The 269,740-nt window shown below is 38.5% G+C and overlaps 45 protein-coding genes, 1 long non-coding RNA gene and 5 other non-coding genes across 112 annotated transcripts in view; 27 read left to right on the top strand and 24 right to left on the bottom strand.

The window, feature by feature from the left end:
• LOC143346170 (nuclear receptor-binding factor 2) overlaps nucleotides 1-706 on the top strand; it is a 2,379-nt gene extending 1,673 nt beyond the window's left edge. For all 4 annotated transcript variants that reach the window (XM_076773990.1, XM_076773988.1, XM_076773989.1 and 1 more), the window contains exon 5: nucleotides 1-706. This exon is cut by the window's left edge and continues 303 nt beyond it. In XM_076773990.1, the coding sequence (XP_076630105.1) occupies nucleotides 1-175 (175 nt within the window). In that variant the 3' untranslated portion in view covers nucleotides 176-706.
• Nucleotides 707-756: 50 nt separating this feature from the next.
• Nucleotides 757-4,484, top strand: LOC143346169 (tubulin alpha-2/alpha-4 chain). 3 transcript variants are annotated; one of them, XM_076773985.1, is made up of 6 exons: nucleotides 757-1,241; nucleotides 1,360-1,604; nucleotides 1,935-2,162; nucleotides 2,235-2,493; nucleotides 2,572-2,724; nucleotides 2,887-4,484. In XM_076773985.1, the coding sequence occupies exons 1-6, from the start codon at nucleotides 1,068-1,070 to the stop codon at nucleotides 3,142-3,144; spliced, it is 1,317 nt and encodes a 438-aa protein (XP_076630100.1). In that variant the 5' UTR covers nucleotides 757-1,067; the 3' UTR covers nucleotides 3,145-4,484. The 3 variants fall into 3 exon arrangements, with proteins under 3 accessions (XP_076630100.1, XP_076630102.1, XP_076630101.1); XM_076773987.1 differs by having other exon boundaries at nucleotides 850-1,241; nucleotides 2,891-3,083; XM_076773986.1 differs by having other exon boundaries at nucleotides 1,123-1,241; nucleotides 1,343-1,604.
• Nucleotides 4,485-9,510: 5,026 nt separating this feature from the next.
• Nucleotides 9,511-17,845, top strand: Jef (major facilitator superfamily domain-containing protein 6 jef). 2 transcript variants are annotated; one of them, XM_076775909.1, is made up of 11 exons: nucleotides 9,511-10,261; nucleotides 10,835-11,354; nucleotides 11,428-11,874; nucleotides 11,998-12,119; nucleotides 12,195-12,420; nucleotides 12,496-12,630; nucleotides 12,693-12,962; nucleotides 13,113-13,371; nucleotides 13,508-13,801; nucleotides 13,924-13,989; nucleotides 14,274-17,845. In XM_076775909.1, exons 1-11 carry the CDS (start codon nucleotides 9,855-9,857, stop codon nucleotides 14,282-14,284), a joined length of 2,757 nt encoding a protein of 918 aa, XP_076632024.1. In that variant the 5' UTR covers nucleotides 9,511-9,854; the 3' UTR covers nucleotides 14,285-17,845. The 2 variants fall into 2 exon arrangements, with proteins under 2 accessions (XP_076632024.1, XP_076632023.1); XM_076775908.1 differs by having other exon boundaries at nucleotides 9,512-10,261; nucleotides 13,924-14,036.
• Nucleotides 17,846-19,716: 1,871 nt separating this feature from the next.
• Adar (adenosine deaminase acting on RNA) lies at nucleotides 19,717-33,347 on the bottom strand. 7 transcript variants are annotated; one of them, XR_013080545.1, is made up of 9 exons: nucleotides 27,975-28,213; nucleotides 27,808-27,884; nucleotides 27,662-27,722; nucleotides 26,626-27,456; nucleotides 26,111-26,496; nucleotides 25,679-25,973; nucleotides 25,417-25,607; nucleotides 20,442-25,284; nucleotides 19,717-20,405 (listed from the first exon to the last, which is right to left on the bottom strand). XR_013080545.1 is itself a non-coding variant. In XM_076775912.1 (9 exons), exons 2-9 carry the CDS (start codon nucleotides 28,024-28,026, stop codon nucleotides 25,186-25,188), a joined length of 1,992 nt encoding a protein of 663 aa, XP_076632027.1. In that variant the 5' UTR covers nucleotides 28,027-28,088; nucleotides 33,227-33,347; the 3' UTR covers nucleotides 19,717-25,185. The 7 variants fall into 7 exon arrangements, 6 of the variants coding, with proteins under 6 accessions (XP_076632027.1, XP_076632026.1, XP_076632025.1 ...); XM_076775912.1 differs by adding an exon at nucleotides 33,227-33,347 and having other exon boundaries at nucleotides 19,717-25,284; nucleotides 27,975-28,088; XM_076775911.1 differs by adding an exon at nucleotides 28,258-28,363 and having other exon boundaries at nucleotides 19,717-25,284; nucleotides 27,975-28,088.
• Nucleotides 29,475-30,474, top strand: Obp9 (odorant binding protein 9). Its single transcript, XM_076774275.1, has 5 exons — nucleotides 29,475-29,577; nucleotides 29,657-29,714; nucleotides 29,822-30,016; nucleotides 30,249-30,313; nucleotides 30,373-30,474. Exons 1-5 carry the CDS (start codon nucleotides 29,524-29,526, stop codon nucleotides 30,397-30,399), a joined length of 399 nt encoding a protein of 132 aa, XP_076630390.1. The 5' UTR covers nucleotides 29,475-29,523; the 3' UTR covers nucleotides 30,400-30,474.
• Nucleotides 33,348-35,356: 2,009 nt separating the features above from the next.
• LOC143347063 (uncharacterized) lies at nucleotides 35,357-36,715 on the top strand. The gene is made up of 4 exons (XM_076775916.1): nucleotides 35,357-35,373; nucleotides 35,443-35,496; nucleotides 35,621-35,683; nucleotides 36,561-36,715. Exons 1-4 carry the CDS (start codon nucleotides 35,357-35,359, stop codon nucleotides 36,664-36,666), a joined length of 240 nt encoding a protein of 79 aa, XP_076632031.1. The 3' UTR covers nucleotides 36,667-36,715.
• A 2,321-nt stretch (nucleotides 36,716-39,036) lies between these two features.
• On the top strand, nucleotides 39,037-73,562 carry Dop1r2 (dopamine receptor 2). Of its 9 annotated transcripts, none has more exons than XM_076776281.1 (5): nucleotides 39,037-39,119; nucleotides 40,911-41,446; nucleotides 53,371-54,818; nucleotides 66,975-67,059; nucleotides 70,963-73,562. In XM_076776281.1, exons 3-5 carry the CDS (start codon nucleotides 53,608-53,610, stop codon nucleotides 71,071-71,073), a joined length of 1,407 nt encoding a protein of 468 aa, XP_076632396.1. In that variant the 5' UTR covers nucleotides 39,037-39,119; nucleotides 40,911-41,446; nucleotides 53,371-53,607; the 3' UTR covers nucleotides 71,074-73,562. The 9 variants fall into 9 exon arrangements, 8 of the variants coding, with proteins under 8 accessions (XP_076632396.1, XP_076632397.1, XP_076632394.1 ...); XR_013080566.1 differs by adding an exon at nucleotides 67,976-68,268 and having other exon boundaries at nucleotides 39,047-41,446; XM_076776282.1 differs by having other exon boundaries at nucleotides 39,047-39,380.
• LOC143347148 (uncharacterized) lies at nucleotides 63,999-65,810 on the bottom strand. Its single transcript, XM_076776077.1, has one exon. The coding sequence runs from the start codon at nucleotides 65,808-65,810 to the stop codon at nucleotides 63,999-64,001; it is 1,812 nt and encodes a 603-aa protein (XP_076632192.1).
• A 165-nt stretch (nucleotides 73,563-73,727) lies between the features above and the next one.
• On the bottom strand, nucleotides 73,728-76,039 carry LOC143347252 (solute carrier family 25 member 44). 4 transcript variants are annotated; one of them, XM_076776285.1, is made up of 6 exons: nucleotides 75,759-76,039; nucleotides 75,459-75,612; nucleotides 74,965-75,277; nucleotides 74,588-74,801; nucleotides 74,339-74,525; nucleotides 73,728-74,272 (listed from the first exon to the last, which is right to left on the bottom strand). In XM_076776285.1, the coding sequence occupies exons 3-6, from the start codon at nucleotides 75,228-75,230 to the stop codon at nucleotides 73,953-73,955; spliced, it is 987 nt and encodes a 328-aa protein (XP_076632400.1). In that variant the 5' UTR covers nucleotides 75,231-75,277; nucleotides 75,459-75,612; nucleotides 75,759-76,039; the 3' UTR covers nucleotides 73,728-73,952. The 4 variants fall into 4 exon arrangements, with proteins under 4 accessions (XP_076632400.1, XP_076632399.1, XP_076632401.1 ...); XM_076776284.1 differs by lacking the exon at nucleotides 75,459-75,612; XM_076776286.1 differs by lacking the exons at nucleotides 75,459-75,612; nucleotides 75,759-76,039 and adding an exon at nucleotides 75,345-75,363.
• A 5,814-nt stretch (nucleotides 76,040-81,853) lies between these two features.
• LOC143346576 (A-type potassium channel modulatory protein KCNIP2) lies at nucleotides 81,854-93,210 on the top strand. 5 transcript variants are annotated; one of them, XM_076774799.1, is made up of 6 exons: nucleotides 86,964-87,592; nucleotides 87,668-87,822; nucleotides 90,238-90,465; nucleotides 90,539-90,609; nucleotides 90,679-90,897; nucleotides 90,965-93,210. In XM_076774799.1, exons 2-6 carry the CDS (start codon nucleotides 87,810-87,812, stop codon nucleotides 91,073-91,075), a joined length of 642 nt encoding a protein of 213 aa, XP_076630914.1. In that variant the 5' UTR covers nucleotides 86,964-87,592; nucleotides 87,668-87,809; the 3' UTR covers nucleotides 91,076-93,210. The 5 variants fall into 5 exon arrangements, with proteins under 5 accessions (XP_076630911.1, XP_076630910.1, XP_076630912.1 ...); XM_076774796.1 differs by lacking the exons at nucleotides 86,964-87,592; nucleotides 87,668-87,822 and adding an exon at nucleotides 81,854-82,179 and having other exon boundaries at nucleotides 90,271-90,465; XM_076774795.1 differs by lacking the exons at nucleotides 86,964-87,592; nucleotides 87,668-87,822 and adding an exon at nucleotides 81,854-82,179.
• Nucleotides 82,467-90,373, bottom strand: LOC143346568 (uncharacterized). Its single transcript, XM_076774784.1, has 6 exons — nucleotides 90,236-90,373; nucleotides 89,817-90,136; nucleotides 85,588-85,784; nucleotides 85,240-85,455; nucleotides 83,641-84,943; nucleotides 82,467-83,547 (listed from the first exon to the last, which is right to left on the bottom strand). Exons 3-6 carry the CDS (start codon nucleotides 85,669-85,671, stop codon nucleotides 83,138-83,140), a joined length of 2,013 nt encoding a protein of 670 aa, XP_076630899.1. The 5' UTR covers nucleotides 85,672-85,784; nucleotides 89,817-90,136; nucleotides 90,236-90,373; the 3' UTR covers nucleotides 82,467-83,137.
• Nucleotides 93,146-95,468, top strand: LOC143346572 (palmitoyltransferase ZDHHC16A). Its single transcript, XM_076774788.1, has 7 exons — nucleotides 93,146-93,272; nucleotides 93,353-93,450; nucleotides 93,528-93,675; nucleotides 93,812-94,121; nucleotides 94,196-94,386; nucleotides 94,464-94,774; nucleotides 94,874-95,468. Exons 2-7 carry the CDS (start codon nucleotides 93,404-93,406, stop codon nucleotides 94,962-94,964), a joined length of 1,098 nt encoding a protein of 365 aa, XP_076630903.1. The 5' UTR covers nucleotides 93,146-93,272; nucleotides 93,353-93,403; the 3' UTR covers nucleotides 94,965-95,468.
• LOC143346570 (serine protease 1) lies at nucleotides 94,768-97,504 on the bottom strand. Of its 2 annotated transcripts, XM_076774786.1 has the most exons (6): nucleotides 97,220-97,504; nucleotides 96,629-97,030; nucleotides 96,275-96,545; nucleotides 95,916-96,160; nucleotides 95,454-95,829; nucleotides 94,768-95,033 (listed from the first exon to the last, which is right to left on the bottom strand). In XM_076774786.1, the coding sequence occupies exons 1-5, from the start codon at nucleotides 97,293-97,295 to the stop codon at nucleotides 95,489-95,491; spliced, it is 1,335 nt and encodes a 444-aa protein (XP_076630901.1). In that variant the 5' UTR covers nucleotides 97,296-97,504; the 3' UTR covers nucleotides 94,768-95,033; nucleotides 95,454-95,488. The 2 variants fall into 2 exon arrangements, with proteins under 2 accessions (XP_076630901.1, XP_076630900.1); XM_076774785.1 differs by having other exon boundaries at nucleotides 94,768-95,829; nucleotides 97,220-97,503.
• LOC143346566 (uncharacterized) lies at nucleotides 96,629-109,136 on the bottom strand. 5 transcript variants are annotated; one of them, XM_076774777.1, is made up of 14 exons: nucleotides 108,010-109,136; nucleotides 107,648-107,909; nucleotides 105,191-105,404; nucleotides 104,871-105,104; nucleotides 104,658-104,789; nucleotides 104,367-104,566; nucleotides 104,177-104,300; nucleotides 103,993-104,099; nucleotides 102,399-102,577; nucleotides 101,842-102,302; nucleotides 101,017-101,775; nucleotides 100,845-100,951; nucleotides 98,389-98,716; nucleotides 96,629-96,766 (listed from the first exon to the last, which is right to left on the bottom strand). In XM_076774777.1, exons 1-13 carry the CDS (start codon nucleotides 108,155-108,157, stop codon nucleotides 98,590-98,592), a joined length of 3,054 nt encoding a protein of 1,017 aa, XP_076630892.1. In that variant the 5' UTR covers nucleotides 108,158-109,136; the 3' UTR covers nucleotides 96,629-96,766; nucleotides 98,389-98,589. The 5 variants fall into 5 exon arrangements, with proteins under 5 accessions (XP_076630892.1, XP_076630895.1, XP_076630896.1 ...); XM_076774780.1 differs by lacking the exon at nucleotides 98,389-98,716 and having other exon boundaries at nucleotides 100,796-100,951; XM_076774781.1 differs by lacking the exon at nucleotides 98,389-98,716 and having other exon boundaries at nucleotides 96,637-96,766.
• Nucleotides 105,694-107,734, top strand: LOC143346573 (uncharacterized). Of its 2 annotated transcripts, none has more exons than XM_076774790.1 (7): nucleotides 105,694-105,981; nucleotides 106,111-106,354; nucleotides 106,445-106,640; nucleotides 106,717-106,844; nucleotides 106,931-107,113; nucleotides 107,173-107,342; nucleotides 107,415-107,734. In XM_076774790.1, the coding sequence occupies exons 1-7, from the start codon at nucleotides 105,968-105,970 to the stop codon at nucleotides 107,545-107,547; spliced, it is 1,068 nt and encodes a 355-aa protein (XP_076630905.1). In that variant the 5' UTR covers nucleotides 105,694-105,967; the 3' UTR covers nucleotides 107,548-107,734. The 2 variants fall into 2 exon arrangements, with proteins under 2 accessions (XP_076630905.1, XP_076630906.1); XM_076774791.1 differs by having other exon boundaries at nucleotides 105,696-105,981; nucleotides 107,173-107,396; nucleotides 107,479-107,734.
• Nucleotides 109,137-109,194: 58 nt separating the features above from the next.
• On the top strand, nucleotides 109,195-110,984 carry LOC143346578 (U6 snRNA-associated Sm-like protein LSm8). Its single transcript, XM_076774800.1, has 4 exons — nucleotides 109,195-109,809; nucleotides 109,898-109,938; nucleotides 110,060-110,187; nucleotides 110,799-110,984. Exons 1-4 carry the CDS (start codon nucleotides 109,779-109,781, stop codon nucleotides 110,887-110,889), a joined length of 291 nt encoding a protein of 96 aa, XP_076630915.1. The 5' UTR covers nucleotides 109,195-109,778; the 3' UTR covers nucleotides 110,890-110,984.
• A 163-nt stretch (nucleotides 110,985-111,147) lies between these two features.
• Su(sable) (suppressor of sable) lies at nucleotides 111,148-120,098 on the bottom strand. The gene is made up of 8 exons (XM_076774801.1): nucleotides 118,869-120,098; nucleotides 116,310-116,682; nucleotides 115,962-116,193; nucleotides 115,483-115,835; nucleotides 115,193-115,415; nucleotides 114,760-115,085; nucleotides 114,455-114,686; nucleotides 111,148-114,339 (listed from the first exon to the last, which is right to left on the bottom strand). The coding sequence occupies exons 1-8, from the start codon at nucleotides 118,910-118,912 to the stop codon at nucleotides 112,397-112,399; spliced, it is 3,726 nt and encodes a 1,241-aa protein (XP_076630916.1). The 5' UTR covers nucleotides 118,913-120,098; the 3' UTR covers nucleotides 111,148-112,396.
• A 403-nt stretch (nucleotides 120,099-120,501) lies between these two features.
• On the bottom strand, nucleotides 120,502-125,949 carry Okr (DNA repair and recombination protein RAD54-like okr). 2 transcript variants are annotated; one of them, XM_076774783.1, is made up of 12 exons: nucleotides 125,513-125,949; nucleotides 125,225-125,422; nucleotides 125,043-125,157; nucleotides 123,607-123,816; nucleotides 123,319-123,509; nucleotides 123,045-123,247; nucleotides 122,524-122,966; nucleotides 122,180-122,441; nucleotides 121,942-122,098; nucleotides 121,465-121,870; nucleotides 121,233-121,396; nucleotides 120,502-121,166 (listed from the first exon to the last, which is right to left on the bottom strand). In XM_076774783.1, exons 1-12 carry the CDS (start codon nucleotides 125,587-125,589, stop codon nucleotides 120,980-120,982), a joined length of 2,613 nt encoding a protein of 870 aa, XP_076630898.1. In that variant the 5' UTR covers nucleotides 125,590-125,949; the 3' UTR covers nucleotides 120,502-120,979. The 2 variants fall into 2 exon arrangements, with proteins under 2 accessions (XP_076630898.1, XP_076630897.1); XM_076774782.1 differs by lacking the exons at nucleotides 125,043-125,157; nucleotides 125,225-125,422; nucleotides 125,513-125,949 and adding an exon at nucleotides 124,033-124,364 and having other exon boundaries at nucleotides 120,506-121,166.
• Nucleotides 125,950-125,981: 32 nt separating this feature from the next.
• LOC143346574 (uncharacterized) lies at nucleotides 125,982-128,189 on the top strand. 2 transcript variants are annotated; one of them, XM_076774793.1, is made up of 8 exons: nucleotides 125,982-126,140; nucleotides 126,577-126,743; nucleotides 126,814-126,971; nucleotides 127,032-127,111; nucleotides 127,199-127,471; nucleotides 127,571-127,861; nucleotides 127,950-127,999; nucleotides 128,076-128,189. In XM_076774793.1, the coding sequence occupies exons 1-8, from the start codon at nucleotides 126,119-126,121 to the stop codon at nucleotides 128,082-128,084; spliced, it is 1,050 nt and encodes a 349-aa protein (XP_076630908.1). In that variant the 5' UTR covers nucleotides 125,982-126,118; the 3' UTR covers nucleotides 128,085-128,189. The 2 variants fall into 2 exon arrangements, with proteins under 2 accessions (XP_076630908.1, XP_076630907.1); XM_076774792.1 differs by having other exon boundaries at nucleotides 125,983-126,140; nucleotides 127,947-127,999; nucleotides 128,076-128,187.
• Nucleotides 128,190-128,756: 567 nt separating this feature from the next.
• Nucleotides 128,757-131,064, bottom strand: Nac (GDP-fucose transporter nac). The gene is made up of 4 exons (XM_076774794.1): nucleotides 130,057-131,064; nucleotides 129,712-129,916; nucleotides 129,509-129,647; nucleotides 128,757-129,446 (listed from the first exon to the last, which is right to left on the bottom strand). Exons 1-4 carry the CDS (start codon nucleotides 130,122-130,124, stop codon nucleotides 128,857-128,859), a joined length of 1,002 nt encoding a protein of 333 aa, XP_076630909.1. The 5' UTR covers nucleotides 130,125-131,064; the 3' UTR covers nucleotides 128,757-128,856.
• Nucleotides 131,065-131,142: 78 nt separating this feature from the next.
• On the top strand, nucleotides 131,143-135,412 carry Adipor (adiponectin receptor). The gene is made up of 8 exons (XM_076774787.1): nucleotides 131,143-131,335; nucleotides 131,882-132,159; nucleotides 132,301-132,399; nucleotides 132,478-132,649; nucleotides 132,769-133,166; nucleotides 133,280-133,444; nucleotides 133,518-133,637; nucleotides 135,288-135,412. Exons 2-8 carry the CDS (start codon nucleotides 131,914-131,916, stop codon nucleotides 135,357-135,359), a joined length of 1,272 nt encoding a protein of 423 aa, XP_076630902.1. The 5' UTR covers nucleotides 131,143-131,335; nucleotides 131,882-131,913; the 3' UTR covers nucleotides 135,360-135,412.
• Nucleotides 135,413-135,597: 185 nt separating this feature from the next.
• On the top strand, nucleotides 135,598-137,525 carry LOC143346627 (uncharacterized). Of its 2 annotated transcripts, none has more exons than XM_076774895.1 (3): nucleotides 135,598-136,866; nucleotides 137,183-137,326; nucleotides 137,395-137,525. In XM_076774895.1, exons 1-3 carry the CDS (start codon nucleotides 136,519-136,521, stop codon nucleotides 137,449-137,451), a joined length of 549 nt encoding a protein of 182 aa, XP_076631010.1. In that variant the 5' UTR covers nucleotides 135,598-136,518; the 3' UTR covers nucleotides 137,452-137,525. The 2 variants fall into 2 exon arrangements, with proteins under 2 accessions (XP_076631010.1, XP_076631009.1); XM_076774894.1 differs by having other exon boundaries at nucleotides 135,598-136,872.
• A 1,004-nt stretch (nucleotides 137,526-138,529) lies between these two features.
• D1 (D1 chromosomal protein) lies at nucleotides 138,530-142,243 on the bottom strand. The gene is made up of 3 exons (XM_076774897.1): nucleotides 141,932-142,243; nucleotides 140,416-140,658; nucleotides 138,530-140,162 (listed from the first exon to the last, which is right to left on the bottom strand). The coding sequence occupies exons 2-3, from the start codon at nucleotides 140,638-140,640 to the stop codon at nucleotides 140,034-140,036; spliced, it is 354 nt and encodes a 117-aa protein (XP_076631012.1). The 5' UTR covers nucleotides 140,641-140,658; nucleotides 141,932-142,243; the 3' UTR covers nucleotides 138,530-140,033.
• Nucleotides 142,244-142,856: 613 nt separating this feature from the next.
• On the bottom strand, nucleotides 142,857-145,094 carry Snf (U1 small nuclear ribonucleoprotein A snf). The gene is made up of 3 exons (XM_076774386.1): nucleotides 144,993-145,094; nucleotides 144,620-144,861; nucleotides 142,857-144,546 (listed from the first exon to the last, which is right to left on the bottom strand). Coding segments are annotated over exons 1-3 (702 nt in total). The 5' UTR covers nucleotides 144,994-145,094; the 3' UTR covers nucleotides 142,857-144,087.
• Nucleotides 145,095-145,124: 30 nt separating this feature from the next.
• LOC143346356 (swi5-dependent recombination DNA repair protein 1 homolog) lies at nucleotides 145,125-146,364 on the top strand. 4 transcript variants are annotated; one of them, XM_076774389.1, is made up of 4 exons: nucleotides 145,125-145,205; nucleotides 145,552-145,767; nucleotides 145,860-146,064; nucleotides 146,135-146,364. In XM_076774389.1, exons 2-4 carry the CDS (start codon nucleotides 145,637-145,639, stop codon nucleotides 146,321-146,323), a joined length of 525 nt encoding a protein of 174 aa, XP_076630504.1. In that variant the 5' UTR covers nucleotides 145,125-145,205; nucleotides 145,552-145,636; the 3' UTR covers nucleotides 146,324-146,364. The 4 variants fall into 4 exon arrangements, with proteins under 4 accessions (XP_076630504.1, XP_076630503.1, XP_076630506.1 ...); XM_076774388.1 differs by lacking the exon at nucleotides 145,125-145,205 and adding an exon at nucleotides 145,321-145,419; XM_076774391.1 differs by lacking the exon at nucleotides 145,125-145,205 and having other exon boundaries at nucleotides 145,321-145,767; nucleotides 145,863-146,064.
• Nucleotides 146,358-147,203, bottom strand: Mrps18c (mitochondrial ribosomal protein S18C). The gene is made up of 3 exons (XM_076774392.1): nucleotides 147,023-147,203; nucleotides 146,645-146,852; nucleotides 146,358-146,576 (listed from the first exon to the last, which is right to left on the bottom strand). The coding sequence occupies exons 1-3, from the start codon at nucleotides 147,158-147,160 to the stop codon at nucleotides 146,485-146,487; spliced, it is 438 nt and encodes a 145-aa protein (XP_076630507.1). The 5' UTR covers nucleotides 147,161-147,203; the 3' UTR covers nucleotides 146,358-146,484.
• A 145-nt stretch (nucleotides 147,204-147,348) lies between these two features.
• Rcd1 (Reduction in Cnn dots 1) lies at nucleotides 147,349-154,427 on the top strand. 4 transcript variants are annotated; one of them, XM_076774380.1, is made up of 8 exons: nucleotides 147,349-147,539; nucleotides 148,236-148,595; nucleotides 148,671-149,256; nucleotides 149,334-149,615; nucleotides 149,688-150,380; nucleotides 150,455-150,818; nucleotides 150,904-151,095; nucleotides 152,792-154,427. In XM_076774380.1, the coding sequence occupies exons 2-8, from the start codon at nucleotides 148,342-148,344 to the stop codon at nucleotides 153,913-153,915; spliced, it is 3,495 nt and encodes a 1,164-aa protein (XP_076630495.1). In that variant the 5' UTR covers nucleotides 147,349-147,539; nucleotides 148,236-148,341; the 3' UTR covers nucleotides 153,916-154,427. The 4 variants fall into 4 exon arrangements, with proteins under 4 accessions (XP_076630495.1, XP_076630498.1, XP_076630496.1 ...); XM_076774383.1 differs by having other exon boundaries at nucleotides 147,386-147,422; XM_076774381.1 differs by lacking the exon at nucleotides 147,349-147,539 and adding an exon at nucleotides 147,633-147,700.
• Nucleotides 154,428-154,811: 384 nt separating this feature from the next.
• Noc3 (Nucleolar complex protein 3) lies at nucleotides 154,812-158,854 on the bottom strand. 4 transcript variants are annotated; one of them, XR_013080501.1, is made up of 11 exons: nucleotides 158,533-158,854; nucleotides 158,078-158,343; nucleotides 157,738-157,999; nucleotides 157,374-157,665; nucleotides 156,956-157,290; nucleotides 156,505-156,875; nucleotides 156,268-156,432; nucleotides 155,842-156,199; nucleotides 155,636-155,733; nucleotides 155,033-155,573; nucleotides 154,892-154,912 (listed from the first exon to the last, which is right to left on the bottom strand). XR_013080501.1 is itself a non-coding variant. In XM_076775163.1 (10 exons), the coding sequence occupies exons 1-10, from the start codon at nucleotides 158,536-158,538 to the stop codon at nucleotides 155,354-155,356; spliced, it is 2,373 nt and encodes a 790-aa protein (XP_076631278.1). In that variant the 5' UTR covers nucleotides 158,539-158,854; the 3' UTR covers nucleotides 154,812-155,353. The 4 variants fall into 4 exon arrangements, 3 of the variants coding, with proteins under 3 accessions (XP_076631278.1, XP_076631281.1, XP_076631279.1); XM_076775163.1 differs by having other exon boundaries at nucleotides 154,812-155,573; XM_076775166.1 differs by lacking the exon at nucleotides 156,505-156,875 and having other exon boundaries at nucleotides 154,812-155,573; nucleotides 157,119-157,290.
• Nucleotides 158,855-159,039: 185 nt separating this feature from the next.
• Mino (glycerol-3-phosphate acyltransferase mino) lies at nucleotides 159,040-172,098 on the top strand. 5 transcript variants are annotated; one of them, XM_076775158.1, is made up of 15 exons: nucleotides 159,991-160,592; nucleotides 160,665-160,803; nucleotides 161,412-162,004; nucleotides 166,919-167,037; nucleotides 167,112-167,290; nucleotides 168,792-168,947; nucleotides 169,024-169,418; nucleotides 169,506-169,929; nucleotides 170,042-170,213; nucleotides 170,282-170,466; nucleotides 170,547-170,733; nucleotides 170,797-171,020; nucleotides 171,083-171,193; nucleotides 171,279-171,471; nucleotides 171,557-172,098. In XM_076775158.1, the coding sequence occupies exons 3-15, from the start codon at nucleotides 161,943-161,945 to the stop codon at nucleotides 171,742-171,744; spliced, it is 2,595 nt and encodes an 864-aa protein (XP_076631273.1). In that variant the 5' UTR covers nucleotides 159,991-160,592; nucleotides 160,665-160,803; nucleotides 161,412-161,942; the 3' UTR covers nucleotides 171,745-172,098. The 5 variants fall into 5 exon arrangements, with proteins under 5 accessions (XP_076631276.1, XP_076631273.1, XP_076631275.1 ...); XM_076775160.1 differs by lacking the exon at nucleotides 161,412-162,004; XM_076775161.1 differs by lacking the exons at nucleotides 159,991-160,592; nucleotides 160,665-160,803; nucleotides 161,412-162,004 and adding an exon at nucleotides 159,040-159,175.
• Nucleotides 172,099-172,153: 55 nt separating this feature from the next.
• LOC143346746 (tektin-3) lies at nucleotides 172,154-175,133 on the bottom strand. The gene is made up of 9 exons (XM_076775170.1): nucleotides 175,028-175,133; nucleotides 174,607-174,761; nucleotides 174,252-174,503; nucleotides 173,629-173,861; nucleotides 173,404-173,513; nucleotides 173,186-173,334; nucleotides 172,879-173,101; nucleotides 172,656-172,810; nucleotides 172,154-172,557 (listed from the first exon to the last, which is right to left on the bottom strand). Exons 1-9 carry the CDS (start codon nucleotides 175,073-175,075, stop codon nucleotides 172,347-172,349), a joined length of 1,536 nt encoding a protein of 511 aa, XP_076631285.1. The 5' UTR covers nucleotides 175,076-175,133; the 3' UTR covers nucleotides 172,154-172,346.
• A 120-nt stretch (nucleotides 175,134-175,253) lies between these two features.
• LOC143346748 (uncharacterized) lies at nucleotides 175,254-176,927 on the top strand. Its single transcript, XM_076775172.1, has 3 exons — nucleotides 175,254-175,623; nucleotides 175,702-176,058; nucleotides 176,146-176,927. Exons 1-3 carry the CDS (start codon nucleotides 175,354-175,356, stop codon nucleotides 176,707-176,709), a joined length of 1,191 nt encoding a protein of 396 aa, XP_076631287.1. The 5' UTR covers nucleotides 175,254-175,353; the 3' UTR covers nucleotides 176,710-176,927.
• Nucleotides 176,928-177,442: 515 nt separating this feature from the next.
• On the bottom strand, nucleotides 177,443-180,796 carry LOC143346745 (heparanase). Of its 3 annotated transcripts, XM_076775168.1 has the most exons (7): nucleotides 180,397-180,626; nucleotides 179,636-180,281; nucleotides 179,035-179,348; nucleotides 178,706-178,952; nucleotides 178,269-178,628; nucleotides 177,747-178,191; nucleotides 177,443-177,685 (listed from the first exon to the last, which is right to left on the bottom strand). In XM_076775168.1, exons 2-7 carry the CDS (start codon nucleotides 179,700-179,702, stop codon nucleotides 177,523-177,525), a joined length of 1,596 nt encoding a protein of 531 aa, XP_076631283.1. In that variant the 5' UTR covers nucleotides 179,703-180,281; nucleotides 180,397-180,626; the 3' UTR covers nucleotides 177,443-177,522. The 3 variants fall into 3 exon arrangements, with proteins under 3 accessions (XP_076631283.1, XP_076631284.1, XP_076631282.1); XM_076775169.1 differs by lacking the exons at nucleotides 179,636-180,281; nucleotides 180,397-180,626 and adding an exon at nucleotides 180,685-180,796; XM_076775167.1 differs by having other exon boundaries at nucleotides 179,636-180,626.
• Nucleotides 180,797-181,070: 274 nt separating this feature from the next.
• Nucleotides 181,071-185,163, bottom strand: Brd8 (Bromodomain containing 8). Of its 2 annotated transcripts, none has more exons than XM_076775156.1 (3): nucleotides 184,949-185,163; nucleotides 181,634-184,611; nucleotides 181,071-181,559 (listed from the first exon to the last, which is right to left on the bottom strand). In XM_076775156.1, the coding sequence occupies exons 1-3, from the start codon at nucleotides 184,965-184,967 to the stop codon at nucleotides 181,383-181,385; spliced, it is 3,174 nt and encodes a 1,057-aa protein (XP_076631271.1). In that variant the 5' UTR covers nucleotides 184,968-185,163; the 3' UTR covers nucleotides 181,071-181,382. The 2 variants fall into 2 exon arrangements, with proteins under 2 accessions (XP_076631271.1, XP_076631272.1); XM_076775157.1 differs by lacking the exon at nucleotides 184,949-185,163 and adding an exon at nucleotides 184,713-184,930.
• Nucleotides 185,164-185,165: 2 nt separating this feature from the next.
• LOC143346749 (tetraspanin-33) lies at nucleotides 185,166-188,198 on the top strand. The gene is made up of 5 exons (XM_076775173.1): nucleotides 185,166-185,518; nucleotides 185,695-185,898; nucleotides 185,982-186,155; nucleotides 186,239-186,370; nucleotides 186,452-188,198. The coding sequence occupies exons 1-5, from the start codon at nucleotides 185,432-185,434 to the stop codon at nucleotides 186,686-186,688; spliced, it is 834 nt and encodes a 277-aa protein (XP_076631288.1). The 5' UTR covers nucleotides 185,166-185,431; the 3' UTR covers nucleotides 186,689-188,198.
• A 111-nt stretch (nucleotides 188,199-188,309) lies between these two features.
• On the bottom strand, nucleotides 188,310-189,706 carry LOC143346751 (anaphase-promoting complex subunit 13). Of its 2 annotated transcripts, XM_076775174.1 has the most exons (3): nucleotides 189,294-189,433; nucleotides 188,782-189,214; nucleotides 188,310-188,706 (listed from the first exon to the last, which is right to left on the bottom strand). In XM_076775174.1, the coding sequence occupies exons 2-3, from the start codon at nucleotides 189,205-189,207 to the stop codon at nucleotides 188,326-188,328; spliced, it is 807 nt and encodes a 268-aa protein (XP_076631289.1). In that variant the 5' UTR covers nucleotides 189,208-189,214; nucleotides 189,294-189,433; the 3' UTR covers nucleotides 188,310-188,325. The 2 variants fall into 2 exon arrangements, with proteins under 2 accessions (XP_076631289.1, XP_076631290.1); XM_076775175.1 differs by lacking the exon at nucleotides 188,310-188,706 and having other exon boundaries at nucleotides 188,799-188,938; nucleotides 189,294-189,706.
• A 5,949-nt stretch (nucleotides 189,707-195,655) lies between these two features.
• Emei (transmembrane protein 161-like emei) lies at nucleotides 195,656-198,858 on the top strand. Its single transcript, XM_076775171.1, has 11 exons — nucleotides 195,656-196,100; nucleotides 196,191-196,294; nucleotides 196,367-196,622; nucleotides 196,720-196,799; nucleotides 196,898-197,113; nucleotides 197,228-197,344; nucleotides 197,418-197,558; nucleotides 197,645-197,819; nucleotides 197,895-197,991; nucleotides 198,080-198,243; nucleotides 198,316-198,858. Exons 1-11 carry the CDS (start codon nucleotides 196,098-196,100, stop codon nucleotides 198,433-198,435), a joined length of 1,473 nt encoding a protein of 490 aa, XP_076631286.1. The 5' UTR covers nucleotides 195,656-196,097; the 3' UTR covers nucleotides 198,436-198,858.
• A 196-nt stretch (nucleotides 198,859-199,054) lies between these two features.
• On the top strand, nucleotides 199,055-202,026 carry LOC143346752 (uncharacterized). The gene is made up of 4 exons (XM_076775176.1): nucleotides 199,055-199,682; nucleotides 199,790-200,054; nucleotides 200,143-200,414; nucleotides 200,503-202,026. The coding sequence occupies exons 1-4, from the start codon at nucleotides 199,677-199,679 to the stop codon at nucleotides 200,632-200,634; spliced, it is 675 nt and encodes a 224-aa protein (XP_076631291.1). The 5' UTR covers nucleotides 199,055-199,676; the 3' UTR covers nucleotides 200,635-202,026.
• On the bottom strand, nucleotides 200,936-201,009 carry Trnat-agu (transfer RNA threonine (anticodon AGU)). The gene has a single exon. It is a non-coding gene; the product is annotated as a tRNA-Thr (tRNA).
• Nucleotides 201,697-201,778, bottom strand: Trnas-aga (transfer RNA serine (anticodon AGA)). Its single transcript has one exon. It is a non-coding gene; the product is annotated as a tRNA-Ser (tRNA).
• A 409-nt stretch (nucleotides 202,027-202,435) lies between the features above and the next one.
• On the bottom strand, nucleotides 202,436-202,507 carry Trnaw-cca (transfer RNA tryptophan (anticodon CCA)). The gene has a single exon. It is a non-coding gene; the product is annotated as a tRNA-Trp (tRNA).
• Nucleotides 202,508-203,446: 939 nt separating this feature from the next.
• LOC143346753 (uncharacterized) lies at nucleotides 203,447-208,431 on the top strand. Of its 2 annotated transcripts, XR_013080503.1 has the most exons (4): nucleotides 203,458-203,817; nucleotides 204,120-206,365; nucleotides 206,428-207,376; nucleotides 208,310-208,431. It is a non-coding gene; the product is annotated as an uncharacterized LOC143346753 (long non-coding RNA). The 2 variants fall into 2 exon arrangements; XR_013080502.1 differs by lacking the exon at nucleotides 208,310-208,431 and having other exon boundaries at nucleotides 203,447-203,817; nucleotides 206,428-207,372.
• Trnaw-cca (transfer RNA tryptophan (anticodon CCA)) lies at nucleotides 208,342-208,413 on the bottom strand. The gene has a single exon. It is a non-coding gene; the product is annotated as a tRNA-Trp (tRNA).
• Nucleotides 208,432-209,503: 1,072 nt separating the features above from the next.
• Nucleotides 209,504-225,221, top strand: Ets96b (Ets96B). The gene is made up of 9 exons (XM_076774384.1): nucleotides 209,504-209,792; nucleotides 212,840-212,954; nucleotides 215,524-215,577; nucleotides 217,040-217,099; nucleotides 219,216-219,360; nucleotides 219,456-219,580; nucleotides 222,861-223,417; nucleotides 224,041-224,374; nucleotides 224,613-225,221. The coding sequence occupies exons 1-9, from the start codon at nucleotides 209,742-209,744 to the stop codon at nucleotides 225,026-225,028; spliced, it is 1,857 nt and encodes a 618-aa protein (XP_076630499.1). The 5' UTR covers nucleotides 209,504-209,741; the 3' UTR covers nucleotides 225,029-225,221.
• Nucleotides 215,654-215,726, top strand: Trnak-uuu (transfer RNA lysine (anticodon UUU)). Its single transcript has one exon. It is a non-coding gene; the product is annotated as a tRNA-Lys (tRNA).
• A 1,265-nt stretch (nucleotides 225,222-226,486) lies between the features above and the next one.
• On the top strand, nucleotides 226,487-229,383 carry Ude (Uracil-DNA degrading factor). The gene is made up of 4 exons (XM_076775259.1): nucleotides 226,487-226,665; nucleotides 227,620-227,965; nucleotides 228,050-228,835; nucleotides 228,931-229,383. The coding sequence occupies exons 2-4, from the start codon at nucleotides 227,622-227,624 to the stop codon at nucleotides 229,199-229,201; spliced, it is 1,401 nt and encodes a 466-aa protein (XP_076631374.1). The 5' UTR covers nucleotides 226,487-226,665; nucleotides 227,620-227,621; the 3' UTR covers nucleotides 229,202-229,383.
• Nucleotides 229,384-229,508: 125 nt separating this feature from the next.
• LOC143346783 (colorectal mutant cancer protein) lies at nucleotides 229,509-251,034 on the top strand. Of its 5 annotated transcripts, none has more exons than XM_076775251.1 (15): nucleotides 229,509-230,547; nucleotides 235,423-235,628; nucleotides 235,691-235,827; nucleotides 243,085-243,558; nucleotides 246,754-247,015; nucleotides 247,185-247,333; nucleotides 247,704-247,925; nucleotides 248,199-248,387; nucleotides 248,638-248,828; nucleotides 248,914-249,180; nucleotides 249,272-249,467; nucleotides 249,543-249,734; nucleotides 249,806-249,993; nucleotides 250,092-250,194; nucleotides 250,897-251,034. In XM_076775251.1, the coding sequence occupies exons 1-15, from the start codon at nucleotides 230,438-230,440 to the stop codon at nucleotides 251,005-251,007; spliced, it is 2,997 nt and encodes a 998-aa protein (XP_076631366.1). In that variant the 5' UTR covers nucleotides 229,509-230,437; the 3' UTR covers nucleotides 251,008-251,034. The 5 variants fall into 5 exon arrangements, with proteins under 5 accessions (XP_076631366.1, XP_076631365.1, XP_076631370.1 ...); XM_076775250.1 differs by having other exon boundaries at nucleotides 235,399-235,628; XM_076775253.1 differs by lacking the exon at nucleotides 229,509-230,547 and adding an exon at nucleotides 234,041-234,430.
• Nucleotides 251,035-251,420: 386 nt separating this feature from the next.
• On the bottom strand, nucleotides 251,421-252,167 carry Sloth2 (ubiquinol-cytochrome c reductase complex assembly factor 6 sloth 2). Its single transcript, XM_076775265.1, has one exon. It carries the CDS (start codon nucleotides 251,793-251,795, stop codon nucleotides 251,634-251,636), a length of 162 nt encoding a protein of 53 aa, XP_076631380.1. The 5' UTR covers nucleotides 251,796-252,167; the 3' UTR covers nucleotides 251,421-251,633.
• An 89-nt stretch (nucleotides 252,168-252,256) lies between these two features.
• Nucleotides 252,257-253,930, bottom strand: Bcas2 (BCAS2 pre-mRNA processing factor). Of its 3 annotated transcripts, none has more exons than XM_076775263.1 (4): nucleotides 253,873-253,930; nucleotides 253,192-253,259; nucleotides 252,802-253,067; nucleotides 252,257-252,714 (listed from the first exon to the last, which is right to left on the bottom strand). In XM_076775263.1, the coding sequence occupies exons 3-4, from the start codon at nucleotides 253,056-253,058 to the stop codon at nucleotides 252,321-252,323; spliced, it is 651 nt and encodes a 216-aa protein (XP_076631378.1). In that variant the 5' UTR covers nucleotides 253,059-253,067; nucleotides 253,192-253,259; nucleotides 253,873-253,930; the 3' UTR covers nucleotides 252,257-252,320. The 3 variants fall into 3 exon arrangements, with proteins under 3 accessions (XP_076631378.1, XP_076631376.1, XP_076631377.1); XM_076775261.1 differs by lacking the exon at nucleotides 253,873-253,930 and adding an exon at nucleotides 253,704-253,752; XM_076775262.1 differs by lacking the exon at nucleotides 253,873-253,930 and having other exon boundaries at nucleotides 253,192-253,381.
• Nucleotides 253,931-253,986: 56 nt separating this feature from the next.
• Nucleotides 253,987-256,850, top strand: Rpl4 (ribosomal protein L4). Its single transcript, XM_076775260.1, has 8 exons — nucleotides 253,987-254,122; nucleotides 254,580-254,757; nucleotides 254,863-255,108; nucleotides 255,268-255,392; nucleotides 255,630-255,728; nucleotides 255,816-256,087; nucleotides 256,282-256,441; nucleotides 256,519-256,850. The coding sequence occupies exons 1-8, from the start codon at nucleotides 254,120-254,122 to the stop codon at nucleotides 256,774-256,776; spliced, it is 1,341 nt and encodes a 446-aa protein (XP_076631375.1). The 5' UTR covers nucleotides 253,987-254,119; the 3' UTR covers nucleotides 256,777-256,850.
• A 1,726-nt stretch (nucleotides 256,851-258,576) lies between these two features.
• LOC143346785 (neuronal acetylcholine receptor subunit alpha-7) lies at nucleotides 258,577-267,100 on the top strand. 2 transcript variants are annotated; one of them, XM_076775257.1, is made up of 9 exons: nucleotides 258,577-258,915; nucleotides 262,320-262,456; nucleotides 263,165-263,319; nucleotides 263,506-263,689; nucleotides 265,217-265,433; nucleotides 265,879-266,013; nucleotides 266,099-266,277; nucleotides 266,341-266,470; nucleotides 266,590-267,100. In XM_076775257.1, exons 1-9 carry the CDS (start codon nucleotides 258,858-258,860, stop codon nucleotides 266,838-266,840), a joined length of 1,446 nt encoding a protein of 481 aa, XP_076631372.1. In that variant the 5' UTR covers nucleotides 258,577-258,857; the 3' UTR covers nucleotides 266,841-267,100. The 2 variants fall into 2 exon arrangements, with proteins under 2 accessions (XP_076631372.1, XP_076631373.1); XM_076775258.1 differs by having other exon boundaries at nucleotides 258,630-258,915; nucleotides 265,849-266,013.
• A 1-nt stretch (nucleotide 267,101) lies between these two features.
• On the bottom strand, nucleotides 267,102-268,123 carry LOC143346790 (calmodulin-like protein 4). The gene is made up of 5 exons (XM_076775264.1): nucleotides 267,984-268,123; nucleotides 267,860-267,890; nucleotides 267,669-267,800; nucleotides 267,420-267,602; nucleotides 267,102-267,337 (listed from the first exon to the last, which is right to left on the bottom strand). The coding sequence occupies exons 1-5, from the start codon at nucleotides 267,984-267,986 to the stop codon at nucleotides 267,237-267,239; spliced, it is 450 nt and encodes a 149-aa protein (XP_076631379.1). The 5' UTR covers nucleotides 267,987-268,123; the 3' UTR covers nucleotides 267,102-267,236.
• Nucleotides 268,124-269,740: the final 1,617 nt, after the last annotated feature.

Genomic DNA, 269,740 nt, shown 5'->3' with positions numbered 1-269,740 from the left:
GAATCAATTGGAGGCTAAGGAAGAGGAGGTGCATCAGTTGACGGAGCAACTCGGTGCCGTATCTGCCAGTTCTAGCGACGAGACTAGATTGGATAATGCGCATTCGTTGCGTCTTGCACCCTTACCGCCTTTAACCCCTCTCGAGATGCCACTTTTCGACTTTGCCTCCGCGTAAAATATCGTATAACGGTAGGAGGGAAGGAAGGAAGCTCTTTGCGAATCGAATCTCTCGTAACGTAGCAAGTTGATTGAACCGTTTGCGAAATGAAATGAAATCTGTAATAGTACAAAGATTTATGGCTAAATCGGGGATACGACATTCGATCTCCGGGTAAATAAATAATTATCGAGTTCGAGTATATTACGATCGCTATTTTACATGGTAGAAAGGCGAGAAAATATGTTACCGTGGCATGTTTAACATTAACGCGTAACGAAAGATATTTTTACTTGTTCGATGTCGTTCGAAGGGGGGGATCAAGATACATATCAATTGCAAGTACTTGTCCGTAGGTACGCGCGTAGAATCGTAGACCGTCGGTAAAGTGTGTATGTATCGTGATTTCACAGTACGGCGTATACATACGTATAATTACGTGTTGGTTGATTTATTTAAATGTTATCGTCGAGCGTGTATCGAATGTTTGGTAAACTAGACTGTATATTATGTAAGTAATAGTGCGTAATAAAAGTATGGTAAATGTTACGTTTACGTTTCCTTGATACTTTTGCGTAGATTGGTCGACGGGGTCGAGCCAGCGATGGCTTTTAACGATCGATTGATTTTGTTCCGACAACTGTGATCGGATGGTGGTTTTATCGTTGCATCGAATGTAATCGATACGGTGAAAAATTTGACGCTCTTCTCGATAAATGAACATATTCAATGCCAAGAACCGAACCTTATTATTAGTTTCGACCGATGGATCGTAAAAAATAAAAAATAAAAAATGCCCGGATACGAGGAAAATGTTCCGCGTGACTGTTTAAAAGTCGGTTCGTCGCGAATGAGAATCGAGAGGAAAAATTTTTAACCGAGATCGAACGCGAACGCGATCGAACCGACGATGGACCGACCGGGTGAAATAATAACAATTTTTGTAGGCCAGGCTGGCACGCAAGTAGCAAACGCCTGTTGGGAATTGTTCTGTTTGGAACACGGTGTGTTACCTAATGGTTGCATTCGTCCAGGTTATCGGATACAAGACGCTTCGCTTTGCACATTCTTTGCCGAGACGGACGTAAGCAAAGACGACAAACAATTCTTTTCGTTAAACGGTTCGATAAGAATGTCTGTAACGGCAAGATTCAACCCGTTTGACTAACGTTTAACTTTATATAGAAAAGTTAAGTTTCCAGATCAGAAAAATGACACCACGCACAGTAATCGTCGATTTAGAACCTACTGTGATCGACGAGATAAGAACAGGCGCTTACAAACAGTTATTCTGCCCGCCGTCGCTGATCTCCGGGAAGGAAGACGCTGCGAACAATTTCGCAAAAGGGTACCATTCCAACGGTCGCGAGGCAATCGATCTTGTCGCGGACCGTATATGCAAGACGTCGGAGAAATGTTCGAGACTGACCGGTTTCATCGTGTTCAGGTAAACAGAATGTTGCTTCTTCGATACTATTATTTGTCCATGGCATTGTAGAAAACGTTGTGCGTTACTTTGTAAGAAAAATGTAAACTATTAATTAAAAAAAGAAAAATTTTCTATTTAAAACGAAATCGACTGTCCCCGTTCAATGTTACCGACGAGCTACCGTCGAGCTACCGTCGTTGTCGTACCGAAACGATACACGTCTGTAAAACACTTTTAATCGATAAAAATATTAAAAGTTGTTAGATTTTTCAATGAAAAATCCAACGTTTTAAAGAATTCAGAGGGCGAGTATTACGCACAGAGTGTATTACGTATTCGGTTTTGCAGATCACTGAACGGTGGTACCGGAGGCGGATTTGGCACGTTATTACTGGAACGTCTGACGTGCGACTATCCGAACAAGATTATGCTGGACTTTGCTATTTGTCCGGCTCCTAATATCTCAACCGTTATCGTTGAACCGTACAACGCGATTTTCGCTACGCATAGTAACTTGGACCACGCGGATTGTTCTTTTCTTGTCGACAACGAAGCGCTTTACGATATTTGTACGAGGTGTGCGGTCTTGATCGTCGCGTGGCTCAAAGTCAATGGTCACTGCGACGATATTTAAGTACGTATTTGCAGGAACTTGGACGTGGAGTGTCCAACTTATACCAATCTAAACAGATTGCAAGCCCAAGTTGTCTCGAGTATAACGGCCTCGATGAGATTCGAAGGAGCGGTGAATTTGAACCTGCAAGAATTGCAGACAAATTTGGTACCCTACCCGAGAATTCATTTTTCTTTGGCTACGTATGCTCCGCTTACTACCCCTAGGAAAGCCATGCACGCCGAAATAACGACGCAGCAAATAACGCGCGAATGTTTCGAGCCTGGTAATCAGGTGCGGAGCAATGCTACAGACTGCTCAAGATGATTTCAAAGTTCGAGTATCGTTTCGTTTAACTCGGTTAAATTTCAGATGGTAAAATGCGATCCGCGCACGGGAGCTTACACGAGCTGCTGTTTGCTCTATCGTGGAGACGTGAATCCGAACGACGTGAACAGAGCAATTGCGTCGTTGAAGGGGAAAAAATCTATTCGGTTCGTCGGTTGGAGTCCGACTGGGTTCAAGGTACGTACGGATCTTTACAGAACCGACTCGATTACGCGATTATGCGATCGTTACACGATGCAGCAAAATGTTGCGTCTCGTGAATCGCGTGTACGCGTTCGGTTAAATTAATGTAATCCGAGTTTGTCTTGTCCTTGTTAATCCCAACGATATCGCTCACAGGTAGGAATCAATTATCAACCGACCACGTCGGTGCCGGGCGGTGATTTAGCAAACTCGAGAAGAACAGTGGCGATGGTTAGCAATAATACGGCCATCCGGTATTCCTGGACAGCGCTTGCGCGTAAATTCGATCTGATGTATCGGAAGAGAGCTTTCATGCATCATTATGTGATGGAAGGTATGGAAGAAAGTGTGTTTCAGGAAGCTCGCGACAACATAGCGACTTTGATAAATGATTATAAAGAAATCGAAAGTTGACCTGAACACCGATGGTCTTGTTGGTGGTATTGTCGGCGTTGGAATTACGATTATGTATGTTATCGGGACAAAGAGATCGTAAACTGGTTGTAAACTGTGTGTAAACGATGGAAAAGTTGCATCTAACAACGTAACAAGAGTAAGGCGGAAACCTGCGTTCTTTGTCTCGCGATCGTTGTAATTGTACGTTGGTATGTACCACGATTCGTTAACTCTCGAGTAAATCTATTAACGAGGATTACAAAGATATCTGTCTCTGTTGACTCGACGTTACGAGGATCTTAGGAAGAAGGAAATTATCGCTTATCGAAATAAGCCTCGATTACGCGTTTGCGTGAACGGAAGAAATCGAGTCGACCGATTGCACGAGATAGGAACGAGGGCAGTCGGCGGTAGACTCGCTGGCACCAATGGCGCGATTCGACGAAACGTATTTCTTCTTTTATTTCCACCGGTTTCGTACTCGCAGCTTTCGACTGAAACTCGCGTTTCTAGCCATGCATGCTGCTCGGGAAACGAGCTACGATAAATATTCTCCATCTGATTCACGTAACAATAAAAGGGTATCGAATCACTGTGTAATACCTGGTAATAACAGTGCGTCACCTCTTCTCTTCTGAAAATAATATAATCGTTATATTTGGGATATCGATGAACTCGCGTTGAAAGATTAGAAATCGTAATAGGCTGTAACGTAAATTCGATAGATGCGAATAAAACAATTTCCTAAGGCAGTACCAAGAAAATCTCTTTTTCTTTATCCACTATTATGTACATATGTATTTGGTGTCGTTGAACGATACAGTAGCAGAAATGCGCTGTCGTTATTATAATTTAATAAACGGGTTGTATCCGAACGTGTAACAAGGACTGGTGTCGGCGATCGCTCGCGAGAGCATAAAACAATGAAAAAAGTTCAATGTCGTTTTTATTATAGTCATTACGATTCCACTAATTCGTAATCGAAGACAAAACTGGTATTTGTTGATCAACGACTGTTTATGTACGACATTTCGTAAATCTTCCTTTTCCGTAATACAAGATTTCTTGAGTGAATCGATTGCGTGAATTATTTTGCAGATGTTTCGTTAGATATATTTTACGTTGTTCGCAGGACAACCTGCGCCTCCGCCCCTCCCCCTCCTAACGCGAAATTAAAAGGGCAAATCACGTCGTCTAAACTCAGGTTACATTTTATTTGAATTGTTCTCGGCCGAATTGTTCTTCGTTCGTTGATAACGTCTCCAAGTTTGTTTGAATCCTCTATTCCGGAATATCCGATGCTATCTCGATCGAGAGACGCGTGTCGCGACATTGTTCAACGATCGACGAGGAGCATGCCCCCCAGCAAAGATATACAATACAAGTATGTACTCGGAACGACAGCGCTTCGATTCGCTTATCTTTCATGCGTACTACGTGTACCGTCTACCTTTTATTTAATTTTTTTTACGCTTTCGTATTCTTTTGGCCATTCTCGTTAATCGTTTAACCGTGAAACGATGTATTTCGAGAAAAACCTGATGATCTCAAGATCAATAAACAGCTCGACTATTTCGATGGAAATTTCTCTGTGGATTTTGATTAATAACCTCGTCGCAATCGGTTATCTGCGAGACGAAGAGACGAGGCGGCCGGTTTCTCTTATCGACATCGACGATCGTTTCTATCGCTATCACGTCGTTTGTACGCTCTTCTTCGCGATACCACGAAACTTTCACGTGAATCGTATACGATTTCTCTGTTGCTCTCATGCTCGAAACGTGTCCGCTTTTGCGCATTATTCGCGGCAGCTGGTACGTAAGTATGTACATACGTATTCTTTCGTATAATACGATTTCGAGTTACGTAGAGTGACCGTACGCCCCCGATGAACTCTCGCCGATCGTTTAGCTTGTTCGAACAAATTTTCCATCGACCGATCGTTCTCCAATGGAACTTTATTCTCGCTGAGAAGAATCCCTCGAAACGCGCAAAACTCTCAAATAATGTTGCGAAACAAGGATGGACGATTATTGTCTCGAGGGGAATTCTAACTGAATAATGGGAACATTTAAAGACCGCAAAATCGTATTCGTCTAACGAAGAAACGGTTCCGTTATCCAACAGTTTATTCCATCTTTCTTCGAGTATGGTCCCCAATTACCTGCTGTCTACGTGCACGGATAACCGAAATGCCAACGCCATCGATCAACGATTACGAATTTAAGCGTTTTCGAGTAAATTCAAAGGAATGGAGTAGTTACGTTATCCGTCCAAGCTTGTCCTCGAGATGCCGATTCATGCGTACACGATTAAACGACGTGTGCGATTATCATCGTACCTGATGGTATTCTTATCGCGTAGAGAAAAAAAAAATAAAGAAAATTTTTATTGAAACGAGACGAAACGCGTTCGTATATCAACAAGAATGTGCAGCTTTAAGCTAATTGGAAGTATTCGTAAGCGATATTTATGCGGACGATAAAACGTTCCTGTTTCACGAATTTTTCAATTTCTCTTATTACTATTACGTGAGATCGACGCGACCTAAACCTAAAGTGTCGAAGGCGCCAAGATTCGGTTTGTCAACGTGCGTGAGGTGCGTTAGTAAAGCCCCAGGAAAGAGGTACATATTAGCTTAATCGTTTATTGGGAGAAAAAAAGGAACCGATTTTCCTCGGTTACGTGTCGCGTACCGTAATTTTCGAATCGTTCCTGTTTTTATGAAAGAGCTTCCCGAGTCGAACGAAACTCGTGATTCCCTCGTACAGACACGATACCAGACACGATACCAGACAACGATTACCGAAGCGTTTTTTCTTTTAGCGAGATTCAGGAAGATGACGTATGTATACGCAACGATATAAACAAATCATATCGATTGTCGTCAGTAACAAAGTACATCGGGAAGATGAGAAATGTTATCTGCCCTGTCGGCCAAGTAATTTTTTTCACGATACGAACGAAAAACTGTATGTCATCGCGCGAATACGCAACATTCTCTGCGCGAGTTAAACGTGCGTGAGAGAGAATTGTTAAATGATCTGGACAATAAATTCAATAAAGTTTATTACCCTTATCGTGATCCTCCTCTTGGTTATTATTATTATTGTAAAATATGTATTCGCTACCGTATACATATATCGACAACTTTAAAAACTTTCCATTCATTATATGTAATACCGAGAAAGATACGGCTGCTCGCGATTAATTGTATTTGTTAAATAAACTTTCATCACCTGACGTGAAACAGAAATGGTAAATTCAGCCGGAATAAAAACGGTTGACAGATTCGCGGTTCCAGAATGGTATCGTAATAAATAACGCTTATGGTATTTAAATACCAACAGTGAAAAGAAATATCGTAATATTCTGGTTCGTGTTTTTCAGTCTAGCTGTACAGAGTTTATCTTTACCGTACGAATAAAGTCGGATCACAGGGGCTTGCGTAGAATTTTCATTGAAAATAATAGGTAGACGTAGATGGGACTATTTTACATAATAGGTACACGTATACGCAAGCAACAGTGTTTGAAAATACAATTGTTCTCGATGAAGAAGAATTACCGAGCCGGGACGCGGCCAGACTTTACCAACCATATTTTACACGCGTGGAAACGCGAAAAATAGAGTCTATAATGTGTAATGGTAACAATGTTTCCGTATTCCGATCAATTGGATAAACTATCGTAAACGAGAAATAAAGAAAGAGAAAAAGAAAGACAGTGAATAGTATGTACATTTGTTTGCATATGGTGTTTCTGCGTGCGTTACGCTCGGATACATTCCGATTTAATGAATTGAAATTGAAACCGATTCGTTCAGGTGTAAAGTTGCCTATAATACCCGTATTTTGATTTTACGCGTGAAATTGCGCGAGTCGAACGTTGGTGTTATATTTTATCGCGAGTGTCGATAACGATGCATCGACGATAAGTAGGTAAAGCCAGCCTCGGTACGGTGGTACTCTGTTTATCTAAACCAGGGTTTGGCTGGTGTTAAAAAACTCCCACCATCGCACCGGCTGCGTACGTTGCTCGAGGATTCGACGATCACGGTGAATAACGGGCGAACGTGACCTTATCGCTAGATCCCGTGACGCGGTGCTTGCTTTATCGTATAAATTATCCACCAGAGTAAGTCTGTTCGTCAGTGAAGCTTTTCTCTTGGCACGATCACCAGCGAGGCAGCAGATTCCTTCTTGTTGCAATCTCGACTTTATTCCATCGGACGACTCGTCTATAAAACTCTGCTACGTTCTATTGGAACGTCTAATCTGGTCGTTAGGCACGCGGTATACCTAAAAAGGTGAGTATTTCAAGTATTTGCGATCCTGTTCGTGACGAGAAGGGCGGTTTCTCCTCCTTGGAGCGTGTTTGCCGACCGGTCGTCCGATTCGGTACAGTTCCTAAAACATAACCGTTCCTCTTAACAAAGCCTTTCGCTTTGCTTTCCTTTCAGATGCTGATCGGTGGAGCCGTAAGTTACGTTGCTGGTAGGCAAGCTGTTCGCACGGTTTACTGGCGAACAGGGAACAACGGTCGTCTCTTGAAGACCGCCAAGACCTGCATGTTCCAAGGACCGCCGAAACCTGCGCCATCCTCGACGTCGGCTTTTCAAAGTCGTTCTCACATGAGGCCTATACCAAACGGTGCCTTTAAATATTGAGATTATCAAGCACTCGACATGACACTGAACCAACGAATCGGAACTAGAGAAAGAGGAAGGAGGAATGCTGGACGGAATGAGACTGTATAAGGAGGCAACAATAACTTACAATTTGTACATAATTATTATTAATTTAAGTTAACTGGTTGAGATTAATAATATGACTGTTGAATAAAAATAATATTTATTTTCTTAAAAAAATACGAAATTCTTTTAATTATTCTACTCATCCTTTCTCGCTAATTCACTTTTTCCTAATACGATTTCCGCCTCGACAATTTCTATATTACCGAGAGTGTATCGAAATTCGTTCGCAATAACCGTGTTTTCCCATTCTCAATGAAAATTTCTTAGTTGAACTTTGAAACAAGGTCGAGTCGATCTGCGTCGTTGCTCGCTCTTGGAAGCTTGTAAGTGATCGTAAAATATGAGAATGCGATTAATTATGGAACCAATAGCTGGTACCGTTCCTACGTTTTTTGTAATCTTTCCATGGGACGGGAAATACATATATACATACATATTCCAGTCTGATGGATCGCGTTCGTTTCCCGACGATGCTTTATTCGAAATGTTGCGATGTTGCGATGTCGCGATGTTGCATCGGTCTTAAAATCCTCGAAATTCTACTTTTCGATATCAAACGTTCTTGTTTGTTTCGGTTGGCCGTGTTTCCATTGTTCTCTAAATGGATTGTTAATTCGTATCCCCAGTTTCTAGCGGAAACTACAAACTGTTCGGATAGTCGTTTCGTTACAAAGTTATCAGGATGAAAGGACCGTCTAAGAATTACGGTAAAATGTACGGGAAACTAACCTAACTGATTTTCAATTAGACAATCACGTAGCCCCTCGATTAAAATTTATTTCTTATCGACCGTAAGGTTCCCTCCGGTAACTTGGCCGATGGTACACTTTTAAACAGACGCATAAATTTTCGACAATTTTTTATCGTTAGTAGCCATGTACGTAATTGGAATTTCCTGAACTTGCCGAGATAAAAGAGCGCGAGCGATGATGCAGGTCAAGGTTCGCAATATTCGACGTACCGTTGTCATCGACGGCACGGTAAAGGTTTCCCTAAACACGGTTTTAAAGGCTATTCTGCTCGTAAGAATAATCCTTTTCGCATTCAAGGTTGGAATGAGAACAAGTTCAGGATAACTTTAAGGGTGAAAGCACCGTTCAAAGATTTCATGAACCGACTGCGACTACGTTATTACTAGATAATAATTACAAGTTTACAGGTAAACGTGGTACGTCTACGACGTACGTTTTAAGATAATGGAGAAAACTATTTGCACGAGGCCGTACGTAGAAGAAGAAGAAACAAGGAGCAAGAGAAAATGAAGAAAAGCAGATGAATCTGTAGAGAGGAAATCTGAAAGATAGGCGCGAGACTTTACGCAAGTCTTGAATCCTAAAATAGGTATGATAGGTATAAATATGTATAATTGTATAGATAGTAAGTTGGAGGTTGGTAAAAATATTTCCGAGGTCTTTGACCACTCGTCGAAGATCAAGGATCGAGGATCGTTTGGAAAACATTCTCGATCTGTGGATCAAGAGAGGTGGAGGGGGATTGGTCGATGGCCTTGAAATTTCTTGTAAGAACCTCTAAAGGGGAATTGCTCGATAACGTCGTAAGAGGGAGGTTCGAACGGCCATCGTTGGTGACGACTCGACGACGAAGGTGCACGCGGGGATGAAAAGTTGCGCGGGCGCACTGTCAGGACTATCGATTTCGCGAGCAAAAGGTGCCACGCACGGTTGGCATCGATTCGTCGGTCGTCTAAAAGGATTTTAGTTGGTGATTCCTAAAAGACGGGACGGATCGTTCGCTGGAGGAACACCGTCATCGTCCATCGAGGACTGCCGTTAAGATCGTCCTCGTCGTGTCGTCGTCGTCGTCGTCGTCGTCATCGCCGCTTATTCGCCGCGCGACCAGCGAACAAAATTACTGGTTCGATTCCTTCATCGACGCGACGTGCGCTCGAATAAAATAAACGGATAGATAGAGGATAACGATATCCCGTCCCCCCGGCTCCGTTGGGTAAAATCATGCAGAACTATGGACACGAAGATTACGATTACGGGACGACCGATGGAGGATCGAAACAGGGCACCGGTAGGTCGTTGCCCCAGGTGCCAGGTGCGAGACCCATGGTAGATCCTCAAGCAAGCGGCGAGGTCGATCCTAGCTTGTATCCTCAGCCGAAGGAGGCAACGAACAAGATACGTGGCAAGAGCGACGTGATCGAGTACTTGTTCGGATCCGTGGACCAGGAACTACTCACGGTCAAGACCTTTTACTTTTTCTTTTATTCGGCATTTGGTTCCCTGTTCCCTCTGATGGGCGTCTACTTCAAGCAGATGGGCATGAACGCAGGTCAATGCGGTCTTTTGATCGGACTGAGACCTCTGATCGAGTTCCTCAGTGCGCCCTTTTGGGGTTCCTTGGCTGATAGGTAAGCGGATAAATGTATCGCCGCTCTCACAGATATACATATATCAATAGATAAGAACGTGTGTGTGTGTGTGTATTACGGCGGTCAGGGCCACCGCGACCAGATTACCATTTTTACGTGCCCAGACCTAGCCTGGTCTGGGCTAGGCCAGGCGAGGCGAGGCGAGGCGAGGGGAGGCGAGGCAAGGCGAGGTGCGGCGAGGCAGCCTCGATTCATACAAACTTGGTCCTTGTTTTAACAATCTTGTTATATTTCTTAAAAAATTTTTCAAAATCTCTTGTCCGGTTACTGGTATTTGGGCATTGTGACCTATATTATATCAGGCGTGTAAAATGTGATCAAGTGGAATCGGGATACGGGGCTACTATGAAAACGATTGGTAGATAAAATGTTCGATGAAAAGCAACTATCGCCGATGACGCGAGTACAACGACGATGAACGCGTAAGAAAATTCATTCCTTGTTTGTACGTACAGTACCGTTCCCTTACCGATTGTTACGTTTACGTAGGTATCGATTAGCAAAGGATAGTAAACGATTTACAGAACTGAGAAATAGCTGCTTCTGTTTCAGATGGCAGAAAGGCAAACTGATTCTTTTAGCCTCGCTTTTCTGCTGGATCATCTTCACCCTTCCTTTGGGTTTCATTCAACCACCAGCTACGTCTTGCTTGGTTTTGCGTAATAATACCGTGTACCTGAAGGCATCCTCTCCTGAAGAATGGATCGTAAAAAGGTCGGTAAATCTCGCTCAATTTTATCGTCGTTCCGACGATGACGACGACGACGACGCCAAGCGTTTGGAAGCGAGTGGTAACGTCGCGATCGAGAGGTTACGGAAGAACGATGACGCAGCGCTCGAGCCAGCAACGAGACTGATGCGTTCGCGACGAAAGATCAAAGACGCGTTCTCCGGTAATAGGGTACGAAGGGAGGCGGTTAGTACCGAGGAGAGCCCTGTCGAGGACCTCAAGTACAAGCAGCTCGTGTTCGAGGATAACGTAAACAATCCCGAAGCAAAGACCGTCGACTTTGAGACTCTGCAAAGGAGAAACCGACCAGCAGATGTCCTCGAGTACAAGCGTTTCCTTAATGTAAGCTTTCTCCTATACATACGATACGTTAGTCCTGTTCGTTATTTGAAATTGTCCAACATTGGTATTTTAGAACCAACCTTTGGACGATGAAAGGCCACCAAAGAAGGCATACGCGCATACGAAACCCCGAGTAAAACCGCCGCCGACAAAGATTATGGTAAAACGCGAGCTGGATAGAAGGGACAAACAAGAAGAAGAAGAAGAAGTAGACGATAACGAGGAATCCCTATCCCTGTTGGGTAAACGACGCCGCTTATCGATCAACGGTATTCGTAAATTAACGCTCGTGGAGGAGCAGGAAAAGAAGAAACAACGACAACGAGAGTCGAAGAAAGATGAGACGGAAGCGGAAGAAGAAGAAAATATAGAGGTACCGTTGCTCAGGACACGACGTTACGTTAGGGTACCTCACTCTGGCCAAAGTCCTCACACGGTATCTTACGCTGCGAACTACAACGAGCGAGAAAACAAGGAATGGGTCAAGCCTCTGTTCAGCTCGATCGTCTACAGACTGCCGGTAAACGTCCCTTTTATCGCTTTAGAAGCGACAGCCTTCTTTCAGATGCGCACCACCACCACCACTCTGTTGGTTGGTGACTGACGCTGACCTAACCCAGACCTAAACGCTATTATATTTTAGGACATTCAAAAAACCTTCTTCCTCCTGTTGTTATTGGTGGTAGTCGGTGAGTTCTTCTCAGCGCCTGCGATCACGTTGGCGGATTCGGCTGTCATCACTCTGTTGGGCGAAGACGCGGATAGGTAAAGTTCCCTGAGTTGAGATCGAAACGAAAGGGAACTATTCCTCGGAAACTCGAGCTTTCCTTTCGACCTTAGGTACGGTCATCAGCGAATGTTTGGCAGTTTGGGCTGGGGCTTGGCTATGTTTTTCGTTGGCATCGCGTTGGATCATAGCACTGCGTTTACCAATCATCCCTGCGGTCCAGACGCAAGGGAAAAGAACTATACGATCTGTTTCGCGATCTTTAGCGTCCTGATGGGCGCCGCGCTAATCACGGCCACGCAAATCAACTTCAAGTACGACGTAATCGCTTCGGAGCCGGTAACCGATCACTAAATTTTACTATACCGAGCCAATTTCCTTTACCTATTTCGTTTCTCTCTATTCGTTGTTTAGGAACCGATCAAGCCCCCGAGTGAACCGACCAGGGAGGAACAGTTGCAGAGTCAACTCTCTCAGCAGCTGAATTTGCCCAGTCTTCAGGATTCCTCGGCCGCGATGAATCCGAAACCTCAGCCGCCAGAAGGCAAGGTACGTTATTTTATCGTACATTTACGTTCGTTCCTTTCTTAACTGGTTAAATGTTCTTTCAGACAAAAATGTTTGCGCAAACGATGCGAGAGATCCCGGAATGGGTGACCGTACTCAAGCAATTCAAAGACGTAAAGTGCGCGTCTTTTCTCTTCGTGGCCTGGTTCATGGGCTTTGGTATTGGACTGATCTTTACCTTCTTGTTCTGGCATCTACAAGATTACGGTGGCACTCCTACTCTCTTCGGTGTTGCTTCCGTGATTAATCACATCTCGGAAATATTCGCATACTTTTTTAGCTTCAAGCTGATCCGTCAAATCGGCCACGTAAAGGTAATCCTCGTTGTCGGCGTTGTCGGCGTTTAGGTCTGCTAAAGACGAAACAACAGAGGCTTCGAATTTTCACTTTTTAACCTAGTCGTCGTCGTTTCGTTAACACGATTCCTTCGTTCGTCGTTAAATCATCGAGCATTCGTTTTTCAGGTATTGTGCATGGGATTAGGTGGCAACATTTTTCGTTTTCTCTATATATCTTGGTTGACCACGCCATGGTGGGTGTTACCTTTCGAATTCATTCAAGGGATAACTCACGCCGCTGTTTGGGCTGCCTGTTGCAGCTACATAGCTCATAATACTCCTCCGCAGTTACGCACCAGTGCCCAAGGTGTTCTTCAAGGTGTCCACCATGGTTTAGGCAGGGGATGCGGTGCTGTGATCGGTGGCATGTTCGTAGATGCATACGGTGAGTTATTTTAGTATAGAAATACCAAAGCCTGTCAATTTACCCCGGGTTAAGCGTTGATCGGTGAGACGCTAACCCGAGCAATTTACGCCAACTGTTCTTATTGTATGTAATCGTGGCCGCATGCACTTTTCAGGAACGACCGCGACGTTCAGAGCCTATGGTTTGCTCTGCATCCTCGTTCTCGGTGGATTCGTCTTCATAAATTTCTATAGGAAGGACACAGGTTTTGTGTCGAATCTGCCGCAAACCGAGGATCCTCGTCAGGTAGCAGAGGCTACGCATTTAGCACCGCACGGCGTGCCGAGCAACGCTATACCTCGAGCACTGAGTTCCACCCGTCTGCACGAGTTGGCTAATCAGGAATCGGGATACGGGGCTACTTATCAAACCACGGCCGGTAACCTTGGTGTACCCGGTGCGAATGGAGGTTAGCGATACGATAACTACGTTACACCACGGCATATCCATCTTCTATCCTATAACAATACCGGTTAACGCGTCTTTCTTTATCAACCGACCACAACAGCCCACCTACTAATAACGTTACAGGTCCCGTGAATCCAACGAATCCATTTCTGAACGATGGAACCGCCGGCGGAGGTGGATACAATTACGGTATGACTGGCAAAGGCGAGGACGAGTATATCCGTAGGAGCTTCCAGGTTTAGTAAGATCATTCTAATTAGAACGTCTTCACGATGAAGACGTTTCTTGAAAGATAAATATCGGGAAGAAAATGATAAACTTCTACGCAAGGCTATACTCTCTGAACAACAATTTCTTTTCCTCTGCTCTTCGCACACGTTTCGCGCCTCTGACGATATCCTTTCGCTTTACAATCCTCGATGGACGCAGTAGAGTTACGATTATTCTGATATTCCGTTTCTTCTTATCGACAGCTTTACAATGAAGCGGTTAGCCGGGAATTCGATCTGGTCAAGCCACCGCCGATAGTAACCCATCTTCACGCTCAACAACCATGCACCAATCCTTTCCATCAGCACGACTACGAGTGGTAACGGTTCCGAACCATCGATCCTGTTTCACCTGATCAACTGGTCGACAGCGGCTCGTTCTCCAAAGAACCAATAAATAACCAGAACGAGGACCAGGTTCGGAGAGCTACGGCGACAAATGATTATTCGCTGAGCCAACAGATGAGCCGGAAGCTCTTTGGTGCCCTACCGAGCTGCCTCGTTCATTGTACATATGTACATTAAAACGACGAAACTGATCGCAACCGAAAACATACCGTGAAAATCTATCATGATTAGTTTATTAGGAAATTTTAAAGGTCTTCGTAATACGAGAGAATACCAATCGCCAAAATATATGATATTACTTTTTCTTTTTCTTTTCTTTTCCTTTCTTTTTATTTTACACATTCCATTATACTTTTCAATCGATTCGGAGTATTATATCCGAGATTATACATAGAGCAGAGTACAGCGTCGAAAAGGTCTAATCGATCGATTTAATTTCCTGAACGATTCGGTTAACAGATCGAGCAAATGGTAAGACGACAATTCCAATAGTGTCTGTTCCTCGAGGCATTCGACACGGTTGAATCGTTCGAAACGGCGACTAGCAAACGATGACGCGCATTTCACGTTAGAAAAGGAACACGTACGTAGGTACGTATGTACCTACTTGGTTAGCAACGGGATCGATAATGCTTGTCGGGGTACCAAGGAGCTTCAACGAAATGGAATTTACGTCAGCGTAACGGACGAAGCGAATCTCTAAGGTACGAATCTCGAACAATTAACAAAAGCACGCGCAAAACGATCTATGTAACACCATCCGACGAATGTAGAATATTTCGAACGGTGTTAGCCTCGCGGTACGTGATTCTCGTCTTTATCGTCGACGGTTCTTACCACGGTTAAAATTATCTACTCGTAAACTTGAATCGAATTTCATTCGACCATTTGATTGAAACTACATTAAGCATAGTTTGTTGCTCGGTCGCGTTTAGAGAAAAGAACAGTGTGAAAGCTGCCGATGCTGGTCAACCGAAAGTTTCGGTAATTCCAAAGTCTTTTATCGAATGGATCAACAACAAAGTATGCAAAAGTTTTACGAAACCCAGATCTAACCCAAACCAGAACCAAGATACAAAGAGATCGCGTGCTACGCAGGCTGCTCCGCACGAGTCAAAATACGATTCTACGCAAAATAACACTATCTTTCGTCACTTGAATCTACATATACATAGATACGTACATATATTCCTGACACGATCTGCGGACTCGCTTCAACGAAAACATTTATCCTACGGACTTGCATTCCACGCTAACGAATATGAATCGACGAGAAATTGTAGGAAATCGTTATTACGATTTTATTTATTTCCATGAGATCGATCAAGCCTTTCCGTAAATTCGTGATTGTTGGAGAAGAAGGATTGCCGACAAAAGTGTTTCTTATCGTCCGAATTGAAGAAACGTTGAAATTCGATACTCGAATACTGCGTCCTCGAATTGTGAACGCGCCTCGATGTACTATTGTGTATTTACATACGCGCAACCGTGTGCTTTGCTACTCGTTTCATCACGATTATTCGGTCCTACTGAATCCAGCATCTTCCGAACAAAAGAACAATTTTAATTGGGTTGTCAACGAAAGACACGAACATCGCACCACCAACGGTCATTGTAAATAGTTTCCCTTTCTCTCTATCTCCCTAATTCTCCTATCTTGCTCTCTTTCTCTCTCTCTCCCGCACCATCGCCCCTCCCCCCCCCCCTACACACACACTTTTTCGTGTGAATATTAAAAACCCAAAACCCGTGTTTCTCGTTCGTTGTTGTTTTTTATTTCTAGGCTGAAACGATGCGTGCTGTGTCTGTAAAATGCTTCACTTTTACTGTAATCGAGTAGAGAGTAACTTCAAGTAAATCATACCGTCGTATTGTTTATCGTGTAAACAGACACGTTTTCTCGTGGTAGGTGTACGATATTGTTAAATGATAGAAATCGATCGAGTGGGTCGGTGGTAAAGACGGAAACCAAGACCGGCATCTTCGACGTTGAACATTTTACGAAACAACTACATATTAGAGACGCACGTTTGCCTGATCCGTATGTTTGTCAACCGAGTAAGCAACGATAAACTATTTTTTTCCTTGATTCGATTCGTAAAGGAATACCAAGTTGGAAGGAATACGAACCGTAGTTATTGGAATCAAAGAGCTCGATTCAGGCAAGCGTGCAAACAGCTTCATTTTTCTCGCGGTTACGTGTAACGAAAGCAAGATAAACGAAGCTGATTCTCGTTTACCATGGCACAAGCTAGAAATAATGTTGTATCTATATACCTTGTCATAGTTCAAGTTAAACTTAGCTCGTTATTGTTACCGTAACCGTACAAATAGTACCGATTACATTATTAATCCGAAATCTCTACATGGGAATGAACACGGGATTACATTCTGTGCATAATCACCCCTGCAGCAGGTATTACTTTTCGAGAACATCATCCACCGAGATTGAATAGAGTATTGCTCCAATACATACATGTATGCAAACGTTTCGGACTGGAACATACACACACACGCGCGCGCGCACACACACAGACAGAAAACATTTATCGAGTTAAAAACCAGTATCCCGTTCGTATCAGATAATAGCAACTAATGCAAACTAAAAACTTTTATATTTCTTCTGTACTTCCACAAGGGCATTATCGATGGGTTGGCATAACTTTCCTAATTCAAACAAGTCCAAACATTGCCTTTAATCTTCAATTTTTTATTCTACATATGTGGTTGACAAGAGTTTCGAAAGTGATTCAATAAACGTACAATTAAAAATAATCCAAATACGATAACGTTTAATCTCATTTTAATTGGCTAAACTTTATCGATAATGCTCTGGTAAAAACGGAATGAGAAAAAGTTTTTAGTTTGCATCAGTGACTGACGCATGACTTGATGATACGCATGCCAGGCCCCGTTCGAGTCGGAATAATTCTTTTGTATGCCTGTAGAAATAAAACTGTTGCATATAGTCCGGCATTCCTGTTAACTTAGACGTTAAACAATTTACGTAACGAATTAACGCGCGATCGAACCGTCGTAATTAGCATTTTGAAGCGCAGTTTCCATCAGGTTTGTTAAATCTCGAATAACGCTACCGATCAACCTTTGTTGCCTTATGAAAATCATGCACGCGTACGATGCAGAGTAACTGGAAACACGGTGTACTGCAATAAATGGTTACAGGCTAAAGAAATAACGTATCAAATGTTTGAAATTGCTTGCTCGTACCTTTCAATATTTTTTCATTTAGCAATATTCTAAAAATTTTCATGCGTTCAATTTGTGGCCGAATTTCTACAAGTTCTCGTTCGAATGGAGCCAGTCGTCGTATGCCTTAAACTTTTAAATATTTTTACCGAGCCTGATATTAACTCCGTTTAATGGTATTCGGTGAGAAAGCGTACTCGAAATAAATACAATTAAACTAGCACTGATATTTCTTTTCCATATTCTTCATTGTGATTCGCAAATTGAACGTTCGACGTTCGACGTTCGACGATTCTCGACCAAACTGCAGAACGTATCGTTTCATTGCGCGGTAAAAATTGCCAGTGACCAGAGTAGCTGATTCCAAGGGAACTTGATCGGATAACGAAACAACGCAAGCAACAACGCTTGGACAACGTTTACTCAAAGTCTTCCCTAACGTATAGATATACATACATATACCAAGGATGATCTATTTATTATTTAAACATTTTTTGACAGAGCTGTTCGAAAACAAAACTATTTATTCTCAGCGTTTTATTTGTAGAACACGGTAGAATCGAACGTATCGTCGAGTCCTAACGTGTACAATGTAACGGTTTAAAACGGTTTAACGAGAAACGTTTAGCGAAAACGATCCAAGGCAATAGACAGAGAAGGAATTCTATTTTATCTCGGGCTTAATTGTTCCATGCGTGTTTTGTAGGGATGTGTGGGTGTGCGGGGTCGAATAGCCTGAAATGAAAATTCTATCGGCAAAAGAAATCGGCGACGAATTGTATGTATCGGGATTCCTCGAAATCCGAATTACAATTTCAGACTATCTGCGTAGTACCCCAAATGGTAATGGTTTTTAAATATTTTCGTTGATAAAAAGAGAGAATACGCGCGCGCGAGAAGCGCAGAGCAACACAAGTTCGGCAAACTTGATACATATCACGTAGGAATTAAGATTAATAAAGTAAAGTAAAGAAAATTCATATAGCATTTGGAGAATAAATTGCTTCGCACATGGTTGCTTCGTTTAGTCTCGAGAAAATAAATTATTTCAAACGATCAAGATGCAAGAGCCCTCTGTCATGGTGCTTTTCGATCCACGGACACCGACGACTTTACTCGGCACACACTAATACACGCGTACGCTCTACGTTTAGTACGATTTTACAAGACTGAAATAATCGTAATGCGAGATAAATTCAATCGTCCAAATTACATATCGACCAACGGATATTCGATCGATTCGTGAAAAGGCTTGTCGAGGGATTCGTGTGCGAAGCGCCGTAACGATAACTCTACTATAGTTATAGCGAATAACAATATACAGTAACGATATACACTTAAGTAATATACAGGTGAAAAAAGAAAAAAGAAAGAGAAAAAGATATCATTTTTTTCTTAAAGTTTCTAAAAATACTTTCCTATCGCATCCTAACCGAAAACGCAACATATCGGTATTCTTGTTCATAGACTGGTATACATACATATGTATACACGATTCACGGTTTACTTTTTTTAAACTAGGGGCGACGAACCGTCGTGTATCGGCTGGTACACTGGGACGGACACCTTGCGGCTCTCAGCGTAAGAAAACTCTTATTCAAGTAATATGAAACAAGCCCGTCTGTTAGCAGAGGTAGACTAAGCATTTTTATCCAATTATTAAATTTCAACAACACTCGTTATACATGGAGAATCTGTTTCCTTGACTTACCGCTCCAATTTCTTTACGTCTCGTACAAAGTAACGCAATACATGTATACATATGTATAGGCTGTAACTATATGGTACCGTGAGAGATCACTTTTTAAAAATAGGCAGCAAACTTTTGTCTTTTAACGGTTCGTTAATTCGGGGGTTTTTCGTTCCAGCGTGAACCGATCGTATACATACGTATACGATACCTGCTAAAATGGACCCCAATTAATTACGATACGGAAAGCGTAAGTAACCCCTTTCAATATTCATTAGAAAGTTAGACGTAGAATTTTCTCGAGAACCGTTCACGTTCCTACACGATAGGTCTCCGATCATTGATACAGGTAGGTACAGTGTTAAAATATAGTAAGAACGATCGCAATACAAACTTCGTCGCTTGGTAAATAAAGGTTTATTATTCGTTATACTTTTGTTTATCGATTTTTTACTTATTCTTTCTAAACATAGTTACAACTAGAGGCACTAGTCAAGCTTAAATGCTAGCCGACTACCAAGTTCGTATTATACTCGATGTTCTAAGACTATGTTTCTCCGTGTAAAATCGGAGACGAAATCGAAGATGATGTTAAATCGCAATTTACTAAGGCTAATGTCATATCTTAATCGTTTCGACTAAAACTATCGTCGTACCGTAAGTATGCTCACTCCCAAATTTTCATCACTGACCATTAAGTGGTTTTGCTAATCAGTACTGATCGGTGTGTGTAATGTGATAGGGTACATAGTATATGTATATGTATGTATATGTAGAAAGTTTGTGTACAGTTCTTAACACGTTCACTGTAGTACAAAACGTACATACGTGCCTCATATTGTAATAACAAGATATATTGGTAATTTCTCTTTGTATACTGCACACGGTACTCGGTTAACTGAAAAGTTTCCGTTGTTATTTCCCCGAACGATCGGATTAAAAAATCTGTCATCGAGTCTAATTGACCGTTACCCCGTCAAATATAAAAGTCTTTGAAAGAAAAACCACTGCAGCGAACGTGTTAAAATTATGACAAGATTACGGAAGAGTTCGAAAAAACAATAATTCTCATATCCTTGCTCTCTCTCTTTCTCTCTCTCTCTCTCTCGCTCTCTCTCTCTCTCTACATGATAAAAACGCTATATTCTAAGAATGTAAAATAACAACTTTTCCTTAAAATCGCTGTATATTAATTTAATCGCGTGAAAAAAACGATAACACGCGTCTTTCGATTGGTTACTTGTGTATCGCATGCGCTACGGACCATCTATGTATTTCTCTCGATTCCTTCCTTGTATAGAAGGTCATCCATAAATACATGTCCGTACTTGAGGGAGTGAATTCACATGGAAGAAAATGTTCGATGTGTCGAATACACGCTACTTGAAAAGTAGTAACAAACAACGCGATACATTTCAAATGGCCCCACAAGTAACAATCTAATGGTACACCATCGTTTTAACGCTTTTAGAACCGTACCGAACCTCTTCCGATTCAGATATTGACTGCGAATTTCGATTATTATTTTACCAATGGTGCTATTCTTTCTAAATATCGCATGTCTTCGTAACACGATGTTTTTTTATTTCTTTTAGTTTACACATTTATCCCTTGCAATAAGGACATGTATGCATTTATAAATCACCCACCCCCTTCTCTCCGTGTGTGTGTGTGTGTGTTTAACCAATTGCGTATGTATTTCCGAACATTATTGCTCTATATATTTGTTTATAAACAAGCTATTGACCAAATTGTTTTTTTAGTAGATTAAAACACTTATTGTAGTTAATAAAAACATAAATTTTATTTATTTAATGCACATAATCTTTGCGTAACAAACGGTAAAATGAATAATGCCGAAATTTTTACTCGAAAAAATATTCGGATAATATATTGTATATGAAAACATGTATATTTTTAACAATAATATTATAATATTAACATTTGGTTGGTTGTCACTTCTGTCTTATGAATTTTTTTAAATATTCCTATGTTATACTTTTCCATTCCTCTGCAAATTATAATCGCTCTTTTAATTCTTTTATTGTTCTAATAGGTGTTTTTCTAATGTTACGATCCAACTGATTCCACAAATCAATCAATCGGATTTAAAGCCGGCGATTCTTGTAATCTTGGAATATTCTTGTATTAATCTCGATTTATGTTTCGGATCGTTGTCCTCGTAATATTTAAAACTGTCAGGCATATTCGTATTAACAGCACTTTTAATCAAATTTTCTTTCAATAAATTCAAATATTTATGTTTATCTAAAATCCCCTCGATAAACGCTAATTCACCAATACCTGCTGTTGAGGTGCAACTTCATTCACTGTTGGTTTCAAATTTTTTAATTTACCCTTAGTCCTGCATCCATCGGATTCAAAAAGATTGAATTTGCTCTCGTCTGCAAATACAACGTCATCGTTTTTCGATTTTCTTCGCGGCACCCTCCTGGCGTTATAACCATGCATTTTTAATACATCACGCACCGTCTCTGCACGCACTTTCTTTCCAGATTCTTCGAATAGTTCGACAGTCAGTGTTATCGCACTTTTCTGAGGATTTTCTTTTATGTTTCCAAGAATTTTGCGTTCTTCGCGGTCATCTAATACCTTTGAGTATTGAGATTTCTGTATTTCGTCCCATTTTTCGTAATACACAACATACACGTCTAATATCAACGAAATCAATAACCATACAAACACTGTACAAGCTAATAATAACAGACTAAGCGAAACGATTCGTTATACATATACGAGTAAACTGTTGCGTCCGAATATTTTTTCGAGTCAAAATTCTGGCATTATTGAGTTTATCGTTTGTTACGCAAAAAAAATATGTACATTAAATAAATAAAATTGATGTATTTGCCAACTATAATAAGTATTTTAATATACATACGTATATTAAAGAAGAATCCGTGTTTAATAATTTCGTTATAGAGAAAAATATAGAGCAATAATTCGTCCGAATATTAATTCGAGTCACTGTACGTCTGACTTTAAGCACCTTGGCAAGATAATTTCATAACGCGAGGTGGGGGGGGGGGGGGGGGAGAAAAAGTCGTCGACCCAAATCCGAGCGTGTTACTGTTAACGTGAAATTATTATTTGGTAATTCGTGAATACTAATTACGTAACTTTGGTGTTTGGAAATATTTAATTAATGTATAATATAGTATGTATAGAAAGGCAAGAAGCAAGCGACCATGGGAAAAACTGTTTGTTTGTACGTTACCAAAGCTCCGATAAAAATCAATCGTTGATGATAACGCTCGTGTTTCGTACTCGTTAAAATTAGCAAAATTTCAGTTTACCTTCGCTTGACGAATACCGGGTCTATTTGGATCCGTTGCCCGTAGATAGCAGTAATAGCAGTAATCGACTATGAAAAACTCCGTTTCCCTTGGTTCCTTCTTATCAATCTACAGAGTGATTAAACGCCCGAGCCAATAGAATATTCTAAATTAGAATGAAATTAAATTCTATTATACATAGGTCGGATTAGACCCTGTATTCGACGTACGGAACTGATCCGGTGGCAATTAAATCATTGGCATTATGTACTTCCATTGGCACAAATATTTTCACGCTACTTGAACCTTTTGCGTGAAATAAAGAAACAAACATAAATAAATAATTGAAAAGTAATTAATCTTATACATGTATCGATGGTTTTATCGGTATGTAAAATAAATAGCTGTCGTCGGTATTTGCACTAATTCAGCGCCAAGTAGTCGCGCTACTCGACGTATTTACGTTTCGACTGCGTAAACGAAAGCCTCTGATAATGCTTGTCCGTCTAATATTTTCGAAACGAAATTCGTTTCGTACGCAATTGCCGAGTTTCTGACGCAAAACTGGACCGACACCGGGCAGTGTGTCACTACGGCAGAATTGCATTAATTGTGTATTTAATACTGGCACAGTGAGGCAATGATCTTAGGATTTTCTAAACTATTAACCGTACTGTTTACTTATTGACTCGTATTGTAACCATCCACATCTTTACTTCAAGCATACATTAGTCACGCATAAACTTCCATTTGCTCCCTATGAAAACCCAATGGTAATAACATCGACCTGTTGGGAGCCAATTCTTTGTCGACGATTATGCTACGTACATCTAAGTAAATACGTAATAAGAAAACGTCTCGTGTCCCACGAAAATAAATTACTTCTTTTCGTCAAAGAGGCAGTTACAAACTTTTATGGCTCGTAGTACCGTTCATCCCGAACAAGTGAAAAATTCTTAAACGTGCACCTTAAAACAAATATCATCTTTTCTATTAAGATACGAGCAACGAACGAGACCTAACAAACTCTTTTGGTATCGTGCAATTATTCGTAGGTCTTGTTGGGCCGACGTGTATATGTACATAGTATCGACATGCATCTTCCATGTGTCGATAAGTACGAGTCTTATAAACGTGCGAGACACTGTTACCTGTTGGAAAAGTAACGATAGATAGATGCCTAAAAAGTTTGTAACTTTTTTCTTTAAACACTTTATACATATACTTTATATACACTTGCATTTGGAGGAGAAAAGATTTGACACGCCGACAAGGAATCGATTCCTATACCGTTCTTTTACCATTTCTCGCAATAATAGTCGAGGAGACGTCGATGAATTTCTATACTCGGTCACAGCCTTCCGGGATGTAACGCGATGCTTATTATTATTATCATCATCATCGTCACTATCGTACCTCTAATAACTAGAGAAAAATACTGCAGGCACGAGTAAAATCTCGAGATGTTGTTCAATTTTAAACTCTTAACTCTTTCGTTTCTGTTTTGTATAAGCGGCTCGAAACAACTATACCTCAAGGTCGTTCATGTTAAAAGACCCGTTACAAGAAAATTTCCTGCTAACGAGAAGAAGACTGACGTAAAGGATATGTGCTGAATCATTCTTTCGTAAAAACAGATCTCGGATAAGACGAGGCGACGTAACATTCTGCAATCGCTACGCACAACCTCTCCTTCTGCCCGATTTCTGTCGCGAAACGAAATCGTTTCAATGCGATTCGTATCTACTACCAATCTATAAAAACTGTCGAAATTTACGCTATAACGATTAAGATTAAAATTCCAAGTATCGAAACGTGCCACTTGGTTACCCTATGGGGCAATTCCATGCGAAATCGATCACTTTTCTTTACCCACGATGTTTCGGATTCCCTTACACGTTCAACATACCATGTTTAATCGAACAAATATCTTCTAGTGTAAAGTGTCCAAGGAATACGAACGAACGATAGTATTTATTTATAATTTTCGAGGTTGGAGAATGAATTTTTGATTCCGGAAAAAGTTTATTTGGAAAGGTAAATCTTCTTTCCGGAAAAAGAAAAGAGAAAAAGCATTTTCGATGAGACGAATAGTTTCAACTTGAATGGCCTGTTGTATTTTCCAAGAAAATGTTAAACCAACTAAAAATAAAGAATCTCTAATATCGTATAAGGTCTAGGATAAATGAATAAATAGAAAAAATTTCAAGGAAATCCGAGACATCGAGGGGAAGAAAATGATCGATTTGGCGTGGAATGACCCTACGTTAAAACTGAGCAACTTTCGGAATCGTAAAACCTTCGACGGTTCGAAAAGAAAATAGCTCGACGAGGAGCTCGCCGCCTTTAATTATGCTTTCTGAACACGATATATGCGATGACGACAAGATATCACAAAACGGAATGTCAAAGAGAGACGACGCGCATTAGATCCTACGATTTATGCTTTACTGATGCCGCATTCTGCCATATCATAACACGCTGAACGAGCGATCTAGTTTGCAGTAGGAACTACATAATCTGTCACCCGAAATTCCGTATCGTCCGTCGAGATCTCATCGGTACTCCGATTTAGTCAGATATCGACTTCGAACATGTCTTGTTCGATAGGTTTTTTAACCCAACTCCCGAGGTGTGCTTTTACGAAAGCCTCCTTTAACTGATGCTTGGCAAGCTGTACACATGAAAATTGTCAACGAAACAGAATTATACACGTATGTAGATACGACGTGTACGACTACATATACAATACATATGTATATTCGTGACTGGTTTTCAATAGAAAAGTACATGTATCGAAACTTACCGAATAATTCTGTACGGAAGATTTAGCATCTAAATAATGACGACACCGATTCTTGTCAGCATCGTCTATCGTATCCAGTTTACCTAGCAAATTGTAAAATCTTCTAAAGAGTCCTTGCTTGGATATTCTGGACGGTTTACCCAGTTCGTCCTTTCCTGTTGTGCAGTTAATTACTTCGGCTTCGGTTTGGCCTGAGAACACACGAAATATTTAGAAGCAACAGTCTTGGTAGATACTCTAATCGGTCGTCGCTATATCGTACCGATAGTCCAATTAACGCTGTAATTAGGCGCTTTTCCAGGTTGCCTAACTTCCGAGGATGTGATGAGACTCATTAGTGGCTTATTAAGCCTATACGGCGGCGGTAGACCTTGAATTGTGTTTTCGATACGACCACAGACCGCTCTGTACATATGACTTGGGTTCAATAGACTGCCAAGAACGATGCTGTGGAAGTAAATTGGCTCGATGAAGTGGCTTAGAAGTGCACCTTGCACACCAAGTACGTTCCACCGAGCTATTTTGTCCGAACACGACATCGTTAGCAGTCTTTGGCCCTATAAATTCAAAGAAATATTCGTAGGGTAAAGGTATCAAGTTGTTACAAGGGTAAAATAGTGTGTGTATTGGTTGGGCGGTGGCAAACACCAAACACCAAACACCAAACACCAAACACCGAACACCGAGCGCGTACCATAAGTACACCGTCCCACGTTTGAATACCCTCGCTGCTTTTCACAGGTATCGTCCCTTCCCCGGACTCTATTTTCGTTCTCAACTGACCTCTTGCTCTTCGGTTCGGGTGTTTGTCGACAGACTCGTTTTCCTCGTGAGGCGAGAAAATTCTCGCGTCACCGCACGGAGCGGTATTTATATATAAATGAAATTGAATGCCTTGTCTTAACTTGTATCCTTTCTTAGCAGGTTCTAAAATAGACTCTGCAGCGTGAGTTTCTGTATAAAGTTCCAGCTGTTTGTACAAGTACTCGCACAAACATCTCCGCGCGACCACTTCGGCATGACAGTCGTTCAGAGCACCACCACTGACGCTTAAATGTTCTCCAGATACACACTTGGTACCTTTCGTTTAAAATAAGAAAAAAAAAATAGAGAGGAAAAAAAAGAAATAAAGCAATTTCTTGTTAAATGGATATACATATGGTATAGTGCAGAAAGAATGAGACATGTAAAAAAAAAATCATCTCTCACCGGTTGTTACGCATATCAGTTCAGCTTCGGAACCTTTGGTTTGAACAATACCCGCTAGAACTTTACGTCGGGCGTGCTGCGGCTTAGACTGAATAAGTTCGCTAAATTTCTGATTGACCATTTTTCCAATTTTGTCGGCTAACATTTGAGGCAATTGCATCTGGTCCTGCCAATGTCCACTATTGGAAAAGTTTGGCAGAACGCGAACCGGAAGCGGTATGCAAAAGGAGGAACTGTGGACGTTCCTCAATTTAGCCAAAGCTGCTTTGCTCGCGGCAGCTTTCGCTAATTTTTTGCTTGGTCCGGTTCCCTCAAATGTTTCTCCATCGATAGACACCGATATCGTGAATTTTGCGTAACTTTCACCGTTGTCCGACACACATTTGTATACAACACCGGGATACAATTCGTTAATAAGCGCTACAGGACCTTTTTCTAAAAATTTATTTGTGCTTTTTGGTTCTTGACTCAACGTTTTGAACGCATTAACGAGATGATTATCGCGTTCCGTCACGTCGCTTGTAAAATCTGGTTCAAGAGGTATCGAAGGCTGACAAGTGTTAATCGCCTGATGAACCTCTGGCGTATTTCTGAATTGAATTATGTTCCTTAAAGCAAGTTCGGCGGCAGCATGTTTAGCCATTTTTTTTGTACGACCTTTGCCTTCGTAAGTTTGTCCATCTATCTGTACGGCGATCGTAAATATCGGGGCATGAGTCGGACCAGTCTGATCGACAACTTTGTACACAGCACCAGTTTTTAATTCGTTCAAGGCGCACACTGCATTCTTGGGCTGTGGATTCTTGTGACGTTTTTTTGGATTCATTCTACCTGGTAAAATAAGAAAGACGGATCAATTTGTTGGATGCACGGCTAAAGATTCTCCATGACCGAGAAGACCTTGAACCTGGAATACTTTTAAGAGGATCGGTGTTGCGGTTCTTTCTACTAAAAGATCAATTTTAATACGCACGCGTGCCTAATAACTAAGTATCGTTGGGTAACATCGGATAGAACGGTACGATCAGCCACTGACCTTCAGGATCCGATTCGGCTGGTCTCTTCAACGTGGACCTTGAGATGTTTGGTTGCTCCATCTGTGAAGAGAAGAACCAGTTAGTATTATAGAATTTAAGAAATAATTTCCTCATCCAAAAATAACCTTTGTCGAGGAAAACTCACCCCTGTCAAGTGTCCCTTGTGTATTCCCTCCGCGCGAGACATGGTAGCGGTAGGACTGACCGTAGACGCGTTGCAGTCTGAAGAATAGAATATGAAAGAACGATAACGTAACGAGAAACATATATGTTCGATATTTGAATTGAAAAATCGATATACGAAAGTCATACTTGTCTCATTGGCACCCTTATCATTATTTAACATCGTTAATCCGTTTGACATTTCTTGATGGAGCAAATGCGTTGAAAAATGCTCTCGAGAAATGTCCGTCCCGAAACACTGCACTGTAACATTGATTTTAATTGTACTTGCGCGGCGATGCCCGCAGCGCCACTGCTGTTTTTTCAAAGATTCGACACATAACCTAATTTCTCGCACGTCTCGTCAAACTAAGTATATAACTATCGAACTAATCGTAACGTATTACGCGAAAGCTATACACGCGATACGCACCGTCGACCCATGATGAGAAAAAGACTTTCAGCTGAAGACAGCATTCTTTTATTTATTCAAATAAATTTCACGCGAGAGAGAAACACCTTGCGTGCATCAACGCGGGTTGTTTACTGCGCATAATACTACGCACGGAAGTGCAAAAAAACTCGCACGGAGTCGCACGTTGAGTAAATTTGAAAGATACGTAACTTGGGACGGTCTTTTAAAAATCTATTCAGATGGAGAGATGATCTGAAAATATTTTATACCGATAATGATTAAAAAGGATAAGAATAAAGAAAGAAACAGATAGATACTCGCGTACGGTATCACAGTAGGCGAATGTTTAGTTGAACGAAAAGGGCACTCGACCTACATATCAGTCTATCGCATTAAGACTGGAACAATGTTTCGATAAAATTTGTTAACCGTTTCTGTACCCGGAAAAAATGTCCGCTACCCTCGAACCAGTCCGAGATTAACAACAGTTGCGAATAAAAGCGTGTTTGATCCGTGGTTGAGGCGTGCTCGTTTGGATTTTGTTAGATTGCACGAAGCGTTGCGACTAACACTATCTCCAAGGACCCCCCCTCGCGAATTGGTTTCTAATGTTTATTTCAAAACTCGAGAAAAAATACGTACAAGTATACTTGGATGCCAAAGAAGGCCCAGGTATACATATGTAGTATATATATACCTATGTATACGCAAAGTCGAACACGTCTAGCCCACCCGACAGGACAGTCCGTCCGTACGGTATTTTTTGCCCATACTGGGCCAACTTTACAAAACGTGGTGTCCTGGTCGACTCACCGAAACCCAAACACGGTGAATGCATCGATTTCGACCAAGCTGAGAATAACCGAATGGAATCTGATTCCCGGCCTCCCATTATAAATCGCACGTCCTCGGATCGTCAGTCGAACAAATTAAATTCCGATGTAAGTTTGATAAACGGTAATGAATATTATTTTTGCCACGAGTATATTTCATAACTCGAGCGTAACGATTTCTGATTAGGTACAGTGTACACATGTACATGTATGTAGAAATCGAAATGCTTTGAGTTCGTTTTCTCGATTGATCGTAAAACTGGATCGTTGGGTCGGTGCTGCCACTGTTTCGACTTGGTTAATCTGTACGTTTATAGAAACGGTCGCACAACAATTGGCTATCAAGCCGATAAAGTGTTCCGATCGATTAATTTGTTCAGAATTTCTGTTGGTTGCCAGTTTCTTTCAAGCGAGATCGTGCGATCGTTTGCGAATCGAGATTCGGATAAAAATGTTTGGTAATCGTCGGTTTGTTCTCGTCCTAACAACCATTTTAATCTTATTGGTAAGCGATCTAAGAAGAATCTGGCTTAAAGTTCGTCTTAAGATCCGTCTGTTTAACAAAAATTCTTGTTCCGCGTTAGGACTCGGTTGCAGCTGACATCAGAAAGGACTGCCGAAAGGAGACGAAAGTTTCGTGGGGTACTCTATTAGGCATCGCAACGATTGCGCTAGAAAAAAAAATCATCACAGAGTATATGTATATGTATATGTAGATGATGTTTCTTTCTCTGTTTCGACACTTTTAGCCGCATTGAAGAGGATGAAGGCCGGAGACTTTGAGCAGAAAGATGAAAAATTAAAGTGTTACTTGAAATGCTTTATGACGAGGAACGGGATTTTGGACAGAAACGCGGAGATAGACGTGCAGAGAGCGTTGCGACATCTTCCTCGAAGTTTACAAGACTCTTCGAAAAAGTTGTTTAACGAATGTAAATCTGTCCGTGAGTATACATATACGTGCGAGGCATACGGTGCATAATGACTCGACAAGTTAGACAAGATTTCTGCGATAGGAGAATGCTGGTTATTCTTTAACGATAGAATGTCGTTCCTCTTGTACGTACATACACATTCTTCCTCGCTTCCCAGATTGTCAGGGATCTTTTCTAATTTCTCGAATAATGCGTGTTATCTTTTAATTGGCGTTTCAATAAAGACAGACACTCGTTTCAGCCGGAACCGATCATTGCGACAAGGCCTTTGAAATTGTTAAATGTTACGTTAAACAACATCCAGAGGTAGGTGCATTTTAATTTGAAAAAACGTCAAGTTTCATTGTGCATTATTCGATTTCTAGATTTTGCGCAGTGTTCCTTTCCTCTAGAGAAAGGAGGTTCCTTCCATCTCCATACCGTACGAGTTTTAAACGGAAAGAAAGCGTTACGTTCTATCACCGTCGCATAATAATTATCTAATTAAAAATATAGAAAGAAGAACGAATTCTAAACGAATGCAATCGATAGATTTTACAGACAAGATCTTTGGTGGTGGTTGAAAAATAGTAAAGAGGAAGAAATAATTGTTTGTAGAGGAATAGATGCAGGTTGGTATAATCGTCCAAGATAGCAAGGTAACTGTCTCGTGTCTGGCGAGGAACGTGCCTCGCTTCGTGGATGGGACGATTTCGAGCACGTGCCTTCGGCTGACTTTTGAAAACGTAGCTTAGGTCGTGTCTATGTATGTATATTCACCGGTGTGGAACTGGGTCACAGTTCTGCCCATCGGGGTATTAAAACAATCCCTAAGCTCTCCGCGCAGAAAAGAGTAGGGTCAGCGCGACGGGTTGAAGGGAAGGAGGCGAGGGTCAGGGATGGTGGAAATAACTGCGAGCGTGAGCGAACAACATGCGTAGGAGAAAGAGCAAGGGTGAATTGTTCGCAGTGACGAAAAAAGAGGCGTCGCTAGTGAATTCGAGTAGAAAAAGTGGGGAGTGAAAAAAAGAGGAAAAAGCGAAAAAAGAGGAAATAGAGCGAAGGCTAGACAAGAAAAGGATAGTGGTGGTGAGTGAACGACAGACTATAACGATGGCATACTCGGCACGTCTTCTTGTTTCCCGGTCTAACTAACTAACAAGCCAAGTTCCAAGCTAACTAAACAGTCTTTAAGCCTTTCGAACATTCTTATTCCTGATACGGTGTGTCCCGCTAGAAACGGTTCATCTTAATATCCGTTATTATAGACGATAAAAAAAAAAAGAAACGTCGATTCGTAAAAGTTGGTCTTGCTTCGAGGACGGGCATAATAGAGTTACGGTGTTGTTAAAGTTTCCCCATAGGATGAAAATACGTAGGTATATGGTATACCTTGGCTGTACAATGCCACTAGCGAAACCATACAACTCTGTAGAAAAATATACCGAAAGTAAAAAGGAATACTTTGTTCGCATTTATTGGCGCATTATTGCCTTTATTCCCGATATTCACTTCATATTCGGAATACGAAAACTTGACTCGTTACCCTCTGACAAGGTTTCTAGACAAGGTTTCTAGACAAGGTTTACGGTCATGGCACGATTTGCATTTAACATTTACGAGTATGTCGATAACGTGTCTGTGATCGTTGCCAGAAAGTGAAACGTTTAAGTACCTAGACGTTTGGATAGGAAAAGGTGGGTAAGATAAGTTGACGGAAATCAGAGACGACGAGGTATACCTGGTCTGTGATAAAATGAAGAAAAGTTTGCCGCATAGACTAGGAGCGTGCGCGGTCTGTTCGCTTTAGCAAAACACTATTATTAAAGCAACGGGTACGAAGAGGACAGTTATGCGGCGAGGTTAACCCTCTAATCTAAAGGGTAGATCTAGGCGGTAATCCCCGACTCCGGGATTAATCCGACCTCGCCGAATTTTCCAGCCGGATAGACAGGCGGCGAGAAAAGGAGCAGCGCGACCTTACTCGATCGGTCATTTTACCCCCGCGTCTTCTGCCAACCTACATCGCCACATATTCGCCTCCGTTCAAAAGTCCGAACAAGAGGAATTCCTATACCTATCTAAGAGAGAAGAAGCTATCGAGAAGTTCGAGTTCTTAAAAGAACTGCCCAATCAACGGATGAAAAACCTAACAAAATGTCAATACATGTTTTTTAAAAACAAAAATGGAATGTGCAACTGCACGTATGGACCTTGCATATCAGAATACTAATATGTACCTTAATATCGATCATTCATACTCAAATGTACTCACACGCTTCGGTAGTATTTAATAAAACGCTGGAGAACGCTTCTTTATCTTATAATCTTCTATACATTTCTACTTATATTCTAACGCAATCTGTTATTATAGTAACATCGCCGATACGCGCTTGACACTTGACGTCTTGCTAGGTTCATTTTCCAAGTACGAATGATGGCCCTTAACGCTCGTGACTTAGGTGACGGGCTCGCGACGAACCCGAGGGATGCCTCAGGTAGAAACCGCGGATACAAACCGAATGAACAAAGACTTACTAGAACAACGTAAATACCTTGATTTTCGAAACATATCGATATTATGTACAAATTAATACACTTTTGTCGATTTATAATAGCAGATGACAAGATTCTTCACTTTGATGATTACATGCAAATTATTTACAATTCGTACTTGTCAACTCATATGCATTTACACGCAACTAGTCTGTTTGCTTGTCCGCCATCCATGAGAAGAGGAGGTTAAAATCACCTGTAAATTTTTAGGTCGGTACGACAGTCAGATTGGACCAGGAAAGTTCATAAGGTGTCTACTCGTATATGTTGTCTGCGCCGCGTATACCTCGTCTGTGATCCGATGAAACTAAAGTATCGACTCGGTGAGAAACGAATTGTTTTGTTGCGCACTCTACGTTTAAAAACGGTGATTCTGGGAACTCTTTGACCTAACAACCATCAATGTCGGTAAGGTTAGCAAATTGAAAGAAAAAGTAATCGATACGCAGAAGCGGCAATCTTTCGCAACGGGATACAGAAATTGAGACGAAAAATTCTATTATAGTAGATATGCACGCATTCTACGATCTTAAAATTAGCGTTGTAAGAGAACGGTATTTTCTGTCGAAAATAAAAGGTATACGCGTGTAATTTGATCCGCGTTCAAAGTTTAAGTCTAATGCTCGATAAGCGAAAAAAAGAGATACGCGTTGAATTTGCATACGTAGCTAGGTACATACATACCTATGGTATACAATACGGTACTGGCATCTTGGATATTTCATGCTATACGTAGTTTTCTTCTTTAACCGAGACATTGAAAATAGCCATCCAGAGTTTGAACGATGCCGCGCGAAATCCATCGGAAATCAGGCGCATCACAGCGAAAACTGCAACGTAAAAACAGAGATTTATGCAAGTGTAGATACATGTAATCGGTCAGAGATCAGGGTGTGATATTCGTTTCCGTGAAAAAGGATCGAGAGTGGGTATGTTGGCGTTTTTCCAACAATCTGTTGGCGCTTTTTACCCCAACTATAAATTTGTCTGTCGTGCTCTGAATCGACCGATTGGCCGACATTCGGTTTACGTGTATATGCACGAAAATTTTCTACTTGGCCTTCGTACAACTTACCACCGAGGACACGTCGAATAAAATCGCCAAGGAAAATTAAATTCTCCCCATTGTACGACAAGTTTTTCAATCACGCTGCCCGCGACTGCCCTTTTATCACCCCGGTAATTAACTGTCTAGCAATGTTTCTCGTGCTTAATTTAAGCTTAATTTCAAGTTAATTAACCAAGTTAAGACTAGGTTTCTTTACGTCGCTGATCTTAAAGACCAACGACCATCTTAATTCTTACAGTGTTTTACGTATCGCTAGACTCGCGATGAAAATGTTCCGATCACGGTATCGCATATTATACCGCATACCATTCTATAAAATCTGATTTTGGCACAAATGTCCAAGTTGAGAGGAGAAACTGAAATTTTCACCGAATTAATGCGCTTGGAAACGTACATTTACGTTAGCGTATCTGAAAGTATAAACAATTACAATTTTAATAATCATTTTGCTCGGCAACTTTACGAGGTATGTAATTTCCCACTCTCCAATTTCATAAATCGAATCGAACCGAATGGAATCGAATCGAATCTCTGTAAAGTTTACTCTTTTGGCGTTTCACTTTTTCAGAATTGCTCAAACGAGGGAAAATATTTGCAATTTCGTCGAGCTTTATCGTCAAAATTTTATTCCGTTTCATTCGAGCAGGTTCGCGGGTGCATTCCATCTGGTGCAAACGTTTCGGCTCGTTTCACTTGGTAACGTAATATTCTGTATTCTGCCTGGCGTTCGAACCAGAAAATGATAAATAAGCGGGGAAAACGGTGTTTCGCGTGCCTTTAATTTGCGTACGATCGAAACATTTTACCGTATTGTATCGAATGCGAGCTATTTCCCGCGAGACAGATACCGTATAACTGCGCACCCTGCGACGACAGAATCCCGAAAACTAGTCCGTTTAGAAACATTCATACCTAAAATCTATCTAATGTATTTCCTATCGAGGATGAAAGTCGTCGGCCGACTTGTAACAAAATAGAACCACCTGACCCCCCCGTTATTGGAACGAGAGTCGAAAAATCCTTCCTTCTATCGACCTCGGAAAATACGTATATGTAGATACAGATGCAACGATTCGCGAGAAACTATCTATGTACGCGTAGAAAAGATTCTGCTCGTTTCGAATCGATCGAAAATAACGTGTCAAAGATCGGATAAGAGTATTTGAGAAACAACAAGACGTGATTTTAACAATCTATCCAACAACAGTTTCACCTATATGGATCAGGCTGTATACCAACAATTCGAAATAGCGGGTGTCTATCATAAGTTGGTGTCTGTGTGTCGCAGTAATACCCCGCCGCGCGGCGTACTCAGGTTAATTAATATGTATATTCACGCGACCGTTACGATCCAATGGTAATTGTGAAACAGCACTTTGCGTTTGCGATCGGGTGCCGACTAAACCACACTGCAGCTTCTTTTTAAATATTGTCAGGGAAATGAATAAATAAGTATGCTGGTACACGCGGTTCTTGCTAATTTGATCAAAGATGGCGAATTAGGGGGATTTTCGTGTTCGCGCGATTCGAATTTCCCCATGAAATCGAGCGGCTACGCGCATTGAAAAACTACTGCCGGTCGAAATAAACGAAGAAACGCGATCGGTACATTTGTTTTCGTCAAGAGAACCAACCCAGTCGACACATTTTTCGACAAACCTCGAAATTTTCAGTCTCTACAAGTAAATTACCGTGATTTTTCTCCATTTCAAAGACGCGAGTTTATAGACGATAGAGAATTCATCATGTGCGATCATTGCTCGTGAGTCTCGATTTATTATTACGATTAAATTAACAGTAACGATTAACGAAACGTTTCTCTCGTGTTTAGAAAAGTTACCAGCCAGAAAGGATACGCGGGTCAAGTGACGTGCAAATGCGAACAGTGAGCGTGCCATCGATACGTTATATCTACATATAAAATACACTTAAATACGCTCGACACGTTGCGAGTATTTAAATGCATTCCTTTCTTTGAGATGATACATTTTTTTACCTTGTGTCCACAGTGGCGAGAAAAAGAATGGCGGCGAGGGCAAGGATAAAGACTTTGGCGGCTGTTGCTCGAGGAAGTATGACTTTTCTTACTCTTAACGAACTTTGCTCCTCTAAACGCCTAGAAAATTCAAATGTCTCTCGGTGCTGTTACATATCGACGCACGCTTAACATCGATCGTCGTTTTGTTCGGTCGTAGAAGGTTCAGGGTTCCGTTTCCATCTCCATACATCGAAAAGATAATGTTTAAATACCTGTATGGCCATCAGCGCGAACTGTCATGATAATTATAAGCGCAGATATGTTCAACGCCAAAGAGGCAGGCCAGTCAGTCAGTCAGTCAGTCAGCCAGCCAGCCAGCCAGCCAGCCAGCCAGCCAACTGTCTCGTTTGAAAGAAACTAGTTGCGAATCGATAAGCTCTAATTTAAGATTACACGATATAACAAGAGAATAGTTATCCGCGCGCGTATCCAACATAAGTTAAAAATTATGTATGGAAGGCTTGTGGTGGTATCGCGTCTAGAGAGAATAATAAAATGTCGTAACTGAATTACTCGACTGAATGTGTGCAGAGAGAAAAAGACAGTCGGCGGTTGTTGCGGTTCGAAATGCTGTTCTGGAACCCAGGAGGAAGGAGGGTGTTGTACCGGCGGGAGTGGACCAAAGGAACCAAAACATTGTTGCGCCCAGGGAAAGTAACCAGCCTCGAACTTTTTAAACAAAGCTTGTCCTCAAAGGGGTTGAACAACGGGTAAACACTTGTGCGTTGAACGGTAAACTCGCCGGCCATACGGGTGTATAATATAAGAATAACGTCCAAAGAAAATAATTTATTTATTAGGAAATGAGAGAACGCGACGCAATAACACCAGATAACACGAGATAACACGATAGAAATATTTGTTAACAAAGTAAGCAACGATTGGTAGATAAAGGTAAATCGAAATTTCAGAGCCAGGGAGGCGGCCGGTGGCTGTTGTATGTCCGGTTGCTGTAAGGATAAAGGAAAGCCGAAAGAACCGGAGGCTCCGTCGAGATGTTGCGCCGATAGGAAATAAAGTCTACGAGACCCGCCGACGATCTTTTATAAAACAACAACAACGATAAGAAGAATTTATTATTATTTTACAATCGATGTAATATCATTTCGTATATAACCCTTTCGTCGCAATACTTGAATATGCATTGTTATTTAAACTTATACTGCTGTTATCAGCTCTGGAAGCAATAAAAAATAAAAAGAAGAAGATAATTTAAACGCAAAGAAATCCCATCGACGATTCTAGACAACGGTAATACTTGGATCGTTGGAATAAAATTAAAGTAAACGTTCGTTACATTGATGGTCGATAGTGTACGTACGCAACGAACATAGTAGATTAATATTTCTCCAACAACGATGTTCAATTCTATGACGTTCGATAAGCGTAGAGTCAGTCGTCTGAACGGTTAACGATCGGATCTTTTCAACAACTAAATTGCTCGAGTATCATGTGCGACCACTGTAGTTAAGCGCATATTTCTAATTTCGTTCTTTCTAATCGGTGGTATTTGCTGGTCAGCGTAATTATTATCGATAATTTTCTCCTTTCAGAACATATAAACCATTGCTCGAAGGGGTTAGGGCTGCTGCTGCTGCATCCTACCCAAGAGAAAGTTTAACAGTCGTCGATACACCGTGAGTCTTTGATATTATTTTTAATTATCAAAGTTTACGAGAACGATCGGGTAAATTAAAACGAATGGGAAACTCCCCCCCCGAATAACGAACCATTCTCGGTGTATTTACGACAGGAGAGCCTCCGGTGTTAACGACAGCGGCTGCTGTTCTTGGAGACGACGGTGCTGCAACGGGGGCTGCTGCAACCAAGTTAGCTGCTGTTCGAGCCAACAGGAAGCTCAGAATCGTCCGTCCGAAAAACCACTACCGACGGTTGCTTACGGATACAGTTATAACCAGACCGGAATTACCAGTTATCCCTTAGGAATGGCCGGTAACTGCCACGACGTTTATCGCTAATTCCTCTTTCCTCCGGCCCGGATCCCGCCCGACCCTTCCCGACCCTTCCCGACCCGTCCCGGATACATCGATGAATCAATAACGCCGCGATACAAGTTTTCCTAATCGATCAGTTTATTTCCCTAATTAGCGAAAATTCAGCGAACGCGTACGCTACGAGATCCTCGTTCGATTAGTTCACCTGGAAATAATAATGACCCGAGGTATCTTAAATATGTACATTCTTTGGTGCTACTATGCCAGCAGCATGTTAATCTCGAGGAGCATTTAAACGATCGGTTTGCGCACGTTAAGAGCTCGGAATTGATTTCGAATTTCGAGCAGATCGAATTAACTAACGTCTCGCGAAACCGGTAACCGATTGGTAAACTCGATTGTTAAAAATTTCTCTCCCATCAGGCATATCGACGTCTGCACTGCCGGAAAGAATACCTTGCACCAGCGTAAAGAACAAACTACCAATGTGTTTCGGAGGCGAGTGCAAAGATTCCGAGGAATGCGAGAACCGTGTAAGCGACTCGACATCGAGGCAATCGGACCGATAAGAAAAATCCAAAATATTCGGAACTGCTTGAAAATATTCGTTATCTCGTTGAAATTTCGGAATGGAATGCGCAAATACGACTCAGAGTTTCTTTCGGGTGCTCCTTCTAAACCACTGGACGATTAAAACAATATTAACGGTGTAAGAAACGTTGCATGTGAAATAAAAACAAGTCGTTTACTGCACAGTTTCTAACAGAGATTACGCGAAAGGTGTACGAGCATGAGGCACGTATGTACATATTCGTTGCGTAGCCAACTATCGAGTTTCAAGATTAACCGTGAGATTGTTCCATCGACGAGGACGCTAGAAAAATAGATATTCTCGGTGCTCTGTTCCTTATCGTTCGTTCAAAGTAAATCAGAACTACTTAATGCCGTTTTTAATCCATATACGGGTGGTCTATTCGTAAACCCGAAAGATCATCTGCTTGTCAGTTCGAAACTATGTTGAAACTGGACCGAACAACCTTGTCGATTGTAGTGGATGTTGGATGTTGGATGGAATAACTGATCCTCTCGAACAAATACAAGGAGAATAAAAATGCATCGGCCTGTCGGACGGAGCTCGAATAGCGTAAAGTTAAAGATTGGAAAAGATTCGCGGTTCGTCAAGACTTGAGAAGCTCATCGTACCTTCCAAACGTTTCGAGGCTTTAAAAAGCTTGTCATTGTCGAATGATATTCCAGGATAGAAATTGTAACGGCTATCGGTAGCTGGAAGCAATGTGCGAATCGCACACGGTGGTTAGTCGCAGTCCGAATTGCGTGGGCATATCGGAAGGAAGGGCGTCGCGACGCGTCGCGGCGAGGGTGCCGTTGTACGCGAAGCGCAAGCGTCACAGGGAGCAGAGGTTTGGGGCCACGCGGCGGCACCAGTCGCTCCTCTTAAACCGCGAAACACGTCCCGGCGCGGCGTCCTCCAGGACGAAAATCGCGAGTCCAACTGTCTCTCTCTCTCTTTCTCTCTCTCCCTCTCTCCCCCCCCCCACTCTCGCTCTCTCTCTCTCTCTCTCTCGTTCTCGCTATTGCTCTCGTTCTTACTCTCGCTCTCGTTTTCTTTCTCTCTCTTTCTCTGTGTGCGTGTGGGTGCGTGCGTGCGTGCGTGCGTGCGTGCGTGCGTGCGTGCGTCGTTTCTCTTTCCCGCCTTGTACCCCATCGACTCTCTGTTTGTCTCTTGGTCGCGAGTTATCCGATTAATCGCGTCGTGTACGTATGCGGGTTGAGTCATTAAAGTTCTCCCACGGTATCATGATCCCCTATCATGGTCGTCATGGCTCACCGCATGGACGACGACAGAACGACTAGAACGACGATCCCGATGTTCCGTTCGATGAGATTCAGCGAGATTTCGCGGTATCGGCGACGCAAAGTAATACGAACAACGGTCGACTTTGAACACGTTCCTACCAGAAGCAACGTGCACGAACAATTAGGCGAAATGCTGACCGTTTTGGTAACCGATGTGTTCCTCGACCGAGTACCACGTACCGCTGGAGAACGTCTGTTACGATACCTTTTTCTACGCGAGACTAACCTTGGCTCAAATCGTTCTTTATCTTTAGGTATTTGTAAAAAGATTTCTGTAAAAACGTACCGTGTGTAGGATCGAGTGGTTGGAATAAATCGAGGGATTCACGCGAATCGAGCAACACCGTCGCCGAAAGTCATCGGAGCTGGGAAGATGCCGCTGCATCGGTGCAGTGTCTCGAAACAGTGCTACCTGACAGACAGTTAGTATTCTTCCGTTAATTGGAAGCAAATTGATTCGTATCGAGATTGCACTGTTTAGCAACGATCTCTTAAGATTGACTAACAGCTTCGGACAGTCGAGATTTGGCCTTTGGTCGAGAATTAGCATTTTCTACGTTGTCGAAATTAGTTGTCGTATAAAATGTATACGCGTATTCGTTGATCGATGATTGATCGTCGACCAGCTAGCTAGTCAGCGATAAACTAGTCGTATCGTTAAGAAAAGTTCAATTGGTCGATATATTGTCTATCCTTTTCAATTTTCCAAGACGAAAAAGTCGAGATCGATCGAAACAAAACGTTTTTTACTCGTTCGTGTCATTCTACCGATTCTTCGTTACGTGAACTGCACAACCGGAGGGAGGGTTTATCCCAGAGAGGAAACCGATAAATGGATCCAAGGCTTTTCCGACAGAATTTCTTTCGAAAGGTAAACGCTGCTTTAAAAAGGTGACATTTACGTTCAACGAACCACTCTGGACCTGTCTAACAATTATTTACTCTTGGAATTGTGTTGCTCGAACAAATGAAAATGGCCGTGTTGATCCGTAGTGCTGTGTCGTTCGAATCGAATTACGTACTTGGTTCGCTCCGTTTTCGTTTCGCAAGCATCTCATTTATACTTTTAGGAATCTCCAATACGCGGTTGAAATCGCTTCTTCGAAACGATGCGTCGTCGATTATCGTTACGATGCGTCGTCGATTATCGTTACGATGCGATGCCTGACTGCATGGAACTGCGCTAAAGCGTTGCGTCGCGTCGCGTCGCGTCGCGTCGAGTAGAGGAGAAGTTTGCGAAGAAAACGCAAGTCGACGGACAAGCGTTTCGCATTTTCAGCTGAATCTCGTCGATGGAAAATCTTCCTCCGAACATCCTTCCTTGATCGTTGGCCGACAAAGGTCGTACGATCTATCCCAGCTTCCTTCGCGTCGGTAGCTCGAGGAAACGCGCGTAACGCGTATCGTAATGTTCGACGTTGTTCAAAGAGGGAAAAACGTCGAGGACGCATCGTCACCGATGGGCCAGGAACAGAACGGGAAAAGATGGAAAAACGGTGAACGTGAAGAAAAGCACGAAACGGATACCGGAAATAATATCGAACGGAGTGTATCGAGGTTCGACTCAGGCCGGACGAGTCGGTACCTCGAGGAGACACGAAGGAACCTACGGAGAGGTTCGTTGCCGTGCACACACGGTGATTCGTTTCCGTTTGTCGCGCAGAAATATTGGTCCATGGGGAAAAGCACGATCGGACGGATGTGCGCGTACTAGGTGCCGCGTGTGTTGATCGACAACTGTTCGTCGCTGGTGACTCTAGTGTTGGGTTTCTCTATACCGAGTAAATAACTTGGTAACGTGCATCCACGAATACCGTCACCCGATTACACCAGGATCGAATTACTTTCGGGTTTAATTGTGCGTCCTTAATGAAACCCTTCCCGGAACGATAAATCCGTCCAACCGAAGCACCTCGGGAGACAACGAAGACTAAGCAACGTGGTTCACAGGATTTAGATGTCAGGTAACGTTTAACGAGTCTTATTTATTTATCTTTTTACTCTCGTCGAATACCAGTACGACCAACGATTCTCTTACTCGGACTCTACTCGGACTCTTTTTCCATTATTTCACCGTGCCGAGCCTAACGTTTAAACCGTAACCCCGGCCGTTGTTAACGCGCTCGTACGACACCAAAGAACCCAAGAAATCGACGAGAAACTATTTTATTCGCGTAATTCGATTAATTCTGGATTTCGCGGTACGGTACGAACATTCGAATGGTATCGCTCGATGATTTCAACGAACGAGTAGTAGCTGAAACGCCAAGCTGAAGAAATTTACAGATAGAAGAAAGGAAAAGGGACTGTAGACGATTTTTTCCGACGACAGAACATCGATAACCAAGTTTCGCGACGGGGAGAAACGTTCTCGTGGTTCCATTAGATCAGATCGGACTAATATCCTCTCGGGGGGAGACGGCGACCAATCGGGTTAAGAGGGTCTCGAGTATCCCGAGATCCGAGAATTGCGCCGAAAACGAAAAATGTTCGCCTAGATACGATCGTTCGCTCAACTTTCCATACCAATTTTTTCTTCACCCTAAACTCCCTATATCGCCTAAATTACCTGCCCGTTAACGGCATTAATGTTTTGAAATGCAACTCGAACTTTTTACTAGCAACGAGGGTAAAGACCGAGATTAGCTGCCCTCGATGCTTTCCCATCCCGGAAATCCGAACCTTACAAGATTTTCGATACTCGATAGAAACCATGGTACATAATCTACGAATATACAGAATCTCGATAGGGAATAGAAATTTCGATCGTGAGAATCGAGAAACAAGCGTTTATGTCGCTTGGATGCTAGTTTTCGACACTATTATTAACAATTTACCGTCGGATTTCCGAGTACTTTCTTAACAACGTTCCATGCAAACCACACACTCTCCTTAGATACGTACAACCCAATATAGATGATTATTTTTTACTCTAGTACGATAACCTACTAAAACACTTTATCGAGACTCTTTTCTTATCGGATATCGTATTTTAACGACAAATTCTCGACAGATTCTCGCGTTTACCTATTTCGATTTAGACGAGAAGAGAACTCGGCCGAAGGAGAGAGGAAGAGGAAGAAAGAAAAAAAGAGTCATTGACACTGGATAACTTCCGGCATACGAGGAACAACCAACCGGTCAATCTTTCAATTTCCAGCAGCGTAATCGAGCCTCGTAGATCCCTCGTTGACCGCAACGGTTCCCTTTAACAACCAGTAATCGGTGGTTCTTGACCCAATGCTATCGCACTACGACGAGTTTGCATCTTCTGCACAGCCCGAGCCAACTAGTATTTTATTATGCACACTGTGGCTGCTATATTAAACAATAGTGAAATCCTTGGTGCAGCTTTACCGCCTAGCTTCACCGTCTAATTGTCAAATTTTGCACTTTTCGTTCCGAGCATAGCGTTCTGTTCTACATATACCTTGGAGAGACAAAGTTAAACTGTACTTTAGAGAACGTGAAACATTTATACGGTTCGATGCTTAAAATATTTATCGATCTCCATCGATCTGCGGCCGAGTGAAAAAACCCGGACAACAAATAAGTTAACGATTCGTTTATTTCCATATAATTATTTTTCAAGGAAACCACGCGACGCGTTATGCGTCGACTTTAATAACACTCGATACGTAGATAGAGAATGAAACGGTATTTCCTGTGCGAAGGAATACATATCGACATTCGTTCTCGACCCACGCGGCGCGACGTCTCCAGGATCCCCGTTAATCGAAACGAAGAGATCAACGAGGAAAAGAGGAAAACCAGTGACACTGACCCAAGTGTTATCCACCCTCTGCCATTAGTCCTTTTCCCCAGTGAAACTATCTTGTCCAGGAACGATCCCCTCGTCCTTTCTCCGAGACATTGTTAAGCTAGGCTTAGATACGACAAACGCAACAACGGCCGATGAGGAAACAACGAATATATGTACATATACGCTGGTTCTGTGTGACGCGACGCGACGCGGCGTTCTAGTTTACCACTTTGAAATTCTCCAGTTGCGCAAAAATGCCTCTTTCTTTTATTACAGATTAACGATCAAATACGCCAACGAGCTCACGGGCCATTAATCGCATATCGTTCGACAAATAAAAATGTATCAACGTACGGATGGACAAACGATCATCTGTTTTCGTTTGGCAGATTCGCCGTTAAGATCAGGACATAGGCGTACCCGAAAATTTCCTAATTACGTTTTACATATTTCGGATGGAATCTACCGATCGACCGAACCTTTCCAACTCGATTACACGATTCGAAGCAAACTAGTCCGGGCATACTTGTACCAACTACTTTACCATTTGGAAAGCATACGCGATATCAAGTTTCAACGACACGTATCGCTTTGACACTCACCTCTCCCGCTATCGCTGCCAGTAACCCAACTTTCGATTAAAATAATCCTACGAAAGAGCTTTCTCGTAACTTGTTGTTACTCTACGTCTAATCATTGTACGGCGTACACGTTGCAAAGTTGTCAACTTTTACGAAGCTGTCGCGAGCAAACTCTCGAGTTTATCATCGACTCTATCGAATAACGACTACATACGTATCTCTCCTTTTCACCCTTTCGTTTCGATCGAACAGCAATCTGGCAAAGAAAAGAAGAATTCTCGTTTCAAACGGTTATTTACATACGTATCTATGAAGTAGGAGGTAGAGTTACGTACGTATTAACAACATAAAACCCTTAAGCCGAGAACGAATGGCAAACTTCGATCCCGGCAGTACTGTAAACCATGTTGTTATTTAGGTATACAGAGTGTTCGGCCACCCCTGGGAAAAATTTTAACGAAAGATTCTAGAGGCTAAAATAAGACGAAAATCAAGGATACTAATTTGTCGATCGAGGCTTCGTTAAAAAGTTAATGGAAACATTTCCGGCCACACGGTATATTTTCGTTAAAGAATTTTTTTTCTCGAAAGTACGTAGGATTTCGGGGGTATGTCTATTCAGCAGAAATTATTGTAATTGACCCCCGCAACCGAAAATAATTTTTCCATCGATCAACAAATCGATATTTTTGATTTTCGTCTTATTTTGGCCTCTAGAATCTCCCATAAAGTATTTTTCCCAGGAGTGGCCAAACACCCTGTATACTATTTTTTTGTTACGCATCATTGATTTTTAATCATTAATTCGTTAGAATGTAAATTCATTTTTCTACCGTGACATAATACATACATGTACGAAAACTTGTTTAGGCAAACAAGCAGCAATTCGTCGATGTCGAATTGCTGCAGCTCCTCCGTTACAACTTTATCCGATTCTGGTATCATTTTTATGTATTATCCGAGAGCCCTATAACCTAGCATCGATAGAATCTTGTTGCGAGCTGCGCGGATAGAATGGAAATTAGGTTGCTACGCGAACCAAATATCTTTCCCCTTGTCACCCTCCCTACAAAATAACAGCTACGCGAGCTAGACACGTTTCTATTATAGTTGACCGAGAACGTTTTCTTTTATGTTCCCTTTACGTTCCTCGCTTCGACGTTTAAGCGTAATTTACTTTTTTGCTTGTTCGTTAGAAAAGAAACGTACAACATATGTAGGTTGTATCAAAAACCAAATGGTTTAGATCGAATTAGAGTTTGGAAGCAACGTCTACCGTAGACAAGATATGAATTTACTACGACAGGTCCTACGACAACGATACATTTTCAAGAGCGTAATTTAGCGAAATTTCCGGCTAAAAAGCATAAGATGAAAATGTCGACGATGATATCGGCAGAAAAGTCGTATGATTACTCGTAGGAAACGAAAGGAAGAAAAATGAAAAGTAACGTCGTAAATTGTTAAATCTGTTGATAAAGTAAGTACGGTTTGATAGGTGGTCCGGTCGGGGATTGCGCTGACTGCCCGTAAGGGCGTAAAGGCGTAATGGCGCGAACGCGTAAAGGCGTAAAGGCGCGCGACTCGCGTTACGGGCCTAAACACGCTTCGTTACTTGGTGAAGAATTTTTCCAGCGGTGCTTGCCACGACTATGCCTTCCACAACCTCCGTCGCTCGACCGAGGTAAAAAAAAGGTCGTTTATAAAAAGCATGGCTCGTAAGGTGTGCAAGTAATTACATAGGCGGTCGACGGTTAAGAGCAACGGCTCGTATGCGTGCGTAATCTTACGAGTTAGGTTCGATAACGAGATGCTATCTACATATGTATATGCGTTTAGGTCTAGGTTAAGATTTTAGCCTTTTCGAGGCCGTATACACCGTCTCGTCGAAATAATCGCCGGGCTCTACATATGAGATCAAGGTTTCGTTTCGTTGGTAGAGATTTCAGCTCGGCACAGTGCTCGGCGCGACAATTTTTTAAACGTGCGTACGCTTCGTAAAAGTGTTTTCTCAGATTCGTCCAATTGCCAGCAAGTCGTCAAACAACACGCAGTTTAAATGTGTGCGTCGAATATTTTCTGATTGAAATTTCAAAGCACTCGACCGTTTCTTTTTCCACCGTTGGTTTTAAACGCAATTTCACGGCCGAACAAACCAACAAAAATAATTTACAATTCCAACATCCTGATTAAATGTACACGTACATACATCGACCGCGTAATTCGCCACGGCTGTCAATAACGCGTCGCGTAATTACTGTTATTTGTCACGTCGACGATACTCCATCGCGCGATGCTCTCGCTGACTGTAACCGATACAGAAAACAAGCAACCGTTTGCAATCTTTGATTAAAATTTGTACATTGTAGTTGGCAACCCATGATCTAACCTTAACCTCCCAGTAGGAATTTAAGTTGATCCACTTTAAGGATATAGGATTGAAAGTTGACGTTAATTAGCATCGTCGATAGATTGGACTAAATTAATTTACCCCTGTTAGCGTTAATAATCGTTAGCGTACCGACGTATTTTTATTCTTGCATACCTACGTCAGCCCGTTGATATTTACAGCTGTATCGAAAGGCATAAGCGACGCAGCGCCGCGCCGCGCCTCATCTCACCTCGTCGTCGTTAATCGAACCCCCGATCTCGGGTCTCGAGTCCCGGGTACCGGATACCGGTGATTTTCTTTCGCTTGGTTCGCGGTTCGCTAGCCTGCGTGAAAAGAATGAAAGGATTTATCGGGATTTAGCCACCTGTTTCGTTCGTATGTACAACCAAGTGACAAGACGAAAGTTTCTTGTAAGTCTGACCAGGATATACGATATATCCGTAGACTCTGAGCACGCTCGGTAATCGTCGACCGGTAGCAAACAGAAAATAAAATACATCAACGCGCAGAGATGTTACGAAAATATACAATTTAAATGTATAGTATAGAAAGCTCTGGTCGATAGCGTCGACACACTGCGTCAACGCGTTAATCGAGAAAATCCGTACAACGTGTGGCGTGTTCGAACATACTCGCGATACAACGAAACTGGACGCAAAAGAAACTTTAACTTGTAAATAAAGATCGATCGGCATTTTTTGATCCAACGAGAGGAGCTGATGTTTCATTGTAACGCAATAGCAGAGGATTCGCGCATCGGGCGAAGGCTCACAGGAATTTCATAAAATACGCTCGTAAATCGAAAGTGTAGTTGCTCGGAGATAAGTGGACCGGACTTTGGCCCAAAATTACGCGTTACTTGTCGACGGTACGAACAAAGCACCAAAGTTCCTATACTTGAAATATACATACATATACGTATATGCCGCTAAACATTCTATATTGTATCTATTTAGCAACAAGTTACGATGATGCTGTAGAGAGTCCCGATCGGCGAGCGATTCTTCGTCGCCTGGGTAACAATGCTTTTGAATAGACGACGCGATAAGCAACAGGTGAAACATTCAGAAACTCGTTAACGTCACGTTAATCTACATAATTGTTGGCCGTCGATTCGGCACGACGACGTATCGATCGATCGCTGTTTAACAACGCCTTTAACGTGTACATACGTATGCGTTTGTTAGATCCGACAAGATAGGGAAACGCTAAAAAACGCTAAAAAACTAATGAACAGAGTAAAGCGATCAAAGGCAGGTTATTTAAACTTGATCGTTGCAAGTGTTTAAATGGAGACTGACGCGTTCTTCGATATCGATGAGAACGTTTCGTGCGTTATAGCAGAGGAAGATCCATATCCCCGATCGGGCAAGATCCTTTCTAACCGAAACTCGTTTTTCGATCTCGTTGAATCTCGCGAAAAGCATCGTATAACTAAACAAGCTTGATTATTCCGGAGCCACCAGGAATTAATGTGCCTCGTAGCATTTTTCGTCGATGGACCCGGACGTTCGTTGCGGTCGGAAATAAACTTAGTACAACTGTCCGACGAGTCGACATATCGAATCACGGAAAATCAGTTGTAATACGTTGACACGGTTAATTGGTTACTTTAGGAAATAACCCAACTTTATCGCGCACATTTTCCAACCCATTTAACCAACTGCCGGCTATTAGTGACAGATATCGCGTGGCCCGGCATCTCCGAGAGGAGGATAGCAACGTAAGAAAGAAAGGAAAAGGAGAAAAGGAGTGTGAGGGGGATAAGGGGGTATATGTACATGTGGGTAGGTTACAGCATCAGCATTTTCAGTTGAAACGAATCGTTGGAAAGGGTGCAGTGGCGCGGATGCCTGGCTGGCTGGCTGGCTGGCTATATTTATACACGATCGCAGGAACCGACGCGAATCGACGCGCGTTAATTCATAGTTACCGCAGTAATTGTTTGAAATTTGTTGCGACACTGTTTCGAGATTGCATGTCCTGCGTTTTCAGAATCGACTGCAGCACCCCTCGACGAGGAACAGTCCAGTTATCTGATCATCGTCTCTCCTGCTTAATTTATTCGACTTCGGGTCCGGGTCCGGCTCCATCGCCGAATATACCTTCGAGCCCCTTTATTTTCCCGCGATCATCATCTTCTCATTCTTAACATTATATGTAGGATGACAGGATTTAAATTGTACGGTGATTTTCAGCCAATAAACGTACCGGCGATACTAGAGTTTTACTTGAAAAAACATTTACTTGGATCGCTCAACGAACACATCTCACTAAACGGTACAAATGCAACAAACTATTTAAACTGGAAGTCTGTTGGTTCTCGCTTTGCTGAAAGAACTCTGAATAGATAGGCGCCGCGGCGATAACTTGTTTCATGTCCTGTCGATAAACGTAGCCCGCAATCGACGCGACGCGACGCGACGCGACGCGACGCCACGCGACACGATGCGACGCGACCCAGAGAACTCGAAACAACATCAAGATTCATACAACAGATGCGGGCGCCATCAGCAGATGGATCTCCACGTATTCCTATTTTAGCATCCAAAACGTAGAGATAGGGAACGCGTTTGACGTACTCGGACTATGTCTTGATTCTTCATCGCCTCGTTGCGCGACCAACGTTTTGCCACGACCTTGTTCGATCCTTCTGCTCGATTAATTACGTTTCGTTAAAATATTCCTAATAGAAACTATAATAATTACTGGTAAATATCTATCGTTGGCTAGTCGTCTGTACCGAGTGTTAAATAGAGGAATCGATGGTACAATGTTGAAATGTCGTTGAAATTATTACGATTGTAAAAAATTTTAGAAAAATATCAAGTTAATCGTAGTACGCGATAATGAAATAAACCAACGATTCATCTATCGCGGAAGCGCGGGTGTTTCGATCAACGTTCACGTATGTATATGTATACGCGATGACGTTCGATGCATCGGGATGTTAATCGATGACGCGCGAGGCAGTTCGCGTAATCGTGGAACGTGACGGAACGACGCGTAGCGACGCGACGCGACGCGTAAAGAGTCTTGGACGGTATCCCGTTGGAGCGTGTAACGCGATTAAGTAATCGTATTTACCGCCGCATAGGTTGGCTTACTTACATACGTACACGTGTAATTTAACAGGCGCGTAACGAGAAGTAACGCGTTCCAAGGACCGCACGTAACCGAATAGAAATATTCCTGTTCGTGGAAGTTTATTTACTCCTTGGCGGAAACGTTTCTTCCTCGCTTTCGAGCCAGTATACATATTATACCTAAAGAATTTATCTATTTCCCGCGCCGCGCCGTTCATAGGACCTTCTCTACGAAAACAGCTATTCGTTAGTCGAACGCGGCCATCTAGATAGATTACACCAATCTTTTAAGCGGACCATTTAATTTCACTTTAACGAGGATACGGCCCTTTGAGAGATCTAACGGATCTTGTATACAACGTCGACATTTATCGGAGAGAACTCTGATAGAAAAGAAAGTAGACGGAAAGTAAAGATGCGTTTGCCAAAAAATTTTCCAAACTCTCGATGCTCTTTAGACCATGCTACGCTAATCGTTCCGCACCGTCGATAAATTAATTCGTTTCGTTGCGACGTTCCTGATTCCATAGTTTATCTTGCAACCAACGACGTGCATTTTATATAAAGAGGAACGTAACGTTCAAAATACTTGTTAAATTCTCGTGAAACGTTTTACGAGCAACGATCGTTGTCATCGGGTTTCGCATCAGCAAAATTCTCGGTACAATCGACAAGATACGATTCGAACGAGAGCTTGTGCAAACTACAATTACCCTTTTCTTTAAAACAAAATCATAAGTTTTTTAACAGTATTTTCAAATGAGTGTTAGGATGCCCGATCGGCAATGGTTCCTTCCGAGTGACGAGTTTAACGTATCGTGCGATATCGATGCTATGTTTTCGTTCGTTAATTTGCTTGCCTTTTTACACGTCGAGGCGAGCAAATAAAATCAAGACACAAATCATCGGGGTAAACACAGTGTTGGAACTTTGGTGCATCCGGTCGTGTTCACCGAATTCTCGGTACGTGCCAGTCCAGTACAGGGATTTTCATTCTATTCGCTATCAAATAGAAAGAAATAAAAAAATAACAAGTTTACGGTCGCTGCAACAAAAGCAACTCGCCCCGGCCGGCCTACCATCGTCGCGACGGTGATCGGTCGGATTGGTGAAATTTCGATAACAGGCCGACACGAGCCCGAAAGTCGGGCAACGTAGTTGACTCGCAGAAACCTGATTCATCGATTGGCAAACTCTAGGAGAGAACAGTTTTCGATAGGATTTCGATTCGATGGACGATTGCGCTCGATTAGCGATTTAACGAGAACGCTAATGCACACGAAACAACCATAGCTATTTCTCTCCGTCATCATCGCTACCGTCACCATCACCGCCACCGCCACCGCCACCGCCACCGTTCCCATCCTCCTCGGACAATTACATTCCTCGTTCGTTTCTTTCTATTCTCCCACAATACCACCGAGATCCTTTCGAGAATACTATATTTCGTTAAAATCGCAGCCGAGGATCGTACCTGTAAAGCTGATCGTTCCTATTACCGAGGCGACGTTGATCGGACAAGAAAAACGGTGAAGAGGATCGGAAACGACACCAGATTTTATTTCGAACCGAGAGAAGAATTCTCTCGTTGCGCAGCTGCCTTCTACTCCTGGCGCGAGGGCAATCGATCACGGTTATCCTCTAAATCTATAACGGTGATAAAAGAACGCATTTGTCAGGGAACGTCCGGGAACGAGTAATTTTGCCGTAATCTTTACCCTAGAGGCACTTTTGTAAAAAAGTTCTCTGTTCGTGGTGCAACGAACGATGATTTTTCGAAACAGAAAAATTATAGAAACAGCTGAGAAAAGGATGACATTTGGTGTTTGTCGGTAGTAAAGCAACACGATGAATTGGAATCTGATAATTTACCTGAACGTGCCGGACGCACGATTCGACGGTTAATGGGGCAACAGGAATAACCAGCTACGATATATGCATATGTATGTATCGTAATACAGGAAACTGTTGGATTCGTTTCTTGTTTGCGCAATTTTCATTCCCTAGGAAATAATATACAAGGTTATTAACCGCTCCCTGACACCGGTCCACCGACATTATTAGCGACCGTGTGGAATGTATATTTCTAGATACGTACACATACGGACATTTTAAATAAAAATAACGTCCTACTTTACTCAAGGTTAAATAACTTGATTCGATCAATTAACCTGCATTAAAAATACTCGCGAAACATATCACACTCGTATCCGTACCGTCATATTTACGGACCATCGTTGAAGCGTATTTATTTAAAATTTATTTATTGAAGGCACAAAGAGGAAAAATTGTACGCTATTTTTTAATAGGAACGCCACGCCGCGGCATTTACGATAAAAAGGTTCTTCAAGCAAATGAAATCGACTGATTGCTACAGTTCCGTTTCCCAATGGAAAAGTAACGCGATCGTTGTAACGTCGCGTCGTCGTATCGATCAGGGACGGCAAGTTTCTCGACTCTCTAATCGTCGTTTAATTAGTTAATAGCGGTAACGATCGAAATTTTGGTACCGCTTGAAACTTGGTAAGCAACCGGGTGGTAGCAAAGCTACCTTGCTATCTTCCGCGGTTATTAGTTATTTCATCGTCGATTGCTCGCCTAGGAGAATTTACAAGTTCAGAGTGATCGTCGATCGATCGTTTCCAGCGACAGAAGGAACGGGCCGAATCCTTCCTTCGTAAATGTAATCAAGTACTGGGTGTAAATGAAGGAAACGGGAGTGGTAGGTGGTGTAGGTTAAAATTTCGACGAGCGGTAACGAAGGAAACTGAAGCGAACGGAACGAAACGGTTTCGAAATATGAATTCTGCTGAGAAGCCTGGCGCACGCCAATGACAGGGAAAATACATACCATATTTAAAGTAAAGAATAAACGAGACTGATGAAAATAACCGTCAGGTTGTATCAGCGCACCGCATCGTGCGGCTGGTGTTGGATAGATGTGGTACGGCGCGGCGCGGCGCAAGGTTTATCGGCCCTGACACGTGTTACGGCGAGAAACGCGACGTCGACGGCTACGATGACGTCGAAGGGGTGTGTACGAGACAAAATCCGAGGTTCGAGTCGATGTAGCGCGGGCTAGCCCGATCGTTCGTGGATCGAAACCCCTTTGATCAAGTACCGGTAAACATTCTCCCGGGTCACGGATGAAAGCTCGGCCCTGTTTCCAAGCTCCGGTCTGGCCACGAAATCACAGACCCCTCTGTAACACCGCTTTCCCTCGCCTCTTTATCCACGCTTCTCCTCGCTAAATATAGACGCGCGGTCTATTGTACGCCGTTGAAAAATTGCTAAATCGTTTGCATCGACGGTTCGTTCGAGCGAACGCCGCGCCGCACCGCTGCGAAATGATTGACAATTACGCCGAGAGGAAAATTATTCCGGTACTTTAGGCGAAGAAACGGTTCGCTCGTTTCGACCAGGAAACACGCCAAACTCGTCAACTGGATGGTTACTGTACTAACGTATAAATACTCGCGCAAAAATAATTCTATAATAATAGTCCGAAGCATTATAAAAATCACTTTAAATTGAAATTATTTTTATTCGATAGTCCTACGTCTTGTGGAACAAATTTATCGAAACAAGGTTCAACAACTACTAGGTACATATTTCCCAAGCGATTGTAACATGTTGGAAATTCCTTCCCTTTGGTGTAATCAAATGTAAACCTCTCTGAACGCTAATAAAGAATTTTAAAACGGTAGGTACACGAAGAGAAATAATTACAGGTTGGCGTAGAAAAAAAAAAAAAGAAAATATCTCTGTTTTCGTTGGCAAGAAATAGTATAATTATCAGGCATAATAACAAGACCGTCACGGTCAGCGTATTTGTTTCGCAGGAAATAGAAACTGATAAATTGCTGTATTTTACGCGAGTTGTTCCATCTATTAATTAAAGTGTGTCGCATCGGTCGAAGGGTAGTTTGGTGGTTTGCGAGCAAATCGAAATAAAATGTAGCCATTTCCCCGAGGATAGACGAGGAAGAGCATAACGTAACATTTAGGTTAATGTGTTAGCGTGTGCAGGGTTCTGGTTTTACTTTTACTTTTTCGTCTGTTTCAGATATCGAGCTAGACGAGGGGACTGTGCTCGGAAAAAAAAGAATCGTTTGATCGCGTGTTCGAAAGAAAGGTGTAACGCATAATATGTAATCGAGTGAAAATGAGACGACATAGAGGAATCGATAGGAGGAAAGGCGGCGACGGCGGCGGTGCCGGCGTCGTCGAGGAATCGACGAGGACGACCTGATAGGGGAAGGCACGCGATCTGTCGTCGTCGGTTGGCTACGCGGGACGAAAAATGAACGAAAGCGCGATCTATATGCTCGGATCGGAGGAAGAGTCAATCGTTCCGAGTAAACAGTTGAACAGAAGCTTTTATAGCGGCGGCTATCCGTCGCAGAATACTAGTTACGAAGAGGAGGAGGACGATTTGTGGAACCTAGCGACAGAGAGGGCCGGTCTAGCGATACTTTTGTTCGTGTTCTCGGTAGCGACGGTGTTCGGTAACACGCTGGTGATTTTGGCGGTGGTGAGGGAGAGGTACCTTCACACGGCAACGAATTACTTTATCACGTCGTTGGCGTTCGCGGACTGTTTGGTCGGGCTGGTGGTGATGCCATTCAGCGCGATTTACGAAGTGCTGGAGAACCGTTGGCTATTCACGCACGACTGGTGCGACGTATGGCGATCGTTGGACGTTCTTTTCTCGACCGCGTCGATCTTGAATCTGTGCGTAATCAGCCTGGACCGTTACTGGGCGGTCACCGATCCGTTCACCTATCCGAGACGAATGACCAGGAGACGGGCCGCCATCCTGATCGGCATCGTATGGATCTGCTCTAGCGCGATCTCGTTCCCAGCTATCGCTTGGTGGAGAGCAGTTCGAACCGAAGAGGTGCCGGAGGACAAATGTCCCTTCACCGAGCATCTAGGTTATTTAATCTTCTCCTCGACCATCAGCTTTTACGTGCCGCTGTTCGTCATGGTCTTTACCTATTACAAGATTTACAGAGCCGCCGTCATCCAAACGAGAAGCCTCAAACTGGGTACTAAGCAGGTTATCATGGCCTCCGGCGAATTGGAGCTCACTTTGAGGATACATCGAGGAGGCGGGACAAACGCTGACGCCAGACACTTGTTCCGTACCGCCTCGAGTACGCCCGAGGATTTGCAGGACCTCGAAGAACCGTTGACAGCGATGCAAAACAACTGCCTGACCAGGGTTCCCTCCGCCAGAATCAACAAGCAACATTTGGGAAAGAATTTCTCGCTATCGCGTAAACTAGCGAAATTCGCCAAGGAGAAGAAAGCCGCCAAGACCCTCGGAATCGTAATGGGCGTCTTTATCGTTTGTTGGCTGCCGTTCTTCGTGGTGAACCTCTGGTCGGGATTCTGTACGCAATGCATATGGCAGGAGGAGATTGTGTTCGCGGCAGTCACGTGGCTCGGTTGGATCAACAGCGGGATGAATCCGGTGATATACGCCTGTTGGAGCAGAGATTTTCGAAGGTGAGTCAATTCGACCTCCTTCTTCCTTTCCCTTACAACCACCCAACGACACAGCCACTCTTTTATATTCGCCGCTCGGATCAGATATTCCCCTCTAGAAAACCGACAGATATTAACGAACAGAGTAAGCGTCTGTGCCCTCGAGGCTTCTATCGCAAACCCCTGTCGGGAGTAATCTCGACGAGCCTGGATCTACATACGTATATCAAGGATCGGTTTATCGAAACAACCACCGAAAGTTTCGGTCAACGACTGCGTCTCGCCTCGCCTCGCCTCGCGTCCTATCCTACGAATCGATGCGAAGCAAGGGCATAGTCGAAACAAGTGCCGGACAAAGCTCGTTATCGAATGATCGAACAAGTATTTTCTATTCCCCAAGCGAATAACCGTGTACAATATTTGTCACGATGCTGATTCTAGCGATCGAAAAGTCTTGGAGCGAGCGAGCCCGTACTCGTCCTCGCGAGTGGATGCACCGTAAATAATTGCCGACAAAGTTACAGGAGAAGGCGGAAGGTATGCAAATAACGCAATTTAATTACGCGCCGCTGTACATGCGCGCAAAATGCGACGGCGAGAGCAAGGGAAAGTTGGAGCGCGAAAATACTACCTACCGTACAGAAAACTATATGTATGGTTAGCTAGACACGTTATTCCAACGTGCCCCTTTTATTAAATCCTTCTTAACGGCGCGTTCGCGACTTGAACACGCCACGACGCGACGCACCGGATCGATCTCCGTCTCGGCCGTTTCATAAATCTCGGACTTTCTGGTTACGAGAGGAAACGAGACATCCACCGACTGATTTTTCAAAAGGTCGTTTCGCCCGAAACCGAGTAACCAAGCGGTTGTTCCGCCCTCGGTGTGCCGGGACCGCGCTCCTGTAATACGTTCTCGTGAAAAATTACGACAACGTTCGACGATAAATAACGACGATACCTGGCACGGGAAAAATAAACAGCGTAAGTGAAACAGAGGAAAACGGCGCAAAAAGGAAATAGAGAGAACTCTGTGTGTGTGTGTGGGTGGGTTACCATTTTCGTGTCACTCGAAACATTACCAACAAGTTACAGAAATGAACACAAGAGAAAATGAGACAGAAAATGAAATTACAGAAACAGAGAATTTTTTTCACGAAAGTGCGTAGAATTTCGAGGGTAGTCTATTCACCAAAAGTGATTGAAAATAATTTTTCCAGAGTGATTTGAAACTTTTCAATTTCGCCGAAAGGCATTCCCTATCGATTTTTCTTAAAAATTCCTTTTTCATTTTTAATAAATTTGTGTGACGCAGTACGGAAATGTTGTCTAATACTTTTCTGTAGATATCCATGATCTCTACTTGAGAAAGAAAGTTCAATGAAATATATTCATTATTGTAGGAGTTATGGTCGTTTGAAAATTGCGTTTTTTAATCCCTTCCATAGTCAACTCACATGTATTTACGCACACGTTACAGCTGTCTGCCCATAGTTTCTCGACTGATCACCATCCATGAGAAAAGAATGCTAAAATGACCTCGGAATTTTCAGATCGGTATGGCAGTCAGATTGGGCCAGAAAAGTCCATAAGGTGAAAGGTCTATCCGTATACCTGGTCTGTGATTGCACCAAGTCAAGGTTTCGATCGGTAACAGACGCGAGACTATTGAATTTTCCTCGTCGATGGATCCCTTTGTCGATGATCGGTGAGCTACGGCTCCACCTGCTACATTAAAACGTTAAAAAATAACTAAGAATAAAGCGAGACTGCGTTGTTCCAGAATAAACAACCATGGTCGAGCATCGAAACTTGGTTCGCGATGCGCCGAAGAATCAAGGCTCTTCGACAAGCGGAGTATCTTGATCCGGATGGGCATCTAGCCTAGCAACGACGCAACCCTCGGTTTTCTCTTTCGCGAGAAAATCTGATTTTCACCGTATTGCGTCGAACAAAATTTTATCTATGTTCTATTTTAGTGAAATCCGCGAGAGTCCAAGCTCTCCCGGTCCTGCCAACTACTATCTCCCGCGGCCTCGGTCTCGGTCTCAGTTAACAAGCAACTTCTTCGCGAAGGATCTTTCTACGTGGACGCTTCCAAGGACAGCGAAGAAAAGTTTCAAGGGAACAGCCGTACGTTGGCCGTGTCTAAGAAAGAAATTGGCGAAAAGACTCGCGGCATCCCATCACGGTGCTTTTCGACGATCAAACTATTCGAGGCTTCGCTATTTTCACGAGTCGTTACAGTTACAATGGAAAATTCTACGAACAAGAGTTCCTCTTAACGAGCTAATTGGCAGAAAGTCTTCCAAGTCGATTCTTTCACCGAGCGGAGCTCAAACAAGAACAAACCATATTGTAATATGTATGCATAGAGAGTGACGACGCGACGCGACGCAAGTACATAGAATCGACCAAAGAATGATTCTACATGGAAAAATAAGCCGAAATGTATCGATAACATTTTTTCCTTCGAAATATTCTTTATGAAATAATCGAATATGGAAGGAACATTTGAACGGATACCCCTGCAATTCGATAGAATTTTACCGCCGCGTCTGACCATTAGTAATTATTTCTACTTGCAATCAAGTCCAAGCGGTACTCTATTGCACGCATATCCGATGCGACTCTACAATGTCGATTTTCTCGAAAATAAGCCCGCGAACGTTGAAACGTTATTCTTTCTTTCCTACTTATTTTTCCATGTAGAAGCGCCATCTGCTCGGTAGTTTTAACCGTTCCACCTCAACCTGTATACCCGAGACGTGACAATAATTTCCTAAACGGATGGAAGATTGTGAAATACTGGAAGGATGGAGAAATGGATCGAAAGTTTCGAAAAGTGGCGAATGATCGATATTGTTCTCGATTTGACAAGGATTTATTCGCTGTCGCATTGCGATTACGCCTCGCCGTTGCGTCGCGTTGGCACACGAATCAAAGGATGCGATACAATGGAGGACGGGTTGTCGGGGAACCCGTAGAGGAAGTACAAGGAACTTGTTAAACTTTTAATAACCCCTTTCGGGGTATAAAAGCGTCACGGAGAAATATTCCCTGGATAAAAATCTAGGATTCTCGAAAATCTGAGACTTTTCTATGCTGTGCCTTAACAAAGAAGAAGAAGAAGAAGAATAAAAGTTGCAGAGGAATCTTTGTTAGCGGTACTTTTTTACAGATAAATTAAAGGTTGAAAAGTAACGAGACGTCGCGTCTGCAATGTAATACGCTCTCCAATGTTTACTACGGCGATGAAGAAACGATAGATAAACCGGCAACCGAGTACCAGATAAACGAAGAGTGGCGCTTTATCGATTTTCTCGCCATTCAAAGAATCAAAGGTTACGACGTCTCACCTATCCGTGGGCATACGTATACGTATGTAGCTATAGCTGGTCGCGACGCGCGTTCCTCTTTTTTTCCGGTTCAATGAACATCCGAACAAGAATTTCAGTTCGTAACGTGTAACGGGAAACAGATTGCACCGAGAAATAGAAATTTCGAAGAAGAAGGGGAAAGGAAGAAATTGTTGCAAGATTGTTTGGCGAGAACCCTATAGATAGAAAAATAATCCGCGTCGTTACACGCCTGCCACGCATAAACGGTGCGTTTCACGATGGATTAAAGAAAGAATCTGGGTTCCAAGGTGACGGATGAATAGAACCAGGAGCTCTTTAGGAAATTACTTTTATTCGTTCTCGCGAAATCAGCCCTGGAAAGTTCCAAGCAAGTTCCAATGTCACTTACTCGGGGATAGGTTCTTTTCGCATTTCCAGCAAGGACAAAAATTGGTCGCCTTAAACGCTAGATACAACGTCGTCGGTAAAAGAAATTAAAGTAAAAGTGAAACGCAGAGAAGAGGAGAGGGCAGGAACGAACAGTGGAGAGGAATGGACACGAACATCCTACAAGCAGAGTTAGGAAGCGAGACAGAGAAAAAAAGTAACAAGTAAGTAAAGTCGTAGGAAATCGTACCCAAGAAAACGAAACTAGAAAGCAACCAACATACGATACTCGCGTAAACTTTTAATCGAATCAAGTTGTGTAATTTTCAGCACCGAATAAATCATCGAGATGCTATTGCAATAGCAGTAATATTTAATCGAGTACTCGTCGATCCTAATGAAAGCATATTCGTGTAGCGAATCGGTCGATATCCAAGTTGCTCGTATCGTCGTTTTACGAGCTCCTTTCTGCGCCAGTGGTATGGATCAACGATACACGCGCGAACCCCTCGTCTACGTATTACTGCTAATGGATTCGAGGTATTCGTTTGGTTTAATCAACCAAGACCATCCGACCCGTGGACTCGAATCGAACCAAACTACAATTCGGAATTTTCCTATCGATCGAATAATACCGATGATCGAGGATATTTGGCCGAGTCGTTCGATCAACGTATCTAGATGGTCCAAGGCGGAAAGGGGTATCGTTCAACATTGGACGTGAAAATGTCTCGATCAAACCAGAAATACGAATCGAAGAGGACACTCGGGATTTATTCGAGCGGTAAATGAGTTGGCCAACTGGTCGTTATATCACAGACCATTTCACGACTTTCATCCGCGACTGAGAGGCTCGAACAAATTCTCGTCCCTTTTAAAACGGCCTGGCTGGGCTGGCCTGGCCTGGCCTGGCCTGGCCTGGCTTGGCTTTTCATCCAACCCCGTGACTACTTTCGAGCACGATCGATTCGTTATTAATAACCATTCGCCACTGGTCGCACCGAGGTTGCTCAGTTTTCGACCTCGAAGGCGATCCTCCTATCCCTGCACACCCTGGAGAAAGTCCGAGAGACTATCGATTTTACCGCATTTACAGCATTAAGCCACGAAGCGTGCTAGTTCGCGCGTACCATTGCTACACGTGCGACTAGCCGATAACCGCTATTACATACATCTTAACGTGCTCGTTCGTTACCCTGCGTTCGATTTAACGCGTCTCTTCCGTCTCCAGGATCGGGCAACTTTCCGTCTTACAATCGGCCGGACGATCAATAATGGTCAATCGCTTCGATCGACCGTCGACAACGTTCCAAGTTTCTAACTTTCTACTATATACGTGGAAATGAAAATATTCATACGAACGCGACTCATTTCTAAATTTCGATTCTTATCATCGTTTCAATAAATGGTTGAAATACGTATCTCGGTGATTCCATTGTTGGAAAATTTACCATAAATCTTTGCGAACGGTGTACGAACACGAATACGAGATACATACCTGTATAACCGTAAATAAAAGATTAATTAAAATGTCGCCCTCGCGGACGATATTCGACATTAGGAATGTTTTATTCCGAATACGACTCTCTCGGTCGCTCTAACCAACAAACGAAAATTTATCCTCGACGATGAATAATTCGCTGTACAGCAAGTGAATTATTCGTCCTGTTTAGCGTGCCTTGACGCTGCAAGAATATACGTTTGGAAATTTAAAACGTTGCAGCATGTCGCCGCCGTGCCGATTCGCACTCGACAGAGCGATAGACTGCGAGAGCTTCTCGCCACTATCGTAAATTGTTGATAAAAATCATAGAGTAACAATTTGCTCGGTGTAAAGTTATTTCGTCGTCGAACAGAGTCGAGTGATTCGAAGGAAAGGAATTCCGATCCGACGTTTCCGTGCGACGCCTAACTAGATGAATTACTACTGAAAGTCCTGCACTAAAGTGAATTATGATTCGCGGCGTCGCAAGTGAGCGGATAAAAAGCGAAGAAAGAACGAAGAAGCGGCAGGAAACGGGAGCAGATCGGGTTCTGTTAACGAGCCCTTTGTTATCGCGCGAAAAGTCCAATTTGCATTTGCTTCGGCTGCCTCCGACACCATGCTCGGTTATCTCAATGAAATATTTTTGGGTCAAAGAATTATCTGCTCATTCCTAACTTCGTATACGGAGCATAATCGATCTTGAAATAAATAAAAGACCCCGACTACCCGATTCCTCCCGCGAGACAGGCTCAACAGCGTTGAAAAATTAACAAGAATTTCACATTACACTTACAACATGCCTCTTAACGCATTAATTGCTAAGGCATTAATTAGGAAATTGCCTTGCTAAAATTTCTACGACGTTCCTTGATATTCCGTATTCTTCCCACGCTAAAATGTACCGTTATGTTGACAGATAGGATTCGTGAAATTTCATTATGTTCGCTTTACGCATAGTAATCACCGCGGCAGGAAACGTATTAACAAGTTTTTTGTTACCCGTCCGTTTCCCGAGTAGAAATCCATTCCAAGATTCGTCGTCGTTGGCTAACCAGAAAACTAGAACGCTGAAGAGACACCGGTCAGCGGTCGCCAAAATCCCGACTCGACGCGACGCCGAGACGTCTAGGAAGCTCCTCGCAAACAAACAGGGTAAAACGGGTGCTGCGTCGTCGTCGGATGGTTTGTGTTAGCTCTTATCCGCTGACCGTGCGTGGCTCTTCGCGACTGAGTTTTCCGCAAGCGCCTTTCGCCACGTGTTGCAGTTTCTGACGTGATGCGATCGACGCCAGTCGCTGTACCAGTGAGGTCGCGTTGATCCACACGATGCACGCTTAACAGATAATAACCTAAACGGGCGACTGCGTAGCGAGAAACGGTAAGCCGACGGTGACGATCCACGCTATCTACGCATCTAATGTACCATTATCGACGTTTCGTCGTTCGAAAGACGAGCAAATTATATGGTTGCTTCGAGATTACTGAAATAATTTTCTAACGGTCGACGGACGAAAATCGCTAAATCTCTGTTATCGATCGATGAGATTGGAGACTCGATCGTTTAGGTAATGTCGTTCCGTTCCGTTTGCTCGAACAGATACAGCGACACGAGTATTAATTTCCGGGCGCATGTCGCTCAACGGCAGACTGTTGCCGTGATAAAGTTTTTAACGCGGATCCGGACCGAGTATTCTACTCGACGATTGCCGTCGACCGACATTCATTGTGACGATGTTGTTGCCCGGGCATCGATTTCCGTTTTGGTATGTCGCACACGCTGGACCGATTCCCGACAGAAATACATTCGGTGCACGTTTCGCTGTCATTAGAACGTAAACTTCGACATAGCTAATTTATGAGCGTCAGCCCGATCAGAGGAGAATCTTTCGCTCGTTCGATTCGAACATCCGACCTGCCCTGGCGTTATTTTCGAGAAAATCGAAAATCGACAAGGACCGATCGATGGTCAGACGCGGCAAAGATTACACGTAAGAAGAAGGTTACGCAAGTAAAGACGATAGAGGGTGTATCTGCTCAAAGACGATGCCGGCGGCGTGTTCTTCTTAAAAAGGAGACATTTTTCTCGCTAAAGTTCCGAGTCTTGACAAATTTATTCCACGATATTTTGCACCACAAAGGAGACGAGGAATTTTTCCATAATTACGCGACGAAAAGTGTCGGACGAATGTCGCTGTTTCACCGTAAAAATTTGAAATTCAGAGCGTCTCCGGACTCTGTAGCCTTGCGCGTTTTTCTCGACCGAGATGCACGCGTTTCAGATAAAATGGAAAACATCGAGGAAACGAGTCAAATACGTATTTCGTATACTTAACGCGAGAGTAATAAAAGTATATATTATCGAGTGAAAAATAAATATGGGACATTGGAATCGTGGCTAAATAAATTTTCTACAAAGTTGCCGTTTTATTTTATTTCGTTTCTTCTCACCAAGGTCCGCCGTTTATAACGATATTTAACTACATATTTATTTTTGGTTCCCTTCAAGCTCGTGACCTCGGATAACAATTAAAAAGAAGACACGCTTGAATAATGCAACCAATCTGCAAAGATATCGATGCGGTGCTTTAAAAGTGCTCATCGAAAGGGGAACCGGAACGAATAATGCGATGCATCGAGTGGTTTTTAAATATTTTCCAGATAAATGGAAGAGACGGAGATCGGAGATGTAGAAACTGTAAAAAAGTTGTTAACGACTTGTAATAGGGCTATTGGGACTCGAAAGGATCTTTTAAAGAACGCAATCGTCAAGAGGGCAGAGCACCGAGCAGTTTATTAGACAAGTTCTGGCCGAATTCCATTAAAGGAAGGCTGAGAGGCTCTCGAGAACGTCGACTTTTAGATACGAACGATTCGCGATTACACGTTCAACGCGACGCTATCTTTCGGGCTTGAAATTTGTTAGAATCTGGAATTCTAGACCGTAAAATAAATATCTACGGCCACGCCGCTGCGCCGCCACGCCGCCACGCCGCCACGCCGCCTCTCTTTTAGCTTGTACGCGCGCAGAATAGTTGGAAATATGCAGAAAGATAATACCGTTTTACCGAAACGATACATATTTGTTATCGTATGTATGTACTTGAAACGAAATCAATAGGCGTATTTACGTGGGAACGGAGATCCGAGTAATGACAAGATCGGTCGACACGTAGAAAAAGAAAGACTGGCATTATAAAGTAACGATGTAGCACATCTTTTTACCTTCCGACCAAACTCGATAATTGTTTCGGTGAAAAAATCTAAATAGGTAGATAGAATTGAAAAAACGATGCAATCTGTCCTCTTACGCGGCTAGAGTTTATCCAAAAGTGTCCCGCGTACGAATTCGTCCAACCGATAGACAACCGTGCTCCGTAATATGTACTCGAATAGACCACCAGGTCTAATAGGACGGGTAAAGTAATATCGTGTCGATATTAAAATATGAAAAGAGCAAAGTTAATCGATAGAGGAGAGAAAAGCATATTTATTAGACTCGTATGGTTGCGATAGTAGCATCGCAAGCAGCCAGTTACCGAATAAACGACAAAGTCAGCGTAGAAATTGTATTGTCGAGTATCACGCGTCGTTGATACGGGTAATCGGCCGGTTGGACGGTTTCGAGTAAAAGGTTAGACCGCAGCTATCTCGCGCGTCCGTTCAGCCGCAATCCAATATCCCTTCCGTCTATAATTCATAAAGCGAAATCTATTGCAAAACGATATCCAGTCGAGAGGTGTTTAGGTCTGGGTTAGGCGAGCCCGTATTTCCTAATTAGGTACATACGTTACGCGTTCTTTTCCCCCAGAGACGCAACAACCCGTCTGTTGTTGACAGGCTGCGTTGCGTTCTACGAGCTTAAGCGATTACCAATGATCGTTGAAGCGGTTCTATTTAAAATTTAGCAAAATTGTCGAGAAAGATAATATGCGTTTGGAAAGGATGTAAGACTGTGTTGGGTATAAAAGTTTGAATATTTATAACAAGTTAGTTAAAAGGTCTTTGATCGAAACATTTGAATGGGTAGAGCGCGATTTCGAGAAAGAGTAAAATTAAACCGATAGAGAAACCGATGACCATCAGCAGAAAAGCCGGAACGAATTGCTGGAGATGAAGTTCGGAGTTGTATTGTTGATCGTTGGCGATCGCAACCGTTCGCGTACCGTTCGCCAGAGCTAATTTGATCATGAAATCAAAAATACCGAAATCGATAAAATCGTGGATCTTGTCGTCGATGGTACGTAGGTAGGGGAAACCCGTCCACGTAGCTAGACCGAGCGGAAAGCTGCATATCGCTTCGGTGGTGATCGTGTAGGCGTACGGCGTCTCGATAGCATCGCTGCGCGACGAATTGAGCACGGTGACCAGCGCGAACGTCGCGTTTCGTCCATCCAATAGATCCTCGAACTGATCGACGTACTTGTCCTGGTCAAACGTGACGAACTTGTCGCGCAGCTGCGTCACCATCTCGTCCGATTCTTCGAATTCGTCAAAGAGACTCGCAAAAGCCGCCGTGCCGCCTATTTCGAACGAGGAGGAAACTAAATCCTTGATCGTTTCGATCTTGAGGACCGATCCGTCGATCAGCTGACCGGCCAACGAGTCCACGTAAACCTGCGTAAGGAACAAGCCAAAGATGCTCCAGGAAATAAAGTGGATTTTCCTCGAGAGTCTGGTTGGTTGTCGCGCGACGGACACGCCTATTATCAGAGCGAATACGTCCAAGCAGGAAACGTCTCGAAGGATGAAAAATTTCAAGGCTGCACCGAGAAGCAACGATCCAGCTATAGCGGCCCAGACGTACGGTGCGAACGGTAAAATTAATCCTTCGAGGGAGACTTTGGGCACTTTCGGCACCACCCATACCACTTTCAGCATATCGTACGTCGTCGAGTATCTTATGTGCCTGTGCGACTGTTGAAGAATTCGACCGATTACCAAGTCGGCCATCGTTTCGTCGTAAAGCAACATTCGCACCTGCTCCGAGTAACTGGCGTTCTCGCTCCATTCGACCCTCTGCCACTCGACCCTTAGCTCTTTCGTAACCTCTTGCGTCAAATCTGCCTCGAAGCCGGTCAGACTGGCGGAACCGTTCGCCGTCGTTACGTACGGTGGCTGCTCCAAGTACGCCACTCTAACGATGCAACCGTTCAGAGCCGGTGACTCGATTTCTTTCCAATTCCTCCATGTCCGAGCATCGCATTTGTTCAAGACGATAGGCGGCGAAGGAGTGCACGGTTTGTACGGTTCGAAAGCGACGCTACCGCCGACCAGTACGGAATCCCCGACTCTGCCCACCACGATCACCGTCGAAAGTCTTCGCGTCCACATCGATTCCGTCACGTTGTACGCTTCGTCGAGAAAACTATTTTCGTCTTGGAACTCGGTGGTCAGTATCGCGACGAACAGACACCCTTGATCGCAGGGATAGAGCCTAGGGTAGACGGGACTATCCTCCAGCGCGTTGCCACTCGACGTTAAGATGATCGAGCTCGACGATCTGTCTCGCGGTATCGGAAAATCCATGCCCGTCGTGAACGTGAAAAACCCGAAACGACCTTTCAGTCTCGCGACCAGCGGCTGCCCGATCATTTCGTTCACCTCGGTCCGTACGTCCAATACCACGAACACGGACCAAACCGATTCGTTTATGTACTTGTTCAATAAACTCTCGATGCACGGTATCGAGTTTGAAAACCGTTCGCTTTCCTCCCGATAGCTTGCGAGCCTTTCCACGATCAGTCTGCGATCGCCTAGCTCTGTTTCGCCTTGGTACACCTCGACCAAGTCTCCGGTCATGATAACGAAGGACGCGGAACGCGACACCGCGAACAAAAACGCCAATCGAATCAACCGGCAGGGATAGAATCGAAACACCGACATGCCCGCGAAGACAGACTTTCAACTGTTGTTCCGTAAAGCCAAAACCGTCACGCGCACAAACTGTTTCGCGTGCCTATTCTTCGATTGGACAAGCAAGGACTCGATGCCCTCTGCTAGATCGCCTATCGCTAAAACGACCGTGTACTCGTTACATGCTCTCGATACACTCACCGTACTACACCGATAACAAATTTCTATCATTCTGTACCGTGAAATTTCCTTCTATCCGGGAATTTATCTCCGATCAGTTAACTGCCAATATCCACCGAACCACCGACTAACACCGTTATTTCGTCGCGATCAAAATTACATTTATCGCGTTTGCGGTCCAAAGTATCGCATGTCACGTTCACGCTACAACGGCCCCTATGTAAATACGCGTGCAATATTACAACCGTCGCGTTATCCTTCAACGCTATAATACCATCTATCTATCTATCTATCTATGTAGCGGCGTTTGGCCAATTTTCAAGCACAATTTTACGACACTCGGCCAAAGGTCGTGTTATCAGTTGGTTAACCTCTTATCCTGCCCTAATAGGAAGTAAAACTCAATCACGATCGGCGATCGCCGCGCATCGTCCAATTCGCGATCAAACGAGTCGGCTAAAAAGCTCTACCCTTAAATTAACTTTCGGTCTATGAGTCTGGATATTTTGGACACTGCGAGCAAGCGCGATCGATACAAGAAAATAAAATGAAAAATAATCGCGCCAAAAGACGACTGTCACAGGGATATCTAGACAGCTAAGAAATACGTATGTATGAAAAAAAGAAACGTTACCCGTCTACGTAACGATGATGCGATAGAAAAGTTCAAGGTCTGCATAAAATTACACTTCATACACGGATAAATACATGTTAATATCTGGTGCAAGATGCAAAGCATAATATGTGTTCTTTCGTATCGCGTATGATCGGTGACCTTAACTTACTCTTTAAAAATCACTTTAAATTATAATTTTTTACGCTGCATGAAAACTACTCGAGTTATGTCCGAAACGGTCCAAAATGATTTGGTGTAAATCATAATTGTCACGCTATCCAACTTAGACGTCGCTTTTCTCGTTTCTCTTTCAGAGCTTTTGCGAGGATTCTGTGCGCCTGCTGTCCCAGACGGATGAAACGGCGATATCAACCGGCATTTAGATGTAAACCAAGTCAAGTAAGTATCAGCTATTGATAGTTTTTCCGTGTAAAGTGTCGCGTGTACGTGGAATCTCCGCGATACCATCGGGTAAAAAAAAGCAAACGTTAGAAACGCGTGCAGTTTCGGGTTTACGAGCCCAACGAGGGTTGGTTGGCTCGCGTCGCGTCGCGTCGCGTCGTAACGCAAAAAACCGCGAAATTGATTAAAATGGTGAGAAAGTCTGGACGCAAGGTGGTACTAGTTTCCTAGCCAAGTATAAAGCGGTCAAGGAAACACGCTAGAGCTCGTGTCAAGTAACGAGTATGCGTATAAAGTAAGCTTGAAATGAAGCCAACGGAAGGAAATTTATTACTCCGATTGCTAAAGTTTTCAAATTGCTCGTCGAGATTCCTGATCTTGGCGGATAATGTTACCCTGTTTAGCTTCGAGTAACTTGGAACGTTATCTATCTACCATACGTTTCAGTTGAGATTTCGGGACATTTAATTTCTTCTTTATCGTAAGATAAAGTCAACGTCGTTCCGAAATTCGTACGAGCAGTAAATTACTGGTTACATAGATTGCAATAACACCTGTTACCGATTGGCGTTAGAGACGACATTCTTCTTCCCAGACCATCGATACAATGTCAACATTTATGTTTATAGGATGAAACGGTGACCGACGAAATAATAAATACACGATCGTATCGGTCTCTGGTTCGTAAAAGTTTACCCGTTCCTGCGACGCGCTATACTCGCGCTCCTATAATATACGTTTAAATAAGCAAGCCAGACTGTAGCGTATCTAGCTCGAATCTATCAGTCGCGTATCCGATACCGGACACCAGACGGCAACCATCAAGCAGCAGCCATCGTGCAGCAGCCTGGAGAATGCATTGCGTAAACCCGCTATATCGGACAAAGTATCCAGTGTATTACTATTTTTTCAGAGATTCGCATCCGGAAGATACTACTCCGCGTACTCGGTCCAGCACGTAAGAACCAGCCGAGAGAGTTCGTGCGAGCAAAGCTACATTTAACGATGGGATACCGTCGCGACGTGGATATCGTCAATCGTTGCCCACCACCTCGAAACCTTTCTCGATTCCTCCATATCCTTTTATCCATCGACATCGAAGCATCGATTACCTTGAGACAATGCTATCCCTAGTAATCGTCCGAAGACACTTGGTACAGATTAGCGAGCAAGGACTCTGTACCATCCCCGTATAACACTGCCTCGGTACGTTGAATAGTGAATAGATTTATCCATCAATGATACACGCACATGTAACACACACGCGCGGTCGTACGAGCAAAAGCACCTCTGCACGAGCAGCACCGTAAGTCGTCGGATCGATGCACACATTTCACGATATGCCCAACTACTTCTACATACGTATACCTACCTACCTACCAATACGTTTCACTCAAAGGGCTATCAAACGTGATTAATTATTACGACTAAATTTTTATCCTATCGCACCGATAAACCTACAAATTGAAAATATCGATATTTCGACGATAGGAAAGTATTGGATTATAATTAACGTAGATGAACCATTTAATTTATCGTACGATTTACGAGCGTGTATTACAGTCGTCGGTAGTCGACGCGCAACAATTACAAATCAATTACCTAATACGGTGAAATTTCGCGATCGGTATCTTATTTATCACCGATAAGTAAATTAAATGAACGCGGTGGTGCGCGATGCAATCGATCGAATCGAATTTCGAGGAACCCGATTATGGCCGATTATTATTTTTATACCTTTTATAAGATTATATTGTCAAAATTGAATTAATTCATGTAGGTAGGTACACATCGCGCCTGTAAACCGTTTAAATCGAGAAATCGACTGCATCCGTTTTCTAATCTTCCAGCATCGTTCTACTACGCGTTAATTATCCTCTACACTGAACCTATTTTTCTAGTCACGTATCGTTGACCGGTTTCCACGCTTGATCTTTCCTGATCCTCGTTCTTTCGTTTCTTTCTTTCGCCCTGACTGGCTATCAATTACATAATAGTATTTCGCTTTCCAAATATAAAAGTAACCACCGACATAAAAGCGACTCGAACGAGACGGAGGACTCGTTGGAAAGATACACCTCTGGCGTGTCCGACGACAGAATTGACGAATCGCTGGTCGACCAGAGATTCGATCAGATTTACGGTAAAGTTTACAATTTGTTTGATTCCAACGAGAAACGAGCTAGAAACGACGACGCAAAAATACTGAGAAACAAAGGAACGTGAATTACGAACGTGTACGTCCGTCGTTAACAGAGATATATATTAAATTGTAAATTGTAACAAGGTGACAATTTTTTTTGACAATATGCCCGAACGTTATGCCCGAACGTTATGCCCGAAGGTTATGCTACGAGTCGCGACGCGGCGTTCGAAACTCTTTCTCTGTATTGCACACGGCTGTATAATTATTTATGAAATACGTTTAAATGTCCAGAAAACGGTGATCGCCGTGAAATCGATCGAATTTTCTTTTAAAGGTCGCGACGCGACGGGTCAACGGAGAGAGCTTTCCGCTCGATGGTCCGGATTCCGAAAAAAGAGAGGCGAAAGGTGAGAGGTGACAAGAGAGAGAGAGTAGTATATCGATGAATCGCAACTAGACGATCTGAGAAGGAGCGAGAAACTGTAAGACAACTGTCGTCATACCGCTAAACAGTTTTGCGGGTGAAATTGCTCGAATCGCGACATCTTGTACAAACACGTATATGCCATGTATACTGTCGTTCCTCTTATTTTACCGATCTATGGTTTTGCGTCTTTAGCTTGTCGATTCCTCGGATTACGAGCGCGCACTCTGTCCAGTAAATTTCTGCTAGTTGACTTTAGGGAATAAGATATAGGATAGAATCTCTCGATACGATACAAAATCCGGCTTCTCGTAGTGCTGTTTCATCGATTTCATCGGTTTCATCGGTTTCATCGGTTTCATCGGTTTCATCTCGAGGGACGAGTACCGGGACAAGGCAAAAGTTTCCTCGTTTATCCTATCGAGCACCAAATTCCCCAGAGACACGACCGATAGATATATGTATATGTATGTATGTAGCTCGATTTATAGCTCGACGCTCGTCCTGTCGTTAATCCTCTGGCGGATTAACGAAACTAACAAACAATATATCCGGGTTAAATTGCAGGGAATCCGACCTTCTCCGATAGTCCAACGACCCGATCAGACAATTTTCGTTATTCCTATATTGCCAAGGAAACTCTCCCTCCCTTTTGCCTTTGCTTAAATAAAAGGCATGCTTTCGCTCTAATCCCATAGGTGGTGTTAAATTCTATTGTACGAGATTGCGCGAACAAAACATCCTTGAGATTTCGAGTGACTCGCAATGTTCGATCAAATTACGCCACGTAAAACTACAATGCCTTCCTTTGCGCCTCGCGTTTGCGAGGTAGGTTGCGGAGGCGGTGAAATTTCCTAATTAACGGTCGGATCGCGACACCCTTTAATTTCGATGGAATTTTCGGAAAACTAAGGAAAGTTCGACAATGTAAAGGAATTTAATTAAAGTTGAACGGTCTCGCTAAATACCGTCATGCTGCTGGCAAATGTTATCCAGCCGCAAACTACCTGCTAAAAAATACGTCGCTATAAAACACGAACAAGATTATTTTTTAATTTGATCGCCCGAGTACGGTATGTATTTAGTCGGGACGCGCGTAAATCGGTTACAATTCCGTACAATTTCGTTTATGAATTTTCAACATAGAGTATAGTATACATATTTTTAGTTTTACTCAGCCGATCGAGAATAAAGTCGAATTCGATCGCTTTCAAACTTGTTAGTCGTTCTCTTCTCCTCGATGTCTATGTATAGATACAACTGCACCAAGTACAGAACAACCGGGACACTATCGTTTTTTGGAAAATCTGTATAATTGTTCTGATTACAGTACGTTTCGGGAGTAAATACCGGCGGGCAGGCCAGCAGCGTCAGCTACAGTAGCGTCAGCCAAAGCAGCGACGGTGGCGTCGCTAGTGGACTGACCAGTGGTGGAATGTGACGTCACACGGGGGCCCGTACCGGGCCCCGTCGAGAAAGGGCGATTCGTTTTCGGGACACGTGATTGTAAGCTTGCTGCCCAAGAGAAATCACTCAAGGGAAACGATTACAAGTTTGTCGGTTCGAACGATCACCCGATCGCTGATCAGTGATCCTGCGACCACTGATCCAGCGACGCGCGACATACAAATTCAACGTATCGTGTTTACGCGACGAAAAGTGGACCACGAAAGAGAGACCGATGCGCGATCCGGGACGTTTTACATCGTTAAAATTAATCTCCGAAACAAACGCTCGTATAAAGAAGATTCTTATCCGGTTTCCAAACATTTCTAAATATTTATAAAAAATATTTCATTTATATCCTCTACCACTTGTTTCTTGCCCTATGCTTTTCGTATCGCGTCGCTTATACGATCTACCAGAACTACATATGTATGTATGTGTAACAAGTTGTCGCATTAAAGCGATAGGTCATGTTTTCAAGAACGTTTCCCCAAATTGTCCACGCTTCAGGTATTCTTATCGACTGCCGGAACGTTCTACGCTTATCAACAACAGCACCACGTTAACGTAACTTGACCGACGAATACAGTGACCACCCTCTCACCCACCACCGATCTTAGCCGCGTGAAACAAAGGAAAACGACCAATTTCATTTCATATCGATCTCTTGGATCGATTCTATTTTAACCAATCATGTCTCGAGAATCATTGTCCGCATTTTTAAACACCGTTCGCAATCCGACAAACTCACTGTTACCTAGTCTCGGAACAATTTCAATGGACAGACAATCTCTATTCGAAGAATGAACGTATGCACGCCTATCTTCGAGCAAAGCTAATATTTTTCCAAAACGATTATTTATTTAACGAACAATCGCCCTAATATACGTATAGGCTCCCATCAGAGTACATACATTAACTATTTAAGTGTAATTGTAAATATTAGAAAAGCGTAAAATTAATTAAACGAAACATACGCAAGTATATAGGAAGCGCGTATGTATTTAAGGCGAATATACATATATGTATGTATAGACAAGTACCAACGTATGCATACGTTCCTTCGAGTAACAATGAATTCAGTATTATTCCATTTTATCGTGTTAAAAGTTTCGATAAATAATAAAAAAACATCCAATAGTTCCGAATCACCGTTCCTGAAAAATGTCTACGTTTACAAATATCTCTCCATTCTTTATTTCTTCTATTCGTTGCTGGTATATTGCGTTCGATTCGAGCAAAACGATACTAAACATTATACATTTTAGAATCATGTCGAGTAGCCATTAAAAAAATTAAATGGACTTATTGTTAGTCGACGAGCACGATATCTTTTCCATAGATAAGTAAATTCATTTTTTTCCCCAATAATTGACAATCAAACGAAATCATCCTCGCACCACTTCTTTCTCTTTATTTACCGCGAACGTCACTGAGATTCGGCCACCATTGCATAATAGTCGAGCAACTAATCTTATCGTTTTCGATTCCCAGCCACCGAACGCGCAGATTATCCGAGCTCGGTTGCTCTTTGACACGTGTCTCGTTCGTTTACTCTTATCAATCTAACCGGAAAAAATATACAAATATCAATTCCTGGTGAAAAAAATGTCCCCTTGGTCGAACAACCGAAACGATAACAATCTGATTTTGTTTCATTTATCCAACGATTATCCCACCACTTATCTGACCATTTCTTTTTCTTTTTTCTCTTTCTTCAAAAAAGACTCACTTTCTAGATAACGTGCGTTACATATGTATTCTTGTTCCGTTTAAGCTCCATGAAACAAAGGTGTCTAATCGACGCGTATGTATATCATTATTGAAAAGCATTGTTCATAGAGTGTATCGCTGCGTGTATATACACTCCTTGTAATCGGAAAACTCGATGCTACATTTAATAGTATGTACACTTAAAACTCGTCGTACGTGTATATCGGTCAAATAGTAAAATAGTTACAGCGTGTCCAATTCATATTATATGTATATGTATATGTATGTACATACATTGTATACATTCAAGATTTAAACGATTTCCCTGGCCTGTACATACAATAGAAATAATCTGGAGAAAAAAAAACAGGTACCATGATAGCAAGAGAACGTAAAAAGTATCACAATTCGTGTGCAAGACCGACATTATCGAGACCACTCAAGTACCTTTCGAACAAACTATGTCTATCGATATGATGTCCTTTTTAATAAAAGAGAAATGAAACTGCTGTTACTTTATTTCATAGATACGACTCACCTGGAATCCCAAACTACTACTACTACTACTACTACTACTACTACTACTACTACCGTAAAAAACAAGTCGATTTTTAATAAAACTACATTGTACCAAGTAAAGTCCACTCGTTAACAAAATTAAAAGATCGCTAAATTTTCAGGAAAAACTGTCGATAGAACAATTTAAAATGAAAAAGAAGAAGAAAACAACGATAACATGAAAAAACTGTCGGCAGAAACGATGCCTTAAACGCAGACGAAGCTAAGAGTAACGACTAATCTAATATGTAGTAAAAAGTTAAAAAGTTACGAATGCACTTTTATATTACCCATCGGGAAAATACTTTGAAATAAATTATATTCCCGTTAAAATTTATATTTATATAATTAATTAATGTGTATTTTATAAAATAAATATTTTTATCCATTTTCCTCGCATCTATTAACCACTGTTACAATTATAATATACATTTTGTATAACATGTGTACTGTCATCGAAATAATTTAAACGATCATTTTGTACGATCTCATTCTCTTTTCTTTGGTGCGTATCTGTTACTTCTTTATATACATAATACAGAATCGGCGAGAAATGCAGTAACATAAATATTGTTCCTAGAAATTTTATGTACAAACGAATATCTACCACCTAATGTAACTTTTGTACTCTTCGTTTATACTGAATCTTTTAATAGTTTCGTACCCTAAAATTATCGAAAAACTAAAACAAGCGGACTGTACAAGTCGCGCGGATAGTCCTTTTGTAAACATCTGCAACCTTTCTTCGACCCAAAGAACTTTAAACGTACTAAACATACTATCTAATCTTTGCACCTGTAATCTTGCCCGTACAATATCTAGAGGATTCGTAACGATCGTAGTAGTAAATCCTCCTAATGTTCCAGCCACAGCTTGAATAAACAAGTGAGAAAACCATTCCGGAAATAGTTGAATAAGCTCTTCTGTAATGCGAAAAAACGTTATTATCTAACATCCATTTAGTTTTTTACCATTTTATTTTCAGTTACCTTGGTAAGATATATACAGTCCCCACCAAAGTGCACTATTAGGAACGTAGGCACATAACGATGCAACATACCCCCGATAGAAGCCTCTATAACCGTCTCTCTGATAAATTAATTTTATAATATCTGCCGATATCTGAGCATGAGTTTTCCCAGGTTCGAGAGTTAGACCCAATGGATTTATTTCCATCTGTAAGTCAGGCATTAATAAAGAAGCAATAAAAACCGACGACTTTCTTTTAGTTTCCTTACTTTGTTTATATAATTCTTGCCATATTTCCTACTACCGATCCCAAGAACCATCAAGTGCTGACTTAGAATATCGAAAGGAACTACTATCGTTTGACCTACTAAACTAGCAGCACCACCGGCGATTAATGCTTTAACCCGCGAATCTATACTGCCTAGAACACGATCTTGTCCAAGTATATGACGAACACCTTCGTACGTAGATACGTAAAATGCGCTGGAAACAATTTGTACGGAACTTATCCAGAACCCTCTATAAAGACCCGACAAGCCTTCAACTTTGTATATCTTTTTGTAAGCATCTATCATTCCTACACCAAACAACCAACGATAAATCAAATAGTTTGATCTGTATTTACAGAAACTACGCGCAAACTTACCATTGTACATACAATTGTGCCTTTGAACTTGCAAACGTGTTTTGATTACCGTCAAAGGATATAAACAACAGCGCACTGAAAAGGATGAGAGCATACTCAATGGAAAAAACTTTGTTTTGTCCATCATATCCCACTCGATAGTGCGAATAAAATGGGGCGACTCCACCGCAGTCATTTTTTGGATTTATGTCACTAGCAGACACGACGCTGTCACTGTACTCGTACGTTAAGATTTTTGGGTGCCTTTGTTCAACTTGATGCTGCATGTCTCATTAATATTTTTTGGGAATTAATACCCGAATCTTTTCCAAAACTGATAACAAAGTAAGATATTTCAGTAGTCGTGTTTGTCGTATGACGTACGATACGGTAAAACGTACGTGGTAAATTTTGTCGCGTAAAGATGCATAGATTAATACATACATCTATCGCTTGTAATAATAATAGAACGAATACATTTTTTATGCACGAATTCCGTTATGACATATACGTACACACATATACATACACAGAGGACCACATGTTACCAAACTATATGTATATTCGAGGTGAGAAAATAGATGCCAACTTGGATATTTTAATCGTTTTTACGAAAATATAAATATTAATCGATAAACAGATTCGGGAGAGTAGAAAAACGTAATATTCCTGTACAGAGATATTTATATATGTATATTTTAAGAATTTGACAGTGACTTTGTAAAGTCAAGTTTGTCACTGTCAACGAAAATGTGCGTGATATTCACTGATCGATAAACATCCTAAAATTGTTGAAAAGCATCGACGAGACTTACGGTGATGTAATACACTGTTCACAATGATAAATCCTTTCCAGCGCGTGTAGTGACGATCGATATTCACGTTATAATAGATTAAAAATAATTTTTTTCCTATACCATAAACTTCCAACGATAAAATTCGTTTTCATATTGCGAAACACTATACAACTTTCGTTTCATTCGACAAGAATTTAAAATCGTATCAATTTTATTTTGCGAGTGAAATTTCTTAAGCTGGCAGAAGCCACGGAAAATCTGATCTAATTATTACGATACTCGTACACGCATGCTTCGTCAAGATACTTTCTTGATAATTATCCTTGACACGCCATCTAGCGCCGAAGGCAACCAACTATTTCTCGACAAACTTTTACGTTCTGCTGTAGCTGTGCCGTAGCTGTATATGTATACATATACATGGTGGTGTAATCACAGGCAAGAACTAGTTCTCTAGAACCCCATTACCATTTCCGTTACCAACAGATTTAGAAATGAACACAAGAGGAAGTGAGACAAAAAATGAAATTACAGAAATTTTACTATTTTTTAACGGAATGAAAGCTGTACGGTTGATAATTGGACATTAATCGATTAATTTCATTGGAAAAAATCAATCGATTAAGATTATTAAAATACCTAAGGATATATCTTATTGATACGTACACCGCAACTCACATGTATTTACGCATGAACAGCTTCGGGAATTGAAGAAAGAAGGCGAATGTCAGTCTTTCTTTCTTGCTTTCGAAACAACTGAAATCCGAGGTAAAGAATAAACCTATCGTTAGTGGGATGAACGCTATCGCTGTACCACGAGTGTCTTATAACATAAGATACACTCTTCCAAAGTGGAACAAAATGTTAAAAAGATGATGCATCAAATTGTAAGGGGATCCTCGTAAGAAGGCTTTAATCTTCGTAATGGTTTTAATGGGTCGCTAACTTATGGTCACTGGTGGTCAACAGTGAGGTGGACATCAAGGTCAGCGGTCCAGTGAAGATCCAGAAACGGTCAAGAGGTGGGACCAATCGAAATAGTATTGTTCTCTAGACCAAGCGGTTCTTAACTCTTCACGTTGACACTGTCTCCCCACTCTTCGACATCCCCACATGAAGACTACCGCTGGACAAATTCTTCAGTACCCCTGGAGCATCCAGGGGAATCGGGTCTCGCGGGCCAAAGTCAGGCCATTCGTGCACCGCTGACCACTGGGGGGACCAGGACTGACCAGGACTGACCAGAACTGACCAGAACTGACCACTACTGACCAGTGCTGACCAGTGGAGATCCGACGACTGACCACTACTGACCACTACTGACCAGTGCCGGACCGTGATGACCATTGGTAAGAACTATTTAAAATTGCTCCCCCCACTTCTATTTTGTCGTCTGATACCAATTCAACGTTATGGAACTGTCTAACGCTTTTGTTTCTTATGTTACAGCTGGACCTCTGGTGCTGCTTCCTTGGTAATGGTAACTAATGCTCAACAAGTAGTAAGCCCACATTATTTATTTATATTATTATCAGAAAATTGACCGGTTTATTTTATTTGTTTGGTCATAATTCGGTGTTGTTTTACTGTCCGGTTTTATCTGGTTATTATGTTTTCCTCCTCTATTTCTACTTCTGACTTATTTTTTGAATTTACATAATTGTGTTGGATCATGTACCATTTTTGTTTCCATATTATTTTATGTATTTTGTTTGTATATTATTTCATGAATTTCGATGTCACTAATTAGAATAAGATTTTTATTCTTATTCTATTTCGCTAAGGTATTTTGTTTGATTCTTGGGTATTTTCATTCTTTCATTTCATCGTTGGATTTTCAATCTTTGTTTCTGTTCGTCTTTGAAGTTTGTATGGTTCTTCGGACAATTTTTCTAATCATTCGCTATTTTACTTGGACTTTATACTCTCGTTACGCAAGTATAGGTAGAATACTTTGTTCGTAACATGTGTACATTTCCTTAGGTAGGTCTAGCATCGAGAATCTTATAGATTCTCACTTTTAGGTACATCAGCACGACTAATTATTCCATCGCTTGGTCTAGTTTGCATGGTGGTTATTAAATTTCCTTTCGTATGTGTATCAATTTTAGTTTCAGATTATTCGCAGGGACATCGAGGGAGTACGCCACATCCGCCGAGGGACATTTAATTCCAAGTCGGTTAGATTTAAGCTTCGTCGCGAATCTTAAAATTAACGTCCAAGATTTCTTTATTCTACATATTTCCGCGTCTTACCAAGCAATTATTCAATAAGTAGCTTCTCGTTCTCTCGTTCCCTCGTTCCTAGCTTCGATCACCGCTGTTTCATCGATTGAAACATGTGATCGGCCGTGTATCGGGTCCTACAGATCTAATCGCCTTCCCTTGGTAAGCTTGATCGAGGGAAAACGGTTCTTCGCTGGAAGGTGTGGAGTTTCCGTATTCTGCGGAAACGCATACCTTCCAGCGGAAGTCGACTCTGTCTCAGGTACTCTCTCTTTGTCAGACAGCCTAAGTCGGGTCCTTCGGGCTCCCGGCGGGTTGCGTTGGAGAAATGGAGACCTCGACTCGGGGTTGCAGTTATCTGTTTTCTTGTTGAGATCGAGTTAGCAAGGGCAGTAGGTTCGATCCTCGGATCAGCTGCACGGTTCAGCATCGCGTCGCGTATCCCACGATTTAGCTTCATCCCTCTTTTTAACCACATAATTGCTTGGTACAAGGAACTTTGTTTCCTTTTATCGTCCGAATTTTAGCTTCAACTTGACTAGACTCGAGCTTCGACGTTAATTTTAAGTCCCTATTGTATGCGTCTCCCAATGTTGCCAAGTAATTATTTAACAAGTAGCTTCTCTCGACTCGTTCTCTCGTTTCTTGCTTCGATCACCGCTGTTTCGTCGAACGAAACATGTGATCGGCCGTGTATCTGGTCCGAAAGATCTAGTCGCCTGCCTATGATAGGTCGATTTCTAGAAATAGAAATCAATCTACCAAGGGTAGTGTCGATTAGATCCTCGGATCTGCTGCACGGTTCAGCATCGCGTCGCGTCGCGTCTCCAACAATTTAGCTTCATCCCTTTTTAAACAAAATAATTACTTGGTATTTAGTCTTAAGTCCCTAGCGTAGCCGCGTGTCCTGTCAAGTAATTATGTAACAAGTAGCTTCTCTTTGAACTCGTCCCTCGTCCCCTCCGATCACCACTGCTTCCATGTAGAAAGCAAGTGATCGGCCGATTAGCTGGCCCGAAGGGTCAGTTGCCGTCCTCTAGCGAGACGATCCAAGGGAAAGGGTATTTCGGCCTTAGAGGGGATCAGGGACTGTTCCTGTCTACGGTAGCCCCGACTCAAGATCCCTCTCTCTGTCAGACATCCCGAGTTGGGTCCAGTTGGCTCCCAACAGGATGCGTGGGAGAAATGGGGAACCTGTGTCGGGTGCGTCGATTCCCTTCCCCTTCGATCGGACTTGCCAAGAGGCAACGAGCTGACCCTTTTGACCTCGCTATTCGGTTCGCGTCTCTCGTTCCTTGCACTATTGCATGGTGCATCGCGTCGTATCGCGTCGCGTCGCGTCACCCACGATTTAGCTTCGTCCCTCTTTTAAACAAAATAATTACTTGACATGACTAATCTAGTTTCTAAGGATGTGAAAGGGAGGTCGATGGAACTTTGATTCCATCTATCTCCCTTCGGGTCTCCACTCGCAGCAACCTCCTCGTGGTGAGACCTGGGTAATATTATTTAACGTTTAATTAATAATCATCGTATCGCTCTTAGCTGGGTAATGCAATTATTAATTAAAAACTAAATAATATTAGCAAATTGGCTGCGATCCGCCTTGCATAGGTCATCATGAATATAGAGCTTCTTTGCTAAGTTAGTTTTGATTCTCATTGATTCATCAAAGATTCTAGAGTATTGTCAGAGACGAGGTATACGAGTAGGTCTTTCACCCAATGTATTATTTCGGCCCATCTTGAAACCCCATTACCATTTTCGTGCCATTCGCAACGTTACCAACAGATTCAGAAATGTATTTTAATCTCTTCCATAGTCAACTCACATGTATTTACGCAACTCTACAGCTGTTTGCCTATCAATATTAATTCAGTGAATAGTTTTTCTGAATTGATCGCCATCCATGAGAAGAAGATGCTAAAATCACCTCCGAATTTTCAGGTCGTTATGGCAGTCAGATTGGGCCGCGAAAGTCTTTTTGTACATGAATTCATGTACAATATAAAAAACAATTAACATTACAAGTCAAAGAATTTATTTTTATGTTCTGAAAAATTTCACGTTATATAAAATATACATATGTTCCTATTCACGGGTATAAAAAATACCCATGATCGCTACACGCGAAAAATTGGACACCCGTGTTGTTTCGGACCTTTCGCCCTAGAACATGATTGGGGACCGGAGGGACAAAAATCACATGCGACTCACCAATCGTTGACTACGACGACGATGATGCTGCTGCCCAGTGAAATACATCAGCCCAAGTTATACACTGTATAACTGCATGGTCCTGCTGCTGGTTTCCAAGATGTAAGGATGAAATCCATAGTCTGTAAAGCGCAGAAAACGTCAGTTCATAAGATGAAAGGTCTACTTGTATACCTCGTCTGTGATATTACGTATAATAGATATAAAATACGTGTAAAAGATTTTAATCGAAATAGTCCTTAAACGCAGAGTGCGATGTAAAACTATACTTACAGACTGGTATTTTAATTTATCAAAGACAAACTTCCATTGAATTGTCTAGTTCGTCCTGTAACACAAACCAACTAAAACACCAACTTTGATAGGATGCGATTGAAAGTCACATATGTATGTACGCTACAGTCTGTTTGCCCTTCAACACTGATTCAATCGGTAGTTTCTCAATTGACCGCCATCCATGAGAAGAGGACGCTAAAATCAACTCTAAATTTTTACGTCGGTATAGCGGTCAACGAAAGTCCATAAAGTGTAAGGTCTGCTCGTATACTTGGTCACTAAATTGGTAAAGTTAACAAACGTAGAAAAGACTCTCTTCTCTTTCAAGTTGTACAGTGTTACAGTTAATTTACAAGCTTGTGTACAGTTTGCCGTTTCTTACAACGGGCACCACTCACTTATAACCCGAACAGCATTGAAATCACATTCCTCATAAGTATTTTAATGTTCGATAAAGCCTAGAATAATGTTTCTTCGTTTTTTCCAACCGCGACTTCCTAAACCTTTTTACAAATTTTTACGCTCCTTTGTCGGTTCTTTTTTCGAAATTTTACTATATTCTACACTGAATTTAAAAATTTTATTTTAATTATTTCGTTTATTTATCGATCGTCCTTTCACGTGCATCATTACTACTTAGAATCGAGAATATTAACGTAAATTAACGGGGACAGAAGAAATCAAAGTTCCTTCGATCTACGCGTTTAGGTCTGGCAAGCAATTTTTTTAAATAAACCAAATCTCGCAAATTGTGTACACGACACTCTTTCATCGATTATGTACGGATTATTTTTGTTCGAAGAAGCAATGGTGCTTGACAGAGTACACAGATTGATACACTAACTTACATTAAAAATGAAGCTTACGTCTAAACAGAAATCTACTTTGGAACCATAGGCAAAGAAGGTTAGTTGGCGAAAGTGAACTCGAAATCTTCGGACTTGATCACGTATCACATCGACACAAGCCATCCCTACTTATTTATTAGCATTTCAGATTCCTTTTTTCAAACAGATTTTCAAGAATAACAAATTCAAACGATACATTTCGATGTATCAGTTTAAATATATTTTAATCGATGTAACGCCTAGCTAAGATCTAAGAAAACGCTCGTATTACGTGTAAACGGTTAATTTGATTGCTTAGAAATATGTATTCTTATTATTATGGCGCAATGTTTTTAAATAAAATCAATCATTAAATAAATATTATACCGTAGTACGTCGAACCCACTGTTAAAATTCTTTTCTTCGTGTAAAAACTGAACGAAACGGTAAAATAATTAGTCTCGTGTTTCGAGGATCTCATTAGATACAGAGCGACTGTGACACTGCATTCTCACCTAGATCGCGATACTGCTTTTTTTTTCTAACACACAGTTGTGTCAGAGATCTTGCCTCGGTAGGTACACTCTTTACTTAAATTTCTCGTGCAATTGTATATTCGATAAACAATAGGCAAGGCGAGAAATAAATTTTCGTGGTTTCACTTTTCAAGAAGAAAAGAATACGTTTTAAAAGCCGAACCAAATACATATCGCGTAATTAAAAACGTAAAATGTATAGCGTTAACGTGACGCCAGATAAATCTTCCGAGAAACAAATTACTCCAAAAAATATGGAAACTGAAATGGGATTATATAGAAATCGAAGAAAGGAATCGATACCTGTTAAAGTGTTCAATTACCTAAAGACTCAAATGCAAGCAGAAGGAATTCCAAGTGAGTTGAATTTCTCCAACGAATAATTCACGACAATGACCGAGCGTAAAATATTACCATCGTTCAAGTAGCTACTCGAATTTTAAAATACATTTACCTTTCTATTTTCGATCTGCAATACAATTACATAGGCTTTACGTATATGTACATATAGTATTTTAGAAATTCTTTTTTTTTTACTATGCTTGCCATTTATTTCTTAATAAAATTATAGAGTATTACAAGTATTGGTCGAGAATAAAGAAAATAAACGAAAGCAAAAATGTAAAAAGTAATTAACTTAACTTGACGATATTTTCAGCCAGTCGTTTCTTTATCATCTTGTTACGCAAAAATTGTTTATTTCCTTATATCCATCGAACAGAAACTTGCCATACACACACACACACACACACACCCACACCATAGAAATGGCCGTTTTACTTTAATTTTACCGCATTCGATTATCGTACGTCTTAACATCACGGATATAAAAATTCAATTATTTCCTTGTATACGCTATTACAACCTACTTCTTCCATAATTATCATTTATTAACAGTAGAAAAATAATTTTACATGATAGTAACAATATAATAATTTGCATTTCCCCAACTAGATCAAATAAGGTCTTTTCTTTGATCATGTTAGACTTTGATTTCTATTCTTAATTATATAAATAAAGTGTAATTAATTTTCCTCCAAAATTACATAATATCAAAACTTTTGTACTTTACTCAGTCTCAATAAATCTTACATACAATTTAATGCACTACCAGCAGTACAAATATGTATTTCTTCTCTTATCGAGCTGGCTCTTAGAAACTCCTTAATCCACCTGACTGACCATCGATGTTCAGTTGTTTATCTTTAATATTTAATCTTTGCGTATATATGTATTTTTTACTTTTTTTTTCTTTCTTTTTCTTTCTTTTTCTTTCTTTTTTTTCATGACTGATTTTGTTTCTACAATTTTGTGTTCAAAGTTCGGGAATGAAATCTTGAGTTTCTTCGATCGATTCCTTTAAATCAGGTGTACTTTTGAGTATCGATGTACGCAAAACTGGCATTTCTTCCGTCGCGGATTCTTCAAATTCTGTTTGTAAATTAGCCATTTGCATTCCACGGGAGGAATCATTGTACAGTAACCAATGAGGGTAAAAAGAATGCTGCCTGTATTCAGCAACGAATCTTGCTTTTTGAGAACAAATTACATGCGATGATTCCGGTGAATGTGTGACAATCGGCGCTACGTAACAATGTACGCAAGATGTTTGATCTAGTTTTGATAAATCTATGCGTTCGGAGTCAATGAAATTTAAAATACTTTCCAAAATGGGATCCGTTGAAATTTTTGAGAATTTTTTTGGCCAAAATGGATCTAGTATTCCTAAAAGTATCAAAGAAAGAATATTACACGGATGGAGTATCTTTTCTATATCGAATTAAGTAATTTGAAAAGAATAACGAAATAGCTACATACCATTCGTTTTTACTTTATCCACTGTACTCGATACATTTTTCTTAGTACTGCATTCAGATTGTACGATAGAATTACAGTTTGGTGTCTGCTGTTCAAAGTTTGAAGACAGTGAGATATTTCCTTGATTATTGTTTGAACATGAGTTTTCGCACAAAGTATTAGAATTATAGCGATTGTTATTAGAAAACGTTTGAGAAACAGTGGATGAGTACGTCTCTTGATTTATGTTTGCGTTTGAATAAGAATGTGTATTTTGAAAATATTCCTCGTTGGTTTCTGTAGTATATTTGATCAAGTTTTGTAAATAATATGTACTAGTAGAGTCAGATTGTATATTGGGAATGATGTTTGTCTCGTAATACTGACTTTCTTCCGTCGCGTTCAAATTCAATAAATTCTGATTAGAGTTGTAAGTATGTAAATTTTCGATGGTACGATATTGACATGTTAAACCCTCGTCGTTTGTGGGTTTATTTAAAGGAATAGATCCCGTATTATCATAATACATAGTTTGATAGATTCTTGAGGACTGGACAAGATCGGATGTTGTACAGTTGGTATCTGTTGCGTCCATAACATTGGTAATAGTCCAATTCTCGTAATCTTGGTGCATATCATTATTTGTAGAATACTTGTATCGATTATCATTTTCATTAGTTAAAACATTGGTAATTTGTTGACCAATCTCATCTACGTGCTTAACAAAATTTGATTCGTTGAACAAGTATTCTCCTTTCATGCTGCTTAAAAGTCCGTAACAGTCTGAAGTGTTTTCGAAATTTTCTTCATTATTATCTTGATTGTCCGATTCGGCAGTCAATGTATCAGAATTATCTAATAAACTATTAGACTGATAATGATCCATTGCTGAAAACCGATAACCACCGATCAGAGGACTAGCTATTTCTCCTAAATTTGCACCGACCGGTGCTTGTAACATTTTCTTCAAAAGTATGGAGCCGTGTAGATTGCTGTTTCTATCCTCCGATGTTTGATGTCGAAGGCAATCGTTCTGTCGATAGGTTAACGAATCTATATTATTATTATTATTATTATTATTATTATTAGCAGGTATTAGATTAGATCTAGTATGGTTGCTATTATCCAAAGAAATAGTTTGCACATCGGAGGAAACAGTTGCTGTTCTCAAATCCACGACAGATGAACTTTCTACTTGATTATTATTGGTATCGTACGTTTGAAACTCCCTCTGTATTTTCTTTAACAAAAATTGCTTAAAGTCTTCGTAGTGAGGAATCCTATTGTCTTGGTCTCTACTTACAATTTCTTCTTCGGCTGCAACCTAAGGACATAAATCCGATTTTGTTAAAAAGTATGTGTAAAACTATTTCTATTTCTCTGCTATTTTCTCCAATTTGTTCAAACTGTTTTTCTCTATAAAAAGAATAACATATCGTTTTGGAAAAATGTAAAATTTTCAGGATTCTGTAAACGCGTTGTTTGATCTTGGATAATATCTATTAATAAAACAGATATATCGTGTAATAAAATGGGTATATCGTGTAATACCGATAATTCGGACAGTAGGATCGAACGTTGGAAATTTGCATGTTTTCGCAATAGATCCAGTCGACTTACCCCCTGATATGGTGGTTGTTGTTGCGGACTGTAATAATCATCAGCCATAACGTAATCAGGACTGTGCAATGGTGTGGAGGTTAACCCAAGAAATTTTCCGGTGTCGATTTTTCTCACCTTTCTCTTACGATTTTGTTTGAGATCCTGCAGTAGCCTACCAACTTCGATTTCATTTCCGCCTTTGGCAGCTTGCAATACTTTAACTAACAGTTTCTTCTATAGCGAGAAAACGATGATCGACCGTTTAAAAATCAATTTCAAGTGGTTTTCGTGTTTGGATGAAAATCAGAAAGCGGTCACGAACTTTGGAATTTTTCGTTTAAACGTCCCGAACAATGAAATAATTACCTTTATGTTACCTGGTACACGATATCTGAGAGCTAGCGCCTGCAATTCCTTGTACGATAATCTTGAAATATCGTTGCCGTTCATTTTCAAATATCGAGGCGCTCAGTCGTAATCCTTTTCTTGATCCTTGGACATGATACGGTCTGATATGGCCGATAGAAAAATTCGTCTGCTAACCGAATCACGCGGGTTTCTTCCTTTTATTCGAACAAAAGTTTAACTTAACAAGGAAAAAGAAAAGAAAGATTTTTCCAATAAAATTAGCCCGTTTTTTTCTTAATATCTGTCTTGCTCCAAATACGATAGATTCTTATCTTGATAACGAAACTCTCTTAATTGACTATCTCGTGTACCTACGTTAACGTTCCCATGAAACTGTTTCGCTATAAACTGTCTACCGTAATCGTATTTTATTGGAAAAATAAGAGTGGAAAAATGAAACGTTATCGTTGCATCGATGAATAGACATTTAGGTACTTGATATACATAATGTACCGGTATAGCAGTAAAATGAACCTGGTACTGATCGAGAAATACTATTATCCTGCCATCTACGAATAGATATTAAAATTCGATATTATCGATCGAAGTAATAGTAATAATAATAATAATAACTTTGATCCGTTTTTCGTTTTTCGACGAAAGATCGATGTTTGGTTAGTACGCATATACGTATGTACAAGTATAATGTAGATAGTTTGAAAAATTTATCCTATAAACGGTGACTGTAACGTCTTTCGTAGCGTACGCAACCAATAGATTACGCGTATAAGCGAAGTGCGACTATTTACAAGTACGTTCTTGGCTCGGTTTCAATCGACGTAAACTATACAAGATCCTCGTTTAATTTCTAACGCTTCTACAGGAGCAAACCGTACCGTGCAATAGCTTTGAGTAATTCCCTTGTTACTAAGGTAATCGTAATAATAGTCGTCTAGAAAAGTATAATATTTGAGGATAAGAAATAGTCATAAATTTAGAGTTATTTTACCTCGGATATTTCCGATAAATGTTTATTAATTTGATTATAAATTATGGGAAATAGACATAGTTTGGTACACTAGGTGTGTAGATCGAGGGAAAATCTATAAGAGAGATAAAAAATATTTGCATGTCGTAACGAAGTATGTAGCTGGCAAGTAGAAGACTCGATGTGTGTACACGATGCGCGCATCCAGTAGAAAAATCGTTCATAGTCGGACGAAAGCACCTCGCGTTTCTCAACCGCATCGAAGATAGATAATGCATACAACAGGCTAAAAATACATGTATACGTTAAAACACGTTCGAAGGATATTCTCGTCGATAGTTTGAGCTATGTAAACAATCTGATTGAATGGTAAATAAAGATTAATAGGAGGTTGCTGCAAGTGTAGGTTTTTTAATCGAACCAGTCTTGTCCCTCGGACATAGAAATGCTATAATAACGTTATCGTCATCATCATCATGATGATCACTTTGAAGCGTATGGGTAAGAAGAAGGCAATTTAGGAGGTAAATTGTTTAATATCGAGAACTAAGAAGAGACACGTTGGAAACAGAGTGAAAAAGAAAAGAGATAAAGAGACGAGGCGAGGATAAAGTTGGCGATGGGGAAGGAAGGAGCGGTTTGTTAATCCATCTCCCGATTGGGTTGGCTCCCGAGGATGACCGCGGTTCGAAAAAAAGTGTCAGGTCGGACTTGCGCGCGAGCAAGGAAAGCCCGTGCTTTTGCGTGGCCGGGTCTTTCGATGCATCAGCGTGAGAGGGTCGAGAGAGCGCGCGTCGTTAAGTTACGTTAGTCCGTCGCGGAGCATCGATCGGTGAATTGGGTGGCACGCGTCGATCGGTTTCGACGAAGAAAGAATCTGCTCGAATTGGACATCGTGAAGAAAAGGCAACCGATGGTTCGCGAACCGATCGACTGACTAATTGGAATCGAATTGCCAGTTTGTGGATCGCTGCGCTCGATTCGGATTGCGAATTTCAAACTGCCAAATGAAGGCACGTAAGAGCCGGGAGAAAAGTAAGTCCATGATTGGTACAGGCGGACTGTAGTGCCGCTCGAGTTTCCTCTCCGGGTAAATCGGTAAACCGGCAGGCCAGTCGATACACACCGTGGAAAGAGATCCGCCTCGAGACGAACGGATTTGCACAGCGTGAGGGGGCAGGGGCCTCGGAACGATCTCCCTATTTATCGCGCGTTCGTTGGGGTTGTGTGTCAGTGATAACAGCTGCGAAAGATGCAACGGCAAGGTGCGAGACTCGCTCGATTCACTGAGAACAAACCAAACACACTCTCTTTTCCTTCACTTTATTTTAGATCTCCATCCGACTCACCACTACTTATTCTTTCTACTTTTCACAGTTAGCCCCCATTTTGGAATTGTTAATTGTGGTCTGCTAGGGAATTGACCGACGCGACGCGACGCGACGCGACGCGACAACGCACCGACAACGCACCGACAACGACCATGCTATCCTTGTATCCATGATCTCTTTCTTACTTGTACGTATCATGTGCAACGTTCACGAAAAATGCTCCGGATTACGGAAACGCCAAGTAGCCTGAATAACAGGGTAGGAGCTCTCCCGCGTTGCTATGGTGACCCCGGATGCCCGGGACCAGAGCTGCTACTGGAATTACATTGCAAATCATATATCTACGCGAGCGCAAGCGCCTCTTTGTATATGCATCCACGATATGCCCATGTCTACATACACGGAACAGGACACTCGAAAGCGTACGGCAGCAAACCGTATTTTTCGATACGATTCGATCACTATCGATTATTTTACCATTGCTGAAAGTATCCCTTATCTGTCATGGTAGCCTTCATTTTAAAACAAAACACGCAAACAACTAGTTGCTTATACATACATGCGTACTATAAACCAGTTAAATGTATCATTTACCAGAAACTGTTCACTTTGTACAGTTTGTACAGAGATATGTTGACATTTAGCCTGGCTTTCGAACTTCCGGTACGCAGTGTCGCGTAATAATTTGTTCCTGCCTCGTGTAATTTCATGATTGTAATTTTAGCAACGATCAATGGGAAGCTTCTACCTTAGTCGCGAACGTCGGCTAATTTTCATTATCAGTTGCATCGAGCATCGTAGAAAGACACGCAAAGTTCGCGCTGATCGCGCGAAAAGAACGTCGGTTGAACGCGGTTGTTCGCCTGGTCGTTTTCAAACACTGAACCGAAGCATGCGTAAAGAGAAGTATAATTGCATGATAGGCAGACACGCGCGAATTCGCCTTCGAATAATAAGAATTTTTCCAAGAACGCAAACGTCTGTTGCGATTGAAGCGTATACGCGTGAAATATTCGCAACTGTCGTGGTGCGGCAATATCACACACGTTCGTGCGTGGTTTTTGCGCTCGTAGCATCGTACAAGATGTCCCGGACTTTGTTATTTATTCCTTTATTTTCCTACGAAAATTCCAATTTGAAAATAATCAATTCCTTTCGATCGTACTACGAACGACGAGACGTCTTGTACAAATTCTTACGATATAGTATCTTTGTAGGCTGTGAGATTCGTTAAACCCTTCTTTGAGCAGATGCATTTGTTATAGAGATTGCAACTACCTTTTACGGCTAAACACCCCATGTTGTAGGTTTGTAGCGTTGGGTCGTGCTTTCGTTTGCGCTTTAATCTTATTTTTATGTGGATAATTCTATATGTATACGTAGATACGTATGTATATTTATAGCATCTCGTGTCGAGTATCGATTTTAACGTTACGACGACGAAACGAAGAATCTAGACGTTCGCGTCGCGTGAAAATTATCAAATGAAAGTTTACGCGTAGGTAATGTTGCCGATCGAGGATATATCATCCCCCTTGTCAACGAAAGCAATCGCTCGACGCTGCGTCGCTGCGTAGGATCGTAGGATCGTAGGATCGTAGGATCGTAGGATCGTAGGATCGTAGGATCGTAGGATCGTAGGATCGTAGAATCGTAGGATCGATCTGGCAAACTTGACAACTTCTCCACTCTAAAGTGCAATATCCAAAGTCGTATCTATCAGTTATTTTCACTCGCCTGAAATCTATTCGACAACTTGTCTTTTAATTTCACGCATCTTTCCATTGTCGAGCAAACCGCGAACCAACTGCAAAAGTAGAAAAGCTCGGAAAAAGATGGAATCGTGCGCGCTCTTTGTTTTTACGTTTATCCCCCCGTTCCCAAGTAAAACACGATCTATGAAGAATGATTCGTTAAAAATGTTTTACCTGGGTGAAATTGTTTGCCTGCAACTCTGTGCACCTGTTCGCACCGTGTGCGTGGCTGTTCCGCGACGTCACCAACCACCCAACCATCCAGCTCGAAATAGAACCCTGTTTTGTGGAAGGAGCGTGAGAGCAGGTTGCCTGGAGGATGGCGTGTTCTCGGGCACCCGGCCCCGCTCGCTATCTTCTCCCGTTCAAGTAACGATAAAACTTGTCGAGGTGTTGCGTTGCACCCTGTTGTCTCGTAAGTAGAAACCGCGCCGCCATCTCCTCTCCTGCCTGCTAGTGAGAGAGGAGGAAAGGCGTCTGGTCTCTCTTTTAGCCTGAAGTAGAGGAAGAAGCACACAGTTGATCACAGGTGAGAGGGGAGTACTCTCGAACGCGTACAGTCTTAGAAGCGAACCGCCTGTTGGCAAACTTACAGAGGGCGAGCTTGAAGAACTCGGGGGCGTTTTAGGGGGTTCCACTGCCGGTGCCCTTGCCCTCGGTGGTCGGCACAAACCGGAGGAACTCGCCACCTTGGCGGCAAACACCAGGTTCTCCAGGAAGGAGATACAGCTGATATATCGAGGCTTCAAGCAGGAATGTCCAACCGGTCTCGTCGACGAGGAAGCTTTCAAGCAGATTTTTTCACAGTTCTTTCCGCAGGGAGGTGAGCAAAATCTAAAAACAGATTTCATTTATTTTTTATCGATCGGTTTTAATCCCGGCATCGAAACTTTCAGATGCTAGCCAGTACGCCCATTATGTCTTCAATACCATGAAGCGAAAACCGTCTGGAAAGATCAGTTTCGAGGTGAAAATTCGATTCCATCGACCTTTCGACCTTCCACCGTGACAACGTCCTTGCTTTCATTCTGTCCAGGAATTCTTAACGATCTTGTCGAAAGTGTCCAGAGGCTCGGTGGAGGAGAAACTTCAGTGGGTGTTCGGACTTTACGATCTAGACGGAGATGGACTGATCAGCAAAGAGGAAATGCTGGACGTGGTTGGTTCCATTTACGAGATGTTGGGCCGTTACACGCAACCGCAAATAGTCGAGCCGCATTTGGCAGCCCGGGAACACGTCGATCGTATTTTTCACGTCGGTATTTCGACATTTCCTATTTATCCTTATATTACCGATTAAATCAAACATTCTTTACCTCTAGTTGATAGATGCGAACAAAGACGGCGTGGTCACGATCGAGGAATTGGTGCAATGGTGTTCCAAGGACGAGCAACTCTTGAAAAGTCTCGACACCCTCGACACTGTCTTATGAGATCTTTCCTAAACTCCCAATCTAACACCAGACCTTCGAACGAGCTCCGCGTCTATTTTTCAGAAAGGTTACATTATCGATATCTACTATTTAATAATTACCTTGTTATAAATCATAATAGAAACCCGCGAACGAACAAACCAGTCGGAGCTCGTCGAACGCTCTTTGTAAATATGTATGTATTTATCCTACCTACCCAGTCTTTCGAGCGTGCTGTCCAGAACACGATAAACAAATTATCAGTATTAGTAAACCTACAATCGTTTATGCTTGTCGGCAAACAGTAATCGCGCGACGTACTCGTGCGTTTATATCGACTATCGACGATTCTCTGTAAATAACTGACAACAGGTAAATTTTAACAACGAGCTGGCAACCCTATCGATCGATCTATCTATACATAGATACGTCTATCGATCCATATCTCAATTTTTTCTCCAATTTCATCTAATATTTCATTCGGAAACCGTCTCTAAAAATCAATTCTTCCACTCTATAGCAACGACGAATTTTTACAGAGGTTTCAACACCCATTAACAGAATTAGTTAACGAGCAAACACCATATCTATACAAACATTTTTCTCCGGAAGCTTCGACTATTATATTCTCTACCGTTCGAATCGTTCCGATACATACATATATTGCGTCTCTAATTTACAAACGATACAGAACAACGGCTCGAATAGAGAAACAAATAAATCTTCTTCCCCGTTTCATATTTACGCCTCTATTATCTACATATGTATACGGACATGTACCTGATCACTGACACGAGATTTCTTTACTTTGATACTTTTAAACTGTCCTCTGTATCCGACGATACTGCAAAAAAGAAAAGAAAAAAAAACGAAACACAATTAAATTCGATCGATTCGAACGGGTTGCAGAAAACTTTAAGGGTTCGCGTATGCCTGCTAAATAAACTCCAAGATTAACAATATCTAACATCGTCCATGCACGATGAACAAATTATAATTAGTGACCCAATAATATACATACATATATTAGTATCGTAGTATCCTCGACCAAATAAGAGAAACGTGATCTTTCAAGATCAACGCCTCGTGTGATTCTCTCGTACCTTACTATTTACCGTTATACTATCGCGCAAAGATTATTCTTAACAAAACGATTACTATTAAATTAATCTCGTTGCCAACAAATCTACAAACTTGTTGTTAAGTATTCACACCTATATAGAAACTGTTATCGTATACTCGAGATATTTTACGCGTACAAATCTCATTGAATTTCTTCAACTTGTGCACTTTACTGTAAATCCTACATACAGGGTAAGGCATTTAAGACCTTTCGTCTGGATAACTCGCTTATTTATTTACAACTTCCACCCTTTCTTGTAGGTATTACAGTTTTACAAGTATGAATACCGACGAATTTAACACATTTTTCCGTCTACGTGTATCGTGATATTTTTATCAGTCCGGCAACATACGCTTCGATTCTTATGTATGTGTTTTTAGAAGAGCACCGCTCTAGTCAAATTTTAAGCAAAATAAAACGACGCTATTTAACCAACGAATTATGTACTTGTTAATAATGCAGCTCGCTAATCTATCAAACATAATATATCATACGATATTTATTACGACGTGTTATTATTTAGTAGTAAGTCGTCCATCCCAATTACAACTTTATACGTATTCTTTAAACAAACTTTTCTTTTAATTTTCGATAAAGTTCAAGGCCTTGCACGAGGCCACTTACATGTGGCCTTTTCACTGTACAAACTCATGTTAGGGAATCGCGTAATTTTTCTCCAGCTTCGACTGTTTATATCTTCCAAACGTATCCTTAGATTCCAAAAAAGATATTTCGATTTTTGTTCGCTCGAGGAATTTGCTTCCATGTTTTCGACTTTTCGTTCGTTCGTTCGTTCGTTCCATCCTTTTGAAACACTCTGTACACTGGCGACAGTGGCGCAACAAGACATCACGTACATATCTTAGATAGAACTCTAAACAAGCAACGTATATGTAGAATATGCGGCAATTCCGCAACCAATGTATTTTTATAGTTCGTTTCTTCTATTTAAAGCTCGATTAAAATAATTACGATCAAACTGTCATCCGAGAACAATTTTAGGTTGATAATCTGTAAATAAAAAAAAGAAAAAGTTCGTAACAGGAAAGAAGAGTAGTAAAAAGATCAGAAACATAAAACTCAACGCAATATCGTGTAATACATTGCATATCAATTAATTAAATGATAATTACGCAATTACGTTTTTAACTACAATTTTACTTTTAAAATTACAGTGAAATTTTAAATAATAATAACAACATTGTGAAAACTCTATGTAAAGAAAAATGGTTAGAATAAAGTGGTCGTTAACAAAAGCTCCAAATATTTTTAAGTAAGTTGCCAAAAGTAACGAGTAACGATTTCCATCCGTTCGAATCTATCGTTATAATATTTATTTCTCGTTTTCAGAATTAATTTCAAGCAAAAATGGTGGCACTTTCAAATCATTATAAAATCTTTATTTTACAATGACTTCTTAAACTGGAGTTACGTCTGTGATATTCTTCTAGAACCAATGTTTTGGTTTGTAGAAAATTTCACTGCCTGCTTGGGACCGGTAATTACTTTTAGAATATCCTCTTCCGCTATTTAAATTTTTATTTATTTCCAGAGATGTACGTAATTACGTAACTCATTCTCTAAATAAATTTCCAATTCTTTACAATATATTTACTAAGCTTGGCAGTTTACAGGTATTTGTAGTAATGGTAAGCCTCCTAACTGCATGCATCGTGTACATCGCTTACTACATTGGTCTACCATATTGGTGGGAGAAGAGTCCGTCGATGACGATAATTCTCCTATTGGTTGGAAATTGGTTACTAGTAAATGTATGTTTTCATTATTACATGGGTGTAAATGTTCCAGCCGGCTATCCACCGGAAGGTAGTCTCATTCCAGAGGCTGTAAGTATTTGCAAAAAATGTATTAAACCAAAACCACCCAGGACGCATCACTGTTCCGTATGCAATAAATGCATTCTTAAGATGGATCATCATTGTCGTATCCTTTTGGATAAAATATTCAATCTTTTATCTTTCTGCAAACTCTTATAGATTTCTTGACTCAGGAAATAGCATGGTTGAATAATTGTGTTGGTCATTACAATCATAGATACTTCTTCCAGTATATGACTTTTACAGTGTTTGGTATTTTATTCATTATGCTGTTTGGAGTGGAGATAGCGTATCAAGAATTCTTTCCGACGCAAGATCCAGAATTAGACGGTCATCCTGTACGCATTAATAATTCCGAAATAATTCCTGTGGTAATTTTTACAGTCTTCTTTGGAAATCTCTCGGAAATTTCTGAACAAAATTGCTACGTTTGTTATCTTTATTCCAGACGGAATCATTAGATCACTTAAGCCAAGAGGAATTAGCTGAAATAGCCAAACAAGCTGCGGATACGCGTGCTAAAGAATGGAGACGAAGGCTTATTGTTTTTGCAGCATTAATTTGTGTAGCTACTTTCGCAGCGTTAGGAGCGTTAACGTCCTGGCACGCGGGCCTTATCGCTAGAGGGGAAACAAGTATAGAAGCTCGAATAAATAGCACGGAAACTCAAAAATATAAAGCACTTGGAAAATTATATCAAAATCCATATAATTTTGGACCAAAACAAAACTGGAAGTTGTTTTTAGGCACTGTTGGAAGGTAATTTAAAACGTTGCTTTCCTCGTTTAAACTATTTTACAATATAATTTTTCAAATATATTTCGTACCCTCGTTTCTTCTTTCATTTTATCGTTACAGAAGTTGGTGGTATGTATTATTTCCATCGAATCACGGTCCATACGGGGACGGTCTCACGTGGAAAACAATTCACGACGCAAAGATATCTTGAGTATAATTCTTGTCTCTATCGTCAGCAATTTCCATTTATTTTCTACAGTCATGATCAAGTTGCTCTTACCTACATTAAACTTTTCTAGTCAAGCTGCAATTGTTTAGTATTATGTACAATTTACACACCATATGCATTAATCTAACGCATTTAAAAAAAAATTTAATCTCAACGCAACAGTAATATCCGTTCGTTTACATTCGCAAAATTATTCGTCACGTGTGCGTGCGTGCGTGCGTGCGTGCGTGCGTGCGTGCCTGCCTGCATGTGTGCATGCACGTATGACGCATACACACGTATGCACATATATGTATACCTATCTACTATTGTATCTATACATGTATATATGTATCGATCACAGCATCACAAACATATATGTCACTGTCTTCGATGTATGTCGTTAAGCAATATTAATATTAAATGTATTTTAAACTTTTAATATTTGAATTGCTCCGAGTAATTGTAGAACGAATAAACAAACTTTTCTACCTTTGCAAACCGAAACATACGCTGATACTATACAATTAAGATTCTGGCCAAATAATTTCTTCTATCCAGTTAAGATAATGTGAGACCCTCGTATAGACTCCAGGCATATTTACAAACGCGCACCCCTGTCCAAAACTAGTGATGCCCACTATTTGAAAAAGGCATAAATTTTTTGGATGAACTATTTGTATCGGACCTCCCGAATCGCCTTGACAAGTGTCTTTGTTCCAACCACCGCGAGGATCTCCAGCACATATCATGCTTGGTGTAATTCCATATGGTATTCTTATTGATTGATTGTGTTGTATCGCGCAGCTTAGATTATCGATAACATCAAGCTGTGCTTTTTGCAACTGATTACTTCCTTCTTCAGCCTCTGTAATATTGTTATAATTTTTCCGATATTTTCCTCTAAAAAATTCTACGCGTGTCCCAATCATAAAAGCGATACTTTAAACATACCAAATTCAGTAACACCCCATCCACTGACCCATGCTTGCAAAGGTACAGTGTCGTATTGTTGATATAGACAAGCAGGCCGTATCTCCTTGTTAAACGTAATAACGGTATTTAACTTTATGACAGCTATATCGTTGTATATTGTAGGAGGTTTGTAATTTGGATGACGTATCATTTTATTAATCGTAGTCGTGATGCCATGTTGATTATCTCTCAGATCGTGAAAACCAATACGTACATCTGTAGGACTTTTGTTAAAAGTATTAACGTTTAAAAACCTTCGTATAATTATAGTAATTGTTTTTATATAAAATGTATTTTTTACTCTAATCTGTGATAATAAAGAAGATAAAAAATAATACTTTGGTTGGTAAGTGCAATGAGCTGCGCTTAGTACCCATTCCGGTGCAACGAGCGTACCACCGCATAAAAGATGAAACGTTCCATCTGAGTTTCTTGTACCTAGAGCGACCATGTGAGGGAATTCACCAGGAAAAGCAGTATCACCTCCGATGACAAGTTGATTCGCGTATATGCAGTCTCGAGTGGTTACCTTGATTGCCTCTTGATTTACACCGACCAAAGGCAATATTCCTGTCGTGCTTGAAATTTGTCTTCCATATTCTTGGCACACTAACGTATCCATATTATAAATTAACGTTGCAATTAATATTACAAAGTATTAAAGATTACATTTCACGTTCACAGATACTTACTTTGTTCCGATTTTGTTCCTGCATCTGTACGTTTACTTGTTTTATCGACAATCTTCCTCGAGTCTGACAATCTCTCAGTCGATGGTCTTGTATCGCCGGTGAAATTACTTGGTGATACTGTAGGAACCACGTTCTTATCTGCATTAAGAACACCTTGTAAGAAAGGATTAGCGTTGCAAAAACTTTTGACTGGATTATTATTTGCAGATATATCTTGAATGGTATTCGATAAGAAAAGGTTGCTCCAATTTGCAGACAAGGTTGTGTCGCGATTTTGAAGAAAAAGATTATTAACAATATTGTCGCTTAACATTGGCGAGCTAGTGGTACTTTGAAGAAATGGGTTTTTATCGATATTGTCACTTAATTTCGGCGGACTAGGTTTCTTTCTCCTCGAATTTCCTAAAAATATATCTATCTATGTTTGTAGCTGTTTAAAGAATAGAATTTTTTTATTTATAAGGTAATAAAGTATAGTTTACGATCAGCGAAATTTAATTGAAAGGACTTTGATATCACGGTATCGGACAAAGCGATCGGTTAACACGATGGACGCGTATAAATCCTAACATAACAATAATTACAATTAACCTGAAGATTTTGCAGACAACACTAATGCAATCGCAAATAATAGGAATATCGTGAGAATGTTAAGTTTGAATGCCATTATTGTAATCGAGAGAAACAAACTTTTCTTGGCCTTGAATTAAACAAGAATAAATTTGAAGAAGATCGTTTGCGTTGCAAACACAACATCCGACAAATAAAATACATATTTTTAATGTCATTTGTTGTCACATTTCCACCTCCCATTTAGTTTCGACGAATGATCGGCAATGACGCGAAAAAGATATATGTATGTATGTATTATGTATGTGTTTATTTATTAAGAAGAGTACGTAATTTGCAGCTTCAGCAATTCGATCCATGATTAAATCTGTAGATCACGTGCCCCTTCGGCAAGTCACATATCATAATCGTTGATTTTCTGTCGAGGGGGCAATTTTTCATACAATTGAACTTAATTATTTTTCTAGATTTACGTAACTTCACTGTACACGCACGACGAACATAGAGAAGCGATAAATAAAATCGGTAGATCGTCTACACATATCACGTTTCTTTTTGTCTTTCCAGATATCTTTTGTTAATCTGAACATTGGCAACATTTTAAAATTATTTTACGCACAAATGCTTTCCTAAAATTAGATTCGATCGAATGATGTAAAATGCGAATAAATTATGCGTCGGATATAATTGCAAGTTAAATGGCAAAATTTTGGTAATAATGGTAATTTTGTAAGAAATGAAAATTATAAGGTATGACCTGCCGGTCGGAAAAGAAACCTAGCCGTCGTCGTCGCTGCCGCCGCACTGTTGCAGATGCTAGATCGCTGCTGACAACGGGGAACGTAATATTTCCAAATGCATCTGTATCTTGTATTTTCTTTTTAGAGTAGGTATGTGAACCATTCAACTGGATTCTCATTCGCTTGTTTGATAAAAGTGAAATAAAACAGTTTTACGCGTAACTTTCCTCGAGTAGTGTAAATCAGATTTACATACGATACCGTCGTGTTACAAGTACGATCATAACAAAGATCCATCGGTACAACAATTACGTAATTAGTTATATTTTAAACGGTTATCTTTCTCTACTACATAGTTATTATGTAGTCACTACTACTAACAATTGCTCTGATTCCTTCAAAGATAAATTGTCTCGTGAATAACAGCGCAAAACGTATATAAAGAGTTACCGCGTAATGGTATCAGATGCCCGTTCTGTCAATTGACAGTAATCTGTGTTGACAAGATTGCCGCGGCAGTCTGCGAAAATGTTCTCAACCGCGATTTTGTTTCTTTTCTGTTTGACGAAAAGTACAATCGACGTGGACGCGGGATCACCGAGAATCGTGATAGTCGGTGCCGGTGCTTCAGGTATCGCGGCTGCCTCAAAGTTACTTGAAAACGGTTTCGATAATGTTCTCATCTTGGAAGCCGAAGACAGAATCGGTGGACGAGTCAACACCGTAAAATTTGGTAAGTTTAAACGGTCTCACTGTGTCGAGCAAAGATACGAACCACCTGTAACACGTGTATTCAATTAACGATGATCTGAGACGACATCTGTGTTCCCACAGATGAATACGTTGTCGATTTAGGCGCGCAATGGATTCATGGCGAGAAAGGAAACGTTGCGTATCAATTGGCAGCTCCTTTAAACGTGACCGATCACTCGGATCCGTACTACGACGAGATATACACAAAGTCCGGCCAGTTGCTCGACTCGGAAATTATGAGCAACGTTACGGAATTCTTTATCCAATTACTCGAATCGATAGATCTTATAGAAGACTGCAGCACCGGTTCTATCGGCGAATGTTTTGAAACAAAGTACGAATTTCGTGTATTCGAGACTGCTATAGCGGACGTTCAAAACGAAAGACAAAAGATTTCAGATTTTAATCTACCTACCATAAATGATTACCAAAAATAATAGTTAGAAGAGGAGAAATTATTTTTTTAAGCGATACCCAGGCGATAAGTCGCACTCCGAGTTAAAATTAATTTGCGTTGCTAGGTCGAAACAGCATTTTGCACTATTTCCGGAATTAAACGACACAATGCAGGATCAATTACTATGGCGTTTACATATGATGGAAACAAGCCTCGATCCCGCCGATTCCTGGTACGATTTATCGTTGTTAGACTACGCGTACATGGGATGCGAGGGGGACAAGTCGATAAATTGGAAGGAACGCGGATACAGCACCATCTTAGACATATTAATGGTGCGATGAATGTGTTCCTATTAGAAAATAATATTCTAACGCGGTCTAGTAATTGTTCTGAAATGTTTCCGTTGTAGAAAAAATTTCCAAACCCGGCGGAAGAGTTGGCCGTGTTAAATAAAACAATTCTTAAAGCCGAGGTGACGAAAGTCGATTACTCGAGCGAAAACGGCACCGTGAAAATAACGACACTCGACGGAAAGGAATATATAGCCGACCATGTAATCATGACGCCTTCTTTGGGAGTGCTTAAGGCACAATACGAGACGCTGTTTGATCCTCAACTACCAGAATCAAAGATCAGAAATATCAAGGTGCACTTTCCTCGTTCGACGCGTTCGACGCGGTCTAAAGAGCTTCAAACTAAATACTATTATTAATTTGTACCTTAGGGTTTAGGTTTCGGAAATGCCTGTAAAATAATCCTGGCGTTTAACGATACTTGGTTCAACGATAGAGGAATGAAAAACAGAGGCTTTAGCTTCTTGTGGAGTGAGAGAGAAAGAACGGAGCTCGATGCTAATGTAATGTAAATAAATAAATAAATAAATGAGAGTAAAAAATTTGTATGTTGCGCATTTTAACGACGCGTTTATACATCTTTCAGCCGGAAACGAGGTGGCTGCCATACACGATGGGAGCGTACGTCGTCGAACATAAGCCTCGATTGTTGCTCCTATGGATTTCCGGGAAAGGTGGACGTTTGATGGACGATCTGACGGACGAGCAAGTACTGGAGCAGACTGTAAGCATGTTAGAGAATTTCTTAGGAAAGGAATACAAAGTCGCTAGACCAACAGCAATGATAAGGTAATCGGTATTTACATACACTAGCATCTTGAACAACATTATCAAAATGTTGTTGTTCGTTACGACATCCGTATCTTTGATTTTTTTTTCTAGAAGTAAATGGCATCAAAATAAACACTTTCGTGGCACGTATAGCTACCAAGGCATGGAAACTGTGAGAACAAACACGAGTGCGAAGCAGTTGGCCGAACCGATTATGAAAATGGGTAAACCGGTGAGTTTATCGACTAATAATGATTTCCGAGAAATCAGAGCTAAAAGTGCATCGCGTATTTTCCTCGTTGTAGGTGATACTATTTGCAGGAGAAGCTACCAACGAATACCACTTCTCTACGGTGCACGGCGCTATTGGTTCTGGATGGAGAGAGGCCGAGAGACTGATGAGACTGTACGACAAAAACGATAATATAACGGAACCGACAATTGAGGAATAAACTGACTCGATCGGAATAATAAACGCGAAATTACCAGTACAGTACTAAATACATCTAAAAATTTCTTCTTTCTTATTAAGTAAAACTGTGCGTTTATCAAACGAACGTGTATAAATACACACACTTACGATTACTATTGCCATATTTAAAGATCAACAACTTTTTAAAACGTGATACCGTAGAAAAACTTGTGCCTGTTTTACACCAGTTTCGTAAGCACCGTGAGTCGTCGAATAAAAGTTCTCGTGCGTTGCTTCGCCGGCGAACATAATAACAGGTATATCCTAAAATAAAACAATACTCTGTAACAGGTTCCGTATTCCGTAACCAAGTGCGTCAGTTTCTTTACCTTGCTGCTACCGTTTTCTATTATTTTACTCCATATTGGTTCTGCTAAAGTGGCCGGCGATACCCCGTTCTCGTCGCATTTCGTTGAAATATGACTGTAACTACCACGGACGTAATTGTTTGCGTTCCACTGGGTTCGCAGACACCTTTTCACCAACGGCATCGCATCTAGCTTCAAGTAATGTTTTAGCAAGCTTGCGCAATCTATTGCTACTTGTTGTTCGCTTAATGTTTCAACGATATAAGCACCACGACCACCGACCCAACCGAGAAGCACACCTTCGTGATCGGGAAGTACGTCGAAGCCTGTGAGATCTCTGGTCCATGTGGCCAGCGTTTCATTGCAATAAATATCCTCCGAAATGCGTTCCTTCCAGAGCAGTTGAAATCCTTTCGTACCAGGTTTCCACCATGGTGTACCAAAGTCCAGGAAGATTTTGTTAATCAAACCGAATCCAAGGCTTTCGATTGCCTGATCAAAAGGAGATGGCAACACTGGGGTGAACATGTTTTTGTAATTCTCTTTCAAGTAACCAAGGGAGCTAGTGATTATAACACAGTCGGTGAGAATTTTCGTGTTATCGGAGAGTGTCAGTAGAACAGGAGTACAGCTATCCTTGACGACAACTTCTTCTTGCCACTCGATCAAATCAACGGAAGTGTTTAGACGCAAATTTTTTCGATTCAATCCATCGGCGATAAGTTTCGATAATGAATTGTATCCGGCTTTAAATGAAAAATGTTCCGGACCTCCGACAAACTGTAAAACGCATATACACGCATTATTTTATTAATATCATCGACGGTACAAATCGCCTATATTTACCTTGAATTTTCCCCAGTATTTTGTGGACAACTCGTCTAACGTGAGACAGGAATTGTCGATCGTCAGGAATCTAACATTCCAATCGAATATCTCTTTTTTTATCTTTGTTATTGTTGCCGACTCGTCCCTTTGTTGCAAGTGTCTTTTCAAGGAACTCGTTAAAACTCTGCCAATACTCTCAGAACCTGGTTCGACGTCTCTGTTTTCATAATCTTCGCAATCTTCTAGAGTATTACGAACAAGATCGTCTATCTCTTCTACTATCGTTTCATCGACTCTAATACCGTTATTGCGAATGAAAATACCTTGACCGTCTCTAAACGAAACGTCTGAAAGCAAACCATTTCGATAGCATAACTGTGCTAACAAACTTTGATCGCCGTGCAGAAATTGAGCACCACTTTCTATCCAACTTTTGTTCCACGCTAACGAACGAATTCGACCACCAATCACGTTTTGGGCTAAAGCGAAACAGTATACATATATGTATGTATATCTATAGTCGATCATATACTACATATAACACATTTATTATCTTCAAGTAGAATTTCATTTACCTTCGAATAGTAGATAATCGCAAAAATTTGCATCTTCTAATGTTTTTGCAGCTGATAATCCTGCTATACCTGCACCTACTATTACAACTTTCGTTCTTGCTGTAATCTGGTTCGCATTGCTCAGCATCCTTCCCAATTTGTTGAAGTTGCTTATCGCTTGGTTTAACCAACCACACGTTCTACACGATTTCAATCGTGATGTTTTTATTAACATTTCATTCCCTTATTTGCACTTATCAAGAATTTCTAACAAACGCACACAAATTAACCAAGATAATATAAATTACGGATAACATTTAACAAATCTAACAACAAAATCTATTATTTATTACTTATTTAAAAAAGTATTTAATATTAACCCTCTATAACCCAGTGTGACCGATCAAGTCCATTATCTACAATCTAGCCTACGAACAATCAGAATACAACTATTAATATCTTCGGCAAGGATCGTTACATTTCAACATTTCTGTTTGACCAGAGTTACCTTTCAATTTACATCTCGTTATCATTGTTTAGAATTTCTTTTCCGAGGCCAAACATAATTTGAGTTATAAAAGGCTAACAAGTACAGAAGTAAATGTTTTAAATTCCTTTCCCTATAGGGATAAAATAATAAAAATAAACAGTTATTTGGTAGAAAAACATATTTCAGATATTCACGTACAACTCATATTGTTCGTTTGGAAAGTTATAAATGTACATATAACAAGTATCTGTTCCTTGGATGTTGCGTAAAGCATCAAGTAAGTCTATAAATGACCATCGTCCTTTACGAAGAAACATGTGGCTCTGGTTGCTGTATGCTAATCAATACAAATAAAATGCGTTAATAAACGTTAAGTAATATACACTGATTTTTCACTCGTGTTTTCCCCGTTAAAATAAAAATACTTTAAAAGTAATAATGATAAAAAAAAAGAAAGAAAAGAAAGAAAAGAAAGAAAAGAAAAAAAATCTATAAAATAATAAACGTAAAAAATCATAAAAATTATCTTTGTACATATCTATTGAATCCGATGCTTAAACGAATTTAAAAAATGTCGAGTGTGATAGAAAATGAGTCGTAAATTAACACGTATAAATTATAATATACAGGATGTTCCGTGCAACCGGATAAAATTGTATCTTGACGATAGTTAGAGATAGGTAAAATTAAACAGAGTAACATTTCTATCATTTTTTACTTCTAATGGATCTTTATAAAATTTTTATTGGATCATTCGATGCTGTTTATCAATCAGTTGAAAAAAAATTCTACGATTCTTGCGATCTAAACGTAACAGTGCAACAGTTGTTGCAGTCATTGAGATATACTCGGTTGCATGGAACACCTACATATAGTACAGTGCGAATCAGGATGATCAAACTACCATCGTAAAGATCGACCGTTTAAAAGTCGTACAACGATTCATAATAGTGAATTTACCTCAAGATTGTTTAATTAATCATCCAGAAAATCAACACTTGTAATTTGAAATCCGTCATCGAAATTACGAATGTGTCAAACAGACTGTACCATTGTATGCTATAACTACATTATCCGAATAATCTTGAAATATTTACAAAAAATAAAAAATATTCTAGAATTTACCTATGAAAGTTTATTATTCTATTTGCTTCTCTGAAGCCGGTTTCAACTGCTCCATGCACGGTAGAATAATAATGATCGTGCGTTGCTTCTCCAGCAAAAAGAATTACCTAATAAGCAAACAAGATTATTAGGAAATTTAATATACATTATTGTTAAAGTATTGAATTGTGTAAAATACACATACAGGTTTGCCATCGGCCGTTATAAGCGGATCTGCTAAATCTTTTGTCTTCGCACTCAGCTTTTCGGTCGTTAGGCTTTTAAAGCTGTAAGATCCACGGAAATGTTCGTCCGTATACCACGATGATCTATTATAAGCAATAAAAGAAACATTAGAAAATGTTGAAACGTTTTAATAAAATAGTATTTATTACCTAATCGTTCGATTAAATTTAGGGATATTGTATGCTTTATCGAGAAACATTTTCAATAGCAGGAACAATCCGTCGGATACGGTGCTGTCGGACAGTAATTCCATCTGTTTTGCATATTTGCCAGAGATCCATGCGCATAATACTCGTGGCTGATGGTCTACAGAAACGAATGCAAAAACATCGCATAGCCACTCGTATTCCTAAATCACACGCAATACATTTAATATACATTAAGAATCAAGTTAACAATAGTATACGTATATTGAGTCGTATTAAATAATACAACTGTACCTGTCCGTGAGATTTAAGAAATTCTGCTTTATCATCTTTGGACCAAATTAAACTGAAACCGGCACAATCTTCTTGCCACCATCTATGCGAGAATTCCAGGAAAACTTTGTTCACGGTTCCAATATTCAAGCCCTGAATAATAAAATTAGAATAATAATTTGAATTTTTAATTTAAATGAAACGCATAATGAAATTATAAAGACGAAAACGTGCCTTGATCGCGCGTTGTTTTTTATCTGGCAAGACCGGTGTAAACATCGTAGCGTGTTTCTCTTTTAAAACTCCAAGAGATGGAGTAAATATAACATGAGATGCTGTGTATTCAACACCATCTTTTGTTTTTACAACTATATTCTTACTCGATGTATAGTCGATATTAGAAACATCTTTATTAAATTCAATCTTTTCCATTATGGGCAATAAGTTCTTTTGACCACAGGCCTTATGCTAAAAGGACAATAATACAGAACGATATATTTTATAAAAATATTCGATAGTATATTATAATTATAATTAACATAAATTGCTCTTACAGATAATAAATCGAACAGTGTTTTATAACCACGGTGTTTCCAATTAAGTACAAGATCTCCTTCGCAGGTCCAATAATTCGTTATTTCTTTTGCAGAAACTTCAAACCATGAATCACTGCATTGTATCGAATTATCAAATTTATGCATCCAATCTAACAACTGTTCTGCTCTATCGGGAGTAGTAAATGGATTTTCCTCGAAAATTTTATAAAAACTGGAACAACAGTTTACATCGTTTAATGGAATGACAATCACAGTTAAAAAAATAACTTTACAAAAATTTTCACTGCTAGCATAATCTTGCAGAGAATAATCGAAAATTGTTATACTGTTACAATGCTTAAATTTAATTTGTAAAAATTTTAAATGTGATGTTCGATCTACATGTTTTAGAATTCGCGGCTTCAATTCGAAATTTAAGCGGTGAAATCAGATTGCAGTACGAGTCATCGGCCTTGAAGTGTGCAGTGGTGGGGATAGTATAGTATAGTATAGTATAGTATAGTATAGTATACTTGTTTAAATTGAAACAAGATTTCGTAACTTAATATACCGTACGTAGAACCGTACGTACATATGTACGTTCGTAGACGTAAAATTAATCTCTTCGCGTAAAAATAATTTTTTTATACTGCTGCTCGTGTTAATTTGATATTATATTTGAAAATATGCTTTTAAAAACGTTGCAACGTACAGGGATGCACTATAATATTAAAGTCAAAGAAAGAAAGTATTGAAACTTATCTTTCTGCTGCATGTATCATAGCTATACACAATATGTTTGCAAAAAGGTACGAATTATTTTTTCAACTGTATCTGGATAAGAACATTCTACAGTTGCAATTTTTCAAAATATATCGTTGAAAATACTATTTCCGTTTACTAAATAAAGTACATAGAATTGAAAACATGATTTTTAGTAACATAGATCCTGAACTGGAAAGGTTAAGAAAGGAGGTGAATGACCCACCAAATTTAGATACCGTAACATTAAACATAGAAAGAGCTACAGCACGAATTCATGCATCCTACTTATTTGAACAAATTGGACGATCTACCTTGCAAAAATTATGCTTGCTATTGAGTTCTACCGCTACAGGAAAAATATACAGTGGATGGCAAGAATTTGCAGCACACATGGGCTTAACGATAGAACAAATACGTGTATGAGGGCATAAAATGTTACGAACATAATTAATTTGTAGCAACGATATTTTACCCGATACTTTTCTAACGACTGTTGGTTTTCTACAGTGTATAGAATATGACTTCAAAGGCTTGCAGGATCCAACTTATTACGTATTGCTAGCGTACGTACAACACACTGGAGCAACTATAGATAAAATTTTAAATGCCTTGCAAAAAATGCATCGTTTCGATGTAATTAATGAAATAAAGGACAACATTTCTAATTTAATGGATGCAATTCCACAAAACACTACGACCGATGGTATTTTAAAAACTGTTGCATACGATGTTATCTATATTTTTTCCGTTAATAGAAAAATTTCTTTATACTTGCGTAGAATCTACCGTATTACGATCGAAAAGTGTTCCCAGAGCACCGTTAATTTTAACTCCGATAGAAGTTGTGCAGGAAACAGAAAAGGAGAGAGACAATTCTAGACACGTCGTAGAAGATAACTTACAGAAGGTACCATAGATTATTTGCTGTAAATACTTCAAGAATGGGATTACGGTAAATAATAGAAAAAATTTTCTTGTTTAACTTGTTCATAGACTAAACGGATGTACGGATGTGTAGTCATGTTAACGTTTGCCGACGATGGCTTAACAACAGCACAACGTATAGCAAAAGTATTTAGGTCTAAACAACCTAGAATCGGTGTACTCATACTTCAAGAACAAGAAAACTATGTATACAGCAGAGCAGAAGAGTTCATAGATGATTGCTTTAAACAGGTAATCTTGTTTCTTTCCTATTAGAAGATATTTTTAATATACTTATCGATTATTTCTAGGTGAATTTCATCGTACCGATATTAACGCAAGGATACCTAGAAAAAATACATAATCCTAAAAATATATATAGCGAAGATCAAAATAAATTGGACACCAAGTATATAAAATATATATATTCCTTATTAAGATACGAATATATCAGAAATCAATGTGTCAATTGTCGTGTAAGGTATGTTCGTTGATATCGTACTTATGCTTCTGTTTAATGTACACAACGATAAAGGTAAAAATCTTTGATTAGGTGTATAGTTTCTGATAAAGAAGTTTACACGGTTATAAGAGCAGATTTGCATCCAACGTTGCAGGCATGGTTCAGGGAAAGCGACATCGATGCATTTATCGAGAACATTCTTTTAAAAAAATGCTTAAGGTGAATATTTATCTTGCGCAGATGAGAATAAAAATCAGAAAACTTTTTATACAGATAATAATATTGTATCTTATGTATATATACTTTTAAATTTATGTACTTACCGATTTATAAAATATTCTCCATAAGAATTTGAATTGTTTATATCGTCTGAGACATGCTTGGAAATATAATAATACAACTTGAATGTTTCTATGGCTTCCGTTTTTGGTAGTATTTCACCTTGCGCAGTCACAAAAATATGTCCGTTGATATCGTTAAAACACCTTGACGAATCCAACAGTTTATGTGGAAAAGCAAGATCAAAGACTACATTTCCACGTTCGCCATGAACCCATTGCGCCCCTAATTCTACAACGTTATCCGCTGAAAATACACAAACATAACTAGCCTGTGGTTTCGTTTTTCACGATGCATAAATAACTACGCTTGAAAAAATTTCAGATGCAAATCAAATGTTACTTACAAAATTCTACCGTGTGTATTCTGCCACCAATCCGATTTTTTCCTTCAAGAATCGTCAAGTTTCCTAAACCTTTCTCTATCAAACTAGCTGCTGCAGCAATACCTGCGGCTCCAGCTCCAATAATTATTATTTTTGGTTTGTTAAACATTATTTCATATTAACACGTGCCAAAGTAAAAGATTAGCAATTCATTATCGTACTGCCGGTATCTAGATACACGGTATCTTTACATATTTTGATAACCATATGCTTATAGCATTACGACGCAATTACTGTTCTTATTTCGAGCCTAATCAGATTACTATAAATATTAATTATAAAGATATCCAGACACACGACATTCTTATAATTAATATTACATATGCCTGCTATCCCCACCACTCCGTTAGAGACTAAGGAAGTTCGTCGTTACTGATGTCGAATCTTTGAAGACCTCGGAGGGTCGACAAAGACAAAATGACATATGCCCTCTTTCTCGATTCACCGAAGCTGCTCAAAGTAAGTTCGGACCGTCTCGTGGGAGTCGAGAAAGAAAGGCTCACACTTCCCTTCTCGCTCTTGAACAACTAATATCCGACCTCCCGTCAACAGGTCTCCACTGGCCTCTGCTAACCGCTACTGACCACTCCTGATACTTCTGACAACGTATAACGATTACCCCTGCTGGATTCTGCTTGCCACTGCTAGCCTCTGCTGACCACAGCTGACCACCCCTAATGCTTCCGACAACGTATAACGATTACGACTTGTTACTGCTTGCCCCTGCTGGACTCTACTTGCCTCTGCATGCCTCTGCTGACCTCCGTTGGTCTCTGCTAACCGCTGCTGATCACTGCCGACCACCGCTTATATTTCTGGCAACGTACAACGATTACTACTGGCTACTGCCAGCATCTCCCGACGTCCGCTGACCACTGCTGACCGTTGCTGACAACTTGTGACATGATGTAATATAATATAATATGTTTATATGTATTAAAGTTTTGTATAATGTAAATCTATGACAATAAATGATATAATTTCAAAGAATTCTATGTTTCTAGTTGTTCTGTAGTTTTGTCAGCACTGGTCATCAGAGATCATCAGAGGCAAATAGAAACCAGGAGTAATTTGCAGAGTTCAGTAATGAACTCTAGAAAAGGCAAGTAAAAATACCTGACCAGTCGAGATTCCGAATCGTATGCCGTAGGCGGGAGGTCGGATTTCAGTTGTTAAGAGCGAGAAGGCAAATGTGAGCCTTTCTCTCTCGACTCCCACGAGACGGTCCGAAATAACTTCGGGCAGCTTCGGAATAATCGAGAAAGAGAGCATGTGTCAGTTTGCCTTTGTCGACTTTCCGAAACTCTACGAGCTCACGTACGCGTGATCCGGCATGTGTGAGTAGGGCACCGGGTGCTGAATCCTAGCATCTCTGCTTTGGGGATCGGCTGCTGTCTGGTAACACTGAATGTACACAGTATAAACCAGTCATTTTTATATTTGCGTTCTGATAGTGACTAACTAACAATAAATTTGTATATCCCTGATTCAATCCAACCCTCGTGTAGTCGAATATACGTTTAATATTAACGTAATTTAACTTTACGTTATTGTAATCCGTGTATTTTTATTACAGTTTATATTTAAAAAGCTATCAAGTAATGTATATTTGTGTAAAACAGTAGTTCATTGATACGCTTTCATTATAACAAATGTGTTAAATATACGCGCGCAATCGTATTTTACTTGTATGTGAAAATTATTTTAATGTATAATTAGTAATTAAGATTATGGCGTCAGGTTTGGAAAGTTACGTGAATCGTATCCTTTTTAAATTAGATTTTATGATTGTAATATAATATTATAAGTCATAATAGTTATTTGTACAATCTTAACAACACCACAACAGATACTGTTTCGATTATCACATCTGATGGCAGAAACTTTATTGTAAGCATATTATCAGAAGTACATATAATTTCTTTATTATTTCCATTGCATGTGTATATTATTTTATAAATTTTATAGCCACATTATATTATGTTATTGTTGCTGATTTTTATGTTTTTAGGGTACATTAAAAGGTTTTGATCAAACCATTAATATAATATTGGATGAATCACACGAACGAGTATATAGTACAACACAAGGTGTAGAACAAGTTGTATTAGGTTTACACATCATCAGAGGTGACAATGTGTAAGTAATTTAATATAATTAACTTCCTATTACTTGTACACATTACAAAATTTGTCTAAATGTTTCTTTATTATTATTATTATTATTATTATTATTATTAATAATATTACTTAATTTCTTCGTAGAGGTATCGTTTTACTTTGTACAACTTGCTTCTTTCCTTATACATTTCTTATATATGTTCATTGTAAATTAATACGTCACTTATTTTATTTAAAATCAATACATTAATTTTTTGTATTTAAGTTATGTACAATACATTATAATATAAATACATTAAGACATATGAATTGGTCAGTAATATTAATTTCTCTCATTCTGGCAGTCTCAGAAATTGCATGAATACTGTTATGTAAAAAAATATGTAATTGTACAATTCTAACAAAACTTTTAATTTACATTTTAAATAGTACGTAGATACATTTGTTACTATGTTAATAGTATTTACATCTTTTACAGAATTTAATTAAAAGTGGATTAGAGAGATTAAATGTTTATAATTATAATAATGGAAAATTTACTAATATTATGCAACTAGTTAATTATGAAGTAAATATATAAAATCTGTTTTAAAAATGACTCGTTAATATATTATTTTTTAATTTTTTTAGGGCAATTGTAGGAGAATTGGATGACGAGATGGATGCACGTTTGGATCTGTCGGGTATAAGAGCTGATCCTCTAAGTTCAATTGTACATTAATGAAATATGGTTATAATTATAATTATTATGACATAAAAATAATAATGATAATTTAATAAGAATCTGTAACGGTGAAGTATAGTTGATTGAAAGTACTTCTAATATAGGTTATTTATATATTGTATAAAACTTGTTTTTATATCCATATTTGGAGTACTTATATTTTGAAAAGTACACTGAGGAAATACAGCATTATTTATGATATTAAAGAAACTATAGAAAATCATCTTAGAATCAATAATTGAATTGTACAAAAAGTTTTACTATATGATAGTAAACTTTATTTTTTTACAAATGTAATTTTACTTTATAGTATCATAATATAATAATAATAATAATGATAATAATAATAATAATAATGATAATAATAATAATAGTAATAGTAATAATAAAGAAAAATAGTATAATTGATAGGTTAACACTGAATAATGACTGAAGAATTCTTTAAATTTAAATATAATCTGTTTCTAATATTATTTCTTAAAGAGGAAGTATTCTTAATCTGCATTCTAGCAGATAATTGTGTTTAACATTAGTGTGGAACGTACAGTTGTACCACGAAATGGATAAATGTAATTACTGGATATAAGTTTTACTATCAGTGTAAAACTGATTATTACAGGATTAGCATCTATTCAAAAGTTTTTAATTTGCAACTTCTACAAAAAAGATTGAAAAAAAAAAAAAAAAAAGATATTATGTACCCATTTATATCTCTTCAATACTTATGCAAGTAAAAAAGTATGTCCATGTACAACTGTTTTCAAAATTCTTATAAATACATTAATTTTTACAAAATATTGCAATGTCGTACTGATTGACGTTCTGTCATTTCACTGGTGTTTCCATTTCTGATAATGAGCCATAGGCCATTCAACGATTGAACAATTTACATCAAGCTTGAACACAATTTGATAAAAGTCTATATATGCGTTCTAGAAGCCAAAACTACAGTGTGCATATGAATCATATATAATGCATTGATGTTATTTACTATACATGGAAGACATAAAAAAAAATATCAATCAAACGAGTTTCATTCATCGTATCTTATGTATTAAATGTCTTTTCAAATGGATGATCTCCTTCTATATATACAGATACATCTGTTCGATGAAATAATTTCTTTTATCTGTAGTTTAATAGATGTAGTCTGTATATAATATTTTCACTGTAGAATATGATTTCTTATTTTAAATAAAATATATAACGTCACGTGATTATGAGCATTATTCATACCGTTCATGGTATGCATACTTCTTAACAAATGCTTTAAAGTATATTCATTTACAATTTTTTAATATTTTCGATTCCTTAATTTTCTATTTTGCTATTTAATCACTAGCGAGCATTTGACACCATGTACAATTGACACGATCAAAACAATTAATCTGGACCGCATAAATGAATGCATTATATCAACAATGCATGCTGTACAAATTTAAATTAAAATGAGAATTATCACCAGGTACTTCGCTTATGTACCTACTCAGAATTGCTTATTGCTTTAATTATTAGTCACGATATTGGTCCTGTTTCGATTTCGCCGCCTAATTCGGCCACCACGTCTATTTTGATTCGTTCCATTCCACTCTGGTCCATCCATTCCAAAATTTGGATTCGGTCCATTTGGATTGAACCCCATTATACTGGAATCTGGCGGTACTGGACCAGGACTGGGACCAAAGTTATTGAAATTACCACCAGAATAATTGGCTGCACCATCATACGAAGAATTAACATCTGGTCCAAAACCTACACCAGGTGCTGGGCCTAAAAGTCCGGCTCCGTTGTTACGTTGAACGTTGAAACGTGGATCAAAGTTTATTTGACTTTGAGGCACAACTGGTGGTCCATTAAGAGGTATACCTGGCGGCATATTGGATATTCCTGCAATTCCCATCGGCGACATACTTTGAGGTCCCATAGGAGCGTTCATCATAGGTCCCATTGGGCCCATGTTTCCAAGCATCGGATTTGGACCCATAGGCATCATACCTTGTCCCCCTTGCATACCTTGTGGTCCAGGCATAACCTGAGGAACAGGCATTCCACCAGTACCCATTCCTATGTTTGATATTTCCATTGGTGACTGTTGTACAGTTTTCATCATGGAAGCATTTACATTTTGAGAAGATAAGTTGGAAGCCTCAAGAGCTTTACGACGTGGATCAGATCGGACTTGTGGGGGCGACTTCGGAGTATCGGGTTTTACTGGAGGCGGAGACATAGGAGAATCAGCTAATTCAACTTTACCAATTCTAAATATCTTCCTTAAACGTGGATCGTATTTCACCTGTGCATCATTCTTGGTAAGTTTCAGACCCGTATAATCGGGTCTCGGTATATCAACAACGTATACTTTGTACGTCATCGGAGGATGCGAAGAAATACTTGCATCTATTTCCGTGCAAGGTATGTGCGATGGTGCTGGTTTGAATGGTAGACTTAACATTTGCCGTAAATCAATGTCAGATTTAGTGGATGTATCTGTAAAACCTGCACCAACAACTCGAAGATCTGTATCTCCAAAACCAGTCTGAAATCGTTGTCTGAAATCCATATCTTTTCTTCTGAGATCTTGATCTGTTTTAGTACGAAGATCTGTGTCCATATTGGTGTCAACTGCGGTAATACCAGAACTATAGATGCTCGTTTCCAATCGAAGATGCTTTGATTCCTTTTTACATTCTATTCTACTGGGGCTACTTGACTTCTGTTCGTCTCTGCGTTGTCTTGGATCTCGAGACATGCGAGGATCTCTGGACACAGGCACGGAGCTCATTCCAGGTGAGGAACGTGGACTTGATGTTTCATTCTCAATTTTCATCAACTGACTCGAAGTACTGAATGTTGTACCAATACTCATTTTATTTTGGCTATTAGATTCGTCCGACGACATTCTGTCTGGTGAGGATTTAACTTTTGAAAGATAATCCTGCCCATTGGCAGACTGTTGACCAGATTTACTCGTCGTTGAACTATGCGCTTTAAGCGATGATAGTAACTTGGACACTTCGGCACTAATATCAATTTTACTCAAATCACCGAGTTTGTCTACGATAGCTGCTGGTTGGGGTATGGCAGGTGTCGAAGTTTGAGGTTGAAATTCTTCTTTAATGACGATATTCTGTGTCTTTTCTGTAAATTCATTCTCTTCTTTCGAAGTGTCCTTATTAGAAAGTACTATTGTAAGATTGCCGCCTTCATCGTCATCGTCGTCATCCTCATCGTCTGAATACCAGTCTTCTAGAATTTGATCTGTGTTTCGCGTAGAGCACTCATTTTCCATATTTTTAAAGCTATCTTGAGCTGCCCGTTGTTGTTGTTGAATACGCATAAATAATTCCTGTGCTTTTTTTGGTAAGTGAGTCGGCACTTCTTGCTCTTCCGCATGTGGCGAAGAGGCACTGAGATTAATACTTTGTTCATTTGCGGTACACGTCGTTTCTATAATAAATTATGTATTTCTGTACTATTTTACTATTTGTTTTATTGACTAAATTATGCCTTAATTAGATATCTTTTATCTCTTGGTTATTTATATAAACAAAAGCTGTCCTACCTTCTTGATCTGTACTTTTGTCTTTCTGTTTATCATCGTCTTCGGTTGGCACTTCAATCACAAGGTCAGTTTCTTCATCCTGGTCACTCTCTTCGTCAAACTTAGATTTAGTAAGATTTGCTACTTCGTCAGCTATACTAACAACAGGTGGCGATTTTTTCGAGGTTTTTAACAATTGTCTTAAATCTATATCTTTCGAATTTTCAAGTACAGAGGTATCTTTCTTTTTTGCCTGAAAAAGAATATTATGAATATTTTTCATTTTAGCAGATTCGTCACATGTAATAGAATTATAATTATTATACCTGTTCTAAAATTTCATCCTCTTCTACATCCTTTGTAAAATCTTCTCTGTCTCGTACTTTACTTAAAGTATTTTTATTCAATTCAGAATTGGCTTCGGTATAAAAGTCCATGTTTGGTATAGATTGTGGTATCAATGGTTTTTGATGTAGTTGCTGTTGAGTTGCTAAACCTAGTGCAGCATTGGGAAGTTGCAAACCAAACTCATTAGCTGATTGTAATAGCATAATTTGTTCATACGGAACTCTGTCCTCGTCAGAACCCCATCGAGTTTTTTTACCAGATGGTTTTCTTTCTCTAACACTTTTCTGTTGAGGTGTGTGCTCTTCTGTATCAAAAATTGATAGTAGTTATTAACATTACAGTCACATCGTTAACTTTATTTCTATTATAAGTAACTCTATAAAAAATATAAATCAAAATCTATTTATATACCTTTCTCTTCCTTTTCATTACTTTTCTCTGTGGTATTAATTGGCGCAGTCACGTTTAAATCAAAAAGACTTGGAATTTTTTGATTTGTCACCTCTTGACCCTGAGCTAGCGTTCTTGCTGTGTTATTTATCATTAACATTGCTCCATCCCTACTTAACCGTGGAAAATCACCAAGAATTTCCTTTGGTGCTGTTTCCAAGTGTTTCAGTAAAATTCCTTTCACCTAAGATAAAAAATGTTACTTCCAATGTGACTTTTAAACAAAACATAAAGGTTTTAGCAATCAGTACCTGTTCGTTCAAAGGTTGATGAGAAAATTTACAATTTTCTCCCTGATTGCACTTTAATCCTGTATGGAAAAATTTACATGGGAAATCATGATGCATGTAAAGACATTTGTCTCTCTTTGCACAACAGTCCATAAGATAAAATTTACACAGTTCCATTTTTCTAGGTGGTAATGCATTATGCGAAAAAGGGCAATCATCTCCTCTATGACATTTTCCTTGCATGTAATAAACGCATATAGCATCCGGATCTTGATTGTGATCGTTATTTTGATTTCTTCGTCCATTTCTGTCATTTCGCATTTGCCCGCGAGTTTTATTTTTACCGCCACGTTCATTTTTACCTCCTCTCCGTCCTATTAGAATAAAAATACTTTTATAAAATTTGCAAGAAAGAATCAAGAATTTACAAGAAATCATTGTACCACCTCCTCCTCCTCCTCCTCCTCCTCCTCCACCTCCTCCTCCTCCTCCTCCTCCACCTCCTCCCCCTCCCCCTCCCCTTGTATTGCCACGTTTAGTATCATTATCCCTATGTCGATTTACATTAGGCCTTTCATCATAATCGGAATTACTGTCGAAGTTTTCATGTTCATTGGTATGTCTAGGAGAACTATTTTCTTGCGAATCTTTCCTAACAGGTGAAGCACCTCTCACAAATAACATCTCATCTTCATCGTCGTTAACGTTTTCATCGTCGCTCACCTTTCGTCTCTGTAACCCATAGATTTATCATAAGCCTATTTGTCATTTTAATATAATACTGTAAAATTTACTAGCAAAAGTTAATTTGTTACAACTACTTAATAAAATGTTATTTATCTAAAAACCTTCTGATCCTTGCTACGGTCTTCTTCCCTTTCATCGCGTAGCCTTTTCCTACTCTTATTTCTATTATTTTTATTCTTAGATTTAGAATCTTGATTTCTAGCACCATCCTCTTCTAGAGCTGCTCTAATTGCTTTCTCAACATCTCCAGCCCAATCTTCCGTTGGACTTTTATACTTTAAAAATCTGTCATGCTTACTACCTCCTTGAACGCTGGGCTTTTTATTTTTACTAAATTTAGAATCAAAGGTTTTATTTTTTGATGTATCTGCCTTTGATGCATTTTTAACGGTATCATCAATTACAGGCGGTGGTACAGGCTCGTCATCTTCATCAGACGGAATTTCTCCATCTTCCAAGTCATTGTCATTATTACTGTGCATATATTAAAAATATAATATTAGTTAAAAGATGCTTTGTTTAGATTATCGTGTAATTATTTTTTAAAATGTGTTAGGATATCAAATTAAATCTCTATAACAATGACATATGTTTATATAAACTAATTAGATAATAATACAAGATTAATGTAATATCTAAAAAAAAAATTTGAAGTATCGAGATGTTGTATATGTATCAGTAAAATTACTCTAAATATAATTTTAAATTTCTTTCCAATGTTTATTATAAATAAACAGATTATCAAATAATTTTCTGCAGAGAGACGAAATTGTAAAACAAGGTTTCTAAACTTAATGCAAGGGGGAAATAATCTCTGTTACATAAAAATAATTATTTTAAATATTTCTTTATATATATCCAACACCCTAATATACCTAATAATTCTGCAAATTCTTTGTGGGTAAGGTTTCTCATGAACAAATTAATTCACGTGAGTCATACGAATTAAAATATAAAATTAAAAATGTTTTTTTTTATCTCTATCACCTCATTGCCATCATCGTCATTATTATCTATAAATGACCAAAGAAAGAACGTAAAATACGTCTCGTCGATTAAATAAAAGAAAAATTTTTCGTGAATAAATATTGTAGTTATAATAGCTGTCAGGGACATTATCAGGAATGGTCATTAAATACATTATGGGTTTGTATGGAATTGTGGATAAAGGAACATCGAAAAGTTTGGTCGAGCGGAGTATACTCGAAAGGAGCATCCGCTACTAGTTGAGCTGAAAACATTAGCTTTGTCTTTGGAGCACGACTAACGGACATGTTGCGTAGCACAGCGGGCACCGATCGATGCAACCCAGAAATATAGTCAAACGATACATATGCTTGAAAAATGATAGATTTTTCTACGACTTGTACGTACAATATCTTTTTCGACTTGTTTAACTGCGAGACGACATTTACCCGAAACGTGTTTGTACGTTGTTGATTTTATATAATATAAAAACATAAAATAATAATATCGAGAAATACCCATATATAAAACGAAGCATATAACCACCATTCCCACGTTTAAAATTAATATACGTAAATAGAAAAGTAATTTGCAAATTAGAGGCGCTGAAAGTTGTTAAATAGAACACCACAATGAAACGCGTCGTCTGCATGTCGTGTAGAAAAATAAAATAGATTGGAGTTACCTTACCCACGAATCACGTTCATCATTAGCATCATTATTATCATAACTATCATAATTAATCATCATCGATGCAATAGCATAAACATTGGATCGATATACAACATCACATTATTTGCAGCATATCTCATTGTCATCATTACAGCATTGCCAACAGTGCATGTAACATTTTTTTAAAATCGACGTCGCACCGTCAGAATTTTTTCGCGTGCAGACCCGTTCGTCCTCGTTCTTCCGCTTGCATATACATACATATGTACGTAAATTATGTATACATGTATGTATGTACATACGTACTCGCTACATGTGTGATACGTTTAGATAGCTGTGTAAATCTGTCTGTGTAAATATGTCGTATACGAAGTCGGGAAATGTATAAACAGGAATATCTTACTCCCCGAAGATCCCGTGCATATTTCCTCCATTCTAGAATTTTCATTTACAAGAGAAATTTCATCGATACGTAGTCCTTCAATGCTCATCGAGAAATGAAAGTTACATGTGTAAGCATGAAAATTCTACACGTAGACACGAACCGTTTACATATTTGCATGTAACTAAAATTTCTATCGTTACTTGACGATTCAAATTCATCCGAATAATTTTCGTTGGTATGCGAAATAGATAGATACATACGTTTTCTCGTTACACTCGTAAATGCATGAAGAACTATCTTTGTTACGAGAAATGGCCTTGACCTTATGAACGATGTCAAGGCGTTATTCGCGCATACAAAGCGAAGTCGTAATTTTAGAACAGCTGGCTGGCTAACTACTTAATTTCTGAGCAATGAAGAACCGTAAAGAAGATAAGGAAAAAAAAATGAATTACGTGTACCCGAACAACAGCGTAATGGGTTCGTTTTTCCTCGCAGTGCCAATGGTGTATGCCGAACGAAAAGCGGGGGACAGCACGGAGCCTCCGAAGAGGGGGGTCAACGTGTGACGTGGTGGTAGTTAACAGTCATAGAAAATTTCGACTGTTTGTGGTGAATAAAAAATGTGGAGGCAAACCTTTGGATTAGAGTCTCAGCCGCGGAAACACTCTCTAATGCCATTGTTTTGTCCCGATCGATCGTGTTTTGTACCGTATGATATAGCACTGTGGCCCGACGATGATCATTCGATCGATTGACGCGACCACACTCGATGGCTCTTTGTTTGCAAGATAATCGCGTGCCTGAATTCTAGCATTTGAAATTTTGAAAATACTCGTTACAGGACACAAATTACCCTACAGAATGTTTCGTGTCTTTCCGTTTCTCTTTCTCTCTTGTTATTAACGTAAGCGCGCTTGCGCGCACCAACAACCGAATGTACCAGTTTTCGTTAACGTTTTTTGCCTTTTCTCAACTCGGATACGCCCCTGTCTCTTTTTCTTCACGCCTGAACACAGGCTATTTCGTACTAAATACTCTCTGTATCCTCCGTTTTATCCGGAATATTTATTATTGCACTTTAGATTCGGTGAAGTATGTATTTCACTGTGTCTCCTTTCTTCGCTATTAAATTTCGTTAAATGGCGCAATCTCGCCACTGCAACGTCATTCTGGCTTGACGTGGCATATGGCGGCTCGCCGATAAGTTCGTAGGCGTCTTAGATTATCTTTCTCGTATGGACGTAAATATACTTGGTAAAGCGAGTAAAAAAACGGGGCGATGCTCAAAAGGAAACGCGCCTGCGTATTATTATTATTTTTCTTTCTTTTTTCTTTTTGCAACTTGTACGAAAAGGAAAAAATCCGAACGTTTCTCCGAAAACTACAATTTAAGCCTCGAAGAGTACGCGAAGCGTAGCTTCCACTTTAACGATTCCCGTCGTAATTTGATAACGGCGCTCTCTTTTTTTTTTCTTTTTTTTTCTTTAATTTAAAATCTTTGGGAGAGAGAAAGAGAGAGAGAGAAAGGGAACGACAAATTGATCTGGCCTTGCCGTAGAAACAACTGCGTATTTAATTAGACGCGCGTCTGTTATTGGCGATAGAATTATCGAAAATTAATATCCACGGACTCGACGCGATTCGTGTCTCCCGATGGTTTTACAGCGTTTTACGTCCCTCGTGTACTTCCGCGTTGGAGATTTATCTCGGCAAAAGAAGAACATATGTATTATGAACGAGACTAGCCGCAGGCAGGCGAAAAATACGATGGTCGGACAGACCGTATTACTGTGTCAGCAGATAGTATAAAAATGTATCAGTTATGAGACGATGAGCGAAAACTTCAAAGATCAAACTAAACATGGCCACATCTGGAACTATTCTGAGCGGGCAGCTGCACAGAACCTCGGAAGAAGGGCGAGCGAATGGCAACGGGTCAGGAGGGAAAGCAACGTTCATCACCATCCACCAATCGGAGACCGAATTGCCTGGTCACGTGTTGCTTCTTCCATTATTTGCATTCCCCCACTCTAACTTCCTCTCGCTTCCCCACTTTTCTCCACTGTTCCGCTGTTTATGTGGAACAAATTCCTGAAGCCTCTGTTGACCCTTGGTTTTCTACGCACAACTCATCCGAAAGCAAGCTTATAAATGTATTGCTCGTATAAAATACATCATACTTCGAAATATACTTTCACGTTGGAATAGGTTTCGTTTGAGCATTCCCTCGGTTTCATATTTTACCGCATTTATTTGCAAATTTACGAAAGAGCAATTGTATATATAATAATAATAATCTTTTTGGGAAATTAACATTTTGATTTGTTTAATTATCTACGCATTATAATAAAATAAGATTTCAGATTTCATAGTATTTCTTTTTAGTAGTAAATTACAAAACAGCATTTATGAATACAAAAATTTTTAATATACGATCCAAAATCTCTGTAAACGAAAACTTTTTCGTATATGTATCCCTAGATGTGTATGTGCAAATTTCATACTGTTCGATCTTTCCTTTAAAACTACATAATACTTACAATAAATTACAGTTACGTATTTTTACAAAACAATATTGATTCAAATATTAACATTGAACAGATTTAAGGCTTTCGTGGCCCGAGTATTGACATTAAACATTATTTTTATATTTTTCTATGCATTAAATAGACATTTCAATAACTTTCGCATAGAATCGTGTACCGGTGTAAACAGAAAAAATAAAAAGAAACTTGTAATTTTATTTTACTTGTCGTGTGAACGATTATGAAAAACAAAAGAAATTCCACTCGACCAACATTGCCGTAGTGATAAATCTGGCAAATTTCGGGGATTATGAGCGTGCCTCCAGTCTGACAAATCAGAATTGCAATCCGATTGCTCGGGTGGTCCTATCGCTTCTATACCATGAATGCACCTTTTGCATTTGAATCTAAAAACGAATTTAATTATATTACTTATTATAGATGTTTATAATTTTTAATTATTTCCTACGTACTTTGCATGAGTATCTGATATCGTATCTTCCTCCAATTTAAACAAATCTCGCAAATCGTTTAATGTAAAATGTCTCGCAACGTCTTCTTCTTGATCAACGACTGTTGAACTTAAGGCCTTTTTATGTGCTTGTCTTTGAAAAATCTTTTCTTCGATAGTACCAGTCTGCAACAGTTAAGTGCAAACTTAAACAGTGCAAAAACTAAAATATATTCTAAGACTGTGTTACATACGCAAAGAAAACGGTATACAAAACATGGTTTTTTTTGGCCATCTCTCCACACTCTAGCCATAGCTTGATCATCATTTGCAGGATTCCAATCTGGATCAAACATCACAAGACGATTTGCACCAATAAGATTTAATCCACAACCACCAGCTTTAGAACTAAGCATGAAAATAAAGTCATTGCTGTCTTGGTTGTTAAACTTTTCTACTACTTTCGCCCTTTTTTTGATAGTCATTGTACCATCGAGTCTAACGTAATTATAGCACCGTTTATGACATAGTTTTTCGAAGAGGTCAAGAGTTTGTGTATAATTCGATACCAATACAATTTTATCGTTTGTTGTTGTTTTGATAGATGCCAAAAGACAATCTAATACCATTAATTTTCCGGACAATTCGGGTAAAATTTCTCTAGAAGTAGAATTACGAAGACAAAAATAATGGTACGTTTCATTGTGTTAATAAATGTTGGTAATACACACTTGGTACTATAATTTGATGGCATCAAGCTTGCGGCATTTTCAAATCCTTCGGATTTTTTTAATATTTTGTCATAAACTAAATCAGGATGATTGCACAACTTTTTCAAAAGCGTGATTGCAGAAAGACTACTTCCTTTTTTAGAACCTTCAGAATCCTCTGTAAAGAGTAAATAAATAACATACGTTAGTGAAATTTAAAAATAATTTATAGTACAATAAAAAATCAATAATAACAAACCTTCCATTGATTTCTTTATACTATCGCTTTGTATAAAACTTTTATAAAGATCAGTCTGTAATTTCCCCATTTTTATACAAACTACAAGCTCGTATTTTAATGGTAAATATTTAGAAAGTAAAGCGCTAGTACGTCTAATGAGGCATTTATTAACAATAGTTATTAATTTTGTTAAACGTTCTTGAGCAAGATTGCGTTCAGCGTCCGTTGCAGCTGCATCTTGCCCTCGTAAAATTGGTATTTCAAATTGTTTTCGAAATTCCTAAATGGAATTATAATATGATTTAAATTGTTGGCCTACCGCGAACAGAATACTCGTAAGTTTTAAAAAACTGATAATATACCTGTGCAGTTCCTAATAATCCTTGATTGACAAAATGTACAAGAGAAAAATATTCTAAAAGATCATTTTGGATGGGTGTCCCACTGAGTAACACTCTTCTTTTAGCCTTCAAATTCATAAGCGCTTGATAAGTTTGATTCTCCGAGTTTTTTAAACGATGACCTTCGTCACATAGTACGAGTCCTACTTCATCTTGGTGGAGAACATGTGCATGTAAACGAAAAGTTTCATAGCTCACTATTAAAATAGGATTAGCGCACCTACGGCCGTAAGTTTTCATAAAACCTGTAAGTTTTACATCAATATCTGCTTTATTTCCACCATCAATGGCTAGTGGTTGTACTCTATTTTTTAACCACTTAAAAATCTCGTTGTACCAATTTTTAACTAGAGAACTTGGAGCAACAATAATAGCCTTCTCTATAACTGGTTTAGCCTCAGGTCCTTCAAAAAATATCATTATCAATTAACTTTGAATTTACAATTTAATTACAGTTTTTATATAAGGTAATAATAATTTACCTTGTTTTAATAAAGTCCATAAAAGAGTTATGCATTGTAAAGTTTTTCCAAGACCCATTTCATCTGCCATAATACATCCATAAGCACCTTCTATACGTTTTCCTGTTACACATTCATACATAAACTTAACACCTTCTCTTTGGTGAGGTCTTAAAATATTACATAATAAAGGATCTACCACGACATGTACAAGCTGTTTAGATCTAAAAACATGTACAATATGTACAATTACGAACAATTCATTGATGTTTAAGGCAAAATGTTTTATACTCACTGATCTAACTTCAGTCTATCGTGTTCAGATAATTTGGGTGGTGAATAAACAATAAGTGCATTAGCTTCGTCAGGATCGTGTAATGGTCTGCGAGGACCAGACAAATGTGTACCCAATGCACGACCTGACAGTTGATAACCAGGGATTGGTATCTTGAATGGTTTACTAAGAAGCTTCTTCACTTTTTCTTCCTATAAGCTCAATGTTATTTTTTTATTAAGTATAGGATTACAAACTTTATATAAATCATATTATAAATAATGTTTCAAAAGAAATAAAAATAACTACATGTTCAGAAATTACTTCCTGCGTTGTTTGAACATCATCGGCTGTAAGAGCAATGGCCTTATATTCTGGTATTTTTACATCTTTTATATTACGGCAAACCTTTTTCTTTGCCTGATATACTTGCGGCACAATCGGAGAAAAAGATGTATTATTGGATACATCAGAGAGCAATGGACGCTTTCCTCTTTGACTGGGTGCGAAAGATCGAATCTTACATGTAATAATAAATACAAAAACAAAATTTTCTCACATAATATTGTTATAAATACGTATATTTCTTACTGTACAAATATTTACGAAATATTAAAAAGAAACATTCAGCGAAAATGTTATTAAAATGTTATAATGGTATAGTATATAATTTTTCAGTAAGGAAGTAGATTACTTAAAATTATGAAATTTTAAATAAATTTTATGAAATATTACCATTATGTGTTAGGGTCCAGAAGTCATATGGTCTCAATTCAAAATTCTTCATATTGTTGCAACAAACTGCTACATGCTGCTCCTTATTTTTCATTTATTAAATGCATTTTTCACTTTTTTCAATTAAAACCAAGTATTAAAATGTGTCAGAAATTTCGCGGTTATAAAATGATACGTTTCCCATACATATCGTGTTTGGAATCAAGCGCACCTAGCGTTCGTAATTCGAAACTATTTAATACCGCTTCATTTTAATTACATTCGAAACAATTTGATTCTGTTAAATATTAATTTTTCTACGTCATTATTAATTATATTATATAAATATATGAACACACAAATTAATAAACTTATGATTCTGCGAATATATTTCCCAAGAAATTAGTACATAAATCATCTTCGTCCTTTATATTATACTTATTGTATTTCATACTTGGAACATTAAAAGTACATTTAACAGGTTCTGATAATTTAGGATTCACATTCGGTTTTATATTGTAATAATTTTCTAAGAATTCTAATACTGCTGGCTTGGTTTGTAAACTATTAAAACACATCCTACTTTTCTTTGGAAGTAATTTTTCTAACATAAATACTAGGTGATGATGGAAACATAAAAACTGTGTTGGTATAATCGATGTAATATCTAACCAATTTTGTACACAACTTAGAGGTGTAATTGAATGACCAGAAAATAAGGCTGGGTTTGTTAAAATCCCTCTTGCAGACATCACTGCCTCGCAGTTACTTTCTATAAATAGGTTTTTTGCATTTTCCAAATTTTTTGCATCTCCATTAGCAATGAGGGGTAACTTGACGCTATCCCTCACTAATTTTAAATTATCTATATCAATTGGTTCGTTTCTCATTTCAGGAGTTCTAGCATGAATAGTAAGAAAAGAAGCTCCTGCTTTTTCAAGAATTCGACAAAACTCAATGGTTTTACGAATATCTTTCAACAACCGTATTTTCACAGATACTGTAAATGGATTTGGTATTCGATTTCTAACTTGATATATTAGGTCTTTTACAAGATGTGGTTTCTTAAGCATATCAGCTCCATATCCTTCTTTTATTGCCCAACGTTGAGGGCAGCCACAATTTAGATCAACACCATTACAATATCTGTTAACACAATCATTTGTTAGATATCAAAATTTGTATAGAACAACGATATCTAATGAAAACTCACGGAGCAACCATTTCTGCTGCATTAACAAAATCATTCGTAGTTTTTGCAGCAAATTGAACAACTAACGGTTTATCTTCATTATTGGTTGAAAATTCATTATCCCTGGCTTTATCGGATCGTATAAACGAATCAGCTAAGATCATAGGTGTAAAACATATGTCGCAATCATAATTCCTTACTAATGTCCTAAATTGCAATCTGTCGGAACATTAAATTTTATTAACTCAAATTTACTTTATCAAATACATATTTTTATGAAACATACAAAATAACCTTTGTATTACTTACTTGCTGTATCTGACCATTGGTGCACATACTTTTATCATTCTTGGTTCTTTTAACATTTCTAACATATCAATTGACATTCTAATTTCTTTTTATATATTATACCAAAGAAAAATATATAAAACAATATTTTATTAGCGATATGTACCTTCCAAACAATAAGTGTACCTTTTTTCATTCAATATCCTCATCTCTTTCATGAAAACATTTTTGTTTACAAACACGTACCTGGAAAATAAATAAGTTTATACATATAACTACTTTCTATAACTACATAAATATTATCACATATTTTATCTTCATACTCAGATAAACGACAAAAATAACATTTAACAATTAGTTATCAACAGTATAAAATTTATACGTATTGTTGTATTACACATTATATGATATTAGATAATATTTCTACAATATCGTATACAATTATTTTGTTTTCGCTTCTTTTAATTTTGTCAACTATACATATGTATTAAATTAATGTTCCGTAAGTATTACAACACAAAAAGCAGGTCAAATTTACAGTTAGGTAAACACAATGCATATTTTCTCAACACCGTAACGTAACATTATTGATATTTAATTGCTCTAATCAAATTAATTTATATATTCATGATGCGTTACGATAACTCTCGTAAGTATTGTTCGATTCGACTTATTGTAAACAAGTCGAACTATTTATTTAAACATAACCTTCTTAATTTTAATATGTACTTACAATTATTATCACTAATGAATCTTGTACAAAACTTTTTAAAAATATGTCATATGTAATAAATACTTGTTATTATCGCTGCCGTTTTTTTTTTTTTTTTTTTTTCTTCACATGTACACAATTTAGTACCAATAACAACTAATACTTTCAATAAACAATTATCAGTTTCAAGATCTTTCTTTTCTAACCTAAATCTTTTCTTAATATTTTAACTAAATAAACAAAGTTACTTATTCAATAATGATAATTTAAGATTAAAAGGGGAATTTATGATAATATGGTTTTATTGTTGTTTTAATTATACATAATTGATTATAAAACAATCTGTATCGATAAACCTCTTTAATTTTAAAAGGTCCAACAGAAGAATGTCCCTTGACTAAAAATAGAAGTTATAAACATAAGTTAAGTATATATTGCGGAGATGGATTAAAATTCATTATAAGCTGTTTTACCATTTTGACTATTTCTATTACAACAACATTAATTTTACAAATATTTTACACGGAGAAACATCCTCAGGTATATACATCATTGTAAATAGAAATGTAATAAAAATATAAAAGTCATATACAATATCGCTTTGAGTTAGGATTATGCAGGAATTCATGGTGCAGTTGCAACCGATTATACAAATTGCTCACAAATTGGAACTAAAATATTAAGAAAAGGTGGCAATGCAGTAGATGCAGCTATAGCAGCTACAGTTTGTATGACGGTGGTAGCACCACATAAAACTGGTCTTGGTGGGTAAGTCATATTTGGAGCTGCATTAATATTTGTTAAATCATCTTCTAATTATAATTTTAGGGGTGGCTATATTATGATATATAACCATAAAGAGCAAACAAATCCAGTTATTATTGATTTTGCCAATAACACGATCGAGGGTACATATATTTAGATAATACTTTTAAAATAAATGGTCCAAATTTATTTATAAATGTTTCATAGTATCTGTGTAATTTATACATCAGGTACTTTTGCGCAAAATAAAATGCGCGTACCAGCTGTATTACAAGGATTAAAATATGCACATACCTTAGAAGGTAAATTACCATGGAGTGAAATTATCAAGCCTTCTGTAACCTTAGCTAAAGAAGGATTTGTTGTATCAAAGGAATTGGCAACCGAAGTATCAAAAAACATTAATTATGAAATTTTGTACGGACACCTTAGTGCAGGGGACATATTAAAATTACATAAGCTTGGTGATATGTTAAATGCTGTAGCACAACATGGCACTAATGGTACATTGTGTGTTTTCACTGTATTAACAACAGTGAAATTGTAATTTTATCAACTTTTTGTAATTCTGATTTGCTTAAATGTTGTTCTTTTTTTTTCAGTGTTGTACAATGGAACTTTTTCACAAAAACTTCTACACGACAAAGATCAACTTTCAAAGTTGTCGACACAATTAGCAAATTATAAACCTCTTGTATATTCAGCAAAGAAATCGAGCTTTTATAAACATGCAGTGTATTATCCTCCACACATGTCATTGTTGGAGTCAATGATTGTATCTCTAAAAAATCTTAAAATATCTATGGAAAATGTATCTGCAACAGAAACACAAATTCGTGTAGCCGAAGCATTGATACATTCTGTTTCGATTCAGTCGCAATTGAAACAACATGGTTTGCAATATTTGTCATATCTTTATCTTTATTCTATAATATACATTTTACAGGAGTATTAATTTTATGAAATAATAAATTATAGCAGAGGAAGAAAAATATACTGGAGTCATGGCAATGGATTGGAAAGATACTTATGTTTGTATTATAACGTTAGTATTACAAACTATCTATATACATTATTTAACAAATTAATAATTGAGATATATTATAGTGGGCTTAGTGCGCCATTTGGTCTTGGACACATGTCAAATGCTGGGTTCCTGTTAGATAAAACTGATACGAACAACAGTTTATCTATGCTCACACCAATCATTTTTCATAATGAAAAAGCATTATGCGGTTTGCGAGGAATATTTGGAACAGACGATACATTAATTATTGGACAGTTATTATATAATATTATAGTACGCGAATTAAATGTTTCCGAAGCAATTGAATATCCAAGGTAAAAAATCTATTTTATACTTTATATTATGATGGAGATGAAAACATTATTCTTCGACTGAATAGTTTTATTGTCCTTAGGTACTATTTCTTATTAGATGGGCTCGCTGTAGAAAGCGATCAGAAACATTCTGTAAGTATTCTGCTACGGAATCAATTAAACACAATGGTACCAGCACTGTATGTAGATACTGATTTAGTATTAAAAAGTGTAAATGCTATCGTAAAAAGAAAAGATTTAATGTCAAGTCATTCGGATAGCCGAGGAGGTGGTCTTGCATCACGATTTTAAAATTTATTTTTTATTTTATCTATTAAAAATTCGTATTATTTTATTAAAATAATTAATTCATAATTATTTTCATTTACTTATTTTTATACAAATTTTTATACAATAAAATTTTAAATACTATCTACACTAGTCATATAACTATAGATTTTTTGTACAACATCCAATGTAAAATAACTGTACAATTTAGTTATTCTAAATACATATAGACATAAATAAAAGTACATATTTATTTTTACATTCTCTCGTTCATATTTTATTACAGTTTTAACTGCTTTCTTTCCTCTCTGTATTCTTTGCTTAAATCTAGTTGTCTTAATCTGGCATACATTGCACTAGCACTAAGCACAATTGCATTACTTGTCCACCACATAAATGATTTTTCTTCGTTGAACCAATAAGTTGCCAAAACTGTTTGTGCACAAGCTTTAGCAGTTCCACTAATGTTATGCGTCAAAGGGGATGTTATTTTTATTTGGAGTGCAGTAACATAGCCAATAGCAAACCCACAAATACCACCAATAATCATAGCAGTCCAAAAAGACAAGGATCCAATTTTATCATAATTATATACTGCAACATGTTCCCCATTTGCTACCATTAATGGAAGAAATATAATAACACTGTACGCATTGTTGTAATAAGAAAGTAACCAAATGTCTTGGTTTAGTTTAGGAAGAACTTGCTTCACATGAATGGAATACAGAGAAAGTGTTAATGATCCAAGTACACCAAAAATTGTTCCTACAATAGATAAAGAACCTGCAATATTTTCCTGGTCCACACCAAGCCAAAATCCAATCACAAGAAATCCACAGCATGCAATACACTTTATAGAAGTCTTTTGACCTGTGAAATTATAATAATTCATTATATTCATTGACATGGTTATTATTAGTAAATATTCTTACCAAGTATGAGATATGTGAAAATAACATTAAATACTGTTGTTAATGAACGTCCCACATAATAAAATGCAACACCAACATATTTTAAACATAAATTATTAGTTGCAATCATTCCAGTAAATAAAAGAGACAATGGTAATACCTATAAATATAACAATTGTAAGCTCATACTTTTCATTAATATTGTTTTACGTTGTAATCGTTACCTTTCTAAACGTTTCCTTATTATATGGATTTCCATTTGAAAACTTAATATATGTTGGGAAACACTTTGATAAATTACTAAAAGTTGCATATATAATTAAACTTACTATACATTGACACCATGTTACAAAAAGTGGTGCGTCCAAGTTTATAATACTGTTGGATAGAAGAGCTTTGTTTATAAATACTGTTAATATAGATACTATCCTGCAAAAATATTCAACCGTATAAATGAGATTGTCATTTTAAAACTATAAATTTTTCTGTGCTAAGAATTTCCCGTGATATAAATAAATAATATTATATTTCATTAACAACTATCAACATGGGTTGTTTTTTTAACTTACCAGTACATCATAACTACAATTGTGATGTATAGGAATTTTGAAAACATTCTATCTTTTAACTCTGTCATTATAAATATTTGACTTAATCCGTTGTTAATAAATTCAAACACCGATTACAGTCGATTATTCCAACGTCCGATTATCGGACAACAACAAAACACGGAATAACAAAAATGAAAAAATATCAATGTATCGACCAACTACCATCGATGTTAATCGATTCATAAATGACAAAACATCGATATAGTCTTGATCAAGATACAATCTTGACATATGTCAAGGTACCGTTACTAATTACATATATTTCGTGAATACGAGTGAAACTGTAAAACTACAAGGAAAATGGATACACGGCTTCAGTCTTTAATCGTTTGACGAATCTTTCTGTATTCGATTTCTGACCAAAAATTCCGAGGACCAACTATGTACATACTTTGATTCACGGTCACGTAGTTTTATGTATTTTAATCCTTTGTTAAAAATGAAAACACAAAAGGTTCGAGAAACTGTCAAAAAATTCATGGTCTACAGATAATGTAGTGTGTATTTTAAATAATAAACGTCATAAATAAATCACTTTATATTATTCGAATTAAGTTTTGCCACTTCTCTGTTAACGACATTCTACATAACAATAAGAATTATTAAATGGAAAATATATACACGTAGTGACTGTATACGTTAACTTGTGACAGTTTATTTCTCTGTTACCTCATTTTTAAATGTATGCATGCATCTGTATATTCAACGTTTAACAAATGGAAATAAAAGTTGTATAAGCTTACAAGTTTTTTACACCACATTTAAGTAAACTTTTCTATTTTATGCTGAATGTGAATGTAATGCTATTAGATGACAAACACCAAGTTCATAGGAAAAATAAATTTATTAAAATAATATTTTGAAATTTTACTATCATAGCAGAATTCACATTAACTGAATTACATTTTTCCTTTTGAATTAATTTTAATATAAATATTCGTATCAATGCATCGTGTGTATGACAAGTTGTAGAAAAATAAGTATACTACATGTGCATATACATATATGTATACATATAACAGCGATTGACTGGCATACAAATGTTGACACGTGGTATCTAGTATTCGGCTATTTTCGACATCTGTCGTAGCAATGAACAACTGAAAATTAGTAGTCGCAATAAAATAGTTTGTACTCACTAAAAACATGTTTTGAACTATTTATGTTTATTTATTATTGTGAAACTTCAAATTTTCTCGACGTAAATGTGAAAGTTCGAAGATTTGTCGTACGACGGGTACGTATTAAATATGTTTTGTATTCGATCGTCAATCAAACACTGTATTTATTGAACTATTACTCTAATTCTGTTTTTCGAAAAATCGTGTAAATTGTCAAAGTAATTTATCATTTCATAGTAAACAATTATCTATAATAGTCTACTTAGATTAACGTATTATTGTCAACATTCTCTTTTCCGCAATTGTTGAAACGTATGTTTTTTTTTTATCGTAATTCATTATATAAGAAGTCATGACCTTTTTAAGTTTTTACTATATCCTGACCATTGTTCAGTACGTTGTTGATCGTTTAAAATTTAACAAATTGTACAATTTTAAGCCCTGTAAATCTTGTGAACCTAGCATTATGTAATTGTGTAATTTTGTATTCCTTTTGTTTTTATTTAATTCCTGTCACTACATTTAGACACTACTGGAATTAATTAATTCATATTAAAAATAAATAATTATTAATGAAAAAATCTTCTATATCTGCCATTATATCATAAATGTATCTACATTAATGAACAATATTAATTAAAATTTCATATTACTTTTCCTAGAAACTCGAAGGTATTTATTGCAATTCAAAAACATGTTGCATTACGAGGATTTCATCGTAGAAGACAAAGGGAGTGATGAAAACAGTACAACAGAATCAGGAGTTCGTCATAGAATTCCATGGAGCGATCGTGTATCGTTAAATAGCGAAGTGCCAGGCTTGCATGAAGTTAAAGAATTGTTGGATGATGACGATGCAAGCTGTTTGGCAGAAGAAGAAGATGGAGTTGGCTGTCCTTTACCTTCTACTCCAGAAGACGATCATCTTTTGGATTGCGAGGTATGTAATTATAAACTTTCTATTGCATTTACAAACTTGAAATTTAAATATCCTATTGATTATTAATAATATAAAGCTGACAACCATAAACTTATAAGCGTATAATAATAAATAATTTACTTGAATGCTTTTGTGTTATAGATGACAGAGGTATTGAAAGCTGGTGTATTAAGCGATGAAATTGATCTTGGTGCATTAGCACATAATGCTGCAGAGCAAGCTGAAGAATTTGTTCGTAAGGTAAATATTGTATATGTGTGTTTATTTATAGTATTAGTTTAATTTTTAAAACTTATTGCTTAATAATTATTTTTAAAGGTATGGGAAGCATCGTGGAAACAATGTCACTTTAGAAATCTTCCAAGATGGTTACAAGATAATGATTTCTTACATGCTGGTCATAGACCGCCTTTACCATCATTTTATGCTTGTTTTAAAAGTATATTTCGAATTCATACTGAAACTGGGAATATTTGGACTCATTTACTCGGTAAGATTTATTTTACAATATATGATAATTACTATCAAATATTTTATCTACTATTTATTAATTGTTACTTATTTATTTACACATATGTGGAAAATAATAGTAAAAAATATGTTATACAGGATGTGTGGCATTTATTGGCATAGCTATATTTTTCATAACACAGTCTCCTATAGAAATACAATTGGAAGAAAAATTGGTATTCGGTACATTCTTTGCTGGTGCTATCATATGTCTAGGAATGTCATTTGCCTTTCATACAGTACACTGCCACAGCGAATGTGTTGGAAAGTTATTTTCAAAACTTGATTATTGTGGAATAGCTATGCTAATTATGGGTAGTTTTGTACCATGGTTGTACTATGGTTTTTACTGTGATTATCAACCTAAACTTATTTACTTATCTGTGGTCGTAATACTTGGTGTAACAAGTATTGTTGTATCATTATGGGAACGATTTGGTGAACCAAGTTACAGACCATTAAGAGCAGGTGTTTTTATGGGATTTGGTCTTAGCGGGGTAAGGCATACATATTACATATGTATATGTATATTATACGTAACGTCTAGCAAAAAATTATCAGTTACATCGTGAAGCATAGTATCGCATCGAGGAACTCTTAATTGTTGTAGGTAATACCAGCAGTTCATTATGCCATTGCAGAGGGTTGGTTTAAAGCAATTAGTCAAGCTTCCCTTGGATGGTTAATATTAATGGGATGTTTATATATCTTAGGTGCAATGTTTTATGCATTAAGAGTACCTGAACGATTTTTCCCTGGCAAATTTGATATTTGGGTAATTATATATTTTTTCAAACATATTTTGCAGTTAATAATTTGCCGGATTATTAAAATATTATAATATTTAGTTTCAGAGTCATCAAATTTTCCATGTACTAGTAATTGCTGCTGCTTTTGTTCATTACCATGGAATAACTGAGATGGCTATGTATAGAATGACAATAGGAGACTGTACAAATCCATCGCAGGTGATAGCTTTTTAACTATACAACGGATCTATGAATGTGTTGTTGAATTTCATCTCGTCATTTTATGGAGAAAACAATTCCTAAATCTTTGTATGTCGGTAGATCTGTACTATCAAAGAACTGCTGGAAACAATATCATAAAAATAAATGGTACATAAACTTCTTATATGTTATCACGACTAAAAAATTTTAAATAAAATTTATAAAGATTCTGTAAGAACAATAAAGTACTGTATGTGATAAAGAAGATTACTAAGATGAATTTATAAGATTTAATTAATATTTGTTTACATCTTCATAGATCTGAATTTTTGAAAAACAAACTTAGCTTTACATTAATCAATGATTGTAGGTACAATTTATTTAATAGTTACAAATATGTTATACAGAAAACAGATAACATTAAAATAACTTACCTTCATCGACCACCGATTTCTTGTTTCGTGCAGTTCTCTTATTAAGAAGAAGTTAATGAAAATTATGAATTATGAAACAAAGTACAGAGATATATGACAACGAACTTAATTATCTTAATTATATTAAGATTTAGGAACAAATTGTAACTACAAATGATTTTATAGCGTAAGCACTATAAAAGTTGTAATACATCTTGAACACAAACATTGTTAAACAATGAAAACTATTTATTATAATGATTATGGGAACTATAAAGATTTAACTTCTTTTGGATCACATTTGTAAGAAACGGTAATACTGGTTTTTCCAGACTGTATATATTCAAAAATTTATGTACGATAATTTTTGCACTCTAGCTTTCTGTTTCAAATGCTGGTTGCAGTTTCCATTTTTCAATATTAGTAAAATAATTTTTATTAATACAGTTCTTGTTAAATATTTTTAGTATTTTCTGTTTTCTTTCCTATCAACATGTATTTATCATGTAATATAAATTGCATTGCGACTCTGTTGATTTTTAATATAAAAAAATGTTGAATATTTCTGTTATTATTGTAGGGTCTAATACTTATAAAAGAGATACTGTTGAACTTTTTACATAAATAATTCTTAATACTGGTAAATTAATAAAGAAGGGAATTACGCATTTCACATGTAAAAAGACAATTATCCTACTTTATGTAATTTTTCAAAATATATTTTTCTAAACAAATATTGTAGTATCATTTCTAGATTACACAAATGTACTAGAAATATCTTTATCTAATATAATGAACGACAATCGAAATATTTGGAAATGAAAATAAGATTTAAATGTCCTTATATAGATTAAATTAAAAAAAAAAATTTAATAAATTAAAGATCTTTAATACGAAAAAAGAATTGTTTACAAAATGTATAAAATGTACCGAAGCATGACTTTGCCATTAAAAAGGATAAATTTCCATAAATGTTCATGTTTTAGTGATGTACCATTTATATTTATCGTCAGAACAAATGTTTCTGAATAATAATAATAACCATGACTTGTTAATTTTTTTATTTCTTTTTGTTTACAACTTTTCATCGTACCTTGATACCTAATTTAATTTCAGAAATAATTCGGGCGTTTATTTATATTGTTTCTAAATAAATTTTTATACGAATGATACTTGTAGGCATAAGTTATTAAAAGCTTCTTTATAGGCATGATTTAATAAAAAGTAGTATTCATAGAGGAATTAACTATTTCAGAGAATTATGAGAAAAATGTCCGGATCCGTGGAACAATGCTATATCAAAAATAAATATGATAAACGATATTAATATACAAACATTAATTATAATCATAAATAAAACATCGATTACATTAATATTAATATTTCAGTACATTATTTACAATACAATGTGTATGTATACGTCGTTTACAGCTACCATGTTGCTTAAACAAAATAGTAAAATTTTTTCTTTATCCATTTTCTTCTTGTCTTATTAATTTACGAGAAAATCCTATACTATAGGTAATGATATCCAGTAATGATACAGTGATAATAATTATAGTCGATAACGAAAATCACGTTCTACGCAAGAAAATCTGTTTTAATCGAACATTTTTTTTCTTCTTGTATACATTGTAATTGAAACACATATTAAAATCGATAGAACAGAACTCGATAAGCACATCGATAGATGGTACTGTTGCGTTTTGGGTAAGGTAAGGGTAAGCCGTAAGGCACAGTTCGATACGTAGTTCGCTCCATGTAATTCATGTAGAGTATTGTAGAGTATGTAGATGCATGTAGAGTGCATCTTGGAAGTAACGCAAAATCGCATTGCGATATTACAGAAATGAAATGTTAAATTGGACAAGAAAATGACAAGATTTTATTTGTGGGAAAAATGAAAGTCATGTATCAAAAAAATCTATCTGCCGTAATGATTAGCCAAAAAACAAAAACATGCAACTCCGTTGTCGACTACTTGCTATTCTTCTTGTAAAAGATTGATAGTTTTCAAGTGGAAATATAAAATCGAGAAGGTTCTAAATGGAACCATATGTATAAAAATCAAATTACGTTCTCCCGATGATGTGAAATTCTTATCGGATTTTCTATTGATAGTATAGAACGAAAATTTATCAAGATGCATAGTTATCTATTCGTTTACGAATCCAGACCAACAAATGCAATCTCTATTTTATTCCAGTTACATTTTGTAACTATGAATGTCTGATAAAGTGATATATTAGCATACTATGGTTATTCAGAGCACATTAAAGTAAAGTAGTGTCTGATACAATAATATATTAATGTTATTAATATATCGGTAACGCAGTAATTAATGTTATACTATTTGCACATTATGTTTACTGTTTTTTCTAGAACAAAGTAAACATGTCATATTGTACAATGTCAAAAGCTTAGATTTCTTTAGGATTAAAATCATGTTTTTCATAAAATCAAATGCAGTTTTTTGATTAATAACAATGAATGACATGAATATAACAAGCACCGCAAATTCAGTAACATCTGTGATGTTACTCAATAATAGCAAAAATTATACTGCTACAGTGGCAAATAATATATCCGATGAACCATCCGAGACTTATATGTATTCTACGGAAGAAAGTGTAACTAGTCAACAATTATGGAATGTTTCTAAGGCCACAACATCATTGCCTAATAGTACACTAGTATCATTTGATACTTCAAGCAACAGCATATATATGTCTACAACAACAGAAGCTTTCGATGAATTCGGTCCACCAGACGGAATAGAATACATTTTTGTACCACTTGGTGTAGTGGTCTTTGTTATTGTATTATCAGCTGTGGTATGGGTAGCGATATCACTTTTGTATTTAAATCATAATCTTTCTCTGATATTCATTTGCAGAAACAAAAGCATAAAATAAAAATTATGATCAAATTATAATGCTTGGATAAATATTTCTACATTAGGTATTATTACCTTTTTGCAGTATAGTCTAAGTTTCTTGATCAGTTTGTATCGCAATATTATATTTAAAGTTTTATTAATCCATAGCATTTTTTTGGAAAAAGCATAATTTTTTTTTATTAGCAGATTCTATATATTTTCGTATCACTTAACGTAATGCTCGTTATCGACAATATACTATACTTTTAAAGGTGATAATTATATCAAGAAAAAGAAAATTGGAACGCTTAAGGCACAGACTGATGCCAATGTACAATTTTGATCCTGGCGAAGAAGAAGAAGACGACTGGGAAACTGAATTATTGGAAGAGTGTTACAATAACCATCAAAGGCGTGTATGTATGATACTTACGATTTCTATGTTAATTAATTCATCATTAGTGCAAAATAATTGTTTTTATAGCAAGGATATCAATCTATGGATACGGAAGAAAATGCTGAACTTTTTGGAAATCATTAATAAAAATGACAATAGTCATTTAAAAATGTATTGTCTTCAATTCGACTAGATTATAAATAACAGTATTTATTAGATTTATATTTTCACTCGATGCTTCACCAAGTTGTATATATATTTCTCAAGTTAGAACAAAATCAAATTCCACAGGTTTTTTATAAAATAACATTTTTTGAAACATTAGAATGTTTTATCAAAAATTCTATAACACTATAGTAGAATTGACTTTATTTGTTATAATGTAACAATCACAAATTTAATTCATGCTTAGCAAAATAGTTCCATAATAGATATATGTGATAAAACAAAAAATAATAAATATTATTTTATCATTAGTATTCACTCTATACTGTTTATAACAGTTTTTTTTCCAAGTGTAAAATTTTTACCATATGCTTGAAAACTAATCACGTGTATGTGTGTGCGTATGTATGCGTACATATACACAGAGTGTGTAAAAAGTAAGTTCGTATACTTGAAGGTCTTATGGGTCTTATAGCAGAGAGGTGCATAAGGTATCTAATCAACATGGAGGGATTAATTTTAAGGTCCATGTTGATTATACAATTTTCGCTGCTCTTTGTGAGCACTGTAAATCCTACAGGTTTTGTATCTTACTTTTTAAATACTCTATACATACATGTATCCATTTCCTTTAAACATATATTAGTGAAACGAAATTTTCAAAAGTTGCAACGCTAAATGTTGAAATTTTGTTTTCCCACATGTAGTATTATAAAGTATTAAACATAACAATATTAGATAATCTATGATAAAGAAGAAATAAGTACATACAGTTTCAAATATTATGAAAAATTTGTCTTGAAAAAATTCTCTCAAATAAATAATTTAAAAATATTTATGATTGCATTCCATTCGTTTAGTGTAATGTCTAAACTTAATTATAAAATATTCTCTTGTGCTCAACCTAACCCAAACCTTTAATCAGGAAGAGTTATTTGTTATCGAGAATGCTTTTAAAACATTTGTAATCTCAAGGTAAAAAACAGTTTTAACTAAAATATAAAGTGTATACAGGAATTAAGAGAGTACCTTATAAGTTTATTTACTTTAATACAAATTTAACATTCACACATATGCTTGCGTCAAGAACGTCACGTTTACATATTCGAGTTTAATTAAAAAAGGATATTATTTGCACATAATACATATTAGTATTTTAATTTTTTTTTTTTCTATTTCTTACAGCATTATATCTGTATGAAATTATTTACTTTACGAATCATGATACACATACAGAGCAAAAAAGGTAACAAATATGATTTAATAATACGTTATATATATATATATATTTTTTTTTTTTTTTTTTTTTTTTTTTTAAATTTGCCTTATTCATTTAGACAGTATATGCGTACGTTTATACGGTCCGGACTGACGACAAAGTCGTAGCATCCATCTACAAATAATGCGAATTCAGAAATACATGTTTGTGCTTTCACTTATTCTTGCACATATTATATATACATGTGTATATTTATATATGAAACAAAGTTTGTTTCTTTCAATTTGTCCTTCCATAAAGCAGTATGTAAGGGAGGATCAATTCGGGCAGGAATTACTAATTATATCGAGTCACATATTTTAATCAACCTTCACGAGGTCTGTGTCTAATAAGAAATAGTACCTAATTGTCAACTTTATCTGTGTGTAAAGTTTTATAAAAATCAGAGTATTGAAAAATATTAGACACATACTTTCTTACTGGCTAATATTTATGTTTAATAATTAAACATGGTATTTGAATTGATCATCTCTCTGAAATACATCGTACTTATGAGACAGGCAAAATTCACATCTGGAGCAAAGATTTCGAATAACGAATAAAACATAAATAATTTCAGTTGCACATTTGTTCCATAAAAATTATAATTTAAAGTACACAAATAATGTTGTTTCACGTTGACTAAATAAAAAATTATCCGAATGAAAATTGTAAATAAATTCGAATTAAATTCTGCCTAACTCTAATACTTTTACAATTCGACTTACTATACCTCGGGGAACATTAATTTTTGTCCTCTAGGAGGAATTAATCACTGTGGCTACAAACAAGAACGCATGTCCAAAAGGAAAAGTGGTCTTCGTTAGTAGCGCCGAAGCTGGTTACTTTACTTTACTTTACTTTAGTTTACAGGGCAAAAATTAATGCTCTTTGGAATACACCTATACTATCATTCGGCGTAAATCCGGATCGTGTAACATAATTTATGAGATCTGAATTTTCAAGTTTCTTTCATTAAAATATTTATACATTTAGTTTCGATACTTAAAATATAATAATTATAAAAACACGAAGTAAATACTAGAAAGGAGCGTATTACATATTCTTAATGCAAGTTTTATGTGCATTTCATTCATTTTTCACAGATATAGTCATTACAAATTACGTTTCTTTAATAATTTCATTCGAACTTGAGCAGTTTTAAAAATAACGTTACCGCTTTACTATTTCAAACTGCAGATTATTATATAAAAAGCGAACTTAAAAACTTTAAATTTATCAATTTTTAAAAAACTTTCAAAGAATCAGTGTGATACATTGAAATTATTTCTTTATATTTAATTTAATTCTCTTCCTCCTCCTCCTCCTCCTCCTCTTGTTCATCTTCTTCTTCACCAGTACTTTCTGGTTTTTCTTCTTTCTTTTTTGGTCTACCACGACCACGTCCTGAAGAAGTTCCTTTAGGAGATTGCTGAAAATTAATTCATATTATCAATTACTACATAATTGTTCAAAATTCAAAAATTTTGCTAATACATGCAACAAAAATAAGTTTTCCTTTAGAAAATAATGTTGCTTTCATTGCTTAAACATAAAAATCGCTCTTTATACAAATTTGTTTTCTTTCTGAAATTAAGTTTCATTTATGTAACATTTTATAAGAGTTATCTTAATAGTTTGTTTAACTAATAATTAAGAAAAATAAAAAATTAATTAATACACACCTTCTTTTTGTGAGAACCTTTTGGCCGGCCCCTACCCTTTTTGACAGGTACAGGTGATCCATCATCTTCGTTATCAGACTTTGCAGCACGTAGTGCATTATTTTTGTCTAAACTAGGTCTCCCTCGTTTTTTAGGTTCTTTGACAGCATTTTTATCTCCTTTCGCCGGCCTACCTCGTTTCTTTTTTTGCTCTTCAACGATGGGCGATGAATTATCATCTGACATTTTTTATCCTCTTTATCACTGCACAATTACAATTTTAGTATAATATAAATACTTATGTAAAGATACAAAACAGTTTATAATTTATGTTTAGTAAATACAAAAAGGTACTAAACAAGCACAATGAAATAATTCTTTGGCTATTAAAATTTAAGATTCAATGGAAAAAGTATTCGACGAATGTAAAATGATCAATATGTATCAAGGGTGAAACTTTACGAATTGTTTTCAAGTAATTATGCATAAAACTTATGAAAAACGAAGATAAATTATCTCTCATTATAAAATTAATCATATTGAAACAACTGGTCGTGTATAATCAAAGATACTTATTCTTTTTAAACATAAATGCAGAAATCTTAATTTGCAATATAAAAAAAGATGCATAACAAAAACAAAGATAACATGATTACAATATTTCAAAGTTATATGGATAATATAGATATCTACAAAGAGAATAAAGAAAGTATATATTTATTGATCTTTACATCAACTCGTAAAAATTAGTTAATTCCAATTTTCAAATGTATTTTTACAATAAAAAAAATAACACTTATAGTTTATAGCAAATTCATAAAATAATAAAATTATAAAATAAGAATTTCACTGCACAGAGAACAATTTACGCGCCTCGAATATGCATTTGTATTGAATATCGTTGAACGACAGTTTCATGACTGGTTGTCTAATTGTTACAATTCTACCAGAATAATTATGCACAATTAATTATAACGAGCGATTCATTAATACGTATGTATGAAAACAAAATGCCACTACTTTTTACCAAACAACGAAATTATATGAAGTATTCTTATTAATTTACCCCAACCGTTTACAGCAATAAGAGAGTGCTTTCTAAAATTTCCGCGCCCGCCATTTTCAAAAGTATTATCCATACCATACATTATTCGTATTTCTGTACGAATAAGTACAAATAGAAATAAACGATTGTGCCAAGTTATTAACATGTTTAGCCTTAATTTATAATGAAAAAGAGTAATAATATAAGAGAATTACTATTAAACTTAAATGTAAAAGCATCACTTGGTTGAAAGGGACGCCATGATCGACAAATCATGGCAACGCCAGAATCGTGGTAGCGTCCATCAACGATCTCACGTTGTACATATAAGTAAATGAATAAGTATGCTGTAAGTAATAATCGGTTTAAATTGAAAGTACCACCAAAAAATTATTGAAAAAATAATCTGCAAGTTGTTCGATCTTTCATCCCCGTGAATACTCATTGAATGTATATTATTTACAGCAGCGAAAGACGTTGATAGCTACTCACCTCAAATTTCTCGTGTGTATGGAGACAAAGCAATCGTTCGGCCGGCGCGCGCGTCGTGGCGTGAGAAAACCGGGCTATATTTCTAATCCGTATAGTATATTAAAACACTCCGTATTTCCTTGTGTATCGCTTATACAGAAACTATCCAGGCTCCCTCTTTTTAATGTTCCTTTTAATACTACCTTCTACATCCACTGCACGAAGCTGCAACTCGAACAGAATTTACTGTACGAACAGGGAGGCACGACTGATCTGGAACAGACGGTGCACTGTAGTAGACCGATCGCTTGCTGCCCTAAGAAGCCGAGCAAACCCCCACTCCGCATACAACCCGCTAACTGTTCCCGCCAGAAAGTCATGATATTACTTAGAATTACAATCATTTGAAAAATCTTAAGAAATCTCCAATAAAGCGAAGCTTCCGAAAATTTCGATTATGAGTAAAATATTTTAAAAGAATTCTTAATAATAATTTAATATTCATGAGAGTCGAGGCATTGGTAATTTGGCGGGAAAGCAACTAAGTAGCGGGCAAATGTTAGCGAGCAATTTTGTTCTCAGTAAAAACTAAAATAAACTTTATATAAAATGAAAATAAAATCTATGTTGGAAGAGTGGTATACGGGTAAGAAACATATATCTCTATGATATTTACAATTTTTCATACATGTAAAATTACAAAATTCTAATCGGAAAACACAGTGAGATTGTAGCAAGATGAATTTAATGATTTAATCAGTTTCCTCTATTCAAGATGTCGGCTGTATAAATCGACATTGTTAATGGTGCTATATGTATATAGAAAAATAATTTCATTTCATCTCGTTTTAAAATACATATACATACATATAAGTTTGATTAGAACACTGAATATCAATAAAATAGGTATTTAAATAAGGATCAATTATTTTAACGTTCAAAAAAAAAATACCGTAAGATTTCAAGTAATTTTATTAATCGATCGAACAAACCGATGATTTAATGTTATAAAAAGATTAGCAACAAAATATTAACTCCTTACAAAGTTATCTATTGATTAAATGTCATTTATTGTAATTTGTATTGTTCTTTTCACGATCTGTCATACAAATAATACACCTTCTTCAAACTTATTCAGATAGTAAAATTAAAAAAAAATGTTTCTTAAACCTATGATTCTATTCTATCTTCCCTTCTCAGTATACTTTGTTCTTTTGAACTTGCTTTTGTTACTCTTCTCGAAAACAAAACTAAAACTGTATTCAATTGGAAACTTGATCGCGACTATACATCTTGTAATTTTACATTAATAATGTATTTCAAAGATAATTGCTGGTGAATTATTCTTAAATTTGAAATATATTTGGGGGAAGTAGTCGAGTTACTTCAACCGCATTTCTCGTAAAAAAATTATAATCGCTAAATTAAATATAAAATACTGACCAAGAACGATTTACGACTGTTTTATTACAATAACTGTTAATGATTAAATCTTTTGTTCATGAAAGCTAATAAAATAACATTTTTGGTTAAATAATATATTTGCATAATAGCTTAGAACTCGATCATTTTACCTTCCTTAATTAAAAAAATTTACGTTTTAGAAAGTTTACATGTTTACCGTTTCCTATTATATAAATGTAATTATACGTACAATTTTCATACTTATAATTTAATGAGCAATTTGCAATATTTTTCAAAATTATATTAATTTAACGGAAAAGCAAAATTATAGTTCTGTGGATACTTGTAAAAAGTTTGATTATAAATGAACGAATAAATATATTATTCTATAGTGTTTCATTGAAATTTGTATAAATTATTATGTAAATTTGAATTTTATATAAAAAAAATTGTTGCACTTTTTTAATCTAATCATTGTAAAACTAAGTAAAAAATAGTTCCATATAAATTATGTATTTTTGAAAAATGTTATATCTTTTAATTTCTATTTACAGTGTGAAATGTAATATGTATGTATACATTACATAAAATTTTGTACATGTATTGTTCTTGAATCTTTACAGTATATCTTCGATTTACGTTCGTAAATCTGTATTCAAGAAGTCTTTTAATACCCTTGGTTGTGTTTGCATAAATTTCTAGATAGATCTATTACAACACATGTTTTTTTTTCATACTTCGATAACATTTCCATACAAACTATATTATATATTTTATTTTTTCGCAAACGATATTTTCATCGCATGAGAAGGTGTAATTTTAAAACCTTGAAGAGCATCTTTCGCAGCTCCAGATTGAACTTCATTTTCGAATTCTACAAATGCAATATCGTGCCTATTTGGTACTAAACGTACTTCCTTGAAACCAGGAAACTGATTGAAGAGCATAGACAACATCATTTCGCTAGTCTCATCTGGTAAGTTTGTAAGGAATAAAATTTGATTTGGTGGTTGTTCGGGTACAGCGGTATTGACTAAGCCTGGATGTTGTGGCACACCGGCATGATAACCAATCTGTTGGGAATGTTTAGCTTGTTCTTTAGCTCTCTTTTTGGCACGTTTAGCTTCTTCGTCTGCTGCAGGAACAACTCGTTTTGGTTTTTTAGGTCGTTCTGCATAAGTGCCTTTTATTTTTGCAATTATATCACTGTCAGTCTTTGCATATTGTATCCTCTAAAATTAAGGTAATTACAAACATTATATTTTTATCTACTCATAAATTAAAATTACCAATTATAACACTTACCATTGGTTTGTCATAAAATGGAAAACCTTGCATCGATCTCAAAGCATTTGTAGCACTAGCAATTTCCTTGAAAATAACAAATGCCTGTCCGCGCATTTTTAATGTTTTTAATGCTACAATATCTAATATCTGACCAAATTGAGAAAAAATTGCATACAAGGACTTCTTTAATTCATCCTTCTTTATTTTTTCATTCAAATTATTAATATAGATTGTATTATTTGGTCTAATATCCATCGTCACTAGAAACAGAAACGTAATTTCTTTTAAAAAATATTTCAATGGTTGAGAATACTAAATCTTTAATATTGACAAATTGGTAGAGCAATCATAACTGTATAAAATTGGTAAAATATACTAAAAATAACAATACTTTTTGTGTACTGTAACAATTATGGTAAGTCGGCGTCAGTAGCTCATAGAGGTTAAGGCCGGTTCCGGTTAAAGCACACTGATGGACAACACGAGTCACCAAAAATCTAGAGTGGAAACATCACATTAAAAACTTTAGTAGATTTTATTTACATATAATTATATTCTGGAATTTGAACTTTTTAATAAAGGAATATCAACAATTTCTGAACATGTATGAATAATTGCGAAATTATTTTGCTATTATTACAACTTTAATATACTTAATTAGATATTGGCAATCTATATGCATTGATTATTGAACGTATATTAAGTCGTACGGTGTTTACGAGAAATTACGTTATTTGTAGAAAAAAATGTAATATAGATGTACCGTGCATAGAATATTCCGATATTTAATGTGTCATAAAATATATACACAATTAAAAGTATTGTCATACGCTGACTTTTATAATATTGATTTAAATTTAAACATCAAACTATTTTTATTGTATTATATATAAATATATGTAACATCATTTTTAATTATTTCAAATTATCTCTATGTATTTTTATTACAGCATCAAAATTTAATGTTACATATAAAATTTTCATAAATAATAATATCAAGGAAATGTGTGTTATCTCTGTATTATTTTCAAAAATATGAGTGCTAAGCCGTTTAAAAATAGTAAGGGTGTAAATAAACCGTTTCGTTCTCCATTTAGTACCCCTCGAAAGAACAGTACAGAAAATAATGTAAATATTCCAGAATTAGCTAGCCATGGAACACCGTTGTAAGTGCATATAAAACAATATTGTGTTTAAAATTTCATTTCGTGAAATATATGTTTTTTATTGATTTTTGTTATCTCTATTATAAAAATAGTAGAGTTTCTATATCAAAGAGATTGCTTTTTCAAACACCTCCTACAAAAAAACTTCATTTAAGCGAAGAAAAGTGTGAAAACCAAATGGATGTTGAGCAAGATAAAGAATTACGTCAGGATCAGTTAGAATCATTGAAAAAGCAAATACAAGAAAAACAAGAGTTAATTAATAAATTAAAAACAATATTGCTGTACAAGAAAAAGGTAAACATGGAAATTATACATTGCCTGTAAGGTACATTGTTATTATTGGATGAAATACTTATACTTGTAGAACAAAGCTGAAGATTTAGAAACTGCCATTAAAAAATGGACAGATGCTTGCCAAAATGTCCTTAAAGATTATCAAAATGATTTGCAAGAAAGGAACGGACAGTCTGCGAGCATGGCTGAAATTTTATCCACATTTGGTATAAAACCAGATACAGTTCATTTTCTCATTACCGACGATACATTCCATTAAAAATTGTTTTCGCGTGCCAAAGAGAAATAAATACTTTTGAATAGAAACTACAATATTATATTTATTTATTTATTACATATTTACATTTTATTTTCAATAAGATCTTTAAGCGGGTATGATACAATGAAATTTATAATGCTTTGACATCTTACATTCTATATTTAATATGGATGTGGTTTGAATGGAAAATATGGATCAAACAATTTAGGATCATAGACATATTTAGGATCTTTTGTCATATAGCCCATTAAACCTAAAACAAAGGAAATTTATAATAACAAATTATAAAAAAAACATTGAAATTAACTTATAAAAACAGACCTGCATTTTGTGCTTTCACTATTTCTTGTTCCACCCTCTTTTGTTTATAATCGCATAATCCAGTTATATGTTTTCCATAAATTCTACCTGTGTAACGACTTTGAAATTGTGACAATAAACGTACATTTTTAAAATCTGGTTCTATCTTGAATTTACATAAAATACATATTTTTGGCTTTTTCTTAAACGGATTTTCGGAAATCGTTGGCTATAAAAGAATTAAATACTTACAGTTAAATTAATTTCTAACGACAATCGAACAAGATAAAAAATAGTTCTTAATTTATTAGAAAAGAAAATATTTTCTGTTTAATGTAAATAATTTTAGCTTCTCGTTCAAAAACATTTAATGTATCGGTATTTACAATAAAATATTACCAAATCTGTATCAGGTGTCACATTCGCTGTTTGCTCATTAGAAGTAAATGCCTCGGTACTTTTATTGCGACATAGTAACGTTGGAATTCTATTCGAAACATTTCTTAAAGTTTGTGCCAAAACGAACGTAAAAGTCATTTTGTACTATTGAAAACGTGTGTATGCACTTGTGTAATATTAAAATCTCCCAGAGTACTCTCTATAGAGGCGAAACTCTTATCGAAATTTGTTATGTTCGTGTTCCTAAAAACAACCAAGAAGCTTATTGGAAGGGAGAAGACACTACGTTTAGCGAAGCCGCTAAACTTTAGTTTCATGTTACAGAATCACATGTTACTCTGTGTTACTGTATTCTCCTCTAACGGGAAGAATTAATAAATACGTTTATGTACCTAGTCACGTACGTTTTTATTAACTTTATTCCTTTTCGTTTCATGCATTGTATTACGTTACGTATTGGTTAAGTTTACCGATAATATTTATTAGTCAGTGTATCGTACCATAGGTATCCATGTAGGTACGTACAATATACTTTACAGATGTTTTGTCGATACCCTCTTTTTATACTAGATTACATTAAATTGTTTTTCTTTGTTTGAATCAGGTTATTCATTATTACGAATAATTAATATTGTGGTAATTAACAAGAAACAGTTTTCAATCTAACACGTAATAGGGGTTAGTTTTATCATAGAGATAAGCATTTAATATAAACAATGTGATGTAGATACACCTAAGAAAACATTTATGTATGTGCTTATAAATTTTATACTCGGTATATAATTTTTTTACACATGTGTCTTCTTTATTTGGTTTTCTTTAAGCATTCTTAATGGGTTACTTGTAAAGACATTTTATCTATTAACCATTTGTGGTGGAATTGATTTGTCGATGCTTGTGACCAAACCATCTGTAGTAATAACTTGAAGTCATAACTTGAAATTAGGAGAGACGGTATAGCTTGTACCAAAAAGTCATTTCTATAGAAATTTTATCTAAATGTATCTGTTTGCAAGGTTGCAAGGTGGTGCACGTTTACTACATGATAAACTATGTTCAAACAACAAAGTTGTTCGACATGCATACCACATCGTTCTACCATAAGGGATTAAATAGTTTTATTTTTACATAAAATTTATATGATAATAAAAACCTCAATATAATAATATTGTAATAATTGTTAGCTATATATAATATTCTGATCTTTTTGTAGGTGTAATTTGGTCGTAGAAGGAAATGTTTAAACGATTGCCATAATGGTTATTGAAACAATTAATTCCACTTATGGATGTCTTTTGAATTAATAGTTTAAAATAATAATGTTGACATCAACATCTACGATACCTTCTACATCTATTAGTGGTTGTAGAATACCAAGTCCAATCGGTGAAACATTTGATGATAATTCGAATAGATTAACAACATACTTGCATCAAATCGCTGGGTGCTATGAAATGGAAGTTGATGTGATTACAAAAGATCATTGTTACGCTCGACCATGGAACTGGAAACCAGAAAATGTTTACGTAAAGCCAATAAAAAAGTTATTTTTTTCAAAAAAAAATTTGTCAACGTAAGGAAGAGAGATTATAAAATGTTAAACATATTTATCAAGTATATAAGTATATTGTAACTTTTAATGTTTCAGGGAGAAACTTGTCCAGGTTGAAGAAATTGACATAGAAGAAGATTATAGCGAATCGTTAATACCGCCGGTAGATTTGACAAGAGCGCGACATCAAATGGACGAACTTGAACGGTTAGCAAATTTTGCTCGACCAGATGAAAATGCAGATTGGGAAGAACGTCTCGACAAAATTTTGTGGTCGCCTGTTCAAAATCGACTATTTACCAAAGTTCTTAAAATATTAAACTCGGAAAGACTGGCAAGATTAGCCAAAGTAAATAATCCAATAGAACCAGTTTTTCGACGAACGTCGATCGACACGGCCACGAGACGATTTCGAGAAACTTTGGCATCGGCTGGTTGGGATTGGAGACTTGCTCAATGGTTGCACAGCTTGTTGTTCGATCATCTTCCCCAAGAATATCTTGGAATTTATCTAGATATATTGCAAAGTCTACGACTTAAAATTCCTCAACTCGTCGATAAGATGATCGCTGTACAGCCAAATATTAATGCAAAAACGGGTTCTATAACGTGGGAAACCCTTGGATCGCTTCTCAAACGAACGTGGGATCCGATTACTCCAAGTTTAAATACCAATAGACTTGTAATTATATTTCATCATGGGCCATTATAATTAATCGGTTTTCAAATTCATATATATAATTGTTATCCTTGTTGTAGAAAAAATTACCGGGAAATCCAATTTTAGTAATAGCTCCTTCTGGAGTTGGATCTAATATTTCTTCTCGACAACAGAAGTGGATTTCACAATTGGGAGCTCTAGGAATGGTTGTTACCGTTCACACGCATTTAGGTTTGGCAGCCAATAGAATGACAATGATGGTGTGCATTGATCAACTAGTTCAAGCTACAAGAACAAAGATACAAGATATCAGAAGCGATTGTCCTGGCCGACCAATAATACTTGTTGGTTTCAATACTGGTGCTGCTCTTGCATGTCAGGTATATATTTTTTATCTTGAAATGTTTTATGTGTTACATGGCATTTTTAATATTATACGTTATTGTTTTCAGGTAGCACAAATAGAACACGTGACTGCAGTTATTTGTCTTGGCTTTCCTTTTTCCACGGTCGAGGGAAAAAGAGGTACACCCGATGATACGTTAATGGATATTCGGTGTCCAGTTATGTTCGTCATAGGACAAAACGCTACGCTTGTAAGACAAAATGATTTGGAAGATCTTAGGGAAAAAATGTTAGTTGAAACAGGTTTAGTAGTAGTTGGAACTGCGGACGATCATTTAAGGATATCTACGGCAAAAAAAATATCGGAGGGTATTACGCAAAGTATGGTTGATAGATACATTTTGGATGAAATTGGAGACTTTGTAGGCAGTATTCTTTTACAACCACATCCGCTACCATTAAGATCAACATTATTATCGAATTATGAAAACAAAAGCAACAGAAAAGAACCTCGGAAACGAAGGAATTCAACTAGTAGCTCCGTTGAAAGTGAACCAAATTCGCCGACTTTAAAAAAATCTCGACCAAATACACCAATTTCATCAGCAGTATCCATCGGACAAAATATACCATCGACTACGATATCTAAAGTAGGATCGTTTGGTACGCAATCAAACTTAATTGCAGTGAGTGGAACGCATACGAGTCATACGCAAACTGTAAAACGCAAACCTCGGATTGTTAATAATCAGAAAGCACATTTTGTAGAGCATTTAATAACGTCTAGGCTTTCTGGAGAGGTAAATAGTCGATACAGTAATTTTTATTTTCCTATTAAGGTAATTACATGTAATAACGTACACTATTATTTTAGCAAACTTCAAGTTCGGATAATAGTGGTATAACGTTAAATATTGGTTCATTAGCAAGTTTAGCGCCTATTGGTCCAATACGTTTAGCACCGGCATCGTCTGGTCAATCTATGTCTACTACAATTAAAAGTACTCCTAAATCTTCAGTATCGTCAACTAAAGTGCCTAAAATTATACCAACAAATGTCCAGCTGCAGAATGTTTCGAAAATGAAAGCAATAGTTTCTTCGAGCAAAGGATTTTCTAAAGTAATATCAAACAATTACAGGCATTTTAATATTCCCGACAAAAATAGCGATGCAAAACTGGTCAACGTTTTAACAACATCGGGAAATCAAATTAGAGTTAATACTCCAACCACTACAGGTACAATTAATGTAACTAGTATGTTATGTACCTTTCTCTAATCATTCCTATTTTATTTCACACATTTTTTAATTCTTCTGTATAGCAATACATAGTAAATGTATGGTTGGTACATCGAATGGAAATTTATCGACTATCTTACAAAATGGGAAAAATTCTCTTACGCTCGCCACTAGTTCATCGCCTGCGCGTGTATCATCAGCTTCTAGTATCCTATTGACACCAAACAATTCTGTGGCAACTAGTATAACACCAACTACATCTACGATATCAAAAGGTAGAATATTATTATCTGCTCAGATACTAAGTAATTTACATACATCGTAATATCTTTTAGTTTTTTATTAAGTGTACACAGAACTTATCGATAGAAAATTATGATATATTTAATCTACGAAAGAATTATAAAATACAAATTTATTGTTTGTAAAAAGTATTTTTGGCTGGTAAAGTTTTGTATAATGTAAAACAAATTTTTATCTAACACATTTTTTTTTTAAAGAAAAATATTTTAATTCTAAATTTGATAACAAATTTTGTACATATGTATATAAAATTTATGCAACTGTGACATGTATATTTGAAATATATTTCATACAACCTGTATAATACGCATAAAAGATTATAACGAATTTATCTTAAAACAATCACGATCTAAAAATAGGAATTAAAAAACAAACTTGATAAGAAAGCACAAAATATGAATAATAAAATAAATTCCCGTCGTACCTACTACTTTCAGTATTCGTTTATGTAATTTTTCAATTTCTTTTGTATTAATTCCTTAATTGTAGGTGCAACATTAGAGATTTATGTATAAATCGGAGTTTTTACCTGGCATATTCCTTTTAGTTGATTTACTAATTTTTCAAAACTACTTTAGTTTGTTAAAATAATTTTTAGCATATACTCTTCTATAACTTATTATCTTAATTTGGCAACATTGTATAAATTTATATGGCATCATGCAGATTATGTCTATTTATGAACAAGTTAAGCATTTGCATGAACACCATTGATATAGGAGTACAACAATAATTTTTTTTTTCGCTATCATGTGTGTAAATTGTAGATTAAAACTTTTAATTTCTTTATATCAAATGTGTCTCTGTAGAACAACTAAATTAATTAAATAAATCGAATAGATCTTATTTATTTCTAGTCTTACCACTTTCCCTATTATTATTATTATTATTATTATTATTATTATTATTATTATTATTGCTGTTGTTGTTGTTGTTATTATTATTATTATTATTATTAGTGCATTTATGTTCTTGTATTGGACTTGTATATGTAGAACAAAATATTCCTTATAAATTATTCTTGCTATTTAAAAATACTAAAGGGATTATATATATATGTATGTGTATATATATATATATCTGTTTAGCATGTACTGTGACAAACAAATCTCCAAAATATAGCATGTATTTGTATTATTTTACAGTTAATATAAGTTTATATATTCAAAAATATCTAAAGTAATATGTTGTAAATATTTAGTAATATCTTTTATTTTGTATTAAATAAATATTTTTTCATGTAATTTGAATTTATTTGTATCCTGACCCCAGTCCTATTCAACATTAACAGTGTGTGCAAAATATTGTAACGAATTAGAGACACTTTCTGTTATATCATATTGCATTACATTGTAAAACTGTTCGGTAAAACTTTGTATACATGTTACTATTGTATTATGATTTAGTTACATGATTTCTAATAATTTGATGACATATATATATATATATATATATATGAAAGTTAGTGGAAAAATTAATCAAAGAGATGTCAACTCTTTTATTGTACGTCTAACGATTTTTTGCATGATTTACGATATAGCAATAATTGTTTTCCTGCAATTTTTGAACATATATTTAAATCGTTGAATGGTGTTTATATTAAGCCACTAAATTATCTCTTAGCTTATATTCTAAAAACTTGTTGAAACATACCTATGTATTTTATAGTGATGGACAACATGGCAACAACCAGTAATTCTTCGCATGTGATGCTCAGTTCTACACATTCGTTGGATACGTTCAAGATGTCACAATTACCTCGACAAGTAACAACGTGTAATAACAACGATAACTCTCATAATACATCATGCGGGAATATAATTATGGTTGAAAGTTCCCTTAATGCTAAACCTGCTTGTTCGTCGGTAATAGTACCGTTAAATAGCCATAATTCCGGGACTATCTTACCACTGTCTAATAAACTGAAAACTACTCATAAATCTATGAAAACAATGCCAAAAATTACAGTCAATGCATCTAGTTTACAAAGAATTCACAAAGCGAAGCCTCAGACAGTACAGAAGAATTGTCTTGCAAATAATATCGACGATGACTTGGGAAACATATTGGATATACCGATAATTTTTGCAAAGGATGATGATAATTTAAATTCTATCGAAAAGAATCCACCTTTGTCGCACGTTGCTGTACCTATGGATATCCATGAGAAAGGTACATCTAAACTAAATAGCAACACTAAAGTTGTTCTCATAAGCAACAAGCAAGATAAGCTACAGCAAACAACTAATAAATTTGTAACACCTTCTACTCAAACTATCATATGCCCCAACGTAACTGTACAAAACCTAAATCACGTAATATTGCAGACAAGACCTCAAAATCCTACCATATCCAAAACGAAAAGTACAATACCTATACAAACCCGTACAAACCAACCTACTATCAAATATACTAAAATAATTCTTGCAAAAAGAAATTCTCAACCACCTCATCAAACTGATAAAAACGAGTCGGTTATTGTTACAAAGACAGTTGACAAAGTTAATACACCTAAACTCGTAAGTCTTGACAAAAACGAACACAAATATGCACAAATCGCATCAAAGCAATTAATAAAGAACGATGATAAGTTTAGAGACGAATTGTTGGAAATAGAAGATGCTATAAAAATGAATATTATAGAACGTAAATATATACCTATGCAAAGAATTGATCTAACATCATCAACAAATCGTGATAACGTAGAACAAATTTCGACTGAAACAAAATTAAATGTAAATGAAGAGAATAATTCACAACCTACCAGAGTTGATGATGTAATGACTTTATAAATGTAATTATGTAAATGTAACTAATTAAATAGATTTAATAGTTAATAAATATATATGGTTCCTTATTGCAGTATAACTAAAATGAAAATGCGATTCGCATTATCTTAGTTTGTGTAAAAAAAACAATTATACATATATACAGGGTGTTCGGCCACCCCTGGGAAAAATTTTGATGGGGGATTCTAGAGGCCAAAATAACACGAAAATCAAGAATATCAATTTGTTGATGGAGACTTCGTTAAAAAGTTATTAACAATTAAATTCAAAAATTTCAAATCGTTCTGGAAAAATTATTTTCGGTTGCGGGGGTCAATTGCAAGCATTTTTGGTCAACAGACATATCCCCGAAATCTTGCGCATTTTTGAGAAAAAAATTCAGTACGGTCGGAACTTTAAACGTTTATAACTGTTTAATGAAGCCTTCATCAACAAATTGGCATTCTTGATTTTCGTCTTATTTTGGCCTCTAGAATCCCCCCTTTAAATTTTTCCCAAGGGTGGCCGAACACCCTGTATATATGTATATACATATATATATTATTAAAAAAAAAAAAAAAAAAGACTATAAAGAATACATTTTACAGAAATATCTTGTAAAGAAAACTTTCAATCTGTAACTTTTTAATCAACTTCAGATTTCTCTTTGTAAAAAGATATATAAAGTATTTTGTAATATCTATATTAAAATGTCCTTTTTTCTCAATTATGAACAGTTAGTATGAAATAGAAAACATTTTTAGGCTCTTTAAACAAATTTACAACGAATAATATGTAGACTGATATTTTCAACCAAGAATTAATGCTCTGTTAATACATGTTATTTATTGTAGACATATTTGAATATGTTATAAAGTTCTAATGAGTAAATAAAGATTATCTGAGGAAAACAGGGAATATTCAAAAACATTATACAAACCAAAAATAGAGTAAACAATTTTTATTATTGAAATTACAACACTTGAATGAAAAATATACTATTTGTTAGGCAACATTGTTTCTTTCTTATCACTTTAATGTTTAACTTGATAGTATTTTTCATTTAGCAACATATGACCATCACAATTCGTTTTTACCAAACTATGGGCATTCTGTGTTTTTTTCTCAAATATGAGATCACCTGTTACTTTATGTACTTAATCGTTTTCAGTCGATTTGAAATTCTATAAATTGTGATAATAGATACAAAACAATAGTTTATGAATATATGGATCACAATTATTATTGTTACCCACTTCATTGGCATGTCTTCTAACTACAGTAAAGTATTTTTTAATATACTTACTTCGGAACAGTATCTATTACGTCGCTACATACGAGACATTTAGGGCTGCATCTACTATGCTATTTAAATTAACAAAACGATTGTAAGAACTCTATTTGTAATTATTTACAAAATATGCACAGTTTTAAGTAACATACTGTTCATTTTATTCTTGTATTACATGTAACGTTGACTGTTATATGCTTTATAAAAATCTACGTATTCATTTACGAATAATTCAATGTTATTTATAGTATTAACATAATCGTTGAATTTACTACTTATAAAGCGATGAGTAGTTACTGTTCCCTTTACATTTGTCTTTTTGGGAACTGGAACTGATGGATTGAATACAACACCAGAAGGATCAAATTCAGCATAAAGTTCTTCCGGAGTTCTGAAACAAATTAAATAACTTTCATTCTGTTACAAAATATCAATTCGCATATGTATACTTACAATTTTGCAATATCTGGAGATAAACTACCTTCTCCAGTTGATGGCACTCCAGAAGCTATATTTTTCGCTATTTTTTGTACAATACGGTGATAATGTCGCTAATAAAAAAGAAAAGTATAATTAATTAATAGATCGCATATGACGAAATTAAAAAAGTTCATGTGTATTTATAATATAAACTTTATGTAACTTATGTAAATACATACTTGTAAAGCTGCAAGTTCCCATAATGCTGAACAATGTGCATTGCAACATTCAGGCTCTTCTAATTCTGGTTGATAAAAACCATCTCCAGCACTACGGTCAGTATCTAGTAAAACATTGGCTGCTTTTCCAAGCTGCATACTTTGCTTTATTATACCTAGAATACTAATGGCAGCATTATGTTGCGATTGCATAGTCACTATAGCCATTCTTTTGATAAATGCTGTCAAGCGATTTTGTGTAATTCGTTTTCTTCTATGGATTAAAACTTGTACTAAAGTTTTTATAAGGATCTCTGTCTCTGGGTGGGTCTTACCACAGTGAATATTTAATAAATTTTTATATAAATGTACATAAAACCTGCAGAATATAATCGTACATTTAATTTAAATTTGTTTTCTTAAAGCATCATTTTCTTTAAGACCAACCTGTAAGGATCAAGATTTAATGCAGAACCTTGACCCGATAATATGGTAAATACACATTGTATGCAATGTAATTGATTCCTCATACTTAAATTGCCTTCTTCCATTAATTTATCTATGACAGTTACTAAATCTTGATAAAATTCCATGTTTATACAATGCGCAAACCTATAATTATTACGTGGAATTAGATATTGTATAATATAATGGATAATTAAATGTAGCAAAAAATTAGTATACTTTGCTAGACCCTCCAGACTAATAGATAAAATCTTACTATTAGGATTTTGTTTCAAAATTCTAAAGTAAATTGTAAACACTATACTTGTTATCTCGGTAAGCATTTTCTGTTTAGATTGTTTATTTTCTTCTGCTTTAGTTTCGAGCAATTCTTTTTCTACTTGCTCTAACTTCTTATTTTTTTTTCTTTCGCGTTTACTTAAAGCAAGAATTCTTTGTTTATGAGATACGAGTTTTTTTTGTTTAGTTTCTTCCACTTTTTCTTTGTCTAAATTCACATCCTTAATACGAAGAGACAAAAGTACAGATATAACTTCAGAGTGAACAGAATGAGCCTTTAATTTTATGTACTGATTTAGTCTACGTACTAACTGAAAATTTTAGCAATATTATAATAATAATACTTTAACAATGCAAAACAAATAGAGTTATAAATCTTTTAATTTCTTACTGCAAGAGATAATTCCGCGCGTTTATCTTCTTTGAATATTTGAGAAATGCATTTAGCTACACATTGTCTTATAAACTCATATCTATTATCCAAGAATGGTATAAGAAAATTTGCTATGTTAACAGAATAATTAAAGTAAGGATGTGCTGTTAAAAGATCGCACATGCAATTTAGTGCCAGTCTGCCTAATTCAATGTATTGTTCTTTTAATTGGCGTCTATCTCCCTTCTTCTTTCTTAAGACACCGGCCATTTTCTCCAGTTTTTGTAAATATCGTTTATAGCTCCTTAATAATATAGCTTCATAATTTTGCAGTGCCAACGTTTCTTTTTTAACTGAAGAAACAAAAGATTTGTCATTTAAATACTATAATTTACAATATAAATAACATTGTTATATAAATATCATAGCCACGTACATCTTACGCCTTCCTGTTGAATTTGAAGAATATGATAAGCTGGCAACAAATCTTTAAAAACTTCTAACAAAGATACAGTTGCTAGCTTTCTAACTGTAACATATACTTCTGGATTAGTTTCTTCCATTAGTTCTAAAAGTGCTTTAAAATTTTCAGATTTATTTTCAGGTGTTTCTAAAAGTGTACTAGAAAGTAATCCTATCTTTAAACGTTTAGACCTTAGCACTTCTTTACGACATGCTAAAAATTCTATCATAGACACGGGTCTTTTATTTTCATCTTTATCTTCGGTCTAAAACACGTATAAATATGTATGTAGTGTTTTAATAATTAATAATATTGCATCAAATTAATTGCATCTTACATATACAGCCTTTTCTTCTTCCATTTTGGTGTCTTGTGTATCATTCTCTGCGTCAGATTCATTTTCATTATCTTCATTATTAGTCTCTTCGATTAACCTTTTTTCTATAACTCCATTTTGAGTTTTTGTAGGAAGTAACATTCGAACCTTTTTTATACCTTTATCCTTCATTATTTTTGACACATCATTTTCATATACTTCTTCTAATGTTGCTTCATTTTTTCTTTTTTGGTTGTTATCATCTTTCCTACTGTTGACTGTTCTAAATTAGACATAGTTTATAATAATTGTAATTCAAAATATTCTGATAATTAATCACGATAAATATGATTGGACATACTCGTTTAAACGTATTTGCTGCAACAAATTATAGGATTTGTTAGAAATAGCTTCTCTAAGAAAGTCCAAATCATCTTTTTCAACCATGTTCATAAGATCTTCGCCATGATCACTTTCTTCTTCTTCGATCGCTTCCGTATGCAACGGTACTGTTTTCTGAACTTGTTTTTTTGCTGGTTTATGTCGTCTCGTTTTAAGTTTCCCTTGCTTCATAAGTTTAGTTCTTTTTTGATTATTTCTTTTAATCAAGCTTATTTTCAGCTTTTTCTGTTTCATTAAAAGTAGAAAAAATGCATAAAAAGCATACTGTTTTAATAATTTGAGTTAATAATAACTTAAAAGCAATGTTAACGATAAAAAAAAATTAGTTATATTGGTTTACGTATGTACATAAATAAAAAGACTAGGTTACCATTTTGATTACTGATTTTAAATAATAAAATTATTCTTACTTACCGCCATTATTTCGAAGTTTTAATTATCTTAAAACAAAGCTCTTATTTGCTACAATAATTAAACAACTACTTTTTAAAAAATTAAGATTATTTATTGTCACAGTACAAGGTAGTGTTGTTAATTCTGTCTACACGTGCCTTTACGTACCAACCGCGTCGTATACATATATATAGTATATGCACGATCTACACAAATATCGCACACTTCATTTCTTCCTTTTTCAATAAATATAAATGACAAGTTTAAAAGAATTATGGTATTTTTAATAAATTTATATTGTATATCAAAGTAATGTTTTCATTGATAATTTGTTACTATATTAACGTTAAGGATACGTCGGATTGTCAACGTATTTACATTTAAGTATTATAAAATATTGAAAATCTACAAAGTTTATTAGAAAATTTCACTCGAATTAACTAAATAAGCTGTTAAATATTTATAAACGTATATTTATAATTATTTCTTTCAACATCCGCTTTCCATTCATCGCATGTTGAATACATGCAACAGTACGCAATTTATTGCAACGGGTAATGTGCCAAGTTTATTTCAAAGTATTTATAAAGAATAACATGTGTTTCGTGTGCTTATTGTAACAATTTATATTATTCCAAGGATCTTCTTGAACCATCAACACAAGGTAAGTTATGATTTCGATGTAGTTCGACGCGTGCCGAGGAAAAGGTTATGTTTTATACTTTTATGAATTTGATGGTTAAGATAAGCTGAATTAGCTGAACTCTGATTTCTTATTGATGCAATCCAATAATTGATGCAATCCAATAATTGTTGTATATTATTAACACTGCTATAATTATCTTATGATACGTTATATTCCATACATGTATTTTTTAACAAAATGTTATTATTGTCACCATTTCTTGTGTACAACATATACTAACGATAATTTACAATCATTAATGGTAAAGATTATACAAAGAAAAAAATGGTATTAATTAAAATATACTATACCATCGTAATACATGTTCGTAAGTAGTAATTAAAGAAAAGCACAATAAGATTATCCTTTATGGTAAGTATCCATGATTTGTGAAAGTAGCGCACAGAGAAGAAAGTGTAGTTTCATACGAAATCGTTCTTTCGTGGGTACTCTGGTTACCAATGAATGTTTCTGGATGTACAGCTAGAGAATCTTAATGCGTTCTTACAAATTGAAGCACAATAAAGACCAGCATAAAACGTTAATGGCTTTCAATAGGATTAATTTACGAGTGGCATGGAAGTAACTGGACATCAGGCCATACCGATTCGATTTCTCGAGAATGTTGTTTGTCGTATAAAATGCATCGCGTAAATATACAGTATGTAGTATATACAAAGGAACGATCGACGGTGCGTTCCATTCTTCTTATTTAAATACTTATTAAATCGCTTTGGTAATAAATATCGAATCTTTTGAACAGTAAAAATAACATTCGATCGTGTTGATGTGACTTTGCAATCGACCAGTGCGCGTGAAATCGTTTCTTGTATAATTTTAAAGCATTCGTTTTGTGTGCGTACATACAACGAATACAAGTGACGAAAATACGAATGGAATGACAATTATTTTTTTTAATCTGATTAACAATATAACTGCGAAAGCTTATTGGTTGATCGAGAGTAACGCCACCGTTATACCGTGTATACCCTGGCTACTGCCATTGACCGTGTTCTATACTTTCGCAGACGACCACTGATTTTTACAATTATTTCTAAGTCGTAAACGTAAGGAAAGTGGCACCATAAAACTTATTATTGAACGTTGACGGTGGATGTTATTCTACCGCGTATACCACGTGGTCCTTGGTGCGTTGGATGCAGTTATGATTCGACCTCTGCGGTGGCCGTATCGGTTGTGGAATGAAATCGAAACTGGTTTTTTGTTTTTATAACGATCTTCTTCACGCAACGTTTACTATCCAACTTTCTATAGGAAACATCCGTAACGACTTTGTTATTACGCATTTCTTCGAAAAGTGAGATTCTATTTATGACGATAGACCGTCAGTTTTCGCGGTTAAAATCGTACGAGTTGAAACGTCATCAAAATTAAGGTACAATTAATTTGTTTTTGATCGTATTATACCGTGAATATTATTGTTTGTTAAATAAAATCTTGGTTTCAGTGAAATATCAAGTTCCGTTTAGATTAACGAGTGATCGAAAATATTGTAACATCTATCGTTTTACGTAAGATATGTATCTTCACTGTCAGAGTTGCGGTTGATTATTAGCCGATATAACAATAGTTTGATTATAAATACAGTAAGTTGTTGCATACGAAATGATTTTTAAAACTTCAATTTACGCATAACTAGTTTAAAACAGTATTTGTCGACTACATTTATTGCAAAAAACTACATATATGAATATGCTGGTTGGAATTTTTTCGTAATTCGTGTAACGGGTAATGAAAAGTGAAGTTGTTCAGTGTGGAAATTGTTGGTAAAAATATTTAATTTAACATTTAAGATTACATTTAAATTCGTATATGTAGTATGTTTAAACGATTAACCAAGCTTGATGCAAACGAACGGTGCGATATCGCAACGATTCTATGTTTTTCCTTGTTTCGCAATTAAAACAACCAAAGCAGACAATATCGTCGTTTCTATGTCTGTCTTGGTTGTTTTCGTGTTGCGAGAGAAGGAAAAACATAGAATCGCTGCGATATCGCAACGGGAAAAGTCGCTCGTCTGCATCCAAGGGTAAAGTTAGAACAGCAAAAAACGAAAGGTATTAGCACCCCTATCGGGCACCCCGGAAAATACAAACTTTCGAAAGACATTTTGACAAATTCGAAACGAATAGAAAACAGATATACATATACGTGACATATTTTTCCGTTTATTTTCAACCAAGATCTTCGTCAGAGTTGTTTAAACGATCCAGAAGATTACGCATGTGCTCCGGTTGCACGTCTCGGGAACGCGTTTCGATGTTGCAGGCGTCCAGGCGTTCCCCGTTGTAGGCAGTAAAGCGAGTCAGTGAACTGACCTCGCTGAATATTGTCGGCGGTTACTTAACGTATTGCGGTAGAAAGTCGTCGACGATTGTCGCGGGCCGATGCAGACTTTCGTTACATCGTATTGCTTTGAAGATTCGAGAAAAATCGGTGCCGGTACTCGGAGTTAACGATAACGTTACCGAATTCGGATCTATGGATCTCGTCGAGGTGGTCAACGGCGTTTCTTTCACGGAGATCGACGCGCGGATCAAAGTTTACGCGATTGTCAACGTCCGTGATCGAATGGAGTCGTGATAAACGGTGATTGAAATCATGAAAACGAGCAGTTGAGTTCGACGCTCTTTTAAGGACTAACGAGAGCCAGTCAGCCGTGTTGCTTTTCTTTTTTTTTTTTTTTTCGGCGAGCGGTGCATCGCGCGATCCACGACACGTGGAAATGGACGGCCTTGTTGAAATTTTCCTCTTCTTCGGAGTTCTCTTCTATTTATTCAACTTCAGGTAACGTATAACGATCGTTCTTCTCGATGCATGCCACGGGAGAATACGCCGGTTGCTTTCCTCACACACTCTTCTGTAAAACTTCTTCTCTTTCGGAAGTTGCTTACACGTATTTGATAGTTTTGTAATTTTCGTTCATTTACATTCGGTTACAAAATACTAAATGTGCAGTATTATAGAACAATGTTGGTGGCCAAATGTTGTCGCGGTATGAACCATACGTATGTATGTATATCGTTTGTTAAAAACACTTGAGGGCCGCATACTCCATTGAGCCTAACACAGTATGTATACCTTTTTAAGAAAGTAGGTTTATCATAATTTCTTTTCTTTTATTATTTGTGAGTTTCTGGTTGGGACCAGGATTCTGCCTAGGTATTTTAACTATAATGACACGGCACCATTTCTTCATTCGTTTTGTGTTAGATATACATATGTACATTGTCACATAACTTTTATTATTATTTTTAACGAGTTAATGATACATGTAATTTTATTGTTTCCACATTAATATTCATAACGACGTTCTTTTAGTAAAGAAAAATTATTTTTTCTTGTACCAGGCACACGATCAAATACTTTTTAGCAGTAACGTACATATGTACATATATGGGAGTTTTACATTGATACATTGATTCATGAGAAAATTTTCATATCGAATTTTTCGAGAAGAAATCAAAGTAAGTAAAACCATTTTTATTTATATGGAGTTTTTACGCGAATTATCCAGACGTTAAAGTGTTTAACGTAGCTAATTTAATATTTGTTTAATCTGTTAATTTCAGACGATATTTTGATTTAATAAATTGTATAATTATACTGGAGTCGCAGTTTGGCCACTATTATTATAGAAAATACAAGTTGATTCGATGATTCCGTGGCTGTTTGCATTGTTCGATAATAACATTTGGAAAAAATAATATTTATTAAATTCTCAGAATAAGAAAGCATGTAAGAAAACCATACTTGTACGAATATTACAGACATTGGTGTATTAAACCAGTGTTTTTTCAAATTGAGGTCCGCGAACTTTCAGAGGGAAGGAAAGCATGTTATCTTATTAAGGAGGAGGTCTTCTAATCTAAACAGCGCTAAACAATTGGCGTTTCTTTATAAATTTACTAATCAAACACCGATAATATTAGCTTTCTAAAAATTTGCATACTCGGCTGTGAACGCATTTTTGTTTCATAAAGAAATATTAACTTTTTAGAGAGACACGTTGAGCGGTTAGGTTTGATGGAAAAATACGCACATTTAACGACCTTGGCCCAAAAAGCTGACATAGTTTCATGATTAGTATCAGCACTATCTCATTTCATTTCTGAGAGTCAGCATCATCCAACTCGTTGAATTTAGTTTCGTATATTTATTTTTACAATTTTATCAGCGACGTTACTTATAACATTGATCATTTTTCACGTTGCTTTTGCGAAACGTAATAAACGATAGTAAATTTTGTTTTAGTTCATCTGTTATTTGTTTCTTTCTTATACGTATATATATATATATCAACGTGTAACGGTTAATTCTGAAAAAATATTAAGAATCTTTCAAGTACGATTAATATATGTATATGTAGATTTGAAATTTACATTAGTTAAAACCGAACCTCTTTTTACTATTATTACATTTTTCTTTTTATCTCAATGTTGCCCCGTTTTTACTCACACTATTCATCTTGAAAAGTTTTTATAATTTTGTTGTTATGTAATGACACGGTAGCAATGTGCAAATTAGTCGAGTGACCGATCCAAAAAGGTGGCAGTGGGCCCGATAGCGTCCAAGAGCTTTGAAATCTTTAAAAGATATGTATTTATTATTCGTATTAAATTACATTGTATACACGTTTGTTGCGTATACGCTTGTATAAATGCATAATTAATGTAATCAATTGTTTGATTAAAGGTTCCGGATCCACTCATAAAAATAAGATTTACATGCATCTACCGTATGGATTGCAGGGCTTGTAAAATATCGAACAAGATCATTTGAACGGACAATTCTCTAATTACTCCGAACAGCGTATCTTCGTTATACATATACATATGTATATGTATACGAAGATACGACCTTTAAAGCAAAGGTTTCGACCTTTAAAGCGAATACCATTCGCATAGAGCATGTTTGATAATTCGCTACGTATATTTATTGCGAAATTTGAACTTACAAGTTCACGCGAATTCGAACAGTTTTTGAAAGTGTAGTTAGGATATTATGAAAGTTTTTAGATAATTTACCAATGATCGAAAACGAATTAGTAGTCCGCATTAAAGGAAACGATCATCGGTAATATCGTTAAAATATTGGCAAGCCGATAATATCATTCGGATTTCTTTATTCCCATTCGAACTTTTTACAGAAAGCTAGTTAGTACTTTACTTTTGTTGTAACCTTTGCTCTTTTGTCAAGAAGAATCTGCCTTGTTTTAGAGAATATGTAATGTTCCTCTTGAATCGAAAGATACTGGTATAAATAAATATTTAAGAACGGCAATTGTAAACTTCGGGAAAGGCGTAGTAGCGTTTGTATTCCATGATTTAAAGCTGAAGGAAAATATCTTCTAACATAAGAGTGTTTTATCGAGTAAATTTGTCTGTCAATGTACAGTTTGGCATTCTTTGTTAATCAAGCACGTGCGTTCTCGGTGGGGATATTTGAAATCAACTGTCACGCCAAAAAATGAACTCGTTCTACAATTTCGACTTATCGTTACACGAGGCTCGATTATCTGTCTATCGTAAAAATTATTTTCATTTACATACGAAAGACTCGATTTAAACGACATAGTAACCGAGAGCAAAAAATAAACTGTTAATCGTGCAACAGTTTCGCGAAAATGATACGCAGCAGCGAGCCTTGCTCTCGGCGACCTGGCTCCAGAGATAAATATCATAGCGCACCTGCTTAAAAAAATTAGCTCAGAAAACATGCATGCATATCGCATCGACAATTTTTCTGTAACATTGGTATCATGTTCAAAATAATGACACGTTTTGCACGTATCGGGTCTTGAATCTCGATTCGATATTTTTGTTTAGTTTCGATATGTCGAAACGTGTGGTTTAAAACTTATCGATCTGTTTGTCAATATAGAATAATGTACAACAGAAACGTTGTTAGATAAATTCCTTTAAGAAACAGCGTACAGCGCAAAGATAGGCAAAACTTTTATCGAAATACATATACATACTATGTATAGGAATTTCGAATAACGAATAAAAGATAAACAGCTTCTTATCCGTTATTGAAACTTTTAATTTTGATTATAGAATAAAATATACCGCGAGGTTCATTTCTCATTTATGATTCAAATAAAAATTTTTTAATCCCTAATATTACGCACGTATTACGCGGTACATGGTTAATTAATCGCTGTTATCGTGTCCACTTGGAACAAAAGAAGTTTGTTTGCGGTATTGTATATATGTACATACATATGTAGCCATTCGATGCTTTTTAAGCGGTTGTATCGCGATATTATTATCGCATTGGACTTTGCCAATTATTGTTAATGGCCTCTAAACTCCTCGTGCGCATTTTGTCAATAAAATCGTTTATAAATATAAGAAAAAGAATAAATTGGTACAGAAATTATTATTATTGAACACATGTCGATAAAGCGGTATTGCTCGTCTTCCGATCGGTACAACGTCCGGAGTACGGGACTCCTCAACTCGACGAGTCGCGTTCGACCCTGACAATGGAGACTGTATAGATGGAATTATCTTTCTTTTTCTTTCATTTTATCCTCGATAAATCTGTCTCTTCGTCCACTCGCTATACAGTGTCGGGATTTTATTTATGCTACTAAAAATCGATATACATACATGTATGTACAGGGTGTTCGGCCACCTCTGGGAAAAATTTTAATGGGAGATTCTACAGGCAAAAATAAGACGAAAATCGAGAATATCAATTTGTTGATTGAGGCTTCGTTAAAAAGTTATTAACAAAATTAAATTAAAAAATTGCGGGGGTCAATTACGATAATTTTTGGTGAATAGACGTACCCTCGAAATCCTACGCACTTTCGAGAAAATAATTCTTTACCGAAAATATGCTGTGTGGCCGGAAATGTTTCTAGAACTTTTTAACGAAATCTCAATCGACAAATTCGTCTTATTTTTGCCTCTAGAATCTTCCATTAAAATTACTCCCAGAGGTGGCCAAATACCCTGTACGCGCTTCTGTCTGATCGTAAGATTGTAGAACGGTCTATACTACTCATTTACCTTTTGTTTCTCAAATTTAGGAAAATATTACATACATCATTAAAGTATACAATTTTTAGTATTTTTAGTAACAGTTACTTGTTACTGTATTTAAGTTTCTTACTAGTATTTAAACGATTTAATTGGGAATTGAAAATATTAATTAAGGCCAGAATTTCGTGTAAATGCTTGTGTGCGCCTTACACGATCGTTTATTATGTTGGCCGATCGTGGAACAACACATGCTAATATCTAACGTAATAATGTAATAACTAACGTAAAACTCAAGGGGAGACACGATCGAAAAAAGGAAATCGCGTCCGTAGAATTCGCTGTTGCACTCAACTGTATCGAGCCGTTAAAAGTGTCGGAGATCGACCGTGAATGATGCACGGTGGCATTCGAGAGCAACGTCCGTGAAATTGTGCTTGTATTCTATTCGCCATGCCTGATGAAATTTACGATGGAGAGTCATTAATGAAAAAGAGATTGGGTTTCCTGCTTAATTCCATTCAGAAACGTTTCAATTTGTAGCAAAATAAGCACGCGCGTAGATTATGAGTAATTGAATATTTTCAAATAATGCAAACTAGACTGTGAAAAGGCAGTAGGTACAGTCGTCGAACAAATGATTCTCCATGAAAACAACATGTTTAAACTATCTTCTTTCAAAGAATTTATATTTAAATGTGATCCATAGGGCTAATAACATGGTGGACATAGTTTCGACGCGTTTGCAAGAGGTATACGCAAAATGGGAGACCAGAACGGCAGTGAACAGAAATCCCGAATCGAACGCAACCCGATTTTCACTGGAAGGTAATATTTTTTCTCGATTATAGTTATTTAAAGGCTACGATATATGTATGTATATGGAAATTATTACGTTTCAGAGCTTCGTCGAACGGGCCAGCAATTACATAGAAAGAAGATACAAGATCGGGAACAAGCGAAAAGGATTCGGGAAAGTTCCTTATTTAAAATCAAAGAGACAGAACCATTGGCTGCCTTTGTTAAAGAAAAGCCTTCGTTTTTACATTATTGCTGTAGTACTTGTACTCCATCGTCTAAAGTGAGTTTGCTGTATAAATAAGGTTCTATTTATGATTATGTAAATTTCAAGGAAGATATTCGTTTTTTTATATCGTTGCTTTCAATTAAAGTATTATATTTAAAGCGCTTGATCTCAATGTTGCAGAAAGACCTAACAATTATTAGAACGAAATTGAATAATTTCAATATTAATAAAGAAAATTTTATTTACTCACTTAGGATCGATAATCCCTCAATATGTTGCATCGAAAAAAAGTAAAGTAAAAATTGTATACGGTAAATAAACAGTCGCGCGCGGACGGTCGGCAACACGTCGACATCGCTCGTTCACATTCCTACAACACTAAAAGTATATTTAGCTTAGAAACTTGCAACCAGCCTACGTGCAAAATTGCGAATATTACGGTTGTACACGTGTACGTCTTTCTTTGCGTAGTTCAAACTTACCAGATATACGTTCTCTTTACCCTAAATATTCGTAATTCGTCAAGTTTGTTGCATCAATCAAGTTTTATACATGTATATGTATACATATATGTTTCAATTTAATGTACTCATAGTATTGTTTAGACGAATCGTGTTTTACGGTGATGGTATACTCATCGTATACCAGTATAGTCACTGAAACAGTAAAAGTTGAAAATTTATAAAATAACTTGAAACAGCGATGACGGATAATATAGTTAAAATATTTAATACGTATGCCTAAAAATGTAGTGATAGAACGTATGGTGTTCCGATTTTAAGAAAATAGATATTTTTATTCGTAGCATGTAGAAGCTGCTATAGACTCGTCAGTGCAATTTAAATTTTATTTATCGTGCAGCATAAATCTGACATTACCTAATTAACACGCCATCTTTCGACGCGCATTTAATTACGTAACTGCTGCATCGGATACAGGTCAATTCCTTTGATGAATAGAGTAATTACAAACTGCACGTAATCACGCACGCACAATACATATCCTATACATATACGTATACATTATTTAAATATTACATAATTTCATTTTATTTTCTTTCGTATAGCTCGCGAGTATAGAAAGTATTACTTATAATAACTAATAACTGTGATCATCGGAGATGTAATACACATACAATAAATTGGGGATGTACTTTTATCGGACACATAATAATGACTGTTGATACAACCAATGCATTTCCGTTCATTTTATTGCAATATTATGTATAAAAGTTTATTCGTAATCGTCACATTAGTAATGATAATTCGTTCAAACGCGCTATAATTTAAAAAAAAAAAAAAAAAAAAAAAAACACGAAACATGTACGAAGAACCGCGTGGTCATTTCTCACGATGGTTGCGTATCATTGTAGTTCGTGGATACCCGGTAAATGTAAGTCAACCACAAATGGTCAAACTATTTACATTAAATGCGTATATCTTCCTTGATGTTTTTCAGAGTCAGATTAATATTAAAATAGTAGTTTTGTACAAGTTTTTGTCGCCCGTGTTCCTTGGATTTTTTATACATTAATTTTATTTTTATATCATTACAGAATTCATTGGTAAATACGATCAGCAAACAGCATATGCCTTTTGGTTTAAATATATTGGTAATTAATCCAGGCTATACACTTTTTTCGAAAGTGTTTTACTGTATTTCACACGTTTATACTCGTAAAGAGTATGATTATACAAGAGTAACGCAAACAGTAAGTGTAATAGATTTAAAAATATTTTATCTCTATATTATATTCGTATAGTTTATAGATTAATTTTCTTTTATAGGTCTTAAATGATGAAAGACTAAAGGAAGCAATCAAATTAACTGCTTGGGAGTCGGTTAGTAATGAAGGTACTAGTGAAAAAAAAGCTTTGGCAATGGCAAAAGCTAGAGCCAAGACGATATTACTTGACATGGAAAGCAGAATAAGCAATGTTTTACTTAAAATAACTGCATGGATTCTTTACAAATTGTTACCATGTTTTATACAGTCTGCTATAGTATTACCTTCTCAAATAGAAATGTTAAAAAAGGCAAATGATACTGGTCTTCCATTGGTATTTCTTCCCTTACATCGTAGTCATTTAGATTATATCATGATTAGCTTCATTTTATTAATGAATGAAATTAGAAATCCATTGATCGCGGCTGGAGATAATTTAAAAATTCCATTAGTTGGGTACGTTATAAGAATAAATACTTTATAATCTTATTCTGTTAATGTTTTGTTGTATTATCTATTAATATATGTATGTGTATCCGATAGGTGGCTTTTACGAGGTTTGGGTGCATTTTTTATCAAACGTCGGATTGATCCTGTTCTGGGCCGTAAAGATGTTCTTTATCGTGCAACTCTTCACACATACATAATGGAAAGTTTAAAAGCCGGTCATAATCTAGAGTTCTTTATAGAGGGTGGGCGAACAAGAACTGGTAAACCATGTATGCCAAAAGGTGGCATTTTGAGTGTCATTATTGATGCATACATGGATGGAACTGTTGAAGATGCACTGTTAGTACCTGTTGCAATGAATTATGAGCGCCTCGTCGATGGGAATTTTATTAGGGAACAGCTAGGCCAACCAAAGAGAATGGAAACGTTTGGGTCTATGATCAAAGCTATATGGTCAATTGTAAAAGGAAATTACGGCATTGTTAAAGTTGATTTTTGTCAACCGTTTTCGCTTAGGGTAAGGTATAGTTTTAATCATTTTCAACTATTTTTTATTTCAATTTACCAGAATCTTTACATTTTTATAAATCATCCGTTATAATATAATAATTTACTTGTTTAATGAATAGGAGATGTTGAAGTCTTTCCAAGCTCAGCAAAATAAATTCACTACCAAAAAAATAGCTCCTACCGAGAAACCATTAAAGTCCACAATGTCAAGTTCATCGCTTTACGGTACCGATGTTATCGTAGAAGAATATCGACAGTTAGTAGATAGTATCGCGCGACACGTTGTATACGGTAAGAGTTCAACAATACCATATATTGTATTAAATAAAATAATCTAAAATAAATAAAATTATTTTTAGATTGCTCTACCTCAACACCGATAATGTCAACAAATGTTGTTGCATTTTTACTTCTAAATAAATTCCGAGATGGCTGTACTTTGGACAAATTAGTCAAAACATTTGATTCGATAAGGCAAGATTTAGAGTATCGTAATAAAGATATTGCATTCTGCGGAGAAAGTATCGATATTATAAATCATGCTGTTAGTAAAATAATTATGTTATTAGTATGTGTAATATAATATTACTAGGATAAGAAAATGTATCCTTACCTATTTTTCAGTTAGATATTTTGGGTCCAGGTTTAGTGAAACAGCAAAGACAAGAAATCACAGAAGCAGTTGATGGTCAATCAATAAAATCTGATGTTGTTATTGCGGTCCGTCCTGTATCGATTTTACCAAATGTAATTGAACTGTCTTATTACAGCAATACAATGCTAACGTGTTATGTTATGGATAGCATAGTAGGTAAGAAAACACAACGATTTTTAATGTACTCAATTTTTTAATGTGTATTCAACACATTTTCAGTAACAGCTTTGTATGCTGAATTGAGGTCACAGATCAACGATCCGGTAGCTATTGCTCAAAACAACATTACAGTATCTCAAGATGTCTTAATTCATAGATCACTTAAACTTTGTAATATCTTTAAGTACGAATTTATTTTTTGCAAACCATGCCAAGAATTAGAGCATATTGTTATAGAAACTATAGAGAATCTTTCACATACGGATATCATTACTCTACAAGAGGTATTGTATCCTAATATAATTATTCCATTAACTAAACGTTAATTATGTCTATCATTTGATAGGAATGTTATTTGGAAGAAGAATTGTGGAGCAGGAGATACGCACAAACGTTTGATGATAGTTCGGACGAAGAACATTTTAAGAAGAATAAGGCTAAAAATATTCAGTACAAAGTAAGCTGCTTTCTACAAATGTGGACAATATATTCATTTGCTTTTAAAACGGTGATTACAATTTTTGAAAATGTTTGTTTAATAGCTGAGCTTAATACCGGAACATGCAAAACGTATGGAATTTTTTCACACGTTGTTACGACCTTTAGTCGATACCTATACTTTCAGCGCCTTTACTCTTAAGAAATTAGTCGGACGATCACTTTCTGAGAGAGAACTAGTTCATGAAATTTTAAACGAACTGAAAACAAATTTAGATCGTGGTATAGTAAATTATGGTGAGTAATAATGCATGACACTTTTATAATAAATGTGATTATTAGCATATAATAGAAATATAATGTTAATTTTGTTATAAAATAGGTGAGAGTTTATGTGTGGATCCAATAAAAAATTCCTTAAAATTGTTTGAAAAATGGAACGTTTTGGAATGTCACACACAAGAGAATATTAAACTTTTCTATTTAAAAGATGAGTATGATACAGACTCGGCAGTAACAAAAATCTATGATACCGTAGCAGTTTTTAAATGGATTAGAAATGTAAATTAAATAATGAACTATTCGAAACGGACAACTTCTATAATGTACTATTTTTTTATAAAAAAAGATTGCTATAAAATCTTGTATATACTGGTTTTCAAATATTAAGTAAGATGTAATTTTAACGAAAACACTGTTTATTAGGACATGTGAATTCGGAGATTTACAAATTTTTCTACTGATAAGTCTTGGTAAATAATTCATAAAGTCATAATACTGTACAGTTAAACTTTAAGTTTGAGTTATTTATTGAGTTATACGTACAAAGTCTTTATATACGTGGTTAATGTGATATTATTATACATCAACATTAAAATATTATAGATTTATAAATTTTTCGTTAATAAAAGTAATCTAACATACCTTCGGTTTGGGTATTGATAAAGTCTTGATCAACGTTGACAAAGGGAGATACATTTGAACGAAAACAAATATTTTTAATACATTTTTATTAAAGAGCATACACGGACAATTCAGTAGCAAATTTTATACAAGACATTCACGTTTTATGTATACTATTATGCAAAATAAATACAATAATATTAGTCTCTAGTTTTCAATACGTTTTAAATTAGAAATACGTTACACATACGCATATGTATATAATTTATTTAAAATTTAATAACCGATGCAATTGGATAACTTCTTCGCATACTCATGCATTTTTCTCTATCAATAAATAATGCATCGACTTTAGATTTTAGATCTGTCTCCAAATTAGATCTAGTACATAATAGTTGCTGATGTTGTGCTTCGAATCTTTGTAACTTGAAATTCATATCATTTATCATTGAATTTATGGTTTCTACTTCCTGTATCATTCTATAAACCCATGTCAGAACATTGGATTAAGCGCAAAAATAATGTAAAAAGAAATGATTAGATTTTGTATAACTGAGCAACTTTTTTGTTCGTTGTACCTGATTTGAGCATAATCTTTACATAATTCTGCTTCTGGTCGATGTGTTCTACTTTCAAGACGGGTGTGTGCCACTTTCAAAGCAGAACTTTTATCTGCAATGGCTTTTTGCATCAATTGTAAATTTTTTTCAATCTCAAAGATTTCTTGTTGAATCTGTAACCATAAATAGAAATTAACTAGTTGCAGAATGAGAACTGGCCATAGATATGCTCATTCGTTACTTTATGTAAATGTATTTGTAATTTTTCTTTTGCTTCAAGCATCTCTGCAGCCCTTCTGGACAATGCATTGTTCGTATTACCCCATGCTTCCCACATTTCATGTCCAACCGCATTTATAGCAATTTCAATATCGCTTTGTAGTTTACTAGATTTTGACCTTTCCATCTGTGATTTTTTTACAACGTTATTGGATGCTTCGGCCCATGACTCTGCTTGCGTGACGCTAAATGTAAAATTTAAGACAATGCATGTCTTAGTCCGTGACAGTGAAATCGTATTCTGTAAAGCCAGATACTATGTTTTCTACCTATTATCATATTTTTCAATACCACCGTAATACTTTAAGCCACGACTGAAATTATTCATTTGGTGACATGTAATATCAATTCCAAGAGCAGTTTCTTTATTTTTTATGTCGATCTCCAACTGATTTTGCACAGCTCTACTATTTGTAAGCTGAACACAGAATTTCAATATAAAAATATGCTCTTTAATTTGTAAAACATTTTCTAGTTTTTAACATACTTGATTAACACATTTATCAGTAAAGTGTTCCAATTTATTTTGACAATTCCTGATTACCTCCACCTCTTTTAGGAGAGCATGTTCAACTTGATCATGAACCAAGTCAGAACCTATTTGCGTTTCAAGACGTAACAATTGCTTTAAATAAAACAACGGGAATCGATCGAAAAATGTTATAAATTATACATAATTATTTATAAGTTTTAAATTTATTAATTGAAACACCTGTCCTAGCTTCTCGATAATATAGACATTCTTGCGCTATGTGCAATTGTCCTTCTAAGCTTTGTATTGTCGTTTGTAAGCCTCGACGGCACTCCTGCATCTTTGTATTTTCAATTATCAATCGTTCTAACTCCGAAGTCACCTCGTTTCTCCAGAATGTGGTATCTGTAATTCTTTCTCCTAATTTACGGCCTGTTTCAGTTTGACCATTTTGCACTTTCTCGTCGGCTTCTCTAAAATTACATCGACCAATGTTAACACGCATTATTGCTTTGATCCTTTGACGAGTACTATCCGGCTAAATCACGCCAAATAGCGTATGGTCGTACATGTACGGTTCAAAATAAAATTATTGTAACAATGAATTTATACTCTATCCTATCGGAATAATTTACTACATTTTTAGTCTTGTTGTTGTTAACAACTATAATAAAGTTATTTTCTATTTATCCTTTTGCGCTAAGGAAATCGCACGAAGCAGCATCGTCTGCGGAATGTATCTATCTTGTGGTGCTAAAGAAATCTTTAACGCTTGAATAATATTGTACAAAATGTAGGAAATTTACTCGTCAAAGGGTTAAATAGCATTACGTGGTCGGGGAAAAACGTTGGAATCATTTTACCGCATCATACGAACAGTGTCCTGTCGTAAGTTCTCCGAATAATTTCTATTGCTGTTGGACTCATTGTAAAGCTTCAGTTGGTTTTGTACCCATTCGTACGGACCGTATCTTGTGAAGAGTGCAGCTCGAGCTGCGTGAGCCGGATTTCGATCGAAACCGGTCACTAAATTTGGAAATCGCAACGATTCCGTAGCCATTCCATTTGGCATGTAACAAGTATCTGACAACAAGTTTGTCACAGGTTGTGCAGGTCTAAAGTAATTACGGATGACGATAACTTTTTTTAAATAGCGTCGGTTGTGCGTAATGTTATGAGTTCAACATGAATATTTTACGTAATTAAGTGTTTGCTCACAAAGAAAATGCTTCTACAATTTCATATCCCAAAGTAGGACGCCACGGATGCGGTTTTGGCGTTTTATAAAATTCTCCGACCCTAATTGGAATTGGTGGTCCAGCAATTTGTTCCATACAAGGCAATACTCCCACTGTACTCCATGGTTGGAGTTGCTACAGTTATAAGAAATTAATGCAATCATTATTCATGACTAACATTCAAAGAGACAAACTCCGTCCGTCTCTTAACATTTAGCAGCTTAACTAAGGAAACTTTTCATTTTTCTATACAATAACATGATGTTAAGTTTAGGACGAAAGATTTATTTCAGTTTAATAGCTATCGTAATGTCAAAGCATCGAGAGGATAAAGTTGACATTTTTATTGCAACGAAAGTAAATATTTAAAAGGTTAAGAACCACTGCTACAGTATACAAACCGAATACATAACAGTTTCTCTCGTCTTGTCCATTTTGTTACTATCCATAGTTAACTTGATAATTTAAATAACAATATATCAAGAATATTTAACGTCGACGAAGATTTTGCTCGTACAAGATACTATTTAAATATTAAATTTAACGAATTGACTGGATTAAAATTTTTGAAACTGTGTTTATTCGAAAACCGGAAACAAACTCATCACGTGACGTCTGTCATATGATTCCAGTTCTCTAGTCAGGTGCTTCGCTGCCTTCTGCTCGATTGTAGGCCGATCACTACTGTGTGATTTGACTCGCCCAAATCTATTTCATCCAAGACATCATGATAAAGTTTCGTAGTACTTTTAGTTTCGTTTTTACGTTAATCGTTGTGTCAGAAATATCACCGTTACACGCCGAGAATGCTGTACCTGTATTATTATGGGGTGGTTCAGCTAATTCTGATTCAGGAATAAATGCAGTGAATCCATTTTTAAAAACAACTCGCAATGAATTCGATTCATTTCTACGTAAAAAATTAGAAACATCTCCCCCCGTCCTTCTTTACGTAAAAGATAATCTGTGCGTCGAAGATTTAGTGAAACACAAAGAGGTTAGTATGCGCGTACAGTTCTCAAAGACATTTGCTCCTAGACTCGAATGTTTACATTGAATATTTTTAATCTTTCAGAATCTTCATACAGTCACTACCGGCGATTCGTTGAATTATTTTCCTGCTGTTGAAAAAGCTGTAAATGCCGTTGAAGATTTACCTTCGTACAATCAAACTTACAATGATTACATGGATTCAATATCCGAAGGACAATTATCGATTATGTCGATTAGTAATTTAGACATAATTTCAGAGACGTATAAGACAATAAAAGATTCCAGCCCTACTTTGATAGCTATTCTCACAGGAAGATCGTGTAGTTATAGCCGTTCTGAACGAGTAAAGAGAGAAACCACAGCAGAGAATAATTCTACCGCTTTTATTGTTGTGTCAAAGAGAGTACTTTTGTATTCTAGTCAAGCACTGTCACTAAAGGTACTCGCATAACAAATTTCAACATTTAATACATTTTCTATAAGTAATAATTCTAAAATAAAAATAATATATATATATATATTGTAGCTTCCGGACAAAAACGATACTTTAGAACTTCCAATTAAATATTCAAGTAGCGAAGAAGGAAAAGGAACAAAAGATTCTCCATTGATATTACAATTGCAATTCAATGGGACCGATTCGTCGATAATTAAACACAAGCTCACTTTAAAATTTGAAGTTAAGAGTGCAGGATATTATACTCTAAAAACAATTAACTATGAAGGAATTAATAACACAAACAAAATAAGTGACAATCACAGCCTTACGACGAACACAGATATTGTCTTTCCATCAAAATTTTCTTATCATTGTTCACGAAATATTGTTTTCCAAAAAAATTCTACTGTCCTGAAAATTACAGATTTGCAAGTACAAATTGATGCAAAGCCATCTAAAAATGGAAATACGTTTAGCGATGCATACGATTGTGTTGGTTTTACTACAATTCCAATTTGGACAGGAATATTTGTCACTGCCATATTAGCTTTAATCATGATTTGGGGTCTTACAATGATCATAGACATTCGTACTATGGATAGATTTGATGATCCTAAAGGAAAAACAATTACCATTTCAACTCAGGAATGATATAATATTGTCAAATTAGTAAAAAAAAACGTTCTTATGTAAATATACATCATAAGTAGTAATTACTCGATAAATTGTCAGATTGATTGTCAGTTCCATGATGATGACTCGTAGATGTATAATGTGCATTGGAGTCTCTTTGAATACCATATATCGTTTAAATAGATTTGGTTGTAATACCGATTTTAATTTGATGTAATAATATTACATTATGAAAAGGTAAATTTAATCATTCCGATTACCTAATATCACGTTTTTTTCGTCAGTATTTATATATTATGTATGATACTATTTCGTTTCCATAATATTTATAATGAGACCGTGCATAAATTGTAGGAAAATTTACTTTTAGAACGAGAAAACAAGTACATGATACTATGTATTTGAGTATCTTTCAATAATTGATCAGTTTTGTGATATACTAATGGTTAATTGAAAACAGCATCAAGTTTATAAAAAAATTCGTATGATACTTGTTGTGTATATTATAGTGTATTTCGCGTTGACTGTAAGAAACATGTAAGCACAACTTAATGAGGTACACATACGTTATAGTTTAACTGTAGTTACCAACATATACATACCATTCATTGATATAGATAAATAAATAAATACATACATACATACGTACACACAATATCACATAAAAAATCATTTAAATCTTTAATTCTTTTATTGATTTCCATTACGTTTTTCTTTCCGAATGAGAGGATTGTAAAAATGTTCTACGAAACCGTATTATAAACTTTTAATATATGAAAAACATATAATATAAAACGGTTGGTATAATCATGTTAGTTCATTAAATAATACCTATGCTTTACATGCTGGCACCTCTGCGCCGTGTATTACAATGAATACCATAGAATAGGGTGGTAATGGAATTACTTGCGTGGGTTCTAATATTATAGGCCCAAATGGTGGTAAATTTTCATTTGGTTGCAATTTTAATACTTTTCCATTCATCTTTATAACTCTGAAAAATAAGAGAAATAGGTTAAAGCATGTTATACATTAAAATAATTATTGTTACATACCTTGATTGAAGATTATCAGAAGTAAGTGCATATAAAAAGATTTTAGCATTTCTATGAAGCACAGGAAGAATCCCTTGAATAGTCACAGAAACAGAAACTTTACCTATATTCACGCCATATATTGTAATTGCTGAAACTCTGTTAATTAATGCTTTCTTAGGAGTACAATGTGCATAAAGTCGAACATGGTCAAAATTGTTTGCAGACGTTAATTTTAGAACCTTCTCCGACACAAAGTGCTTATAAACTACGCTAACCCACCAATCTGGATTAGGTATAAGATCAGGTCCCACCATAGCGTAATGTCCACCAAAGAATGATTGTCTAGTAACAACATTTAAACCTGCGCTAGCGCTATATCCTAATTTATCAAGCCATAAAAATCCAGCCACAAATCTATCTGACAATTCTGGAGCACCTCCACCATAAGCTGTACTTGTTTCTGCTGTAAATGACAATTTGGGGGGGATATTTTAAATCTGAATCTTAATTCAAATATATTAATACGATACAACCACGTACATAACCACATAGAAATATGTTTTCCTGATAAGTTAATCACATCTTTCATAGATTTAATTTGCATTGATAAATAATTAAAGATGGAAATATTTATAAAATCAACTACTCGAGCTTCCCTTCCATCAAGATAATACTGATGCCAAGTAACGTAATTCACACTGTCTTTATCATTTTTTAAAAATATTTTTGCATAATATTCTCCTGTACTATGAGTATCCCCTACATGATTTACTTCCGGACCAACAAGAATACTTTCATTATATCCTAATTCATTTAATAATTGTCTTAATTGATAATAATCATTTGCAAGTTGCGTAGCATTTACTGTTCTACTAAATACATGATGAAAAGAATTTGGTTCTGAAATAATTGTTATGCATTAATTATAATTAAAAAATGTTATTAAATTAAGATACAATAACAAAGAACAACTTTACCATTTCCTAATTGCCAATCTAATTTCATATATTTATCTTTGGCGAATAAAATAATATTTTTGGCATTAGTAGTGTCCCAGGAATTATTTGCAGATCTAATTAATACATTTAAATCAAAAATCATGCGCAATTTTGATTTTATCGCAAAGTTATATAAATTTTCAAAATCTATGTCAGTTATGGTAAAGTTACTTATATCTTGACCATCAATGGGACTGATTATTTTTTTATGAATTATTTCCATTGTCTATATTGATAGATTCGTTACAATTGGATTAGTAAAATACTCTGAATTTTCTTAAAAATGTACATTAAAAAATTAATCGAACCTTATTGAAATATAGACAATCCGATGATGTACCACCTATTCGAACATAAGCAGGTGCAAGATGCTGTGCCAAGTTAATAAATTTTTCATTTTTAATTGGAAGGTTCTCTATATCGCGAAGCAAAGATGTATCGAGGCCAAAGGACAAAAATTTGTTTGATACTATATGTAAAGGTGAGCGTTTTAAATTTAAATAAAATACATGAATATTATTTGTTTCATATATTGTGTTGTTAAAGTTCCATGCCGACAGTATTAAAAATGTCATACAAACACCTGCTACAATGAAACTAAAAATAGGGCGTAATATTGACTCTGAAATTAAAAAGAATAAAAGTACACGAATCAATAGAAAACGTAAGCTAAAAATAAATGACCATATAATTTGTTAAAAGCGTATATATGTAGGTATATTCGAAATTTAAGTTTTAACGTTTAAGCATACGTAATGTAATATAAAACTTGGCAATAATTTTGCCAATTTGGCAAACGTTTATAAAAAACTGTATTGTTAAGTGCATGCTTGCTTAAATGTGATATACATTGTACGAAACGCCTTTAAAAGATTATAGTTTGTATTTAATTTTAATGGGATTACTTACGAGTACGAATTTCGCCGAGTACCTCGTACTGATTTTTACCTCGATCGTTGATAACAAAGTAACTCATGGTCTTAGAAGATTATTTCAAACGATTTATTAAATATTCTTACTTAATTATTTTTATTTAAAAAAATAAAAGAATACGCTTATTCAAAAATGCATTTTTCGTTTATAGCAACCACGATCCACGATGTCCACGAATAAACGAACGAACATACATTTTAAACACCAAGTACCAGGGCTGAGTATGTTACAAAAAGATCCCTGTTACACGTATTTTTATGAAACATTTCTAATTTTATTAAGCGAGTAAGATTTGCGTAAGATTTATAAAATATTAAAAATATATAATTTATTATAATCGGTACATTTGCTCTTTGAATGGTTTTTAAAAAAATGAATCAGTATTTTCAAGAACCATTTCCCGAGGATGATGTCGAATAACTTTTTCGTTGAACCTTTTTATTTGCTACAAAAGAATTACGTTTTCGTGCATATTCGCGTATCGATTTTTTACAATTTGAATAAACATTTTGATCGTGAATCGGAAAGGGAGGTATTTTTTTATGAGCATACTTTTTCTTTATAACACTACATCCAGGTTGCAATTGTTCTACGCCAAATCTGTATCTTTCCTGTTTAAGAACTGTAATAATTATATGTATAAAACAGATATGCCTGGTTTACGTATTTTATATATAGACTTTAATTTTTCAGTAAATAATTCTATTTATACATGTATTTAAAAGCATTATCAATACCTCTCGACGAAATTTGTCCAGATATTGAATCTACGCTAGAACTTGATGACAGAAAAAGTAAAAATCGACTTCGATGTACAGCAATACGATCACGATAAGAAAAACTACGACGACGTTTCTGTTTCTTGTTTAATTGCTGTTTTGATTCTGAGCTACTTAATTCGTCTTCAGCCCAAAATGACCTATCAGTATCGTCCGGTGATGGCGGTATTGGCATCGAAGACTTAAAATATGTGTCTTTGAATATACGTAATATACATATATGTATGTACTCGTCTTAACACTTACAGTTTTTTCAGATTGTCCAAATGAAAGATATGGTTTATTCGTGTTCTCTGGTCGAGATCGTATTTCGACAGATGTAGCATAAGACGATTGATTTTCATAACCTTCATCATCTTCAGAGCTGTGTATCATTTTTCGCGTATCACCGCTAGCATAATAACCCATCACGAATGTTACTTAAATTTTCAAAACTACGTAATTATAGAACAGCTTTCATTACCGTAGAATTTATAATTTAAAATATTTATTTTAACATTTTTTTTTTTTGTTATTCAACTTTTTTCATAGATAGGGATTACAATGAATGAAATATTTTTATTAGATGTTTGTCAAAACAAGAGTTCATGACAATAAATTTTCTTTTTTTTAGTAAAACAATTACAAATGACTAATCTTTTGTTTTTATTATACATTTGGTGAATCGCTACAACAGTGTACCACAAAATGAGGAAAATAAGTAAAATCAATTTTATATATCGAGTATAAAATTTTCTGTTTCGTCCTTTACTGTTACGGGAAAATAATAAAGTAAAATGCCAAGTCGTTGCATTCCTTCTTGTACATCTTAAATGTCTTTTATGTCCAACATTTTCCCTTGATGCTAACAGGACCGATTTATCCTTCTTTCGCTCGTTTAATAAAGTTCTTATGAACTTTAATGCTTGTCACAGATATATTCTATATACTATAGATAGAATATTTTAATCATTTTCTGATTTTCTACGTTTTTTTGAACGTGGGCTGTCAGTATCGTGTGGGCTGGGTGTAATATGACTTCGTTTTCTCTTTATGCTACTTTCACTCGCATCGCTACTGCTACTTGCTGCAGTTCTTGTTTCTCTTCTAAGCGTTCCTTCACCTGTGACTTGTACTAGTATCTGAAGAAAGAGTAATACAATATGTGTCATTAACAATAATAATTGTATACAAAGTATGAATTTTAAATTCTTACCTGCATATGTTGTAAACATTCTTCTTGCATTGAAATTGCCATTTTATAAATAAATGTATCATGTTTATTGTACATAATGGCATTTTGAAACATTAGCATAACATCACGTTGAAAATGCATTGTAGATCTGATAGTTCCATTATCTATATTTTTTTTAATAGTCGATAAGTCCATTGGTCTAAAGATGACCGAATGGTATCCAGGCGCTTGATCTTCTGTAATAGGTCTCAGGAATACAGATGCATATTTATGCGTAGCAAGGCGATTATAAACTAACATGACTGCTTTTTTCCATGCTCTGTAATCTGCACCTTCTCCAGTACCTTCGTTTTCAGGTTCACTATCAATAGAAGCATTTTGCTTTTTCGAATATGTTTTCATAGCACGTCCTCCGCTTAATTTGCTTAGCGACGATTCTTCTTCGTCCAATTCGACAGTATCTTCCCCAACACTTATCATTGATTCTGTTTCCTTTTTTACATGTTCATTATCCACATTTTTTTGATCTTCCTTTATAGGGATTTCCTCCTTTTTTACTTCCGATAAAAGAGTATTTTCTAATCGCATTTGAGACATTTCTTCCATTTTTGACTCTTCAAATGAATGTTCTTCTTTTTTAATAATATCGATTTCAGATTTTACAGGTTCCATAGATTCTTGTTTTAAATTTTCAACTTCCTCTGGAGATACCAACTGAGTAGAATCTTCTATAATTGCTGTCTCCTCTATTTCTTCTTCTTTAATTTCTATGTCTTGTAGAATAGAGCTTGCCGTATCTTCGGAAGAATCTTTAGTGTCTTCTTTCTTGAATTCATCCGTATAAATTTCTAAAGTTTCTTCTGTTTGTTCTTCTTGAGGTTTCTCCGGCGATTCTTCGCTTACTTCCATTATAGTTTTTTCTTTTATTAGAATCACGGGTTCCTCTTTAAATGATTCAATAGATTCTGTACTTTCAATTGTATTCTCTATGATGTGCTCTTCCGTTATTTTCTTTGTATCATCTAAACTATGTGTACTTTCATCATCTTCCAAGATTAAACTAATATCCTGTGATTTTTCGGTATCCTCGGTACTAGGAAGATCGTTCGTTATTTCAGAAGTCACGCTAACCACTTCTGCCGATGGAATGTCTTGTTGTTCGCCAGTAATTTTAGCAAGATGCATCTCTAGTTGGTCTAATTCCATACTGTCTTTATTTTCCAACTCTTCCGAGGGTTCCCTTTGTAATTTATCATTGGGTGATTCTTTAGCTTCTGGTATAATCACTTCTGTCTCTTCTTCTTCTTCTTCTATTAATTCATCTTCCACAATATCATCCATAAGTTCTTTCGTCGACATTTTTGTATCTGTCTCTTCAATTTCCACATTTGAAGTAGAATCCATAGTATCGAATTCATCGATCATTTGTTTCTCTTCTAACGGTACATCTTTACCGTTTTCATCATCGTGAGTTTCTAATTCAGGAACAAGTTCATCGTTTAACATTACTTTCTCGTGGTTTGTACTTTCTTCAGACTTTGCTTCTTCAGATGTATTCGTTATAGCTTCAGATATCTCAGCCACAATAACTTTGGGCTCTTGTGGTTCTATAGCAACCGTTCCTATGATTTCTGCGATATTTGATGTGCTGGAGTCTATTTCTTCAATAGCCATTTCGCTTTCCGGCGAATCAGAGAGCGATACAACTTCGTCTACGTCTCTGGGCTCTGGTCGTTCCGTGACTACCGGTATTTCTTGAATCTGCGGTACAGTAAGAGTATTAATTGTTGTAGTAGCAGCTGTATCTAGTGTTTGGGGACTCCCAGTTATTTCCTCCTTTATTAATTCTTCTATATCTCCGATAATTTCGTTAATTTCATCTTTGTCTATTACATCTGCCATTATATCTTTACGTATCACATCGTCTATATTGTCTATTATTTGTACCATGCTTTCTGTCACTGGAATATTTGGCGTATTAATCGTAAGTGGTTGTGTAGGTACGGATGTTTCATTTTGAATTGTCACTTGATGAATAGGCTGCGGTTGAAGCGTATGAATTTCGGTAGACATAGTTTGTTGAGAAACAATGGTTGGAGTTGATTGTAAATTTGGTAAAGGGCCTCGTTGTGCATTAGCAGGCATCTCTAATAACATAGATAACGTCGGTGCACCGACCGATGGTCGTTCTGGTGCTATATTTGAAATTGCAGAAGAAACCAATTGATGCAACTGCGGCGACACATTTTGTGTTAATTGAGAGTTTGGTACTTTAGGGCTAGAGCCAAGCAGACTTGTAATTGTAGGAGAACTCCCTTGTGCCGTAGTAGTTAATGTTTGAATTTGTGTTGTCGGACTTGGAGATTTCAATAAACTTGTCAACAATGGCGACCTTCCGCCTTTTCTTTTTTTTTCATCTTCATCCACAGTTTCTGCTGTTTCTTGAATTTCTACTGTATTCTCTGTAGGTTTGCGTTGATTTAAAGCGGATGCTCCTTGCGGAGAACTTAATTCTTGCTTCTGTTGACGTTTTGCCAGCCACGCAGAATGTGCTCTAACTTTCTGTTCCTGTTCTCGCTCCTCTTGATCAATTGTGAGCCACATCTTTTGTAACTTATCCTCTGCTATCGATCCAGATTTTAACATATTTATTTCAGCTTTTAACTGTTGATATTCGTCCCTTTGATAAGTTAAAATTTGACCTAATTCAGCTATTCTTTCTTGCGTTAGTTTTCTAACTATGGATTCACCTGTTGTTTCTCCACTTTCTCTTTTTTTTCTCTTTGGAGTATCTGCATTTTCCAATAGATGAGCATATTGAATAGCACATGATTTTTGAGAAAACCAATCTGGTGGCCTTAATGTTTCTTTTTCAACAAATGCTTTCAAAGATCGTGATACGCTCATCCAATTTTGATCGCCTGATTTCAATACACTGGATGCTAAACATAGTTGTTCGCGTATACTCCAATTGTCGTAAGATCGTTTTAATTTTAATCCTATAAATAAATATTGCAACAATTAAAGTATATAAATCAATAGAACTTTGAAATAATCGATAGATTTAACATCGTTTTAAATAATACAACGATACTAATACCAATGTTTTGAACCATAGTTTGTTGTTTACGTTGTAAGTAAGGTTAAGAAACGATGTTGATTAATTTTCCATGCATTATTACAAAGATAAATGGCAACGTATTATTGTATTCACAATTAAATAGAAATGTTAATAATGTAACGTTTTTGTAACGAATTGATATTCGAAACATTCAAAACGTACGTATTTATATTTGAGAATTATGTGTATTCCCAAAATACAAATAACAAACTTACTGTCTTGTACCGATGTCATTTTTTAAAGCAGGTATCTTATCCTTTTCTTAATATGTATATATACACAAGTATCAGAACTAACAAACTATATTTGGCGATTTAATTGTTTACAATATTTCACATTTGATTTATTGCACACAGACGCTTTAGTTTTGTAACATTGAAACACAGAATGTATGGACAGCTGATTTCAACTGAAAGCTAGGAATGCAAGAAACGGAACTGTAATGGCGGATGCAAAGTAAGTTGTCAAAGTATGGTGTATTATACTTTTGATTTGATACATGGACAATCAAATATTGTTTATCAACGATCGAGTGAAAAGTTCACAAATATGCGTCCAGTATGTGAAATTGTCAAATTAGCGATGCGATCGATGTAATTTCTGTGTATATGTATATATATAATAATTGAAAGTGCGAGTGCTTATATTAATTGTACATACCAATTAATATCTTGTAAAACTGTTTTTACCTTACAACGATGAATAACCGGAGACGAACAAATAACTTTACTTACGTTAGTTCGTGTGTAAAGTATATGATATTTTTACTCAATTTTGTTTTTTGGGTAAGTGAACCCTGGTATATTATTGGTTTAATTGATCTATGTTATCGTTACAATTAATAATTTGACGTACGAATAATTAAGTAGCAAATTCTATTATATACATTCGTTATTTATTTATACATATAATATGATAAAAAGTACAGTAAAATTTAAAACATAAATGTTGTATGGTATAGTTATTCGGAGGACTGTTAATCGGAGTGGGTTTATATGCATTTGTGGACAAGTGGCAAGCAACTGGTTCTGTTCGAGTGGAAAATGTATATGATGTAGTCCTGAATATTTCGCTTGTGATGGTTATAGCAGGAGGAGTAGTTTTCGTTGTTAGTTTCGCAGGATGTGTTGGAGCATTGCGTGAAAATACTTGTCTTCTAAAATTTGTTAGTATTGCTATATATATATATATATATATTTTTTTTCTAATTTATAAACAGATTATATAATATTTATTTATTTATTACAGTATTCGTTATGTTTATTGGTGTTTTTTCTCCTTGAAATGGGCGTAGCAATTGTTGGTTTTATATTTCCACATACATTGCAATCTTTATTGGAGGAGTCATTCACTGATAAAATTATACAAACGTATAGAGAGGATCCTGATCTACAAAATTTTATTGATTTTGGACAACAAGAAGCAAGTACTTTTATAAACGAATGTTTGTTAAGATATATCATCAAGTCTAATGACACGAAATATGTTAATATTTTCATGAATAGTTTCGATGCTGTGGCTTAAGTCAAGAAGGCTATCTAGACTGGGGGAAAAACGAATACTTTAATTGTTCCAGTCCTAGCGTAGAACGGTGCGGTGTACCATTCTCTTGTTGTATCAACGCTACCGATATATCGGTAAGTCTACTTTTAATTGTACATAGTATTTTATCGATAGAATTGAGAAATAAGGAAAGAAAGTATTACTTAAATTTTCAGAGTGGTCTTATGAATATAATGTGTGGATACAAAGTTCAGATGTTACCGGTATCTGAAGCAGGCAAGAAGGTATGGACTAGCGGTTGCATTGAAATTGTACGAAGTTGGGCAGAACGTAATCTTTATACAATAGCGGGCATTGCTTTGGGTATAGCTCTTAGCCAACTATTTGTCATTTATCTTGCTAAAACGTTAGAAGGTCAAATTGAATTGCAAAAGTCTCGTTGGCATTCCTGAGCTTGACTTCAGGCCACCTACCGCTACCAAATTCATTCCCCCCCCAGCAGGCAGGTGGCCAGTGGCCGAACACGAGGCCAAGATATTGAAACACATGTAAATGTTCGAATGACATTACTCGTTCTTTTCGCGATCTCTGTATACATACTCTGCATTCTCTCTTTGATTAGACTTGTTCTTTATTTTAAAAATTATTTTCATATATATTTAAGCAAAGGTTAGCTTTTACTTATTCTTACGTATTACCATGTTTTTATAACCAATTTTTTGTTTTTTCTTATTACTTTTTGTCTTTACTGCCAAATTGTTGGGTCATATAGCCATATATATTTTCTCTCAAAATTTTACATATCTTACATAGTAAGAAGTTGATTACTCTCATACCAGTTTACTCTAGAATAGTGGATCTGAGTCTGAATGATATTCAATTTATACATTTAGTTATATGTATATGAATTTTCTGTTGCAAAAACTACCAATATTTAAAGACAAAACTTTAGTTGATATAAGATTAACCAAATATACGCGTACGTACCAAGATATTTGATTCGGTAATGACGTGCAATAATTTTATATGTATAAAAATATCATTTCTTTGAAAAATATTCATGTATGGTATTGAATTATATAAAATAGCAAAGCTGACTCCAGTACTAGTCACGCTAAACGAGAAACAGTAAAATCGCCAGATTCTGATTTTGCACTTGATGGAGAAAGAGCGTGTAGCATTTGTGCGTTACTGTCTATCCAGTGTAAAATCGGATTCTCGCGGCTTTACTGCCTCTCGCTCGGCATGGCTTGTAGTAGAGTCGGCTGTGATAATAGTAATTTTTGCATCAGAATTTCAAGTTATTATCTGCATAGTGTATCTAATATATATTGTAAGTATTGGAAAGTTTAAGCTTTTAAATAATTGATCTACAAAAGACTTACAAGAATATTATATAATTTATAAGGTAGACACAATCGAAGAGATTCAAACCTTTTTATACGGCTTGCTTTATTACAATAATAATTACATAATTATTTGCAGAAATACTTCAGCATGTAAGTGTATTTTATTCTTATTTAAAATAAGAATTTTTTTCGTTTTTATAAGGAGTAACAATAATTTGACATAATGAAATACAAGAGATAAGTACTTGGATAAAACACGCACATCAGTCGAACAATTTAACTCGGAGACTTTTGCTATTATTTGTCTTTTTTAATCTTCGTACAATCGTATTATACTAATATCGGTAAGCATATAGTTATTTACAAATTAATATTGTTGATTTTTTTTATTTTACTATATTAGTGTAACTGAAGTGCATAAATAAAAAAAAACGTCCAGTGCCAAAGTCAGAATATTGTCTTATATTTTATTTGGAACAAATCTGACAATAATCTGGTAAACAATTTGTTCATTGAGTGCATATAGAGTACATCTGCGTGTTCTTTTATTAAGAATTAATGTAAAACTGATATATGAAACTGTCTAGTTTGTAATAAACAAGTATTATTCTAACATTGCATTTTTGCCACTACCACTACACTATTATATATAAAAAGAAATATGTTCAACAGATTTAAAAGTTAATACATTTGAAAATTAAAGGAACAAAAATTAATCTTGCCGTTTACTGTAAATAAGTTTATTTATATAAAGAAATATCTACAGCCGTAGTGTCTGAATATTCTAAAATAACACTTTGTCCATCGACAAGTTCAGATTTTTCAAATAATTTTGTTAGCAATGTATCCATTTCATCGCATACCAGTGTACCAGTTAAATGATGAAACAATTGTAATTTAGATACGCCCGATACGTTATTATTGTTTGATATTTTCAGTATGTCGGCCATCGAATCTATAGCTTTTCCAATTGTCCAGTTTATGTTCACGTAAATACCTTTTGATGGTCCTAGATTCTTACTAGATACTTTAGTTGACAAATATACGAGGAAATAACAACGTTCATTCATCGGTACATTTTTAGGACCAACGGCTGAACCTTTTATACGCATAAGACGTACCTAAATAAATGATACTTGAATTAAACACACATGTATAATTGTTTATCGTAGATTATTTATATAATTTATAGATACTTTATTTGCCATTGCAATATTTTTGGATTTCTTCAAAGTGTCTGAAATTTCTTGATCCACTATGGCTTTTGCTTCAGCAAACTGTTTCTTTGGTATTTGCCACTTTTTCAACTTTGTTGTCTTTTCTTCGTTAGTATATTCCAGACATCCATGATATCTATGTTGTAAACAAAAGTGTTTTTTGCATTTGATACATTGCATCTCAATGGGTGAAGTTTCTTTACAAGATTCATCTGAACACGTGTAATTTGAAGCCTTTGTTTTAGTGCTTCCAACATTTTCACGAAAACCTGAACATTTGTGAGACGCTATATGAAAATGTTCTTTGCAAAAAATGTCATGACAATGATTGCATACAAATGGTAAAAAATTTAATTGCTTGCAGTCTTTGATCGAACATCTTTTTCCTATATCTGGAAACTCCATTCTGAATCTTTAATAAAAAGAGGAAGTAAACAAATTGTCGGAACATTGGTTATGTAAAGTTCTTAGCACGATAAATTGGTACTTGCTTAATTATGAGACGGGGTCGGGGAATGTAAATGATTTTCACTGAGAGTTCCTAAAGCTAGATTATTCCACTTTTGTTCTAATTCCTTCAATGTCATGTGAGAATCACCATTGTCGCTTTCAGGATCGGGTAATTCTACCACTGGTACTACAATATCATCAATAGGCAAACGTTCCTTATGCCAAGCCTCATCGATCAGATCTAACAATCTACCGTTCCCACACACTTGACTGTCCATACCGTTGAAACACACTTAATTTAACAATACTTTTCATGTACGAAAAAAGAACTTTGTTAACAGAAACATCAATAGTAAAAGCATCTATAATGTTTTGACAATGAAGGTGATAAAATTTTCTGCAATAACATAGTACTACGATCATAAACGACGTATAAGACAGATTTAAAATCTTATACAAGTTGAGATCATACGAACTGAAATACCGATCTAGTGAAAACTAGGAACCAGAACCACAGACGAGGTATAGGAAGTTTGTGTTACGCGAACTGTAGTGATACCGGTGTAGGTACCCGACCTGTTAAAAAAAACTAGTAGACGTCGAACAACCTCTTTGTTTAAAGCACGGTGATCTTGAGAACTATCATAGTTCAACTATGGTCAATCGAATTACTGAAATCGGTAAAGTTAGCAAGTGTAGTAAAGTCTTTTTGTATCGTAAAGTCCCATTAAACGATAGGACTGTACTACCTCGTTTATGGTGTAATAGGTATACATAAGTCGGAAAATGAAAATGCCTGGGCAGTCGAGACTCAAAACCGATGCCAGTTGGCACAAGTCAGATTCTAACTGTTTGGAGAGCGAGAAGGAAAGGCTCACATTTACCTTCTTTCTCGAATCCCCGAAGCTGTTCAAAGCACCGGAGCTCATCTATGTACACGCGACTATGATTAGGGCGTGTAATGTAAGCGATGGGGCAGTTTCCTTTGGGCTTTGGCATCAGTTTTTACTGTCTGGTAATAATAACACCGTAACACTGGTCTGTTTGCTGCTTTAATTCGGTACTTTGTCTATGGTGTAAGTAAGGCAGAAGCAACTAGAAGGAGGTAGGACAGTTACTTTATGTGGGTAATAATACGTATAAGAATAAATTATAGATGATATTATACAAAGGAATAAATTATATTTTAAAATTAATTAATCAAAGGCATACAAAATAGTAGTGTATATACCGGTGGTATTCTTCAGGTCCTATTTTATTCATACGAAGTGTATAGGTACCTTGTCCGTAATTCCGTATCAGAACGATTTCATTGTTCTATATTAGAAGTAAAAATAATATATATATTTATATATATATTTATTTAATAGTATTATATGCTGTAAGTTCGTTATAATTATTTTTCTCTAACACCTCGAATTACTCTAGAAATACAAACTTTGAGTGCAAACGAAACTAAGCATGAAACTATCTTATTAACGTGTATCGATTAGAATACAGCGATTATTTTCATTCTTTCGAAATTTAATCAATAAATGCATAATACATATATAATTTTATCACAACGTTTTCTTAAGTTTATTTAATATTATATTCCTTTGATTCAATGATGTTTAATACAAGTCTTATCAATTCATTTTAATTTAAAGCTACTTAATCCTTTGGTTCACAATTTGTGTCATTGAGGTCAGGTTCTTTAAATTGTTTCCAATAAGATTATTGTTCATTTTATGTAAAGCCCGATGTTACCACAGACGAAGCATACGATCATATATCTTGTCAATAGTATTGTCATACAGTCGATTATAAACTGTAAGATCCGCTGAGATATTATCGTTAATCATTGTCACTGTTTTGTATAGCTGCTTTGTTACCTTTTTTTTTTCTTGTTAATCTTTTCCCTTAATGTTTTCATTAATTAGATAATTCTTGTCACGTTGTTCGCTCGTATCCATGCAAACACCTCTATCGCACGATAATCCATCGGCACAGGGACATAGGATGTAATGAACATTGGTTAGTAATACTTCAGCACCATCAGGATACGTTGCAGTCATATTAATCGTAGAATCGCTTTGGGGTCTACACATATGGCCTTCTGTTTGCATGGGTTTACATTGTGGCATACTGTATCTTATGGGCCCTGAAATAATGCATTTTGTTAAAATACTTGAATCAAATATTATTGTTTATTGTCTTATAACAAGAGGAATACCTATGCTACAACAATGGCCTGGTCCACACTCCAAATTGCTCTGACACTCTATATAATTTGGTCTGCTCTCTATGTGGGAGAGGCAGCTCAATATCAAGAAAAGAAGAGAAGTAACAAATATTAGCGCCATTATTGTTATTTTTGCACTCTAACTACCTGCGAACGTATGAAATCTTTATATATTCTGTTGCATGAAAGTATAAACATGTTATGTTGAGGAAGGATCCCTATTAGGTAGGCGATTACTTATAATTATTAGAATTTATTTTAGCAAAAAGTATAACAAATACAAATGTCAACATTTAGCAGTTCAGACTTTCAAGTCAATGCATTATTTAATAATTCTTGAATCAATCACTTTTATTAAAAACAAAAATATATATGATTAATTTTCTATTCAAGTTAGTTAAGATATTCTAATAGGTATGGATGTTGTTACAATAAAGGTAAACTTTCAGATAAAGCCAAATTTTCCCTGTTTAAAGAAACCTTGAAATATTTAAATAATTTCTCAGTTTCAGGATCAACTGGATTTTGAATATCAACTTCTGTAGAAATGTTGGACAACTTAATAAAGTTTGATCGACAACGATCCTTTTTCGTTTCACGGAGATAGATGTAAACAGGATAAATATCAACGTTTCTATATTTTACGCCTAAATCGATTTTTTTAATATTCCTGACGGGAATCTCACCCTAATGGATTTTTACAATTTTTGTTTTGTTCTTCAATCTAACTATACAGTTACGCGTACCGTTTCAGAAACGAGTCCAAGAAATGTTATAAGTTAGTCGACGTAGGTTGATCATATATGGAGCGATCTTTTGTTCAGGTGCTTAGTCACACATTAATCGTGAAGCGAAAAGTTAAAGCGACAACTTTTAATGCAGGAATCGAAAGAATCTTTTTGTTTTTTCTCGGTAGGCTACGCCGCGCGAGAATTTCGATTTCTTCGATCTTTTTATCTCGATTTCGGTGTTTGGTTGGTAGATATCGCGTTACTAATTCGATTACCTTGACCCTCGCTTTCTGCTCGGTCACGATAAAATATAATTGAAAATTATACAATTTCTTCGATCAGTTGCGTAATGATACAAATTATTTCGACGTCGCATTTTCAGCGATGCGCTTAACTCTACAATTACGAACGATTCGTAACGATGGTCGAAAGAATGCCAATACGTTATTGAATGAAACGTAAAAGGAAATTAATTTACGCACAAATGTAAAATTTTTTTAGTTATTTGTGTGTTGACGTTACATTGTTTGATATCGCGTTACAATGAAAATTAGAAAATTAGAAAATCAGAAAATCAGAAAAGAACGAAACATACGTACACAAGACTTTTTGCGCTGCCTACACTTGACGAACACTTGTCGGCATTTGGTCGCGTGAATCGATGAGTCTGTTGTTTTTATATCGGTTCTTCCTCCGCGTAACTCGTATTTGTTGTTCCGAATAAACGGTTCGTCCGTTTTTCCTCAAAGAGGAGGGCGAGGGGCGTCGATAAAGCTACTATAGCGTCCTGATGCAACTATTAATTTAGGCGCTTCCCTGCTTAATCGTATGATAAATTAACATACCAGATCTGTTAATCAGACATATCTCATAGCAGATTCTGCCTTAAACATAATCGTAATTAGTTGTTTGATCACGTTGCGATTAATCGGTAATTTGTTAGTCGATAATTTTTTTCAACAGAGTATTCAAACGAGTAATAGTATCACTTTTATAGCAGGATTATCTAAAGGATAGACCTTATCGATGAGACCAGCTAGGAGAGATTCAGAACGAATTACGATGATGATAATGATGATGATGATGACGATGTTGTAATTTGTATCAAGAATATTACTTATTATTATTAAATTGTAACCTGATTATTAGAACATTTCAACGTTTCTTTATTATCGTGTTAGTGTAAATTTGAAGCTTCCGAAAATGTGTAAAGTCTGACCAAATGATTTAACGTGAACATTCTGATTGCTCTCTGGTGGGACCCGATTATATTGTAATACCATAATTTCGTATGAAATGAAAACGTAAATAATCGATCGAAACCCTTTGGTACTCAATATGATTAAAGTATAATAAAATTTATAATATTTTGGATAAATCAAAGAATCAATCATACGATTAGTTGATTTTGCATACGTATGTCACTTGAATGAAAGATCGTTTATAATTATCGTATTACGTGATCGATGGAATGGAAATCCCGCGATGCAAGATCGCATCAGATCCTGAAAGGATCGCTGCGCATAGGACTGCTAATTAATGGTTTAAACCAATTCGTATTAATACATTCGCTACCACCGCCACACGTGTATGTACGTATACATATACGGGCGTCCTGATTCTTGTATTTAACAGTAAGACCACTGCCGCAGATGTGCGGTGTCTGTTCTTCATCAGTTTCTGATAACGTATTGCAATAAATTTGGAAATGAACAGTATCGTTGAACTAAAAACCAATAAAATAGATGAAGGATGTTCTTGGTCTAGAGATTTATTAATTACATTTTTTAGTTTGCAAAGAGCAGTTGAATTCGTTAGTTTGATAGTGCAAGCGTTAATAGAAAGTAAACGAATTATTTATATTTTTTCAAGCATCTGTAGCCGTATGTGTGTACGAGTATTCGCAAACGTTCCGTTATCGCCCGAATATAAATTCAGAAAACTCTTTTACCAATCTCCTTTCATTAAAATATGTTCAAAATAAATTTTGTCATAGCCTAGTGCCGCATATATGTACATAGATATATTTGTCAGTTTGTAAAATAGCTTATTTTGCTAAAAAGATACATGTCGATTGGCGAGATATCCTAATAAAAAATATCCTAGATCCTAGACTGTAATGCAAGATTTTCTTCTCAGACCTTGGTACCGTATGTACCTACGTGTTAATAGAACGATGTTGGTTGAAAACGTTTAGGACGGAAATCGCCAGCATATTATGCTCGCACAGATGTCCGTATTTTTTTAAAAAAAGATTTATAAACTCAATTGTTCAAGTAGCGGTAATTTAATTTCTCGATTAAGTGGATGTATAAAAAATCAAGAGGGATTCAAGTTCGGTTACATACCGATGCGCTACTAAATATTTCTTCACATCTAATCAGGTTTTGTGTTATCATAAAACCAGCATTTCCTGTGTAAAGAATTCACTTTTGTTGTTTATACGAACATGCCTGCGGGTTTTAATTGCACAAGATGGATTTGAAGCTGGTCGATGACTTTAATAGTAAAATATTTAAATTGTGTGCAAAGAAAGCAATTTTAGATGGTAATCACCTTTTTTAAAGCAATCGCTAAAAAACTTTTCGTAAGCGGAACAGTCGTAGCTAGGTGTAAAGAAATGTATAAATTATAAAGACATTAAAAGGTTCTTAGTATTTTCAGCATATAATTAAGTAATTTCAATTCCAATTAATTCAATAATTCTAATGTCAAATTACTTGAGTCAAGTATTTTAAATAATTTGATTATTAAAATGATCGAAATGATTTGTTATCTTATTGTATTGTATTTATTAATAAACCTAGGACCCACGATCCGAGCCCGTATGCAAAAATTTAACAAATGCCATTTACATACTTTCATCAGATACATATAGAATTAACCTTAAGAAAAGAAATTGCTGATTTGTTTAAGAATACAATAGTCACACAAATACATATGTATAGGTATCAGTAGCATAATAATTGTACTAAAACGCTTAAGAAAATAGAAAATTAACAAATATTACAACTATCGTAACTAATATTGTAAAATTAAGTTCAAAGTTCAAATAAAATTAACGAGGAAGGGGGAAGGAAAACAATAATTAGTAATGTAGGTTATGGGATAAATATTGGTATGACTGGGTGTATGAACGAAGACTGTTTCGGATAGAGGTGAACGGCGAACGGTATCGAGCGGATGTTTATGATATCGATCGCGAGAGTATGAATGGATTCGGGGAATGCATCTAGGGTCTGAGTCCACAGGAAATGAGGTATTCAAAAAAGGATTTCCGTTTAGAGTGGTCGTTGTCGCCAAGTCGAATCGTGTATAAGCCTGTTTTGTCTTTTTAAAATATATTCTATATTGTTAAAAGAAAAGAGGTGTGTTTTAAAATCTGCCTGCATGCCGAACATTCCTTTACATTAATAAAAATTTTAACTGGAACTAGAAGGTAAGAAAATGTTCATGATTATAATAAAAATAGGTATAATAATCTTGAAACTAAGTTGAATAATTTGTTACCTTATTTTAAATAAAATGCGTCCAGCTATTTCGTAGCCCCCTGGCGGTGAGTTCTTGAGGCGTCGTCACAAACAAGTTGATCTTACTTTACTATAGATAGAATAGGAATAACTGGAAATAACCTCATATCCCATCCAAAGAGTTACGATGCTTTTGGTTTCGCGGGGTTACAACTATTTATAAAACCAGCTATTCGATCGTGTGCCATTTACGATGGTTGAATATACATGACCGACGTAAAATGCAAGATAATTTATTGCTGTGTCTCTCAGCATTTAATCAACAGTTCATTGAGGAATTATGGATACCGTGATGAAATGTATATTTTCGTGAAACCAGTGGACCCATTGTAGTTCACAAATTCTGTAACGAATTAAACTATGGTAATTTCATTGAATATAATCACGTTTAATTCTTAACAGAGAATGGTAAACATTAAACATTCTATTCTAAATACACGTGAAACGTTTTAGGCTCTTTTAGGAGCTCAATTGGTCATTACTCTTATCATGGTTAGTGTCATCCAGAAATTAACTCCACATTTTTCCTTGGCAAGGTGGATGTTATGCTCTACCGGGTATGTATTTCATCGGTAACAGCCATAATTAAATCAAGTGTTACTTTAATGGGAAATGTTATCGTTTAATAGTTTGGTGCGTTATTTATATCCAACTGATCAACAACTGAAGACTCTCGTAGGCGTGCCTAAAGAAAAACTGAGGAAAACCAAACACATGGAAAATGGAAAAGTTGGAGATACATTTTATGTTCCTAGAAATTTGGATATTACGCTAGAAAGTGCTAAGATAACTACATTAGATGTTGTGCATTTAAAATATTATACAGAGTACCAGTGGCTATTGGATTTTTCTATTTATGCTGCTGCTGTTTATATAATGACAGAGGTTGGTAATGTCTTGTTCCCACTAACAAAGTAGTTGTTTCTTCTTTATATCTGTATCTTTATTGTAAATTGACTTGTGTTTTATTCACGCTAAACAGGTGTACAATCACTTTTATCCGATCAAAGATGAGATCAATCTAAGTATGCTTTGGTGCTCGTTGGTTCTTGGTTTTGCATTGTATCCTTCGCACGGTTGACCCGCGTTACGAAAAAAAAATTGCTTTCCTCTAGAATAAATCTTGTATTTTGAGTTTAACTTCCTTAATTAGTATCTAGCAAAGTACTGCTTTCTTTGTGGATACAATATTTCACAGGAGAGGAGAGTACAGGCGAGAGATCTACGTGTATCGTTACTGGATTTGCATATCTCCTCATAGCTATGATAATTCTTATAGTTGATGAAAACAACCTTGAAATTGGATTGGACAGAGCCTATGTAAGCTTCAATCATAGTGCGTCCTTGTTTTTAGACAATCAAGGTCTTTCCTCTACGTAAGTCTTTGGAACTTAAAATTCAAGTAGAAACTTGCAATGCCGGTGTCATTTATTGTATTTTTTTTTATCTTTCTTCACTTTTAAACGATACTCTTAAACATTCTTTTGTAGAGGTCCTGCATCAAAAATTGTTGTAAAGTTCTTCCTTGCCTTATGGTGTGGTTTGCTTGGTTCTTTCTTTATTTTCCCAGGATTGAGAGTATCTAAAATGCATTGGGATGCATTGAGGTACTAATGTTGCATTCATTTTTTTAAAATACTAATAATATAATAATCGGATAATGAAAACAGCACATTCCAGATATTATAAAAATCAAAAGCTATTAGTATTAATAGCAAATATTAGTTATGCCTCTCCGCTTCTGTTAGTGAGCTTATGGATTAAGCCCATAAGCAGAGATTACCTCACAGTTCGAATATTTACTGGTATGAATGGGCCATTGTAAGTCGAGGAATAGTAAATGTTACAAAAAAGTATATGCACGTAAATAGTCTGTTTATAAAACAAACAAACAAACATTCTTGCAGAATGACGTCCTCGGCTTTCGAGAGCATGAGGTTAATTGCAATCGTTGTTGCAGTTTTATTAAAATTCGTATTAATGCCAATGTACTTGCAATCGTATCTTAATTTAGCTGTGCAACGATTAGAGACTCAAAAGAAAGAAGCTGGTAGAATAAAAAATGTTGAATTACAGAAAAAGGTATCTATAAAAAATTGAAAGTAGAAATGAACATTAATTTATAACAGTTAGAATTTATTCTGTGATTTGTTTCAGATTGCAGCAGTGTTTTATTATTTATGCGTTGTAGCGTTGCAATTCGTCGTTCCAATTATTATATGTTTATTTTTCACATTCATGTACAAAACATTAGGTAAAAGGATTTCCGATAAATAACTTATTCGTTGTAGATAACATTATTTTAACACGTTAGTGTGTGTGTGTTTGCATGTTATCTATAGGTGGTTATACTTGGGAAGGACTTTTAAAAGGGACAGCAGTTGAAGAGTGTCCAGCCAATGAACTGCCTAAATCTGTGCTAACTATAGCGAATAACAACGATAATGAAAGTACTGTCGTGCAAACAGCTCAAGATTTTCAACTTGCGTTGGGTTCCTTGAAACAGGTAATCTTCATTAGGCATTAGCAATAAGCAGTTCTACAAACTGTATTCGTTCTGTTATTTATTGTTTCACAGATATTTACTACAGACGTATACAGAGGTTTATTAGGTTTAGCAACGTGGTGGAGTTGTTTTGCGTTGTTTGCAACCACTGCTATGGGTATGTTTTATCAATCATACTTCTCTAGTATGTAAAAGGATACTATGAAGGGGAACATTCAATGTCATTGCGCACAAATTTACGTCGTATTTCACAATTGATTTGTTGATGTTGAAATCATTGGACTACTTATTTTGAAAAAGTACCTACGTCATGGTATGCACAATACTGGTTGTCTAAGAGGGGTGTCCATACTAATTTAAAAAATTTTTAAAACGTATAGCAATAAAAGCGTCCACGATTGTAATACGAATAAATACTATTTAGAAATGGAGGCTTAAATTGAACAACTGCAACGTCTTTTTTATTACGTATTGTATATATAATGTTGTTTAATGTTCATAGAAACATGTAAGAAAGTATCTTTACATTATAAAAGTCAATACCGTGTCTATAAAAACAAAAAGAAATTCACGATTGTTTTATGACCGAACATAATTAAGGCTTTCGAATGTGTGCGAGACATAAATAAATTGTATCACTGCCAGTAAATAAGTTGTTTAATATTCTATGAGCGACTAACTGATTACGATTAATAACTCGTCTACGTATCAACTCCATTTTCGGCTGATTGAAAGCAACTTTCCTCGTTAATTCCACGACTGTCGATGAATCGAATTGAAACATTACACTGCCCCTATATAGTTTTCCTGTGATAATATATATAGTATTATGTTGAATATATCTCTCTGTATAATACACACTTACTTGACAGTGAATAATTTAAGGGGGTATTCTACTCTAGAATTTGAGATATCATGGCAACCATTTCTTTGGCAACTTTGTTATTTTCCTGAATCCGGTAGTATACATTGGCGGTAATATTTTCGAGGGCATATACTTTCGGAAAATAGAATTTATAAAAAAATCGATTTTCTTCAAGTTCTATTGTAGAATACCCCCTTAGTCGATGATGTATCAGTATTAATGAAGATATACGGTAAACCATAAATGAATTTGCACGTGTTTATCATTCTCGATTTCTGATTAACAAATTATTGTTCGCAACATAGTGTATGATAAAAGTCTTGTGTAAAGATAGAAATTTTATATTAAGCGATTACGATTCATGAATTGTCGCATCTTGGAGAAAGTGTCATCGTGTGCTTGGAAATGTGTCGATGCAATGCTACTCACGTATCAACTCGGCTGCTTCCGCGATATATAACTCTCCACAAGTTGACTTAGCGTCAGAATAGTGTGTTAATGTTCATTGGTGATATTACTGTCGTTCGATTTACCGAGAAATTTTTTAAATTTCTCATAAGTTTCCAACATGTTGGTAAGTGTCTTGTCTTGTTAGCTCCATCAGACAAAGAAACTTTTTATTTTAATGTGCTTGTCGCTGATAAATCACTTTACACATTTTAATGCAAGTATCATTTTCAGAAATACATAGTACTTTGTTGCACGATGCTTCTCGCAATATTTGCCGAACCACCTGTTCAAGGCGTGAAACCGACGAATTTACTAGGGAGTTCCGATCAACATGCATCTTTCAGTTTTATTAGACCAGGTTTAACGCAAACTGCTTTCGCGTTCAGTGGCCCCAGTTCTCACCAGTCGTTCAGTTCCAACATTGGAAATCCTCATTTAGCACAAAGAGTTTTTCCTAACATTGCTAATGCGCTTGCTTATAGAAATCCTGGCTTAGGTTCGTGATCAATTTAAAAAATTATATGTACAAAACATGTTCGTAGAAAAGCAAAGTAACATTGTAATTATATTCTGTCATTATTTAGGAATGTTCCCAGTTGGTTCTATTGCAAATGGCTATGCGACTGCACCAGTTCCACCTGCATTTGTCTCTGGAGCACCTGTACCATTGCCCTATCAAGCTCCTGTAGATCCTGCTGCCTCTGCTTATTATCAACAGTTACAGCAATTTCAGCAACCACAACTGCATGGTTATTCTGCAGCTGCTCTTTATCAAGCACAATTAGCACAGCTTCTTGCATTAAGACAAGCCCAAGTACAATCTCAAGCGCAGGTGCAAGCTACGCAACCACAACAGGTAAACGTATAAATAATTAAAAAGTTCGCGTTAGTGCGTATCGTGCGCAATTAAAATCTGATTTTTGTTTAAAAGTAATCGTCCATAGGTTCCCGAACAGGTAGAATTGCAACAGGAGGAACAGCAACAACCCCAAAATTTATTAGGGATTGCTTATTCCTCTGCGCCTTCGGTAGCTCGTGTCAAAGTTACTGGAAATGGCTATAAATTTGACTTTTAAGCAATACAAGTATATTATACGCGTAGCTTAAATTTTAATACATTCTACATCGTTCACTTTTATTTATTCGCAGTAATGCGCACTTATTTGCTCTTGTACATTGTGAATATTATCATAAAAGAGTAATAATATTTTAATCAATACTTTATTAATCAGGTCCGATCTTTCATCTATCAAATTATGACCGAAACATCATTTTAAATGTTTCGTTCTCGGTATTACAAAGCATTGCGGTATGTATTTATCAACTTAATTATTTAATACTTGTTCAAGTACAATTTCGAGCAAAAAGAATTCTACAAGGCTCCGGGGGGATTCGAACCCCCGATCTCCTGTTTACTAGACAGGCGCTTTAACCAACTAAGCCACGGCGCCTTCGACCACGTTCTCAACTTTTACATATAATCTGTTCATGCGTTACTCAAACCTAAACAGAAATAATTATTGTTATAATTTTTCTCGTATCGTTTCACCTTCGTTTCTTTTTTTCTTTGCATATAAATAGAATATTACATTATTCAGTGATTTTGAGTTTTTGAATAAATAAATTAATGTGTCTACAGAAATACAAATGTTTGGTTACACATGTAAACCAAGAGAACGTTACCACATAGAATAATTATAGAATAGTACAGAAATTACAAAAAGTAAATTACATATTGTATAGGTTATGTGGAAATTACGAAATTAACAGTGTCTTTTATTGTACGATGTATGTGATATACAACATTCATTTTTGTGTTACTTTTACAATTAGGAAAAAAATGTAACGTATATAAGAATGATAATTTCTCTTGAATGAAAATCGAGGAATCTAACCCCGGTTCCTGGTATGGCGGTAAACGTGCCAAATAGCGTATGTTTGTTTATAGAAAAAAAAAAAAAAAAAAGTTTGTGAAACAAAAAACGCCTAATTGTTCTTAAGAATGCAACAATACAGTCTTGTAAACGCGCAAAGTGCAATGTTTATATTAATCTTAAAAATATCAATAGGAACTTTATTATACGTAAAAAAGAAATTCACTCTCCTCTCCCCCCTAATAAAGGCGGGAGGGGCGCCTTCGCAGTCGGTAGGACTCGAACCTACGCTCCCAGAGGGAATCTGATTTCTAGTCAGACGCCTTAACCACTCGGCCACGACTGCCGTAACAAATGTTCGTCAAATTTAAAAAATCAAACAAATTTATTTTTGCAATAATAATATCATTGTAATCTATCGAAACACAAAGATATATTTGTTTAATTGATCCTTGGATTCCTGAACGATCGTGAACTTTAGATATTGTTTAGTAAGTATGTATCTTTGTGTTTCGAGCCGTGCAATCTGGACATAACGAGTACTATAACGTTAGAACAATCAGCATCTCTACGATATTTTTATTTCATACAGGATATCAGTCGGATGAGACTTTTTATGACATATGTATCGCATCATTTTCAGAATAAATTCCAACATCTTTTAAACAGTGAAATTCGATACTGACTTTGAAACGTCAACTATTGCTTAATTAATATTTAACTATTGCGTTTTGATCCTAAGATAGGTTATTTTCTGTTTAGCCCTTCTTGACCCTTTTATAAATTTCGATTAGAACGGTAGGATTCTAAACTATTTATGTTTAAAAGAAAATCATAAAAACATGTCGATGCTAACACAGAAGGATACATTCATTGCTATTTCCGTTGTTTCAGGTATCACGATTATGATTTAAAACATATTTCGTATGAATAAATCAGGAGTTGAAATTAAGATTGAAATTTCACAATTCTTACAAATTTATATGTATAAAAAAAAAGAATTTGACCCCGACGTGATTTGAACACGCAACCTTCTGATCTGGAGTCAGACGCGCTACCGTTGCGCCACGGGGCCCTTGTTACATCGATCCTTCTAGAATGGAATACTTTCTTTTTTCTGTCAAATAATATTTAATTTTTATAAAGAAAAACTTATTGCAATTAGAGTGGAATTTGAAACCATCAAGATGTTTGCTCTTGCTAATCTGCATTAGTAACAGACTATATAAAAAACGGAATATGTTATTCTTTACCGACACAATACCATGTACGATATGTGGATGGTCGATGTATGTAGGTACGTGCATCGGTGAACTTGACAGGACGTGGTAGATTTAAATATATTATACTCTTTTATCGTACATTTATTGAGAAAACAATCATTTATCGAAGCGTAAATGGAGTTGAACAAAGGATGCGTAGGCTGGTTTGAACGTTCTATTTAAAAAAATTTGAATAACAAATGCTGTAATTTCGTTGTAAACATAATCATTTGTACTGTTGCAACGGTGTTTATGACGGGGTGCGTGCTCACATCCCGCATGCAAGCACTGAAATATCCGAGAAACATACTGATATAGGAAGCTGTATTTCTACCTACGTTGAAAAGAGTTTCGCGCGGGTTGTCTCACAAAGCCCCTCCTAGCACCAGGAGATCATACAGTTAGTGTTAGCGTCTATAGCAAACGGTGCGCTCAGTTCAGTTCGGTTCAGTTCAGTTGCGCTGTTGCGATATTCCGTCATACCTTGACTTTCGCCCGTGAGGAATTTTTTCAACAGGAACGCATGCAGCCGACAGTAATTTCATGACGCCACCGATAGAAGCGCTAGTGTAGAAGCATGCTGACTAATATGTACATACAAGCTTCAGCTATACGAAAGACGAATTCCCCCACCTTTCTACCGAACTGCACGTTAATTTTAGGGGAAAGCGTAATAAGGTTTGATCCATCTACGAATAACTGCGGTAAGATCGTGTTCGCGTTACACGATAAGAACAAACAACGAAGAAACGATTAAATCTGTAAACAGTTTCGGGTGTACGTACGCATAAGAATCGCATTAATAATTGAAATTTTGGGGAAAAACGGTGTCACTGTCCCGCGATTACATTTTAATCTGTAAGGGGCGAGGTTAGAACGACGAGACAATGCATTATCGAGTAAAAGTTGAAAGAGGTAGGCCGCTGATTGTCGTCGAAGGTGTGTTAGGGCTGTAGCCCTACCGAAATTTCTGCCCGTGTTGGAGTCAATGAACCAATAAACAATGGAAAGAGGTCGTTGGGGGCCAATAACGTATTCTACGTCACAGAGGTGCTTAGGGCCCGCGCGGCTCTTCCTCAAAATTGTGTCTTTCCAATCTGCGGCTAACACGAAGCACGTAGAGGTAACGCCGGTCGCGTCGAATACAGTAATGCCCACTTAAACGTCCGCGCTCCTGATCGACGTCATTTCTACGAATTCAAGGAAAGAGGATGAGTGCGAGTGAGATACAATACAGTGTATCGATAACGACAGGCGTCAAGTATGCACGACACACTGGACGCTCGCTTTCAAGATTGTGGACGCTAAAGGTGGTAAAAAGTGCGGACGCTTAAGTGGGCATTACTGTATCCATCGTCGTTCATGTATTCCTGCTTACCAGACGGTTAAATTGTTGATTATGTCCATTCTATCTGCTAACTATAGATTAGCGGCATCCATGTTCCTCCAAATAGAGTTTCAAGAGGGAAATAAAAATATGGAGCAGTTAAGGAAAATTTAATCAGTTGGTATTAGAATAGCAATGGACTACTACGGAAAGTCCACTCCAATAAACATAATGAATCTAGAGAGGAGAATAATCGTTACAAAGAACTCTCCTAACCGAGAAGTATCGATTAAAATAGCTTTTTCCCAAAAGAATGGGGGAAAAAGAGTAAAATTAATAACAGTTGCGGAAAAGACTTTGGATAAGATAGGAAAATATAAAAACTTGATACATCGAAGAAACAAGAATCGAGAAGACGAAATGATTTTGGATAAAATTTTAACTGGGAAAAATAATACGGAAATAGAAAAGATTAAAATAAATATGGAAAAGTAGTTTACAAATAGATACAGCAGAGAAATACATTTGCAGGAGAAGTCTGCTTCATAAATAAAGTTAGATTTCAAAAATACTGTTAGAAAAGTCGAAATAAATAAATGCCTGAAGCAGGCCTTGTGTTTCTTCTTGGCGCGTTTCCCCCTCTTGAAGGAGGCACGGTCAAGAGGCTTGGAAAAAGGAGGGCCGTACTGTCAAGGATGCCCTGTGCCCTCAGGACCCTGGTTCTCTCTCGCTCTTGCCGCGAGCAGATATATGTATGTAAGTACATAGAATACAATTTCAAAAAGTCCTCTTATCAGAAGATCACTTCATCTTCCCCACTCTGTGGTCAAATCCTCTAGTTAAACTATTATCATATTCCACGAAGCATCTTTGCACGAGTGGTTCTTCGCAACGCATTCGCGATACCGGCGTATCGCCACTTGAGCCGCTATCGAAACTAAACCCCGATGACACGTTTATGGTTCCGGCTCCTCGCGACATAACATTCTTAAGAAACGGTCCACGCAAATTCATTTCTAAATCTGTTGGTAATGTTGCGAGTGACACGAAAATGGTAATGGGGCTCTAGAGCCCCAGAAAAATGGGCCGAAAAAATACATTGGGTGAAAAGTCTACTCGTATACCTCGTCTGTGGTGATAGGTCTACTCGTATATCTCGTCTGTGCTTACACCTTATGGAATTTCATAGCCTAATCTGACTGCCATACCGACCTGAAAATTTGGAGCTGATTTTAGCGGCCTCTTCTCATGGATGGCGGTCAGTTGAGAAACTATCCACTGAATTGGTATTGATGGGCAAACAGCTGTAGTGTGATTAAAATTCATTTCTGAATCTGTTGGTAACGTTGCGAATTACATGAAAATGGTAATGGGGTTTCGAGACCCCATAAAAATGGGCCGAAAAAATACATCGGGTGAAAGATCTACTCGTATACCTCGTCTGTGGTTAAATTTGAACGGTCAGTATTCTAGATAAATATAGTCGCGGTACGTTTGGGAGAAAGAAGGTAGCTACGTTAAAAGAACTTTTTTGATTAACGTGTTATCCTGGTCCTAGGAGGGGCTAAATGAGGCAACCCGCGTGAATATCACTCAATTGTATGAGATTGATGTTATAGGGTTTCAAGTATAGTCCTACGTATCCGAAACAAATTCAATTTGAACTTGAACTGTACGAGAAGTCTGAATCTGAAAGAGGAGAAAGGTGATTTCATGTTATCCTGATATTTTGCATCTTGTGCGCGGGATGTGAGTACACACCACACTTCGGTATAAGATAACGTGGTATTGGGGATGGTGAAGATGGCGGCGATAATAAGAACGCGCGTTGTTGATAGTTGGAGTGAAATTGGGAAAAATTACGGTAAAGAGAAATGGGATAGAAGTGAAAAACGTGGACGAATAAAGTAGCAGGCGAGAAGTGTAGTGAAAAGTAGGAACGCGAAAAGTAGAGAATTATAGGAAAAAGTAAACAGTGGAGGGAGCCTAACTTCTAGGGAAGGAAAGGTTAGCAAAAGAAGAAACAAGTAGACAGAGGTCAGAGGACAGGGCTCCTTGGCCATGGAGTATAGAAGGAGAAGAGTGGCACTAGTGAACGCTAGTGTAGCAAAGATGTCGTTGGCGACAATAGAGGAAGAAAGGAGGGTTGCATGAAGAAATAGCCGAAGAAAACTATGCAAACGTAATTGCAACAGCATCCTTCGGAACAAGCCGACAGCCAGAGAGAGAGACAAGAGAAGGAAAGAAAGAGTAATTTTACAAGTAGAAGAAAAATGTAGTAAAAAGATTGTGATATAAATACCAAAGAAATTGTAAAAAATAAAGAAGAACCAAGAAACGAAAGGTAAGAGACGAAAATAAGCATTTTAGGCGAACAATGAATTGGACGTAATACCGATGTTGTAGGGATATAAATGGCCACATTGTATGGATTAAGATGATTAGGTTTGAGAGCTGTCTAAGAAGGAAAGAGGATGAATTCAAAGTCAATGTTACAAAGAGGACACGAGAGAAGCGGAGAGCTTTCGACTAAAGAACTCAAGAAAGATTTTACGTCCTGGCCAAAACATTGTAAGGTTGGAGAAATCAAGTGGGTGTAAATGGGTAGATAAAGGTTTTGTATTTGTCGAATAAAGTCGAGTAAATTTAGGGAGGAAAGCCTTCTTACAAAGATAGCGTTACTCGACAAAAGTATAAGTTTAAGCGTAAATCCATTGTCGATAATATTAAACGACGTTACAGTTGTTTAAAAATTTGGTCGCATAAAGAAGCAGTGCAAAGCATGTATTAGAAGGTGTTTTAACTATCGGGGGAACCGTAGAAAAGAACAAACAAGGAACAAAGAACAGACAAGGAACTCATGGATAGAGAGGAGAAGATACAAAAGGAACCAAAGGAATTGGGAGGCAAGAAATAGGTTTGTGACACCGGAGGAAGGAAGAACCTCGTGAAAGGAGAAGCAAGAAGAAACATGGGGAAAGAAATCGAAATTTGTATTTAGAATGATATTGTATGCTTCTACTTTTTGTTCTGTTAACACCCGAAAAGTTTTATACTTACTTTTCATTTGTTTTTAAATTTCAAGTTTACGTGTAGATATCGTAGAAAGTTTGCGTTTAAATATTCTTTCAAATTTAGATATAAATTAGAGATAAATAATAAATGCGAGTCAGAGAACGAACGAGTAATCGAAGACAGTCGAATTAAGGATGCGAGGATGAATAAAACTGGAAAAAACTATTAGCTAAGTAAGATGTAAAAGAATATTCATGTAAACGGAGAATAATGGTGTTATAGGGGCTTGATGCGTGGCCCTACACACTCGAAATAAACTTGATCTGAATCTAAAAACATGGTATTATCAGTGGAAAGGAAAAACCTTCCGCGTTCCACGGTTTTCTGTGTCGTAATTTGCACTTGCGTTTCTGAAGACGGCTATGCCTAACCTTCCAAATCTATTTCTGTTATTTTCCCAATGGGAAAGCTTACTTTTTCCGCTATATTTTCTTTTAATTCCGTTAAAATGTTTTTCAAGACATAATCGTTGTTCCCTTGTTGCGTGAATGTGTATCGGACGACAGACCGCTACTCAGAGGAAATTACTTCTCCAGTCACGGACACTAATAAACAGTCAGCTTGTATACGTATGAGTTGTGGCGTTTCAGGATTCAAGGACAGGCGGGAATCCTTGGCGCACAGACATCTGTATATCTCTATTAATTTGTTAAAATCAACGTTGTCGTATGCTCTCTTTACGTCTAGGAAAATTTCCGCCGTTCCTTTCTCCTTTCTATTATTATTTTTTATGTCCATCGATATCGTATTTAAATTATCCATAGAGTTTGTATTTCTCCTGAACCATGCTCGAGATTCGTGTATTATTTTTTGATTTTCTGTCATAGATTAAGATATGGGAATTGTAACGGAATAGATGAAAATATGTCAAGTAATTTGGGACAGATTATTATTGGCTTGTCAAGGCAAGAGTGTTATAAGAAGTGTTAATTGTTGTCCTTGCGCACTTGATAAAGTAAACCACTACTATTATATGTATGTATAGGATGGTTGAATTCGTTCGGTCTTTCTTTAGAAACAGACGCGAAACTTTAAACGATCTTCCCTGGTGTAGAAATTGGAATATAATTCATGCGATTGTACGACGGGAATGAAAATGATAAAAATCATTTTCTAGTTTAGAAATGAAAAAGGATTATTATGGGAAATCTGTATAATTTGTATAAGATAATAAGATAAGAGTTGAAAATAAAAGAGAAATATTTTACTTAAGAGAATGTTTGTAAAAAGGAGTAATATAAAATGTGACCCCGACGTGATTTGAACACGCAACCTTCTGATCTGGAGTCAGACGCGCTACCGTTGCGCCACGGAGTCCACTCAAGCATCGCGAACCAATAGCTAATTTTCTAGGTAGGCGACAAGCGAAGCGATTTGTGGCTAGCCCTTGATGATAACATTTGCAACAGTATGGATTCCATCCATAGATAGTAGCATGGAATTTTATCCGTACACTGTTTTTAAAAATTTTTTAATATATTTGTTGCGTCAACGTTACTAGATTCTATTATACTATGTAGGTAGGATGCGCGTGAAATCCTGTATCTATGGTCGCTGGGAAAATCGATAAACGGTTTCTAAATCGTGCAGTTTGTCAACTTTATTCGAATACATCGTTGATTCGTGAATAGAAAATTTCAACTACCGACGATATGTCGACGCTCTGTTAACCGCACGGAACCTCGTCTAGCTCGTCTGTAGTTTCGCGTTGAACATTGCACCGTATCGTTAAAAATAATTGCAATAACGACAAGTTATCAACGATCGGAAATCGTTGTAGAGATTTATCGAGTAAAGACTGTGTCGCATAAAGTTGAGATGTCAGTATAGAAGGTAACAGCGTCCTTGCAAGGATCGAACGATTAAGGATTCGGATTCTAATTAGGATAATATTTGTCATCAGGCGATCTAATTATATTGTGTACGGGGGGTATGCCGTTTGATAATAAATAAAAGTAATTATTTTGTTGAATCGGCGGCACCGAAGCCATAGAAAAAGAAAGGGGGATAACGGTCGAGATGTTGCATAGACAGAGAGATTTTCTGTAGGTAATATCGCGGTGTCTGTCCGTAATCGGTAGGTTCTAAAGGGTGATCCGTTGTTATAAAATAAATCGGAACGTGGTGGTTTGTTGGATAGGATCGGTTGCGTATGCGATTCACCGGTCGCGAACGGGGGTGGCTTATCGTCTAGGGGCCAGGAGAGCGATTCGCAAGATTAACAGAGAAATCCATCCCGAAGAGGAGTTTTCGTAGGTGTTCTCGAAGCAGAAAGCTTCGTAGGACGAGAGAAGGTCACCAATGATTTCGAGGCTCCGCCTACCAAGCAGGGGTTGGAAGCAACCCCTAGTCAGGATAGCCCGCGCAGGGCTGAATTCTATATCACGTTGTGGGCGTAGACGTACCGTAGACACAACCCCCGATGCATACACCCATACAACCTGTCTTTTCACCGTTCACCGAGATCAAATCACTCGTCTCAGTCCTATCTTTGATCTTTTCGGTGAAACAACGTGGCCTCGATAACACGACCGACAGCTCTATGTGTTTTCGTTCGGATTGTTAGTTGTGTCGTTTCCGTGATACGCGATTAGGAACATTTAGAAGAAAGGGAACGGCGGAGGAGAGTCAGAGATTTGGCGAGAATGAATCAGGATCAAGAGGTGCCCGCGACAGTTACAGACTTGGCTAGTCTGGTAAGTCGAACAAAAATTTAATATTTTATCGTTGTATTTTGTTGTCTCGTGGCTGTTGGTCGGTGGTGCAATGTATCTATGCGGGGTTGCTAGTAGAACGGGGGTACGTATATATACGCGGGCATAAGATTAAATTCGGTCCGTATCCACCGGTTTGGATAAAATTGTTTGGCTGGTAGGTGGTAAGGCTCCAAGTATAATATACCAGTAATCCAGTAAATTTCGTAATCGATCGATCGAACAATACACTATGGTAAATAGACGAAACGATACTGAAAATTAGATAAAGTGTCGGGCTATGAATCGGAATATGAAAATTGTTATCTCCAAGACGGGAGATATTGGATGTTTGGTAAAATGAAAAGGTATACATTGTTGCGTAGAAAGGAGTTTGACCGGGGCGGCGCATGGTACTCGTGTCCGCGTTAGTCTCGATCACAATGCAAACTGAGTAGAATGCGTGGGGATACCGATAGCAAAGCAACGTATGTACATATAATGTACTGGTCGCGCGACGATCCGATCGAGTGTCGAATTGCTGCGGCACGCGGCACACGTCACGCGTCACCACGCTCCGATGGATCGTCCCACGGGTGCCATGCACCCACCCCTTTTCTGCCCTCTAAACACGTAATTGTCGGGACCGGTCGCCACCCTCTTTGTGACTCGTGCGGAAACCTCGGTATACATGTACGCGTAGGTACGATATAAGGGACCCGTGCGGTCCGGATGCCCGACGGACAACACCCCTTCTCAACATACTAACGCGACTCTGCTCGCGGAAACGCTTGCGAGATTTATGTTTCTTGATTCGAAACGATCACTCGATATTCCCAGACGATCCGGCCCCGATGATGGTTAATTTACTATCCCCCGTCGGTAGTAGCATACGTTGCCGCTCGAGTTTCCCATGATTAGGGCTCGCTCCCTCCCTCCGTTGGCCAACAATACTCGAACCTTTTACCTGGAACCGACACGTTTTCGTAATTGGTTAGTTGAAAGAGGTTCTTTCTTATTTCTGGTCGACTAAAAAAGTCTCTTTATGGCGATATCAAGGGTCGCGAGGCGACTGCGACACGGCGACGGCAGCCAGCAAGAGCAATTAGCAGATAGATTCCGAGCGCCGATGACACACTCTGATCGGGACCATCGTCTTGTCATCTGGTATTGTCCGTTCGTATTCCGACGATGAGGAACAGTAATTCATTGTTTTCGCACCCTCCGTGCAACCTATCGGCCGAAAGAGAAAAAGAGGGACAGACTTTCTTCTCGAAGCGGCAACGCGTCGCCTGGCCTGGCTTAGCTTAGGTCTGGGTTAGGTCTGGCCTTTCTGGCTCTTCTAATTGATCAAATTGGACGACCAGTCTCCGTCGAGATCGAACGATCGCGCTGTTTCTCGCTCCCTAAAACGCGTTCTGTACTTTGAGATTAAAATATTTATTCCCGATCGCGATCAGATTCACCGTCGGAACAAGGGAATCTCTTTGGAACGTGTTGTCTGCTCGATGACTTTATTATAAACCGAACCAAAGTGCGCAATTACGAGGGTGGTGTACGAGGGGAATTGGGCCGACGACCCCTCGTAGCATCGTCAGAAACGATGGGGCGTTCCTCCCCCCGGGTCGGTTCCCTGGGTATCTCGTTTTCACTAGGTAGAAAAACGTACTCGTTCGTTTGTTCGTACATGACACGCGTACCCTCAACGATCCACTTACTTACAGTGCGCGTCTTTTATATGGAAACGCATTCTCGATAGGAAAAGTCACGGGACCCCGAGAGAGAAAGTTAAACGGCACGCGACCATGTTTGCACGTTTTCCTTACGAGTCGTTGGTTCGCGAACGCGCTCGATTAACTACATTACGATCGAGGGACGACTCGCTCTTAACAAACGATTTCATCGAAATTGCACTAACGAAAGTCAACGAACCCATTTCAATCGTAAATTCTTTATTTCTAGAAATATTTACCACCGACTACAGTTTTCAGAGTCCAAGCTGAACGTTCGCATTCGGGTGTACTTTGTTCGGATACTTAACATTTATTACCTACTACTGTACGCACACTCTGCTATATACATATATACCAGTACGTAGACCAGTACGAAAACGTTTTATTCGAATTTCGAGTCGAATCACATAGGTGGTTAGAATCGTGCAAGTAATTTTCGAATAAACGACACGAGACACGTTTCCGATCCGTTATTTAACGGCGTCGCGGCAGCAAATACCTTCTCGTATCGCGTTCCCGTGATTAAAGATCGAACGTAATATCGGAGAATGTAATTAAAATTCATATTAGAGGGCACAGCCTGTGGATTACGAGTGCCGAGCCCGAGCAGGGACTAATTATAAATGACTATTAATTGCAATCAGAGAAGAATCTGGGGACGAAGCAAGAAACGTGAGAGCGGACCAGCCGAGCCAGCAGCCGCGAAGCTGTGGAAAAGGAAGTCGATCGCGTCTTCGTAAACGATAATATCCTGGCGAATTAAATAAAAGAGAAAAAAAAAGTAACGCCGATAAACCGATAAAACGATAAAAGAATTTTAAACGAGCATCGTTTATAAATTTTGTTGTTTAAATAAATTGATTATCGGTATGGCAGTATGATTTTTCAAGTGTAAGCGATCGCCGCGCTGGCACAGACCGCAGCGAAACTTGCTAAAGGAAAAGCAGACGGCGCGACGACACGGCGTTATTGGAATTTCCAAAACCGGTAACCGACTTTACCACTAGATTGCTCCGCAAGGAGGAAACCATCCAATCGTTCACCGGATGTCCTCCTTGCCTCCTCTCTCGCGCGGTCCTCTATACTCTATCCCTTTCTTTCTCATTGTGACGCGGTGTTGGCGTAAATCTTGTTCCTCGCTAGCTACCTATTCCTTTCACCAACACCTTTCTCCTCTGCCTTGCGATTCTCTTCCTCTAATCTCCTTCTTTTTACCAAACGAAACAGATGGAACGTTTAAAGTCCATGGAACGATATCATTTTTAAAATTCTATCTACGTATGTACGTTAACGAGGCTATGTTACGTGTCTTTTCAGCCCAGCGAAGAGTTCAACAGACTGAACGAGCCGCTACGAACGGTCGCTTCAGGATATTGTCCTGTTAATTATTCGGTGGCTCAGCAGACGAACAGCGAGGAGAAGCTACAATCTGGTGAGTAACCCAGACCTAACCGAATACGCGAATCCCGAATCCTCCGATCTTTCTCATCAGTTTTAAGTTACGCCTTGTCCGACCAGTCTTCTCCACGCAACAATCGACATCCAAGAGAAAGTTGCGCGACGCGAAGGGTGGGGTGGGTCCGTTTAGACCACCCGTCTACCCGGATCGCGATTTTCAACCTCTTTGATACGATGTTGCTTGGAAACATCGGATCTCTGCCGTCACGCAAACTCTGCGTCTTCCTTCTAAACGCGTACACGCGTCGATTCTATACAAACTACACAGAACGCACACAGCGTGTGCGTGTGCGTGTGCGTGTGTGAGAAAGAGAGAAAGAGGGAAGAGTATAAGGGTGAAGGAGAGAGAGAAAGAGAAAGCAAGCCACCGCAGCACGTCTTGAAGCACGTGCTGAATGTACGCGAACTGTGTACGTACTACGGCAGCGAAGAGAAACCAACCCCCTGAAGTGAGCCTGTCACTGGCAGGCAGGCAGCCAGCCAGCCAGGCGAGTCAATATCTTTATATAGTCGCATCAAGAACGATATTATTTTCTACGGGTCGCGGGTGCAATTACGTTTCGAGACCGCGCAAACCGATCTGAAAGTTTTAAACGTGTCGTTGACTCGTTGACGCTTATCGAAAACCTACCCTTCTTATTATTACGTAGTATAGTATGTTTAGTAGACGTTTCGTACGCTCTTAAACAATTCGACTCTGTAGAGTATTCGAGCATAAACAGGCGCGCGAACGAAGAAATTCGATGCGGTCTGTTGGTCGATTTGTCTGGTTGATCGGTATCGGCAGTTCTACTTAACCTTGACCCAGAAATACGACGGCACGGCGCGGCGCGGCGAGAAGCCTCAGGATGAATTCAATAAGTAAGGTATTATCGGCGCAAAGAGCCCCATGGGGTAGTCGATGCCGGCTGTGTACCCCCATAGGATTCGTAACCACCCTACCGGCGTCTGGGCACAGTGATTGACACTTTATATCTAACATTGGCATGCCGTGCTGTGAACCGCCAGTCAGGATGGACCGCCTCCACCTAACTCAATCAATGCCTATAATGGTGCAATTTCTCAGTCGTAATCGTGTTACGCCCTACCACCGTCCTCACCATCCACTTTTCGGTGACGATTCACCGTGAAGAAATATCGAAACGTCGACGCGCTTCCAACTTGTTTCTTTCTTTCTTTTCTTCCATTTTTTCTCTTTTCTTTTCTTACTTTTGACCCTTGAGCGTTCTTTTCATCGCGTACAACTACCATTTCCTCGCGGAGGAAAATATGTAGCTTAGATTTTTAATAATATTTCAATGTACCCTTTACAATTTGAAAAGCTAGCGTGTTTAGCCGACTACGGAGTAGCCTTCGACGATGAAACCATTATCATCTACGAGGCCAGGAAAATCGAATCGTCGATTCGTCAGGCAGGATTGTAACCGAGAAGAAAACGTGGTTATAGACAAGTGGCTACCCGTGGCGAATCCTAGTGGCCCATTAAACGGACCCCCCATGCAGCCCAGATATTTCTATCGCGTTCTTATGCGTATCAAGCTCGAAGGGGTTTTTTTCCTATGGATTCCTCTTACTTTTTCCCATTGTTATTTCTTAGTTATCCCGAATTCTCCAATCTTATTATATGTACATATATCCGTGAGACATCGCGTCAACGTCTTTCTGTTAGATAATCGATGCGTCTGTTACAATCGGCGTTACAGTTTTAGTTTTATAGTTGGCTAGATTTATGAGAGGGCCAGAGGGACTAACAATAAGCACAGCCATATGCGAAATACCCTTGTTCGTTCTCTTGATGCCTTGTGCGTCTTCGAGTCACGATAGGTTTGCATACGTCCAGTCAGCCGAGCGACGGATCCCCAAGGGGACCGACCACGGAGTTAACGAAGGCAGCTAGTCTTTTGGTAAGAGGACTCTTGCGACAAACTCCGCGTCAGTTATACGGGGCGTTCGGTCATGCTTGGGAAACATTTTAATCGGAGATTCTAAAGAGAAAAATAAGACGAAAATCAAGAATATATACCAATTTGTTGACGAAGGCTTTGTTGAAAAGTTATTAACGTTTAAAGTTCTGCCTGTAGAACGACAACCTGCGAACAGCGAAAACCATTACTGCAGGCGGAGCTTTAAACGTCAATAACTTTTTAACGAATGCTCAATCGACAAATTGGTATTCTTGATTTTCGTTTTATTTTTCCCTCTAGAATCTCCCATTAAAATGTTTCTCAGTGGTGGCCGAACACCCTGTATACCACCCCATCACCTTCCGATGGGACACATCTTTTACCGATTTCTAACAGGTATTTGCCACACGATATGCAGGATACAACGGTTCTTTGATCGTAACTTGAGAAAGAAAACGGCGATATTATACGTATCTGTATTGTTCTTTCGACGATACTATTTCTTATTTAATGTTTCTTATCACGAGGGATTCTTAAAAAAATTAATTTTTAAAATAAACTTACGAAATATCTATACGTAGTTTCTAGGAAGGACGTGAAACGATGTGAACGTATAAACGAACGTGAATTTGATTTCAGAGAACGAAATATACTCCGGCCAGGAATTCAGACAGGAGCCTTGGCTTCAAGACGGTGAGTAACGTTTGACGAAAGTATAAATCGTAGATGTAAAATTGTTAAACAGATTTCGAGAGCGAATTTAACAGTTGCCCGGATAGCTCAGTCGGTAGAGCATCAGACTTTTAATCTGAGGGTCCAGGGTTCGAGTCCCTGTTCGGGCGGACTTTTTTTTTTTTTTTCTACTTCATTTTATTCCCATTTTATCATATCGATCTTATCAAAAGTCGTAAAGATAGTAAAGCGCTGGATTATTTTTTCCTCGTTAAAATTGTCGATCTACGCGTGGATAAGAAAGATCCAACGACGCGACGCATTCGATTCGTCTAATTTCCGTGACCTTTTCAACGGACGATCGATTAACAACTAATCGTAACACACGCTTAAATATTGTTTCTCGAAAAATTCCAAGGAAACATCGATCGAGTCGTAAAGCGAGTACCGAACTGTTGGTAAATCTTCCTCGAAGATGATTAGTTACAGCGTGGTCGTCGGTCTACCTCTCGGAACATTAATTTTAATTAGTTTTACGAACCGTGATGTAATGCACGATAAATGCATTGTACTAATAAAGATAACGAGGGGGTATAGAAGGACGAGCCTTTGAAAAATTCATAGCCAGCCCGGTGGGGGGTACGGGACCGTAGATAATCGTTATTTATTAGTTCCAGAGTCGTGCAGATTTTTATCTGCATAACAAACACCGAATAATACTTTGTTCGAATAAACGTTTACTCGTAAGTTAAAGAAAAACATTTATTTGGATAAAACTTTCTTCGTAATTCGAATAAGATATTCGTTTGCAACGTAAACGAGAAAACAATATGTATGTATGTACTATGTTTCGTACGCACGCGAGTATTTGCAATGTGTGTGTGTGTGAGTGAAATATTGTAGGTAAGTGGTATTTGTGTGCTGTATCGTGCGGTTTATCCGCAGATTCTGTTATTATAATAATCAGACTTGTTTAATGCGGCTTTGTTATGAATTATTTACAGAAATATGTAACGTACGGAACAGGTTTATTTGAAATACTGTTTTTAAGCGTTACTACACATAAAACGTTTTCTTAGACGTTTCGTTACTACTTTTTGGTAAATTAATTCCCATCGGAGACGAGACTCGTCGCTGGGAGAAATTGATGAAATAATATCATCCAAGTTCCGAGTTATGCGAATAAAAGTTTTATCCGGATAAAAGTTTATTCGTCACCGATACCGATTATTCGTATAAAACCGGTTTTTTTTTTATTCGAAATTGTTCGTACACGATTAACAAAGTTTCCAACGGTACGATCGAATGTTTGCGTCGGACGCTCTTTCCTCGGAACTTTACCTCGTTCGTTAATTGCTCGACACCGATGTTTCCTCGCTCGAAATTCCTAATTTCGTATACGACGACCTCCTACACCTCGATGATGACGTTTACTTTGCTAGACTAGCTCGTAAAGGTAGATAAGATTGCATTTTCGTTACAGGTAGCAGTTGCGAGACAGAGGACAGCGAGCAATACGTGCCGGAGTTTCATCGGATGTCAAGTTAGTGACAGATATACATACATATATGTGTGTGTGCACATGTTAGATTGGTCGTGCTCGTACGCAACATCTCGAGATTCCTAATTGCCACGTTCCGATAAAATCGAGTAGAGGCGCACACGGAAGTCAATCAACATAGGAATAGGAGAACGTTCCGTTGCACGGAAATGTATCGTGGATACAATTTAATCCCAAGGTGGAAAGAAGTTGAATAGAATCTGTGCGAATAGGAATTCCGGGATTTTCAGTCGGGTACCGTGTTCCTTCCTGATCTTAGCTTCGAAACTCCGCGAAAACGCGACCGTTTATTTTTAAACGTTAGAGAGAAAAGGCTGCGTTTACTTTTAGAAATACGAGCTCGTCGAACAAAAAAAAGGAAAAAAAAACAACGAAACATATTGGAAATCGGTCTTTTTGCTTCGCTCGTCCGACAATGAAATTTCGTTCCGATTGGCGAGAGCAATATCGAGACTTTATTAAAAAAGGTAATAAACTGCCCGGGGCTGGTGTTTTTAAAGCGGCAATATCACGTTACACGGGGAAGCACTTTATATTAAGTCTGAAGGTTTTTTTCCCTATCCCCTTCGTCGAACCTCGCTTGATTATCGTCTCTCGACTCGAACCGCCTTACCGTTTTACCGATACGCGTCGCATCGCTCGTTTATACATAGAGCAACGGAGCTCGATATCGCGCCAGGAATGTTGCTTTTCGCGAGATTCTGCAAGATTTTGTAAATCCGTCCGGCACTGTATGGCGAAACTGGCAAATATTTCGATACTCCTGGAATAGAGATGGGGGTAAACGGCCAGAGGGTACGACGGATAATGTCTATATGCTCACTTACACACGCATCTTTCTCTCGGCGTACATGCGTTGGTTCGATAAAGAAATTTTCCGTTGGTAATAATAATGCGATCCCAGTTGGAAAATTATTCGGAAATGTAAAATAAAATATTCTCGCGGTGGAGAAAATCACAAGACACCTACGAGACTGTTTACTTTCGCATAATCTAATATTGTAATCGAGTATTCTCGAAGGTATACATTGTATCGTCATGTTCCATTTCGGTCTGTCTTTATCAATCGAACGTAGAAACAGAGTTTGGCTGAACAGCTCTATTAATGTTCTCGATACATGTTCGGATTGCGAATCGACGTGTAATTACGGATCATCGAACGTTCCATGTACATTATCGCGGGTCGAAGTAAAATTTGCTCGTTGATCGGTTAATTTTATTTGGAGTGGCGCTCGCAATCGTCTGGTTTGGCCGCGTAACGCGCAAACATTCGGAACGTGCCCTGTCCGAGGTAAACACGTTGTTCATCGGCGGCGACGGACCAACGTTTACCGATAAACGTTTATTCGAGGCATTGTTTGCCGGATGTTGTTACGCTCGGCATATCGGTGTAACGGTAGGGGGGAAAAAGACCGGGAATCGTACGATACTGAATTTATTTCTTTTGATTTTTCTCTGGTTGCGGTTAGAAAACGTTGGTCTGTATCGTCGACGAGAAACACGGTCTCCGCGATCGAGAAGAGAGATCGTTCAAAGTACCCAAGTACCTATGTACCCATGTGCCTATGTACCTCGGCGGTCTTTTTGGGAGATAAAATTAAGCGGTACGAATCTGTAGGTTCGTTGTAGGTTGTTACGGTGTAATCGAGTCGGCGCGACGGTCGCGCGATGCTTCTCCCGTAGCAAGCAAACTTCCGATGTTTGTAAATAGAATGATTGCTCGAGGCCTCTGACTTATGCTTCCCACGGCCAAAGTCTGTTTGATTTATCGGGGACGCACCCTCGGCTCGCTCGTCGACGGCCCCATTAGAACCGACACTCATCCCCCACGTGCCGTTGCAACGATGCGCTTTAGCCCCGAGTCGCTGTTTCCTTCCGCCGTTAGACACGCGCCCGACGCGATCGAGAGTCATCTTTTCTCGAAGAAACCTTCCGATCCTCGATCGTACGCTCTGGGGTGTCACAGTCCTTTCGATCGTTAACACCATCGATAGTTCTCCGTATTAGCAAAGGATACCAGCCGAGCGTGTCCCGACCTTTCATCCTTTCCTTGTAAACGAAACGAAACGAGAGGACGTGCCTCGATCTGTTTCCTTAGATGCCAACGTAAAACAGGAATCTGGAAACTGTAGGAGAATCAACGACACCGATTACAGGCAGTATCAAGCATCGGTTAGTCATTCGCACGGTCAAGGCACCACCTTCCTCGATCTTGATCCGGACGGTCGTACGATCTGTTTCGGGTAAGCGAGACGACGATTCATCTTCAGTCTCTCATCGGTAGTCTTTTTAAACAATAATTGTTATTGTCTGTGTCGTTTACGGGTATTTTGCGCAGAAACAACAAACTGAATTCCCGAACGAGCGACACCACGAAAAGCATCACCGTGAAGGAAGAACCGACGGACAGAGGATACGGGGAACCGATACCCGCGTCGTCGATGGCCCAGGACAACCGAACCAGTAAGAGATACTATTTAATAATTAATTAATTGGTAGTAACCTAGACCGAATCGTATAAATTGTATCGAACGTTCTCCGTCGATCCGTTACGAGGAATCAAACTTTCCGATTCGGCGTTTCTTCCCTCTGCTTACACGTACACCGTGACAAATCTCTCGACAATGGATCCACGTGGCAGTGGCCGCCCGCCGCCCGCCGCCCCATAGATCCCATAAATAACTGAAGCGCATGGGGTAGTATCGTCCATTAATCGAGCCCTGTCTCGAGCTCTTCTTCCGGTCTATGTTCTTAAAATGCGGTACAGTTTGGTGTCCCAAAATCCATCGTACCTTGGTCGGTTGTCGTTGTTGTTACTCTACCATTATCGTTTCTAGTCGTACCGCGAATAGGTTATTCCGTGTGTTTGGGAGATGCTTGGCTCCCGTTGCTTCCAAGCAACTCGAGTAAAAAGAAAATTCCAGAATCCGGTAGCAAGGTTCGCGACCGATGCAATGGTCTCGCTCACGCGTTACTAAGTACGCGTAAGTGAATAATTTAAGAATGCTTTCGACTGGAAAGGTACGGAGAGCGACTGGTAGGATTCTGAAAAAGCTACTAAACGAACGAAAGAGCATAGAATTCTCTCCCTGGGGAGACTGCAAGTCGGGTCGGCGAGCTTTCTCTCGAACGAGGAAATATTGCTGGATAGTCGATGTTCCCGAGCCATTCTAGCCACTATTTATTAACGATTCGATCGAAACGTCCTCGCATTTAATTATCGATCGATCCGGTAAATCTGCTACGCAGCGTTTGACTTTTTACGGATTATCGGGCCATTACTTAATAGAATTGGACGGTTTAAGGTAGACGTCGCGTGGCGCGATTCAACCATAAAAGGCTCCAGTCAGCGAAGGGTTTGCAAGCTCATGCTTGGTAATCCGGACCGATTAGTCTTCCCTTTATTCGCGCACATATACCGAACGAACAAATCCTTTAGGAACTCGGTTGCTATATTCGCTGTCTGCTCGACACCGTGCTCCGCGCCGCGCCTCTATACGCTATTTACTTTCCAAGTCACTCGGGAATTATGCTTCTACTTCTCTTGCCGTAATTCCTCCCTACCCATTAAGTCGTTTTAATTATTTACGCACAGTTTAGGTTAATAATAGGATCGTTGTTATCGATATCTCTCTACCGGCATATGGCACCGTGGATTACACACTCGCTAAATTCATCTTCCGTCCTCTCTATCAGACCAAATCCCATTTTCTACCAATCTTTCAACGATAGATGGCAATCGTAAAGTTTTAACGAGCGACTACCTGCGTTCCGCTAGTCTGTTGTTAAATCGTCGACCAATATATCGGTTGGAATAGTAATAACCTGTTAATGGCTAGAGATTGGTCGCCAGCCCGCTAATTAATTCGAGCACGAGGATTACGAGCGGTCCTCGTCGGCTAGTTATGGCGGTCGTCGCGTTTGCATGGTCAACAACTTGTACGGTCAACTCGTCTTTAATTCGATCTTTCGGTAAAAAATTAAATCACCTGTTCGTATTTAGTAATCCGTAAAAGGTACGAGTATCGCTACGACCAATTCTTTTACCGTTTAGTCACCTTTTCCGTTTATCGTATCGTCAAACGTATATATTTATATTTCGAGTTTTTACGGTTTCCTCGTACGACTCTCTCTGTGTGTGTGTGTGCATGTCTTTGAGGTATCGTACGTTACACGTAATCCTTCGACACTCGTCGTACACGATAAAGACGTCGTATTATCGTTGACGATTAATTGTACGTTATGGTTTCGGTGCAGAACGCTCGTACGTTTCTATGTAAATTCGCAGAAACAAAAGAAGAGCATTTCGACGCGTCAGGTGGGTGGAAAATGGACCTTGCATTATTAACTAGCTCTACTCCGGAATTTCGGGATCAGGCAGATAGATAGAGTGGTGGTCTGGGGGTGGCGAACACACGCGCACACACACAGCGAAAGAGAGAGAGAGAGAGAGAGATCGGGAGAGGGAGGAGAAGAGAGAGAGAGAGGACGAGGAAAGAAGGAAGCTTCTCGTCTGAGAGTGGACGAGGAGTGGAGGTCGTCCTCTTTTCCGTGCAACCCTTCTGCGCACCGCCCCTGACCAGTCCCGGCTTGAACCCTTTTCCTGCTCGGTACATCGCCACCGGTTTCATCAGCTCGCGATTAATTTTAATCTAAAACTACCCGCAAAGCCGGGTCTGGCCTCGCTTGCACGTTGAGGTCGACCCCTTTCGCCCCTCTTCGAACAGAGTGCCAGATTGGCCCGCAGATTTTAACCCTCTCCGCCTCCTCCTCCTCCTCCTCCTCCTCCTCCAGGACTCTGTCTGTCTGTCTCGTATACGCGATCGTGATCCGACCAACGTTTGCCAACCAGGAAGCTAAAGCTAACTTGCCGACACGATTAACCTCGGTAACCCTTCCTGTTGATTTTCTTCCGATCGCTGTGATTTCCTATTAATGCCGCCGCGTGCCTAAAAAGCGCAAGAAAAACAGGGAGCGCGGTCTACGAACCGAATTGCGTCGCTACACGAACGGCTCTGAAAAAGACAGGCCGATTCTTTCTTTTTTTTCTTTTTTTTTAACGATACCGAATGCAATTTTTCTCGCTTGTATAATTACCTGCTAAGTTTAGCCGAGTCGGAACTCGTTACCTCGTTGGTTAAAATCTGTCGGGATCGTGTTTGTCTAAACGCTACGATCAGCAACATTTTAATTGCCGAACAAAATCGAGTGGACGCATCGTGGCACGCAGCGTCGCCTTCCGGCTCGATATCGGAACAGGATTCTCAATTTTTCAATATTCCCCGTACACGACTTGGAACGTAACCGGATTACGGTTCGAGAATAGCTTTTTCGGCTCGAGGGACCACGGCATCGGTGGGATGTTGCCGCACCCCGAGAGGAGACCACCCGATTAATATACATATCGCGCGAGCTCTCCGCGGTATTTCAGGCGGTGCCACCACCGCCGCCACCACCGCCGCCACCACCGCCGCCGCCGCCATCCGCGAGCTTCGCCGAGCCGGCAACCCCGTGGGCTTTGAATATCAACCAATTTCCTGCCGATATTTCTGTGACGAGCACTTCACCGGCAACCGCGCGTGAGTGCAATCGCTAATACGGGGCGGCAGGCCTTTCCTCCTTTTTCACCTTTCGTCTTGCTCGTCTTGCTCATCGATCTCTTATCCTTCCTGTCGGACCGATTGCGAGCCCGGACGCGCCTCCGTTCGCAACTCTCCTGTAAACCAGCCTTTATTTACCACAGACAACAACTTGGTTTACCAACAACAGCAGCAGCAGCAGCAGCAGCAGCAGCAGCAACAGCAGCAGCAACAGCAGCAGCAATACGGAAACGGAACGAGAAACGGCAGAGGTTCGCCGTCACCAAGTCGACCAGCCAGCACGTCTTCCGCAACGTCTCAGTGGCAATCGACGGTTTCAGCATCGAGCGGCGACGCTTTCTTCTCGCGACAGGAGACCTGGAGTAGTTCGGAAGTATATGGAAAAAGAAGCGCTACACCCACGTGGACCGAACTAGGCGTTCAATTGGACGCGAGAAATTCGTCATGGGAGAGGCAGAGCAATTGTTACCAGAAGAAAGGCTCTCCGACATCTTGGAACGCAGATTATGCCGGCAAGAGGCCGTCCTCGACGACCGGAGCTTCACCCTGGACCGAGATGACCGTTGGCTATCAACAGCAACGTCGCGGTTCCCTACAGTTATGGCAGTTCTTGGTAACCTTGCTAGACGATCCTGCGAACGCACCTTGCATCGCGTGGACCGGTCGTGGCATGGAGTTTAAATTGATCGAACCGGAAGAGGTATAAATGAACCCCCAGAAAATCGTTTCTTAACCGATCGAAAACCAACAAAACGTTTCCTAACGAGGATTTTATCGAAACTTGGATACTTGATTATACTCTTTCCCTAATAGTCGTATCGAGCGCTACGAATCGTTATTTTCAAATATCGTTATTTCAAAAGAAAAAGTTAATTAGTTAGATTACGCACACCCATATGACGTGGCCCTGGTTACCGTGTTCCATCTTTGCACGAATATTCTCTTTTCCCAGCTCGATACACAATTACGTTTCTTCCAAGCAAACCTTTAGCCGTCGGAGCCAGAAACGTTCGACTCGCTCTCGTCGGATAAAATTACGTTCTTTCAAAAATCCATCAGTTTTATTTTATAGCTTTAGCAAAGCCAACCAGCGTCTCTCTATTTTTCACATTTATCAACGGCTTCTTCTATATTATTTCGTACATTGTTTGTCGTTTCGAAGAAACTCCAAACACCATCAAACTCGATTTTTCTTACTTCTTTTACGATATCCTGTCGCTCTGTAACCATTATTGTTTTCGATGACAATCTGTTTTCCGTGGTATCGCGAGGTAAACGTTAAGCAACTGGTTGGTAAAATCGTCTGTTTATTGGCTTGTTCAGGTGGCTCGCAGGTGGGGCGTTCAAAAAAATCGGCCGGCAATGAATTACGACAAACTGAGTAGATCGTTAAGGTATTATTACGAGAAAGGAATAATGCAAAAGGTGGCGGGCGAAAGATACGTCTACAAATTTGTGTGCGATCCGGAAGCGCTGTTCAATATGGCGTACGGCACCGGAGGGTCATCGAATCTTCCTGGCGAAGCACGGAACGGGGTTCGAAGTCAGTCGATATCCGGGAAAATATCCACTACGAACGATGTCTCCGACTTGAGGGAACATCCCGCTACTGGATACGGGGATGCGGTTCTTGCTATGTACTCGAACAGTGCAGCAGGTCAGTTTTGATAAATTCCATAACCGAGCAGCAAAAGACGTATCGCGTGACCGGTCGTATCGCGAACAAGAAATTCTTTTAATCTTTTACCGTAGAAAGAACAATCTCGATCTGTCGTTTGCCCGTTTGGCCGAAAGAATCTATCTTTTAAGAAATATACGTAGCTAGATACATAGTAGATTCGAGTACTAGGAATACATATTTGAAAATTCAAGTGGTAAATTTCTCGACGCGACAGTGTACGGATCGTCCAGCTTGCACCATCTGCACCAGTACCTCGGTGGTAACGAGGGCTTCAAGACACCACCGAACAGATATCATCCTCACTACTCGCACGAGTACAACGGAAATCATCATCACCATCCGCCATCGAGTTACGCAGAAACCTTCCTAAACTACGGCCGCTTATCGTCCCACGATGGCCCAACCGATTCGAGAAGTCTCGAATTACCGAGGATCCCGTACGGCCAGGAAACTGATAATACCAGCAGGGACCGAGAGGCGTCATCGATTTTCTACGAAGGCATGCAGAGAACGCAATTACCAGCAACTCCGGCGCTTTCGCAGCCAACGTTGCTGGACAGTGCCACCACGAGCTCAAAAATCGAGCAAACTTCGTACGCCTGCCTCGGTGTAGGGAGTTGCGTATGCTGAATTTATCAAGATTCATTCTTAAAACATTTTCTATACATATACGATATGCGTATGCGTATGTAGTCGTGACTAAATTAACTGGTCGCGCAAACTCCCCGTTTTCCCGACTACCAATTATAACAACTACCGCCGAACGGTATGGCTACGAGTATACCCTCTTAGCATCCTCGAACGACCAATTAATTTTATTTCGCCTACGCTCTTGGATCGTCGCGTATTCCTATCACGGTATAGAGGACACTCGGATAATGTTGCGTCTTTCGGTTAATTCTACGATAGTTTTACATAATAAGAATTTCATTCCGTCTATACGATTATTTTAACGAGAATCGATGGCTCTGAACGATCAATCGACAGCATAGTGTATGGAATTTCGTCAGAACCAGTCTTGCGGTTGCTGTAAACATTCTCTTCTTCAAATATTTACTGGGATTAGCAAACAACAGCTTCAGGAATTCCATCGTCGATCTTACCGTGGACGTGATATCATCACGCTCTAAAATTATATCTATAGTCTCCGCGCAGATTGACAAAAGTGACAATTACAAGAACCCAAGTGCTCCGTGTGTACAAGTAACCTGTATTGCTCGCACGTGGCCAACATTACCTTCGTGCATTACACGTCTATTTCATGTAATTTTCCAACAAAGAGGGCGAAATGCGAATCGTTATTAGTATTACGCGATTGTCTAAGGTGTATAGCGCGCATTAGATGGAACGCGCGATTCGAACATCGACCGAGCAAGTACGCGTTTATCGATGGTCGAGCGAGTTCTTCGTAATTTAGAGAAAAATACGTTAGCTACGTTAGAAGAGAAGGGTAGAAAATTTAATAGGCTAACATATGGTCGACGGTTCGCGTGACGATCGACGAACGCGAAACGCAATCGTTTGCAGCATTTCGATCGCGCGTATCATTCACCTGTAAATAAATTTCGATAATAGAGTCGGAGAAGACGTCTTGTACGATCAGACGACGACCGCTAGCTAGATCGTCGTTACTAGTTGGAGTAATTCACCGTTGGATGCACTGTAATTTCTGTAAATAGCGAATAAATCTCTATCGGAATAGCAGATATATCGATTTCTCGTTTCACTCTCGTCACTAGCGTATTTATCTTGATGTGTCAGCGACACGTGACAAACGACAAACGAGGAGCGCAACACGTGCAACTCTACCATCGAAAGTAACATTTCAACGAGGAACGCAACGAGCGATAGTCCGACGCGAATTAGCATACGCGATTACGCGCGCTTGACCTAGACACGTAATTCGCGAAAGATGGAAACGCGTCGCAGGAACGTGTTACCAGTCAGTGACGCAAGCTCAGACCATTGGACTGAGGTCGACTGCGTATTTCTGGCTCTGACACATGCTGGATATGTTTATATCGAGCCCTCTCTTTCCGTTTCACTCGTAAGTCGTCGGTTCTTCTTGTTCCACTCGCGCAGATGTCTCGAGTCGGATTCCGGTGACTATGCCACTGTCAGTCGCGCGCTCCAAACATACTCTTCGATTCCATTCAAACTTAATACGGTCTACCTACGTAATTGCTCATCAGAGATATCGAATCGTGTGTGCAATCGATAGTGCGATTTTATTTACATTATCCCGTACCAAAGACACCGACTTTCCGGTGAGTATCTATCGGTTTTGTTAGTATATTTTTTTAACCGTTTTTAACACTCTCTACTCTAAAAGAGTTGCAGCGATCCGCGCATTGCTTTCGAACCTCTTTTCATCTCTTTTGCCGGATCAAAGGAAACCGCGACAGTGAAACGGTGGATGCCAAATACGTGTACCACTTAACTCGCTGTCTGGCTCGTATCGATCTCTGCTCGTAACTTTTGTAATTTCGAAACAAAGCGTAACGAGAAAATTGACACGCGGGAAACGGCTCCGGCTCCGGCTCCGATCGAATCCGATTTATCGTTAGTCTTGAACATTTCGTACAAATAAATAAATTCGTTGATTCTAATAGTTGATTCAATTTTAATATAACCGTTCGATTTACATTTACACGTTTCAAAATTGTTAAATATGCAGGGTGTTCGGCCACCTCTGGGAAAAGTTTTAATGGGGGATTCTAGAGGCCAAAATAACACGAAAATCAAGAATATCAATTTCTTGATGGAGGCTTCGTTAAAAAGTTATTAACAATTAAATTAAAAAATTTCAAATCGTTTTGGAAAAATTATTTTCAGTTGCAGGGATCATACCCCTGAAATAAACGTTAAACGTTAATAACTGTTTAACGAAGCCTTCATCAAGAAATTAGAATAAAATCCTCCATTAAAATTTTTTCCAGGGGTGGCCGAACACCCTGTATAAAGGTAAAAATGTTCAGACCGTCTGCTCAGATGTAAAAGTTTTGAAAATCGTCGAGGTACATATGCGTAGCCGCGTGACGGACTGATCGAACGAACGGGCCACCACTTAGCGATTAGCCGTCCCGTACGATCGATCGTCGCCGCGGCGCGCGCGTTTCGTTCACGTTGCTCTTCTCCTCGATAGAAACTAAAACTTTGTACAATTTCTAACGATCGTATTCCCCAATTCTATTCAAGATTACGAGATTACGTTCTTCCAGCAATGTCGAAAAGCAAATCAGCCGAATGTTCGGAGACCGCGATGGGTTTCAAGGACAAACGGAAGGCTTTCGACACGTTGAAAGCTCTGGACGGTCGTGACATTAGCTACCAGTACCACGTAATTACGAGTTTCGTGAGCCGCGCCAAGAGAACGCTGCAAATCACCAGAGATCAAGAGAAACTCGCCAATTTAAACGAGGCTCTGAAAGTGTTCGAGGAGTGGTTGCTCGATTATAAAGAGAAGAATCGCGGCAAGGAGAATCTCGCTTACCTACCGATCGAGACTGTGACAGGTTTCAGGACTCTTGCCAAGAAATACGATGTCCTGGACGAACAATTCCTCAAGTAATTAACAACCGAATCTGTTGTTGTTTTCGCGACTCTTAAGAGTCTTTTGAAATCAGGTTACCGGCCCTTGTGATTTTTCAGAGCGTACAAGAAGGAAAAGGGAGACTACAAATGTTTACGAACGGTTAAGGTATCGAGCGGAGGAGAAGTGACCTGGGACATCGAAAGGAATCGAAAGTTGAAGGAAATCATCGATAAGATAAAAAAAGAGCACGTGCAATGGTACGAGACCGACGTTGGCAATTTCCGGGGACTACCAACCAAGGAACACGTTCAATGCATCATGTTGGGATACAGTCCGGATCCCTCCAAGCTGAAGAAGCTGATTTCAGAAATGGAAGAAAAGTTCGGTTCCGAGGGCGACGACGAGGACGACGATCGGATGGAGATCGATCAAGAGGAACGCAACAAGGCCTTAAAGAGGAGCCACGAAAGTTCGACCGGCAGCGACAGCGAGGACGGAGCAACGGGGAAAAAGGTGGCGAAGCGGCAGTCGAGCGATGCCGAGCCCGACACCGACGCGGACACGGATACGGATAAGGAGAAGAAAGAGGAAAACAGACTCGGTTTTAAAAATAAGGAGAAAGCCTTGCAGAGCATCGAATCGTTGAACGGCAGGGACGTAACTTATCAATACCACGCGATTGCTGGCCTGGTGAAAAGAGCCGAAAGGGTTATATCGTGCACAAAGGACGAGGAAAAGATCAAGAACATGAAAGAGGCCGTCGAGGTACTGGAAAATTGGATGACGGACTATAACGTGAACGGTCGAGCGAAGGAGAATTTAAACTACTTGGCCATCGATTTGGTACGAGGTTTCAAACCATTGGCGGATAGATACGGAATCGAAGACAACGGATTTCTCGAGTAAGTTGTCGCGTTTCCTTTTCCATCGTCCGATCGGGCTTGGGAATATTTTCGTTCGATCTACGAATCTTTTCACCTCTTTTTCTTCCCCGTAGAGCGTACGAAGATGCGGGCGGAGATTACAAGAAGCTCAGGACCGTACAAGCTCGAAATTCGAACGTAACTTGGGACGTAGAGAGAAACAAAAAACTGAAAAGTCTAGTGGAACGCATCAAGGAGAATAATAGACCGTGGTTCGAGACAGACGGTGAATTACACGGTTTGCCTACCGAGGAGCATACTCGGTGTATAATGTGGGCTTTCAGCCACGATACCGGCAAACTGAAGAAACTGCTGCCAACGCTGGCCGACAAGTTCAAGTCTTAAAGGGCATTATCGTATAAAGGTGTATGTTTAAATTCATTAATACGATGCACGTTTTTACGGATATTGGTTACGGTTGTAATCGTGCGTATAAATGAATTTTGCTTACGTTTCCGTTTAATAACGGCCACGTTGCGAACGATGTCACCACGAATAAAAAGTAACTTATTTTTCCATGTTAAAAATATGTTGTACCCCGTAAGGTTGCCTAGTTTAAGTTTGGTCTGTGCGACGCGACAGGCGCATTGGTCGCGATAGGATCGACATCTGGTAGAGAGGCTCGAACGTTTCGCCGGCCGAGCCGGGCTACACGGTCGCCATTTTTATTTCCGTGTCGTGCACGGGAATTTCAAGATGGCGCGAGCTGTCAAAGTTTTTCGACCGTGGAACGCTCAATCGATAGTTTTGATTGCCGCTGTGCAGCTCGCGAAGGTGGGCGAGCCTCGGGTCTGGTTTTGAGGTTAGGGTTAGTGACTCGGTGACACTGGAAACGGCGGTTACGGGCTCGTTTGGTGCGTGCGCGGTCGCAAAATCCTCCGATATTCTCTGGACGGGTGTACGCGATAGGTCGCAGAAATCCATACAAGTTCGGACACCGAACGACAAACGGTATAATCCCGGATAAATATCGTAAGGTGGAAATACGTGGGCGAGAGGAGAATGACACGCGCCTCCGCAGCCGATCTGTTTATTTCCCGTGTACCAGTTAAATCTTTGGGAACAAGGGAATCTACACGCTGCTTTAGGCCGTCTAAAAATAGCCGTTGCTTCCATCGAGGTTCGTAGACCTTTATATTCCTCGAACGCGATCGCGATCGCGGAGGCGGTTCGAGTATGCGTCTCTCGAGATCGATTAACGTGGGATCGCGATGCAACACGTGACATAACGATCCATCTTACTTGCATTTGTTCGTACGACACGTATGTACGTGTTTTCGTTGACCCATCGGTCGCTAACGTTTCATCGTCGAAACTCGAAGGACTCGCTGAATCGATACGATACGATTCGATTCGATTCGATTCGTAACAACAGTTGCTGGGAAATGTACCACGACGATTAAAAAAATGGGATGCTAATATCCGGATAACAAGTTAAAAAAGGGGAGTAATTAAAGTACTCGTTGAACGATCTAATCTCGGCCTGATCGATCTAATCGAAGAAAGGATGAACACGAAACAACCAACCAGTGCGTCGTCGATAGTTTGTCTCACGATGGATAAACGAGAGGTGAAGTGAAAATGTCACAAATCGCGGATGCTGAGAGTGAAGCAGGCTCCATCTGCGACGAGGAACGCGTCAGAAAGCTGTTCCAAGCATGCGACGGCGACGGAGATGGTTTTATCGACAGGTGAGGAGAGACCGATCAGATTTAATATTTTAATCAAATTTTACGATCATTTACTTTTTATAATGCAGGATTCTGTTTCGATTACTCGGAGAAATTCTATACTTACGCGTCTAAAAGAACCAAACTATTTTATTTACGCGTCTAAACTTGTTCGCGCCATAGCTTGTTGTTGGTTAACTAACTGGTTAATTTACAACGATGAAACGAATCTGTTTAACCGTCGGTATTTTTTCTTAACAATACTGTTGCCTATAAACGATCGAAAGAATATTATTTTGAATAAAATTTTTCCAACCGTTGGATCGATTAATTTACCATAGAATTCGATCGTTGTTTCGCATTAAATTTATCGTTGGATAGGTTGATCGGAACTTTGACACGATTCGAATACGATGAAGCATACTCGCGAGGCAGGTAAACGCTAAACACGATAAATTCATACCCCGTGAAACGTTTCGTGGCTAAAGTTACGTAACAAAGTAATTCGCTGCACGCGTTTTAATTATTAGCTCGATTAATTAGCTGGTCTGAAAGCCTCGCCCCAGGCGATGCCATAAATTAAGTATTTTTCTTTTCGCTACCGTGGTACGAATAACACTTGCAAGATAATAGGAATATGTGTGGGATGCACAGACGACGGATGGTTTACCATTAAACGCATAACCGTTTTTCCGATATTCAACCGTTTCTCTCTGTTTCGCCGTCGGTGCTCCGTTTCTTGATTGTTCGGAGCCGGGCCGTTGCTCCCGCAGCGACCTACTCTATTCAGATCGTTTTCGCGAAAATTAGTCGACAAGTCGTGGCTGCTACCGGCGTTTGCATTCTTCCCTGCCCGAACCGCGAGGGGTATTTTCCCCTGAAAGCGAGCGCAGATTCGTACGCGTACGCGACAAAAGCGTGTACCGATGCGGATCTGTCGTTTCATTCCGACGGATTGCCCTTGGTTACACGCGTTCGTTCGAGGAAACCTGCGCCGAAACTTTAAAAGGACGTGTCTCGAACGATCGTACATTGTTTACGCGCGTCGAACACGATATACGTATGTATTTCTTACGAGTTTTGTTATAGAAAATCGGGACACTGGCCTTTCGAATTATTCCGATTTCTTTGCCTTTTCCTACCAGAAAGTACGAGACTTGGCCACGCGTTAACCGTCTGACGAGGATGCGCTCGTTGGCTGAACGAGCGAGGCCGAATGCCTATCGGAATTACGCTCACCGATACAAATGAAAACTTGGGTAGTTTCCCTTGTGCTTTCGGGACAGTTTATCGATGGATCGTCGAGATTTTCACAATTTTCAATCAATTGAAAAGCAATTGTTTGGTGTTTGGTAAACGGTTATAAAACTGTTGGCGGTAAAAGTATAGGAGACAAGTTACCGTTCGTGGCGATCTATCGATCGTATCTCGTTGCGCGAATGATTCGATACGAGTCGCACCGATTGCTTTTACGCGTACACGCGTCTCTAAGCGCGATAATTAACAGTCCCGTTTGCTACATCGATTTCCATTCTATCGATAATTATTGCCAGAGGGGTTGATTCGTTAACGAGCCACGAATTATCGGATGACAATCGATCGTTGCCAATCCGTTGCTCCAAGTAATTGCACTTTGCCCGTCGTACCAACAGTCGAAAACCAATAATCGAGCCAGTTTAAACGTTCAACAACGGTGTAAAGTATAGAAAAATTAATGAATTTTTCGACCGTTTCATACATGGTCTCTATTTTCGATTCCAACGCGATTCTGCATGCTCGACCGATTATTAAAATCGTTAAACCTATGCATCGCGACGGATCGAAAGTAGCAGGACACTCGGAGGTTTGTGTTGCATACGTATTTACGTATTTAGCAGCCAACGATGATATCGAAGGAAAACGTTGTTCACTAGTGGCTCAGAGTGTTCCAAGTATCTACGATATCTACGATATCTACGATATCATCTCGTACACCCGAGGGTCGCACGAAGGGTGATCGCTTTTTATGGCAAGTGAGTCACAGACCGGCACGAAACCAACTCCCCTTTCGTTTTATCCTCGCGATTACTGGTATCCTTGGCAGAATCATCGGCTGGCTCTCGTCTCGCTATTCCTTTCGAATGAAATTACGGCCACAGCACGGCCCCTCTCTTTTTGCACAGTCTCGGACGAGCAGTCGAGAGCAATACGGCAACGACTCGCTGCTCGTTGATTACTCGGCTATCGAAAGCACGCGGCGAAAGTTGGTCCAACGGAAAGGCAAATAGACAGGAGAGGGATAAAGATGGCACGCGATAGATAGGAGACGACGACAAAGGATGCCTAGACGAGTGAGTGGTTAGGGTTGCGGTGCGTTATGGTGGGGCGCGTTAGGTGGAAGTAAAACGCACGCGCGGTATTTCTCCCAGTGAAAACACGGCATTAGGTAATGTTTCGTTTCTCCCCCGTTTTTCCCTTTCACGTGGCGGAAGCTTCGCCACCTCTCGCTACCTTCCCTCTGTTGATCCTTTTTGTTTTTAATGGCGGACCTATTCTGCGCCCCGGAGCATCTGAAAAGGGAGGATTGCCCGAAGGAGACGCTGCGCTCCTTTTATTCACGGTCTGCCCGGTTCGAGGGTCTCTACCAACGAAATAGAGCGGAACGCGCTTAACATTAAATACTCGTGTTGCTTTTCATCGACCGACCCACCCTTTTTCTCCGGTATTTCTTCACTTTTCCGTTCATCCTTGTCTCTTTATCGCTCTCCGACCAGTAAATCTGATCCATCCGATATTATTCTCAAACTTTTATTTTATCCTTTATTCTTTTTCAGCCGTAACCGTTTACGAAATTGTTAGTTGGAAATAATTAATTGGCGAGTAGTTGGTAATTCGGCCGGATAGGTTGTTCCCCGACGAGACAGAAGAGAGCTTTTCGATAGAAAGGGCTCGCAGGCGGAAAACTGCGCGCGAACTTGCAACGAGTACCAGTAGGTAGTAGCTCGTGTAACTCGGCACGTTGAGACGTCCACTTTTGACGGCCGAAAGGGGTTCGTTCGTTCGTTCGTTGTTCATCGTGAGTGCGCCGTATCGTGAAAATCATTTCACCCATGGAAACGGCCCTGGAAAGGCAAAACATTCCCGTTCGCGGCTCTCGAGTCCCTTTTTACGCACAGCCTCTCCTCGTTCTTCTTTCCTCCTCCTCTCCCACTCCCTCGCCGCTCTGCTTTCCTCGGTTATTTTTATTTTTCTCGACAAGAAAATTAACTGGACCACCGAGACTACGACGGCCTGACCTCGATATTTTTAACTTTGCGACAACTCGTATAGATGTTTGAAATTGTAAATACTTTCGGTTGCCTCTTCTCGCTTCTCCGCAACCTCGCAAACTCGTCGTTTGACGATTAATAATAGAAACGTAGATACGGCGAATACTGCTGGACAGTTTGATCTTACAGGCTGAACCGCGAGAAACACGGAGGTCGGATGAAAATAAAGACGCGCGTCAGCCGTAAAACCGCACACGAGACACAAGACACGTCGAGTGACACGTATCGCGATGGATCAAGTCGCGTTCGTTTCACGTTCTCTTACTTGGACTACATACTCGGTTTATTTCTTCCTTTTTTTTTTTTTTTTTCTCCTCTTTCCTCTGGTTTGAATATCGCGGGCTGCGTGCACTCGCGGGCTGCGTGCACTCGCGGGCTGCAGTGGCACTCGTTGCATCGTTTCAGCCGGACCTTAAACCGCGCGTGCACGATGCTCGGCCACCCGCCGTCCTTTTACCCCTTCGACGCCTGTCCGACTATTTTCAGGAATTAAACATTTTGAGAAATAACCGACTAATGGAGACGTTTAAATCATGGGAATCCAGAACATTGGGGAGATTGTCGCTTCGCAAGCTCAGGCAGAAACTTTCCCGGTGGTACGTAGTAGTCTGGGTCCGATTGTTTTCGAACGATAGGTTCGTTTCTTTATTTATTACGCGAATTTGAATGTTCGTGGTTCGGCTCGCGTCTATATCTTTGTTTCCTTCACCGACGACACGATTAAGATTAGTTTGCTCTATATTCGTTCGATATAAACGCACGGAGGCGAACGCGTTTCGATTCGAAATATTCGATAATACATATACCAAGTACCGAACGTACCGAACGTACCGAACGTAACGACATGTTTCGACATGTTTCGACATGTTTTTAAACGCTACTTCGGTAACGTCCGTCTCCCCTTCTCGATGATAAAATCGACGAACAAAGGTTTCGAGGTAATTTGTCCGCTCGCAAAAGAAGAGGAAGAAGTTGCCCGACCGATCGTGGCGTTGATTGCGCGCGCTACTAGAACGCGACGTCGATCGTTGCTTCCGTTATTCCTCTCTTCAGCCTATTTCCATTAAACGTGCTTTCCTTTATTTTCTTCCGACAACCGGAACGACGCGACGCTTCGCAATTAATAAAAATATTTTTTAAATGTAAACGTTTGTTCGCGATAGGAGAGAGAGAGAGACGACCGTTTAACATTTTGGTGGTGTGGATCCGTGCAGTCGCTGGTAAATGTTTAATTCCCGTGGTATCGACCGAGTCTGCGTATCCGTCTTTCGCGTAATTCCGAACCGTCCCGGCCAGCACTGACGTTTTAATCGGTTTTCCTCGATATTCTGTCCTGCTGGCAACGAAAATTAAGAGGCTCCGCGTTCGTCGGACAGGTATCGGGCCTCGGGGTCTGATTTTAATTATCTACCTAGACGAATCGCTCGAGACCGGACACTCTGACAGTCGGACAATTGGACAGCATTCGGCCATAGGGTATTACCCGTGATCGGGTCGTTGCGATCGTTATTCGAAAACGATAGGTAAATTGCTGGTTTTAATATCGTTGTGTTTAAAATTTTAGCCAGGACCTGCTGACTGTGTGCAGGGAACTAAATCTCGAAAATTCGGTGGAGGAGTTGATGAGGGAGTTGGGAGCGGACGAGCACGGTCGCATTTCCTATCAAGAGTTCCTCAGGCGACGTTTAGCTCTGCGACCGGAAATCGAGGCTCTCAGGTCCGGCAAACACCGAACCAGTTCACACCACACGCATACGCCAGAGTATTTACCCACCAGCAGCGACAACAGTCTCGGTGAGCCGTCGTTGGATCGTTTTCGGATAAATCGTTACGTTTCGTACTCGTATTTTGTTCAGGTACCGTATCCGGCCGGCATGAAAGTTGGGAATTCGATAGCGGAGCAAGGGATCTTTCACCGGAGCCTCACACCCTTCAGAAGTTAGTGGAAGCTGCCGCAGGGGGGACCGGAAATATGCTGGACTTGGCTAATAAGGTGAGCTTCGGACGATCGACGATCGATCCGTTACTCGAGAAAGTAACAGTCCGAACTGTGGAAACTTCCAACTACCGACTACTCGTCTCGTTTCTCGTCGATCGGGCCTCATCGAGCGAGCAAGAAGGTTAATTCGTAATTCGCGATGTCAATTCGCTACCAACTGCAAACTAGTCCCGTTACGCCAACAACAAGCCTTTTTCCGCGGGCAAAACGCAATTTCTTTCGTACGTACGTACGTACATTCGGCTAGTCGATGTATCTATCTTTATCTCGATTCCACGAACCCAAAGAATTGTTCCTGCTAATGACGATTCGCGTGCCTCGTGGATTCACCTTCTCTTCGTTGTAACGTCGTTAACCTAGTTGGTCTTTGCCTATTCCAAACGTTTCTCTCCATCGACTAGCTTGTTCGACAGGTTTCCATTCGGCCATCGTCCATCGTCCATCGTCCATCGTCCATCGAACGCAATAGTAGTAAGAGTGGTTTTTGCAATTTGTCTCTTCGAAGCGTTGGCAAATATGTTGTCTTGCTCGTTTAAACGCAAACTTGCAGCTAATTTCCAACATTCCTATCCTAGTATGTATACGCATTTGTAGGTACAGAGGTCCATTCACGCTCGCACGCACGCACGCACGCACGCACGCATACACGCGACGTATAATAGATTAAGAACCAGTCGAACACAGGCTAACCGGTTGCAAGCGGAAGCGTCGTCTGCGGTCCAACGACTTGGAAAACGTGGACGGAAGAGATACGTTCCGCTAGGTTGAAGAATACCCGAGAGAAGAGATCACCGGGGATTAGCGAGAGTAAAGGAAAATAAAAGTCGGCCGAATTCCAAGGTACCGGAGGAATGATCGCGAAACGTCTCGCGGGGAATGGCATACGGCATTTACTGGGTATAAATAACCGTTATTACGTAGTACATTACCGCGCTGAAAAAGCGATAAACCAAGAGCAAACGTTTATCCAGCTGCGCGGAGCCGAAGCAACCTAAAGTTCCTAGCTACGTAGTTTGGGAAGCAAGAAAGGGATCTCGACTCGAGCCGACTGGGCTCGGTGTTCGGCTCGGTTCAATTCGCCGCTGATTAAATAAAACTAAAACGTCCACTGCCAGAGGCTGCGGGACCCGCTTACGCGCAGATTCCATCGGTGCGCAGAACTATCGGAAATTTTCAAATTCTTGCAGCTGCGCGAAATATGCGACTCGGCGATAAGTCGAACAGGGCTTATTAGAAATACCACAGATTGAATTAAGCAGGACGATTACGGTATACCTTGCGCTCGCTATCGTAAATCACGCGATACGTATGCACGAGTCGCGGAACGCGAGCAAGGATTTGCTCGGAAACAATAGCTTATCCTACGTGTAATCTTATTCCGTGCGGGTTATCGTTCCGGCCGAGCCGATAACTTTTATGAAACGCTATTGAGGTCATCTCAGGATACGTAACTCTTGTCAGAAATATGTTCTCGACTGTCTTGGTGCGCGAGCAAAACCATGCTTCCGTCGATAGAAATTCTTAACTCGTCGAAACGTATCTGCCGTTGTACGAGCGACACACGCAATGGCCAATGTTTTTCTACGGCAGAACGATCGTTACTTTCTATCGCGACGGCTGCCCCGTCGCCTGTCCGCCCGCCCGACCGCCTTTCTTTTTCCAGATATTTACTTCCAGCCTGTCTCCCAGTCTCGAGAATTTCATCCCTGCTAGCATCTACGAGCTTCGGGACGAATTCTTGGGACCGGGAGCATGGCGCAATAAACCCCAGAGACGTCTTCAACACGGTCACACCGATATATCGACACGACGCGGCGGTGCGTCGTTGTGCGCGCGAGAACGTCCGGACGTTTACGCAATTACGCTTCTTTATTAACGCCTCGTATATCTGCCTCTTTATTACCAATTGCTTCGGCTATATTCGCTTTTTAAATAAATACTCATTATACGCATCGAGGCTTGGTTTGCTTACGGAGCGAAAAGGGATTAATAACGACGGTTCGTGAAAATTACTTTGTTCGTTAAGCTAGGAAATATTTACAGCGATCGATCCATTTATTCGTCAAGTAAAAGCCGAATAAGAGTAGCGTATACGTTTCAACGTCGATCCGTCCAACCAAGTAGAGTTTTAATTTACCACACCCTAGAGCTTTTCGCGTCACTCTTCTCTTCTTCTCGGTCTATTCGTCCGTTTTACTCGCGGAACGCGACGTCCGATTAATCGAGAAATTAGCAAAGTTAATTGAGAAGCCACAGCCGGTAGGCTTGTCTCCGTAATTTCGTTAATAGAATTGCACGACTATCGTTCGTTTCGTTCCTTCTTCCCTAAAAATTTCACGATTTCTCGCCTCGAAAACTTATTCGCCGTTCCTTCGTTTTCCGCGATCGCAGCGACCAGTTCTCGAATCTTGTTCGACATTCTGTACCGTTAGGCTGGTTCGATCGCCGTAGGTAGACGACAAGTATTACGAGCCGGCGAACAGATACGTGGCCGTGTCGTTAAAGGACAGTCGTAGCATGCAACGAGAACAACTTTTTGTTGATAAACGTAAACTAGTTTGTACTTTGTTTGTACGCATTTTCCGACGTAAGAAAATATTGAAGAATTTGGCGAAGAAGGCGAGTCGGGCCAAAGGAGCAAGTTTGTTTATTTGTTCGGGGGGTAGTTTAACCGCGTTGCGCATGGAATTAGAAATAACCGTGGTTAGAAAAGCTAGAGGGGAAAATGGAAGTTTCGGAGCAACGGGTCGAGAAGATCGGCGACGCTCGGCGATGCTCGGCGTCGTTCGGGCGCCGCTAGTCGAAATGCGTAAAGGGTGTGGGAGAATCGGTGGTTCAGTCCGTCAGCGAGCGTTTCGGCCAGCGTACCGGTTGGTGGTCAGCGTTTCGATCAACCGATCTCGTGTGCACACCTTTATCGCGCGTGTCCGTCATAGTCGTGTTATTCGGCTTCGAGGGACGCGTCGACACTGGTCAAGTGTTTACGCTTAACTTTATCATCGGTTTTTCCAACAATGTTCCAAGAGTGTTACGAGTAGCGATCGGTAGCGCACGCGACAGCAACGCGTACAGTGTATTATCTACGATTTACCCCTGTCGCAAAGAAAGAAACGCCGCGACATTCCTGGTTGTCCGGTACGTCGATTATGCTAGCCAGTCTCCAACTACAGACGTATATCTCGGTTTTCGCGTCGTATTATGTTCGAAAGAATATCGCGATAATAGCTCGAAACACTCCCGTCCCGTGTTTCTACGTTTTGCCCGTATTAATAATGCGTAGCTCGAGTATCAGGATCGTTTAGAGTACGGATCGAGTACGGTAAATTTTCCTACGCTATCTTTCGAGTAGTCTGAGATTGAAAAACATCGAAACGCACGCTGAGACATACATATACGTATATACAAACGCGATCAGAGAGTGTCGCAATACTCCTCTAGGAGGCTAGATCTCGAGGATTTGGAGTAGCGCGGTGCGGCTAGAGAGTCGCGTGTTACGCAGCACTGTTTGTTCGCATCGAACGACGACCTGACGCGCGATGCCTGGAATTGGCGCAGGCTACTCCGCGTTTATGTAGGACGATGGGAAGACGGCCGACGGCCGACCCCGTGCGGAGAATCGATGCAAAAGCAATTACGGCCAGCAACGTGAATTACACACCGTCCTGCATACCGTTATCTTCCGATATTTAGCTCGATTCCAATCGAAATTCTTTCTCCGATACACACCATCGCCTAACGCATAGCATACGCAACAGGATGACGATTTGTGCACCGATCGCGCTTTATCGATACCGAGACACCACTTTACTCGTGCTCGAGCTCCCTTCGTTCTCCGTTCAGCGGGCGTAATCTATCGATATCGATGAAACGAGATTGGATATTAGCGTTTGGTAGATCGAACGATCGGTCTTCGATATCGTTAGTTTGACGTTCCGTTTTAAGAACCGTCGCGTCGAACGCGCACTTTTCGCTACTCGTTGTAGGTGGGACAGGTGGATCTTAAAGTTTGTTGGCTCTCCTCCAGAAAGCTGCTCGCCACGGTGTACCTACTTTACGGAAACAATGCGATTCGTTTAATTTCTATTAAAGCCGCGTACCCCGCATTGCGGGTTACGCTGCCTGCGTCTCTTATTCTGTCTGACCAAAGCAACGCCGTTACTACTAGAAACTTTCTGCATCGTTTCTTCGATACGCTAAAGATGTCTTTAACAGGAGATATTCTCCAAGTAAACGATATTTATTCTATAAAGTTCGTTTAGGCCGTAAAATATTTACTTTTCCGTAAAAGTTGTTGCAAGTAACGATGAAAAGCAAAAGATTGAAAACTCGACTAGCATTATGCTGGATACCCCCGGTGGTACCCCGCATACTTTCGCGCCAGGGTCGATTTGGTGCGGTAGACCGACAAAGCAAAGCGCTAAAACCAACACGCTTTTACGCGACACGCGTTACCATCAATCTGTTTTGCATACAGTTGCGCGTATACAATATCCACAGTTGCGGAAACGTTCTCTTATTCGCGCATGCACGAGACACGGTCAAACGACCGCGTTCAGGTCGAGCGACATTTACATTCACGTTTTAACGGTGCTTTCGTAAATTGCCGATACGACGATTATCTCGTAAATTAATATGTTAAATTACCGGTCGTCGGCGTACGGAAGAAAGTACGGTCGTAAAAGGCGCCGTGGATCGAGATCGTAGAACGACGCGACGATGCGAGGTGCGGGATGCGAACTCGCAGCGTGCTTCGCATTCCATACCGCACAATGAAACGCACTTTCCGTTTCGTTCCTCCCCTCGACTATACATATTCTTATTAACGGAACGGGTCGTTGGTCGATAGAAAGGTTTTCTTTAGCCGGGGCTCGTCGGAGATTCGTAGAAAATTGACAATGATTCGAATCGGATGTTTGTAGCAACGAATGGAAAGAAATCGCCTCGCCTCGGTAGTGTGCGGCGCAGCGCAGCCTCGTTCTATTATCGTAACCGTATCGTAGCAGCTGCGAGATTAGTTCCCAATCGGTCACCCAAGGGTTAATAAACCCAAAGCTTTTACTCGCGTGACGTTCGGATCGTCTATAATGCTCGCGAATAATCCAAGAGAGGCGCCAGTGAATTTAGCTTCGTAACTCGGCGAGTCGGCGTGTGCTAATTACTCGTAGGATATATCCGTCGGTTCGCCCCGGTACCCCGACCTACGGTGACGCGAACCAACCCCTATTTCGAGGCGAGCTGCTAACACGATTCTTTCCAGTTAGCCACTCTAGGCGGCTGCTAATTAATAATCCAGATAGGGATCTGATCGCTATAGTGTTGCATCGAGAAGGACGGGCGTGCGTGGTGAGTCAACGCGAGAAATTTCCGGTGGCCATGCGCGCGACTGGTTGCTCGCAGAAAAAGAGAAAGGGCAACCAGGCTGGAAGGGGATAGGGTCGTCGTTCTGCGTCAGCGTAATGCAAATGTCGAGATAGGTTGCGACAACGACGCGCAAGCTAATCCACTCGTGACAACGTACAGCTGCCGTCCAAATTGCTCCTCCACTTTGGCCAATTTACGTATTCGTTTTCCGTATTCGGACAACATTGCGCCATAGCCCATCGGCTGGATGCAATACCATTTACTAAAATAGAACGATTACCGATCGTGGTTGACACGATGGGGGAGGAACGATCGTCGAACAGCAATATTTTATGGCCGGAACGCGGCATAGTAATTTGTATCCACCGACGCGGCGACATGGGACGGTCACCTGTCACCGGGCATATCCCCTAAATTGGCGCGTTACGCGGCCCGTTTTCCCGGTATGTCTCTTGGTTACGTAGCCTCGACTAATTAACTCGTTTAACTAACGCACTTTGCCACGTACATCGACGAGCTTATCGTGTACAAGATGATTACCTTTTCTTCGCATTTAGATTTATTTTAACAGGAATAACAAGGAAAGGTTGTTACGTTGTAAGCGTAACTCGGGCACTCGCGGAATCCTTGCACGGTGGTGGCTTTGATCGTAATAAGGGCCTCGTTAGGTGCATGGTGGAAATCCCTACTCCCTTCTCGCGTTCATAATTGGTCGAGCAATTAATTTATTTCGCGTATAAGGTCGATCCGGCCGTTTCGCGACGCGTCTTCGCCCCGGGAATTGATACACTCTGGCCAGAGCAATTAACCAGCTTTCTAGATCGACGAGTTTATGCTAACCCAGACCTCGTACGAACGCAATTACGGCAATCGGTGGTCGACCCTGCGGCTGTTCGAATTCGGCCAACCAGCGTTACGTATCCTCCTACGGCAATTTCTCGTTACGGTGCGAGTACGATGTTAAAAGACGAACAACGAATCATCGCCGAACAACGCTGTAAATTAGAATAAACCGGCTAAAAGAGCCTTTATTTTAATAGATCAACTTAATTATTTTAGTATGTGTTTCTATTTGGGGTTTCCTATAATGTGTAAATGCGTTCGCGGATAGATTTACGCGAACCGTGCAACGCGTACTGATAACGCGAGCATCAAGCGCGCGCTGCACCGCGGCAAACACTTTCGATAACGAGAAAAGAAGAAGGCAAAAGCGATATGTACGCGTATATTGCACTCGGTTTCCGGTTTTATTCGCGAAGAGAGTACCCTCGTAATCGGATCGACGAGTACGCTAAAGGCGTCGAAACGCATCGTTGAAAAGCTAACGAACAGCCGTGGGGAGAACATCGAAGACCAGCGTTGACCGGGCCACTAATGGCAGGTTAACGAGCACCAGGAATGCCGCGCTCGTTAAACACGTTGAACGTGTACAAAAAAAATTTTTAACCGGCAAATCTTACGCCATTAAAGCGTTCGGTTCAGGGTGTTGGTTGGAGCTTTTCCACGATTTCGACATTGAAATCACTGTCGCCTGCTGCCAACCGAGAACCGAACCAACGCGGCACGTGCCAAAGCGGAAAAACTCCACTCTACGTCTACCAATTATAATTACCGACTGCGATATTTTACGCCGATACGAGCTAGCCAAATACGCGTTTTATAGGTTTTTACGAGTACGGTTATCGTGCGGTATTGGAAGTTTGTTCGCGCGATAGCCAACCTATTTTCTCTAACAAACAAGACGTACGCGGTCAACTTTCCATCGATTGTAGTTTGATCGAGCCTCGACGGACATTTGCCTCGGTTCGACCAGCTATCGGCAACGCGATATAGAACTATCGGAGGAGTCGAGGAACCGTGGCCAATCGCTATCGTTGGTGTATTTGGTAGGATAATCGTCGGGAAAAGGGATCGCGGCGAGATGATCGATCCTACTACGGTGAAGAAAAATTAAAGAGAATCACGATAGACAAGGTGGCGGGCTTCGCGGTGGCCGTGAAGAATGGTTCCGCGGAGCCAGGTTACTACGCGGAACGATTACACCGACAGAGAGTAGTGCAGCAGCAGCAGCAGCAGCCACAACAACAACAACAACAACAACAGTACTGTCAGCAGGCGAGCAGATTCTCCGTGCAGCCGAATCGCGTCCCTGCGTTGGGCAAACAAGTCCTCGAGACGCCACGAAGGGACAATCTCGTTTACGTGCACTGCGCTACTACCGAGGACGAGGACGATGACGAGGAAGAAGAACCAAAAGGATTAATTAGGTCCAGATCGTGGCTTTGCTGTCCCGGTGATCGCAGCTCCGATAAAACCGTCCCTATACAGGTTGAAACTAATCACAGGGACAAGCACCAGGAGACTGTAAGTCTTGGTGTTTGTTCGATCTACCTACTACGCGCGTCTTCGAGAACGCGTTAACGAAACACGGAACGAGCCAGACACGGAGAATTCCGTAATTTTTCTCGCTGTCGTATTCGATTGAAAAGCAAAGCGAATCGGGCCTGCCTCCGAGAAACAGGACAATGTTTCTGTACTTCCGGTTCTCTTCTTCCCTTTCTCCGTTCTTCACCCTCGCGCCTCCATATTCATCCTGAAATATCTCGTTCATTTTTCTCCTTGTCTCGTGTTCCGTTCCTCGCGTTTAGATTATCCTTTCTCCTCCTCCTCTGATTCTCCTCGTTTTCCATCCAGCTAGTCTTTCATCGATAGAGACACACGGTCTCTCGATCCGTTCGTTTCGTTTTCTCTCATTCTTTCTTCGTTCGTCATTCTCGTCCAGTTGTCTGTCTGTCTCTCTGTAAGCTTACGCAAAATCGACTACTACCCTTTAAACTTTAATCCCGCAGAGATAGAACCGCCGTCGCTGCCGCCGCCGCCACTGCCGTCGCCGCTGCTGCCACCGCCTAACCAACCGGACGATCGATATCACAGAGGAGTTTCCGAATAAACTTTAGTTTGCTCCTCGATAATTTCATTTTTCCTCTGCCGACACTTACGATCGGTCGATTATCAACTTTTCCATCGAATCACCGTAGGCGACAGTTCGCTCTCGTTAGAACGTTCGAACGCGTTGTTTGCGCGAAACGAATCAAATTTCCTGACTACGCGACTGCCTTTTACCGTTTCGAGATTACTTCCGGGGACGCGTGTATTTCGTTGATACTGAAAAGATAGAATCGAAAGTAGTGGCCAACTGCCATATGACGTGAAAAAGTCATAATCGGTCGATCGATGGAGTCACAGATCGCTCCTCGAGTAATAGCGTCGACGCGCGCAGAAGAGATGCGCCATCAGTGTAGCCAGATGCAATCGTGTTAATAACATAGGAACAAAAAAAAATTTCTTTTTTTTTTTTTAATAGTCACAATATGATCAAGGGGTCTTAAAACGTGCATTTCCGCTAAAAGAAAGTAAAAATGCTAGGGCAGTCGAGATTTGGAATCGTATGCCGATTATCGCGAGGTCGTACGTCAGCTGTTACAAGAGCAACAAGGAAAGACTCGCATTAGCGTTCTTTGTCAATTTCCCGAAGTTGGGCGAAATGCCGAATTCCCGTATGTACACGTGGCTCATGCGGCAGTATATACCTGCTATCTCCACCGCTCCGTTAGCCGTCACTATTGTCGATTTCGATGCACTCAATTATGCCCGATCTAGCCACACTGTGTGCCATTTCTACAGGCAATGTCCTCGCGTCGAAGCAGAATAGATGCGTCCGTGGGTCGCCTCTTTTGTCCCAACAGGCTACAAAAAGAACGTTTCAAACGGTATCCTCGCCCCTCGACCAACTTTGTCTTCGTTCAACGTTCCCCCGGATCAAACCGAGTAAAGTTGCTCTTCCCTTTTCACGATCGGACAAAGAGGGGGTAAAAAAGGGTCGTGGCATACTGGCTAAGGAATTTACGATCTTGAAAGGGTCACCTGCTTGACCTCTTTAACGGATTACAGGATCCGGTTAATTTTTATCGACAGGTATCTCGTTGTGGACTATCGAATCCCCGTTCATTTTATTACGCGACAGAGATTTTATCGCTCGTCGCCAGTTTTACACCGCTTCGCCACAATTTCCGGTATCGTGTTGCGACGCACGCGACCGCGACCACGACAGCTTAAAACCAGTATTCTGCATTAAAAATGCAACCTGTACGCGAACCGATGGTAATCGTCAACCTCCAGCGAGCAGCGACACTAAACAACGAATAATCGACATCAAGGAAAAATAGATTTATTAGTAACGTTACAATAGTTATTTACGTATCGACGATTAACAGTCGCGTCAATCGATGAATAAAAATAATTACGAGCGGCGTAGGTGCGGTCCACCTGTTCTTGGAACGATATTGCGTAATTCATGTTTTCTTCTGGCCGCAGGTGGGCACCAAGTTTTTGCCGCAAGTGCCCACGTTGCAGCGAGGAGGAGCCATCACGCAAGGTCTACCGTCCGGACAGGACGGTGCGTCCTGACAGTTTTTCCCTGGCAAATGAATGTAATCGTCCGACTGTGCCATCGACGTCGCGCAAAACACCGCCAGAATAACCGTAATGGCCAACAGTTGCTTCATATTGAACGCTGATATCTCTAATTGTCACGATTCGAACGAGAGAACTTCTGAAAATAATCGATCGTAAACTTTAACCTCCCGTTCGTTAACGTCAACAACAAGACAAATAGAAACTCGCGAGGAACCTGCCTCCTTTTTACCTCTTTTACGAGACGACAACTATTATATTTTACTTACCTGTCGTCCCGGTCCACCGATGATCTTTGCTATACGAGGGCTACGGCGACGGCGACGGTGATAGCGACAGCGGTCGGTTCTCGAATGAAACTACGTAATTACGGACGGTGATTCTTATACGCGGCTCTATCACGTGGCCAGGTATCATTAACGTATCGTAACGTATGTCACGGCCGGTTGCTTTCGTCAAGGACACTCGCGGAGGAACGCAATGTCGCTGTAAACACGTATCCTCGCGATGCCCATACAATTTTTTTCTTCGTTTCTTGCGTTCGCGCTCGAAATGCCTCGAATGCAACGGAAATTAATGAGGACCGCCCGATAACAAGGAACAAGTGCCACGATCGCCGCCGTGGCTTCCATTTACATCGCGCCACGCTTTAAAATAACCGTGACCGACGTTAACACAGTCACGAGTGTTTATTATAATCGCTAAAAATTCGTCTAAATCTGTTAAAGCTACCGTACGTGTAAAGGCAACTTCGATGGCACCTGGGATTATCGAATTCTCTAAATATGTATCTAGGCTAAATTTCTTATCCGCGTATCAAGTTTTTCTTCATTTTCAAAAATGTTTAGCCGAGGCAGGTTGAATCGTACAACGAGTCATAACGCGCCGCGCGTTTCAATTGTCTCCTCGACGACGATTAATTTTCGCTGTTACGATCAAAATAGTGTAATTAATCCCAGGTTGTAGCTAGCGGGTAGGAATGTTAGGAACGAGGCGTCTAGATTTCTGTTCGTCTTCGAAGCATCGATCGTACAGTCTCGTTTGAGCTGTTAAGCTGCTATCGTTGGGACATTTTGTCTGTTGTAGCTCCACGCGGCCGCGCTTTCGTCGCTACGGTCCGAGGTAGCCGAGCTGAATTCGAGGCTGGTGACGGCGACCAGAGCGAGAGAAGCGGTTGAAGCGGCTTTGGTCAGAGCCGAGGTGCAAGCAGCCAGAGCCGAACAGAGAGCTGAACAACAAGCAGCGAGGCACGAGGAAAGGCTCACCGAGTTACATTCCGTGATCGCCGAGCTCGGTAGGCAGCTCGAAAGACATCGAGCTACCGTAATTGCCGAGGAGGATGAGTCTGGTAAGCGACGATCCATCGATTCTACAAATATTTTACCAAACTTTTCTCCCTTTAACGCGTTCCCTGCTGACACGACGTGTGACGAGCCAAGCTCATCTGCCAAAAAATCGATCATATAAGAAATTTCAAGTGTATCGTTGTATGCATTGTGGCGGCGTATGGTTTACAGAAATAGAGACGAGCAGAGACGCGGAGGGCTCGATTACGAACCCGGTGGAGGAAAGCGAAGGCGGTGGCGACATTCAAGGCGACGGAGATCGTACCTTGGGGGACGTCGATTCCAGCTGTTGCGAGGATATCGAACCGCGCACTGCCGAGGTACTTTCGAACAACTTAAACTCTTACTTGTTTGCGATCGGCAACTTTCGTCTCTCGAACAACTCGCTCTCGGTCTGTGCGCGGAGATATTAAACTTTCCTCGATATACTTTTAACAAAGTAATTTAATCCAACGAAAAGTATCGCGAGTGCCGAAAGAAAGAAGCGTTTCCCGGCCAACCGCGCCGATTCACGTTCGCTGCAGCCGCGCAACTTTGAAACTTTTCGATCGGAACACGTTGCGGACGAGCGTTTTCACGAAATCGAATATGGAAGTTCGACGGACGGTAGAAGCGTAAAAAATTGATTCGAAACTAACGAAACTCGAAGCAGCAACAGACAGATAATATTGGATACACTTTGATCGATAGAATGGAAGGGAACAGTTGGACAGTCCGGCGGCGTTACCAACCCCGGAGCCAGCGCAGCAAGCAGCCTCGTGCCAAAGCGTGGCCGTGGCGACGTTGCAGGAAGAAGTCACAGCCCTTCGAGCTGAAATTGCCACCTTACAGACGCAGCTTGCTAATTTTAAGAATCAGTCCAACAATCAATGGCAACAGGCTGACAGCGAATCACCACGCAGGGAAACAAGAGTGGGTACCGATCGCGCTTGTATTAAAATTTTATGCAGAAAACGCACGATCGTGTTCGACTATACTCGCTTTAAAGAGTACGTATCGTCTGGTATACGAGTAGCACACGCTTGCCAGAAAATTTCAACAATATTTTAACGTTGAACAAATTTTTTCCATCGTTACCCCACTGATCTGCCCACTCCCAGTGTTCGATCGAGCCGACACTTTGGCAAAAAATGTTTATCGACTCTTCCAACGTAATGTTTCCTCGCGCTCGTTTCGTTCCCGCAGACAAGAGGCAACACCAGCTCGCCGGAACCTTTGAGTGCACCTTGTTCGCCACTCTTACCACCCCTACAGACACCGCCGACAAAGAACGTAACGAGGGAGGAAGCTCCGGTTCTCAAAATGGCCGAGAGGGTGAGACTCAGAAGAACGGACGAGAGGCACATCACAGGACCCGATATTACCAACTTGGGAGTACGTAATCGTAACTGATATCCGCGATGATCTATTAGTTTACGCGTGGCTAGAATTTCAGGGAGATCTCTTCCAATCTTGTTATCTGTCTGTGTTACCGTTCAGAAATCAATTTGAAATTTCACTACATGCGCGGTTATAAACTGTCTTCCGAATATGGATAGCCTAGTTAGTCCCGGCCCGCTTATCCCCGACCCTTTACGCGATACTATTTAGCGACACGGAGCTCTGCTTCTCGCGTCGCGGTTAGGTATGCTCCACGATGGTAGCGGAACACTTGGTCTCGGATCTACTCGAGCACTCGAATCTTCAAGAATTGAATGGATCCGAGAAGCAGTTCGAGGTTGAAACTGAGAGATTGAACAGCAGGTTGGAACACGCGCGAGCAAACAACGCTGTTCTTGCGCTCACTTTGCACGAGAGCAAGGCTCAGTGCGACAGGTATCATCGTTACGCTTATCCTTTCGAACGGTAGTAGCTATTGTCATTTATACGGGACGGTTTGCTCTTTTTATTACTTTTGTAGGCTCAGTCTACTAGTAGGGAAGTACGAGTCGAACGCGATAGCGTTGCGCTTAGCCCTTTCCTATAGCGATCGCGCGATAGAAGCTTACGACGTTTTGGTGGCCTTGTTGGAGAGCGAGATCGCTCTGTCGACGGAAAGAAACAGCATCACGATCGATAATCGAAGGGTAGCCGAACACGTGGCCTATCACGTGTTGAATAAGCTGGAAAACGAATGTATAAACGCCTTAAACGCGCCATGGGAGGATAGCATAATATTGTCGGACGAGTAAGTACGCTATACGCTATATGTGTAATAGATTCCAGCGACAGGCGATCAAATTTATCTCTGACTTTTTAAAATAATTTCCCATCGTCAGATCCGAGGTAACGTGGAGCGTAGACGACGAACAAAGACTCAGAAGGCACATCGGTAGACTGAAAGGGGAACGTGCCATGGTTAGGTCGACCGCAGTGGAATTGGAAAGCATTCACGCCGAACCTTTAAACTCGAAACACACCATTTCCCTTGCAGAAGTTCGGAAATTAGATTTGGAAACAGCCGTCTTGATGCAGGTTTGTACGCGTTCTCCTTCGATCGATGTTTCTACTTGCAACCAGATAAATACATCTGTCGTAATAACCGCGTAGGAATTGATGGCTATGCGAGAAGATAAAGCAGAGTTACGGGCACGCGTTTTCCTCTTGGAAAAGGAACGGGCTACCATAGAATTAAAATTAAACGCACGCGACACGCAAATCGCGGCTCAGCATGCTGCTATTGAACATCTTCAGGGTCAACTTAACGATACGGAGGCCATGCTGGCAATGGCAACGAACAAAGTAACGATACGATTCGTTTTTCTATACAAAAAAAATACTATTTTCTTCCAACTAGTACATTTTACACGCAGGATCGAGGTATGAGCGACAACGAAAGCGAAGGCATAGAGTCCGAATTGATAGAGGCGCTGGGCCGAGAAGCTAGACTAAAAGAACGGTTACAGGAATTAGTTTCGACGTTGGATAAAGTTAACAAGAACTCCGAACTGAGGCATCAACAGTCGGCCGAACTTGTTAACGATCTAAAAAGAGCCAATGGGTAGGTAATCGAATTATGCGCAAAACCGGAATACCAAATTAATCGCTAATTTTTTCTTTTTCTTTCTTTCTTTTTAACCGTACGCGGTGTATTTTTAGAGCTCTGGTACAAAATTTAGAAAAATCCAAGAAAAAATATCAATCCAGGTTAAAGAAATTGGAACAACAAATGTTGGGAATGGTAGAAAGACACGCTGCACAGGTATGAATAAGGATAAACGTACCATGCTATAACGTATTAAGAACAATTGTTTCAAATATTTATAAATCTTCCTGAAATTTCATTTATTACGCGTTTCTCATTCTTTTCATCTACAAAGATTTACATTTTCGTATTACCCCTATAACCATCTAACTTTAACTTAAATTATACAATTCGTCGTCGACGAGTCTGTGAAGGAAAATTCACGCTTAATAATATTTCTATTCATAAAAAAAATAATTACGTACTTTATCGTCCTTGCCTCTATATTACGCGGACTCTGTTTCCATTTTACGTAATCTTGCTTCGATCGCCTCTTCAATTCTCCTTTTCTTGTACGTTTTGTAAAAGTTAACCTCTCCAACGTGCCAATGTATCATAGTATACTCTAGGCCGGCACCCATTACGAAGAATAGCGGTAAAAGTCGAAATTCCTTGAGAGCCTTTCCAGGCAATTTATTGTACCATATTCGAAGTTTTCTTCTCACGTCGTAACGCAACGTAGAAAACATCGTTGCTTCGAACGAAATAACTTCTCTCGTTCTACAGCCACCATCTTGCTTTTCGTCGATCACTTATTTATTATACGTGACGTAATGTCGCGCAGTCGCGTTCATTCGCTCGATAGAGATTGACGAGACAGAGTCTCTCTAGCTATCGTTTAAACGTTTTCAACTTTCTCAAGTTCGCGTGAATTTATAGGTGAAAACGTTGAAGCAACGCATAGCATTGTTAGAGGAGGAGTCAGCGAGATATAAGACGAGTTTACCGCTTCAGTCGCAAAGTTCTGGTGCCAGCGAGACATCGTTATGACAATTCAGTGATTAATGAAAATCATTGGACACCGGCTCGACGATGGAATATTTTTTTTATTATCTATCCTATCGTTATAGAACGCCGAAACGGAGATTAGATTTACGTATTTTTTTACACGAGTAGTTGCCAGAGAATAACGCTTGACTATTCGCTTTTTCGAATTCTACGAACAAGTCGACACGTGTAGTAGCTATCCTAAATGGATTTAAATTACAGAGCTAGGCTTACGTGATTCTGCTGCCGGAATACATACATCGATGCAAGCAAACTATTTAAGAGCGTCCTCCAGATATACCATGACGTATAAATAATTGTTACTTAATACTATATGTCATTTATAGATCCGTGATATTCGTCTTGTAAATATGTATATTTCAAGCATAAAGAAAAGCGTGATACGTGTAAACTATGATGAAATAAATTGTGCTTTATTAAATCTACTACCATCGCGCGTTAGTTTATTAATTTTATCAACCGTGTAAACTTCTATTCTCCTGATCTCTATCATAAAAATTTCACTATTTAAACGAATAAAGAGTAGTTACTGTAACCTTTATATTCGCATAGTCGTATTTATTTACAAAGTCTAATCGTTGTTACATTCTATGGTATATCCGTTGCAATTACGTTTTCGTTAATTTTTCCTTCACTGCCTGTTCTATCAAATCGTCTAAATCGTCCAGTGGTCTATAAATGACGTGAACCCATTGTGCACCAGCCATCATAGACAATATCGATAATGTAGAGAAAGATATGAATCGAAACGACGATACCCCGGCTGGCATTCTTCTCTCTTTTTCAATTTCCACTAACGCAATTCTTAACTCGGTCTCATCAATATAATATTTTCAAAGTGCTCAAGTGCGTTGATATTTCCGTTGACACGGTTTTTCTTTCGATCGCTGTTTCCTTTATCAGATGCTTCTTGCAGTCTGTTCCTCGTTAACGTTAACCTCTCCGATTTTAAGGCAAATCGTTTTGCGTTCTGTTACAAAAAGGATGGCAAAAAAATGTGAAACTATTCGAAATTTTTTAACGCTCTATTTCGTAGACCACTTTTCCACTAATGTCAGGAATTTTCGAATAGTGTTATTTCAAAAAGAAAACGATCGTTCGATATCGAACAACGACGTCGTGTTTACACAATATCGTTAAACGTATCCAGTAGTACAGTCTGTACAAAGATTTTTAATACAAGGCAAGACGAATACGATTATGTTAACTTTAAACATTTAATATATTTAAATATGCATATAAAACAATAATTTACAAATTTACACATTAATTCTGTTACAGGATTTTTAAATTTTTTAATTTTCTTGTTCTTGTTGACTCATTTCGGTCGCCATAACCTCTGTGGCACTTTTTCCTGGAACATCTGGTTCTTCTTCCCCCGGTACATCATTGATTTCCACAGCTTCACCTTTATTCATCATCGATTTTTGTATTTCTTCCTCCAAGTGAACGCATGCTTGTTCAATTTCGTAGTTCTTCGATACCAGTCCGACCCACTGTGCCTCTAATGCCCTCAGTTTTTCCCCTCCTTGAGTCTGCATCGATTTTCTTTGCCAGTTGACCTCCTGAATCTTTTTCCTTAATGCTTGCAACTGTTTCTGTGCTTGACTTACTAACTGTACTAATATTTCTAAATAAGATTTCCAAGCTTCGCATCCATATTCCATCATTAATTCGAGGTTACAGATTCTGCAAAAATATAAAACGTTGCAACGATAAAAAAGTAATTTTATCTAACGTGGTGCCGGGGATCACGATGTTAAAATTATCGTATACCGAGTAGCTTGATGTTCTAGTTGCGCGCTACTGTTTTCTACGCTTTCGTTCCATGCAGCAAGATCGTTCATTTTGCCTGGTGGCGGTGGAGGTAATTCGTAACGTTTCATGCTTAGTACCTCCATGGGTAAACGATTTTGCATTCGCTCGAATTCGTGTTTCATTACATCTGTTTCAAAAGCATTTATATTCAGCGGTGGTAAATGTTCTAAATAATTCTTGGTCGGTCTGTATCTACGTGTTTCCTCTTCGACCATTGCCAAGGCCTAAAATATTCATTAATTATAACATACTATTTTCGTTTACTTAATTAAAATGTAAATAAAAATATAAACGATTCAATCGTAATTTATTTTAGTCTAAAATTTACAAAAAGAAAACTTTATTTACCGCTTCTCTAACTCCCGGTTCATCGTAGCCTTGATCTATGTACGGCAACGCGTCGACGATAACTTCCCCTGCCATTTAGCAGAAAATAGATAAATAAATCCTTGTATCTTTGATGAAATTTCCGTAAACAAAAATTATGTCCACCGCAACAAACACTCGGTAACGCGAATTTGAACCGAGCCAAGAGAAAGTTACCAAGTCCTGTTTCCATTTTCCCTTCGCCTTTATGGTACACTTTCAATTGTCGCGCGATAGAAACGTTAAATGACGTTCTTTAAGGTTTACAATAGCATATCGAGTACAATAAATAGATATCATCGCTTGTCAAGTATTAACGAAACGAGAAACTTATGTTTCAACAACATTCTGTAAATTTGAGAATCGAATCAAATTTTTCGAATGTATTTCTATTACTTATTTTTCATATAACGTAAAAAGCATTGTAATCCCAAAATATTATATATAAATTATATCCTCATATTTTTGGTATAAATTTTTTAACTTCTTCTTACCTTTGTTTTCCAGATCATACATATGTATATGGAACTTGATATTATTGGAATTTATTAAGAAGGAAAAAAAGAAAATAGCTGGAACTAGTGACTTTCCCCTTGAACGAAACGAATAATTAAGGCTGAAAGGGTGCTTGAAAATATTTAGTTAAATAAGATTATTGCTTACGGTTTTTTACTTGTTTCTAAGGAATATTTAATCGTTGAAACATATTTTTTGTTCATCAAAAGTTTATGCGTGTTTAGGTATTTCAGTTGGCACGACTGTGAACAGCGTCGCAGAAACGCTCTTTTTGATTCTGAGCATGCGCGAGCTTGTACAATTTCCGTTTGCGTCCTTCTTCCTTTTCGACCAGGCGAGGCGTGTTGGGTGCCTGGTTCGTCTGATGCGTGAAAGGTTGTAAAAGGACCGCGAGATGGTAAGAAATCTTACATTTTATTCGGAATTCATTTTATACTAACGTTTAATATCGTTTCATTGTTAAAGCATTTCTCGGTTCCTAAGAATTTCGCATCAAATACAGAGTTTCAGTATCCACCGCATCATTGACCACGTGTGATAATTTGTAGTTTCAATATTAATGTAACTCGGTTTAGAAAAATCTTTCATCGTGCACCTGTCGAGTATACATAATTTTTTTCTGCTCGTGTTCTTCGGTGTAATGAAATTGTTTCGATTCGTATTTAAATGTTTATATTGAACGTGTAATAATCGTAATTTTTTCGATCCGCCATACGCCGTGTGTCGATCGAGATCGTTTCTCGTTTCGAGTTAAACGGGAACACATAATTTTACCTCTAACCGTATTTCTCGATATTACTTGAAAAATATTCTGAAATACACGTACCTTTAATGATTTTTTCTTTTTTTTACAGTCGTTATCAACGGCGCGACCGCTTGTTACGGTGTATACTGATAAAAATGAGTCATCGGGAGATACTATTTCTTTACCTGCTGTATTTAAAGCACCGATTCGGCCAGACGTTGTGAATTTTGTTCATCAACAAGTATCAAAGAATAGTAGACAGCCGTATTGCGTATCCAAGGAGGCTGGTGAGTATAAATTTTTTTTGATCGTTATTCCGCTCGAGAATCAAAGCATCGTGATATATGTTTTAACTAACGGTGAAATTATTAAATATAGGTTTGTTTTATCAGGTCATCAAACCTCCGCCGAATCATGGGGTACAGGACGTGCCGTAGCACGTATCCCTCGTGTACGAGGCGGCGGTACTCACCGCTCTGGACAAGGTGCGTTTGGCAACATGTGTAGAGGGGGACGAATGTTTGCTCCGACGAAACCTTGGCGACGTTGGCATCGTAAAATTAACGTTAACCAAAAAAGATACGCTCTAGTTTCTGCTATTGCTGCATCCGGTGTCCCGGCTCTTGTACAATCTAAAGGTAATCGATCAACTGGTCGAGTCACGTCTATATTTAGCGTCGCGAATTAGTGAATTAATTTTGCAGTGAATTTTTTTGGTCCGTGTTGCCGTGATGAATATCCATTGATAATTAGATTGGTATTGAATTCCAATAGTTTGATTTTTCTTTAATGTTTAGGTCATATGATCCAAGAAGTTCCAGAATTTCCTTTGGTAGTGTCGGACAAAATTCAAGAATATAACAAAACTAAACATGCCGTTATATTTTTGAGACGTATCAAGGCGTGGAACGATATCCAAAAAGTAAGTGTATCTTTGAGCGATATATTATATATTTTTTATCTGCACCGTTAAATGTCCGCGTCTCTGTTAAAACACGTTTAATCGAGATGCTCCTATCGGGTGCTAAAGAAACATGGCTACTAGGCGTTCTTGGCTAGCTAATTTAGTTGCTAGAATAGGGGTAAATGTAACCAAACAGTCGATCGTGGTATAACAAAATTCTATTTATCGTAGTATCTTTCTTTTATTTATTCGTAGGTATACAAGTCGCAACGTTTCCGTGCAGGTAAGGGTAAAATGCGTAATCGCAGACGCATTCAACGTCGAGGACCCTTGATCGTGTATGGTCAAGATCAGGTAAGAAAATGACCGATGAATTAGTTTATTGTGGTTTCTTCGGTACGCGGAAATGATTGTATAGTTTTTTATTCGTGCTCCCCTTAGGGTATTCGTAAGGCGTTTCGCAACATTCCCGGTGTTGATCTTATGAACATCAACAAAGTGAATATTCTCAAGTTGGCACCCGGTGGTCATGTCGGACGATTCGTAATTTGGACAAAGTCCGCTTTTGAAAAGCTGGATGCTCTTTATGGAACCTGGCGCAAGGAATCTCAACTTAAAGCTGGTTATAACTTGCCCTTCCCAAAGATGGCTAATACGGATTTGTCGAGACTCTTGAAAGCCGATGAAATTCGTAAAGTTTTGAGAGCACCAAGGTTCGTAACAATCCTACACGTTACACATACCTTGAACAATAAGATCTATATCGTGTTCATGATGAATTATTTTTGGTCTGTGTTGCTGATTGACAGTGATAACTTTACTATTTTAACTGATGCGTTTCTAAGAAAAATATATCGCTTGTTTGCCTCGCGATGCGTGTTTTGAAGAAAAGGTTTTGCGATTGCAGGAAGAGGGTGGTCCGCAGCGTGAAGAAGCTGAATCCGTTGTCCAATACTCGCGCGATGTTGCGTCTGAACCCGTACGCTGCTGTGCTGAAACGTGCGGCAATTTTGACGGCGACGAAACGTCAACAAGAGAGGGAGATTCTTTTAGCGGAGAAACGCGGAGTAAGTTGAATTTCCAATGTTGAATAATATCGAGAGTCTCTAGGTATAAAGTCTAACGAGATACTTTGCGCGTATAGATGAAGCTACCAAAGACCGCACCGGCTATAAAATCGAAGCTGCTGCAGGAGAGACGTAGGAAGCACATTATGCTCGCGAAAGCAGTGAAACCCAAAAAGTCGGGCGCCGCGAAAAAAGCAAGAACCAGCGTCGCGGCGACGGCTAAACCCGCGAAAGCGAGAAAACCAACCGAGAAAGCTGCGGAACCGAAATCGATGAAAACAACGGAGAAAGCTGCGAAACCGAAGGCATCGAAAACCGTGCCTGCCAAGAAGTAAAAACTTTTTATCGACAACTCGTTGACCCACGAGCTTTATTTGTTTTGAATAAAAAAATGGGATGACAACTAATATATAGGGCAACCCCCCGCCTTGTAATTGATCTCTCCGACACCTTCGACGGGTAATTTATCCACGTATTGACCGATGTAACGATAAATATACATTAAATGTTACGAGTATCTCTTCTTAAGAGGAGCTCGCACGAAGATCGTGTCATTGAATACCTCGACCGACACTTTCTTCGCGTTCGCTTCCGGCGGTATCAGAAAGTTCAAGTTGCTGACGCGCGACCAGTCTTCGGAACTGTGCAATTTGATGTTCAACAAGTTTTCAGCGGCTAGAGTAGCCGTCCCTACTTTTAATCCCTCGATCTTCATTTCCGCCTGCGAACATCCAATAACCTTTGATTAAACATTCTATAGGAATGAAAAAAGTAATTGCGCCAAGAGCAGTTGCAACAAACGTACAGCGTAGCATTCTTTATTCTCGATGATGTAAAAGTTCGGAATCTTGTCAAACTTGAAACTCGTTCTCAGCCCGTTCGACATCGTTTCGAAGTTCATGTAATCGTTTTGCTTAAAAATAGTCGCGTTTTCGCGGCAGTGATGTGGCAAACTATCCATGACGATCGGTATGAATTTACAAATTATTAAAACATGTTTGACGTAATATTTCAAGGTTAACCGAAAAGCTGATCAATTTTGACAATGCACGATTATCTGTTTCGATCGTCGGTAGCTTGGTGTAAAAAAAAAAAAAAAAAAAAAAAAAAGGAATTTCTTTTTTCAACTCTTTACGATAAATTTCTTTCTCGCTTTGCTAGGTTTGATCGCAGGTGCCGTGAGAACGAGCATTCTGTGCTTGTTGTCCACCACCGCGCGAACTTTCTCGCCATCGATGTCGTCCGGTATGAGAAAATTCTCGCAATGTTTCATGGTTGTTTTGATCAGATCACCGAGAACCGATTTTTCTGCAATGCCCGGCAGTTGATTCGCGATTCGATCGTCGAAGGGTTTGCACACGTTCACGCGGAGATTGCACCCCTTGACAGTTATTTTGATCGAAGACATGTCCACTTCCGGTGCTAAAAACATTCTTGCCTATAATAAAAATAAATAAATTTAATTGGTTGTTCGTCGAGCATCGATATATTCGTGAACTGTGTCGAACCTCGTAAACGTTGTCGGGTCTAATTCCAATAGAAACGATTTGCATCACGTAGCTACCCTCCACAGATTTAACGGGAATTTTCACGGTCTCTGCTGTCTTGCCCTGTCTAACCACGAGTGGGCCAGATTTTTTGACAAATTTTAGAGAAGCTGCGCATTTTGGACAGTGATCGATGTCCATCGTCACGTCCCCCTCGCACTTTAAACACTGACTCGTCTTTGCGTCCATTTTTCAGACGATTCGTACGTATACGATGTCATTGCACCGAACTCTTCCTAGGTCGTGAAATAAATTTACCGATCGTAAACGTACAACGAGAAATTTTCAATTAGTTTATCGTAACTGAAAAATTTCTCTATACGGATGAAAGTCACTTGTCAATTTGAAGAACGGCGGCAGTGTGCCGGTGTGTGACAGGTGAAAATCAATGGAAGAGGAAAACAACGCAAAAAGGGTGATCGTTTAAAGATTGAACTATACGCGTGATATTTGTAAAATAATATTTCTAAAAGGAGTGTTTTATTTTTAGTTTTTGCCGGGGAGAGGTGAATCGGTTGCTGGCGATCCCCAGGCAGGCAGGCATCTTCCAAGATTCGCCACGAGGAAAGTTACGTTAAAACTGAAGAAAATTTGTAAGGAAGCGTCATTGTTGTAATTAATGTGTGTATTGTGTTTAGAATTGGAGAAAGTGTACGGACAGGTTGACAGATGGAACGTTCCGTACTAGAAGCAGTTTGTTTAACTTTCGTGTCTGTATTGTTTGAAACGCCTGCGCGAATTTCCTTGGGAATAGACGCGTTGGTAGGGGTAGTAGCGCGGGATTCAGGGTCGAAATTGCACGGTGGTTGAAATGCATCGGACACCAGTCGAGGACAGGCGGTCTCGCGTTTAAGTGGTCCATCAATTCCATGTCGCCGTTGGTCCTGTTATTTCGTTACGGAGTTCTGGCCATCACTTTCGCTAGCGGTGAGTCTCTTCGTTTTCCATTCCTTCGCATTAACTAATTTATTTAATCGTCTCTTAATTTAAAAACATTTATTTTTATTCGATTAGTCGCGATTTTACTACTCGTGCGTGCACGAATATTAAATATTCGTTTAGCCGGAACGAAACGATTTTAAGTTGTCGAGAAATAAATTCCAAAATGGTATTCGATCGTTTCTATCTATTAATTTAATAAATTTACCAAAAAGTTGTTTGTTTACGAACGACGTGGAAAGTCTGATTGATATAAGTAACCACGTTATTTGTACGCGAGCGATATTTAAATTTAATCCTTGGAAGTTGTATATTTTTCACATACACATATAAAGATTGATTTAACGTACGGCTCCATGGATAAAATTCTCCTACCTGATACGTACCGACAAGACGTAAGGTATAGTTTGTTGAATTTTCTTTTCAGCCAGCGTGTTAATTTCAATCGCAGACCAATAATATGTTCGACGTTGATAAATTTCACAAGTATTTTTTAACAGAGATCGTATTTATCAGTTGTATTTCAATGGGTGTTTAAGAAATGTTGGTTTTTTACTTTCGTTAAACCCTCGATCGGCCGATGTCGAGTAATTTTTTATCCGTCTCTAATAGGTATGGATATTGGTGTATAACGAGTGTTTCGGTGTTTCGGCGTTTCGCCGTTTTTGGTCGATGACGATACAGCTCGAGGAAGAAAAATAAAGAGTCGAATAACATAGAATCGAACTCGTTAAATTGATAATTTTGTTCGGTACGAGTAATAATTGTTTGTAAATAAGAAAGAAAGATTAGGAGCAAGACCACCGCCGGTCGTGTCGGTTAGATGTCTGATTCGCGATGGAAGATGATCTATTTGCATAGGCGATTTAATTTCGATGCGTAGCCGAGATCGTCTAAAGCCAGTCAGTCAGCCGCAACGAGTACCGATTAAGGGCAATTTCTTCTGTCTGTTCGATAACCGAATTGCTCGCCCCCAACAGGATTTTCTAGGCTGGAATTTCACGAGCACCGATTGAGTTGTAAATGAGTTTCTGGCTAGGAAAATTTTCCCACCTGCGGTAAAATTAAGCGACGAAAAAAGTCCACAGCGACTGCACGGATTCGATTTTATTGCGACATCCGTGTCCCCTCCCGGGGGTGGGGATCGCGCGGTTGCAAATTCAACTACGTAAAGGGAAATTCTCTCTCGGTCGTGCTCGCCGTGTGCTCGTATATGGGGTCTGGCCTCTGGTTTTACGCGTAAAGAGTCCAGATTAAGAAAAACTGTAAACGTGCGTAATCATTCTGTTATCCTTGGAGAATTTCGATCGTGTAATTAGGAATCGTTTGCGTACACGTTTCCTTAAGAAACCAAAACCGTTGTCGAGAGTAGAAGCAAAGGTTCTTGTATCTTAGCAACGTTATCGGTAAACGGGGTTCGATCGATTCGATAATAAATATTTAATAATTGGAAAAAGCATCGAATCAAGTTTTTGTCGTTAACGTTTACTATGAGAAGCAACGAATGTAACCGAGACTCGTATAATAAACAGGTTAGAGCGATTTACGATCTAGCAGCGCAGGTAATTTTTCTTAGCTGTTTATGCGCGAAGAAATTTTCGTCGAGACGACGAGAGAATATATTTTATCGTTTGTGGTTGTTCGTCTCTGGCGACTATGCTCGTCAATCTCTCGTTTAAAACACACATTTTCTTCTTTGACGACGAGAGGCAAAAGCTCAAACGCCTAAGAAGTCGCGATAAAAAGATGGTCCGCTCACGGAACGAATCCGCGGTTGGCCAACGCCTTGCAAAATTAATTCTAAATAGGATTTTTCACGTGGTAGTTTTCTTAGGATTCCGTGTGTCACGGGTGAACCTTTATCGAAAAGCTCTCGACGCGCGGATGAAAAAGCGAATCCCTCGATGCTCGCGCAACAACGAGACGAGAGTTGTACATTTATCCGCCGGACATTATACCGGTCGTGTCGATGGCCGATTTAAACTTTTTTTTATCGCTGCATTTCGAGTATAAGCCACGGATGTATACTCTGAAACCGAATGCCCGATAGGTGATCTTACTTTAATACCATCCGCTATCTTGTTCCTTCTTTCCTCTTGGTATAATATATCTCGCAGGTATTCTCTTTGTACGTTAATAACTAAAGGAATTGTTCGAAATAATTACTAGCAGAGATTGAAAGAGCTAGGTGATGTATCGTGGGCAGCAGCGTGTAGGTACAAGAGGATAAAACTGCCGCCGCTGCTAAAAATCATTGCGCTCCAATTGTCCTCAAAGCACGGATTTAAGTCGCAACGCTTTTGAAAACAGTGTTACGGTGAAATAGAATTTATGCGACGAAGGAAATCGGTTTTTCGCGTTCTTTCTTTTTCTCTCGAACACATCGCAGCGCCGCGCCACAGCGAGCGATCGAGTATTTCTAAGCGACAACGAACGAACCTTTCAAATAAACCGAGCGCCTCGCGATCTGTTATTTTTGTCGGTAGAGACGCGTGAAAAATAGATTTTTTGGGTTTTGGGGTTCTGAAACTGGATTTCCGAGCGCTTGGAAAACTATCAAAAGTTTCTTTATTTAGCTCGCGACTCTTCCGATACTTTTCAATTACGTTTCGTCCTCTCTTTAGAACATTGGAAAAAGCTGTAAGGTTGTCCGTTGAACGATTCAGAAAAGTGAAACGCCTCCGTATATATGTAGAACCGACCCGCTATACCGCGACAGTGACGTCGAGATTTAACGATCGGAATTAAGAGGGTTTGGGGAGAGAAATTCTGTGAACCGTGATACTCGCGCGATCACGCGTCTCGCAAAACTGAACGCGCGAGGACCGTTTCTCGTAACATTTTTCCAATTTCCCAAACCCAACCCGGACGAACAGTGAAAACTGTATGAACGTGTAGTATAGGTTAATTTAAATTTAAAGCCGTTTGCTTGGTTCGTACGGATTGCTTCGAAAGTTGTATAGAATTTTCCCGTACTTTTAGGTAGGTTTCAACAACCATCGGATCACGATGCTCTATTGTCTCTTGCACACTGAAAGATCTTTTATCTAATTGAGATTCGAAGGCAACGGCTGGTTGGTTAGCTCTCTGAAAAGATAAAACGATAGTAGGATTAGGTCTTGTCTGGAAGGATAGGGCTTCGTCGCGTTTCGGGACACAATAGCCACTCGAATGGAACGAACGCTTCCGCGTACAGATCGGAAACATTAGAACGGATAGCCTTGATAAAACGATCGGAATTGGATTCGTTATTAGGAAGAAGAAAGAATTTTTAAAAGGTTGCTTGCTTTCCTTCCTTGGACGCGTTCGATTCGTGATCAAGAATCAATTTCGTTACTCGAGACCTCGATGAAATTAAATAAAATAGTAATTAAAAATTGGTTTTCTCACAGGCTTCGGCGATGAGCATGAATACAGACTGACCAAGTATCTTCTCGATGGATACGACGCCGGCGTTCGGCCGGCGAAAAATTCTTCTCAGCCTTTGGCGGTCGTCTTTGGTCTTTCCCTTCATCACATAATCGATGTCGTGAGTATCGAGGCAGCAAACGTTAGAAAAGGGTATCGTGTACTTTGTAAACGAGTCGAGAAGAAAAACTATGCCGTAAAAATAGTTTTGCCGCATCTTGGACCGAAAGACGTCGCGGTGCGGTGCGGCACAGTGCAGCGCGCCGTAACAATATGCATCTCGGGCAAAAGCAAACTATTATAATTCCAAACTACGGGTAGTAGTTGGATGGAAATTTCGTTGGTTTCTTTCGGCGAGGCGGTGAAATACGAAATCCGGGTCAAGTCTGCTCGGAGCAGCATTAACTTCCACGTGTATCGGCAGTTGGGGCGATACAGCCGTCTCCGACTCGGCAAATATCGATTAATTTTCATTTACACATACATATACATGTATTTCTTTTGTCGGCCTCGCGATGATTGTCGCGTCGATAGGCGATACGAGCGAGATACTCCAGCGCGATCCTCCAACGGCCGCCTCGCTGCTGCTGCTGCTAACCGGTAGAGCACGCGAAATCGCGATCTCGTCCGTTAGAAATATTCTAGTTGCATTTACGTTAACGACCTTGCTTAATAATCGCGAGCACATCCGCGAATAGATAATCTTTTCCGACGTTAGACTAACAACGATCCGAGATGCGAAATTAACCGAGCAAAGTGCGATCGCCGCGAGAAACGTTGTTCCGTTGATCGAAAAATGCCGACCTTGTTGTTTCATTTCTCATCCTAGGACGAAAAGAACCAGATACTCACGACGAATTGTTGGGTCACGCAATCCTGGACGGACCATCATTTGAAATGGAACGCCTCGGAATTCGCTGGAATCCGGGTAATTCGCGTGCCCTACAATCGTATTTGGAGACCAGACACGATTCTGTACAACAAGTAAGAAACGGTCCATCACCGGGGAAGAAAATAGTAAACGTTCGCGGAGTTTATCGGCCATCTTTCTCGTTCGAGGATTCGCTTTTAAGCGCTTACGCTTACTTTTCCTTTGAAATTAATTACGCGATTGCGAAACGGTAAGGTACGTAATTTTTAAGCGACCGTTTAACCCTGCTTTCTCTGTAGCGCAGATCCACAGTACAGTTCGGCAGTCATCAATACGAACGTGATCGTCAGCCACACGGGAGAAGTGCTATGGCTGAGTCACGGAATTTTTCGTAGTAGCTGCGACATCGACGTGGAATTTTTCCCTTTCGACGAGCAACGATGTCTACTGAAATGGGCCTCGTGGACGTACGACGGATACCAAGTAAGACTCGACTCTACGAACCTGTGCCAACACCGAGTAACAACAATCTTACGGAAAAACCTTTACTTTACTTTACTTTCTCTACCAAGGGTCCGACAGTTTACGTATACCTATAAATTATGGTACAATTAGTAAAATTACTCGACAATTTGATGTATCTTGTATAAACTTGTTTACCAGAGGAAGAGATCGTCGATAGTCCTTATCGGTTCTGAGCGTCATAGAACCGCGAAAATTTACCCAGAGCCGCAAATCTCAACCAGCGTACCTACGCGACTTGCATTTAAGCTAAATCAATCTATCAATTTAAGCTAGATCATAGGTATATCGAACAGAAGACCGACCAAAGACAGTCCGGACGGCAGAAAATGGAAAAAATATTAAGCTTCGATCTCGTCGAAACGTTGAAAGTTTACAGTTGCGATAGCGACGTGCAAATAAATTCCTTTTGTTTTCGAAAACTCTCGAGGTCGTTATCAATCCGGAAATGCACCGTCTTTACTTCTCTCGAGAAGTAGGTAGGAACGAGAGCCTCGGATTAAATTTTTACCGTTCGACTCGCGCCGCGCCGCGCCGCGCCGCACCGACCCCTGTCGTTATTGTGCCCGTACTTCCTCTTAAAAATCTCGACGTTTTCTGGCTTCCTTCGGATCCTTTGAATCGAAAAAGTTCACTTTCGTTTCGCTGAAGCTCGCTCCTAAAAAAGAAAATGGATGAAACTGTCGTAATTGCGAAATATGTATATTATCCCATATGTATATAAATATGTATATATCCTACGCGTGCACCGTTCTGTATATGCTAATGGAAAGCGACTAGAAACAAAAGATAAATAACATTGCCACTCTGTGTTGCAATTGACAATTTGTTCGTTCAACTAGCAAAACGAAGAAGAAATTTTCTGGTATCGACGAAGAAAGACCGAGCTTTTTCCCCCTAGTACGTACAGGGACGCTTAACGGCAGCAAATCGAAAATACCTACCGAGACTCGTCGAGTCGCGAAAATGGCTCGGATGAATCCAAGAGCTTAATCCCGAATGCGAGAATAGTTGAATGCGAACCGTTTCTAGCACGCGCCCTTTCACCGAGTTTTTCCATTTCGTATGCGCCCTCGTTGAATACATTTTGCGTGCCGCTACGTTTTTCTCGCCTAAAACGTTCGAAATACGATCTCCTTTCCGTGCTCTCAACAATCTAACCTTCCCGAATTCCTCCATCTTCGTCGAGCCTCGTCTTGCATACTCGCATATTGGAGAATCTTGGACGCCTCTCGCGAAACTTGCTCTTTCACCAACGAACGAATCATCCGGCTGCCGGATAATACAAATTTCCTATTTTTTCTGTCCCGTTGCATCAAACGCGATCTACTATAGTATAATTATACCGCAAACTACGATCAACTCGAAGCGTTGGCACATTTTATTCCACGATCGATCATTACCCTCTTGAAATAGAAATATCATCATCTTTCCTTCTCTACTTTGGGGGATTACGACGAAAGTGTATCGTTAAAATATGTTACGTAGCTCGAGCTGGAAAAACAAAGCGAGCAAGGAGACGTGAGCAATTACCAAGCTAACGGCGAATTCGATCTACTCGATTTCTCCGCGAGAAGAAACGTCGAGTATTACTCGTGCTGCCCGGAACCGTATCCGGACATCACCTACGAGATCCGACTACGACGCCGTCCGATGTTCTACGTTTTTAATTTGATCCTCCCTTGCATACTTATCAACGGTGTAGGTGAGTGTGAATGGTTATTCTATTTATTTATTTTCTCTTCTTACTATTTTTATGGAACATTTTCATTCCTTGTACAATTTGAAATTCCGTATCGCAAGGATCAGTCGAATTATCCGCAACCGGTAGAATCCTGGTTTTTATCCTGGTCAAAAATTTTCTATGCATTTTTATTTTAAAAAGGAATCTTTGCTGGGAACGCAGCAATTTCAGTCTCTAATCTCTAATGAAATCTCTATGATTAAACGAAAGAGGGTGGTTCGGTTATCCGCTCGGGAGAAGAAATTTATGCGAAACTTTCTTTTTCTTTTCTTTTTTTTCGTTCGCCATGTGGTATAAAGTTTCGCGCGGCTCAAGAATGCCCTCTGTTCGATATTCCATGACACGGGAACGGTACTGGTGGAAAAGTTTTATTCAGCCAGGTCCTCCCCTCCCTTGGTTTATTCAGCTCTGTTGGTATTCTACGTGCCCTCGGAATCGGGAGAAAAAGTCACCCTCGGGATTTCGGCTCTTCTCTCCATGACGGTCTTCTTGATGACCATTCGCGAGACGCTTCCGCCCACGGAGAAAACACCGCTAATAAGTGAGTAGACGCACGTTCGATCGTCGCGACGGTACTCGATCCTTTTTCCTTTCTCAGACGACCATTTCCTATCGTTATTTTTCAGGTCTTTATTACGGTGTCAGTATATGCCTGGTATCGTTCGCTTCAGGATTAGCGGTGGTCACTTTGAATCTTCACCATCGAGGCGTTCGAGGAACCAGAGTGCCGGGTATCGTTCGATCTTTGGTCCTGGACAAACTCGCTCGAGTAGTTTTCCTAAATTTCCAAGAGGAGAAAAGATCGGTAATCTCGCCAATCTATTCCGTTTCTTCATATTTTTCCCAACTAATGTCTAATTTGCGTTAGGAACCGGTCGAACCTCCGAGAAGAAAGAACAATTGTCCGTTGCACTGTAAGCCGGAAGTGGCGCAATCGCAGTCGTCGCCGAAATTCATGTCCAGAAGGGACGAGAGCAACACCAGCAGTCCAACTTTAGGTCAGAGTCCCTTGTCTAATCGTTCGTCGAACGCAACGAGAAAGAGTTCTAGACGTCGATTTCGTCGAATCGACTATCGTCTTTCGTTCCCTGTTTATCACGCACGAACGTTGTTGCAGATCTAGGAAAAGAGGGCAGTCTCGAGGCTCAATGGTCTCGCGTTCTGGGAAGAGTGCACGCGACGATCGAAAGGAACGAGCAACGACTCGCCGACCAAGATCATCGGGAGAGAATGGAATTAGATTGGAAACAGGTCGCGTTGGTAAGCGATCGAGCTCTTCTCTGCGTTTTTTTCTTTACAACGATCGTCAGTACCACTGTCATTCTTTGTGGCTCACCACCGTCCACGAACACTGCCAGAGACGACTGAGATATCAACGCGTCGCGTCGTGGCCAATCATGGGAAAATACAATTAATTAAGAACACCGTCGAATAAGATCTATGTTATTATCCTCGGTATTTCGTTTAGCCGACATCTTTTTATCGACAAATTTACTTTTTAGCAAACAGAAAGACATTCTCCACGTATATTAAACCGAGTAACTGTACGTGACGTAGAGATGAACTGTAATACTATATCCGTTTAACAGAAATTTACTGGATTCGAAATAAATTCTTTTTTTTTTTTCTTTTCTTCTTTTACGATAGTAGCCTTTTATTATAAACATATATTATATAGTACACGCACAGTACACTACACGTGTACGCGTGTCAGTGCAGTAGAAAAAGTTTCATAAAAATATAGAAATTATCGATCGTCCGTCCCTAATAGTAATCTGGTACCGGAGCACATGCTATTTTTACAAAGTCTTCGTATTTAACGTGTCCACTGGAAGACACGTTAGCCTCTCGAAAGATTTGTTCGACTGAAACATAGACGCGGGCGAGTCAGTCGACGACAGTATTCTTCCAATACTTTTATTAATTTGAAAAAACTAAAAGTAAAACCTTCTTTACTGCTCAGTTGTTCGCCCCAACGAAGCAACATGTGAGCTAATTGACGAGCGGGTATAGTGCCGCTTCGAGATTTATCCGCAGCTTGAAAAGCTTGTATCACTTCTTTCGGTAGATCTTCCGCTCTGGTCTGTAAATGCATCACTTCCAAGAAATCGGCGAACGACATTTTTCCACCTAAACGCAACAACAGGTAGGTTTTAATACTCGACGTTGTCGTCGATCCATTTCTTTCGCTTATACCTTTATCTTTTAAGTATTTATTCAACTCGGCAATAGTAGGACTTAATCCTAACGATCTCATAATGATCGTAAGTTCATCCAGGGTACGTATTTGACCGTTTCTCGCAAACAAATAGAAACATTCTCTAAACTCTGTAAAAATATAGTAGGTACACGTAAAGAGTAGGGAAATTTAATAGATTCGAACGTACCGTCTATGTCCTCTTCTCGAAAATAACGAGCCTGAAACGCAGAGTAAGTAAAGAAAAATTACGAAACTTTCCAAACTACATTACATTGTAATTAGTATTTCGGTAACAATGTGCACATAATTACCATAATCAACAATTTTTTAACGTAAAGCCCCAAAAAAACTTGTTGCTTTGTTTTCTACCTTTGGTTTACACGTCAAATAACCTTACTTAAAGCGAGGTTAGGCGTACATCGCTATGTACCGTAACCGAACGTCAAAATTGGACGTCCTGCCGTAGATGGCGGTGCAATCGTTCGTATAAATGTGCATGTCATTTTTTTTTCTTTTTTTTTTTAATTATAAAAATAAGCTCTGGACCAAGTTTGTTCATTAGACTGACGTATACACGCAATCCCAAGTTAATGTATATTACGCTTAAAGCGATGTGAAAAATCATGTAAAGGAAGAAAAACCATTTATAGCCATCGTAAAGCCAAAAGCCAAAATAAGACAAAAATCAAGAATACCAATATGTTGATGAAGGCTTTGTTAAACAGTTATTAACGTTCCGACCGTACTGAATTTTTTTCTCGAAAATGCACAAGATTTCGGAGGTATGTCTATTCACCAAAAATGATTATAATTGACCCCTGCAACCGAAAATAATTTTTCCAGAACGATTTGAAATTTTTAAATTTAATTGTTAATAACTTTTTAATGAAGCCTCCATCAACAAATACTCGTATACCTGGTCTGTGGTCCTATGTTCGATTGTATCGTGGCCCGCGTCATGCATCACGTCATAATACATGCTGAAAGCGATATGCACTTCCGTTCGAGAGGATGCTACCTTCCGATAGGTTGAACTCGATCTTGCGGAGGTTCACGTACCTCGAAGAACTAGAAAGATTGCCCCTAAGTGACGTTCGCGATGCGAGAGAAATCTGTCTTTTTGCCCGTAAAACGCGATGTCGCGATGGTAATGGTATTAATCATTGATTCGTGCGATACGAAATCTTAACAAATATTAAAATAATTTTTTACAAGAATAGCAATCGCTGCATGTAAACTCCATACAGAGTACGTACTCGACGATGGTGTGAATAAAACAATTATAAATAAAACTTAGCATTGTTTAACATTCCAACGCAATAGTTTAAACAATTGTTAACAATATGTGGTATATGAATAATGAAAGGGCCCATCAGTATACGTAAATAATAATTTTTCGCGAAATAATTTGTCCACCGGACGGGTTGAGATGGCTGACACATGCTGTGCTCTCCCCACTCCTCCGCCACTACATTAAAGGCTCATGCGGAGACTTACGTGTCTCATTCTCGCGGGGGGGTCCAAGGGTGGCGGACTTCCTGGCTCGGTGGGTATCCCGGGATCATCCTAGGCTGACCAGTGGCGACCAGGGGGGACCAGGGGGACCAGGGCTGACCACTACTGACCAGTGCTGACCCAGTTGACCGATACTGACCACTTGACCAATGGTGAGCTTGCGATGACCAATTGCGACTACTTGCTGGTCAGTGGTGAGCTCTATTCAAATTTTCCCCCTCTCTTATTTTATTGATGCCAAATTTACTTGTATGTTTCCGAGTACCGTTTGATGGAAATATTGATTTTGTTTGATTTACTAGTTTCTGTTTCGTTTCTATGGATGTTTCCCCTTATCGATATTCTCTTGAATCGTTGGCCATTTTTGTTCTTCCATTATTGGTTTTGACAATCCTAGTGGTATCTTAAGTATATGTGGTCATTTACTGTTTCTATCTTTCGATTGTTTCTGGAATTCATGTCTGTCTCTAACAAAAACTGATGTTGAAAGACGATGTACGATAAAATACTGCTTTCACTTCTTGTTATTTCGTACAATCGTTTGACTCTTTCC

This window comes from Colletes latitarsis, chromosome 10 (assembly GCF_051014445.1).
Source record: "Colletes latitarsis isolate SP2378_abdomen chromosome 10, iyColLati1, whole genome shotgun sequence".
NCBI classification, from domain to species: Eukaryota; Metazoa; Arthropoda; class Insecta; order Hymenoptera; family Colletidae; genus Colletes; species Colletes latitarsis.
The sequence above is the reverse complement of the archived record's forward strand: the minus strand, read 5'-3'. Positions and strand labels throughout refer to the sequence as shown.

Excerpts from the sequence above, each read along its gene's own strand:
- LOC143346627 (XM_076774894.1), top strand. The coding sequence starts at position 136,519 with ATGAATGACATGAATATAACAAGCACCGCAAATTCAGTAACATCTGTG. Across the intron at positions 136,873-137,182 it reads TATTATCAGCTGTGGTATGG|GTGATAATTATATCAAGAAA; the intron begins GTAGCGATATCA and ends ATACTTTTAAAG. Across the intron at positions 137,327-137,394 it reads ACAATAACCATCAAAGGCGT|CAAGGATATCAATCTATGGA; the intron begins GTATGTATGATA and ends TTGTTTTTATAG.
- LOC143346751 (XM_076775174.1), bottom strand. The coding sequence starts at position 189,207 with ATGGAGTTTCCAGATATAGGAAAAAGATGTTCGATCAAAGACTGCAAG. Across the intron at positions 188,707-188,781 it reads ATATTGCAATGGCAAATAAA|GTACGTCTTATGCGTATAAA; the intron begins GTATCTATAAAT and ends TCATTTATTTAG.
- Brd8 (XM_076775156.1), bottom strand. Across the intron at positions 181,560-181,633 it reads AATGTTTACAACATATGCAG|ATACTAGTACAAGTCACAGG; the intron begins GTAAGAATTTAA and ends CTCTTTCTTCAG.
- D1 (XM_076774897.1), bottom strand. The coding sequence starts at position 140,640 with ATGTCAGATGATAATTCATCGCCCATCGTTGAAGAGCAAAAAAAGAAA. Across the intron at positions 140,163-140,415 it reads AAGGTTCTCACAAAAAGAAG|CAATCTCCTAAAGGAACTTC; the intron begins GTGTGTATTAAT and ends ATTAATTTTCAG.
- LOC143346574 (XM_076774792.1), top strand. The coding sequence starts at position 126,119 with ATGATGCGTTACGATAACTCTC. Across the intron at positions 126,141-126,576 it reads GATGCGTTACGATAACTCTC|GTCCAACAGAAGAATGTCCC; the intron begins GTAAGTATTGTT and ends TAATTTTAAAAG. Across the intron at positions 127,112-127,198 it reads TGCCAATAACACGATCGAGG|GTACTTTTGCGCAAAATAAA; the intron begins GTACATATATTT and ends TTTATACATCAG.
- LOC143347063 (XM_076775916.1), top strand. Across the intron at positions 35,497-35,620 it reads GTGACGTGCAAATGCGAACA|TGGCGAGAAAAAGAATGGCG; the intron begins GTGAGCGTGCCA and ends TTGTGTCCACAG. Across the intron at positions 35,684-36,560 it reads GGCGGCTGTTGCTCGAGGAA|AGCCAGGGAGGCGGCCGGTG; the intron begins GTATGACTTTTC and ends TCGAAATTTCAG.
- Rcd1 (XM_076774380.1), top strand. The coding sequence starts at position 148,342 with ATGTTGACATCAACATCTACGATACCTTCTACATCTATTAGTGGTTGT. Across the intron at positions 148,596-148,670 it reads TCAAAAAAAAATTTGTCAAC|GGAGAAACTTGTCCAGGTTG; the intron begins GTAAGGAAGAGA and ends TTAATGTTTCAG. Across the intron at positions 149,616-149,687 it reads GTGCTGCTCTTGCATGTCAG|GTAGCACAAATAGAACACGT; the intron begins GTATATATTTTT and ends TATTGTTTTCAG.
- Nac (XM_076774794.1), bottom strand. The coding sequence starts at position 130,124 with ATGACAGAGTTAAAAGATAGAATGTTTTCAAAATTCCTATACATCACA. Across the intron at positions 129,917-130,056 it reads ATTGTAGTTATGATGTACTG|GATAGTATCTATATTAACAG; the intron begins GTAAGTTAAAAA and ends ATATTTTTGCAG. Across the intron at positions 129,447-129,508 it reads TTTCACATATCTCATACTTG|GTCAAAAGACTTCTATAAAG; the intron begins GTAAGAATATTT and ends ATAATTTCACAG.
- Obp9 (XM_076774275.1), top strand. The coding sequence starts at position 29,524 with ATGTTTGGTAATCGTCGGTTTGTTCTCGTCCTAACAACCATTTTAATC. Across the intron at positions 29,578-29,656 it reads CAACCATTTTAATCTTATTG|GACTCGGTTGCAGCTGACAT; the intron begins GTAAGCGATCTA and ends GTTCCGCGTTAG. Across the intron at positions 29,715-29,821 it reads GGAGACGAAAGTTTCGTGGG|CCGCATTGAAGAGGATGAAG; the intron begins GTACTCTATTAG and ends CGACACTTTTAG.
- Snf (XM_076774386.1), bottom strand. Across the intron at positions 144,547-144,619 it reads CATTTTATGACAAACCAATG|AGGATACAATATGCAAAGAC; the intron begins GTAAGTGTTATA and ends CCTTAATTTTAG.
- LOC143346746 (XM_076775170.1), bottom strand. The coding sequence starts at position 175,075 with ATGGATAGTAACAAAATGGACAAGACGAGAGAAACTGTTATGTATTCG. Across the intron at positions 173,514-173,628 it reads TTATCGAGAAGCTAGGACAG|GTTCTGACTTGGTTCATGAT; the intron begins GTGTTTCAATTA and ends AAACGCAAATAG. Across the intron at positions 173,335-173,403 it reads CTGATAAATGTGTTAATCAA|CTTACAAATAGTAGAGCTGT; the intron begins GTATGTTAAAAA and ends TTCTGTGTTCAG.
- Noc3 (XM_076775163.1), bottom strand. Across the intron at positions 156,876-156,955 it reads GCGCGGAATTATCTCTTGCA|TTAGTACGTAGACTAAATCA; the intron begins GTAAGAAATTAA and ends TAAAATTTTCAG. Across the intron at positions 155,734-155,841 it reads GGGAACTTGCAGCTTTACAA|CGACATTATCACCGTATTGT; the intron begins GTATGTATTTAC and ends CTTTTTTATTAG.
- Okr (XM_076774783.1), bottom strand. The coding sequence starts at position 125,589 with ATGTCAATTGATATGTTAGAAATGTTAAAAGAACCAAGAATGATAAAA. Across the intron at positions 125,158-125,224 it reads GCAGCAGAAATGGTTGCTCC|ATATTGTAATGGTGTTGATC; the intron begins GTGAGTTTTCAT and ends TTGTGTTAACAG. Across the intron at positions 121,871-121,941 it reads CCATCAAATTATAGTACCAA|AGAAATTTTACCCGAATTGT; the intron begins GTGTGTATTACC and ends TTCTACTTCTAG.
- LOC143347148 (XM_076776077.1), bottom strand. The coding sequence starts at position 65,810 with ATGACCGGAGACTTGGTCGAGGTGTACCAAGGCGAAACAGAGCTAGGC.
- LOC143346568 (XM_076774784.1), bottom strand. The coding sequence starts at position 85,671 with ATGAACGGCAACGATATTTCAAGATTATCGTACAAGGAATTGCAGGCG. Across the intron at positions 85,456-85,587 it reads GTGTACCAGGTAACATAAAG|AAGAAACTGTTAGTTAAAGT; the intron begins GTAATTATTTCA and ends TTCTCGCTATAG. Across the intron at positions 83,548-83,640 it reads GGATAAAGTAAAAACGAATG|GAATACTAGATCCATTTTGG; the intron begins GTATGTAGCTAT and ends TGATACTTTTAG.
- Mrps18c (XM_076774392.1), bottom strand. The coding sequence starts at position 147,160 with ATGACTTTTACGTTCGTTTTGGCACAAACTTTAAGAAATGTTTCGAAT. Across the intron at positions 146,853-147,022 it reads TGACACCTGATACAGATTTG|CCAACGATTTCCGAAAATCC; the intron begins GTAATATTTTAT and ends ATTCTTTTATAG. Across the intron at positions 146,577-146,644 it reads AGTGAAAGCACAAAATGCAG|GTTTAATGGGCTATATGACA; the intron begins GTCTGTTTTTAT and ends CCTTTGTTTTAG.
- Mino (XM_076775158.1), top strand. The coding sequence starts at position 161,943 with ATGGACGGCCTTGTTGAAATTTTCCTCTTCTTCGGAGTTCTCTTCTAT. Across the intron at positions 169,419-169,505 it reads TTAAAAATTCCATTAGTTGG|GTGGCTTTTACGAGGTTTGG; the intron begins GTACGTTATAAG and ends TGTATCCGATAG. Across the intron at positions 169,930-170,041 it reads GTCAACCGTTTTCGCTTAGG|GAGATGTTGAAGTCTTTCCA; the intron begins GTAAGGTATAGT and ends TTTAATGAATAG.
- LOC143346749 (XM_076775173.1), top strand. The coding sequence starts at position 185,432 with ATGAATAACCGGAGACGAACAAATAACTTTACTTACGTTAGTTCGTGT. Across the intron at positions 185,519-185,694 it reads TACTCAATTTTGTTTTTTGG|TTATTCGGAGGACTGTTAAT; the intron begins GTAAGTGAACCC and ends TGTATGGTATAG. Across the intron at positions 185,899-185,981 it reads ATACTTGTCTTCTAAAATTT|TATTCGTTATGTTTATTGGT; the intron begins GTTAGTATTGCT and ends TATTTATTACAG.
- Adar (XM_076775912.1), bottom strand. The coding sequence starts at position 28,026 with ATGTCAAACGGATTAACGATGTTAAATAATGATAAGGGTGCCAATGAG. Across the intron at positions 27,885-27,974 it reads TAAGGGTGCCAATGAGACAA|ACTGCAACGCGTCTACGGTC; the intron begins GTATGACTTTCG and ends TCTATTCTTCAG. Across the intron at positions 27,723-27,807 it reads ACAAGGGACACTTGACAGGG|ATGGAGCAACCAAACATCTC; the intron begins GTGAGTTTTCCT and ends TTCTCTTCACAG.
- LOC143346576 (XM_076774795.1), top strand. The coding sequence starts at position 82,017 with ATGTATAGCGTTAACGTGACGCCAGATAAATCTTCCGAGAAACAAATT. Across the intron at positions 82,180-90,237 it reads GCAAGCAGAAGGAATTCCAA|AGGGCGAGCTTGAAGAACTC; the intron begins GTGAGTTGAATT and ends GCAAACTTACAG. Across the intron at positions 90,898-90,964 it reads ACGTCGATCGTATTTTTCAC|TTGATAGATGCGAACAAAGA; the intron begins GTCGGTATTTCG and ends CTTTACCTCTAG.
- LOC143346783 (XM_076775250.1), top strand. The coding sequence starts at position 230,438 with ATGTCACAAATCGCGGATGCTGAGAGTGAAGCAGGCTCCATCTGCGAC. Across the intron at positions 235,828-243,084 it reads TGCTGGACTTGGCTAATAAG|GATAATCGTCGGGAAAAGGG; the intron begins GTGAGCTTCGGA and ends TGTATTTGGTAG. Across the intron at positions 247,334-247,703 it reads TCGAACCGCGCACTGCCGAG|AATGGAAGGGAACAGTTGGA; the intron begins GTACTTTCGAAC and ends TTTGATCGATAG.
- LOC143346572 (XM_076774788.1), top strand. The coding sequence starts at position 93,404 with ATGGTTAGAATAAAGTGGTCGTTAACAAAAGCTCCAAATATTTTTAA. Across the intron at positions 93,451-93,527 it reads AAAGCTCCAAATATTTTTAA|AATTAATTTCAAGCAAAAAT; the intron begins GTAAGTTGCCAA and ends TCTCGTTTTCAG. Across the intron at positions 93,676-93,811 it reads TCACTGCCTGCTTGGGACCG|GTATTTGTAGTAATGGTAAG; the intron begins GTAATTACTTTT and ends GGCAGTTTACAG.
- Ude (XM_076775259.1), top strand. The coding sequence starts at position 227,622 with ATGTCGAAAAGCAAATCAGCCGAATGTTCGGAGACCGCGATGGGTTTC. Across the intron at positions 227,966-228,049 it reads CTGGACGAACAATTCCTCAA|AGCGTACAAGAAGGAAAAGG; the intron begins GTAATTAACAAC and ends GTGATTTTTCAG. Across the intron at positions 228,836-228,930 it reads GAAGACAACGGATTTCTCGA|AGCGTACGAAGATGCGGGCG; the intron begins GTAAGTTGTCGC and ends TCTTCCCCGTAG.
- Emei (XM_076775171.1), top strand. Across the intron at positions 196,295-196,366 it reads TGGATGTTATGCTCTACCGG|TTTGGTGCGTTATTTATATC; the intron begins GTATGTATTTCA and ends ATCGTTTAATAG. Across the intron at positions 198,244-198,315 it reads CGTTGGGTTCCTTGAAACAG|ATATTTACTACAGACGTATA; the intron begins GTAATCTTCATT and ends ATTGTTTCACAG.
- LOC143346748 (XM_076775172.1), top strand. The coding sequence starts at position 175,354 with ATGATAAAGTTTCGTAGTACTTTTAGTTTCGTTTTTACGTTAATCGTT. Across the intron at positions 175,624-175,701 it reads ATTTAGTGAAACACAAAGAG|AATCTTCATACAGTCACTAC; the intron begins GTTAGTATGCGC and ends TTAATCTTTCAG. Across the intron at positions 176,059-176,145 it reads GTCAAGCACTGTCACTAAAG|CTTCCGGACAAAAACGATAC; the intron begins GTACTCGCATAA and ends TATATATTGTAG.
- Adipor (XM_076774787.1), top strand. The coding sequence starts at position 131,914 with ATGTTGCATTACGAGGATTTCATCGTAGAAGACAAAGGGAGTGATGAA. Across the intron at positions 132,160-132,300 it reads ATCATCTTTTGGATTGCGAG|ATGACAGAGGTATTGAAAGC; the intron begins GTATGTAATTAT and ends TTTGTGTTATAG. Across the intron at positions 132,650-132,768 it reads TATTTGGACTCATTTACTCG|GATGTGTGGCATTTATTGGC; the intron begins GTAAGATTTATT and ends TATGTTATACAG.
- Sloth2 (XM_076775265.1), bottom strand. The coding sequence starts at position 251,795 with ATGCCAGCCGGGGTATCGTCGTTTCGATTCATATCTTTCTCTACATTA.
- Dop1r2 (XM_076776281.1), top strand. The coding sequence starts at position 53,608 with ATGAACGAAAGCGCGATCTATATGCTCGGATCGGAGGAAGAGTCAATC. Across the intron at positions 54,819-66,974 it reads TGGAGCAGAGATTTTCGAAG|AGCTTTTGCGAGGATTCTGT; the intron begins GTGAGTCAATTC and ends TTTCTCTTTCAG. Across the intron at positions 67,060-70,962 it reads TTAGATGTAAACCAAGTCAA|TACGTTTCGGGAGTAAATAC; the intron begins GTAAGTATCAGC and ends TTCTGATTACAG.
- LOC143346356 (XM_076774389.1), top strand. The coding sequence starts at position 145,637 with ATGAGTGCTAAGCCGTTTAAAAATAGTAAGGGTGTAAATAAACCGTTT. Across the intron at positions 145,768-145,859 it reads GCTAGCCATGGAACACCGTT|TAGAGTTTCTATATCAAAGA; the intron begins GTAAGTGCATAT and ends TTATAAAAATAG. Across the intron at positions 146,065-146,134 it reads TATTGCTGTACAAGAAAAAG|AACAAAGCTGAAGATTTAGA; the intron begins GTAAACATGGAA and ends TTATACTTGTAG.
- Ets96b (XM_076774384.1), top strand. The coding sequence starts at position 209,742 with ATGAATCAGGATCAAGAGGTGCCCGCGACAGTTACAGACTTGGCTAGT. Across the intron at positions 217,100-219,215 it reads GGAGTTTCATCGGATGTCAA|ATGCCAACGTAAAACAGGAA; the intron begins GTTAGTGACAGA and ends CTGTTTCCTTAG. Across the intron at positions 223,418-224,040 it reads AATTGATCGAACCGGAAGAG|GTGGCTCGCAGGTGGGGCGT; the intron begins GTATAAATGAAC and ends TGGCTTGTTCAG.
- LOC143346745 (XM_076775167.1), bottom strand. The coding sequence starts at position 179,702 with ATGAGTTACTTTGTTATCAACGATCGAGGTAAAAATCAGTACGAGGTA. Across the intron at positions 179,349-179,635 it reads ACTCGGCGAAATTCGTACTC|AGTCAATATTACGCCCTATT; the intron begins GTAAGTAATCCC and ends TTTTAATTTCAG. Across the intron at positions 177,686-177,746 it reads TCTGATAATCTTCAATCAAG|AGTTATAAAGATGAATGGAA; the intron begins GTATGTAACAAT and ends CTTATTTTTCAG.
- LOC143346785 (XM_076775258.1), top strand. The coding sequence starts at position 258,858 with ATGTCGCCGTTGGTCCTGTTATTTCGTTACGGAGTTCTGGCCATCACT. Across the intron at positions 263,690-265,216 it reads GGACGTACGACGGATACCAA|CTCGAGCTGGAAAAACAAAG; the intron begins GTAAGACTCGAC and ends TATGTTACGTAG. Across the intron at positions 265,434-265,848 it reads CATACTTATCAACGGTGTAG|CCAGGTCCTCCCCTCCCTTG; the intron begins GTGAGTGTGAAT and ends AGTTTTATTCAG.
- LOC143346169 (XM_076773985.1), top strand. The coding sequence starts at position 1,068 with ATGGACCGACCGGGTGAAATAATAACAATTTTTGTAGGCCAGGCTGGC. Across the intron at positions 1,242-1,359 it reads CATTCTTTGCCGAGACGGAC|ATCAGAAAAATGACACCACG; the intron begins GTAAGCAAAGAC and ends TTAAGTTTCCAG. Across the intron at positions 2,725-2,886 it reads GGAGTCCGACTGGGTTCAAG|GTAGGAATCAATTATCAACC; the intron begins GTACGTACGGAT and ends TATCGCTCACAG.
- LOC143346573 (XM_076774790.1), top strand. Across the intron at positions 106,641-106,716 it reads ACAAAACACTACGACCGATG|AATCTACCGTATTACGATCG; the intron begins GTATTTTAAAAA and ends ATACTTGCGTAG. Across the intron at positions 107,343-107,414 it reads TGTGTCAATTGTCGTGTAAG|GTGTATAGTTTCTGATAAAG; the intron begins GTATGTTCGTTG and ends ATCTTTGATTAG.
- Rpl4 (XM_076775260.1), top strand. Across the intron at positions 254,758-254,862 it reads TTGCGTATCCAAGGAGGCTG|GTCATCAAACCTCCGCCGAA; the intron begins GTGAGTATAAAT and ends TTGTTTTATCAG. Across the intron at positions 256,442-256,518 it reads TTTTAGCGGAGAAACGCGGA|ATGAAGCTACCAAAGACCGC; the intron begins GTAAGTTGAATT and ends TTGCGCGTATAG.
- LOC143346570 (XM_076774786.1), bottom strand. The coding sequence starts at position 97,295 with ATGGCATTCAAACTTAACATTCTCACGATATTCCTATTATTTGCGATT. Across the intron at positions 96,546-96,628 it reads AGGAACAAAATCGGAACAAA|TGTGCCAAGAATATGGAAGA; the intron begins GTAAGTATCTGT and ends TGGATACGTTAG. Across the intron at positions 95,830-95,915 it reads ATGGGGTGTTACTGAATTTG|AGGCTGAAGAAGGAAGTAAT; the intron begins GTATGTTTAAAG and ends ACAATATTACAG.
- LOC143346790 (XM_076775264.1), bottom strand. Across the intron at positions 267,801-267,859 it reads TCGAGAAGAGGACATAGACG|AGTTTAGAGAATGTTTCTAT; the intron begins GTACGTTCGAAT and ends ATATTTTTACAG. Across the intron at positions 267,338-267,419 it reads ACAACTGAGCAGTAAAGAAG|TCGAACAAATCTTTCGAGAG; the intron begins GTTTTACTTTTA and ends TCTATGTTTCAG.
- Jef (XM_076775908.1), top strand. The coding sequence starts at position 9,855 with ATGCAGAACTATGGACACGAAGATTACGATTACGGGACGACCGATGGA. Across the intron at positions 12,120-12,194 it reads TTGGGCGAAGACGCGGATAG|GTACGGTCATCAGCGAATGT; the intron begins GTAAAGTTCCCT and ends TTTCGACCTTAG. Across the intron at positions 14,037-14,273 it reads ATATCCGTAGGAGCTTCCAG|CTTTACAATGAAGCGGTTAG; the intron begins GTTTAGTAAGAT and ends TCTTATCGACAG.
- LOC143346578 (XM_076774800.1), top strand. The coding sequence starts at position 109,779 with ATGGCGTCAGGTTTGGAAAGTTACGTGAATC. Across the intron at positions 109,810-109,897 it reads TTTGGAAAGTTACGTGAATC|ATACTGTTTCGATTATCACA; the intron begins GTATCCTTTTTA and ends ACACCACAACAG. Across the intron at positions 110,188-110,798 it reads ATCATCAGAGGTGACAATGT|GGCAATTGTAGGAGAATTGG; the intron begins GTAAGTAATTTA and ends TAATTTTTTTAG.
- LOC143346566 (XM_076774777.1), bottom strand. The coding sequence starts at position 108,157 with ATGTTTAACAAACCAAAAATAATAATTATTGGAGCTGGAGCCGCAGGT. Across the intron at positions 105,405-107,647 it reads GGAGAATATTTTATAAATCG|TTTTTATAAAATTTTCGAGG; the intron begins GTAAGTACATAA and ends CTGTTGTTCCAG. Across the intron at positions 102,578-103,992 it reads AGAATAATAAACTTTCATAG|AACGTGTGGTTGGTTAAACC; the intron begins GTAAATTCTAGA and ends GAAATCGTGTAG.
- Bcas2 (XM_076775261.1), bottom strand. The coding sequence starts at position 253,725 with ATGTATGATCTGGAAAACAAAG. Across the intron at positions 253,260-253,703 it reads GTATGATCTGGAAAACAAAG|GGGAAGTTATCGTCGACGCG; the intron begins GTAAGAAGAAGT and ends GCTAAATGGCAG. Across the intron at positions 252,715-252,801 it reads CTAGAACATCAAGCTACTCG|AATCTGTAACCTCGAATTAA; the intron begins GTATACGATAAT and ends ATATTTTTGCAG.
- LOC143347252 (XM_076776283.1), bottom strand. The coding sequence starts at position 75,139 with ATGACTGCGGTGGAGTCGCCCCATTTTATTCGCACTATCGAGTGGGAT. Across the intron at positions 74,526-74,587 it reads GCAAGAATTATATAAACAAA|ATGGAAATAAATCCATTGGG; the intron begins GTAAGGAAACTA and ends CCTGACTTACAG. Across the intron at positions 74,273-74,338 it reads ACTGTATATATCTTACCAAG|AAGAGCTTATTCAACTATTT; the intron begins GTAACTGAAAAT and ends TTCGCATTACAG.
- LOC143346752 (XM_076775176.1), top strand. Across the intron at positions 200,055-200,142 it reads TTATAGAAATCCTGGCTTAG|GAATGTTCCCAGTTGGTTCT; the intron begins GTTCGTGATCAA and ends GTCATTATTTAG. Across the intron at positions 200,415-200,502 it reads AAGCTACGCAACCACAACAG|GTTCCCGAACAGGTAGAATT; the intron begins GTAAACGTATAA and ends AATCGTCCATAG.